The 222,011-nt window shown below is 45.4% G+C and overlaps 11 protein-coding genes across 28 annotated transcripts; 3 read left to right on the plus strand and 8 right to left on the minus strand.

The window, feature by feature from the left end:
* Nucleotides 1–16,757: 16,757 nt before the first annotated feature.
* DTD1 (D-aminoacyl-tRNA deacylase 1) lies at nucleotides 16,758–51,511 on the minus strand. 2 transcript variants are annotated; one of them, XM_067292624.1, is made up of 6 exons: nucleotides 51,431–51,511; nucleotides 49,228–49,318; nucleotides 46,648–46,883; nucleotides 39,031–39,128; nucleotides 19,942–20,118; nucleotides 16,758–17,363 (listed from the first exon to the last, which is right to left on the minus strand). In XM_067292624.1, the coding sequence occupies exons 1-5, from the start codon at nucleotides 51,471–51,473 to the stop codon at nucleotides 19,963–19,965; spliced, it is 624 nt and encodes a 207-aa protein (XP_067148725.1). In that variant the 5' UTR covers nucleotides 51,474–51,511; the 3' UTR covers nucleotides 16,758–17,363; nucleotides 19,942–19,962. The 2 variants fall into 2 exon arrangements, with proteins under 2 accessions (XP_067148725.1, XP_067148726.1); XM_067292625.1 differs by having other exon boundaries at nucleotides 16,758–17,392.
* Nucleotides 51,512–53,338: 1,827 nt separating this feature from the next.
* SMIM26 (small integral membrane protein 26) lies at nucleotides 53,339–56,370 on the minus strand. The gene is made up of 3 exons (XM_067293916.1): nucleotides 56,351–56,370; nucleotides 55,672–55,976; nucleotides 53,339–54,839 (listed from the first exon to the last, which is right to left on the minus strand). The coding sequence occupies exons 1-3, from the start codon at nucleotides 56,368–56,370 to the stop codon at nucleotides 54,652–54,654; spliced, it is 513 nt and encodes a 170-aa protein (XP_067150017.1). The 3' UTR covers nucleotides 53,339–54,651.
* SEC23B (SEC23 homolog B, COPII coat complex component) lies at nucleotides 56,032–74,448 on the minus strand. Of its 2 annotated transcripts, none has more exons than XM_067292627.1 (20): nucleotides 74,370–74,448; nucleotides 72,460–72,695; nucleotides 71,334–71,391; nucleotides 70,605–70,691; nucleotides 70,161–70,397; nucleotides 69,697–69,782; nucleotides 68,086–68,230; nucleotides 67,376–67,534; nucleotides 66,361–66,476; nucleotides 65,028–65,151; nucleotides 64,461–64,541; nucleotides 64,037–64,126; nucleotides 63,111–63,217; nucleotides 62,770–62,923; nucleotides 61,311–61,388; nucleotides 60,862–61,023; nucleotides 60,282–60,368; nucleotides 58,820–58,975; nucleotides 57,166–57,231; nucleotides 56,032–56,504 (listed from the first exon to the last, which is right to left on the minus strand). In XM_067292627.1, the coding sequence occupies exons 2-20, from the start codon at nucleotides 72,678–72,680 to the stop codon at nucleotides 56,415–56,417; spliced, it is 2,304 nt and encodes a 767-aa protein (XP_067148728.1). In that variant the 5' UTR covers nucleotides 72,681–72,695; nucleotides 74,370–74,448; the 3' UTR covers nucleotides 56,032–56,414. The 2 variants fall into 2 exon arrangements, with proteins under 2 accessions (XP_067148728.1, XP_067148727.1); XM_067292626.1 differs by lacking the exon at nucleotides 74,370–74,448 and adding an exon at nucleotides 73,654–73,848.
* A 5,079-nt stretch (nucleotides 74,449–79,527) lies between these two features.
* POLR3F (RNA polymerase III subunit F) lies at nucleotides 79,528–88,393 on the minus strand. Of its 3 annotated transcripts, none has more exons than XM_067292630.1 (9): nucleotides 88,282–88,393; nucleotides 87,870–87,987; nucleotides 85,728–85,795; nucleotides 84,634–84,701; nucleotides 83,754–83,866; nucleotides 82,810–82,953; nucleotides 82,169–82,240; nucleotides 81,217–81,408; nucleotides 79,528–80,851 (listed from the first exon to the last, which is right to left on the minus strand). In XM_067292630.1, exons 1-9 carry the CDS (start codon nucleotides 88,335–88,337, stop codon nucleotides 80,774–80,776), a joined length of 909 nt encoding a protein of 302 aa, XP_067148731.1. In that variant the 5' UTR covers nucleotides 88,338–88,393; the 3' UTR covers nucleotides 79,528–80,773. The 3 variants fall into 3 exon arrangements, with proteins under 3 accessions (XP_067148731.1, XP_067148730.1, XP_067148732.1); XM_067292629.1 differs by having other exon boundaries at nucleotides 82,133–82,240; XM_067292631.1 differs by lacking the exon at nucleotides 82,169–82,240.
* Nucleotides 88,394–89,361: 968 nt separating this feature from the next.
* DZANK1 (double zinc ribbon and ankyrin repeat domains 1) lies at nucleotides 89,362–113,893 on the plus strand. Of its 7 annotated transcripts, none has more exons than XM_067292642.1 (21): nucleotides 89,362–89,471; nucleotides 90,540–90,626; nucleotides 91,290–91,443; nucleotides 92,823–92,940; nucleotides 93,315–93,411; nucleotides 94,211–94,335; nucleotides 94,894–94,979; nucleotides 95,614–95,731; nucleotides 96,754–96,867; nucleotides 98,037–98,129; nucleotides 100,158–100,280; nucleotides 101,367–101,474; nucleotides 102,210–102,438; nucleotides 106,120–106,223; nucleotides 108,381–108,455; nucleotides 109,387–109,483; nucleotides 110,690–110,781; nucleotides 111,654–111,734; nucleotides 112,247–112,374; nucleotides 112,813–112,887; nucleotides 113,146–113,893. In XM_067292642.1, the coding sequence occupies exons 1-20, from the start codon at nucleotides 89,423–89,425 to the stop codon at nucleotides 112,883–112,885; spliced, it is 2,151 nt and encodes a 716-aa protein (XP_067148743.1). In that variant the 5' UTR covers nucleotides 89,362–89,422; the 3' UTR covers nucleotides 112,886–112,887; nucleotides 113,146–113,893. The 7 variants fall into 7 exon arrangements, 6 of the variants coding, with proteins under 6 accessions (XP_067148743.1, XP_067148744.1, XP_067148745.1 ...); XM_067292643.1 differs by having other exon boundaries at nucleotides 113,330–113,893; XM_067292644.1 differs by lacking the exon at nucleotides 113,146–113,893 and having other exon boundaries at nucleotides 112,247–112,378.
* Nucleotides 113,770–115,455, minus strand: BIRC5 (baculoviral IAP repeat containing 5). The gene is made up of 4 exons (XM_067292648.1): nucleotides 115,301–115,455; nucleotides 115,107–115,216; nucleotides 114,671–114,788; nucleotides 113,770–114,437 (listed from the first exon to the last, which is right to left on the minus strand). The coding sequence occupies exons 1-4, from the start codon at nucleotides 115,415–115,417 to the stop codon at nucleotides 114,354–114,356; spliced, it is 429 nt and encodes a 142-aa protein (XP_067148749.1). The 5' UTR covers nucleotides 115,418–115,455; the 3' UTR covers nucleotides 113,770–114,353.
* Nucleotides 115,456–118,127: 2,672 nt separating this feature from the next.
* Nucleotides 118,128–138,846, minus strand: KAT14 (lysine acetyltransferase 14). 2 transcript variants are annotated; one of them, XM_067292632.1, is made up of 10 exons: nucleotides 138,352–138,846; nucleotides 135,671–135,789; nucleotides 132,917–133,038; nucleotides 130,196–130,377; nucleotides 129,235–129,651; nucleotides 127,638–128,209; nucleotides 126,942–127,078; nucleotides 126,255–126,430; nucleotides 122,655–122,845; nucleotides 118,128–119,988 (listed from the first exon to the last, which is right to left on the minus strand). In XM_067292632.1, exons 1-10 carry the CDS (start codon nucleotides 138,605–138,607, stop codon nucleotides 119,815–119,817), a joined length of 2,346 nt encoding a protein of 781 aa, XP_067148733.1. In that variant the 5' UTR covers nucleotides 138,608–138,846; the 3' UTR covers nucleotides 118,128–119,814. The 2 variants fall into 2 exon arrangements, with proteins under 2 accessions (XP_067148733.1, XP_013809833.1); XM_013954379.2 differs by having other exon boundaries at nucleotides 129,235–129,654.
* An 11-nt stretch (nucleotides 138,847–138,857) lies between these two features.
* On the minus strand, nucleotides 138,858–145,508 carry PET117 (PET117 cytochrome c oxidase chaperone). The gene is made up of 2 exons (XM_067292633.1): nucleotides 145,331–145,508; nucleotides 138,858–139,007 (listed from the first exon to the last, which is right to left on the minus strand). Exons 1-2 carry the CDS (start codon nucleotides 145,424–145,426, stop codon nucleotides 138,858–138,860), a joined length of 246 nt encoding a protein of 81 aa, XP_067148734.1. The 5' UTR covers nucleotides 145,427–145,508.
* A 15,773-nt stretch (nucleotides 145,509–161,281) lies between these two features.
* On the plus strand, nucleotides 161,282–172,075 carry OVOL2 (ovo like zinc finger 2). The gene is made up of 4 exons (XM_067294644.1): nucleotides 161,282–161,426; nucleotides 162,148–162,344; nucleotides 165,586–165,775; nucleotides 169,791–172,075. Exons 1-4 carry the CDS (start codon nucleotides 161,327–161,329, stop codon nucleotides 170,099–170,101), a joined length of 798 nt encoding a protein of 265 aa, XP_067150745.1. The 5' UTR covers nucleotides 161,282–161,326; the 3' UTR covers nucleotides 170,102–172,075.
* A 2,653-nt stretch (nucleotides 172,076–174,728) lies between these two features.
* MGME1 (mitochondrial genome maintenance exonuclease 1) lies at nucleotides 174,729–183,615 on the minus strand. Of its 6 annotated transcripts, none has more exons than XM_067292636.1 (7): nucleotides 183,534–183,615; nucleotides 182,528–182,716; nucleotides 181,549–181,658; nucleotides 178,434–179,038; nucleotides 177,029–177,251; nucleotides 176,430–176,562; nucleotides 174,729–175,184 (listed from the first exon to the last, which is right to left on the minus strand). In XM_067292636.1, the coding sequence occupies exons 4-7, from the start codon at nucleotides 178,972–178,974 to the stop codon at nucleotides 175,050–175,052; spliced, it is 1,032 nt and encodes a 343-aa protein (XP_067148737.1). In that variant the 5' UTR covers nucleotides 178,975–179,038; nucleotides 181,549–181,658; nucleotides 182,528–182,716; nucleotides 183,534–183,615; the 3' UTR covers nucleotides 174,729–175,049. The 6 variants fall into 6 exon arrangements, with proteins under 6 accessions (XP_067148737.1, XP_013809854.1, XP_013809851.1 ...); XM_013954400.1 differs by having other exon boundaries at nucleotides 181,549–181,664; XM_013954397.1 differs by lacking the exon at nucleotides 181,549–181,658.
* A 471-nt stretch (nucleotides 183,616–184,086) lies between these two features.
* Nucleotides 184,087–202,083, plus strand: SNX5 (sorting nexin 5). Of its 2 annotated transcripts, none has more exons than XM_067292637.1 (13): nucleotides 184,087–184,210; nucleotides 193,332–193,436; nucleotides 193,942–194,052; nucleotides 194,657–194,778; nucleotides 195,105–195,228; nucleotides 195,847–195,942; nucleotides 196,782–196,887; nucleotides 196,979–197,054; nucleotides 197,879–197,918; nucleotides 198,004–198,090; nucleotides 199,188–199,347; nucleotides 200,089–200,174; nucleotides 201,508–202,083. In XM_067292637.1, exons 1-13 carry the CDS (start codon nucleotides 184,178–184,180, stop codon nucleotides 201,553–201,555), a joined length of 1,194 nt encoding a protein of 397 aa, XP_067148738.1. In that variant the 5' UTR covers nucleotides 184,087–184,177; the 3' UTR covers nucleotides 201,556–202,083. The 2 variants fall into 2 exon arrangements, with proteins under 2 accessions (XP_067148738.1, XP_013809775.2); XM_013954321.2 differs by lacking the exon at nucleotides 184,087–184,210 and adding an exon at nucleotides 184,423–184,442.
* Nucleotides 202,084–222,011: the final 19,928 nt, after the last annotated feature.

The following is a 222,011-nucleotide window of genomic DNA, read 5'->3' on the forward strand; positions in this document are numbered from 1 at the left end:
GGATTTTGCTCAGCAAACAACATTGGTTATGTTTAAAGTATATAGTTGCAATCTTAAACGCATTTACTGATCATACTGAGTTTCAACATTTCAGTTCCCACGTCTCCTCCATCACATGAAGACAGACATGGAGACCACTGTACATTATTATGCCCCAAACCTGATGATCAATAAGAAGCTGACTAAAAGAAAAAAAGAGAAAGATTGGCATCAGGCCCTTTCCAACCCTCAGCTCTCTACTGAAAGCAAAACAGAGAATGACCACTACTAATGCTCGATGATAGCTTTGGGGGTTATATGTAGTACTCCAACCTTAAACTACTGCTGACTAAGGAAACGGGTTACTTTGGCTGGATCATAGGAGACCAGCTGCAGGCCCTGATATGGTACCTAAGCATGTTTCAAGCTATGTGAGCATTTCCACCACCTCCAAGATGACTGCTCACACGGAAGGACCTTGCAGAGTGACAGTTACCAAACTATGCGCTGTGAGCACACCAAGATGTCACCACAACCTGCAACTCCCCATCATGTCCCAGTGGGCTCATCTCCTACAAGGAAGAAATCTTTGAGAACCATTTCCTGAAACCTGAAAAGACTTATCTGAAAGTAAGAGAGCCAAAAAAGGCAGACTTATCACTCATGTCGTGGCCCGTGACAGAGCTATTCAAGGAAGCAAGAGCAGCCCTCTGTTATTTTTTAGTGGTGATATCTCAAGCTTTTAAAAGCTGTCTGACAAGTTTAGCGTTCTTCTATCTCCTTAGATGTTATCCAATCAATAGAGATGTCAAAACCTGCTATAATTAAGTCATTTGTACAAAGACAGAGTGTATATGTAGAGAAGAACATCTTAAAGCAATTACTGTAAGAAGTTCAGCTACACAGACAATCATCACTGTGTTTGTACATAATGTCAAAAAGAAACAGAAGTCTATGCTTTGAACAGGGCAGCATTTGACTGTACAAAAGCGACCAGGAAGTTACAGTATCAGATATATTTTGCTGAGCTTCTTACGGAATAAAAATCTCCTATTTGCCTTTTGCAAGCTATGCTTGTAACTGGGAGAGAAATGAGGTGGAAATCTGTCTGCGACCTGAGAAATAAATTAAACATGTATAGTCTCATTAGTGTTCTGAAGGGTGGGACAGTTTTACTACGACAGATGTTTTGTTCACCATTTCAGTCCAGATTGTTGATCACCGATGTTTTATGGTTTAAACAGAAAGACTAAACTGAGTCTCAAAGATTCAGATTACAAACAGGTAAATGTGGAATAGCTCTGGAAGGCCAAAGGATGAGAAAACGGATAAGTCTAAACATTTGTCATTCCAGGGGCATGGAACAGAATCGGACAGGTTTTGCTATTTTGGGAACACGTGTTAGGGAGAAGAAACAGAGGACCATAAATGGGGATGTGTGCTGTGCAGTGGTTGCCAATGAATTGTAGTGTTGTATTTTGTGGAAATAAGCCTTTAATCTTGGAATTTCAGTTCAGAGGCAGTATTCTCAAAAGAGACAAATTAAAGTTCTTATACTTAAAATAGTGCTGTGACACTCATCCCCTAACCCTCCTCCCCACACCCTTCTTCCCTACTGCTTCTCATCAAAGCCTTCTTCAGCAGAAGAAAATTTCTGCTTAATCAGTTATCAGGGTTCCTTCAGGACTTTCACAGATCTCCCAAAAGGAGTACAGCTGATAACATTTGGACAGCTGAACCAACAGGCTCTCACAACACAAACCCTACTACTCAATCCATAGACACAGAAAGGAGCAACCTTGCAGCAAAGAAAGGTTCAGCAAGTGTATCCTTGAATACACTTAAAAAATGTAAGAATAAGATCACACTTCCACCTTTTACTTTCTTCTCTATACAAATTAGCATTCTGCAGCTCTGCAAAGTAATGCGGCTAAAAGGATCCCCAAAGGCAGTAAATAAGGGGAGTGGGGAGGGGAGGGAATCAGCTTGCTCTCTAGCCCTGTAACAAGAATGTGATGGAAACAGAATTTGCAGAGCATGTACGGGAGTAAAGCCAGTTCCACAAAATAACTATCAAGCTGAATTCAAAAGAGCACCTTGCACAAAAAGGGGGTTACTTCTGACAATTTGCACCCAGCAAGAAAAGACACCATACCTCTTTTCATATACGGAAATAAGCAACAGTAAACAGGAAGCACATCAACTATGACCATAGGAATGAAGGCAATCAGTCAAGGGTTTAGATCACACCAAAAGTTGCACAATTTTTCTTAACATCTAGCCTAATAGTAAAGCTGTAAAGCACTGCAACAGATTGCCCAGAGGAAAACTAGAACCTCCATCCCCAGAGGTTTTTGAGAATAGGATAGGCAGCCTCTGACACAGATGGATTTGGTCTGCCTAGTCCTGCTGTTGGGCAGGCTGACAGCACAGGTGACCTCTAGAGGTCACTGATCTCTATTCCATGAGTCTAAAAAGCAACAGTTATTGATTTTACTTCTTCCTTACTCAGACACTGAGGAGAAAGGGGAAATTGCATATGAGAGTCTAAATGATTAGAAACACCAAATGCTTCATCTGTTACATTAGCACTAGGATCAGCTTGCTTCTATTTTTATCTGATGTTCTTCATTCAACTTCTACTTTCAAAGCAATCACCACCCTCGCTTTCAGCAAAGGCAGCTCAAGATAAATCAGTCGTCAGTATAGCACTGCTGTATTCAGTTTCTGTTATGAATATTATTAATTGAGAAAATCCTTAATACACTTGAGATACGAAGGTGGGCAAAACAGGAGAGTTTATCTAGAGGATATTTATTATTTCAGATTTTAGCTAGTCTTACTGTGCACACACCATGAAGCCCAAAGACTCACTGAGCAAGCAAAGGAAGTGCCCTGAGTCACCAGATTGCTCTGTGAACCCTCTCTCCTCCAGAGCTCTCTCTTTTAACGTATGCACTTTTATTTTTCTGTTGGCAACCTCTTTCAATAGCAACAATTCACAATTTTAAGGAGAAACTACTGTGGAAGAGAGGCTTCTTTAGGTTTTCCCATCCTCCCTTCCCATTAGGCCCCAAATGTGTTCAGTATGATATTTTGAGATATGCACAAGTTTCAGGACATACACAATTCCCAGGATTTCCCAACTTCTGTTAAGAACAAAGAAATGACAAACAGAAACTTGTGCATGAACACACAACCTCAGCAGGAACAGCTCTGCTGCCACCTGGTGCCCTATGTGCTCTCCAGCAATCTCAAAGAGAAGACTAAAATGCAACTGGACTGCAACAGCGGGCTTCCCATCAAAAACTAAAAAAGCAAAATGCTGGCAAAATTAAAGCCCAGAAGACATAGGAGCCGGGATAAGCTTAGATGCGCTAGATATTTATATTATGTGTCAGTATGATCCTCTTGGTTGTCATGATAAAACAGCACTCCTTTACTGTGTGGACTTTTAGGAAGAACTAGAGAGAAAGAAAAATTGGTGCAAACATACAGCAATCAGATGTCAGCATTACAGCCACCAGCTGCATTTTGGTTATCACAGAATCAATAATCAGGCTTTAAAAAAGCAGGTACAAACTTACATGGCTGGTTGGGAAACCCAAATGTCCGATTTTAAATTCAGAAGAGTTATGGTTAACTAGTCACCTAAGGACAGACTCCCATCAGCAAAGCAATTTCTTCTTGCTGGTCAGCCAGCCAAGTAAGTTAGCAGGATCACCATACATGGCACAAAACGGGGCTGGAAGAACTTACTAGATTAAGCGAACCATTGTACAAATTGGATTGGTCTGGCCCCTCCAAAGCATAGCTGGAAATAAAATAGCCCCCTTCCTCTTCAACATGGAAAAGCTGGCAACCAAAAGATGCCCAGAGGGCTCGAGTGCACTGAAAGGCAAATGGAAGGCCCTGGGGGGGGCAACAAAAAGCACACAAGGCCACTAGGACACCCCAAAAAGGCAAATGGAGGGCCCTCAATAGCACCAAAAGGCACACAGAGATCCCTGAGCAACAAAAAAAGTTACATGGTGGCCCCGTGGAGTGCACCAAAAGGTGCATCGCGAGCCCCCGAAGCCACCAAAAGGCCCGTGGAGAGCCCTGGGGCACACCCAAGGGTATGCAGAGGGCCCAGAGGTCCACAGAGGGTCCTAGGGAGAAATGAAAGGCTTGAGGAGGGCCTTGGGGAGCACTGGAAAGGTACACGGAGACTCCGGGGGTGCTGTGAATGGCACATGGAGGGCTCTGGGGGTGCAGAACAGCAAGCCAAGGGATTTGGGGAACACTGAGAACTATGAAGCAGGCTCCAGGGCTGCTCCATGTCTGGTGTTTCACCCACCTCCTTGCTCCTGCTGTACACATCAGCCAGGCAGGGCTAGGCAAGCTTCTTCCCTGGGCAGAGGCACTGGAGAGGAGGCTGCTCTTCCCCATCCGCTGGGTCTTTGGGGGTGAGGTGGGGCTGCTGCAGGTCCAGGCCATCTCACTGACTATCTGCTCATGACTCTGCAGTGCAGGATGTGCTAGAAAGAAAATAAAACAGAGCTTCATTTCCCCTGTCCTGCAGCCCTTCCTCGGGCACACAGCCCTGCGCCCAGCCCTCGCTCCGGGCTGCTCTCAGGACAGAACAAACCAAACCAAACCAAACCAAACCAAACCAAACCAAACCAAACCACAACAGCAGCATTTTGCTGTGCAAACAGATCTCTCCTCTCAATCACCCTTCCATGAGCACAGACACGATTCCCACCAGTACTGAACATACTCCCCTTTTCCCAACCATCCCAGGGACCCTGGTGACACAGATCTCCCTGTCCCGCCACTAGCTTCTGCAGGACCTAGTCCCAGCTCCCACATGCTCTCGGGGAGGCTCAGAGCAGGGCGACGGGCACAGCAGCGGGCCCACATACCCTGCTCCAGGCCCATCAAGGCTTTTCCTTCCTGCACATGTGGGTCAACTCCTTCCTGGGGCTCTTTCCCAGCTCCCCTTCCTGCAGCACCAGCTATTGCCTCCCTGACCCAGCTGGGTGCCTGGGGAAGGCCCCGGGGCTCCTTGGGCAGTTGCTAGCAGCAAGCTGGGGTGCCCTCGACAGTTCTCCCAATGTCACTAGAGCCCCGAGGTAGGGGCTTTTCTCTTGGATACAAAACAGAAATATTTCTCATTCCCTTTCTGCAAGCTGCAGGTGAATTGCGATATCAGTTAGTTATGTAGCCACACATTGTCCCCTCCATGTGGGGTCTTAGATGTCTGCATGCTCCTGACTTCCCAGTGTATTCCCAGCCAAAGCTTCGCTGTCAAGCTGTCAGATATGCCGTAGCCCTCTCACACAAGGTACAAATGTTGGTAGCAATGAATAAAGCCGGGCTTTTGACTAGAGGGAAAGATGTCATGGAAGTGTTTCGAAATACCAGCCTGACTGTAAGGGGAAATGCAATGTCCATGGGAGGCACTGCATTCTTCCAAGAGCTTTTTAACTCTTCACGACACCCCACTCTTCAACAGCTTCATATTATTTCAGCTCATTAGTGTTAGCAAACTTTTCCAGATGCATCAGCTTGCATAACATAAATTTCAAACATAACGGGCACAGCTCTTTGGTGCGCACAGACTGATATTTTTACCATTGTAACTGTTGTCTAAGCGGGCATCTATAGATGTCTTTGCCACGGACACAGAAGTAGTGAAGAGCATCAGTCCAACAGCTTTATAGATGAACAGCAGAGGACCCACTGGGTCAAACCTGTTGTTTCAGCCCATTACTCTCTCAGACAGCAGTTAACAGCAGATACTTGGGAAGGAGGTGAGAACAGGGCTGTATACAATGATTTTTCCCCCAGAGTATTCTTCCAGCAACCGGTGGCCTGGGAAGTTCCTCAGCCAGAGGCGCTAGCCCAATAGCCTTTGATGTATTTGCTTTCCAGAAGTGCACCTAGTATGTGGGCTGAAGGCACACCATGATTTTATGGAAGAGCATAATGAGGCTGCTTGCTTGCTTTTTCTGTTCCTTCTCTAATAACATTTGCTTTGCTTGTTTTCACCTCTGCTGAGGAAGCAGCTTAAGCTTTCATGGACATCTCTGTTGGAATTGTTGGGTCTCCTTACTGACCAACAGCCATTAGCTCAGAGCCTATCACTGTGTATGTGAAGTCAATACTTGGGTTTTTACCCCCCAAATGCCTTACTTCACTTGTAGTGAATATCCCATAGCATCCTGCTGTCTGCAGCGAGCTTTTCTTAAAGGGCTTGTAAGCTGTTGGTAAATGAAGTAAGCGTGGTTTTGTTGGGTTGTCATCTCTTGCACTCTTCTAGGAGAGGCGAGGATAAACCCATGCAGCATCCAAAGGCGTTGGCTGTTCTTAAAGTGAACTTTGTCACATGAAGGAATTAGCAATGGGAAGTTTAAGCATATTTCTGCCTCTCTACTATGACTTCAAATTTAATGGCATCTTTTTCCTTTTAGAATCACATGCTTTACTTCTGTAGGAAGATGATGTGGGAAATGATGCATCAGCAACTGCTGTGAGAGTAATGCTGTGATCACCTTGTGGTGACAAACTTTCATTTTCAACGTTTTTCTAATGTTTTATTTCAAAAGGCAGCACGCATATAAATTTTCACCTTTAGGCTACAAAGTACCGGTTAAGGGTCACCTCTTGCCCCCTCCCCCCAATTTTGGAGACAGTAACACTCCTTGAAACTAATACATCTTAAGCGCAAGTCAAAAAGATCGTTGTGACTTTGCCTAGGGAACGATTAAGAACAGATGCTACCCAAACCTCTGCCATCGGACTGGAAGCCTCGCACATCGCAGCACCCATGGGCCAGATTATGGACAAACAGTACTCTTATCTGTGGTGCTAATTATCATGTTACTCAAACGAATGTCCCCAGGAATGCTGTACTTGCCTCAAGGAGAGTTTTCTTCTGTTTCCGGAATATCCACAGTCTACTTGATTCCTAAAACTGGATGTGCGATGACCATAGGAAGAAAGCATTTATGATCTTTGATTTGTAACAAATTCATATTGAAGCCGCTGTAACTGGAGTTTATTTTTGTTTGTGTCTCCATGGAATTATCAAATGTGAAAACAGAACCATTTATTTATTTTCTGTATGAAAACAAATATGTAACTTCTATAAAGAGCCTAACTGGAATAAATCTCTTCCTGGCAAAGAAATGGAGTGAATTTTGTTGATGAAGAAAACAGTTTGCCATAGCAAAGTGGTTTCTAGCTCATTTATAATGCCCAAGGAAGAAGACCAGTAAGCATATTAGAGCACAGAAGTCTCTAAGCGGCTGTCAAAAAATCCCAAAGGGGCTTACGAGGACGTCATTAAACAATGAGATGAGCAAGTGCAATTGAGATAATATGGAAACAGAAGCAGTCTCTGTTCAGCACAGGTTTCTCTTTGAGGTAACTCACTGGGCTTCTCAGTAGGTCCAGTTAGCCTGTGCACGGCCTGGTGAGCATGGGCTGCCCAGGACCGGACTGTGTTTAATGCTAGTAGGGGTGCCTCCACGCAGCATTGCAGAGGGCAGCGTACTGCTATGGCAGTGGATTAAAATGTACTATCAGGTGCCGGTATGGCTGTGCAGGGTGATGGACATCTGTCCTGCCAGATGCAGTGGTGTTGCTGCAACACGTTACTATGTTCAGCTGCTTATTGCCCCTTTGCCACAGGTGCTGTGTCCTTACGTGCACCAAATGAAGTGCTTGCGGGAATTCTCCTTACTCTGTTCCAGTCAGATTGAACAACAGAAGCTAAACACAGCAGTTTCCTTTTTTTTTTTTTTTTTTTTTAATATTATTACCTTTCAGTTAGACTCCAGAATTGGAGTACAACGTCAGGTCTTCTAGTCCCCCATTTTTCTCTATCACCTATTTAACCCACTGGAGAAATACCACCATTAGTATAAAGTTTGCATGCTCTTCCTGCAGTTGGGTTAATCATCAAAATTGAAAGAAGGAAGATGGAAACTTTCTGGACCTGGCTTGTAAGAACCATTAATCTTGAAGACTACACCTAATTACTAATTGCATACTTGGTGTCTCAGCACTTCCAAAGAATATGTCTATGGAAATAGAGATTAAAAACTGAGAAATATAAGAATGTGGAAACTTTCCAGGGTTATTCAGAGACTATTACAAAAAGCTGAAGCAAAACCCACATGTGTCAGTGGAATTATTGAGTAATATTTTGCCTATGTCAGTGTTAAACGACTCAGATTTGTTACTATAATAGTGATAAACTTAGCTTTTGTATTGCATTTGTGATCAGCAAATCTAAAAGCACTTGAGATTTTTCTGCATGTATTTTCTGCCCGTGCTAAACCAAAGTGGTGTCTAGACAACAAGGGAATAATAGATTTCAGTTCTCTTCTCGATTGTATCACTTTTATGAATTTATTCCTCCAGGCTATGTTTTTGCTGAAGTCAGTTAACATGATCCCTGGGCTTTGCTGATAGTCACACAGAGGATCATTACAGGGCTTCACTGAATTTCACACTTCTTTGCAGTGCTGTGAAGATGATGATGTCCTCTTTGTCAATGTGGGTCAATGGAGAGTAGGAATTTATTGACATGGGGCCTCCTACAAGCTCTTTTTCTTTCCAGTGCTGTTTCTTCCAGTTTGCATGTCCTTTACCTTCCTTTCCTTCCCCCCCAACATTTTCAGCAGGCACTTGTGTCATCTGTGAAACAGATGTCCTGCAGTGCCCACAAGGCATGCTGCTGGGTGTGGAGAGCAGGTTTTTTTTCACTTGACTGCACTGATATTGTAGAACAGTAAACTTCAGAAAGTTAGCTCAAGAAAGGAAGATCTTCCAAGAAAAGCCTTGAGAATGAATTCCAGCAACGTAGAGACTTGCAGTACCAGAGATCTCTCGAAAATTCAGCAAATAAGTCCCATCTCCAACAGCGGAGATGGTGATGAAAGGATACAATTGAAAGCCTTAAAAATCAACGTGTAGTCTTTGCCTACTGCAGATCTTGAGTTCCAAAAGCCTTCAAGTATGTGAGCTCTAGAGATGAAATTGGAAGATAATTTCTCTGCCAAACTTTGAAAAATGAACTCTGATCACCTCTCTTAACAGCAGAAGCAACAGGAAGTGGTGGTGATGATAAACCACATTTAAGACTGCTGACCTAAAGAGTTGTCTTACATTAATGTGATAATCTGGTTTTGCTACTTTTCAAGAAGAATTAATTTTTGGATAATTGCTCTGTACAGATGCAATGTAGGTAGTGGTTTGGGGGACAGTAAGTTTAGCCTGTTGTGCCAAAGAGGTTGCTAGCCTAATGATATTTACTGGCAGGCTTATTACAAATCAACGTTGTCTTCCATATATGTAGATGCTTTTTAATGAAGCAAGGACCAGATCCTTGGTTCCAGAGTGAAATGCTCAGAGATCAGGCAAAAAGGTGTAAAACCAGATAAAACACAATTTTGTGCTGCTCAGATCTTGGCCTAGGCCTGATGCACAGCACACAAGAATACAGAAAGATTCTGCAACGATGCACTGTCGTGGTCCAGGTCCCTCTCCGTGAGCCTGCTGGAAGGCAGCCCTCCTAAGCAGCCTAATGGCATGCATCCTCCTTTCTCAAGGATCATGGCCTGCCAACTCCACCCTCCCAGAGTCTCCTTCATTGTCATTCAGGTTAAGGGAGCAGCTTGCAACAGCCATTCGTGTGGTTTGACTCTTACAAGCTCTCATAAACATGAGGAGCATTCATCCTAGCCAAAGTTAGACCCCAGCATTTGATCAGATGGAACATGCTCTAAAAGCAGTTGAATTTTAACCGTACCACCATTCACTGTGAAGGGAATAGGAGCTGAGTAGCTGAGATGTAGACATCTCAAATTAATGGTATGTCTCCTACCTCAACTTCATAAAATACTAGTTTGAAGACTCCTGGTAAATGGAGCAAAGCACTAGGTAATTTTCAGTCATTATGTGAACGAGCAATCACATATATACACATCTCAAGAGTTTTACTAATGAATGGCAAGGGTCTTTGATGTTTCTCCTTTGCTTTTGTTACATTTGTCTTCCCTGCTTACATATGATTCTCAATCAATTTTTAGATTTGAAATTTGTAAATATTATGCAATTCATTTCAGGCTAGAACTCTGTATAAACATCAGTATTTTCAGATACCAAAAGAAAAAAAACAGCATACTATTTTAGAAGTCTGATACAGATTTTTCTAAGGGACTGGCTTGAACCAGAGGGCAAAATGAAATGCTTTTTTTTTTTTTTTTTTTTTTTTTTTTTTTTTAAGTCTTGCATAACTGAAACTATTTTTTGCCATAGACTTTGGCTTCCTTAGATTGCCTGTGGTGCTGTACTTCATAATAATCACATTTCTATTTTAGTATTTTGCTGTCAATCTGTGCAAGCAGTCTCTTTTGGGGTCAGTAGCGAACAAGCATAGTCAGAACTCGCTATTTTGTAAAATATGATGTTCAGTAGCTCAGACTATAGCTCATCATTAGCAAAGCATTCCACAAGAACCAAATTCTGCTTGTTACACGACAGAATTTAGTCAAATTAAAAGGGGTTGCTGTGAGCGTATCAGCAATGCATGCCTTCATAACTAAAACCGAAATGTAAGGTGACTTATCCAAGCCAGGCACAGAACATGCATTCTTGCTTCTGATCTCTTGCCCAGAGAGTGAAACTGGTATTTTGCACAGGTTAGGTGTTTTGTTTTGTTTTTTTTTAATATGAACTTCAACATTATATACATGCTGAAGCCTGTATTTTCATACAAAATGAAACAGTAAGGGAGATTTAGATGACTGTGAAGTCTTGATGAATGATGACTCTCTCAACTCTTCAGAACAGTCAGAATTAACATAAAATAAAATGACATCCACCTTGGGTTTCAAGCATTCCTGTGAGTCAGCCAGCTGAAAGCACATTTCAAACAGACACAAAAACGATGAGCAAAAGCACTGTCTCTGCTTTTTGAAACAGCTAGTGAAAGGTTGTTCTGTAAATTGTATACAGCTGTCAGGCATGCAGGGCAGTATTCAGTCCTGGGTCTCCTGGAGGGTGCTCCTAGCAGATTTTCATTTTTCCCACTTCTGCGCTGCCCCTACAGCTGCAGAGCAGATTTCAGAGTCCACCGAGACTTTCCTGTAGACCAGCCTCAGCGCTACGCAGAACCCACACTCCCCAACTGCAATACAGGAGAGCTGCAAGCTGTATTGTAGCTTCCTGCGGTCCCTTTGGGGAGAAAAAAATAACTGGAGCACCGCGGAGCAGCCTTGAGGGAACCGGGACGGCACTACGCGGTCCCACCACAGCAGGGAGCAACGACACACGGCGGCTGCGGCAGCCGGGCAGCTGTACTGCGCATGCGCGACGCAACGTTCGCCGCGGAATCCCGCGGATCAGACACCGGGACGACGACGGGCGACCGAGCGCATGCGCAGTGCAACCGACTGTGCTCGCCGCTGCCCTCTCCTGCTCACGCGCCAGCACTGCAGCCGGCGGGCTCGCGCATGCGCGCTGCTGCCCGCCCCCCCCCCCTCCGCCGCTCACAGGGCAGCCCTGAAGCCCGTGCAGAGGGAGTAGAGAGACCAGCAGCCTGGCCAGCGTGGCACTGCCATTGCTAGCCAGGCCCCAAGCTCTGCAGGAAGCCTCGCTTGCCTGGCTGCATCCGGCCACCTTGCTGACCGGCGCCATCGTTTCGTCACGGCGCAGTAGCGCCGCCTGCAGGCCAACGCATGCGCAGCGGCGCCGCCACGCTCTCTGCTGCCCTCTCTCGCTCACAACGCAGTACTGCACGCAGGCACTGCACGCATGCGCAAGGGCAGGGGCGAGCCCGCCGGCGGGGGCCTCCCGCCCCTCCCGTGCCTGCGCATGCGCGGTTCTTGTGCGCGCCGCGGAGCTCCACAGCCGCTCTCTCACGTGGAGGGCTGGTCACTCACCTCACCTTCCTGGACTGTCCTTCCTAAAGGGCGTGTAGCCATCCCTGGCAGCATTCCAGTCATGCAAGCTATCCCACCCTGCCTCTGTAACTGCAATGAGATCGTAGCCCTGCAACCACACACACACAGATCTCCCATTCTCCTTGTTTATTGCCCACGCTGCATGCATTTGGGTACAGGCACTTCAGAGAGGTGTTTGAGCATGCTGATTTCCCAGGAGGGGTGCAAGAGGATTCCCCCTAGTCTTGTCTTGGAGGTCCTGCCTTAGCTGCCTGCAATTGCTGGCAGTATCCCTGCTTGAGCCCTGTTTTGCTGACTGCACGGTCTCTACAATTCTCCCCTTCCCCATCTTTCCCAGTTAAAAGCCCTGCGTACCAGGTTGGCCAGCCTGCTGGCAAAGAAGCGTGTGCCCCATTAGGTGAGGTGGATCCCACCTCTCCCAATCCATAGTCGATCTTCAAACAGAGGCCTAGGGGCATAGGAACCAAAACCCTGTTGCCAACACCAGCAGCGCAGCCGGCTGTTTACTTGCAGCATCACTCTTTCCTAGTTGCCCTTGGCAGTATTGTTGGTGCCCACATGGAAGAGCAGCAGGGGGCAATAGTCGGAGGGGTGGGGGACAAGCCCCAGCAGTCTTTGCTTGGCATCTCAGATTCGAGTGCCCAGCAGGCAGCAAACCTCTGCTGACAAGAGGTCAGGTCAGCAGATGGGTGCTTCTGTGCCCTGCAGCAGGGAGTCACCCACAACAATCACGCACCACTTCTTCCAGGGGTTCCTGCATGGCACAGGGTCCATGGGCTCAGTTGCTTCACTTGAAGCCATGCCCAGCCCCTCCTCAGCTTGGAGGGCACTGAACCTGTTCATCAGCTGCAAGTCTTCAGGAGGAGCAAGAGCCTTTCTCCTCACTTGAGGAGTGACCAGCTCCCAGCCTTCATCTTCTATGGAGTTATGACTTAGCGTTGCCACGGCTCAGAGCCCACATGCACCTCCACTGCTGTGGCGGGGGGAAGAGACTCTTGAAGCTGTAGGGTCTCTGAGAAGATCCTATCCATCCCTTGCTCACCTTCTCAGATGCTACACAGCCTACTTACTTCCTCCCATAGCTCCTTGACCTGGCAACAGCACTCGTCAACAGCAGCACACCTTCTGCAGAAAAGATGACTGCCAGCCCCAGGCTCACAGAGAGGCCCCAGGCACTCCCTGCAGCCCAAGACCTGCAGGGCTGCATCCACTGTCAGCAGGTCTGTCTGGGTGGGTGGAAGCCTCCCCCATGGCAGAGGCAGCAACTCCAACAGCTCCTGGCGAACGCACGCTGCAGTGTGTCATAACCATAGCTGAGAAAGTGTATGCTACTGTGGTCAGAGACAAGGGCCCCTTCTTTGCACCCAGCTGCCACACAAACTGCTGCCTCAGCCCCACTGCCCCAGGGAGCTGGGGCTCTGGGCCTGGCACTTCTCTAGGCCTCTCCCTAGCCCTGACTAACAGGGTGCTTGACCCACCCAAATCAAGGGGCAGCTGGAACAAAGGCCCCACCTCCCTCTCTTGCCCTCAGCAAGGGCAACCAACAGAGCTCCTTAGCAGCAGCAGCAGCTACAGCTGCCTAGAGCTTCCCAGGAGAAGTTCAGGCCTGCTGTAGCTGTCCTTGCCTAGCTCTTCTTACCTGTCAGCAGCAAGCACCTTCTAGTTGCTCTGAGGGTCCCCACAACGCCCCCACAACTTCCAGCAAGGTTCGCAGAGGTTCTAAGCAGAGCCCAGACACTGCTGCATGAACTGCTGCATCTGTTCCCTGCCTCTGGGAGCGACGCAACCATTCTCAAGAGGCAGCATTGATAGAGTGACTGAACGGGCTGCTGAAAGAGGTAAAAACTTGGCAGTGGCCAAGAGCAGAGGGCTAGTGCCGAGGAGAAGAGCAAGACATACCTGGAGAATGGTCTGTGCCAACACAGCCCTTGCCATCAGCAAATGCTCTGTGATTTCCTGAGTAGGGAAAAGAGCAGCTGTGGCTGTTTTCTGTGGGCAAAGCAGCCAGCAGTTGTCTCAGGTGAAACATGGGTGGAATGATTTCAGAAGAGCCATGGCTGTTTTTGGCTTTGCCAGCATGCTGCCAAAGGGAATGCAGAATGCACCTGTGTGGGGGCTAGCCCACCTTTGGCAGAGCATCAAGGGAAAGGTGCGAGCAAGTGCCTGACTTGGGAAAGGAACTGGTGCAGGCAGAAGCCGCTGCATGCACCAAGTCCCAAAGGAGAGGTGGAGGAGTTGCCTGAGGAGGTGTTTCTTGGCTTGTTCTTTTTGCTCTGGATGAGTTGCCTTGTTAGGCACACTGCTGCCTCTTCCCCAGTGCAATAGGCAAACACAAAGAGGCACTCAGCTAGCATCATTTCTTTAATACAGTGTGTCCTGCTTTGAAACAAGGTGACAAGACGCCTGTTCCTCCTGAGCAGTGGGAATGCCCGCAGCTGATGCCGGCGCCCTCACCTCCACCGCCAAGACGCACGGCCCGGGGACACTGTTGGGAGCTCCTCGACGCCATCGGGAGCTGCTCAGCACCATGCTCGGCCACCGGACAAAGGAGAAGGAGGAGCGAGGCCATCAGTGGATGATGCCAGTGCCAGCCCACCAAGAAACAAGCCCCCGTCACCCAAAGTGCCCGGCCCCAGGGGATGCCCTTTTTGCTGCCCTGGGGGACTCCATGGAGATGCCCAAGGCACCAGGCGGGAGCACCCAGAAGGGCCCTGGCGACTCTCCTGGCCCTCCCGCACACCTACGCCTCCCCCAACTGGCCTGGCACGCAGCCGCTGACCTCACATGCCGCACAGGCCCCCTTCGCACGCCAAGGCTGCTGTCATCGCCTGTGCACCACCAAGCTGCACGGCCCCGGCATGCCCTCGGGAGCTGAGCGCCACTGCCATGCTCGTGCGGCATGCAAAGCAAAGCAGGAAGGAGACCATCAGTGACTGCTGATGGGCTCCAGCCCCCGAGAAACAAGACCCCCGTCACCCAAGGTGCCCGGCCCCAGGGGATGCCCTCTTTGCTGCCCTGGGGCTCTCCATGGAGATGCCCAAGGCACCAGGCGGGACCAGCCAGAAGGGCCCTGCCACCTCTCCCCAAACTCCCCAGCACCCCCTGCCCCCTGTGTCCAGGAACGGGGCCACGTACCCGTGCTGCGGCGAAGGCCCCCCTCCGCACACCAACGCTGCCGTTCTCGCCTCTGCGCTGCACGGCACCACACGTGCCCGGGACGTTCTCGGGAGCTGCTTGCAGCCACACTCGGCCAGCGGGCAAAGGAAAAGGAGGAGCGAGGCCATCAGCGGCTGCCACCGGGCCACAGATCCCCCAGAAACAAGCCCCCCGCACCCCGACCGCCCCGCAGGACCCTCCTGGCACCAATGTGCAGGACTCCTTTGAGAGCCCCGAGGCACCAGGCAGGACCACCCAAAAGGGTCCTCGGGTCTCTCCCACCCCCCCCATCACCCCCAACCCTCCGGGGCCCACCACGCGGCTGCTTACGTGTGCCACAGCACAGGCCCCCTCCACATGCCAACGCCGGCACGCTCGCCTGCGCCGCGTGGGCCCGGCCTGTCCTCGGGAGGTGCTCAGCGCCGCGCTCGGCCGCTGCACAAAGCAAAGCAAAGCAAAGCAAAGGAGGAGAGAAGTTGCCGTGAGGAAATGCCCACAGCTCCCTCTGCCCCAATGCCCAGAGACAGCTCAGCGCCCCCCGCACTACCGCAGGCCGGTGACGGTGCTGGGCCCCCCGCCAGCACGCCGGCTGCCCAGCAGGACACCAAGCCTGCAGCCAGGGCAGCCTCCCTCCACGCCGACCGGAACACGGAACACGGAACTCGCTGCCACCCTGCGCAACGCTGACAGTGGCCTCGGCAACAGGCACCATCTCCCCGGCAAGAGGGACAAGCGCCCCGGCCCCAGACGCACCCACCCCGCCACTGGCACGCCAACAAGCATGGCACAAGGGCCGCGCGCAGGCACAAGGCCCCGCTCACAAACCCAGACACTGCTCCTGCCTCAGCCCCACCTCTCCAGTCCTCTCCAGCACTCGAGAGTTGCTCTCCCAAAGGCTTTGTAATGCAAGGACACCCCACAAGGAAGAAGGCAGGCACTCAGCTGCCATGCAAAGCAAAGAGGGAAGAAGCTGCTGCCTTGCCAAAGTGCCAAAAAACCTCAAAGTGCCCCAAAACACCACCACACCCAATGCTAGTGCTCTGGCCCCACGTTGCCCTGTTGCCACCCTCCTTTTTCTGTCTCTTTGCCCAAAGGCAGTGGCAAGGGGCAGGCTCAGCTTGGCCAGAAGAAAAAGGGCTCCGTGGGGACTCTGCGCCAGGACACTTCTGCCCAAGGGCAGCAGCTCCCCCATCCATCCGCCCCCATGCTGCAGGGACAAAGCCCACGCTCGCTCTGCCCACCGCACAAAGGGGCATGAGGCGCTAATGAGAACACAACTCTCAACTCTGCAGCACGCAGAGATGGGCACAGCGTGCAAGAGCTTCTGAAACGGCTCCCCCACCAACAAGGCCTTGCCAAGAAGCCCTCTTCAGCCCTCGCTGTAGCAGCGGCATGCCAAGTGCAGCCTCAAGAGAACTGCCCCTCTCTGCTTCCACTCGCTCCTCCCAAACACACACCATGCCCATGCAGACATTGGCACAAAATCGCCATGCCCCTCACAACATTCACGCACCATCACGTAGTCACATTAGAGAGGTGGAGGAGTTGCCTGAGGACGTGTTTCTTGGCTTGTTCTTTTTGCTCTGGATGAGTTGCCTTGTTAGGCACACTGCTGCCTCTTCCCCAGTGCAACAGGCAAACACATAGAAGCACTCAGCTAGCATCATTTCTTTAATAAAGTCTTTCCTGGTTTTAAAAAAGTTTACAAGACACGTGGTTCACATGATAAATGACTGGCGGCCATTTTTTTTTTAAATATCTTAATCCATGCAGAAAGACTGGACTGCCTAACTTGGTGTTACATAGCAGCTGAACAGTATACCAAAATATACATAGACATACACACTGCCATGGAAACGGGCAGCACAGGACACTGTAAGAATCCAAATACAAGCTTGCTCAATAATTTTCAGAATTCAAGTTTAACTTTAAGGAAAAACCCTGATTTCTTTCTGAAATGGAGCATATGTACTGAGAGAGACTGTTCTGCTACAATCTGTCTACAGTCATCCTTCATTCAGCAGTCATGTGAAAATACACACACACAAATGTTACAAGTCCTTTTTTACTACTGAAGCTACACATTAACAACTGAATCTGATAACATTGCTTTGGTTGTTTCAATACAGAATGATACCGGTTTCTATGGATCGTCTTCATTCCACTTCCCCATTTTTCATTCTTTTCCAAAGTCCTAGAAGAGTGGTGCTGAGCTGAATGTCTTTTAGGTCTCTCTTCAAGAATCCAGTGTAGCTTTTGTACAAGAAACTGTTGAGGGCAAACAAACAGGAACATGACTACAAACAGAACAGAAAGTACAGGATTCCTTCAACTTACATAAAGAAAAGTATCTTCACTTATTGTCACAGCATGAAAATTAATGCTGAATTATCAGTATATAACATTCCTCAGGTCACCAGATTTTCAAACACTATTGAAAAGATGAGACTCATCAAAGTATTCCAGAAGGCATATGAACGCCTGTCTGCTAAAGTGTTCTTATCTCAACACACAACCGATAAACAGCAGCTGGGGAGGGGACGGGACAAATGACACCTTGCATTCCTGCAGCACAGCAGCAAGGCTGACAGTTGCTGAGAAGTAGTACTTTTCTGCTTTACTTTCTAACAACATCTCCTTCCCTGTGTGGCTACTCTTCTCCAAGATTAAAACAGGAAGGGCTTACTTGCTCTGAAGCACAAAGCATAAGAGAGCAGGAGCGCACGTGATTCCAGCTGTTGCATTACATGACAATCCAATTTTGACTGCAATCCAGTTATGAATAGAAATACATGACCATCCTTTTCTGCCCAGATTCATGCGTCTTGCATTCATGCGCTATGCTAGGAGCACAGTAACCTGCAGTTCACTCTCTAGTCAGTAGAGAGATGAATACATCCAGAGGGAATTTCTTCTCCACTGATTATTAAAAGCAAGAAGGGGAAAGTTTAATACCTAAAACTAGGTAGAATGATGTCTGCTTTTCATATTTTGAGTTTAAATCACATTTTGAGTGCCTGGATTTGGGTGTTCTGTTTTGAGAGAAATGCTCAGGGCTGTATGGCTCATTATTCATAAATCTGAAAAAATGCCTTGCAATATTACATACATGCATATGCACTTCTAAGGATACCACAGACTGTAACATTTCTACTAAGTCCCACTTTTCAGGGATGTTCTCAGTTGTCCAGCCAGCTACCTTGGTAGAACTTTTCCATTCCTGATGGAACAGAACGTTGCATTACGCTCAATTTCATTTTTAAGGGAGGATGGGTGATACTCATGGTGCCCAGCTAGAAAAGTGCTGCCATTTTGGACATACTGGAAGAAGGGACAACATGCCCCATCTTTTGAGGGAGGCAAAACCCTACGTTTTTATTACAGGAGAACTTCTAGTGCATCCATGCTATGAAGCAGCCACCCGAAGTGTGGCAGAAGGCCTCCCTTACAATCAGCTGATGTATCTTCAGGTGTCTCCATGAAAATTGACCAAAATATGCACAAGTTATGACTTTTCAAGAAAGCCCCCAAAACATCTGCTGCTGTGTGTTCTTTAAGACACATGTTACAGACAGACAGCAAGTTGCTTTGCAGCTGCAACGTGCAGTAAGAACAAATCATCACAATGCTACTGAGACTGTCACAGGATTTTGCAGGGCCATTTCTCCTTCCAGCAGTCCAAAATCACTGCAGAGTCAGGCACCAGAAGGTAAGACAAGGGGAAAGTCTCCCCAGCATTCTCCAGGCCTCCTGTGCTGTTAGACAAGCAAGGAGCAGGAAAGGCAAAACTCAGACCAGAACACACAGGGTTAAGATATAACCTGTATTCTTCAGCTGTGTCTCCCTCCACCTAAAAATCTCATCTTGGGGAAGCCCAGAACGCTGAACATGCAATCAGGATTTTGAGATATCCAGTCATCTAGACGGGGCAGCCAGGACCCAGACTCTATGCACACATGGAGACCAAAAATACAGAGCATCTAAAGGAGGCTCAATGCACCTGAAATACATCCATTCTGTCCTGCTGTCCCTGCAGCAATGACTTCTGCAGACCTTTGCCAGAAGTCACACCTGTGTTTGTTTAAAATTCAAACATGGACTTTGTCTAGTGAATTTGGCTGTGTGGCTGACTGGGGTTTCTACTGGTACCACTGGCAGCAGCCACTGCTCTAAGGCCAGGGTTCATGCAGCTTCCTCGACTTTAGCTCCTATGGGTAAAAGCTCACATTACACCAGAAGGAGGTACAGAACAGTACTTGCAGCCAAGGATGGCTTGAACCCAAATTCGGACTCTTCCAGTCCTGGGATGTTTTGAGGGCTAGTGGAATTACGTTAGAGACACTTATCTAAGTTACTGCAGCCTCCTCCAAAATTTGTGTAACAGCAGCCCTTAGTCAGCACACCTTCTCGCCCACTTTCCCCTTGGACTGGGCACTACTGGAGCTCTCCCCCCGGATCCCCGAAAGCAAATTTTTGAGTCAGTGTCAGCAAAGGCCTTCCCATCCCCACTGTAGCATGTGCTTCAAAACTTACTAATGGTTGTAAATGCAAAAAGGAGAAAAAGCCCTGCTAAGAAGCTTAAAGAAACCCTAGATACTGCTTTAAATACTCTAAAATCAAAAGCAGTAATCTTCTGGAGCTGGCTACTTCAGAGCAAACTCCAGGTATCCACTGCACACAGAAGAGGAGGTTTCCCGCCAGCAGCCCTGCAGGTTTCACAGAGCTAACAGGATTATGAGAATTTCACCTTGTAGTACTTTCAAGGTAACTCTCTGCAGTCTCCAGGTGCTGTTAGAGACTGCCAAGCAGTAGGACCCAGCTTTACAGAGGGCTGGAAGAGCCATACCTGAGGCCTGCTTTGGATTAGCTAAGGCTCTCTCTCTGAAGACACATCTCCTTCTGCTCCGCTGCTTGCGCTGGGGTCATCCTTGTTACGGGGGGCATTTCTTTCTCTACTTGATTCAGAGGGTACCTTGGTTCTGGTCTTCTCTTTTCTTTGTTGTTGTTTTTCAAGTTTTGTCAGCTATTCACAAAGCAAGGAGAAGGACAAAACACTTCATGGAACAGAACTATCATTTCACAATACAGTACTTCTAAAGACCATAAATTTGAGCATTTGTAGAAAACTGGCAACTCAGACTTATGATACCAATACATATCTCAGTAAATAGATGAAAAAAGCCCAAGGCTTCAGTTTTCAGATATCTGGTAAGACAGTGAACTGTTATAAACTAACATGATCATCCCCTGAGCATGAAAGCGATGTGCACGTATTCAGAGGACTACTCTCCACATTTCAGAGTTCCTTTTCCACCCAACACAATCTGCCAAGATGGGAAAGGAAAAATTACAACAACCAAGCAAGGGAGCTGAATTCCACCAAACTGTGGTTCATTTTTGCGTTTCAAGATGCAGCTTTGTAATTTCAAAGTTTCTGACAACAGGCATATTCCAAGGTCAGCAAACTAGCACACGAGACCTCCAACAAGAATAGATTTATTTCTACAGAGAAAGAGGCATATGATCCATGGCACCACACAGAATACCCATTTCAAATCAGGCTGGACAAAACCCTCTGCTAACACAAACTGGCCAGCTTTCAGTAGAGCTGCTTTCAATGTTAGTGAAAGAAGGAAACTAAGTTGCACATAGCTGTCACTTTTGCGTCTCTTTCCCATTTTTCAGAGAAGCAGGCTGCAGTAAGCTTTGGAGACACTACAACCAACAGCTACTTAAGTGACTACGGACACTTCCCTGTGCAGTTTAGCGGTTTGGTTAGTTTCCATAATCTACGGATTTTCTCAACTGCTTCCACCACAGTCCCCCCCAAGACAAAGCATACTCATCATAAATCACAATTCCATGGCCAGCAGATCTCTTCTGAGGTGACATCTCCATAAAATCAAGCAAGCCAGATTACGTGTGAAAATTATGAATTAGCCAAGCTTGTGGAAGATGTGTAAAAGATGCTCTGCGTCAGTAAGAGCCTGGAGTGCAGACTGCAGAGCTTTTGGAGGATGCCCAGCATCCCCCTGCTCCTTATGCCACTCTTGCACTCCCTCCTCAAACACCTGCTACTGGCCGCTGTTGGAGACAAGATCCTGCACAGGCAGACATCTACTCAGACACTGCATATTCTTATCTATTTCATGAGCTCAAATAGTTTACTTTTACTATATGGAATGAGAAGTAAAAATGAGGTCAGTAGGCTGCACAGCATCCGAGAAGATGAGCAAGAGATAGACAGGGTATTCTCGGAGACTGTGCAGCTTCGGGAGTCCCAACCCCCCACTGCAGTGGAGTTGCTGGAGGGCTCTGTGCCGTGTGAAATGGTACATCATAACACTGTAGAAGGTGGCTGGAAGCTGGTCACTGCTCATGGGAGGAGAAAGGCTCCTACTCCTCCTGAAGACTTGCATTTGAAGAACAGGTTTGGTGCCCTCCAGGATGAGGAGATGGGCATGGCTGCAAGGGAAGTACCTGGAACAACAGACCCTGTGCCTTGCAGGAACGCCTGGAAGAAGCAGCGGGTGGTTGTTGTGGGGGACTCCCTGCTGCAGGGGACGGAGGCACCTATCTGCCGACCTGAGCTCATGTCTAGAGAGGTTTGTGGCCTGCCAGGGGCTTGTGTGAGAGATGTCATGGAAAGACTGCCAAGGCTTGTCCACCCTTATGGGTAAGGATTAAAGGGCAGGCTAGCATGGGTGACACTGTTGTGGGTGTTTACTACAGGCCACCTGATCAGGAAGAGGAAGTCGATGAGGCCTTCTACAGACAACTGGAAGTAGCCTCACAATCCCAGGCCCTGGTTCTCATGGGGGACTTCAACCACCCTGATATCTGCTGGAAAGACAACACAGCTAGGCACAAACAGTCCCGGGGGTTCCTGCAGAGCATTGGTGACAACTTCTTGACACACATGGTGGAGGAGCCAACAAGGAGAGCTGTGCTGCTGGACCTTGTACTAACAAACAAAGAAGGACTGAAGATGTGAAGGTGGGGGGCGGCCTTGGCTGCAGTGACCATGAGATGGTGGAGTTGAGGATCCTGCGAGGAGGAGGCAGGGCACTAAGTAGGATCGCAACCCTGAACATCAGGAGAGCAAACTTTGGCCTCTTCAGAGACATGCTTGGAGGAATCCCATGGGTTAGGGTCCTAGAAGGAAGGGGCGTTCAAGAGAGCTGGTTAATATTCAAACATCACTTCCTCCAGGCTCAAGAGCGGTGCGTCCCTATGAGTAGAAAGTCAAGCAAAGGAGGCAGGAGACCTGCATGGATGAGCAAGGAGCTCCTGGCAAAACTCAACCAGAAGAAGGAAGTATACAGAAAGTGGAAAGGGGGACAGGCCACTTGGGAGGAACATAGGAACGTTGTCCAAGTATGCAGGGATGCAACGAGGAAGGCTAAGGCCCGTTTGGAATTAAATCTGGCAAGAAATGTCAAGGACAAAAAGAAGGGCTTCTTCAAATACATCAGTAGCAAAAGGAAGAGTAGGGAAAATGTGGGCCCTTTGCTGAATGGGGTGGGTGCCCTGGTGACGAAGGATGCAGAGAAGGCAGAGTTCCTGAATGCCTTCTTTGCTTCAGTCTTTACTGCTCAGGCCAGCCCTCAGGAATCCCAGACCCTGGAGGCAAGAGAGAAAGTCTGGAGAAAGGAAGACTTTCCTTTAGTGGAGGAGGAGTGGGTTAGAGATCATTTAAGCAAACTTGACACCCACAAATCCATGGGCCCTGATGGGATGCACCCACGAGTGCTGAGGGAGCTGATGCATGTTATTGCTGGGCCACTCTCCATCATCTTTGAAAGGTCATGGAGAACAGGAGAGGTGCCTGAAGACTGGAAGAAAGCCAGTGTCACCCCAGTCTTCAAAAAGGGCAAGAAGGAGGACCCAGGCAACTACAGGCCAGTCAGCCTCACCTCCATCCCTGGAAAGGTGATGGAGCAGCTCATCCTGGACACCATTTCCAGGCACACGAAGACAAGAAGGTGATCAGGAGTAGTCAGCATGGCTTCACCAAGGGGAAATCATGCTTAACCAATCTGATAGCCTTCTGTGATGGGATGACTGGCTGGGTAAATGAGGGGACAGCAGTGGATGTTGTCTCCCTTGACTTTAGGGAGGCTTTTGATGCTGTCTCCCATAACATCCTCATAGAGAAGCACAGGAAGTGTGGGCTAGATGAGTGGACAGTGAGGTGGATTGAGAACTGGCTGAATGGCAGAGCTCAGAGGGTTGTGATCAGCGGCGCAGAGTCTAGTTGGAGGCCTGTAGCTAGTGGTGTCCCCCAGGGGTCAGTACTGGGTCCAGTCTTGTTCAGCTTATTCATCAATGACCTCGATGAAGGGACAGAGTGTACCCTCAGCAAGTTTGCTGATAATACAAAACTGGGAGGAGTGGCGGATACACCAGAGGGCTGTGCTGCCATTCAGAGATCTGGACAGGCTGGAGAGGTGGGCGGAGAGGAACCTCATGAAGTTCAACAAAGGCAAGTGCAGGGTCCTGCACCTGGGGAGGAATAACCCCATGCACCAGGACAGGTTGGGGGTTGACCTGCTGGAAAGCAGCTCTGCGGAGAAGGACCTGGGAGTGCTGGTGGACAACAAGCTGACCATGAGGCAGCAATGTGCCCTTGTGGCCAAGAAGGCCAATGGGATCCTGGGGCGCATCAGGAAGAGTGTTGCCAGCAGGTGGAGGGAGGTGATCCTCCCCCTCTCCTCAGCCCTGGTGAGGCCACATCTGGAGTCCTGCGTCCAGTTCTGGGCTCCCCAGTACAAGAGGGATGTGGCACTACTGGAGCAAGTCCAGCGAAGGGCTACAAAGGTGATTAGGGGATTGGATCATCTCTCTTATGAGGAAAGGCTGCGAGAGCTGGGCTTGTTCAGCCTGGAGAAGAGAAGACTGAGAGGGCATCTTATTAATGTGTACAAGTATCTGAAGGGAGGGTGTCAAGAGGATAGAGCCAGACTCTTGTCAGTGGTGCCCAGCGACAGGACGCGAGGCAACGGGCACAAACGGAAACACAGACAGTTCCATCTGAACATGAGAAAAAACTTTTTCACTGTGAGGGTGACACAGCATTGGAACAGGTTGCCCAGAGAGGTTGTGGAGTCTCCTTCTCTGGAGATTTTCAAAAGCCACCTGGACGCGATCCTGTGCAACGTGCTCTAGGTGACGCTGCTTGAGCAGGGGGGTTGCACTAGATGATCTCCAGAGGTCCCTTCCAACCTCAGCGATTCTGTGATTCTGTGAGAAAATACAATGTATCTGTATATTGTCTGAAATTTTTTTGCAACAGCATTTAAAGCTCATTACAGACAAAATTCACTGAAAGGCAAAAAAATAGTTCCTGAAACTATGTAAAACTTTTGTTTTAAGAGTTGATGCTAGCATTTCTGCTTCTCAAGCAGGGTCTTTCACTGTCTCTCAGCCACCAAGTTTTTATGTGGCTACAGCATTGCCCTTCTTTTGCTGCTTCCACTTCCCTCTACCCCAGCAAACATGCCTAACATTTCTTGAAAGGAAAATAATTTGTAACTCCCAGTAGTTCAATCATCATGTTTGCTCTAAAATGACTTCCAAAAGAACCTGTTGGACTAGCCACAAGATATAACACTTTACTCATTGATCCAACACCAACCCGAATGGGTTGCAACCAGGAACAAAGATCTGACTGCTGGCTGGACTGAGAGGTGCTCGGCCATCTAAAACAGCTACAGAAGAGATCTCAGTGCACTAGCAGTGTTACAACATAGGATATCCACCCTCATTTTGGTGGTGTTAGCAGGGAAGAGGAATAGGGAAATGCTTTAATGATGTGGATTCCACCAGAGCAGATCTAAAGCATATAGTAACGGAGCTGCGAAAGCACGTGGTCATCTTGGTCTGTGGGCAGTGAAACAGTCCCCAGCATTTTCTGCTTAATTGCTTTCCACATGACTCAGGGCTCTGCACTGACAGCTCAGCTATGGTTGTCTCATGTATTTCTTTCGTCCCTTCACCAGCTGTTTGCTACTGTCCCCTTCTGCTCCCTCACCCAGAGCAGGACCAGCAGATGGGAACGTGTGCCCGTGCCCCAGCCAGTCCAGCTCACAGTTCAGGGCTTTTGCCTGCATTTGCCGTTGAGGGGTTGGTTGGCTGACGATCTGCAACAGCAGAGGTGTCAGGCGCACGTTCCCTGCCATCAGCTCTGCAAAGGGATGGAGCCGGCATTGTAGGCTGCCCCTGCAAGATGCAACAGAGCTTGTCTGTCAACACCCTTATATGCACACAGATCATTTAAAATGAGATCTACCTGCATATCAGAAGTTTGACCCGTGGTTTTCAACCAAAAATACCTGTATGCAAAGCTAAAGAGTTTGTTTCATAAAACTGATCTTACAACAGGCAAAAACAGCCAATGTTTATTCCTCAAAGACCTCCTCCACTGTAAAGACACATTTCTAGTTGGCTCACAATAAACAGCTTTATCTAATGGTTAGATAGGAGCATATTCAAGTATTTGTCCACATGAATATATACACTTGCACAAAACAAGATACATTTGCAAACCATCTATAATCAGAAGAAAAAAAATGGTAACAGCAATAAATAATGAATTATTGGAAGTTACTGGAATAATTCAACACACATAGATTGTTGCTATAAGAGTATAATCATATAATACAAAAATAAAGTGCTCCAAAGCTTGGGAATATTAGATTTAAGACTGCTGGGACAAACTTTAAGTGTCCTGTTTCAAAACGTGATCTAAAATAAATTTTAATTTATTTCCTTCTGGTTAGTATTGGAACAAACAGGCCCACGGAGATCAATTCAGTCTTCAATTACCATTTATGCATTAAACACTAAAACTGCTATATTCTTTACCCTATTAGAAGTATTAAAATTGCACAGAATATTTCCAATCTGAATTCCGTAACTATCCATAATGCTTTCAAAACTTTTTATTCTTTGAGTTGTCATCGTGCCACCTCTCCATACACCCTCTAAAACCTCTTCCTGCTCCATTTCTGTCTGGCTTCTACTAGCTACAAATTCCTGCCTCCCCTGTTTTCCCCAAAACGGGATATAAACATACAGAGCATTCTGGGCACAGCTAACCTAAACTCAGCAATGACAACATCAAACCTCATTGAAAGAGCAGAGAAATCTGCTACGCTCTTAGCGCTGGCCTCTATAACCACCAATTTTATCAAATAGTTACCAACTACAGGTTCTCTATGGGTGCTGGTAGTATACATCCACATACCAAGGCTTATACCAAATGATAATTTTAGAAACTAGTACAGTAATTCTAAAAGGAGCAGAAAAACTTCCCCCAAGACCCCATATGCTCAGACAGTGCTCCCAGCAAGATTCATGCTTGTTTCCACAGCAGAAGGCTGCTTTCCAAAGTGGGATGTTGCCCACAGGATCAGTTGTCTGCTCAAGCAATAGTGGAATATTTTACTGCTTAGGCAACCAGCTGTGCTGCCCTTGCCCCAGAAAAGGCCTTCACAGCCCACCTGCACTCTCTGTATTGAAAACACAAGAAACATGGAATACCAAAAGCAGAAGTTCATAGCTGCTTTACACATAGTCTTAAGTTTGTGTATGATGGAAGGAAACAAGGAAGCGATAAGAGGACACATCTCTTACCCAGAGACAATCCTGCAATCATATCCATGACCAGATCAGATTAACTAGTCTCTACCATCAGCCAAGAAGTTATCAGCAAATTGTTCTCTGCGCAGCAGAATTAACACAGCCTTGTTTCCAGCACCATTCTCCTGGGTCAATCCCCTCATCTCTTAAGGGATGCAAGGGGCACGAGTTTTCATGGGACTTGTTTCCTATAAATTAAACTCTTAAACTTTTGGAAACCTTGGCTTTTCCAAACCTTGGCTGCAATTAGCCTGCAAATTCAAAAGTTATTGAGGGAAAGAGAAGGAGACACACTGATATATATGACTTATAAGGCTCATTGCTCAAGGAAACCAGATTGAAACCTCCCTCTCTTCCCCAGACTACACTGTAGGTGGATGTAGAGTGACCAAAAGATGCATAAAATTTTTTCTTAATCCTAATTGGTTATGATGTTGCTTCACCAGGAATGTAACTGTTGGTATGATTTCTACAGGTCCTCTCTTCATCCATGAAAATCAAATATTATTCAGTATTATCCAAATGGGTGCACTTAACATCAAAAAGTATCCAACATTGCTTCACAGACTGAGGTTAGAAACTACAGTGCCTGTGATTTGTACTAGAATATTAACAAAAGTCCTTTTGTTTTCTGTGTCATAACCCAAAATGAAAAGAAATACCTGATCTACCCTCACACTCAAAGATTACTCGTTATAACACACATTATATTGAAGTTTTCCATACAGATGTTACACATGCAGCTGATTTGCCCACATTGCCGGGAAATGTCTCCTATTTTTTCCTGTTCTTGTAAAAAATACATATATATTGTCAGCATGAATCCTATGGTCTTGCTGCTAAGTGCCCAGCATTTCCATAATGAAATGTAGTCACTATTATCAAACCCAGAACACAGTCACGGCATCCTTATATTGACCCTTTGCCATTTTAGGCCTTCGTGTTTCCACTTTTCTTTATCCAGTTTATAATCCATGGCTTTAATCTGTCTTTCAGATAAAACTCTTTGTATGACAGATTTACCACAAACGTGCTTTGACAGCTCAATTAAATGTCAGCTGTTTTTTCTTTCTCTATTATTCCATTCACATGTCCAGAAAAATTCGAACAGATTTGCAAATCACAAGTCTTCAGAAAAGGCCCAGCAATCAGCAGGTACTGGAGGTGTAAGAAACTTCTGATTTACTTTATACTCTCAAATTATTTACTTACTATTAACTAAGATCAAAACAGAACTGAGCAGTTTACAACAAATTAAACTGTAGTAGCAACTGCTGCTTACTAAGGTTTCACAAGTAGCAGGGAGATTCTCTTTCTCTATATATATTTTCATCATATGAGGAAAATACATTTATTTTATGGATTAATTTTGTAAGCAATTTATTTATAACTCTGTAGCACAAGGAGTATATAAAAATACATTTGGATTAGTTAGGCATAGCACTAATGAAACCATTACTAAGGAATTATAAAGATCAGGTTATCAATTACAACCACAGATAACCACTCAAAAAAAAAAATTCACTGTCACGTCCAATGACAAAAGATTTATTCATCAGCACTTATTTGTCTAATCTCTTTTTGTCAACATTATATTAAGCATTGCAGGGTGGTTTATTTATCTCTTCTTCCTAAAGTAAAGCCAAAAGGCAAAAAATCCCACCATTTCTGAGCCTTAGTTTTCATGCTACAAGCAAATCAACAGATTGTATCAGAGCAAAAAGTAACGCAGTGGGCAGGGAAGAAGCAAGAGAGTGACGAATTTAAATCTGGTTCTTCTTCATCCCAAAACTCGTATGACAGATGCTGGCACATGCGTCAAACAATATTGTGAGAAGCAGTTTAAGTGTCATAAAGAGCAGTGCCTCTGACACTATGTCTTAAGGTCCCACTGTGAGCTAGAAAAGATATTCAGTTAAAAGCGCCACCAATCTTCAAGTAACTGCGGTTCTTTGAAAGGTGACATAGATGAAATTCTTTGTGCCTCCAAAGCACATGTGGCTGGACTGGTTTATCCATGCCTTTGTCACCGCAAGAGCTCATCGGTTTCCGTGACGAGCAAGAATGGCACACGTCAGGCACCACGATATGTCAGGACCGAGGGCGGCTCATGAAATGTATGGGGACAGCACGTCTCAGAAAGGTGGCAAGCAAACTTTCGTTATTCTTATTCTCATATATACACTGTCTGGAACCCGCTCAAGCAGCCTACACGAGGACACTGGCTGTCCTCCATCCGGTCCATAAGGTCACTGGCCTAGACTTGGTAAGAAGACGTTTGGTGCAACCTGATCTTAGGATGAAGGACAATGCCCTAAGCACATACTGCCCACGAAGCCTCACCTTCGCTGATGAAGGAGTTTGAAAGAGGAAAGGAAGGCGATGAGGAAGAGAGACTAAAGCAGAATCAGACTTCACATTAAACAGGGAATTCACCCTACCACCTCTTCTGAAGGCTTGCTGCCCCTCCTCCTGTTATGGGACCAAGGCATGCCAAGACACCCCGAATAACCCAAGCCTCCCTTGCCATCTGTTGGATGCAGAGCTGGCTGCGTGGCCTAGCAAACACACAAGCATTGGGTTATATCAATATGTATATATATATAAAATACATGTCTAGCCCAGCAGTGGGATGTTCACATGTGTCTGACCGTATCACGGGGTGAATGGTCACACAATAACTACCTGGAGGAGGGCACATATCTCTCAAATGTTTCTGAAACGGGTCCCATGGCAAAAAGGCTGAGCTTAAAGTCCCAGGGAAAACTATCTCTGTGCAGCTTTTCCAACTGTAAAATAAAGGGAAGAGAGAAAGAGACCCAAAGTCTGATTTGGAGAGATGCTGTGTGCCAGTGAAGCTGGAGGAAAGTGCTGTTAGGCAATGCTGCTAAAAAATTAAATCAAGAGAAACCTGCCCCAAGTCACACAGAAAGTTTGGTTTATAGTCAGTTTGTGAGCACCAGACAAGTCCGTGCAACCTGGCAGCACAAGCAAGAGCTGGCCCACGCATGGGGGGGATGCTCTGAACTCTTCAAGGACCACGAGTACAGCAAATCTTCCAAAGGCCATAAAAGCCTATCTGCCAGATCTAGGGAAAAGCATCCCTAGCATTAAAAGCATTAAAATGCCCCTTTACCAAAACACTATTCTACAGGAGCAAAATCCTTAAAGTTAGCAGCCCCTCATCTTTTCATTTTTAAATGCTCAGCTAGTTAGGACTCAAGGAAGAATACTTTCAGGATACAGTCCTCAGTTTATCTTACTTCTGAGCTCTCACAGAAGCAGATAAACTATTTGTTAATAAAACACAGCTTACAAGCATATACAAATGCTTATCTTGACTGATTGCATGTGCAGAAGTGGAACGAAGGCACAAATACTGTAAATCCCTCATAAAAAGCAACCTTTTATAAAAGCAGATAAAAGGCGAATTCTAGAAAGATAACATGCAGAAGTAAGAGCCAAATTTCAGTAATTTTCAGATACCGATATAATAGCATAGAGTATAATTCCAGCAGCAACTGTTACTAAGTTGATTGGCCTTTCAAGACAGTCACAGAAAATGTAAATGGCATCATAGGGTAAAAAAAAAAAACATTTCTGTGGGTGAAAACCATTTACCTCTGACTTTCTGATGGAATCAGTCCTCTTTGAACAAGTAATTCCATGAATATGGACTATTTTTAAATAGTTGTTCTGGAATGAATGCAGCCTAATTCCCAAAGTCTTTTTCCCTTTGTGGATTCTCCTCTGTCTAATAAAAGGTGAGCTGATTATCTTTTGACTGTATGAATGCACTACTAGGTTTTCTCTGACAACCTGATTTCTGCAAGACTTGTTAGGCATTTCAGAACTGAAAAGCTCCTAACCTCTGTCAAATTTAGCTGAAACTGCCTTGAAGACTTTGAACAAGCAGCAAGAAAGAAGACAGACAACTGCAGAAGCCTTATTTTCTTACAAAACCACACAAAAAAAGGAGTGAGGACTACATAGCCCATGTTTCCTTCACTTAAGGAGCAAATGGCAGAGCCAGTCTCCACTTCTGTGAAGGTGCTACCTCCCTTCTTCACCCACGTGCTCCGAGACACAAGTGACTCCTGTCCATAAAGCTCCTTGAACTCCTACTGAACCCAGAGCCACAAAGCGTCAGGGCCCACGCGGTGTGCGCCCAAGTGACCCCAGGGCAGCAGGCACTTCAAGAGGCTTCCTTTCATGCCAAGGGAAGCAGAGGGTTATTTATTCAGTGGGGTGTTTCCCCTCGCCTCTTCGCTGCTAGAAACTTTCTCCAGCAGGAATGTTTCTTCTCCATTCTCCAGGAAGGAAAACTACCACCTAAGGAGCTTCCAGCTCTCCGAGCTAATTGCAAAACTCATTTCTTTGCCTGAAATGCCCTCAGGCAAACACCTTCCAGACAGAAAGGCACTACGGACCCGTAAAACAAATGAGCGAGCAATAAAAAGAAAAAAAGAAAAAAAATCCTAATAAAATTAATCAAGTCATTCACCCTATATACTACAAAGAAAGAAAGGAAGAACAAGATTATTCCTATTTTTAAATACCTGGGAGGAGCTCAGATGCTACAGTGGCTTGTGAGAAAGGGAATGTCTGAGAGTTGACTCATCAAGACATCTATATATAATCCAATACCTCTCCAGATCTGTGGTTAATTTACCAAAACATATGTTACAACTAGTCTGGACATTATGTCCTTTAAATATATGTGTGTTTGCATGCACATGTATATATGCATATTTCTATATATATAAAAATTATGTTAATATCCTACATATTTATATACTGTACATTATATAATTATAGATATTTTAATAGATTTTATATATATATATATATGTACACATACAACAAAAGTTTCCATACTTTTTATTTTGAAAATGTGCTTTGCAGGGAAAGACATAGTTCTTCATATTCTAAATAGGTGACATTTATCATCAGAGCAAAATACCAGCAAACAACTCACTAGTTAGTGCTGGTGGCTGATATATCCTGCAAATCTCTAGATTTCAGTGTGTTCCTAAACAGAATACACTGTGGTCCTAAATCTCTGCAAACTACTCCAGTGTTATCCAGCCTATTACTTATCTCATCAAACTGAATCAAACAACTCATCATACTTGTCTAGTAAGCAAGGATCATCTTTTCTGATAACTTTGACAGAGCCAGGTAAAAAACAGGTTTTAGAAAGCAAGCTGTAAATAAAAAAGGCCAAAACAAGCTATGTATTCAGAGACACAGCAGCTTGAACACAAGGCCTGGCTTGATACAGAAAATACTGTGCGCTCATCTGCCCCCTCAGCACTTTTCCACTGGCCACTTTCAACTGAAGAAAGTGGTATCAGAGGTATTTGGTTACCACCCTTTCTGTGAGAGCAGGGAATCAGCAAGAAGAGATGCTCCTTCCTCCAAAGGAAAGGTCACAGTGGCATTTGTTCCTTTTCAGATATCAGAGAACCCAACTGCAGGACGCAGACTTGGATGAAATCTGCCTGCTTTGGTACCAAATTATTTATTTTCTCAAACTAGTGACAGGACCAAAGAATAAAACCTACCCCAAGAGGGATTCTGTGCCAAATTTTGCTTCATCAACAAAATAATTGTCTAGTTCAACTTTCACATCCCAGACCGTCTGCAGAGCTGACACAGACAAAAATCCTAACTGCATGAGTTTAAAAAAATCCAATGTTTAAAAGAATTTCAGGCTCTCCCTGGCATTAGAAAAGATGACTGCATTTTGTAAAGAAAACCACAATATTTAGTGACACATACTCAAAAGACTCCAGGTGGCAACATTGGTATTTTTATATTAGTAACAAAAAAGCAATACTAATGCGTAACCAGTCAAATAAAAAGAGTTCTTAAAAAGCTCTGATTCTAGACTTGTTTTGGCAGTGCTCAGCTCACCCTCAGTTTGGCCTCTGTGCCTTCAGATGCTTCTAGCTGATACCAAGAATATGCATGCGCAGTTAACTTACACATTAACTTAGTCTTGAAAAGAAACAAAAGACAACACTTTTTTAGAAAAATTAGTTTTATTCTCTAACTTTTCTAAACTGAGGATACATTACCAGTCCTGAGGATTTTGCTCAACAAACAACAGTGGTTATATTTAAAGTATAACAGAAGCAACCTTAAATGCACTTACTGATCATGTTGAGTTTAAGCATTTAAGTTTCCGCCTCTCCCCCATCATACAACGATAGACAGGGACAGGGAGGTCACTGCACATTATTATGCCCAAATCCTGATGACCAACAAGAAGCTAACAGAACACAACTGAAGTTTGGCATCAGGACCTTTTCAACCCTCAGCTATCTATTGAAAGCAAAACAGAGAATGACCAGTACTAACGCTCGATGATAGCTTTTTGGGTTATCTGTAGTACTCCGAGCTCAAGCTACTGCTGGCTAAGGAAATGGGTTACTTTGGCTGGATCGCAGGAGACCCAGCTGCAGGCACGTTTCTAGCAAGGGGTGCGTGAGCATTTCCACCACCTCCAAAGTGACTTCTCACACCAACAGACCTTGCAGAGTGATGATTACCAAATTATGCCCTGCGAACACGCTGAGATGTCACCACAACCTGCAATACCCCATAACCTCCCAATGGGCTCATCACCACATTAAACCTACAAGGATGAAATCTATGAGAACCTTTCCCTGAAAATTCCAAAGGCTTAATACAGAAAGTAAGACAGCCAAAAAGGGCAGACTCATCACTCGTATTATGGCCCATGACAGAGCCATTGAAGGAAACAAGGACAGCCCTCCATCATTTTACATTGGTGATTATCATAAGCTTTTCAAAGCTGTCCTATAAGCCTAGCATTCTTTTACCTCCTTAAATGCAATCAAATCAAAAGAGACATCAAAATCTGCTAGAATTAAGTCATTTGTGCAAACACAAAGTTTATACATAACGAAGAACATCTTAAAGCAATTGTTAATAAACCTTATAAGAAATTCAGATAGATACACAAATATCACTGTGTTTGTATACAGTGTCAGAAAGAAACAAAAAACATGCTTTGAACAAGGCACTATTTGACTGCACAGAAGTTGCAGAGAAGTTACATTACTAGATACATTTTGCTTAGCTCATTATGGAATAAAAATTTCCTATTTGCCTTTTGCAAGCTGTGCTTATAACTCAGGGGAGGAAGGAGAGAAATGAGGTGGAAATCCAGCTGCAATCTGAGAAATAAATTAAACGTGTGGTCTCATTAGTGCTCTGAAGAGTGGAACAGTTTTACTGTTACAGATGTTCTGTTCAGCACTTCAGTCCAGATTCTTGGTTATAGACGCTTCATGGTTTAAACAGAAAGACTAAACCAAATCTCAAGGATTCAGATTAAGAGTAGGTAAGTGTGGAATAGTTCAGGAAGGCCAAGGGGCCATAAGATGGAGAAGTCAAAGTATTTGTCATTCCAGAAGCATGGAACAGAATTGGATGGGTTTTGCTATTTAGGTAACACCTGAGTTAGGGAGATGGAACAGAGGACCATAAACTGGGACTTGTGCTGTGTAGTGGGTGCCAATGAATTCCAGTCTTGCATTTTCTGCATGTCTTTAATCTCAGAAATCCAATTAAGAGACAGTAATACCCCAAAATTCAAATCCCATGCTTAAAATAGTCCTGCAACACTTGTCCCCCAACCCTCTTCCCTGCACCTTTCTTCTCCACTTCTTTTCATCAATGCCTTCTTCAGCAGAAGAAGATTTCTACTTAATCAGTTATCAGTGTTCCTTCAGGATTTTCTCAGATCTCCCAAAAGGAGTACAGCTGGTGATGTTTGGACAGCTGAACTAACAGTCTCTGACAACAGAAAAGACTAACCTTTCAGCAAAGAAAGGTTCAGGAAGGAAATCTATCCTTAAATACAATTAAAACATGCATCAATAAGTTAACACGTTACTTGCAACGTCTCCATACAATTAGTTTTTTGTAGCTCTGGGAAGTAACTTCAGATGAAGTCATGGGGTTAACAGTTTCCCCAAAAGTAGTAAATAAGAGGGGAAGTGGTGATCAACTTGCTCTCTAGCCTTGTAACAAGAAAGTGGTGGAAACAGAATTTGCACAGCACATAGGAGAGGAAAGCCGGTTATGCAAAGTAACTACCAGGCTGAATTCAAAACCATACCTTGCACAAAAAGGGGTGTTCTTCTGACAATTTGCAACCAGCAAGAAAAGACACCATTCCTCTCTTCATACATGTGAATAAGCAATATCAAACACGAAGTAAATTGTCTAAGACCACGGGGAACAAGACAATTAATTACAGGTTCAAACAGCACAAGAGTTTTAAAGTTTTTCTTAATATTTAGCCTAATAGTGAAATTGTAAAGAACTGAAATAGATTGCCCAGGGAAGGACTGGCATTTCCATCCCTGGAGGTTTTTGAGAATAAGACAGGCAACCCCCTGACACAGACAAATTTGATCAGGCTAGTCTGACTGTTGGACAGGGTGACAGAACAGGTGATCTCTACAGGTCCCCCATCTTTCTTCCATGAATGTAAAGAGCAACTGTATATACTTATTGATTTTACTTCTTTGCTCAAACATTGAGAAGAAAAGGGAAATTGTACAGAAGAGTCTAAATGATTAAAGTACCAAATGCCAAAATAGCAAATAATCTATATTGCATTAGCACTAGGATCAATTTGCTTCTATTTTTATCTGATTTCTTCATTCAACTTCTGCTTTTGTCTTTAAAATCAAAGCAAATGCTATCCTTGCTTTCAGCAAAGACAGCTCAAGATAAATCAGTTGTCAGTACAGCATTGCTTTATTCTGTTATGAATATTTTTAACTGAGAAAATCATTAAGAGGTTTGAGATAGGATGTGCAAAAAAAGAAAGTTTATCTTGATGATATTTATTATTTCAGATTTGTCTACGCATCATGAAGCTCAAAGACTCACTGAGCCCTCAAAGGAAGTCCTGTAAGTCACCAGATTGCTCTGTGGACTCTCTCTCCTCTGGTGCTTGCCCTTTCAATGAAGACCTTTTTTCTGTTGGCAACCTCTTTCAATGCAGCAATTCCTAATTCTAAGGAGAAACCACTGTGGAAGAGATGCCTCTTTAGGTTTTCCTATGCTCTCTTCCCATTAGACTCCAAATGCCTTTAGTATGATACCTTCAGGTATGCAGAAGTCCTAGCACACACAGAATTCTCAATATTTTTCACAACCTCTGTAAGAACAGAGGACAAACAAACAGAAACTTGTGGAGGAACACACAACTTCCGAAGAAATGACTCTGCTGCCACCTAGTGCCCTATGTGCCATCCAGCATTCCCAAGAAGACAAGTTGTTTGTGTGCAACTGGTCTGCGACAGCAGTCTGCCCATCAAAAAATAAAATGGCAAAATGCTGGCAAAATTAAAGCCTAGAAGATATAAGAGCCAGTATAAGCTTAGATCAGCTACGCTTTTATCTTATGTATCAATATGATCCTCTTGGTTGCCATGATAAACTGCACCGCTTTATCATGTGGACTTGAGGAAGGATTAAGGAGAATTTGCCCTTCATGTGAGAGAGCAACTGGAATGCATGAAGCTCTCCCTGGGGACAGGTGAGGGGCCAGCTGAGAGCTTATGGGTCAGGATTAGCAGGCAGACCAGCACGGGTGGCATTATGGTGCGTGTCTGCTATAGACCGCCTGATCAGGAAGAAGAAACAGATGAGGCCTTCTTCAGGCAGCTGGAAGAATCCTCACATTTGCAGGCCCTGATCCTCATGGGAGACTTTAACCATCCTGACATCTGTGACAGCTCAGCAGGGCAATGAGCAATCCAGGTGGATTCTGGACTGCATTGATGAAACCTTACTAACACAAGTGATGGAGGAAATGACAGAGAGGCGCTCTGCTGGACCTCACACAAAGAAGGAAGAATTGGTTGAAAATACCAAAGTCAGGGGAAGCCTTGGAGGCAGCAACCACAAGATGGTGGAATTCAGGATCCTGAGAGGAGGAGGAGGGCAAATAGCAGGATCACAACCCTGGACTTCAGGAGAGCAGACTTCAGCCTATTCAGGGACGTGCTTGGAAGAATACCACGGGATACTGCCCTGGATGGAAGAGGGATCCAAGAGAGCTGACTGATATTCAAGGATCACCGCCTCCAAGGTCAAGAACGGTCTATCCCAGCAAGCAGGAAATCAAGCAAAGGTAGCAGGAGATCTGCATGGATGAACAAGGAATTCCTGAGTAAACTCAGACACAGAAAGGAAGTGTACAAGAGGTGGAAGCAGGGACTAGGCTAGATAAGTGGTCAGTGAGGTGGACTGAAGACTGGCTGAAGTGCTGGTCTCTGAGGGTTGTGCTCAGGAGCACAAAGTGCAGCTGGAGCCCAGCCACCAGAAGCGTCCGCCAGGGGTCAAGACTGTTTAACATCTTCATTAACGCCCTGGCAGATGTGACTGAATGCACTCTCAGCAAGGTCAGAGAGGATGCCAAACTGGGAGGAGTGGCTAATGCCCCAAGGTGGTGTGCTGCTTTTGAGAAGGCCCTCCAGAGGCTCGAGAAATGGGCAGAGAGCAACCTCCTGCAGTTGCACCAAGGGAAAGGGCCTGCCCCCCTGGGGAGGAACCAGCCCACGCTAGGGGCCAAGAAGCTGGAGAGCAGCTTTGCCGAGAAGGCCTTGGGGGACGTGGTGCCCAACCTGATCATGAGGCAGCAATGTGCCCTTGTGTCAAAGAAGGCCAGTGGCATCCTGGAAAGCATCAGGAAAAGCATTGCCAGCAGGTCAAGGAAAGTGATCTTTCCCGTTAACTTAGTAATGGTGAGGCCACACGTGGAGTCCGGAGTGCAGCTCTGGGCTCCCTAGGACAACGTAAACATGGACAGAGTGGAGCGAGTCCTGCAAAGGGCCACAAAGATGAGGAAGGGACTGGAGCATCTCTCCTACAAGGAGAGGCTGATCAAGCTGGGACTGTTCAACCTGGAGAAGAGAAGGCTGAGGGGGGATCTTATCCATGTGTCTAAATATCTGTCAGGAGGTGGTCAAGAAGACGGAGCCAGACTCTTCCCAGTGGTGCCCAGTGACAGAACGAGAGACAACGGCACAAACTGAAATACAGGAAATTCCATCTGAACATAGGATAACACTTCTTCACTTTGAGAGTGGTTAAACACTGGAACAGATTGCCCAGAGAGGCTGTGGAGTCTCCATCCTTGGAGATATTCAAAACCCAACTGGACATGGCCCTGGGCCACCTGCTCTAACTGACCCTGCTCGAGCAGTGGTGTTGGAACAGATGACCTCCAGAGGTCCCTTCCAACCTCGACTATTCTGTGATTCTGTGAAAGAAAAAGTGGCACAAGCATACAGCAATCAGATGTCAGCACTACAGCTACCAGTTGCACTGCAATTATCACAGAACCAATAAGCAGGCTTTAAAAGAGCAGGCATAAACATATACGGCTGCCTGGAAAACCCAAATGTCTGATTTTTAACACGGAAGAGTAATGACCAGTGACTTGAGGCCAGACCCCATCAGCAAAGTGATTTTATCTTGTTTTCCCACTGGCCATGTAAGTTGGCAGGAACACCTGTTTGGGACAAAGCAGGACTGGATGGACTTATTAGGTTAAGCGAAGTGTTGCACAGATAGGGTTTGTGTGCCCTCTCTTAAGCATAGCTGGGAATAAAAATCCCACAAGTACACCTTCCCTTTCAGCCTGGAAAAATTGGCCACAGTTGTGTTTAGAAGATAGGAAGATCTCCTCACTGCCTTTGGTTTCCAGCATTGTCTGTGCTGTTCCTCAGCAGAACTACTCTCCTCTCCACTCCAGATGCTGTTCAGGACTTAATTTGGCTGTTCTCTCATTTCTCAGAGAGAGGCAGCTCTTCACTTAATCACTCCACCCAGCCATCCACATACAGAAGCCCCTAAATGTCAAGAGACTTCATTAAAAAAAAGTCAGGTGCATTAAAAACACTGTCAGTGAGTTATGATTAAAAAGCAGCTTTAATGACGAGCAAGAATAAACTGTAAAAAGCTGCTCCGCATGACACAGGCACAACCTTTACCAGGACAGTAGGCAGTTTTGGGGAGGCCACCAAACTGAAGAAAACAATGTAATTATCTGACCTTTCAGAGGTTGCACAGGAAGCACAAAGTCCTCATGCCCAAGGGAAGCTATACTGCTTCATAACAGGAATGCTTCCCTGGGACCATGCAACACTCTCACACACCTGCACCAAAAAAAGGCCTCAGAGGAGGCACGGCCTCTACACCCACCCCTTCCAGACAGATCCATCGGCTAGCTTACCTGTTTAGGGTCAACGGTGGCAGCTGGGGACTCCAGTTCTATTGTTACAGGACCATCGTTCTGGATGTGTACCTGCATGTAGGCGCCAAACTTACCATCTGAAAAGGGAAAAGACAAGAAGCGCTGAGGGCTCTGGAAAGCACGGCACACAACAAAAACTTTCCCAGCTATGCTACTAAAAAGCAAAATAAATAAATAAAAGGATATCGAACTAACAAACTGCACAAAGCTATTGAGAAAAAACAGTCTACAGGCACCTAGCTCTGTGGTCCGATATTCAGAGATGGGAAATACACAGCTAAATGCAGAGGTGTCTGCAAAACAAAACAATTCTACAGATAATCAAAGCATTCAAAGTTCAGTTAAGGCAGAAGATAAAATTTTAAAGGACGTAACAGTTAAGCCTAGGGATCCAGCACAGCTAACCAGTAGATGTTTTGAAGAAATCTCATACATGGGCAAAGGTTAAAAAAAGTATATGTGTATATATATTATATATATATATATATATACACATATATGTGTGTGTGTATATATATATATTCAAAAGCATATGACATTGAATACTTTAGAGCAGGGGACATTGGTTTGCAGTTCAATCACAATATGATACAGTAATTTCTATGTTCCTGTCTGAAACCTAAATCATTCTTTATCAGAGTTCTTAAAAAAAAAAAAGAAAAAAAAAGACAAGACAGAGACAGTGTCTACTCCCTCAACCCTGCTACTTCACAGGAATACACTTCTGAAATCAGAAACATCTATGTCATTGGTCATCAACAGCATTTATTAGCACATCAGCTGAGGCACAGACCACTTCTTTTTGCTAAGCATTTGAACAGCTTCTATCACAACAGACCCGTGACATTTTTATCCTACAAATTCTGCAAAACCCACCTCTGCTTATGCTTTCTTTTTCTCTCAAATCTCATTTCTCTTTGTGTAACCATCCTTGTTCCATCTTCTCTAGTCCAGCTTTCTGCCCCTCAAATTCGCCCCATCCCTGGCTGAGTCAATGTGATTGCTCAGTCCCAGGTACTCTGTTCTCCTGCCCCACAGACATGAGTCACCTTTCCAGACCTTCCCTTTAGAGACAGAAACAAGACCAGATACCACCACATAGATACCAAAGCTTGAAAAAAGGAAAGGAATACTGCAGCAAGCAGACAGTAGTTATCCAAAGACTGGAATAGTCTCGCTCACTGGAAACGTGGGCCCGGAGACTGCTCAGCAACACAACCGAAACCTCCTCCAGTACCACCTTGGACAGTGAGCAAGAACATGCTGAAAGCAGCAGGCTCAAACTTAAGTAGAGCCACTGGGGATATTTGCACTGGACTTTGTATAGCTACATGGCAGTTTTACGTGGCAACATGTGACGTGTCCGAGAGGAGAGGTCAAACCAAACTGTATTCGTTCTTCATGAACGTATTATTGGGGAAAAATTCCTCCAGAAGAGTTTTCAGTTCCTCCCTGGCATGTTCCACAACAGATTTACTGCCCAACTGCTTTCCCAAAGGCTGCATGCCACAAGCCACCACAGGAGCGAGAGATACCAGCTCTGGCAGAGCCAAACACTACAGCACTGCAGAAGAGACTGCTGGCGATGGTCCAGCAGCCAAGGAAAAAGGTCCTGGGCTGATGACTGCAGAGCCACAGCAACATAAACGCCAATGGGAAGGGGAGAAGAGCAAGACTGAGGAAGCATTGCTGTGAAAAGGAGTGTGAATGGCTCTAAGCAACAGTAAAAAATGGACCTCAAGCTGCTTTCGCATTTAGCAATGGCTCTAGAAGAGCTTTACTGACCAAACAGCTGCAAAATTTTACCAGCTCTGTAAGTATGTGCTGTACTCCTCAGACAATGTTTTCTGCCACACTGAAGAGGCAGCAGAGGAGAATGTCTTCAATGGTTCAAATGGGCCAAGAACTACACCAGCAGGAAGCAAAACATCTTCCCATCTAACAGCTCCACTGTGGGGGTAGTAACCTCTGGAAGGGAGGGGACAAACGAGGCTATGGAGACATCAAAGAAAGGCACATCAGGAGGTGAGACCAGCTGTCAGAGCTGTTAGATGCAGTGAAGCTGTGTAGCTCTCTGGTGACAAAAATACACCTGGCACCAAAAACAACGTGCAGAATTTCTCTTACAATAAAATCTCACTAACAGTTTTCCCCAAGAACTGACAACAGCTACTGCTTAAAAAAGCTGCAGCTGACTTGATTTACCACTCAGATAGATAAAGACACCATGATGCTGTCGCTATTTCGGGAAAGGATCAATATATTCTGAATGCTAGCTAACAGTGCAGAAGAAGAAAAGAAGAGAGTTACTAAATAACAACAGAAAATAAAAGAAAATTTAGGAGACAGAAGTATTGCAAAGCAGGTAAAATTCCAAGGTGAATCACAGCGCAGAAAATTTGAGAAATTAAGAGATAATGGAAACAGCATTTAAAACTAGAAACGTTTGTTAATGCTGCCCTCCTCTATAGCCTCTCTCTTCCAGATCTTCCTCTCAAAGAGAGAAGGGTCTCGGTGCCTTGGGACCACCACAATATGAAGAGCAGTGAAGGTTTCGGTCTCAGCAATCTCATTCTCTCACGGGATTTCAAAGGCCAACTGAGGAAGAATTGCTTCACGCGTTCCAAACTCCTTCTATTGCTTTTAATCCAAAATGTCCTGTAGACCACCAGGAAACCCTCACCTTCAAGCTTTCAAACACACCACAAGGTGATGCTGCTCCAAAGAGCAGCTGCCACCCCTCCTTGTCACAAAACAGCATGTCCTTTAGTTGCAGGGACCACAGTCCATAACAACTGCTTTCCCCATGCTTCTGGAAGTTTTGTGCTGGCAGCTACCTTACACAAGAAAACTGAAGGGTTTTAGTGGTCCGCTGGGCATCTCAGCTCTTTGAAAGAAGTGGTCTCATTGTAACACAGCTTTTTTCTCTGCAGCTTGCAGGGCTGGTCCTGACTGAAAGAACAAATAAAAGCTAAAATTTAGTTCCACAGTTTCTTCTTATAGCAATGCCTAATTGTTCACTAAGAAGTGATGCTTCTTCAGCAGGAATCTCCCTCAGTGTTGGCTGTCTGCCTCAAACTTCCTTCCTTCCTTCCATCCTTCCTTCGCCCATTCAAATATCTGCAGTAGTTTCACAGAATCACAGAATTGTTGAGGTTGGAGGGGACCTCTGGAGATCATCTAGTGCAACCCCCCTGCTCAAGCAGCGTCACCTACAGCACGTCGCACAGGACCATGTGCAGATTGCTTTTGAAGATCTCCAAGGATGAAGACTCCACAACCCCTCTGGGCAACCTGCGCCAGTGCTCAGTCGCCCTCACTCTGAAGAAGTTTTTTCCTCATGTTCAGACAGAACTTCCTGTGTTTCCGTTTGTGCCTGTTGCTTCTCATCCTATCGCTGGGCACCACTCAAAAGGGTCTGGCCTCAGCCTCTCCACACCCACCCTTCACATACTTCTACACATTGAGAAGATCTCCCCCTCAGGTTTCTCTTCTCCAGGCTGAACAGGCCCAGCTCTCCCAGACTTTCCTCATAGGAGACATGCTCCAGTCCCTTAATCATCTTAGTAGCACTTCGCTGGACTCACTCCAGTAGTTCCATGTCTCTCTTGTCCTGAGGAGCCCAGAACTGGACACAAAACTCCAGATGCAGCCTCACCAGGGCTGAGGAGAGGGGGACGATTACCTCCTTCAACTTTCTGGCAATGCTCTTCCTAATGCAACCCAGGATACCATTGGCCTTCTTGGCCACAAGGGCACATTGCTGCCTCATGGTCAACTTGTTGTCCACCAGGACTCCCAGGGTCTTCTCCACAGAGCTGCCTTCCAGCAGCTCAGCCCCCAGCCTGTCCTGGAGCATGGCATTATTCCTCTCTAGGTGCAGGACTCTGCACTTCTATTTATTGAACTTCTTGAGGTTTCTCTCTGCCCATTTCTCCAGCCTGTCAAAGTCCCTCTGAAGGGCAGCATAGCCCCCCAGTGTATCAGCCACTCCTCCCAGTTTTGCAGCATCAGCAAACTTGCTGAGGGTGCACTCTGTCCCTTCACCCAGCTCACTGATGAAGAAGTTGAACAATACTGGATGCAGTACTGACCCCAGGGGGGACACCACTAGCTACAGGCCTCCACCTAGACTTTGCACCACTGAGCACAACCCTCTGAGTTCTGCCTTTGAGCCAGTTCTCAATCCACCTCACTGTCCATTCATCTAGTGGCCCAGTTTTCAGATGCTAGCTTGTGCAACAGAGCCCTCAGACCTGCATTCACCATCTCTGTTTCTCAAAGAGTGGATGGGAGAGTGAGGTGTTTAAGAATAAATGTTGCAACAAGAAGGCACTGAATCAAGGCAAGCAAGGATTTCTGATGCACCCTTCTCTTCCCCAGACACGAGTGTCCATCTGCAGTCTTAAGACATCTATGTGAAACTAGGAACCATGACTCTGAACCTTCTCCAGGATTTTTTGTTAAATGTCCCCCCACTCTGGGTGTGAAAAAATGGCTTGCACTTCTCTTCAGGGGACACTTACCACTCCGAACTCCTAGTTGGCAAGCTCCAGATGGCCACAGATACCAGATGGAGGAGCTGCCTGCCCCAGCACCTATGACAGTGGCACATATAGTAGCTGAACTTCCAACAGCCCAATTTGTCTATGGAGAAAACACAGGGACTAAAAACCAAAAGGCTCCTAAGCAATACAGCAAGACTTTTATGGATCTGTCTTTGACTCAGTGTACCTCCACCTCACTTTAAGTGATGAAGTGCTTCTTTTAAAATGTGTTAAGCAATTTGCACGATCAAAGGGTAAGGCACCTACAGCAACACAGGTAGTCAAATCCTAATCTTCTAAGAGCTACAGAAGCGTGCATGTGTGAGTGTGCGTGTGTTTGTGTATATACATATGTGTAGGGGAAATACATGAGCACAGACATTGAAGATAGAAGGTAGAGCCTCATGTTGATAAACTAAGCCTTTAGTAGCCCATCAGTTCATTCATCAGTGCTCCTTCCCAGGGCCCTCCTGTTACCCTTTGTAAGGCAGGAGCACATAAGATTACCCCATCAAGGCAGGCTCTGTTTTTTTAGGACTGTTTCAGGGCAGAATTCAGGATATTTGAATGCCCCATTAAATCACAACCTGGAACATTACAGTTTCACAAACTCAAGCAGTCCTGCCCAAATACGACCTGTCAGTGTGTAAAGGCTCTGTGTTTTACTCCACTTCAGCTCAGGGAAGTTGTAAACTCTGCTGATGCAGCCACATGGCTTAGCATGCTATCCATGAAATTCCCAAGCGTCAGAAACTTTGCACACACACACAGGAAAACAAATCCCAGACCAATCAACCAACCAAAAACCACTGTCGAAGCAGTCAAACAACAGAAACTTCAGTCATAGGAGACTAACTGACTTGGATGAAGCACAGTGCCAACTGGCACAGCCTACAGAGAAATCAAAATGATAAATTAAAATGATAAATTAACAGGTGGTTCTAGTGCTGCAAGCAGTTTTAAATGCGTATTTTATCCGACACAATGGCAAAGGCAGCCACTCTTAGGTTTCTAAATCAAACCTTACTAGAGCAAATCTTGTTCCCATTGACTTTCCAGGAAGTTCTGATATCAGTTTCAGAGGCACAGGAACAGGTCCTAACTTAGTCATAACTCAACAAAGATAAAGAAGATTCAAAAAGCACATACTCTGAATTCATTAAAACAAAAGTTTTCTATACTATGCATCAAAAAGGATGCATGGAAGGGATATCAAAAGTGCATTTCTTATCATCAACAAATGCCGACTGGAAGAATATATCAAGGTATTGGAAAGTTGACACGAGATGGACATTTTGCATGTGCATTTCACTGCACCTCCTTGGAAAGCACTGCATGATAAGAGTATCTGGAATAATTTCATCTACAGTCAATAAGGAGATTAACCTTTAAACCTTTTCCCAGCTACCAGTTTTCGTCCCTTCTTCCCCCTCTTTCCCCAAAAGGAAAGTAAGGCTGACCATTATCATGATCTCTGTGTTTCCACTTCAACCTATTTGTAGCCCCAGAAGTGGTGACACCAACATTTAAACAAATGTCTTTTCTAGACACTTGTCTTCTGGGCAACTGTATCAAAAATTCAACTCTAAATATGAAAATGGCCACAGAAACCAAACAGAAAAGGTGATGGGAGGAAAGAGCACAAATGCAAAGGGAAGCCAAGCCTTTTCCGGTAAAGTGTTGCATACATGGAATAGAGCCAAGAAAAAAAAGGGTCTAAATCAAATGCTGTTATCAAGTAGCACACTACACTTCCCACTGTGACAGTGTGCTCCTTCCCCGCCCTGATGTGCTCTCTCCCCCTCAACCTGATCTCCCTGTAAACAGCACGTAGGCAGGGGCTAATTGAGCATGTGCCAACTAAGACCTGTCTAGCATGCAAATATGACTATGAGTCAATCATCTCCCCCCCTCCATAAATAGGGGACAGCCCAGAGCCCCTTGAGCTCTCCTGCACGGCAGTGGGCTGCACTGCAGAACCTCCTCTTGAGCAGGGACACCTCTCAAGGTTACTCCTCGAGGTTGAGAGATTCCTTACCCACGACAGATCCTCAGTAAGTGATTAACAGCACGCTGAAACTTTGCAAACCTCATGAAACTTTGCTAAGTTATATCTGTGATTAATTGTGCACATAATTCCTTAGACATAAACCGCTGACCAAGTCTGAGACTAGGATCGGATCCAGCCGCACCCAGGCTCCTCTCCGAAGGAGTCTGGAAAGCAAGGGGGTCCAGTCTGAATCTCATGACTCAACAGGAGGGTCTCCTTCGCACACACTCCTTTAGACATGAACTGTTGACCAAGTCTGGGACTAAGATTGGATCCAGTTGTACCCAGACTCCTTGCAGAAGGAGTTTGGAAAGCAAGGGGGTCCTTTCTGAACCTTGTGACACAACGGGAGGGTCTCTGTTGCACGTGCATCTGACCCTGTCCTTCATGCAGAAAATAACTGAGTGAACCTTGCCAATCAAACCTTGTTAAATCATTCTTATTTACAATTGAACTTTGCTAAGTTGCTATCTTATCGCAATAAACACAGTGCTGCTTCTCTCTTACGAGTGAAGTGCATCACTCCCCTGCAACACCCACTGTCATCATTACCATTTAACACAATGGAAGAATAAAGTGACAGATAGAGCTACCCTGTTCATCCCATCCTGGAGCCGCCCTTGAGCCTGACTAATCACATATGGATCAGAAGCTCATCCTGGGCTAGTCAAGCAGTACAGCACCAAGACATCCAGCCTGGGATGAGCCTGACCACAGAACTCATCTGGTCGTGTCACCGCTCACACTGTACAGGCAATGTCAACACGACAACATCTCAATGTCAAACTGTTTCAGAGGGATGCCAGCAAATGGCTTGGACTGATCTCCCTGGCAAGGCTGCTAGGGAAGACACAGCATCTCCTTATGTCCTGCCACGTAACAATGGCTCCTTTGCAACGCAGACTGACAAACTCACAGAACAAAGAAAGATCAGGGAGGAACATGTACAAACGAGGTCCCCTGGTTGCATCAAGGACCTTACCAGCCCTTCGCCCTTACCTTTAATAAGCTCTGGCTTGTAGGCTTTTCTTAGCTGCTCTAGGAAGTTGTTGTAAAAACACTCTGCCTGCTCTGTAGGCATTGCCATGTGGTAGTCGGGTTTGTTTCCTTTCAAGATGCACTGGAGAGTAAATTGGCTGACACACAACACTTCATACTGTTTATCCATCACACTTTTGGACCAGTGCTTCCCACTTTCATCTTCAAACACTCGCAAGTTTAAGATCTTTCGAACCCTAGGAGGAGAAACAGATAGTATCTAAATTGTCCCATGCCGGATCAATGGGTACAAGTAATACCTACCACACAGAAAGAGGTGAAAGGGAAGGCAGATGCATATTCATTCTGCCTACAAATCTCAAGATATCCCATTCTCCCCGCCACGGAAATCTCCTTGCATTAGACAGAGCCATAAGCAAGAAAGCTCTTATGCACATACATAACATTGTCAGACCATTTATTAAGGTCTTCCTTTAAGCATCTTTTCATAGAGCATGAGATCGGGATAGAACAATGTAACTGTAGGTTGCAGGGTGACATAAGGATGGCAGAAGAAGTAAGAAAGCTTACTCTTTACGTCCTGATTTGATGTGTCACAACGTTATTTAACATGCATATAAGCTTCAGGGATTGAAATCATCCCACAGTACCAGGAAATCGCACTCACTTTTGAAATCAGATCATTCTAAACTATGGTTGTTTCTGACAACAGTTCACATACACTCCTCCAGCTCTGTCACCTCCTAGAGCTCCTCCCAAACAAGATCCCACAACCCAGATGAAGACAGCATTTCTTTCCCAGGATGAGCAAGGGAAGGCAGGGAACAGTGCTGAACTACAGGTGGCATCAAAGTGGCGACTGGGACTTGACATTTGGATTTTTATTAGGGCTGATCTTTGGAAGCAGGGGGCAGAAATGACTGGCTTGAATACTCAAGAGAGGACAAGGACAAGAGGACTTTCACAAATGGATCCCGAAAAGCAGCAGGCAAACTTGCAAACCAGTCGACGGTTGGACTTTGATCGATAACAACACTGCATGCCTACCACTGTCCAGTCTTTGGTTTCTTCTTTTAGTTTCTCCTCTGCATCTGCAGCATCTAGAAACAATGGAGTGAATCAAGGGCAAAGCATTTCAATTGCAGCCATCAGCCAGACATTTTATGCTGCACCAGAGACGAGGCAGTTAGCATAAAATAAAGCTGAGACTTTGTTATGGTCTAGCTTAAGGCTTTGCCATCGTTAAGGCACAGTCACAAACATCATCCTCGCCAATTCATGCACGTCAAAGACAAATAGAAATGACTCCTGAATGAAGTGGATGGTTAAGAGCCTTGGAAGGCCTGGCACGTAGGCTTAAATCATCATCACTGCTGTGCTTTAATGATAAAGATGGCATCAAGGTTGTTTCACTTACAGGACTACTAAAGATTCATGTAAAAGCACCTGAAGAGTCTGGTTAGAAGAGTCTGGTTAGATTTCTTGTTATTTCTTTTTTTTCTGCTTCGTAATTCCTGGCAGGGTTTAAACTTAGTAACTCTCCCGTTATTCAGACTCCAGCTTCCTGCCTTTCCTGCGTCAGCCATCCTAACAGCCTGGTGTTGACAGCACAGGAGTTACTGATCACCCACTTGCAATCATCAGGAGCAGCTTTCACATTCACCAAGGTAGGAATGAGAAACAATGATAAAGCAAATGTCACACGCTGAAGGCGAACAGGACGGCAAGCCAACGGAGCATGTCATAAGAAAAACACCTTCAGATTCGCTGCCATTTTCTGTGAGTTTTAGCTGTTCACGTGAGACCCCTGGTGACCTTCATTCAGGTCCCCACTCACTACTTTCTCTTCCACATCTGCTAAGAGTTGTTTTCACCCTCAGTCACATTCTTCTCTCTTCCCTGCTTGAGCCATTCCTCTTCTTGACATTGTTTAGCTCTATTAGCTGTTTCTTCTTCACCTTCCTAAGAACTGAGATCAGCCACAGCACAATCAACAGTCCAAAGGAGACAGAACAACCACATGGAGAGCTCTTTCTTCAACATTTGCTGGCTGAATCACAGCATTTTGTGGCCACAGAAGGGACGGCCAGAGCCCTCCAGGCTGCCAAAACTGGTTCATCTTTAGAGAAAATCAAATGACAAGATTATCCAGCTTTTCAGAAGAACAAAACTTTTCATGTGCGAGCTAAAATGGGAGTTTGAGGTTTCTGATACATCACATACTTGAAGGGTGGACTCCTTTAGGGTGAATTCTTTTAATAAAAGGGACAGACATTAAAAAAAAAGGGTATCAGTAAAACCCAACATATTGATTCTTCCTCTTTGATTCTCTTGGTAAAAGCAACACAGAAAGTAGTGTGAAGAGGGAAGAGAAAAGATAATTTCTTAATAGGACATAAAAAGAAAACTGTGACTAAGAAGCCTGCATTCAAAGTAACATCTGAAGAGGACCTAACAAAGGCAAAGATGACTTTCCCAACAGCAGTGCCCCATTACTTTGGCTACAGCTCAGGTATCACTGATTCAGTGTCAAAAATGCATAAATAAGGAGTAGAAGGCAAAAGGGAGTATGTGACTTACATGTGCTCCAGCTCCCTTTGTGTATCTTCCAAGGAAATGCCCAGCAGCACACAGAGGCCTCGTCCTATGGAGCTTATTTGTTCACCGCCCACTGAGGAAGGAGAAAAAAAAGAAGTAAGAAGAAGTAAAAAGAAGCAACTGTCTCATTTCATGCCATGGGTAAGTACTGTTTTCATCTGGCAACTGTACCACCACCACAGAAAACACCATCCCAAACCTTTCTTCTCTGTCTTAAGTTAGTTAAACCAGACCTTGAAGATCATTTAGAAGTCCTCTTTCAAGAGTCCTCCCAATGAAACAATTTCTTTGTGAGGGACCCCCTCAAGACGCTCACATCAGTGTTTCAAAACTCTTCAGAAAGGCTTTCGGCTATGATGGGATCAGCAGTGCTGACCAGTCTGCACAAATTTTTTGAAACACGACTTTGAGCAACCTGCAACTTCTAGGCCTCCTGTTTGAGGACACTTCTTTAATGGCATTTAAAATAAAACAGAAACCATTGTAGGTGTCCGCTGCATTACCCTAAGAAACGTTTTAAATTATGTATGTTAATGAGACAACGGGGTTGAGCCCGGGATGACTGTTGTAAGATTTACATGATGTCTTAAAACTGAGATAAGATCTCTTAAAACTACATCTAGGCTCACATTAACTGGAAAAAAGCCCCAAAACATCCTGTAAAAGGAAATGAGAGCAGGCCTCAGTGAAAGCCGAGGGCCTGTGTGATATGAGCCGATGGCCAGATGTGGACTATTCCCAAAGGGCAGAAGCAAACCAGAGAGGAAGCCTCCTCCCAAAGGCTCTTCCATCACCTGGGCCCTTGTCCCAAGCCCCGCGCTGCCTCCCTCACAGAGGGACACCTCTAACTATTTCACAGGCAGAAACAGCAGTTGAAATTCCACACAGAAATGTGGCAAGGGATCAGCCGCAATCCCGGTGCCGACGGAGTCCGACCACTGTGACAGTGGCACCACCGACACACACAATATGCGTGCCTGTATTTACTCAGAGGAACTGTAAATGCAGGGCTTCCCAGTGCTTCCTAAAGGTGCACCGGCGAGCAACGCTACTCATGCAACATGCAGCCTGTCCCGCTGCCTTGCTCCCGAGCGGAGCGACGTGCTGCCTTCCACGCAAACTTCTCGGGGATTGCAAGCAAACACACAGGCACATTTCAAACACCCCCGATCCAACCAGCACAGCAGCAGAGCCCTACCGTGAGGACAGACCACCCCACCAGATGGTAACCAAGCACCATGGCTGCTGCTGGCTTCTGTGACCTGTGCGAGCAATGCATGGCAGTGCCTGGGGCTGCACTGCTGACACACGCACGCAGTGCAGTGCAGGGCAGCGCAGCAGTGCGGACAGCAGTGCCGACATGCGCACAGTGCTGTGCAGCAGTGCGGACAGCAGTGCTGACACACACGCACTGGGCAGTGCAGCAGTGGGGACAGCACCGCTGACACACATGCGCAGGGCAGTGCAGTGCAGTAGTGGGGACAGCAGTGCTGACACACGCAGGGCAGTGCAGTGCAGCAGTGGGGACAGCAGGGCTGGCACACACGCACTGGGCAGTGCAGCAGTGGGGACAGCACCGCTGACACACATGCACAGGGCAGTGCAGTGCAGCAGTGGGGACAGCAGTACCGACACACATGCACAGTGCAGTGCAGCAGCAGGGACGGCAGTGCCAACACATGCATGCAGGGCAAGGCAGTGCAGTGCAGCAGTGCCAACAGCAGTGCCAACACACACAGCCAGTGCAGTGCAGTGCAATGCAGCAGCAGGGACAGCAGTGCCGACACACACGCACTGGGCACTGCAGCAGCGGGGACAGCAGTGCCGACACATGCACGCAGGGCAGGGCAGTGCAGCAGCGGGGACAGCAGGGCCCACACACACACGCAGTGCAGGGCAGCACAGCAGCAGGGACAGCAGGGCCCGCACGCACACGCAGTGCAGCACAGCGCAGCAGCAGGGAGAGCAGGGCCCACACAGACACACACACGCGGCGCAGGGCAGCGCAGCAGCGCGGGGACACCAGTGCCGCCCACCGCAGCGCGCTGGGAGCCGCGGGGCCCCCGGCGCAGGGCGGCGGGCGGGGCCTGGCCGCGGCGCAGGGCGGGCGGGTCCCCGGGGGGTCCCGGGGCCGCGGGGGGGCGGCGGGGGGGGTCCCGAGGGCCGTGTGGCGCGGCGCGCTGACCTGTGACGCTGGCCTGGGCCACCCGCTGCACGACAGCCTTCATGGTGGCGGCGGCGCACGCAGGCCCGGCGCGGGGGGGCGGGGGGAGGCGGTGCTGGGCAACGGCCGCCCCGCCCCGCCCCGCCCCCCCCTTGCGGCGGCCCGCGCAGCGCCCCCGGCGGCGGGAAGCGGCGCGGCGCCCTGTGGGGAGCGGGGGAGGGGCGGGCGCGGCGGGACGGGGGTGCTGTGGGGGGAAGGGAAGCCCTATAGAGACGGGGGTGTCTGTGGGGGGAAGGGAAGCCCTATAGAGACGGGGGTGTCTGTGGGGGGAGGGGAAGCCCTATAGAGATGGGAGGTGGCTGGGGGGTTGGGGGAAGCCCTATAGAGACGGGGGTGGGTGTGGGGGTAGGGGAAGCCCTGTAGAGATGGGGGGTGTCTGTGGGGGGAGGGGAAGCCCTATAGAGATGGGGGGTGGCTGTGGGGTTGGGGGAAGCCCTGTAGAAACCTGAGGGCGCTGCGGGGGTAGCGGAAGCCCTGTAGAGAGTCCCACCCTATGGAAAGGTAAGACTGCGGGGACGGGCTGGGCGCAACATCCTATAAAAGCTGCCAAACTAGGGTCTTTGGGTAGAGGGGCTGGGGACGGCGAGGTGGTGTCTGCAGGGACTGGGGGCAGACCCTACAGAAAGCGGGTGCTGGTGGCAGCCTCCTGTGAAGGGCTGTAGATTCCAGGGACAGGGGGAAGCCTCTGCAGAAAGGAGGGTCTGCAGGTTCCAGGGCTGGGAGCCGCTTACTAGAAAAGGTGGTGACATCTGTCAGGACTGGGGGAAAACCCCATAGAAATGAAGCTTAGCAGTTATAGCTGCTGGGGGCAGTATCCTATAAGGGGCGATAGCAGGTATAAGGACCAGGGCCTGGGTGCAGCCTCCTATAAGGGGACACCGTATCTATAAGAAGATGGGGAAACCCCTACAAAAATGAGGGTCAGCAAATGCGGAGGATGGGGTAACGCCTATAGGGACAGCTCACGTAAAGGGAGAGAGCATCCCTTGGACCTGGGGCCGAACAATCAAGGGCTGCTGCCCTCTCGTGAAGTCTTGGCTGCTTGGGTTTTATTTGCGACTATTTGCTGCCTGTATTTTTTGTCCCATGTGACAAAAAATGTTTCTCCCCTCCCTCACGCCCGCTGATACCCATCGTACCTCAACACCTCTTCGCTCCGTCAGCTGAATGGTTGTGGACAGTGTTCTGCTCTATTTAGCTTTCTTCTTGGGCACAAAGGAATCTTTTGACTTCCAAGTACAGTGAAGTATGAGGTCTGAGTCTTAAGCCTTGAGCCCTGATTTCTGCAGCTGAATTCACCTAGAAGTTGCTGTGCTTACTGTTGTCTTTATTACCGAGTTATTAGAGAGCATTTGTATTAAATAGTTTCTGTGGCTAGTCAGAAGACAAGTTCACTTCCTCTTGAAATGAGCAGTCCTTAGCTGAATGATCCTTTCTAGTAAGAAACAGTAGTGCTTTACCCATGGCCCAGGTTTTCCGCTGAGGAGTGCACTGTTTTAACACATAAAACAGCAAGTTTTTAATCAAAAAAAAATTACTGAACTAATAATCTTTGGTCTGCCTCTCCCTTAACATACAGAACAAGACTCAGTTCATCCCCTTGTCCATCTTCAGGATGCTACTACTAACTGGAAGAAAAATGTGGTATCCTCTCTAGCACAAACAGAACTGAAACAACAGGCTCAGTCCAGAGCTACTAGTGTCCTTCAAAGCAAAGCAGGGATGTTTGACCAAATAGAAGGGGTACAAGAACAGCTTCAGGACTACCGTGATAGTCCTGGACATAAGGACTGCAGAATGTGCTCAGACGCTTGGCTAAAGACTCAGTTAATACTGAAAAAAATACAGAAACTTTATTTTTAGCTTTGTGATATGTTTTCCTTCTTTATTTTCATAAAGTGCTAGTACCATAATAGCCCTGCATCATGTACACCACTAAACCACTACCACAGACTATTAAACAGAGAATCAATGAGACGTAACTGGCTAGTGAGACTTGGTAACATCAAAAGCTAGGAGTGAGGTACAGCAAAAGCTGTTAAGCTCTGCCCAACTAACTAGCTTGGGTTCCTTGTCAAAAGCTGCCACCGGCACACAGTGGCAACAACTGGAAGATGAAGCAGCTAAGGAAAAGGAAGCAGTGGTGGTTATAAGATCTGCCTTATAAAATAGATTGGGAACCAAAATGGAAAACTTTGGCCTCATGATAAATTATCATCTGAAAGGTTATTTCAGCCACAGAATTCTTAAACTAGTCGTCTTCCTGTCACTTCTCAGTGATTTGTACTTTATCCGCTCACCTGTACATGCTCAAGGTGATTGTAAAGACAGGAGAAAAAGCACTGTAACTTTTTTTCCAAGTTAATGCATACTTACAACTAAACCTGTTCTATTTGCAATAGAAATCTGTTGTCCTGGATCTTCATTACTACTGTCATCATTGATACAGCAGGACTGAGTTAGAACTATGTGTTACAAACCCAAGAAAAAAAAGTGCAAAGCTTCTTTGATTCCTTTCAGAAAATTCTCCAGGCTTGCAACTGAAAGAACATCTTTCCCTGGCAACTTAATACATTTTCAGGTATGTTAGCTGTGCTCTTAAAATGTTAGAGAAATTAATAGTGTTACTGAATTTTCAATGCAAGTGCTTCCAGCAGTAGCACTTCTACCTTTGTAATTCATATTTCACCAAAGTCATTCACCTTGCAAAGATCTGAAGGACAATACAACTCTAACACCCCAAAGATCAAACTACATTCCTTCCAGTTTACCAGTTGTTCCTAAACAATCAGTTGAGGAACTAAATCAGCAGAGGAACAAATCCCAGATCACCCGTGTAGGTCCTGCACACCAACAAATCCGTTTCACAAAAATGCAGCAACAGCCACCTTGTCAAACACTGGACACCAGGTAACATGCAGTTTCATTAACATTTTGCAGCACATTTAGTTGAAGACAGTTCATGTTTAATAATTTGAATACATGCACAAAGAAAATCATTGATTTGAGCAGATGAGAAGGTCCGCAAAGCTTTGCAAAGTTATTTCAAATATGGACCTGTTGTTTCAACGATGCAAGAGAAAGTTTTCCACTGGCATTCTGATATCACGCATCAGGCAGAATCTCTTGGATAAGTCAGCTCTCCGCTGCATCAGCACAAAATTCCAAGTTTCCAGAGAACGTTAACTTTTCGAAGGACCACCATCAAAGGAATCAAAGAATAATTTCACACGCTGGCACAGTCGAGCCAGAGGAGTTTCAGGCTTCTCCTGGTACGTTACTACCGTTGTGATTTGTAGGCCTATAGGTGTATTGGTAGTAAAGACTTCTCTGCGGGCTCTTTGGCTTGCCTCAGGATCACTTTCTTTCTCTAAAAAAGGGGGAAGAAAAAAGAAAAGAGCTTAGTAAAGATTTCATCCCCCCTTCATCAGGGCAAAACAGCAGCCACGTATGTGTTCAATATTCTTGCTGCTTCTCAAATTTTGAGGAATAGATAGTAAAGAGCTGGTCACTGTGCAGACAGAAGAAGTGATTTAGTAGGGTAAGTTGACTCAGTGCTGCACCAGTATCGGACCGGTATCAGCACTACAGCGGCAGCAGTAACAACTGGATTCCAAGCTGTCCACGTTAAAGCTATTTCCGTGTTACTGCACCTTAACAAGCAGCAGGCTTCTGAGAAGGAACAGGAGGCCTGAGGAGAACCTGCGTCGTCTCATTTACCGCGAACGAACGCAGCGAGCCACGGTGGGTCGAGGCTCTGCTCGCAGCCCAAGCGCACGGTTTTCCCACCTCTTCAGGGTGACCCTCCCCAGGACTCCGGGAGTGCTCTCGGGGGTGTCCCTCGCGGGCCCCCCGCCGCCTCGCCCACCCCACGCAGAAGCCTCATGCCCACAGCAGCTCCCAGAGCCCCGGCAGGCAGCCGGGGGAGGGAAACGCGGCCGCCTCGGTCCCGGGCACAAGCAGGGGGCGAAACTCCGCAGCCGGGGGCGCCCTTCCCCCAGGGGCTGGGGGGGGACAGGTGCCCCCAGCACCAAGCCCCGCCCCTCGGCCCCAAGCCCCGCCCCACCAAGCCCCGCCCCTCTCTGCCCCCGCCTCAGCCGCGCCCCGCCCCCGCCGGCCAACCCCGCCCCCCCCCAGCCCCGCCGCTGTCGGAGGTCAAGCGGGACGGCGTCCCCCGGCGCATAAGCCGCGCTAGCCCGTACCGGACCCGTCGCCGCCGTCGCTGCTGCTGCTATTCCTGCTACTGCTCTGGGTGTGGTGGAGCAGGGCCCCCAGCATCGTCCAACCGCCCACCGAGTACAGCAGCGCCGAGCGCGCCGTCCACACCGCCGCCCGCATCGCCCCCAGCAACGCCCGCCCCCATTGGCTGCGCCCCGCCACCAATCGGCGGGCAGGCGCGGCCCCACGTGGCGGCGCACGCGCCCCGCCGCAGAGCTCGTAGGGAAGATGGCGGCCGCGGCGGTTACTTTCAGCAGCGTCTTTATACCCCAGTGTTACGTTTTCAAAACTGCAAAGGAGTTTTGCCAAGTCAAGTGCTCACACAGCCGCATTTGGAACAGTACTAAATATTAATGCTCTTAGCCAGTTTTATTTTTCATTAATACAGTCCCTGCTTTCTGAGAGAGTTGCTAAAAGAAACCTTTTAAGAACAAAAAACACTTAAAAATTATGCTCAAGGCTTAAAATCTATATTAGCTAAAACATCCTTCTGCTCTGATTACAATGTATGGAAAAAATGTGGCTTAAACAGAATAGAGACAAAAAGGAATAGAAATAAATTAATAGCTAGAAGGGCCAAGTACAAAACTCTCCATGAATATTTATTTCATGTAATATTTAAAAGTCTTAGTCTAAAAGAGAGAAGGGAATGCAATAAGTTGCTCCACTTCCATCACCAACATGATCTATGTAACTCTTCTGTTCTTGCTTCTCGGCTAGATCAAAGTTACGATGCGCTTGAAACTGCCAGCTTTTTTAGATGGTCCATGAATACCTGGAGGCTAACGTCATCTGTTAAGATTGGAGCTCCTGATTCCTGCAGTAAAATAAAAAAACAGTGAGCCCAAAATAATACTGTTAACACTAGGGACTAGCTTAAGCAAACGAGATGTCAGCACTCTGGGGTAACTGCCTGCTAAATCAACCATGTTTACTTCCCTGTAAAGGACAGATCTAGTGGAAAGACACCAGTCTTTGACAACGCTCCTGACAATACCCTTCCATGCAATCTGCAGTACTGGGAAAAAAAATCTCTTCTTTCTAAAGCATTAGGATCTTTTTCTGCCCAGAGCTCTACACAAACAAGATCAAGAAAGAGGACATAAAAGTCCAGTATTCTCAGATAAACTATATCTGTATGTATTTACAGGCTAGTTATTTTTTCCAGAATGCTACATACATTAATTGTGACCTAAGAGTTTTAGTCCAGATGTGTAGGAAATGGTGAAGATAAATTTCTACATCAGGTCATCTAAAACTCTCCAGAGGTCCCTTCCAACCCAATTATTCTGTGATTTTCAAATCCAGCCATGTATGTCTGCCAAAGCTCTTGGGTAGGAGTACCAGGACGAACATAACCAGCTCACCATTCATGGCCTAATACCATGTGATGAAACAGAAGGGCTAATACGCAGACAAATACGTACAATATGCATTTTCCAGCATTCCCAAATTCCAGCAGCTCTTCCATTGCTTACCTGTCCCCATGCATAGAGGTTATTGTGGGTCTGAGAAGGGTTCACTTTAGACAAGAGGAACCGGGCCTGTTAAAACAAAACGTTATAGAGAGGTATTTTTGTAAAATGATAGACCTGTCAGCTCCCTCAAGACCTCCTGTCACCCCAGATATATGACTAGCCATGTTCCTCTCCTTTTCCAGCCAGGTACTAGTTTAATGTGAACAGGGTTCAAGTTCAAGTGCAAGTATTATGACCGTAACTATGGCAAACACACAAAGCCATGATCTTGTCTTGCTCAACACATGCCTCTTGTTTGACTATGTTTTGGTCACCATTAACAAGTGTCAGAGTTGTTACTTATCAATGCTCACATGGAGCGCAGGAAAGGAAGATGGAGAAAATAAAGTGAAACAGCACCTTAGTCCCATAGATACAAGGAATGCATAGATAAACAGGCACAGATTTATCTGAGATAAGACGCTAAAGACAACTGTATCCTTCCTCAGCACATGCTTCCTCATCTGGTATGCACAGCTTCATAGCTCCCTGGCCCACTCCTTCCCCACTGCCTTTGTTAAACAGAAACAGCCCTGCTATACAGATAATTTTACTGGATTTAAAGCAAGAATCTGCTGACTTTAACTGGTAGTGTGTTCTGTGAGGGAAAAAAGGGATGTTATGGCCCAGCTGTGACTCCCAAAGGGCAGAGAAAACAATACTGCTAAAATGCCTTTTAAATTTACAAATTGCTTTGAAAGAAACAATATTCTGGAACCTTGTAACGGAATAAGGTTGGGGAGGAATCCTTGGGGGAGGGAAAGGGGGAAATCAAGTTGAACACTTCAGGCATCTTCAAGTCCTCTCAGAATGAGTGCAGGAGTACGTGCCGGTTGTCTTTCCTGCCCTGCTGCATTTTGGAGTTAGTTTACCACAGCAGTGGCTGTACTCTATGGGCACCTCCATTTGGAAAGCAAAACTATTCTCTTGCAGGTCTCGCCCTGTGGCAAGGACTGCTCTGCCACAGCAAGAGGTGCCCGTCTGGCAGGGCAGGTTTGGTGCCACGTGACATGGGCAAGTCACCAGCACTGTCCCTTGGCTGCTCTTGGCTGCTCCACAGAGCTCTGTGGTGAGCCAGCATAACGTGGTCACACCAGAAATTAATACCAAATTTTTTTTTGGAGCACAAATTCTCTCCTCTTCACTGCTACAAAAAAAGAGCCAGTCACAGAAATGCAGTGAACAACTGTAATTCCAGGAAGAACAAAAATAGGAACTATTTTATATCCTCATTCAGTATCCAAGAATAAAGGAACAGATGCTCAGTCATTCAGTGCAACTTCCTCTCCTAGCAAACTAACTGTGCTCCCTATCTTGGGTAAGTTTTGATACTTAGCCAAATCATTTATTTTCCCCCTCTACTGGGAATAAAAGATATTTAAGCTGACTATTTTGTTTTTTTGCATCCTCATATTTCAAAAGCATGTCCAATGAGCAATTGGCTTATTAAAAGACACATATTTGCAGTAAGAGCTCATGAGAAAAGATGTAAGCGCTACACTTTAGAGGGCTAAATTACTGCTGTACTTAACTTACAGAACCATCCTTTTAGAAAAGCAGAAAAGGCATTCGCACTATTCAGTAGCAATAAGAGCTCTTGGATAAAGCTCCTTACCTGACTGCCCCCGTGTTCAGTGTTGATGTAACGTGGCATTGGGAATCTAGTCTGCAAGATTTCCTGGGCATCATCCAGCGGGGCTTGCAGTAAGTGCTTGAAGTTTTCATATTCAGGCATGTCTTGGTAACCAGCTTTCTGCCACTGTGCAATAGTCTATTGACAGGAAAGGGAGGAAATAAGAACTAGTAGATATCCTCTCCACAAGCCTCCCCCTTTTAACTTGCATGTCTTTAAGGCAGCAGAATATTACACTTATTTCTGCTTACAGAGCACTGGACAAATACAGGCTTTCGCTACTTTGCCAACAAAGTGAACGCTTTTTTGTTGTTGTTGTTGTTGTTCCTGAATTTAAATTAAAAACAGGCACTAACACAAAAGCTAGTACCAGTTTGTGCAGTGCAAGAGCAATTTGTTGAAAATGAACTTTAAGACATTGTGCTTCAACCTGTACCAACACAGAAACACAAAGCATTTATAAAGCACTGATATTGTGATTTTGACTTGGTCTTAAATGGTAGCAGCCATTGCTTTACAGTATTTTCAAGGTAACCATGCAGCTGACAATTAGTCTATACATATGCAGATCAGACACTTAGCCTCTTCTTAGTCTAATTTTACCCCATACCTGAATGTCTTCAGTTGCAACAGTTTAGGTAGGTAAAGACTGTTTAAAGTAACTTTGGAAGATATTTTGTCATCATTGACTCAAGCTTTCAACTCCTATTCATGTCAATCAGATATGCCTGCTTGCTTCTCAAAAAGAGAAGAAATCCCATATGGAGGGAAGTAGGAAGCTAGTAACGGAGCTGCTGCAAGCTGTCATGCCAAACCATGAGCATGCTAGTAACAGTCATTAAATCTAAGCACTAAAATAGCCTAGTTCAAAAACAAAGGGAAGAGTTAAAATGCCTCCCAAAAAAGTTTTCACTAATAGGAATATTTGATCATAAAGTTTATTTAAGATGGGTTTATTTAAACTACTCCAATTTGATGCCAGTGTTTAAGTAGAACAGATTTATTTAGTTTACTGACCAAACTTAATTAGGGCTACTCCTCAAACCAAACTAAAATGGATATGAAGGAAAGAGACATCAGAGAAAAGGAAGATTCCCAGGAAAAGAAGACAAAAGCCAGCTTCATCCCCTTCCCCATTAACTTCTTTAGGGTGTGAGATACTTCTGTTATCCAGCTATAGTAGCTTACTGCTCTGTTATAAAACCTGACAGGATTGAAATATAGACCTACAGGTCTTCATGATGATATGGCACTGGAAAGCCAAGGCTTTGGATGTTGGTCTAAACCTTGAGGTCATGGTGGAAGGAATATAGGAGCAGCTGTCAAAAACGTAGGCTAGCATAGGCTTCACAAGCAGCTCATTTTATATAAACAAAGACATTGGGTGTGTGCATGGCAAGAGGGAGGGTGTGCAAACAGAGGAAGAGTACATATTTCACTGTACCTCACCAAGGTAGATAACTATCTGGAAGAAAGTATCCATCAGAAGGATTCTGTCTGGAAGAATACTGCTGCTGTCCAAAAGCACTGGCTGGGGAAAACAAACAAGGAGGTCAGTCACTGCTAATCACTCAAAGTGTTATTCCAGTAGCTTCTGCATCTCTTTCCTGCCAGATGCTCTCCTTCCAAGGATGCTGTTGGTATAAGGCAGTCTGTGTCTGACCATCGACTACTCACACATAGTTTAAATTGCTGCATTAACAACTGAAAACAAGGAGCTGGTGGGAGACTATGACCTTGAGGGGCTGAGGCTTGCTGATTTATGCAGTGGAGATGGCAGCCTCGGGCAGAGAAGTGAGAGCACTATTGATGACTGCAGGATTCACCAGATCTTTTTTTTTTTAATCAAAGCTGTAAGTTTACTGAAATCACAATTTGTATTTTACACTACTCCATCTCATCCTTCAGTGATTACTCTGATTAAAAAAATATAAATGAGGACCTTTTTGATGAAACAGTGTTACTTTGCCTGAATACTCATTATTTTGGATCATTCCACCATTTCTTGCTAAACAGGGACTCACCTCAGGAGGTCCATAGAAAGAATAAGCATAAAGGATGGGCTGGATCATAATGAGAGACTGGGTCAGATCTTGCCTAGCAAAGTGGTGACGGTAATAAGAAGACTCATCTGGACTGTTATTGAAGACCTGCAGGAATGGGGAGCGTCGCAAATGGAACATGAACTGCATCAGAAAGATGAGAGAGAAGAGAAATATCAGTTAATTGCTGAAACTTCTTCACCAAAGTCCAATCTTTCTGAATGAATTCTTCCAAAAAAATCTCCTCCTTATTAACTCCTCAAAGGTCTTTCCTTACCAGTCATTTGCAACACTGAACTACAGAACCAGCTCACCAAATTTAAAAAGCATCTTTTCCTCCCCTCATGAATCTGATAAATGGAACAAGAGGCTTTATCATCACTCCCACCCTTGCACATTTTTCCCACCTCTGCAGAAAGTGAAGTTCTTACCTGGGGATACAAAGAAAATGATTCCGACAATCTGAAGGAATTAGGATCATCTTTGTTGTACTGTCCAAATTTCTGACACTGTTGGAGGCAATATGGATGTTCTGGTGAGCTCCTTTTCAGAATTAACACTTTTTTGGAAGTTTTTTTTTTTTGTTTTTAAACAGAGTAACCAAGGCAGGAAAGGGACAATAGCAAGTAATATAAAATTTACAGGCCACTCTTATTTAAGTCGGTGACTTCTGTATCTTACTGGAATGAAAATGATGATTGGATCTCTTTATCTTATTTAGTATATAAAATCTAGACTCAAAATTATCTAAGAATGAAAGAAATAGGGCTACTAATACTGTCTCATTTCTTTCACTAAATCAGGGATACTACGTTATACCTAAGGTGCTTTGCACATTATGAAACACTTCTGCAGCAACTCTACTTCCTTCTAAAGCAGCAGCAGACTAGAATTTCAGCAGCTGCTTCACTGAAAATAAGCAGCATCCATAGTTTTAGCTAAAATGACGCCATAATCATTTCAGCATGCAACATGTCATTGTGTGATTTGGTACTTGAATCTTTATTTCACACTGGCCCTGCTTTTTTCAGTGTCTGATGTACCATAACTGTTGGTATCAACTCCACATGGTTGTTCAGACAAAGCCAGAGTGGATTTAGGCAGTTCAGGCCTGTGAAATCTGAAGAAAGAGGCACTATGAAGTTGTGGAATAATACCATTAGCTGGGAAGCGATTACTCCCCTGAACTTGGCACAGGTGAGACCACATCTGAATGCTGTGTCCAGCCTGAGGCTCCCCAGTACAGGACAAACACTGACAAACTGGAGCAAGTCTAACAGGGGCCACCAAACTGGAAAGGGGCTGGAGCACCCGATGTGGGAGAGGCTGAGGAAGCTGGATTTACACAGCTTGGAGAAGAGTAGGATTGGGGGATCATAGTGCTGTCTACAGCTACGTAATAAGTAGCTGGAGAAAGGGAAGTTCTGACTGAAAATAAGGGGAAAAAAAATTTCACAGTGACAGTAGTCAAACACTGGAACAGATTGTCAAGAGAAGCAAGGGAATCTCCATCCTTGGAGATCTTAAGAGCTCACTCGCACAACGCCTGGAGCATCCTGCTCTAACTTTGAAGCTGGCCCTGCTTTGAGCAGGGGATTAGACCAGAAACTTCCAGAGGTCCCCTGCAACCCGCTTTACTCTGTGATTCTGTATTTCACTATCACTTCTTTAATCTCAGGTTTAACTCTTTCAGCACAATGGGATGCTTACCTACCCCATCACAAATACACTGTTCATATTGGCTTCCGAGTCATCACATATTACAACTATGGGGCCCTGATCAGAGCACAAATGAAGTGAGTCACTCAGGAAAAAAAATGACCTTTTCATTTCCAGAGACCATTTTTACTAAAATCAAGAATGCATTCAACTGCAGCCCAGCAGTCTTACCAGTCTGATCAGCTGTCTGTCCAGCCATCGCAGTACATCGGGTCCCTCCTCGGATTCGGCTCTGTACACTCCTAGCCGTGCCATCAGCACGGCAGCTGCTTCCTGGTCAAATGCAGCTTCTATATGCTGGAGTTGACTCTGTGCATCTGCCCAACTAAAGAGCGAGTTAAGGGTTAGCGCTGTGTGCATTCATCTTCAGCAAAAGAATTCACACCAGATTCATCCCCCAAGTGCCAAATACTCTGTGGCCAATATACACAACAAAAGGCTCAAAAAATTCCAGCACAGACTGTGGGTAGAGTTTCTGCCATTCTGCCAAAGAACTGGCATGAAATACTCACTTTCTGGCTATGGTGGTGACTCGAATGCGTTTCTGCATGCTGGAGTGTTGGTACTGAGTGACAAACTGAACCGCCCCTCTGCCTCCCTGAGGTATTGGTGCATTGTGCTGCAAATGAAACAAGGAAAGCCTTCAAAACAGCCTGGCCTTTCCATAGCTCTGTACACTATGGAGACAATTCCAGGGCATCATTTGAGCAAGCATAAAATAAGTACAATCTTGAGATGGATCAGAGAAGGGAGAGATGCCTGCTAGTGTTGCACTTTCCAGCAGCCTTCAACATCAAGTGGCACTTGGCCCATTTAATGTTGCACCTGACACTTCCTCAGCTGGTCCCTTAAAGGATGGCAGCAACTAATCTTTACAGCATGCAACATAAGAGTGACAGTATGAGCTCTGAGAAAAGGTCCCTTGAGTCCAGCATCTTATTCCCTACAGTAGCATACCCACACGGCAGAGTAGACAAATAAAGAGGCCCATAGAGTGGAATTCCTTTGGGGTAATCCTCCTAGCTTCTAGGTGCCACATGCTCAGAAACTTCCCCAACCAGAAGGTGCTTCTGAACCATCACATATTACAACTTGGAGGATCAATCCTCCAGGAATTTGGAGGTGTTTATACTTTTATTCTCCACAGCACCTAATAGCAATGAATTCCATAATTTAGTTATGCAAAAAGACAGTTTCTTCTTTATTAAATAAATACCACAGGAAGAAAGAATGCAGGTTTTGTACAAAATAAAAATATTAGGCAATCTACACATATGGAAACAACCCCTGAGAATGTTTCTTTGACACAAAACACTCAATTACTTTGGAACTGTCCATTTGTAACACAAGGGATGTCGCTGCATTTGCTGGCCATATTACAAACAAACATTTTGGTGTATAAAAAGTTAAGACCAAAAAAAGAAAAGCCAGGACCAACCTGATTTACCACTTCAAAGTAAATGGCCAGAGTTGTGCTTGGATCCAGGCTACAAATTTTCCATTGAGATGTTCCTCCAATCCCAATCTCCTGCACAGAATTGAACAGAAAGCAGCATTTTTGCCTGTAGCAGTGGGTAACGCAAGGTTATGTTAAATTCTGAACAGAGATACAAGTCATGGAAGGCCTTCTGAATTTCTGTCTTCTGGATGTGAATTAAGTTACTGAGGTGACATACAGTTAAAAGAAGGCTTTATGGGGCAAGAATTTCATCTAGAAGAGACTGTCTTTTCTTAGGGATGTTTCCAAATTGCTCTTCTTGAAAAATCTGACATTCCAGCTGAGCTGTAGGTCTAGATACAAACTTTGCACTGTTTATTTACTTCTTTAATAAAGATTATTCCATATTCCTTTATAAACTTACATTTTCAGAGACACATGGCCCTTTAGCATTCAGAGATATGCATGGTCCAATAGCTCCTGCAATTTTCAGCTCCCTAGAGGTCTAGAACAGGGTCAAAAAAAGTTTAAAAAAAATAAAATTAGTCAAATAGAACACACAGAGAATAAATCAGCTGTTCAACTTTGATCAGAAAGTGCATACATGTGGCTGCCAGGGAAAGGAGCTCTGAGTACTTTTCTGAGTCACTTATTGCTACAGTTGCTGAAGGTAAGAGAATCAAATCAGTCACATTTTAATAATGAAGACATATCCATAGTCACCATTAGAGAGTATGAAATGTTCCTTGCAGGGTGAGGAGAGGCAGAGCTCAAGCTTTTCTGTTGCCTTTTTCTTTTTTTTAAACACAAATTTAATAAACTTTCAAACAAAAATCCCTCCACTCCATCCAGTCTGCAGCTTCTTCCAAAGTATGCACTAAAGCTCAGCTCAGAAGTGCAGAATTTTCTACAACCCAAATACTTAACCAACTCTCCAGTTAACAGCACTTGCATTTCCCAGTTATGTCATCCAATGAGCCTAATCTCTCACCTTCACTTCCAAACTTGCACCAAAAGCCATCCGAAATTCCCCATTGAGCCCTTTGTTAAACACTCGCTGGAAGGTCTGCTTGAAGAGAGAAGTGTTGAAGGAGTCTCCCATCACCATGTGACCTCTGCAAAGGAAAAACAGATACCCAGGGGAACTGAAACAACTAGGAACTGGAAATAAATCACAAAGGATATACCCTCCCAGCTCTTATGCATGCAAACACAGGCAGAAATCGCTTTTAAACATGTCTTTGTCTAGGTGGAGTCTGCATCAGGCAGCGCAGATTCATGGATGCCTCCAAAGCCAGACAGGTTAATGCTCTATCTTTGCCAGCTTGTTTTCTCCACTACATTTCTTGGCAGCCCTTTAGTTGCCTTAAAAATGATAATGTTCCACTGGTTACAAACTTCCCAGCCCAGAAAAGAGCTCTGCTCAGCTTACTTCCCCTGAGAAGGGCTGGGTGCAGGGTTGGAGCCCCCCCCACTGCAAGCGGGATGGCTGCACGACTGCATCACAAGGCCTGGTGCATGGGTCTTTGCCGTGTTAACAAAAGATGTAGTGGCTCTCCCAATTCCTTTGGTAAACGTGGGCCTGACTGGATAAGACCCAGTAACACAGCCAAAGGCTCAAACAACCTCTCTTCCACATACTGAGGGGAAAAGTGATGCTTTACAAATGCCTTGCATTTGCCCAAAACATCTTTTGGCTCCTTAGACCAAGCAGATTTCAAATGCCCAATAAAGACACAGTGAGTCCCTAAAAGGCCCAGTTTAGCACACAACCTTTTCCACAGACATTATAAGGTTTCCATCAGTATGTAACACGGACACTTGCCCCATACAGGTGTCCCGTAAAACAGGGAGGCCAAGAATCCCTGGAGGAAGCATAAGTAAGCTGTTAAGCAGACATAATAACCATGTTAATAACCATGCCTGAAGCTCTTGTCTTGGGAGGGCACTTTGGTCACGCACACACCACAAACCATGGCTTCTATAGCCCTTCTCTTCTGGAAAGGATACTTGCTACCTCCCAAGAAGGCAGAAAGTATTTGCAAAAGACAAGGTGCATCATGCTTTAGAATACCTTCCTCAAAGCAGAACATGGAGGTTTTTTTACCAGCAGTGTTAAGTCACATGCTGTTTTGAGACTTCAGAAATGTGGTCTGGAATCAGGGGAGGTTTGTCATATACTTCCTGGCAAATTCAAACCACAGTTTAGAACAGAATGACAAGAACTGCACCCTTCTGCCCCAACAGCAAATTAACTGTTTTCTGAACTATTATCCCCCTCTGAAGAATACAGGTGTATTTGTGCTTTCCTGCTGCAAACCTACCCGGTGAGGTTCGCACAACACTTCATCTCCAGCAGGCCAGTCTGATCCAGGGCACAGGCATAGATGTCAATGCAATGACCGTTGGCTGCAGTGCGATTAGCCAAAGTCTCATAGTGCTGGCGAAAACAGACAACATACACGGGGTTTAGGACACTGTGATGGGCAGTTTTTCTTCTGCTCTCCAAATGGGGCCAGCACATGAGACACAAGCCACAAATGAAGCGATTACCTGTGCTGTAATAGGTGAACAGCTGTCCGCTGGAGCAGTGTCGCTCCCACAATGTTTGCATTTGCATGAGCTTGAGTTGCAAGTCACAAATACAGAGAGGTCATGAATTGCTACCTCAGCCAAGCGTGGGCTCTTTGCCTGCGATAACCTATGGGGAACCCAGAGGTTTCCAGGTGCTAGCTAAGAGGACAGGTGTCATACTGCTTTCTCTAAGTTGCCAAGCACATTTCATGCCTGCCATTTTAACTATTTTAACTATTTTGCCATACGTCAGGAAGACAAAGGAGGCTTTTGGGAAGTGACCAATTCTTGGCAGACAGGCAATTTTCTTCCCCCCCCCCCTTCAGAAGGGGATACATTGATGTTGATGAACAAACTCTCCACCCACAATCAGATAGACACTGAGAAATGACACCGAAATACCTCATTCCCTCAGAAGACACAAGACTCCTGGAGAAGTAACTAGCAGGAATTCTGTTTTACCCTTTCCTTGAGGATCACTGGAACACCTTAATGCTCAGAAAGACTTTGGCTCTTCATGAACACCCATACACATCTGGATGTACCGTTTGCATATCAAGAGAGCAGGACAGATTTGCTCCTTGGAAAAGGTTTGGGCAGCTGTCTACATACCAGTGTATATAGGCTTGTGTCATTTCCTCTCACCCCAATTAATGTTCTGACTTCCACAACATTCAGTTTTGGCTTCAAGCGGACTATGTCACACCCACTAGCAAACCTAACCTATTGCTTGTGCCTTTGCCCCCAGCAGACACCAGCACCTACTTTGGTGGCCTTCTTCATGAACCTTGCGTTGTCCTTCTCTATGTCATGCCAAGAACGGATGGGTGTTTTCAGTTCATCTCCTACCACCATGCCTGGTCCTTGCGTTGGTGGCCCACCTGTAAACAACATTATCCTGGCCCCTGTGTTTGGAAAGGTGCCCTAAAATAAAAGTAAGGCCTTGTATTAAAGAGAGAGAGAGAGTGATTAAAGAACAGCAATGCTTTTCTTTAGAGAAGAACCTGATGTGCACTTACGCAATATCATTAAGGACCTGCTTCTGCTAGAGGCCACCTCAATAAATAATGCATTTCTCAACAAGCACAGCACTTTCAAGTTTAGACCCAGGTTAGGTCAGGCTTCATGTCTTCACAACAGGAAGCAGGCAGCCTCTGTTCTCCTTTTTCCTTATGTCTTAGATGACCCTTGGATAAACCCCGTTCATACTATCACCTCCACTCGGCAGCATGCACAAAAATCAGAGACCTTTAAAAGTCTGCATCTTTCACTGTTTAGATGTAAATTCCCAGCCCACTCTACACCAGCTGGTGCTAACTCATGTCAAATATCAGTGGAAACAAACTATAACTCTGCATCCCAACATAACTGAGCCACAGACCAATGTGGACTGTGACCTGCATGTGTCTCAGCAAAGTCTACCAAGTGCTTACTTCGACCAGCTCATTTCAAATAAACAGCAGCACTACGAGTACCTCCAGTAAGCCGACAGCAATAGAAAGAGCTACTCCAGTGGACCGTAAGGGCCTCTTTCCCTGGGTCACTGGCCATGGGTCCCTTTGCAGTTCTCCAAGCAGATCTGTTAAATTCATGTCAATCTTATGCACTGGCTGCAGAAATCTGCAAAAATTCAAAAGAAATGTTTTACTGTTTACAAGCCTCTGCAGTTCAGGGAAGAAAGAAGGTGCCTTTTTGTTCCTGGCACACACAAATTCCACTGACAGAGTTATCGGAAGCAAAGAGTCATGTGGCGTGCTCCCATCTTACATCCAAACTTTCTAAGATAACAGGCCTTTGGAACACAAACAATTTGAACAAAACAAGACATCAGGAACCGACAAGAAGGCAAAGTCACATAAAGCACAGGAAAAGACTTCAGTGGTGATTTAGTTTACCAAAATACACAAGAGCTGCCACAGAAAAAGCAGGACTGAGAAAGACAGAACTGTATTCAACAAAGGCAAATACATCTTTACTGCTCAGGGATCACTGCCTGCCTGCCAATCGTTTTTTGGACTTGACTGGGCAGTAGGTGGCAGGTGATACCTAGAATTGTTATGCATAGACCAAGCCCCCATCAGCTGGACAATCAAAAAGACAACCCCGAAGCAATATGCTTTCCAAAGACAGAATACTGGGAGTGCTGGTGGACAACAAGTTAACTATGAGCCAGCAACGTGCCCTTGTGGCCAAGAAGGCCCATGGGATCCTGGGGTGCATCAGGAAGAGTGTTGCCAGCAGGTGGAGGGAGGTGATCCTCCCCCTCTCCTCAGCCCTGGTGAGGCCACATCTGGAGTCCTGCGTCCAGTTCTGGGCTCCTCAGGACAAGAGGGATGTGGCACTACTGGAGCAAGTCCAGCAAAGGGCTACAAAGGTGATTAGGGGACTGGAGCGTCTCTCTTATGAGGAAAGACTGAGAGAGCTGGGCCTGTTTAGCTTGGAGAAGAGAAGGCTGAGAGGAGATCTTATTAATGTGTACAAATAGCTGAAGGGAGGGTGTCAAGAGGATGGAGCCAGACTCTTGTCAGTGGTGCCCAGATACAGGATGCAAGGCAACAGGCACCAACTGAAACACAGGAAGTTCCATCTGAACATGAGGAAAAACTTCTTCACTGTGAGGGTGACAGAGCACTGCAACAGGTTGCCCAGAGAGGTTGTGGAGTCTCCTTCTCTGGAGATATTCAAAACCCTCCTGGATGTGATCCTGTGCAACGTGCTCTAGGTGACGCTGCTTGAGCAGGGGGGTTGCACTAGATGATCTCCAGAGGTCCCTTCCAACCTCAACCATTCTGTGAGTCTGTGACAGCTGCTCTACGTTTTTTCAAATAGAAGCCTAGTCTGAATGGCAACTGTGTTCTTGCAACCGAAAAACCAAGATACTAAAGTCTAATGTGTTACCTGCTACTTTAGTAAAACCCATCCACACATACCATGTTTTGTAGGGAAATAACTTTGACAAGACAATACCATTCAAATCTTCTTAAAAAGACACCTTTTAAGAAATCTAGGTTTAGAAGTGTGGGTTCAAAGGGGCGCACAGCACCTGAGCTGCCCTTCTGCTGCGCTAGTGTAACCAACACACTTACCTGCTTGAAACAGCAGGTTGTTCCTGAGGTTGAAGAGGTCTTCCCTGTTGAATGGGGACAGCTGGCCTTGAAAGCCCAAGCATATCCTACAGAATAGTAAAGAGGAGGCAGAGGAGATGTAATATTGAAATCCTAAACCCATTATCTGCTGTCAAGCAATATACCCTGAGGCCCCCAACACTGCAGAATTAAATTCATTAAAATCTGTGAAATGACTAATCTTTGCATTCCTCTTGGTAATGAACAATGGGTCCATTGTGTGAGGAATTATACAAACTCTATCTTGGACAAGCTTTCAAGGAGTTTACAAAAAGACACGACAGATGTTGGGAGGGAAATAGGGTAGCAAATAATCAAGAGCACTGAACCCTTCCTCCCTGCAAGCTCAGAGCTTGAAAGACCAGCAGTGGTGTCAGTGGTAATAACAGGAACAAGCCACGGGCCTAAAAGACAGCAGGACATACCTGTATTTGCTTAGCTGTCAGGTCCTTTGTGCCCCTAAACACATAACTCTTGGAAATCCCTTCACAGCTCAGCTCATGAACCTGGACCATTCTGCCAAAAGTGATAAGCCCCACGAGAGCGTCAGCAGGCAGCAGACTGAGGGACATCTGCAGGGACTCCTTCAGAGCCTGTAAGTCGTCTTCTTCCAAGCATGTGTCGACAACATACAGAAAGATCAATGGTGTCTGAGGACCTCGCTAATGTGGAAAGAGATGGAGTTACTGGGCCTGTACATATGCTAAATGACACTTTATAATGCTCTCCAGACAAGGAATAAAATGAGTCCTGTCTTAAGCACTTTGTGGAAATCTTATTTGCACTATCTTAAGTGAAATAAAAACATACCTCAGCTGTCACAAATAAGACATTTCTGGGAGCTTCAAACTTGCCTATGATTTACCTACCTGCACTATATATTCAATTGTTGAAAACTGAGGCATAAGCTCTGCTGGCTGATTGAGCTCAGATATGCCTGCATATGCTGGAGGGAACTGAAAAAGAGAACCAGAAATTAGTACAAGGAAGTTGCAGGATAGAAACGTAGGGCTCCCCTCTGCATTACGAAGGCTGCCCTGCTTATGACGTGGTTATTCAACTCTTTATTTACTGTCACTGCATCAACTTGATTAATTCACAACACGAGTCCACTACTGCTGTTCCCTAATAACAGACAACAGGGGCCAGCAGGATGGACAGCTACTCAGTCCACTATAACTAAAAGGCACGACTAAAGCAGTGGCTACGTTAGTTGAAACTTGTTTGGCCACATGACAGTTTCTGATGGCAAAAGTCTATTACAATCTAATGAGATTCATACTTGGCAAGAACGGGAAACACAATATGCAAAGAACACACTGGAAACACGTGAAACAAAACAGCTTTGTATCTCCTTTCTGTGCCTTGCATGCTGGCAAAAACATTGGCAAAAGTGAACTGAAAATAGATAAGATATCGTGCAAAACAGCCTGATTAACAAGTGGCTTGGATTCAGCAAGAGAAGGAATCTAGAAAGGTGAGATTTCTGCTGCTTTTAACATCCTTTTCCAGGGGAAGCCATCAATAAAACACTCACTGAAAAGAAAACAGGCTGGCTATGGAGGATGATGAAAGGGCTGAAGCTTTTTTCAACCTACCTGATTTCTCTGAAAACAGAAATTACAAGCCCAGAGCTTGGCCCGGTAGTCAACTTGGCTGCAAGAAGGGAAAGAGGAGGTGTTTAGCACAGCTACAGCAAGAATGTTAACAGTCCAGCTTCTCAGTCATCTCTGCTGGTTCACAGCACAGATGAAGAAACAAAATATCAGAAACTACAACTTTTAACGACAGAGTTCCAGGGATTCAGACTCTTGCTCCAATGCCAGAAAGTCCCCTTAGCTCATCCAGCCCAGCAGTTTCCAAGCTCATCAGCCCAGTGGATGACTGACAGCCCAAGCTTAGCCTCTGGCAGACAAAGACTTGCATCTCATCATTCTTCTCCTACGCTCAGGCTTATCTCAGTAGTCTTATTATTTGTACAGCTATAGCACACAAGTATTCCAGTCACAGAGCAAGAGCCATTCACCCAGATCCTGTTCAAGCACAGAACAAACAGGCTGTTCCCTGCCCCGGAGAGTTTACTCTCCTCAGCCCACCGCGATATGCTATAACTGCTAGTGTAGTAAAGCATGTGCATGTTCTTGTTTCTCAGGCTTGATCTCCTCTTACTTTCTGTCCCTCTTACTGACAGCAGCTCCCTTCCTTGATATTTCTTAGCCAACAGTGTGCTCTGAGTATGTACAATCAACATATGGTTTTGGATCAGAGACTATTCCTCTGCAATTCTCAGCAAAATGACAAAGAAAACCTTGATGTTCATACTGGAATCAACCTGTGAGCAGTGAGACATGTAGGAAGCAGGAAACCAAGTCAACGTCACAGCCCAGAGGACGGTATCTGTATAATCAGTATCTTTGTTTAAAGTTGCATGGTTCACCAGAGAACTTGCTGGGATGGTAATGGGTTTGGCTATTTCCACGTTAACTCTAGTTTAACAGTCTCTCTGAAGGCTTTCTTCTCGCCTCTGGTTCTGGCAGTTCTAGTAACAGGCTGGCATTCAACACACCTCACTAAGCATACAAGGATTTTAACCATACCACTGCGCCTAAATGAAAGAGGCTGCCAGGCACTGAGCTGAGTAAAAGGGGAATGAGGAAGGAGTGAAGTTCGGATAAAAACTAGATGCTATCCATCTCTTAACATCCCCAGCTAAGAAATTCATACCAGAGTGGGTTGAGTACCGCTTTGCAAGTCAGTCTACTACAAAGCACCGCTTCATACTGCACAGGTGGCAGGTCGAAACGCTCCTTCAGGGGAGTCAGCAGACAGGCCAGGGGGACAACCATCCTTGTGGCCTCCAGCCTGCTGGAGGGCCACACGTTCCAGCTGAAACGCACTCCATCACGCTCCTCGTTTTGTTGAATGAACTCTAGGTACGTCGCCATGGGACTGCAGAAGCTCTGGAAGAAGGGCAACATAAGCCACACGTGCGCAGGCAGCAATCACTTGCCTGGACAACAGCACTGCAAGGGAGGTCAGCAGATCCGAACTATATGTAGGCACCAGATGTTGCAGGACAAGGCTAATATGTTGTAATGAGTTAAACCCATTATCAAATGAACCATATAACAACATTAATCTTTTCTGTGCAGCGCTCTGATCAACATCCCAGACAAGTAATTAAAACCCAACCAGATCCAACAAGGAAACAAGAAAATCTGACACACGAAGCCAGAATGCAAGTTTTTTTATTGTGCAGACATCATATTTAACATCCCAGTGCCCACCCAGCCTCAGGCCTCAAGACAATCCTGCTCAGCGGAGATCACTAAAGGAAAACTGGACATATTTGCAATACATCCTTGAAGCCTTTGGCAAAAACCCTGGGGGGAGCACAGGAGGCCAAGTTTGAGACCAAAACACTCTTCGCAAATAGCACTATACAGCCAGACTGCCCTCCTTACAGACAGACAGGACAAAAAGGTCAAAGAGGTCTTCAGGGATTTAAGACATCCTCTGCACATGGCATCATTTCCCACACCCTGTAAGGGAGGAGTCCAGCAGACTTTAGAAAAGACATAATATTTAAGGAGTGCTACCACCAACACGCCAGAGAAATCATTCTCCACCTTGCCTTACTAAACTCTTCAGAGCCAGAAGTGGGACAAGGTTAAAACAAAAGCTCTCCGGCCCTGGCCACCCTCGACGGCTCTGAGAAAGGGAAGGACAAGGCGAGAGGAAAAACTTGCTCATCAGATGCAGCCAAGTCCGCAAACGCTCCGCAACATCGCAAGCGACTTCCAGAGCCAAGCGCAGCAGCCCCAGCAGCATGGGCTCAGATAGCAAACCCCTAAGGGACACCGCTGACCCCCTGCACCACTGAGGGACCCCAAGGCTGCTATGGGGAGCACCACTGACCTTCTGCACGGCCATAGGGGACTTCACTGATTCCCAGCCGTAGGGGGGGATGTAGCCCAGCACAGCCGTAGGGGAGACGACCAACCCCGAGCCTGGCTATAGGGGGCCCCGCAAATTCCCAGCACCCTCAGCACTGCCACAAGGGACACCACCGACCCCCAGCGCTGCTGTAGGGGACACCACCGACCCCCAGCACACCCACGGGGGACACCGCCGACCCCCAGCACCACCATAGGGAACACCGCCGAACCCCCAGCACACCCACAAGGGACACCGCCGACCTCCAGCACACCCACAGGAGACACCACCAACCCCCAGCGCTGCTGTAGGGGACACCACCGACCCCCAGCACACTCACAGGGGACACCGCCGACCCCCAGCACCACCATAGGGAACACCGCCGACCCCCAGCACACCCACAGGGGACACCGCCGACCCCCAGCACACTCACAGGGGACACCACCGACCCCCAGCGCTGCTGTAGGGGACACCACCGACCCCCAGAACACCCACAGAGGATACCGCCGACCCCCAGCACCGCCATAGGGGACACCACCGACCCCCAGCACATCCCCAGGGGACACCGCCAACCCCCAGCACCGCCATAGGTGGCACCGCCGACCCCCAGCACACCCACAGGGGACGCCGCCGCCCCTTCTGAGCCCCGCCAGGGAGCGCCCCATCCCCGCCCCCCGGGGGCCCCGCGCAGCGCCCACCTGTCCGCGCCGCCACCGCCGCCGTCTGCTCCCGGCACTCCCCGCGCGCCCGGGAAGGCCAGCTCAGCGGTAGGGGGTGCCCGCAGCCAAGATGGCGGCACCAGCACCGCCTCGCCCTCTGCCGGCGCGGCTCCGCCGCCATCTTGACTGAGGGCACCGGGCGCAACGTTGGGAAGGCTAGGCGGGGTGCCCGTCCGAGACATGGCGGGGGAGGCGTCAGGGGGGCCATCTTGGCTAAGGGCACCGTGCACAGGTGACTGGAAACGGGGGTGCCCCTACTAAACATGGGATGCGAAGCGTCGCGGAAGCTGGCAGGGCAGGAGGCCTGCGGCTGCCGCGCCGGGTCCGTGTCGAGGCTGGCGCTTCCGGGCGGGCCGGACCGGGAAGCGGGGTGGTGCCGGCCTGGCGGTCGCGTTTGAGGCCGTGGCTCCTCGGCGTGGGGGGAAGGAAGCCGCGTGGAAACGACGCCGAGCCGCAGATAACGGTAGCCGTCCGGACCACCTCTCTTTCCACGCCCTCTGCTGGAAACGCGAGTCCGCCCTTGTTCTTCTCTCCACGGCCCTGCGGGCGACGCCACAAAAATCGGACCCCAGATTCAAAAACCTTGCCGCCTCTACCAGCGGCGAGCGCCTGGCCGCCTGTGAGAAACACACACGCTTTTTCACGTTGCGGCGTGATCTGCTGAGTGTTTTCTGTCTCACTTGCGTATCTCTTTTGGGCTGCAGGAGAGAGGAAAGCAGCCTGAAAGTTGTGTTGTCACTCCTACGTCAGTGAGGCTCCTTGCCCCGTAAAAAGGCACCGTTAGCTGTAAAACTCACCTTTGCTTTGCTCTCCACAAACTTGGTCGATGCTGTATATTCAGCTGTAGGGAGCTATTTGTCATAGGGGAAGAGAATATTGGCACGAAAATAACCGGAGGCTTGAGGCAAGTGCAAGCCTGAGCAAGCAGGGATTTGTCAGCAAAGAAGAAACCCCGCACAGACACTACTAATAGAATGAATCAGGAGTAACTCAGATTTCTGGGAATTTTTAAAGTGTGCCTGCTCACCTGGGAGAACTTCTACCTCCTGCAGTGTGCTTTCACACTTGCTAAAGCCTCTTCATACTTACAGTAACTGTAACGCGTCACTGAATTTATTTAACATTTTACTCTGGCTTCCTTATGCTCAAGCGTCTAAAAATTGATGGCTTGAAAAGGACCAACGTAACATTTGCCTAATTTGGTTTGCTCAGAACTTGCACCCTTTGACAGCACTTGTCTTCTTCCATTCAGATACCATGTTTCCAGTATTTACTTCAAAATATGCCTGACCCAGGTTATCTGGATTTTCCCCCCATGCTATTCCCAGAAAATAGGTGTGAGCCTGCTTTACCCTTTATGGCTGGCTTGAGGCAATAGTGTTTCCCTGCTCCATGAGGAAGTCCCCAGCCTGCAAGGAAAACCTGGCCCAGTTGCTCAGACTCTCTGATCAGGAGTGATCTGGGGATGCTGATGTGACTGGTGTATCTGGAAATGAAAAAAATGCTTCCTGTGACTGTGTGATACCAATGTGACTAAATCTGACCTGAGAAACTTCTGTGCCCAGATGAGCTAAAACACACCTGGGAACTGTGGGAAGGAAGACTTCAACAGATCCTGGTAGCAGGAGAGGATCGAATCAAACTGCCCTCGGACTTCTGTGTAGTTTGGATCCACGGATGGTTCTTTCCTTCCCTGGAAAGGGCAGCAAGAAGCGGTTGACAGAGTTGGGGCAGAACTGCACAAATACACAGATAGGGGCCGTATTCAGAACACCAAATTCCACAAACTGATTGGCATTAACTAGGGAATACTTGAGGAAGCTGCTTAAACCGGGAGCCAGTCCTCCTCTCCAGGGTGTAAAAGGTGTATTTGCTACTGAAGCAGCTAACACTGGAGAGCAGCATTCCAAGGCCAGACTGCTGCCTGAGCTGAGCATTAATTTTGCCTTCCCAGCGTTCTGACATGGGGCAAGCTGCACGCGCTCCAGTAGGTAGGATTAAATTTGCTTGTGCAAAAGCTGAACGTGAGCAAAAAGATCACAGAAATCCCATGGGAAGAAAAAAGAAAAGAATGCTACCTATGCTTAAAGTATATAAAATTTAAACTACTCAATTGTTTATGGTCTCAGCCCCAGGACTCTTCTCTCCAAGCAATATCAGTAAGAAGCCAAGCAAATGTGCTCTTCTGGACTTACTAGTTTGGCCTTCATTTTACATCTTCCTCATGTATTGCCATGTTTCAAAAGCAAAGCACAGTGCCTTACTGAGATGCAGGGCTTCAGGCCATACTCTGCCCATCCTGTTAGCATTAGATTAACCAAAACATTGAGCAACTATTGTGAATTTGCAAGAGCAGCAAAATCATAGAGCCCTGTATTTCTATTACAAACCACCAATAATGAAAGCAAAAGCTTTCCTATTCTTGAATTTACCTGGAACAATCACAGGCGTGCTCTAAAAGTAGGTAAGCAGGGGAGAGGGAAAACACAGGCCAGTACATAAGGTCCCAGTTGTTTTGTATTTAACACCCAAAGAGGAATACTTTGAGCATAGCTTCCCCTCCTCTCCACCCCCGGGATCTCCTGAAAACCGCACAAAGTGCAATAATTAACTTTGTCAGGGAACAAGAGAGCAGTTTCAACAAGAACTTTGACATCATCCACAGAAGGTGCTCACCACACCTTTCTGTCCCCTCCAGACCGTAGGCTGAGACAGGTTCAGCACAGCGAAGGGCCTGGCCGCCCATTTCTCATAGCTAGAAATGCCGCCGTAGTTTTGTCTGCGAAGCAAAACAAAGTGGTGGCCTGTGTGCTGCAGAGGACAACCCTGTTTGTGGAGGACAGCCCGGGGGAGGAAGTGCTTGGCAGCAACTGGAGACTCGCTGTCCCCATTCACCCCCAAAAAACTACTCTGCACCTCGAGGCAGAACAGGAAACTAAGCAGGATTTACAAGTTTTTGGGCTCTTCCTCCTGAAGCCTCATAGTAGCAGTAGCCATACCAAGATCAGGCAGAAGATGGCACTCGAACAGCACCACATGAACAACCATCACACTTAACACCTCCAACAGAAGTGAGAGTTAAAACCAGAGTAAATTAAAAAAAAAAAAAAATCAAAACCAGGAGAGGAAAAAAAAAAGCCAGTGAACCACAGGGTAAACGTTTTCACTATCAAAGCTTCAAGTTTGTCATTAATGTTAACGTTTTAAACTTTGGACTGTAAAGACTAGAAGTGTTAAACAGGATCTGCTAGCTGTACTCTGTTTCAGTTCACAACACAGCCTGGTACTGTAGTTAATGTTTCTCTCAGAAACAAAAGCAATCTTGCATTTGATTTCATGTGAAAATAGCATTTGGGGGTGTGACTGCCTCCGACTTGCCTTTGGACTGTTGATTACCATTAATTAATGAACCTTTCAGAATGGCCTGGTGAGTTTACAAAAGGGACTGCACAACCCAGGGCTTGTAATAGGAATGAATTCTCTGACCCAGGAGGTCCCTGCTGGTCCTATAACGGCTGAACTGTGACCTCTTGCCTGAGGCTCACATAAAGAAATGAACAGACTGAGCTTCTAATATAAAGGAGACGGCTTTGTCAAGTAGAAAAGAAAACTGAAGGAAGTCAAGGAGGAAAGGAGAATAAAGAATTTATATTACCTTTTAGCATTCATTCTCTCTTTTTAAGAGAATTACAGAGGCTAATAGGTTAACCAAGTTCATGAAGAACCTGAATGATAGAAAGATCATTCCTCTATTTCATTTACAGATAGCTCAATATAGTCATACTGATACACATTGTCAATATATTTATTTTTAAATATGTTTCATTTTCATGGAGAGGAAAGTGAAATTGCTTTACTTTTCTCCATAGGCACATTTTTTCCAAACTTGAGAAGTCATGCTACAGCTGCAATGCTAGGAAGCTGCAGGGACCACAGAGGTTGGATCATGTTGGGTAAGTCACCAGATAAACCCAATACAAATGAGGCATGATCGAAAGAGCTTAATAAACCAGCTATCCACTTCCTAAACCTGTTCACTGACCACAAGCTCCCTCTCCTTTTTCTTACTGCAAGCGAATATAGTCATACTGATACGGTGACGCTCCTGCATATTTAAGAGGTGTTGCTTCCCTGGAAGCCATCTTCTAGTTGAAGTCGAGCATAAACAGCTTGTTATCTCTGCAGCAGCAGGATTGTGTTAGGTCCTCTCTGAAAACAGTAAGGCAAAGACAATCCCAGCCCCACACCTCGATGAAAGTTATCTTCGGCAACCTAACAGATGCCTGAAGGCCTTCCTCGGGCTTCCATGTGCCGAGTGGACAAAGGAGGCAGAGGAGAAACAAACATCTCACACTTTCACCCCCACTTTTTTTTCTTTTTACAACTCTTCTGCCTCTCCAGATGGAGATGTGCACCCATGTCACTCAAAAGGCAACACTGCAACAGAAGAAAGGGCAGGCTCTGGGTGTACCCACTAGTTAATACCATGTTATCAAACCCACTCCATGGACATGCCAGCTTATCAGTCTTAGTTGTTTGCTCCAGTCTGAGACAACATGCTTAGCTGCTGCCAAACAAGGAGGCAATCTAATTCCGGGCCAGTATTGAAATAACTGATATCAAGTCTCCCACCCCAACTAGGTAAACTGTCCTCCAAAATCTCTTTCTGTCAGCCAACTGTTTACTATTCAGGGTGAGATTACCTAGCATGCTGTTAACTCAGTTGCAGAGGTGTTTGACCACTACCCCTTCTAACACAGGAGCTGGCTTGTGTCCAGCAGAGCTTATTTCCAGACAGGGAATTTTGCAAATAGCAAGGTACAACGGGTCCACTGTTGTGCTTGATCCAATAATTGTTTCCCAGCCCCGAGAGGATACTATGAAGATACTGAGTAGTTGCATACAGAGCCAGCTTGGATTCATCAAGTTTGAGCTGAGCCATAACTGTACTGGAATGAAGCTGGTTCTGCAAAGTTCATGCCCTGGCTGCTAGTACCTCATCCCAGCCCTCTTATTCTGGATGGTGGAGAGCTGACTGTGCCATATATGCACAATATTTCCATTTATGAGAAAGGAGCTGACTTTTTCCAAGTGGTTCCTTGATTATAGGTTAAGGAAGAGTTGAAGTAGCCTAACGCAGTTGGTGCAAAAGTCTATTTATTTCCCAAGTAGGATTTGAACTTACATTTCAAAGGGCAGTATCACACCTTTACACTACCCAGAGGGTATCCACAGTCCTAGTAAACTAGAAAAAGCTGTTTTCAGAACAAATCTGTGTCCCAGCATGCCTTGGGACACCATCAAGGACAGCAGGCTCATGACAACAACACACTCTAGAAGTTATCACCAGTCACCACTCCAGAGTCACACAGAGAAGGAGCCAAGAGGTTCTGTTTAAAAGAAACAAGAATTGGCTCTACACCACAGGAAGAAAAGATGGTGCTTTTTGATGATATGCCAATATCATGCCCTTCTGAGATCACAAACCAAGACCGGAGACCATATTTATGTATGAGTAGCTGTCATTGGCAACTTTTAAAACCCTGAGAACATTTCCCTTGTACCTGTAGAACCAGGCCACATTTTCTATTCTGAAAATGCACCTTTCCAGGATCCTTCTATTTAGGATTTCTGCTGACATATCTACTCATACAGTGAAGCTGCCAGAGCACATCCATCACATGATGATCCTCTCGCTGTCAGATGAAGGAATTATTAACAGACTCATCAGCAGACAGCAGCAGCAATGGAGAATATGAAACACAGACGTACATGAGAATAATCAAACGGCGTTTTAAGGATAAATTAGCAGGTAAGAAAGATGATAAAGAATCAGTGAGTGCTGTTTGATGTATTTAGGATCTTTATCGCATCAGATTCTTCGTTTCCAATTAGATGGTTGCACACAGGAGAACAGTGTCAGTTTTAAGACTTAAGTCATTAGCTGATCAGAAAAATGTCGCAAATAAGAGTTGACAATAGTGAGATCCCAAACTTTGCTTTCAGACTAATACCACTGGCAGGAGCTTATTTCCTCTCATTCAGAATAACTGCCTGCAGAGTACTAGACATAATCCTTGGAAGTGATTCATCACAACCCAGCTGTTCTCTGGCGCTTTTTAAGTCAACAAGCCAGTGTGTTTGTGCAAGAGTGGATCGATATTTCCACTTCAGCCCCGGTCTCTAGTGCTGCCTTGTTTTTCAGTCTGCTGTCAGGACTGCTCACACAATTGATGTATTGCTGCTTTATGTATAATTAAAAACAATGTAACTCCATGTCCTAGAGTCACTCACAAATTTAAAAGTCCACTGACAAAAAGCAAGCTGCTTTGTCACCTTGGCAGTAAAGAATCGATCCAGTTTATAGTTCTTTTTTTTCCACTTTAAAACTCCAGCCACTCTGTCATATAAATACAGTTTGATGGAGAAATCTCACCACCTTCATGGCAATCATCAAAAACCTAAGAAAAAAGAAAGTACTGTGTCAGTAGTGTAATTATATGCAGCAAGCACAGTCTAATTGAAAGCAACACGCTCTCAACATTTTCTGCTCTTTCCCCAGTAGGAAAGCAGCAGTTTTGGCCTAACACACAAAGTGCAGGGAAGAGACAGCACAGCAGTGGGCAACATCCTGGCCTAAACTAAAGCATCTGCCTCCTATACCTTAACTAAGGCATCTGTGATGATACTCATGAGCGTAGCTGGCTTAAAAACCCATGGGGATCACTCACAGGCATAAGTTTGGTATTAACTGGCTGTGTACTTGCAGGATTGTATTCAGTATTTGGATGCATCCACCTATTCATACACAAAGCTAGTAACTTACAGGGCAGAGTCCACAGGGTGTCCTGACTAATCCAGTGGGTTGTATGAGAGGACTAACAGCTCTGTACAACTTCATCTGTCCATCCACACTGCCTACTGTGCCTTCCTTTGCAGCAATAATAGTCATTTCCACTTTTCCATCGTATATTAGCGTATTTAAAATGGTTTCAATGTCTTCCATTGACAACTCTACCTAAGAATCAATTTGAAAGAAAAATACAGGAAAAAAATGAATGTCAGTAAACTCCTGCAAGGAAGAAACAAAAGCAAACACTATGAATGACAAATCCTTAGAGTTCTAACCTAGCCCAGATATAGGTACAGCTCCCACTGGGTACTTTATGGGGTTGTGCAGATACAAACAGAAAAAAACAAATGCCTCTTTCCTCCCAAGCACTTTTGGATTACACTAGCCCTGGTTCCCCCCAAAAATCTTCCCTATGCTCCTCAAGTGTCTGCAACATCCTAGCATGATATATTTCAAGTTTAATGGGAAACTAATTGTGGAAGAAGAAAAGGCAGACAACTGAAATTGCATCAGTTTGACAGTGACCAATAATTGACGTTTTATTTTTCTAAAACTACTTGAAGCAAAGAGGCAAACTTGAGAGAAATTATAAAATATCCTACTTGAGATTATTAAAGTGAAACTGATTCCAGTTCCCATCAGCAAGGATGTGGATACCAATTCTCTTAAACAACTTTGAAAATCCACGTGTACAATTATCCTGGAATCCCATGCAGCACCACTCACTCCCCTCAAAAAGCAATAAAGCAGCAAAGCCCACCACCTACACTAACAGCAGGTTTCTACAGTACTTATCAGACCCACACCAAGTTAGTATTTGAAGGACCCAACTCCTGGAGTTAGTCATGCACTCGTGATTTTGAGAGTAGCAAGATGAATCTATTCTGACCTTACTGATACCCAATTCACAGATGTATTTCCACACCTCATGGGAAGAGGCAAACGAGCTGTTCCTCTGTATCATGGGGTTCTGTTTGCTCTCTCGAGCTGCTTCTGCCTGGGAAAAGGCAAAGATGAGTTACAGTCAGTACTCATCATCAAGAGCATCTTTCTAGGTATACACGGTCCACTTTCAGGCAGACTGAAGTATCAAAGTGGATTTCCAAACCATTTCTGGGACATAGTTTTAAATGTTAAATAAAAACACATGTCCTTAAGACTGATGTCCATGAGATAATGCAGTGCGTAGCCAAAAATAATTTTACACTAAGTATGGTCTGACTAGGGCCATCTACCCTCTCATAAATGTGGAGCTGTGAGGGGAAAACCGTGACTTTTGCTAGTTTTTTTGGTCCTGTGTTTGTTGCTGCCTAACTCATCATTGAGCCTTGGAGATGGAAAGCTTCATTCCCTGTAAAGGGTGCTAAAGATGCATTTATTAAAATGCAACATCACCACACTTGCTGTGGCAGACAAGTAAAAATCCAGCACAGATTTGCTGATCCAGTTATAACAACAGCCACTTTATGAAAAACACTATGGAAAACCTTTTCTGTCAAGAATTTTATAAGGAAAACTATTACTTGGACAAAGCAAATGGAAGATGAATTTAATAGTGGCACTCACCTTACTCTGTAGAAATTTAAAGCACTGTTGATTTAACACCTCGACAAATTCAGACTCAAAGTCTTGGTCACTGTACCAAGCCCCCCCAGTCACTGACCGGTCAGGCTGTAGGTTATAAAGCATATACACCTTCTTCTTTGATGCCTGTAAAAGAAAAGTGCACAGCTTTTAATAGCTGAAAAAATTCTATCTGAGAGGAACATTTAAGAAAAGGAGCTGGAGAAGAGAGAATTCATTTGTCCTAAACTGTGTGGAGGAAGGGTGGTATAAGGGTGGTGAAAAGGAAGATCCAGAAACAAAAAAAAGAGAATAAGGTATAAAATCAGTTAGGTAACAACAGAGGGCAGCATCTGCCGACAGCAGGAGCACAGATGCCTACGGATGCAGAGAGGCTGACCTGCGGACCCAGGCCCCCTGGGATGCCAGAGGGAAACCCTTCAGGCAACCCCCGGGACTCTCCATTAGGTCTGTGTCTTAAAGACTGGGTGTGGGAGGGTAGAGAAAAGGGTGACAGAATTGCAACTTCTTATCAAGTGGTGTGAGAGGCTAGTGAAGGGTGACAGAACTGTAATAATAGTTGCGTGTAACAAAGAATTATGAGTACTAGAACTGCAATTTGATAATAATGGTGTGTAATTACCAATGGTGTGAAGAGTGACAGAACTGGATATAAATAATGTGTTTATGAGTTAATCAGTTCATTACGCAGTTAATCAGTTTATTAGTAACATGTTGATTATTTAATAAACATTACAGTTTCTTCTATCCGTTACAACTCAAGCCTGCATTCTAAAGGGGAGAGTCGAACCTTGGGGCATAGTCAAAGGTGGATGTAGAACCCATGTTTCTCTGCCCCCAGTACCCTGCCCAAACATGCAGTGTGCAGCAAACACTTCAAATGGTTAAAAAAAAGAAAAAAAAAAAAACACACATAGATTACTCACCGCTACAGATTTAACTGCTTTAATTAGTTTCTTACTTTCCAAGTTTTTCAGTATCTTGTTGATCTCTGTTAAAGGCAGATTACTTTTGTATCTAATGTCCCTGCTCCAAATACCTGTTTAAAAACAGAGAAGTGAATGGAAATGAATACAAGCAGAAACTGTTCATTTCTGTAATTCATTGCAATCCAAAAAAAAAAAAAAAAAAAAAAAAAAAATCACATTACAACATTGCTCAACTTGCAGTGCATTCCTGATCCTATCACTCCCTGCAGTTGCCGGGGAAAAAAAAAAAAAAAAAAAGAAAAAAAAAAACCCTGTCCTTTACCCCTCCTCTGAGAGCTCTTACATGTAGACCTCATTTCACTGCTAACAGGAATGCACCACAGAAAAGTTCTTGCACTTTTAAATAACAAGTTTTTGCTTCAACAGAAACATTACCATCAGTTCTACCTGCCATCTCTCAAGCACAGTGTGCAAAAGGCGGCTGGGACAGCCTAGTTACTAGTAGTGGTTTCTGCTGGCAGTACACCTGTGAAATCTGATAGGGATATAACATTTTCTTTAAAGTAGTGAGTCTGCTGCACAGATTCCTCAGGTGACAGCCCATATATAAATCTCATAAGTCATGTTCCAAAACTTTTGAAAAAGTCTGCAAAAAAGTCAGCCAGGACAGGTTGTTGTTCTATGCAGAAACATGTCTTTTTTTTTTCCCTTGTCTTTTTTTTAAAGTAGGCACATGGAACATTAGCCACAGTCCTGTTGAGGGCATTCTAGTTTTTATATTTGTATTGTTTGGACAATTATTTAAAACATTGGACAGAAACAGTTCCATAAATAAATAGAGTTGGTACCATTCACAAATACAGTTTAAATAAACTACCTTTGTTGCCTGCATCTTCTATAATTTGGTAAACCAGCTTCTCTTGATTGTCAGAGCCTTTCATTTTACTGTGAAAATAGGACAGACATTAGGATTTTTTGAAAAGTCCATAAGGCCTGAAAGAATTTGGATTTGTTTTAAACTGAAAACAAGTACTATGGAAAAAATACAATGCATAAATGAAAAAAAAAAAACCAATAACACTACACAATGAGCCACCTATTGGCAAATACAATACATGACACTGTAAACCTCTGGATCAAGCCAAGCTTGCCAGCGAGAAGCCATGATAAAAAGAAAAGCGCACGCTATGAAAGAAAAGTGATTAATTAGCAGGAGTCACTCAACTTGTTTTTTGTCATAATAACGGGGAATTCAGAGTCACATACTAGCACAACCACGGAAGATCAAACAGTACAGAGCATAATTTGGAATAAACACTCTCTACAAGGCATGTCTACAAAGGGATAGTGGAGCGCTCCCAAATCAGAATATTGATTTTTTCATTGATCTGAGAAAGCCTGAATTCAGCAATCTTTTTCTAAACTGTTTGAAAGAGGGCGAGGTGCCTGCATACTAAGGATAAGCTTGGAGAATATTCCTTCCTAGAAGTAAATCTAGGCATCTCCTACTCAAATTTACACAGGCATCACAAAATATGGTTTAAAGGTAAATTTTAATGAACAAAATAAAGGGCACGAGCAGCAGATCAAGTGGTCTCCTGGAACAGCTACAAATACGAAAGCCAATCCTGAAACCTAAGCAATGCCACAGAACCACAGTTTGCAGACCGTACTTCAACTGGATTTCACTTGAGCATACAAATTTGTTTGCAGAGATCACGTTGCCGGATCAGGAACTCTGCTAGCAAGCCAGAGCTCTAGCTCCATAGTAACCTCTGTTCAGTAGAAAGCATTATACCTAAAACAGTTTTCAGGATCAGCTCAGGGCAATTAAGTGTACCCTCCTGGCATGAGCAATTACAGTCTGTAGCAGCCATCAGCCCAGTGAAGATGGGAGTGTCTTCTCAGCAGTGCAGCACATGAAATACAGAATTGTGCTCCAGACATTTATGCAAAAAATATGAGGCTTACCTTGCATTTTGAGACTCTTTGATTCTATATAGGAGACCTGCATTGCTCCTGAGAAGGTCCAGTTGCCCCTAGGAGAGATAGGCACAGGGTATTTATTTTCCTTCAAGTAGCATGTTTCAGAATATGGCAAGAATCTTCTAAACTATTTATAAAGTATGAAGCCTTATTTAATGTCAACTGCATGAAGAAAAGGAAAACTAACATTTCCAACCACTAGAAACAATACACTCAAGGATGTTTTTCCCTGCGAGTATCCATTTATCCTCAGCTATTAGAAATAATAAATACAGTTCCAGCCTCTTCCCACATCATCTATGCACTTCCTAGCTTTCACCAGCGTACAAAGGACATCAAGCTCTTGTATGCCTTTCTCTTGCTTTCCACCAAAATGCTCATTTGTATGACCATCCAGAAATCAAGTTAGAGCTCTGCTGAACAACAGATTTGAAAAATTCTGATTTCCAGTAGCAAAGCTCTTTTTTTTTTTTTTTTTTTAAACACAAAATAAAGATCACAGGGAAACTGCCAGTCAGGACTGCCAATAACTCTCAGAGGCAAGTTACTGGCATCTTTCACACACAAGATGTGTCCTATTCTTGACTTCCAACTGAGCCAGGCAATTTCTTATCTCCTGCTTTGAAGGAAGAGCCAAGCAATTAGACAAGCCCAAGAACATAAATGCATATATGAGCACAAGCTTAATATTCACTCCTTCACTGTTAGCTAATCCATTCCCCATAGTTACAGCCTTATTTCTTATAGATTTGCATTATGTGGTTGATTGGAGCTCACACCTCAAGATGAGCCCACTCGATGCTTTTCCACAGGTGAAGTACTTACGGCTTATCTCATATGAAGTCCCTGATGCTTATTAAGGCTTAGTTCTCACTGCAGTTCTTCCCATGCTTAATGTGCTTACCGGATCTCTCCCCCGACTCCCAAGGTGTCTATTTAAAATAAGTTCTAGAGGCTTAACTATCAGTGAAGCCTCCCTGTGAAATTTGGCCAACCTACTGAAAAGCTGTTGAAAACAAGCTCTTATCCATTGTGCTTATAAACCTCATATCTATAAGCAGAAAGATGAAAGAGAGACAGATTAGATTAGTTCCAGCACCATGCACTGTGGTCCACTTGAAGTTCTGCTTATGAAGAGGAAAAAAAAAAAAATCAAGCAAACAAACAAAAAAAACACAAAAAGAAACTTGCTCAATTTGAACACTTTCTACCACCCCTCTTTCCCAGAGGGCGAGTGCCCCTTCTTTGCACCACCCACTCCACCCAGTCTGTTTTCTCTCCTGACTCCACTTGCCTATGAAGCAGCTACCTAAGGAACTGAAAGGAATCCTGATCTTTAAGACCTTGAACATTTAGCTGATATTCAAGTTTATGCCACATAGAACCAAGACTCCATAGCTTCTATCTATTCCTGAACATGTGGCAGAAGTAGCTGGCTGTGATCCTCACTCTTATCTGAAGCTGGGTCCTGATAAAATAAAGGGAAATGTCCCCTGAGATGTGGGAAATTTCTGAGTTACAAAAATCCTTCAAGATGTTTCACCTGCTTGTTTGTCATTAGAGTAATCCACACTCCTGCGATTTTGTGAGGGGTTTGGCAAAGGGCTTCACGTGCAATAGCACAGGCTAACATCCATTCTTTTGTTTCTAGCTAACTCATTCCCCACCATTAACAGGCTTTGTCATTATCACCTGCGTCTGCCTGTCTTCTCACCTGGTGAACCACTGCAACTACATCTGCACTCAGGACTGTTATGTTACACTACAGTATCACATTCTACTTTGCATGCAAACTAATATACAGGGAAAAGGACCACAGAATTCTAGACACGTGTAAGTCACTCTTGAGAAAAACATTAGAAACAAATGTGGAACTTCTCAGTGGCAGTCTCTTAAACCTAGAAATTCATGTGAATTTGCACATTCATGTTAAGCTTGGATTACAGAATAGAAACTGTAAGGTTTGAGATATGTTTTAATTGGTTATGGCAACTTTGAGTGCCTTACATCACTAAACCCAAAGAAAATTTGCTAGCCCTGCCTGACAGGTTTCTAGGACGCAGCACACGTGTAGGAAGAGCGCACCGGCTCGGCTACAGTAAGCGGTGGAAGCCGAGACGGCCCTACCATTGAGAGCAGCCTGTTGATCGCCATGGCTCGCTGCTGGGCTTCCATGTGAGGCATGTCATTTTGGATCACCTGGTCTGTGATGCCGTGAGGGAACTGATGGCACAGTTCAATGATCCTGGGGAGGAGAAAAGGCAAAGCAGGTTCTGCCGCAGCGCAAACCAAAGGCGTGAAGTTACTGTAACCACGCGGGGAGGGAGGGAAAGGAACGAGGTTTCACGAGGACGGAGAAGGGCACCGGGGGGTGGCGGTGGTCTGCGACAACCTGGCCCCATCCCTCGTCGCGCCCCAGCGCCGGCACGACACCCGGGCCTCGACCGGCGGACCCGCGTCCCGGGCCTCGACCGGCGCCCCGAGCGCCGCCACCTCCCCCCCTCTCCCCTCCGCGAGGCCGGCCGGGCCCAGGCCGCACCTGTTCTCTATGTCCACGGGGTCGGGAACCTCCGGCTTCACCTTCACCTCCGCCATGGCGGCGGCGGCGGCACCGGCACCAGGACCCGCCGCCTCGCCGGGCCGCGGCGCGCCAGCGGGCGCGCGGAGGTGACGTCAGAGCGGCGCGCCGCAGGAAGGCGCCGGTTGCCGGGCAACGGGACGCGGACCAATCGGCGGCGGCGGCGGCGGCGGGAGGGGAGAGGGCGAGGGGCGCGGCCGGGCCGGCGGCGTCTGTGGTAACGGGCGCGAGGAGGGACGGGGCGCGAGCGGGGGCGCGGGGCGGCAGAGCGGGGATCGTGTGGGGAGGGCGGGGCGGTATAGCGGGGATCGAGCCGGGAGGACAGGGGCGGTATAGCGGGATGGAGCGGGAGGGGAGGGGCTGCCTGGCAGGGACAGAGCGGAGTGGGCAGGGGCTGTATAGCGGGATCCTGTGGGGTGGGCAGGGGCTGCGTGGCAGGGATCGAGTGGGGAGGGCAGGGGCTGCGTGGCAGGGATCGAGTGAGGTGGGCAGGGGCTGCGTGGCAGGGATCGAGCGGGAAGGGCAGGGGCTGCGCGGCAGGGATCGAGAGGGAAGGGCAGGGGCTGCGTGGCAGGGATCGAGTGAGGTGGGCAGGGGCTGCGTGGCAGGGATCGAGTGGGAAGGGCAGGGGCTGCGCGGCAGGGATCGAGTGGGGAGGGCAGGGGCTGCGCGGCAGGGATCGAGTGGGGAGGGCAGGGGCTGCGTGGCAGGGATCGAGTGGGGAGGGCAGGGGCTGCGTGGCAGGGATCGAGTGGGAAGGGCAGGGGCTGCGTGGCAGGGATCGAGTGGGAAGGGCAGGGGCTGCGTGGCAGGGATCGAGTGGGGAGGGCAGGGGCTGCGTGGCAGGGATCGAGTGGGGAGGGCAGGGGCTGCGCGGCAAGGATCGAGCGGGGAGGGCAGGGGCTGCGTGGCAGGGATCGAGCGGGAAGGGCAGGGGCTGCGTGGCAGGGATCGAGAGGGGAGGACAGGGCGGTGCAGTGAGAGGAGGGAACGCGGGGCCTGGCACACGGTGGGGTGCAGCGAGGGGCTGTGCTGCTCTGGAGCAGGGGCAGGAGCCCCGGCACAGTGGGATGCCCGCAGCAACCCCCCCTTTATCCCACCCATGATGGGCTCCCACCGGCCTGAAACGGGGCACTTTGCTTCTGGTCTAGGTGTGGCAAGAGCAGTCAGGTCCTCGGAGAAAATAGTGTCAGGTAAAGAGCTGATCCACGCACCATCATTTCACCCATGCTGCAGCACGCAGCCCAAGTGCTTGGCTGAGAACTGTCCACACTCGTTACACCAGCTGTTACAGGCAATCCAGCCAAGGAGATGGACAGCTGCAGACAGCACTTATCTCAGTGTAGCCCCTGTGAGTGCACAGATCCGTGAACACCTTCGGTACTCAGTCATTACTATCTGTGTTGATGAGTTAGCATTCGAGACGTTTCTGGAGCACTGAAAGGTTGGTTACAAAACCAAATCTGTCTAGTGTGGACATGTTTTCTGGCCGTGAATATCAATTCCCAAGACCTGTAGTGCGTCTTTTTGTATTCTAAAATGCTAACGTATCCAAATGTAATTTTTCATTCTTGAATTCAGTGACGTAATGCCTATGATAAATCATGTATGGCATCTGCCTTATAGATGTATTTTTAACGTATACAACAGGTGAGGCAAGCTTAAGGAATAGCTCTCTTGTTTTATTCCTTTTCGGGACATCCTGTATCTCACTGACATACATTCTCAAAGCCACAATGAAACAAGGGGCTGGTTCTTCCTGCAGAGAAAACGATGCCACATCTCGATGATGAGGGTCAAGATACTTCACAGTTATTTTCTCCTGGCATGGTATAAGATACATGATGCTAAAGCTGTTTCACCTGAGCAAGTGGAGATCGAACTTGAACAAGGAAGGCCAAACTGAAATAAAAGCAACAGTGCTCATCTCAAGCTCTGTTCATAGCCCTGTAATAGGAGAATAAGTCAAACGTTTCATGGGTCTATAGGATCTTATTCTTTTTCAGTGTGAAGACCCGAGAAATACTGATGAGGACTAGCATTTTAAGGACTCCAGTATTCTCTCTTTCAAGAGAAACAAATCAGGATGAGGAATCTCGTTAAAATGCAACATTTCTCACTGCACTCTTCTGTTAAGAAAAATAATTGTCTGCTTTTCTGTTTTTTGCTCTTTTTTAAAGATCCCTGCTGAGAAAAAATGACAGCGGGTTCTGTCTCAGTTCCTCAGGTCATACCTCTTCGAATCCCTCTTCCAGGGAAGGCTAAACACGAAATAGACACAAATACTCTTGTAGAAATAAAGTCAGGTATAAATAACAACTTTGACTCTATTTAAAACTTTTTCTTATGTGATCATTTGAAACTCTTAGCCTCTATATTTTTGTTTACATTTAATTATGATTTTTGTGAGTATCCACTTCCTTAAGTAACTCACAGAATTAACTTAGATGTTTTGATACTGCAAATATACTTGCACTTAACTTTATGGATACAAGAAATATTATTGTCATAATATATGAGTTCATACGTGTTAGCAGTCTTAATTGCTTCCAAGGTCAAGCTCTTAAGTTGCTGTATTTTGTTGTGACTTCAAAACCAGTAATAGAAAATATCACATGCCAGACTCACTCAGAAGTTTTCCGTACAATTTTTGAAATTCCACCTTTCATTATGAGAGCAATTGTTTTTCCTGTCTTTAGAACAGACAAGTTGTTGCATTGTTTTCATACAAAACCAGTGTATGGCTACTTTATGGAAAGAAATATTGCTTGTAATGAAATTTTGTTTGTTTAGTCACCAGCTTTTCATGGGAGAAATAGTTTTGGTCCTGAACTTTCAATTGTTTATGCAACTGCTTTATTTTGTTTACATGAGAAAAATCAAACACAGTAGTGAGTATTTCCAGGTGTAGAGCTTATTTTGCACAGCTCTGATACAGTGTGGATAATTACTTTCTCTGTGTCTTTCAGATACCCCTGAGGTCACTATTTATTACACTTTAGATGGAAGTAAGCCAGAACTCACTAGGAAACCTGGCTATGGAGAGCATAATACTTTTAAGTATAAGGGACCTATCATGTTACCGGTTGGGAAAATAATGGTCAAGGCACTGGCAGTCACAAAGTAGGTATCTTGTTTTATTTTAGTAGTATTGTGGCAAGGACTAGACCTCCTAATCATGGCTTGGAGCTGTGTTTTTCTAAGCACTCTGTACCTAGTGAATGAGGGGCAGCTCTTGCCAGCTTTCAGTCTAAGTGATCTTCATGAATTCCTTTCGTTGTCTCCACTTTCTCATAATACTTTTTAATCTTTAAGTGTTTGTGGAGCTGATTTATTTCCCCTGGGCCTTGGATGAAGGCCAATGATCCATGGAGGCTGTGGGTGAGGGGCTGATAAAATACACTGTACTTAGAGTTCATCCATTTGAATACAAGCATCAGAAATGCTTGAGGAACTAGTATGGTGCTTTCTGAGGCCAGAAAACATCCAGTGAGTCAACAGATCTATAGAAGTGGTCTTCTGAGGAATATGCTCAGCTTCTCCTAAACAAGCACAGAACACTAGGCCTTACAGCTTAAGTGCAATGTAGCACACACAAAAGCAAAGTAAAAATATATTAAGTAGAAAGAGATTTTGCTGCACAGCCGTTGACTTTCTCCCAACTAACTTCATGCTTAGACACAGACCGTGGGGATACATGCATTCTCTGTCTGTACCCCCTTGTATTTTTATGTTGGATTTCCAAGGGAGCAGAAACTTCCACTCCAGCTGGGGATCTGGGCTTGCTGCTCCCCCACTACTAGCACCTGCCAGTAGCCTTTGCTTGTGCCTGCATTGCAATGAAACAACATTATATTCCCTGTGCAGAGACATGGAAAAAAGGCCTCTATGTATTTTCTGCTATCACTGTCTGGATTAACACTTATTTCCAGTATGTTTCTATTGAGACATTTTTAGGTGAGATAAAGATATGCCCTAGAATGACATTTAATAAAATCCTAAGTGAATGTTTTGAACATTTACAGGCATCTTAATGTTACTGCTGTAATTTAATAAATGGCAGAGAATGACAGTTGTTACCTGAAATGAATATCATGCTAACTGCTGCTTGATTGCGAAAATGAGCGCTTCCATATGGTGTTATGAATGGAAGAAAAATCTTGTTCTCTGTTTCTGTGTTGCTGGCAAGCACTAACTACCCCAGCGGGCAGACACAGCTTAAGGAGTATCAGGAGTCTTATATGTAAAAGCTAGTGAGGAATTAAAGTATCTGTATGATTTATTGGTAACTTCTTAGTGTGTGCATAATTAACTTTAAAAAAAACAAAACAAAACAAAGCAGTAGTTACTGAGAGTATTGCTTAGGATTGTTATTTACTGAAATAATGACCTGCAAGCTTGGAAGCGATGTTCCACCAAATGAACCGTTTTCATTGGGGATTTGCATTTTGCTGCACTCCCGTGTATGGCATGTACATAGCTTTGTGAACATTGGCTTTCAGGGACTGCAGAGAAAGTGCCATCGTAACAAAGATGTTTCTGGTAGAATACAAACCACCAAACATCCTCTTCTCTGGTGAAGAGAATGACAAGAATTTCCTAAAGGATCTCTCCCTACAGGCAAGTTGTAGCAGTTGTAACCCTTTATCTGAGCATAAAACGTTGTATTGTGTTACTTAGAGATTAAACTTTGATTACCTGTACTGTTTGTATGTTATGTTTTCTCTGTTTGCCCATATTTCCTGCTTCAGGCCTTTTGGTGATACTAAAATTTCAAGGGAACATGCCTTTTGTTTTTTCTTGCTTGGCCTTGCATGACCAGTTCAGGTCAGATATTTTTAAAATACATTTATAATTTAAGCATTTTAAATGCTTGTATTGAAAATAAATACCTTAACCATATACTTTTTGAATCATAAGAAGTAACTATAGCAAGAGAGGACTGGAGCAGAGACGACTATTTCATTTGGAATTCAAATGGAATTACTTTCTAGGAGAGTGAAAATGGAGTGTTTACTACAAAACCAAAGAAGAATGGAGTGAATGTGGAAATCAAGCCTGCCTGGAGTGAAGCACCCCAAGATTTTCAAGGTATAGTATTACTTCATAATAGCTGAAATAGGTTTCTACCTTAGCTGCGAATAGGTTGTGTAAGGTTTTTCTCTGTTATCATTGGTAAAATATGGGTAATTTCATAACCATCTCAGGGGACATAGCATTCAGTGGGAATTCCAGTTTAGATTTCTTGACACTGCAAATACAGAAAAAAAAGACTTTCCATACATATCACACTACCTTTTTAAAAACGTTTTAAAATGTCATTCAGTTCTGAGCAACATAACAAGGCCCAGTCTCTGTTTCCCTTTGTGCCAGAATATCCTATTAAACTGATGGGAGTTCAAATCCTTTACAGAGTTCTTTACTGATGTTTGAGTGTTGCTTGCAGAAGGATTCCAAAATAAATACACAAAACAGAAATGAAAGCTTGACGCAGATTTTCTCTTTTAATAAAGGCTGTTATTTCATGGTTATGGCAATGGGACTGTTTAAGAGCAAGGAATCATTTTAATATTTACTCACTAATTTACTCTTAGGAGCTGGTTTTTTGTGGGGTGTGAGAAGGAAGAAAACCTTAAATTGAGAAAAATACAAAAGTAAGCTATTTCAGAGAGGAATGAGATTTCTTCTGGCTTAATTTTCTATGATTCCATGCAATTTATTTTAACCCAAGATCTAGATGTCAAGTAACTTTTTAGAATGGCTAGAAATACATTTAGCCATTGGAATTTAAAACATGAGAGTATGTGATAGTCATGTTAACCTATATGTTAGCCTATGCATGAAATGAATGAGAGTGGAATAATGGGGTGAAATATGGTTATAATTTTAGAGTTGGAGACAGAAAGCAAAACTGCTCACAGGTCCCTGAAAGGATCGCAGCTCCTGACCAGTCATTTGGAAACAACAGGATACAGAGAGGAATCCGTCTCAGCACCACCCACGGAGTCATTACAGGTAAGCAAAGAGGTATGGAGGAAGACTGTAAAGGGCTGTTATCAGAACTGAGCTCTAAAAAAATAAAGATGTGAATATTTGTGAACATAATCTGTCATAAATTAATGCCTCTGGCTATACTGTACTATACAGTATTGATTTAAACTTGCTGGTAGTGACACACTGGAACAGGAATGCCCAGAGCAGTACACCGTTATCAATAAAGAGAAAACCAGGCAGAGCAGACTACCAGTGCTTGCATTCCTAACGATTCCTTGCTAATATGTTACTGAGCTGTAATTAACAGATAGTTATTCCTATAGGTCAGTCAGCTGATATTTAAAACTTAAGATTCAGTCATGCTTTATTGGAAATAAGTAGCAAGATGCATTTATTTTTATTGGAAGTTGTGTGTCCTTATTACAGCTAATGGAGGAATCAGGGTGTAGTGGGTTTTCCTTAAAGCACTGCATTTCAATGCACTTTGTCTCAAATAATACGTGTGCAGTTGATTTTGCTAGCCTTGCCTGCGTTTGCAAACATCAGCTAATTATTGCCAAAGAGTTGTCTTTATTTCAGTTCGCTAGTTCTTCTGCAGTGACTAGCCGGAAGAGCTTAGCAAGCGCACGGACAGCAAGAATCCAGAAGGAAACAGATTTCCTCAAGTAATTCATTTTTTCTTTTAACATTTTTGTCTGTGGAAAGTAACAAAGCAATTGCCTTTTACAACCAAGTTGATAATACTGTGAAGTTCCACAAAAACAAGGAAAGCAAAGACAGACACTGGCTCATAACAGAAGAATGTGACCTAGTTAAGGCTTTGAAAGTCTGATTTCTCTTACTGATGGTTATATTTACTTCTCATTGTACAAAGCCATCATCTAGCTCATCATCCTTTTAAAAAACATTAATATCTGTAGGATCAGAGGAAAAACAGTCTTTCCAAATTGCAGAGTGCAGCCTTCATTGCTCACTAGTCCTGAAAGAGTTATGTGGTCTATCCGTGGTACCCTATATTGCAGCAGCAAGGCCTGATACAGATCTCATTTCAGAAAACATGTTTCCTCATATGGTGAGGAAGAAAGCATGAAATAGCAGCAGCCATCACATTTTATACCTTGCAAGGCTGCTTAGAGCTCAGGGCCTCATATCATAGACACGGGGACATGGCCTGGTGGACAACCGTAGCCTAGAAACTGTAACGCAGAAATTACTGATCTAAATCATGTTCCAGGTTACTCTTTATTATGCAGCAGTATAACACTAAAACAAGTTCAGCCAGTTTGCGCGTATTTTTAGATGTGCACACTGTTCTGTACCTCGCCCGTCCGACCCCTTGGCTCACTTCTGTCAGGAATGTGGATCTCCTATCCCACCTGTGCCAGTACGTCGCTTCCCAGCCCCTGAAGGAGCACAGGTCAGCAAAAAATCATAAAAATCAACAAATCCTCTTAAGACAAACTAGCTTCCTCAGCAGATTACCCGTTTATTGCCAGGAATGCCAATTTTTAGTCATACGTTCATTTGGAAAGTTCTGTTCTGATTGCTTTATTCTGTTCAGCAACCTTAGCGTTTGGACCAATGTAATTTTTAAGTAATGGGACACCTCCCACCCTGTGCCCCCTGCAAAATTAACCATTGATTGCTTCAAGTGCCATATGTTTTAATAAGGATAACTTTGAAAAAATAAATTATGTTTTAATCATTTGTACCAGGAAACATCACCAAATTAAGCATCCTCTTCCTGCAACATCCACCACCCATCTTCAAGAACTGTGTGTGCACCTTATTCCAGGGCTCACTAGTGCAGGCCCGTGACCCTAGCCTTCACTGCAGTTAGCGAATTATTATCAAACAGTAGTTGCCAATCTTGATATGTCATAACTGTAGAAGACCCATCTAATGTGCCCGAAGATATACATGGTGGCATGTGTGGGCATATATAAGAGCACCCTGTTTAGCTGGTTTTATATAGCGATGTCTTTAACTGCCTTCTCTGAGTTCTTCCCAAGAGATAATAACCCAATCTAATGAGTCAGTGGTCTAATTTCTTTCCTGTATTCTCAGAGGGATGTTTTGTCTGGGCCAATGCTGTAGTGTCAAATGGTGGTGGAGGATCATTAGGAGGATCATCATTAGGAAGATTTGAACTATGTGCACACATACTATTATAGCATTTTAAATTACTGAAAACTAACTTAGCACCTTTCTGGCACATTTTTTAGTAGTTAGTAAAGCATCTTCTCTCCAGTTGTCTTCCTATTTTTTGATAGTCTCTGATTTTAAGGATCAATACCAGCATCTGTTGTTGGCAGTTGCAGTTTCCATTGATTTTGCTGCTGATGTAGACTCTAACCAGCAAAATATTGAAAATGTCATGATAACCTTAACTGATCTCATTATGGTCCTTAATAAGATGTGATGTGACTTTTCCTTCAGATGGCACCATGTCTGGAATGCAGATGTCTGGTGCCAATGAATACACCCACCTGCATTATATGTGAAGCACCGATAGCTCCACAGCTGCAGCCCCAAACCACCATCTGCCTAAAGGTATTCGAGAATAATAACAACAAAGTAACCATTTACCTCCTACATTCATTTTTCTAACAGGTGACTTCATTACAAATATTTTGATCTGACTAGGGTTTGCCTGATTACATTACTGCAGCTTTAAGTGTTAGCAGGATTAAAAAATACCTTGAATAGAAATGTTCATTAAAGGTAAAGCATATAAGATTGCACAGGAAGGCATGCTGAAGAGCACATGATATAGCATTAGCAGTCTGACAGAAATGCATGCATTTGTGTTCAATATAGAGTATCTTAATTTATCAACATACTTATGGCCTTACTTATGGCATTATTAAGCATTTTAAGTTTATTAAAAATATCCTCATTACCCTGCTTACCTAATTCGATTGTGAGTGCTTAGTAGGGACAGGCTGGCAGGACTGGGCCAATGGGTCCGTGCCCACAAAGTTAAAGCACAGTCTTTGTCAGTGATCCAAAGATGCTGGTGGTCTTAGCTAGACAAAATTGTCTGATAACTGTAGAGGAACATTTCTGGGAAGAGAAGGATACTGAAAAGAAACTACTGACTGAAGAGTATCAGATAATAAAGGAGACTCATAGTCTGAGGCGACTATCAGCTTGATGCCAAAGAAGATTACAGACACAGGCCCAAATTTAATGTTTTAGGACAGCCCTGAGGTGGGTACAAAGGCAAACCCGAATTAGTTGGTGCCAGCAGTCAAGACATCAGACCCATCATTCTCAGCCCTGGTGGAAACTTACTCCTTAATAGTGACCTGCTGACCATTAAGATCCTCTAGGGCCTAATAGTGTATTATTACTTACTTTTTTTTTTTAATTTTCCTTGCAAATATTGGACCATCTGTGGTGTATAATTTCAGTGACTAAGCAAGCTGACACTAATACATAAAAAGCTCTGGAGGTATTGATACTGGATCTCCTGAGCAAAATGTACCATAGTTTAAACAAAATTGGCACCAATGATAGATTTGTGATGATCAGGCAATATGGCGTAACTAAAGTCTGAAGCCCATAGCACTGACTTGAAGGATCTCTTCTATCTTCAAACGCTGAATAGCCACACCACTTTGTAAGTTCAAGTCCTTAATGACTGGATGGTTTATCTTATTGTAGTTATTGACAGTTTTAAAATACCATGTGAAATGTATTCTTTCCATATTTGAAAGGGCAAAGTAATTTGTCGGGCATGTGGCACTGGAAATCCTCTTCACCATAAACGCTGTGTGACCTGTGAAAGCAAACTGCCTGAAGCACAGACGGTAAGGTTTCTTGCACCAATCACACTGGGGTTAATCATGTCAAAGCAGAAAATTAATATATTTTTTTTCCTCTGGAGAACTGAAGTCATATCCCTTTGTACCTATGTTGCAGAAGCAGAGAATCTTTCCCCTCCTATATTCCAGCTCAGGAATTCCAGCCCCATCTCAAATGTCCAGCTACATATAAAACAAATGCATCCTATACCTTCAGGTTTCTCTTGCGGAAGTCAGGATTACAAATGCCATTGTCAAAGTTCAGAAAACAGTCCTGGCTGAGTGTTGTAGGAAGTCTTCTTTGTGTTCAGATTATTTTTAATTGCAGTAGAGAACTTTAGTATATACATCAGAAATATCATTCTCATTGATTTCAATTATTTTGTGGATTTATTTTATTATAAATCTTTTACATTATCTTTGTTATCTCCATTTGCTGCTCTCCCTACCAGCATACAGCTGCTATGCTTGTATTTGACAGTGACTCTGTACGGAGGTGAGAAAAATGACAATGATCGTTCCACCTAAAATTGCTGTTTTTCAACTCCCAGTTTAGCTTGCTGATTTGGTTCCCTGGAATAATTTTATTTTCTCTCCTGACAAGTTTTATATAAAGCCTTGTGACACATTTCACTTCTCCAGGTTGTGATAAATATAGAGATGAGAGAAGAAGAATGATTTGTGAGTTAAAATGTTATGATTAGAATGGCGACATCCTGAGTTTTAAGACTGTCAGTAGCTAGATGTGAAGGTCTTTTGTATAGTCACTGAGGTGTCATTTCAAAGTGAATTTCAGTAGGAATCTGCACTTACCTAAGATAAACATATATTAACTGCTTCACTGAATATAGGTATTAATATGTGACTGCATAAACTTAAGCATATGACTTGAACGGTGAGATCTGCAGTAGCTAAGAGAGAAAGTTAAGTGCTTACTGAATTACTATGAATAGTTATTATAAATTTTACTAATAATAGTGAATAATTAGTGATTAGTGATAATTAATAGTAATTCCTAGTTAATAATTACTAATAGTGCTGATATTACTATTAATTAAATAGTTTAGATTTAAAACATGTTTAGACTTGTGATCTTGTAAATTTTATCTTCCAAATTTGAAATAATGCAAAACCCCCAAATAAAATTGTTCAAATTGCCATCAAGGCTACAGATGAAAAAAGGGCTGTTCTGTGTTTTTTCAACTTGCTGTTGTGATATGTCATAAAAATCACTCTCCTCAGACTCTGTTCCTTTTCCGTAGTCCTGATTTGCAGAGGAAATAAACTGCATAAGCCCTGAGGCAAAAGCTAACAAAACATTTTTAAACATATTTGTACTAACTAGGATCTATAATCACCCCTCTTGGAAGTCTCAACTGAAAAAAATCTCTTTTGCTTACTCATACAAGTTAATTGCAGTAAGGAAAGCTAGCTAATATATAACCATATGAGCAAAAGAGTGCCAAAATTATGTATGTAGCAAATAAAATATCAAACTGAAAGAAAACTCACTGTCTGAACCCACTTTCCATGCCAAATTACTACACAGACTTTAAAAGGTACAAAGAAAAATAACCATTGTGGTTTGGGTCTTGAAACTCAAGATGTTGCTATTATAATCAGAAGATTTTAACTCACAAATCATTCTTCTTCTCTCATCTCTCTATATATCACAACTTTATCAGCAGAGAAACCCCGTCTTAGTTTTCAGTGTACTTATATGTGGGACCCTATTAATAAATACTCAAAGAAAGGTGACACAGTTGATAAGAGCTTTTTTTCTCTCTCTCTCTCATTTCTAATAAAAAAAGTAAAGCAATTGAATTAATACCACATTTTACTGTAATTTTGTAATGTAAAAATTACAGGCTAGATCAAAGTCAGTCTGCTTATGTGTTGAAAGAATTCTTTTAGGCTGAACATTACTTTGTGTTAGTGTTATCAAAGTAGCTTGCTTTCCCATTGCCCTTGCTTAGCTTGCAACTTTTCTTTATAAGATGTATTTTCTTCCTAATGCTTGATTTATTTTATTAGCCCACGTTTAGAGGAGACACCCCCCAACCTTTCCCCAGCCAGCAAGGGAAGACAATTGCCTGCTCAAAATGCAGTCGTGTTAACCATTGTGATACCAGGTTCTGTGACTGGTGTGGAGCCAAGGTATGTGCTGTCAGGTTTGGGCTTCTGTTGAAAATTATTTCTGTTTAATTTGCTATCAGTGTTTGTGTTGACAAGTCTTTTTTTACTCATTTACTACCTGCAGCAATTTCAAACTTCTCTTCGCAAAACTCTTGTCAGTTAGTACATGACTTATTATTAACAAAATACTTGCTTAGAGCACATAGGATTATGTAAAGAAAAATTAAAGGCTTAGATGACATCCTGGCCCCACTTCAGTTAATGACTTAACGGTTTAGGGATGTAAACAAATTGCCAAGGGTCAGTGAGCATCAGCTCATTGCATCAGCTGAGATCTAGTAAGCGTGTACTCTTTGCCAAAGTAACTTATCCATCAAAGGTTAAAATATAGGCTAAACTAACTCCAGTTGCCTGACATTTACCCTGAGCTATAATCACTTATACAGGCAATTGCCATATATAGATGATGCATGCCAACTTTTTGGCTGAAGGCCTCATTAAGTTCACTAAAGAGAACATTTCCTCTATAATTACTGCCCAATATAGTCTTTGCTCTACTGAGTACAATCAATGAAAAAAGTTCCTTCTGGAATACACTTTAAAAGTATAGTGTTCTGGGCTAAAATCATACTCAGGAAGATTTTTTTTTTCTGTCAGCTGAGTCTACATAAAATGTGAATCTCTCTCCTATATGTGCACATAACCATTGGGCCTACACTGTACCAGGAGGACTCTAGTGCAGTTAAAATTGAACTGGAAAGAATTTTGGTCAAGATTCAGTATCGGAGCACCACACTAGTAATGACAGCGGTTTGCCAAAGAGAAGAAATACTTGTTCAAAGTGAATGTTTAAAAAAGAAAAAGCTGCCAAAATGCTAGATCTCTGAAAAAAATTTTGCCTCCATGGCATAGTGCTGAGTTAACTGAAGTTTTACTGTCTTGCATCTGCCAATGTGTTAGCAGTCTGGTGTCCTGGTTAATACTTCTAATCTAATACCTTTAGGTACTGTTGTTTTAGTTCCTTTTAATTCATGACGTTGCTTTTATATCTCTTGAGCTATGCATCACATGTTGCTGTGGTGACAAGTGTTTCCTTGAACCTTCCAGTTTGGCGCTCCTCCGTGCTACTTTACTTGCTTCAAGTGTGGTACAACCAACCAACCGTACGCTCGATTCTGTGGGTCCTGTGGTGTTTATATGGAGCCCCAGGCAAGGGTGGGTACTCACAACAGCGTGCTTATGGGTGCTGGGGACTTGTTGGTCTCTTCTGAGGTAAGACACATAATGCTACAAAGCAAGGTTTTGACCACATTTAAAAGATAGGCTGGTCTGCTGATGGTATAAATCGATGTGACTCCGTTAATTTCCTTTTTGAGACAATGTTGTGTTCTGTGAGCATTCTGTGGGCAAAACAAAGGATACGTTTATTCTGAGAACTGTTTTCTATGGAAATGTATTCAGCCTTAGCTGAAGGCCTTAATCCAGCCTTGTTCTAAATAGCAAAGTGAGAAACAATCAGTTTTTCAAAGTCTTAGCTCTTTAAGTACTTTTATCTGATTAATCACAAATTATTTGGGTCCTCCTAATACAAGATATTATTTCATGCAAATGTAACATTGCTTTGAAAACTCTGTTTTAAGAAAAGACCATGATACTTAGCCAGGCCAGCATGTGGATAGCTTGTCCTACCAAAACATGCATCAGTTTTGGTTTCTTCATTTTCTTTGGTTTCTTCACATTGGTGTTTTGGTTTCTTGAATATTTGTGATAAGTTCCATCATCTTTTATTGACTGGTAAATATAATCAAGAATTGTTAACATCTCTCCCTTCTAGCCTTTTCATTCCTCCATATTTTTTTTTTTTTTTTTTTTGTACTGCTCTGGTTTGTTTCTGCTTGCAAGTCATTTAATGATAATAGTTACACTTTTCCTTTCCTGCCTTCCCCACAGGCTAAAGGATTCCAAGCTGAAGCTGCCTGGCAGCCTCTTCCTATTTCCTTGTCCAAATCAAGAGTAGATCTAAATCAAAGAAAAGATAAAGGAACCCAAACCATTGGACTTTTTTACCCATCTAGCAAACTGTTGAAGAAGAAGGAACTTGAGATGGTTTTACAAAAAGAAAAGCTGGAAAAGATGAGTGATCATAAGCCTCTCCTAACAGCCATCAGTCCTGGAAGGGGTTAGAAAGCGTTCTTGATTTTATGTAATCAGGGAAAACTCTTCTTAGTTTCCAAAGCCATGGTGTTTGACTTTGTATTTTCTTGAAAAGATTATAGTCTATAAAATTTGCCATCACTAGGCCATTAATTTCCATCTTTACAAGTCTGTCTCCCCACCAGACACTTGTAAATGCAGAAGTCAGATCACTGATCTCCATCAATGGCTACAAGAAAGCATACCAGCAATAATCTAAATTAGGGTTAATGACTCCTGTACAGCTTTACTAGTTTGCTAGTACTTTGATCTCCTCAGATCCTACAAGATCGGGGCAGATGTGTCCTGTATTTGAATTGGAAACCTCTGAGAAACATCCCCACACGCTGGCCGAGGGAGTGAAGTTCAGTTAGTGCTGCTATAGTGCTTGCTGGGAGAACTATGGAATGAAACTTTCTCTCTTAGAGAAACTGGGGATCACAGCTCTTATATGATGGAGCTTGTCTCCATGAAGAACTCGTTTGGAATAGCATTGGGGAATAAATGATGGAAGTTTTGGAAGCAAAGCAAATTAAACTGGGGAAAGGGGTTCTTAAGAGAATTACAAAAAATAGGGTTGGTGGAAACCATTCCAGCTCTTGTCGTCCCCATCTTCCAGCCCTCAAAAGTATTGGCACATCTACATCACTCCTTGCAGAGTAAGACTGTCCATGCAGAGACTACTGTGTCATTACTGCAGAATAATTTGTTTTGCAGTTGCTGGTTTGGTCAGTGAGTTCTTTGTTGAATCTCTTGTCTGTTTGCTGTCATTAAAAACATTGCAATTTTTAGAGATTTTAGTTTTATTATCCTGAGAAAACTCCAATTCCAGCCTCCTAGACCCCAAACCCTTGAAGACAGTCTTATCAGTATTAACTAAGGACATAATAAATGGCCTAATTTGCCAGATTGTCTTTAATGTCACAGGGCAGTCCAGCTGTGGAGTCCGGAGTATAGGTTTACTTTAAAGCACTACAGCATCAAATCATAGTTTGGAGGGACAATTACTTTTTTTGATTGACTTTCCCATCTCTTCAGAGGGTCAACCCCTCCGGCCATTATCAGAGTTATTTCTCTCTTGTGGAGAAAAGGCACTAATGAATGTTGGAATTTCCTGTTTTGGCTCTGTGTGTACGTAACCAGATGATGCTTTTTTATTTTTAAAATTATCGCTAGGGCAATCCGTTTTCCTTCCTCCTTGCTCTGAAACGTGGAGTCTTCCCTTAGAGACATCACTGTAGCAAATACAACACTCGACTCAGCAAGTCAGGGAGTTTCACCTGAGTTAGAGATATTAAGGGATTGACCCATAACAGTGCTGAGAAAATATTTAACACTAAACACTTCTGTATCTGCGCATCAGACGTACAGCTCTTGACTTGTGAGAGAGAAAGGCTGGGAAGAAATTCTGAGCTGCTTTTGAACTACAGTGGACTCTTGCTAATTTTTAAGCCAGTTAGCAAAGGCAACTTTGTTGAAGTCACACAGGTGTAATGCATTCTCCGTTAAACCCTCCCAGGAACTGAGGAATAGATTCCATTCTATACATTCTGCCTGTCCTTGATGTTGAACTGTATATTGACAAGACCATATGCGATCACCCCCCAAAATTTTATTTATATAGGCCAAATATGCCCGTTTCTTGAGTTCAAATAATACCAGATATTGGATACTGTTTTTAAAGTTAAAAACAATGCAAGTGACTAAATAAGTAATTTTTATTCTTCTAGACTATATCAGCCATTAACTAACCTTCTTTGCTTTTGTGAAGATTAAAAAAGAAAATTAAAAAAAAGGACAGGGGAAATAAGAGCAGTATCAAAACACTAATCCTCTGATGCGTACTACATTTCTTTTGTGCTATACTTTCAGTCTGTGTTGATCAGAAACCAAGTCATTTACCAGGTAAAATTGACAAAGAAGCCTCCCCTTTTCCACTATAGCAAACAGTAAATCCGTGTGACCTAGGTGCAACTAGCTATTGACAGCATGAATTCAAGTATTCCATTAATGCTGCCAAAAACCCTTTCAGATGCAATAAAACTTCAGATAGGCAGGAGTATGTTCCTGTCCATTTGGATTTTTTTGAAATGTAAGCTGGGGCTGAGGGTTAGTTATGAACCAGTTTATTGCAAATAACATTGACTTCTCTGGAGGCCTCATTCACAAAGTGGTAGTCTAGCTTAGATTTTAAATTACTGTTTTCAATATGTATTTGGTTTTGCATATGAGACCATGGCAGGGAACAATTTATGTTGCTCTGGGAATCAATTTATTTTCCTTTAAACTTGCCTAATAAATAAGAGTTGCTGTTTTAGTTTGTCACAGTTCCTGCCAGATCAGTCTTGGAAGAGTCTTCCAAGCACAAAATCCCTCATACACTTGCCCTCTCTAGTAAAAGTCGGAGAGCAGCACTTCTCTCCTGACTTGGCTTCTTTTCACTATTACGAGCTTCATTCAATGTGAAGGTCAGAGCAGGATAAGGTCAGAGCAACTTCACTGTTTAAGTTAGATGAGGTTACCAAGCCTACACAATTTATTTACAACAAAATAAATCATACTCTGTACTTCCTATAAGTATGCTCAAAAAATAAAATTAGCCAGATCCTGATAACACCCATTTAAGAATGAGAACAAGTCCTTTTGTTTTTTTTTTCTTTGATGAAAACAGAACACTGCATTGGAAATACTGGACCGGGAGCTGCAAAAAGTCATAATGTCTTAATCTGAGTTTTGAATCCTGGAGCTTTCAGCCCCGAATGTTCCAGGCCCTGTATCAGCATAAGGGATTGCCAAGTCTCTCTCCCGGAGAGTCTGACAGGCAAAGGAGCAGGAAGATGATTAGGGAAATAGCCCCACTGAATGAGCTGAGCGGTCAGTATGGACAGGAACACGTATGGCACTTCCATGTTGCATGAATGAACCCAGAGGACCCCATGGCCTCTTCCTAGGAATGAGCAGCTGGCAAATGTTTTGAAGTACTATGTTAGATGTGGCACTTGAAGCCGCCTGAGAAGGGCAGTTGTCAGCCACATCATTCAGGAAATGCATTTCATGCTGAAGGGTGAGATGGAAGAAAGCGCAGGGATGGGAGTTAGCGAAGGAGCATTTGCTCATCAGACCACTTCTGAATCCCAACAACTAGTTATCAAAGAAAAACTTATGGCTGCTTAAGCTTGTAATGTGCTCTCCTGTAAGTAAGTGGAAGGCATTTATTTGGGGAATAATTTACACAGATTAGAATGCCATATACATTGTGTTACCTTGTCTGCAGTTTTTAGATTTGGCTCATCGTTAACTGTCAGTGACATCAAATCAACTAGAAATGCACAATTGCTTATTTGTAATGTACTGATTTTTGCCTGAGATAGTTTGAGATTCTCCTTCCCACAGGGCTAATTTCAGTTCTAGAGGAAAACTGAGGCATGGTTTTGTTGTGAATAGAGGTGCTCTAGGAATGAATTATGACACAGGGATAAGAGTATTTCATCTTTCTTAAAGCGTAACTTGCCTTTCATTTTCTTGATCAGTTGAATCTTCTGAAAAAAAATTCAATGTTTTTTGTCTCAGTGAAAATATGCTATTTTTTAATCTTTCATCACATAAGTGGAAAAAATATTGATCACAATTTCAGGGAATTTTCTCCTGCTTAACTCTCTCTGATCAGGTTACTGGAGAAAACAGCTGGATCATGTCTGCGCTCACCTTAGAAGCTATGCACAGAACAACCTTGAATTCAGAGCACTGATTGGAGAACCTCGAATGGGAAAGGTAGGAACTTGTGAGTAGTATCTTCCTTGTAGTGTGATAGAAAAGAAAAATCTTACAAAAAATTATTCTGGCTGCTGGAAAAACACTAGAAAATTAAATGTCCCCCTTTTCTTTAGACCTTGACCTGGGGTTGTTTGGTTCTTTTTTTTCCTTTTTATTTTATTTTTCTGCTTAGTCTTTTACTGAAGATTTTTTTCTGCTTTCATTCCTATGGTAGTTTCTATTCTTCTCTCACCTCACAGCTGTGAGAGAAATGATAGAAGCCAGAAAGCCCTTGCTCAGCTGCCTTTACAATGTTCCACAGCAGGCAACTGAGAGAAAAAAAGAGGCCATTGACATCTATGCAGCTGATCAGTTAAATGTGCCCTGCTAGAAATGGGATTTGGATGAAGTTTGCCTCTGCTCATGGCTGGATTACACCAGTAGATAGCAGCAATTCTCTTTGGTCTCTCTAGTCTACTCCCACTGCAAACTAGCATTGGAACAGTGTATTTAAGGCAGTTGGCTTTTCGCACTGGAGATGCGGTCTTCATATGTCACCAAAATGCATTAACATCATTAAAGGGGTGATAGTGAGAAGGTGAAATTTGAAGGCTCTTTCTAAGAGTCCGAGAAGATAGGGGTGGAATGACTGAGTGATCATTTGGTCCCTATCCTGATGGAGACTCAACTCTGCCTAAACTGTTACTGACAGATGTTTGTCTTGAAGCTTTTAAAACTCACCAACAATGGCGATTTCACAATTGCCCCAGGCAGTCCATTTCTGCACTCAATTATCCTTGAGGTTCAGCTGCAGTATCACACCGTTTTCTTTGGCAGCCCTGCTGGGTTCAGGGGTTGCGTCCCCCACACTGCTTCCTAAGTGATGCCGGCACAACTGTTTGTGGTGCTGTCCTGCGGACTGGATCAGTGAACTGACCCATGCTAAAAATAACTCGGGGGGGCAGGGGAAGGGCATCAGTGCTAGTACAAGAGAAGGTTGGCAGTGGGTAGCTGGAAGTGGGATGGAGGCAGAAGCAGGGCTGTGAACTCTTTAAGTTGGCATTGCTACTGAGAAAATGTGGGAAGCTTTTTCTCAATATCTGACCTGAATCTCCCCTGTTACAATTTAAGCTCATTACTACTTAGCCTGTCTTGAGGGATATGAAACACCCGAGAAAAAAGCAATTATATTGAATAGAAACAACTATAGAAAAACTCCTGCCGTACACAGAAACCCCAGGGGTGAGAAATGTAATTGGCATTTGGCAAATTTCACTTTTGGGAGGTATGACACTTCATCAGATATTCTGCATCTGAATTTTATGTCCACTGAGACCTGCTGTGTCCACCAGTACATTCAGAAACTGTAGCACAAGTATAAATATAAAAGATATCTGCTTGGCGGAGATGAGATATAGGTCCACTGCACCTTGTTTTCTTTACTAGAGGATTCAAAAGGATATGCCTGAAAGATATTAAATTGCCTAGAGAGACTACTCCTACTGCTTCTTGGCCTTTTGTCATCCTTTTGTCTTGAAACCATTACTCCCAAAAGTAACAGAAAAGATTCAAAGTGGATGCCAGCTATCTGGGTTTAACGCTTATTTCTGAGTTTTCACACAGATTAGCAATATAATCAACATTATCAGAATTCTCAACCTGCTACAGTGTAACCTTGTCGGCTTCATACCACTTTTATAATCCCCTGTGCACTTTTTATAAATGACCTCAATTCCCATCCTGCCAGCACTTTGGTCTAAATGAATTGACACAGAAAGGTGCGCATGTTTTACTACAGACTGTGCTTCTACAGATTGGTACAACTAAAGCAGTTCACAGGCTCTGCTGGAGAAGGGAATCCTAAGGACTACATAGCCTTTCATGAAGCTGCAAAGTCTGGGTGGAAAACAGCTGCAGTTGTATGAAGCATAGTGTTATCATATCTTTTGGAATAACTGGGCATTTCTGGCATTCTGATATTCCAAAATACCACCTGCCCCTTGCTCAGTTTGATGAGAAGTGATGGTATCATATTGTAAGTATGCAAAGGCCAAAACACATGATTTTTTTTATTGGCTTGCTGATAACGATTATCAGCCCATCAGCGAGGATTATTCCTAAAACTATTTCTGTGTACTTCTGTAAGAGATACTAACAGTTTCTCTTTCCCTCTAGATTACTTCTGCTACAGTTCATGAGGATGACTGTGAAGTCACTATTACATTAAATTACACTCTTGCTATTAACAAGGTCAGTTTGGGGGATGAGGCCAATTGTTAGGAAGTTGATCTAAAGCTGTCATTAGATGAGTCAGCATAACACTTGATATATTTTTTAATTCAGGTCTATACAAGAAATTTTTTTTGTTCAGAGGGTGTTAACTCATCACTTCAGTGAAAAAAATCTTTTTCTTTTTCTGTTGGAGCTGGTTGAACAGGAATCGTTATCTGATTAAGCCAGATTTCATGGGTTATGTTGTTATCTTGCATTTCACTAGTTTGCTATTAATATTAACATTCTTCTTTCAACTGATGTTGTTTAATCATCCTAGCATCACTTAGCTCCTGATCTTTGGCCCTACTTTTCTTCAGATTGCATGTTATGCTCTTAATGAAACAAGCTTAGTAATTTTGAATAGTTTGGAGATAATTGCCAGAGCTCCTGCTAACAGTATTCAAACACTCAAAATCCCTACCTCCAGCATTACCATGTTCCAAAAAACCACCCACATATTTGTTTCCATTTTTTTTCAAAGATGAAAATCTGTCATTTCAAAGATCCAGAATTCAGACTGTATCTTTTGTGTAGCATCTTAAAAAGCTTACCTTGCCAAGCAGTGCCTGAAAAGGTTTATCACTTCATTTGACAAGCGAGGAATTAATCAGATCTCTCAAACAGAAGAGAGATGCTTTAATTTGGATGAGAATGATTTCATAAAAAGGAGGTTGTGTCACTTTTTAAATCAAAACAAATACATGATTCAGGAAAAATCTGCTGCATTATCTTGCCTGAAAACAAAAAGAGCTCAGTTACAGGTAATCATTTGTTTTCTACTAATTTGAGACTGATGCTCTTAAAAACCTATGTATCTTTTTCATATATAGCACCTCTGTTTCATGCTACTGAGATTATTACAGCATTACCTGATAATCTGATTAAATGCCTGCATTTGATTCCACAGGATACTCTTGCCAGTAAACCAGTGAAGTTCAGCAATCATTACCTGAGCACTGTAACAGAAGGCAGAGATGGACAGGATGGCAGTCAGGCTAGTTTTGGTGATTTTTTTTCTGTCTTTATGGTCAATCATAAACTTAGTAGTCAAGAACAGGGAGGCAGTGCTTGAGAGGTTAAAATTACACACTGGGACAGGCAGACTATCATATTGGCACATTCTGTGCCCACTTAAGTTCATTTTAAGTCTCAAAACATGGCTGAATTGAGATTTAAGCAGCATACAGACTCTGTCAAAAGGCCATGAATATGTTTCATCCCTAGAGGACAGCTGGAAAGGCCGTAAACTGCAGCTACAGCTCACTGCAGTGTTTTTAGTCAAGTGATAAAGCTTCTGACAGTTTGCAAATTATTTTCCAGTAGGAGCTGTAAATGGCAATATTATCTTTACTTTTGAGCTGTGCTAGGGACTTCAGTTTGCTACATTTGGCAAACATAGGAACTTGCAACTCCCACTGGTTTCAGTAAGAGCTCAGCAACTCACATTGGCAACTCTTATTTTAGGCAGCTCCTATTGGACTCTGATTTTCATTGAATCAACTATTAATCTATAAAGTCAGCAATAGAATTCAGAAATTCCTATGGCATCATTTGACATACTTCAATTAATATATAAATTTCTGCCAGTTTACACTTCTGATCTGAGACTTTGCAAATAGCAGCCATGGCACAAGGAGCTGGTTTTCTAGCGTATCAGTGATGTGACCATGATCCTAGGCACTCTAGTAGTGCTAGCCCAAAGGGTCCCCATGTGCTGCATAATTTGCTTTTCAACCCTCCTACACATTGGTAGATTGTGTCTCTTACAAATAATGGACATACATATCTATTCAAGGTCCTCTAGTCTTGGTCATAAGTATTTGGGAAGTAAACAACTTCTCAATTGAAAAAATTGCAGGGATTTTGGTCAACACAATCCATGAATCTGAGTCGATTGTTGAATAGCAGAAGCCAGTTTAAAAAAAAAAAAAAAAGACTCAAATCCCCAAAACTCGACACTTCATTGAATCTTTATTTCAAAATAGCAGGTTTTGAAGTCTGCCTGAATGTAAACCTTTGTTAAAACCAGCCTGGTCTGCAACAATTATTTCATCACTTTCTCTCTTGTAGAAAAATGATAAATACTGCTTTCATTTCAATCCAAAAGAAAAGATTTTTTTTTTTTTGATAAATTATTTCCAGATCTCTACCCCTGAGTTCTTGTTAGGATACTGGCTTTGCTTTGAATTAACACTGCTTTCCCCTTCTAGCAGGTGAAGAGGATCATAATCTTTCACATTCAAGAGGCAAAATAAAGCAAACAGAGTCAAGAAAACTTACAGAAAAAGAAGATAAGCTCCCCGTATGTATCTTCCTGCAGTACAGGAGAACTTAGCAACAGAGCTGCACTAACATGAAGGCAGGCATCCAAGAGTAAAAAAAATGCTTTTAACACTGACTGTGGGGAAAAAGGGGACATAAGTCCAACTTCATATAAAACCTGAAAAAATTGGTGGCTGACATTTATTACAGAACTGGAACTAGCCAACTTTGTTCCTGCTCTCTATGAGCTTAATTAGATTGTTGCTCTCATTTTGGACCCATTCTGCTTTTATTGATACAGCATTAGGCATAAAGACCATTGCACACTGATTTGATTACAGGCTTTTGTCAGAAGCACCATCATCTTCCCTTGACCCTTGCTGTCTGGTTCTGACCCCATAGGACATGCCTTTGGCATGAGGAAAGAGGGAAAAAGAAAGATGGGAAGAAAGAAAAGGAAAAGCAGGTTTTTAATATATATTAGGTAACTACTACTAAAAATAAATATTCATTTTCTAAATAAAATACTCCTACAAGTTCTGGAGGTTTCAGCCTTTCATTGTACAGCAAAGAACTCATGCCCATGCTTAATTTTATTGTGCTGAGTTGATCACTGTACAACTCTGGATAAGCGTATTGACCTACAGCTTAATAACTTACAGAAGCATCTGCAGAATCAAGACTTCAATAGTAAGACATTAGCCTGGGTCACCCAACATTTCCTCAGGAAAGTTTCACAGGCATCATGGGTTAGTAATACCGAGGTTCAGTTATCCAGGTACACTGCATCCTTCCCTCTGCTACATCCATGCCACTGTGTGTATTTTCTACCTTTACTCAAAAGCAAAATATGGTCAACATATTCGTATTTTCACTCTGTGAAATGTTACTGGTTGATTTCTGTTTCCACAGCCAGAGTCCAGACAACTACTGAAAAAACTGAGTCCAAACGGGGAAGGAAGAATCGCTTTGGAAGAACAATTGCTCAATGAAGTAAGTTATTGCTAGCTTAAATTTCACTTTCTAGCTCTCTTTTTACTGCATGAATATTAGCCCGGCACATGACTTCAACTTCATGTTTAGGAGGCAACATCCTTGCAATACAACTGACTGTCATCAGGTTGAAAGTGCTTAAAGCAGTCTCCCCTTGCTTTGACAATGCCAAGTAGAAAGAAAAATATACAAATTTTACAATTTAGCCTCAAGTAATCTGTACGGGAAAGGAAAGCACAACCTCTACCTTTTTGCCATGTAGTAAGGTACATCCTGACTGTGGGATCTAGTTTGATTACTCGTTACATACATTTACTCTAGCTTTGAGCTAGGAAGAAACATCAACCTTTTCAGAATAAACATCTAGAATCAATACCCCAGTTTGAACATTTTTCTGTATTGAGCATGAAGACCATTTGCTAACTCAAATTGGCATTATATTAAAGCAAGGTGAAAGCCAGAGAATCTTTATGGCTTTTAACAGCTCACCTTCCCTCTCCTGTGTGTTCTAGGGAGATGATCTGAACTGCACCAACAGCGAGGACCAACCTGTTCCAACAGCAGCTGTCTGTAACAGGCGCACTGATGCGAGCTCCATTCTTGTGCAGAAAGGTGCTAATATCAACCAGCGGTCAGGACCGTAAGTGAGCAAGGATTCTCTGCCTTGGTCTTTTCAACAGGTATACCAAAAGGAATTCATGCTCCAGTTTTGGAGAGGCTTAACCTCCCCATGCCCCTCCCCAAATCTGTAGCCTAGGAGGTAAACTTTCAAAACTAATTAAAAAGAAAATCTGCGCCTGAACAAAGGTAATAGTATTCACAGTTCTTTCAGTTGCCAGCTTTGAAGATTTCTTATCATTTCAGTTAAAAAGCCTGCTGTACCACCCAATTCCTTCCCCCATCAAATTCAACTTACATATGATAAATCACACTAAAGCCTACCTCAAAAAAAAAAAAAATCACTGGAGCTTCTTGCATGTTCTGTATCTAAATATTCCTTTTCCATAGTTTGATTTGGTAGAGCATAACAGGACAGTTTCTTTAGGTAGTAAGTATATTGTCGATTCCTCCTATGCAGGCACAACACTGCTGCTCTCCATGAGGCAGTTTTGCTTGGATTAGAGGGCGAGGAGTGCATTGAAGTCCTATGAGGGTAAGTACTGCGGCTGGGACATCTAGCTCAGCTGCAAGCCACTTGCAGCCCACCTGTGCAGATCTAATCAGGAATACTGAAGGAGCACAGCCTCCAAGCGATTCAACACTCTCATCTCAGCCTTCTGTCCTTGCAGAAAGGGACTTCCAGAAATTCTGAAGTGACTCTACATCAGCAGTTACCTAGAAGCCACTTTACTAATTCCAGTAACTTGGAATGAATTTAAGTAGCTAAAAAGAATCTGTTCTTTATTTACAGCTGCAATGCAAGCATAAAAAGAGAAGAATGCAAAAGGACAATCAGCATATGATTTGGCTGTTACAGCTGGAAATAATGAAGTTATTCCATTGTTTGTAAGTTTGGACAGGAAACACTGGACAAACTTACAAAACCCAGGAACACTGGTCTCGCCAGTGTTTGATTGCAACTGCCTCTTCCCCAGGATCGAGCTGGAAGGTCTTCTGAGTTTGGGAGAATTTAAGCTCATCTGTCCAGTTCTGTGTGCAGACTACACTGGATTGTAGAATCAACCCTGGCCCCATGACAGTCAACTACTTTGTGAAAGATTCTCCCATCCTTTCCCAGCAGTTCCTAGCTCAATTCTTCACTGTCTGTGCTCCATTCAGGAAGATGATTTCTCCTTTCCAAAGGAGTTTTTCCATCCCTGTGCAAGAAGGACCAACAAACTCTACCAAGGCACAGACATTTTAAGGAAACTTGATAAACATTAGTGAAGACAGTTTGACATCTGAGCCAACAGCATTGTAAGCTGTACTCTGATTAGCTTATTTTCCATTTTCAAGTTAAAAACAGCATTCAATGAAGCTTGTTGCATTAAAGGTCAGATTCTTTTCCTTCAGAAAACTGAGTAAAAAAATCAAGTCACTGTTTTGCCTTCAACTTTTATTTATAAATGCATCAACATGAGGCAGGAGCCAACTACAAATAGTGTACACATAACAGGCACACTAAGATTTGCTATGAACTTGTACAAGTTATTAGCCATGTTCCTAAATCCCTGAAGGAGTCTTGAAACCCCTTTCCCCTTTTTATTTCCAAAGGTATTAGTAAGCATTGGTATATTCAGTAGAAAAATGGAAGTGACTCAACCTCTGCAGGAAACACAGTTTTTACACTGGGGCTATGAGCATCCCCCAACTAGTAAGAGCTAGGTTTAAACAAAAAAAACCCTTAATAAAAGGGTTTTAATAAAAGTAACCCTTAATTAAACCAACAGGAAGAAGAGGTGAATCCCTGCAGAAAAAGATTATTCATGCAGTGCATCAAACACAATGTACTTCCTTGCCAGAATCAGGTGACTGAAGGAGAATTCAGAGCTGTTCTGCTCCTCACAGATATGGCCAGCACAAAAGTGTTCTCAGGAAAGACACTGATTCAGTCAGAGGGACAACATCAGGGCATATGTACGAGACAGATGCCAGAGGTAAGTGAGAGGCGAGAGCTGCCTAGGAGGCAAGATTCTCTATTTCACGACGCGTGCACTTAGCTGCATCTTCAACCTCGGTCACCTTCTGAGAAATTTGTTTTTTCTGCAAAGAATAAAAACAAAACACTATTACTAAATTATTATCTATAAAGCAAAGGCTGAAAACCAGGAAAGGGCATACCATCTGACCCAACATGAGACAGAAGAAGCAAACCAATTTGTCAGCACAGCAATAAGGACTCAAGAGGCCAGCTAAGCAACCCCAGGTCTAGGAACAGAAATAGCTTTTCAAACTCTGAAATTTTAGGAAACATTACAGTGCTGATGTCTACATACAATTGCATTTTTCGTTCGTTCTTTGTCCAGCTTCAGGAACTCCTGCAACGTCAGGTTAGCCGGATCCTTCTGGAGGGAGAGAAAAGCACAGCCAGCAGAGTGTTTTCTGTGTTCCTCCCTAAGAGAAGGGAAAAACAAAACAGTCAAGCTGATAACAAGACACACACACACACACACACACACACACACAACTGCACTTTCCTGCCGAGCACTCCAGCAGCCACGAACGGGTCCGCCTGAAGCGTTATTGCCCAGCCAGGATTTACTCACAGCCAGCAGAGTCGTAGCGCTTTGCTGAACGCACGCTGGGCCAGAGCTGGCAGCTAAAGCAGCGCCGTAGCCCGGGGGCTGCGCCCGGCCCCACCGGCCGAGGGGGGGCCCTCTCGCCCCACCGCCTGCACAAGAAGGGAGGCCGAAGGGAAGCCCCGCTACTCACAGGGGGTCGTCGTCGGGCTCCCAGCCTTCCAGCTCCTTGAAGCAGAAGAAGCACTGGGCCACGTCCGGGCAGTTCTCGCTGGGGCAGTGCACGAACCCCGCCGACGCCATCTGGGGGCAGAGGCAGGGCGGGAGGGGCCGTCAGCGGCGCGCGGGCTCGGGGCCCCTCCCGCCGCTCCGAGCCGCCGGGCTCACCCTCTCCGGCGTGCAGGCGCAGCCCTCGGTGAAGGGCCAGTTGCGGAAGGTGGCGGCGCGGGCAGGGACGAGGTAGAGCCGCCATTCCGCGGGCAGCGCCTCCACGCCGGCCGCCATGGTCCCAACGGTTGTAGCGGCGCGGGCGCGCGGGGCAGCACGGGAGGGGCGGGGCGGCGCGGGCGCGCGCGGCACGCCGGGAGCTGTAGTCCCCCACGGCCCCCCGCCAGAAGCCGCCATCACGGCGGCGCACGGCGCGCGGTCCCGCTCGCCCCCTCCCCGCCTCGCCAGAAGCACCATCCACACCTTCCCGCCCCCCCCCTCCCGCCCCCAAAATCGGGGCCCCGAGCTGCGCGGGCTCGTACCCTGATGAGGCGAGACGCGTCCGCGCAAACCCCTCCCGCAATCGCGGCGCTGACGGGCGAGCCGTGCTCGCGGCCTCTCAGCCCCGCTTCACCGCCCGCCCGGCAAGGGACCGAGCCCCGCGGCGACACGAGCCCCGCGAGCACGGCCAGGACTTGGCACCTTGAAGCAACGCCGACCCGGGAAGCATAGAAGCAGCCCTGTAATTTCTGAGAAGTCTGAGGTATGACATGAACCAGAAGGAAAAAGCTGCTTTTTTTTAAATACCACCCACTCCCTCCAGCACAAATCCGAGGGGAAGGAGGATGAGTTTGTCAGGTTGGCCTCCCCCCCTCCCCCTTCTTAAATGACACCGAAAAATTCTCTTGCAAGTAAACTGTGAAGTATTACTTTTACCAAATTACTGAGTATTTGCAGAAGGATCCCAGTATTTAACTGTCTCAGCTAATGTAGATCTACAGGGCAGATAAGCTGACCACACTAGGTGGCTTCCTGGTTGTGAAGTATCGAAGCGCACACAAGTAATTAAAAAGGTTTGGGCTTTGCTGCCCTATTAGGAAAGGGGAAATTCCACCTTTGTTTTCCAAGAAAAGTTGGTTCTGCTGAACTGGGCTGCATTTGGCAACTGCAGTCGTACAGTCATTGCACAGCTCAGGGAAGTGTGGAGTAATCTGAATTATGGGGTGTTGCATCATTAATCAGGGTGGATGCTGGCTTTCTAATCACAGCTAAAATAGCTGATCATGCTGGTCTCGGAGGCACGAAGAGAAGGGAAGCAGAGGGCTAAGAGCACGTAGTTTCACTTTGTACCTTGGAAGAGCTTCAGCTGTTGCACAGAAAGGCAACAAAAGGCATGGAAAGCCATGTGTGAGACCACTCAAGCGGTGACCTTGAGCTGCTGTGAGCTGTTGGGACTTCTCGTTACTCAGCAGTTTGGGGAGGGGGTGGTCTTGTGGAAGGAGGTTGGATATAAGGTGGCCGTTTCCGAGCAGCTGGTTCATAGCTACTTCAAAGGCTCCCTAATCCTGGTGATGACCTAGTAAGGCCAGGTACAGCTCCCTGGAAGCCCTGGTGCGTCTCCCCAGGGCTGCTGGCTCAAATCAGACCACACACCCGATTTCACGTAGTGCCTGCTAAGAGGCTGGGCTCAAACTACTGTCCTCAGACGACTCTTGCTGAGAGCAGAGGAGTGAATCTCTGCTCTCCAAATGATGCCTCTGTGCTCTGTGTTCACCTGTGTAGCCAGCAATGTAAAATAAACTCTCTCGTAAAGACATTAGGTTAACTTGACATGCCAAGTGGAAATAATGCACAGCCACTTGCCTTCTGAACAGATACTACAGGCTTCATCAGTGTCCTTCAGATCTGACTTGGGAGAAGCCCTTTGCTCCAAGGTGTTCTTGGGTCATAGCCATTCTTCTTTGCCCAGACCATCAGGAAGTGATCCTAGAGCAAACCACGCTTGCATCCCGCTCTCACCAAAGTGATTAGGTTCAACAGGGAAGGATCTCAGTGTCAGCAATTCAAAGCCATACCAAATTTTCAGAAGCAGCACAAAGGAACAGGGTGCAGAGTTTTTCAGAGCACACAAAAACAACGCCAAGGGATCAAAACTGAAGCCTGCAGTCCTGGGGATGTGCAAGATAATAGGTATAGCAGTTAACTGGCTGATTTTCCCAGAATTATGTTCCAATTAGCAAGAAAACAAACCATCTCTGCATAAATGTGGGTAGGCCTGCAAAGTTGCAGAGCAATCTCACATCTCTGCAGCCTGCAGAACAGCAATATTGATCCCCATCCCCTGTAAGCTTTGATGAGTTCATTCTTAGCATTTCCCCTGAAGAAGGGGAACATTGTTTCTCCTTTTCCAGATGAGGGACAGATCCAAAATGGTTAAGATACAAAGACTCAAAGACACATAGTCACTTAATTCCCTTTGAGGATCTGGGGGTAAATGAACTGCCTGGATAAAACAGGCCATCTGAAGCAGAGCAGGAATCCCAAGACTGTTCAAACACTTTGTTCAATGTCATCCTCCCTCTGGGGACAAAGCTACAGAGGTATAAGCACAGAACAAGAAGCTTCTCAAAATCTTTGCTGCCACAGTGGAGAACATGATGTAGAATAGTTCTGCAGATTATCTTTTATCTCCTGCTTCTGATAAGTGAGGAAACAGCCTGCTGGGGCTAGAATTTGTGTGGCTTCTGTGTGGATGCCCAGTAGAGAATCAAAGAGTTTCTTGCCCCTCACCCCCATCCCAAACCACACTTTGCCTCTGTATTTGCCCTCCATGGTGCTTCAGAGAGAAGGAAGAGAGAGTCACACAGCTACCCTGAGCATTAGGCAGAACGCAGCAAACTCCATTTCAGAGAAGCAGGGAGCATCCTTTATCAGGCATACCCAAGTTGGCTAGATTTCAGTGAAAGATGATGGAGAGACAGCTTAACAGACAGTATGACTACACGTAGGCTTTTCCAAGAAAGGGTTTTAATTTCATTCATAAAGACAGTTTTTTTTTCCCCCCAAATACAGCTAACTTGTAACACCAGTAACATCAAAAATGTTCACGTAGTCATAAAGCAGGCAGACATGTGCATGGATTTGAGGGCACACAATTCTTAGATGGGTTCTTTTTTGCTCCTACTAACACTGTTTTTGTTTTGGTGAAGATGTACATTGATTACACAAAAACATACTTCGTGTCCATCCCTCTGCTGTTATCAAAATAAAGACTCCATTAAGGCAACTATTACTATAGCTAGGTACCCAAAATGTCTACACAGTGAATTAACAACACAGAAGTCACATCTCATGTAGCTCTCCACGGGACTTGATTGTTAAGGGACAGCAGAGTGGATGTGATCCATATTCAAAATGCACTGACAGATCTTCAATTTAGCAGGTTGCAGAACAAACTGCCAATTTACTGTTCTTCTGCAGTAAAAAAATCAGGGAGAGAGGAAGTTGCTAAACTGTGTAGAAGGACTAGACTCCATTATCTTATTTATTTATTATTTTTAGTTATTTCTTTTTCTTTTTTGCTCTCTTATGCTTAGAGCCATGAAATCACAGCCTTGATGCTTCCAAGAAGCGTTACTGGCTCACCTCTACTCTCTACTCCCTTGAGGTTGCAAACAGCTTGCTTCTACAAACCAGAGTTTGCATTTCAAACCTTACCCCTGACTTTTGCTCTGGGTTTCTTCTATCCAGTGTCTGTGGCGGGAGGAGGTGGAGCCTGCAAGGCTGGGTCTGTGGTTAGAGGTGTGCCTCCACGGCTGATTCGTAGCATCAAGAACTGGTGGATAGATTGCAAAATTTCAAAGAGCTGATTTGGCAGCTGTTGTGTTCTACCTCCCCTAGCTACAAACTCACTTGACATCTTGTTCCTGAACACAAAATACTGCGAACTACAAGAACTTCACATTGAGCACACATTCAACAGGGGAGGGAAAGGAAGGCAGCAGGGAAGGAGCAGGACAAAGACATCTCCTCTGAACCTTTCATTAGGAATCACATAACACACACTCTTCACACACTCTTCATTATTCCTAAAACACGGTTCCAGTATTGCTGTCCTGGCCTGTGCAGAGCTTTCCTAAAGTTAGCATCCAGCTATATGTACCAATATCATATTTCCCTTCATAGATTTACAACATGGTTCCTAACAAAGCCATCAAATCACAGAAACACTTTTCATGATTTAAGTCTAGATGTTCTTCATTTTCCATAAACCAAAAAAACTCAACAACAACGACAACAACAACAAAAACTGTGACACTTTTCTTGAATAGGTTCAAAATCTGAAATCTCTGGAGCCCCTCTGAAGTGGCAAGTTGGGGGGGGGTGATGGTGGTCAATAGGGCTCTCCAAAATGATAGGGGCAGAAAAACACCCCATAAATACTTTTTCAGTCTTCCAGTGGTTTCAGCATGTCCCAGGTGGCATTTCCAGGCCTCTCCCCTTGGAGGATACGAATCAGTCCTCAGATTGCATGTTCAGCATACAACGCAGCACTGTTGGTATTAGCAGTCCTAGGGATAAAGGCATTGGTGCTTTCAGCTCTCACGTGACAGCCAACATCCTCAGCCAAAAGCCACGGGAACTCTTTGTTTGACAGGTTGGGCTTTCACAGAGCCACAGACAGCCCTGACGCATCAGCGACGCAGTCTGAGGAAGAACGCGTGCTTACACTCCTTGCTGTCTAACGGATAGTATTTGTCATAAAAATCCAAAATGTATTCTTCAGTCTTAAATCCAAATTTTTGGTAGAGCAGCATAGCAGGGTTGCTTGCAGAGACGTGAAGGGTTACATCTTTGCCCATGCAGGTCTGCCAAGTGGAGGAGGGGGGAAAAAAAAAAATCACACAAGAGAATGAGAAAGCCTCTGGGGCAATGTGGAGGTGAAGAGATTCATAAGTTCTGCTATTTAAGTTACTGAGGAAATGTGAGAAAAAAAAAATCACAGGCTTCCACACAGAAGTTACCACACACAGCAACAGCTGAAATGTGAAGGGAATGCTCCTGTTTCGCAAAGCCTTTGTTTCTGAGAAAGGGGGAATCTCTCACAATGGAAGCAGCTTTTGGAGTATAATTTGTCAGCTTTCCATTGTCAATTGCTAAATAATTGTTAATTAAAACTAATCTCAGTGTATAGCACTAATCTCAAATACTTAGTAACAATGGCCTGAAGAAAAGACAAAACATGCCAAAGAATCAGGCACTCCGCTCCTCCCCACCAGCAAACAAAGCTGAACTCTCTGCAACTGCACTAGCAACACCAGTGTACCCCAAGGCTGTCACGCTGGAATGCCTGTATATCCCACCCAACTCCTCTCCCAGCCTCCAGGGCACAGCGCTCACCTCCTGAGCAAGCAGAGAATTCAGTCAGAAAGTGGCATTGCTAATGTTACCTTAAGGATCCCAGATTATTTAACCAGCAGTTCTCTGCTAAAGATGCCAATAAAATAATTTTTCATGCTTTCATCTAGTGATTTAGTAGCATTCTATGTGTAATGAATGTATTGTAACTCTAAGTGGAAACAGTAAGTAATATCCTTTAGGAAATTTCAGTGATCATTCAAAGGAAAAGCAATTCTTGCTCTCGCAGGGATTCAAAATCGAGAGTCTTTGGAAAGAGTTGGAATGAGAACATTCAAGAGACACAGTTTGGTCCTGTGGGCCAGATACACTAAAGAATAACTTCTGAAAACAAACCCATCCCTAAAGCACTGCCTGCATCAAAGCATTTTCTGTTACATTATGCTGTTCCCAAGAATTTATTCCCAAACTAAGGGTACTGACCCACAAGATGGAGAATTACCCTTAATCCAAACATGTGAAAGTGGTTCTAGCTACAGAGGGTGTACCATACCATCAACTCAAACAGCCTGTAAAGCAGCACATACGACCTGACAATTGTGAATACAAGCTCACAACCACCACTGCGTCTCCTGTATGACTAAATTCCTTCTACCACCGAAAGCCACACAGGAATGGAGAAGAAATCCAACATGAGCCAAACACAGTGGTGATCTCTCATCACCCCAGGAGCTGTTTGTAACATACCCAGCAAGTCTAATCAGCCTAAACCCTGCTTGGCTCTCCTCAACCTGATTGCTTTATGCTAGTCTACCTGTGAGCAGAATTAGGTTAACTGGCTGCAATAGGTCCTACAAAAAGCTGTAGTAATTTTCCACAGCAGACTTGCCAACACCTCCCAACCCTGACAGAGAGGGATGAGTCCAGCTGTTGGACCCCTTCAAATCTTGGCTCCTCTCTCAGGCCTGTTCTCACTAGGTGTTGATATCTCACATTAGCTGACTGCAGTGAAGGACAATTCAACACTCATCTACACAGAGACACTCAGAAAATGTAAGGGCTGAATTTAAAATAGATTGGTTAGTGTACTAAATGCCTGTATCACCATGTAAAGGGAAGAGAGATGGACACTGCAAAGAGCTTTGCTGGTAGAAGAGTTACCCTCAGGTGCCCTTGAGGAGCTACCCTCCATGGACACTTTTTCCAAGGTAGAGATCACTGTTCCCAAGGACCTGCCAGCACTCCTTACCTATCTCCAGCCAAATGAATTGGAGTAAAAGCAATTTCGATAGCGAGTTTTCGCTAGTGCAGCTCATCTTGACTAAAACAAGTTAAGGAATGTTTCACGTCTGCAACTCTGCCAAGAGATTTCAGGGAGTGGTAAACCTGTGGGCCCTGAAGAGGCACCGTTGGGTTCCAAGAAGGACATCTGTCTGCATCCTTGCTCAAAATTAAGCTGAGTTTCATGCAATTTAATTGAAGTAAGTAAATGAAATTAAGGCCACCTGATTCCTGAATAATAGTATTCATTCAGAGGTTTAATAAAGTTTAACTACTTTAATACCAGCCCTTTAGTTAGCTCAGATTAATTTTCCCAAGTGTCCCTGTGGAACAAAGCCCAGTACAAGCTAGTTTGAACAAATTTGAATGAGGTTGCAAACATTTGTTCTTTATCTTCAACTCATCTGGATCTGAACCAGCATATTAGAAGTGGAAGAGAATGATTAAGATCAGTAAGTGATTTAATGCAACTACACTGGTCACAAAATAAACCTCCAGGTCTAAGTAAGAAAAGCTGCAATAGACACTAACTGAACCTACCCAATATTATATCACTTTTTTTTCCTCTATACCCCAGATTTACAATAATGCTGTCTTATGAACTATGGACCATTGAAAAGTTAATCCCAAGACAGTCAAAGTCGACATCACATTACTAATCCTGAGCACCTGACCAGTAGGGTTTTTAAGTGGTTTCATGCTATAAATGTTCATATGGGCTGGTGACTGTGGACAACCTGTGTAACTGTGTGAATAAGTAAACAAAGAAAGAGCAAGGGGAAAGAGATAGAAAGGAGCAAGACACCACTACTTACTCTGTACTATTTGCATGTGTACACACAAGGAAGAAGGGAAAGCTAGTTCTTTAGCAGAGACATGGGATCTTTTTTGTTACCTGGATAAGATGGTAGATCATGAAGGTTGCAATTCCAGCTCTTCTCCACTCAGGGTGAACTAACAGAAAAGAGATGTATGCTTCATTGTATTTCACGTCTGGCACCATAAAGCCAAAGGCAATAATAACTTTTTTGTAAAGAACGACGACGCTGAAGTCTGGATACTGCAGGCATTCAGACAAATCAATTCCTACAGAAGGAAAGATAAATAGTAGTTGAAAGCATCGCAAAAAAAAAGTAGATCAGACTATACTATACCACACTTGCATGGAAATTCAAAGTTTAAAGCCCTTCTGGAAACATTTATGTGATTTCTTCCTTCTGCCTTTATTTCAAAGCTCTGTAATTCAGAGATGCTTCAATCAAACACAGTCAAAATGAGACTTTTGCCACTGATGTCAGTAGGTGCTGGATTTAGCATGCACAAAGGGGAGAAGCCTGCTTGAAAATGGGAACTCCTGCAATCAGCATGAAGAAACCAACAAAGCTGATTTCCTCTCGAAGGACCTCAGAATGAAACTATAACACAAGAAGTAGCTTCTAAGGAATGGTTAAGAAAAAAATCATCACACAATCTCAGCATCCAGCTAATCTTTCCCTAGTTTGTATTCTTGAGCCATATCAGTAGACTCTGTTAAGGACCCAGTTCTAAATATCCGTATCGATAAAGATACTTGCATGTGCAAATGTTTGCTGGATAGGGTCCCAGTAGGTTTATGCTCCATTCCACCTGGGCCAAGCCAGTGCCAGGTTGGCGTCCACCATTACTATTCCAGTCCGCAAATGCCGAAGGACCCGCCTGAGGCAAGCCAGGGGGGAATTCAGAGCATATCAGCCACTCTATCCTGCTCCTGCAGCAAAAACACTCCAAGCACAGCAGACATGAGGCTGGGCTTCAGTGTCACTAGCATTACCTGCCTAAGGTGTTCCTGCCCCTTTTTTCCACCTGGCCTGGAGCTCCTACCTCCTCCTCTGTTGTGCATACTCAGATGTTTGTGGAGCTGCACTGTGAACCTGAGCAAGGATTTCAAGTCTATCAAAAACATTTGCTTGCAGCACGCGTCTGTTCCCTAATCTGGGGTGTGAAGCAGCTCTCAGACAGTGGTGCTGTCTATGAATCAGAGGCTGGACAGAAATAGCTGAAGCTGGTGACTTCTGAGTGGAGTTCGTTACCTTGCCTAATAACATGGCTGTTGCAGCCTAAGAGCAGCCACACTGCATGTTAGGGCGAAGCAGTTTAGTTCACAGCCCAGATGACTGCTTGGTATCTTGTCTGTGTAGACAGTCTGTACATGAGGTGCAAGACATGGCAGAGTCATGCCAAAAGTGTTAGTTTCAGCCTCAAAGTGGCAATCACGGATTTATTTGGAAGGTGGGATAACAAAGTAACAGAATACGGTTTTCCAGTAATGTTTATCACTCCTGATGAGATGCAAGACTTCACAGAGCACTACGCACAAATAAGCAGATGAATTACTTTCTTGCTCGAGAGCGAACTGGGTGGAGTAAGACGTGGGAGGAATCGATTGGCAATAGGGAGCAGTGTTAATTATCTCAAGGCTGCAGTTGACTGTGAAGTGCCTTAGAGCGTGTCTGTACAGGAACGCTACATTGCCCTGAGCACACTGGCGTCAGTGAAACGGGTCCATCCCCTCAGTATGCAGTTATTCCTGTAGGAAGATGCTTAGCTCAGTATGGTTTACCACTTGCCTACTCAGGAGATGTTTCCCGTTAGGACATGAAGACACAGGACACCAGGAGAGACAAGGGGGAATCTTGTTTCACGTCAGCTCATTTCCAGCAACTACCTGCACGCTTGTTGCTGCCTTGCGAAAAACATGAAAAGCTCTGAAGCTGCACTTGGATTTGGAGGAAGAGTATAAGAACTGAGGCCTGGACTCACCTGGTGAAGTGCCTAAAATTTAAAGAACCCAATCAATGAGAGAACATAACTATTAGAAAACAACTGAGTGCATCTAAGATGCAAAATGCCCTCTACAAGCATCTTTTCATTTACTGTTACAGCAGCCACTGATCATGGGTGCCTCAGATGCCTAAACTTAGGTGCGATCAAGCTGTAATTTTTACAGCTATTTCTTTGAACAACAGTGCTAACTTAACTATGCCCTCTCGGCTGCCTATCCCATCCCCAACACTGCCAGCCCACCTCTTTGTGCAGCCACATGATGAACTGGCTCAGAGAACTGTTTCAGGTTAAAATTAACCCAGCAAATACTAGTGATTATTAACAAGTTCGCCAGTTGGTTCATCACATATCACTGTAGTGGTGGGTCCAGGAAAAAGAAGGGGGGAGCTGCTTAAATCAGTGTTTTCTGCTGAAAAGTAGTGCTTGTGAAGCTAAAGCCTTTGTGTCCAAACAGAGCCTCTGTGCTGGTGTAAGCACAGTGCTTTATCTTCAGAGGTATCACTTCCTCAGTTACCTCTCCTACTAACACAGACCAGGGTGCGATAACTGTATAACCCCAGCCTCAGAAAATTTACACCAAGGAAGAGATGTTGGTTCCTGCTTGGAGACCGATGGGAGTGTCAGCTTTCTGATTTAATGATGCACAGTCCATAGGGTGGAACACACCCACGCTCCTTAACTTAAATAAAACAGGGTGAGTCCTGAAGGTGCCACCCAAATTGGCCAGAACTTCAAATGCAGAAGCAGAAGGGAGAGACTATGACAGAGGAATTCAGCTTTTCTTAGAACGTCTCATGCATTCCCAAACAGCCTGTGAAAAGGAAGATAGGCCAAGTTATCCCCTCTGAACTGTACAATTTGGACAATGAACGGCACAAAGAGCTCTGATCCCGACTGCAGCTTATGGGCAGTGCCAAACTGCAAACAATGATGAATCATGATCTGCAAATCAAAACATAAAGCAAACGGTTACTTTGAATAAAGGTGTGTACTGTTTGCATTTGGCTTTTCTAAACTGGTCTGCAGTGCTGCAGAAGCTGATCCATGCGGTAGATGAACATCACTGTTATTATTCTAGAAGAGCTAGAGACTACAGCCTCATAACTGTAGGCCTCCAGTAAAGGACAGCCACTGTCCCAAGGAGCTTACAATTCAAGAGATGATACAGAAAAATCAATACCAAAGTTCTCCCATACCTTGCAAATACTGAGAAATAAAGAGCACCACCGTGAAGTCTGCAGTAGTCAGTGCAATTCCCAGATTTCACTCCAGCACGTCAAGCCTATGGCTTCTAGGAAGAAACTTTCCTATGAACTTAATAAGCGTTAGGTCTAAAATTGTTTCTTACTTCAAGGCCCTGATTCTGCAGAACATATAAATGGATGCTTGATGTTAGCAGGTGTTGACTCCTACTGGCATCAGTGGTATTACCCCAGATAACCTATTTCTTTAAGTACTGTGCTAATTAGGGCCTAATTGCGCAGTTCTATATGATCTCAAAAGACAAAGACACCAAATACATGTCTCCGTCTCAACTGCATCCCTGTGACATCAGATAATGGTTTTCTAAGAACTGAGCCAGACACCAACTGAAGAAAAAATTGGCCCAAGAATATTTTTTCTGAAGAAAACCACTTCCTTCTCAGAAAATCAAGCACTAAAGGAATCTTACCAGGCCAGAAGAATTCGTGGCACATGGAGTTTATAGTGGGTATGTGATTAGGGCGAACATAGCAGTAATCAATGGGTGCTTCTGGCTCAGCCTTCCAGTTGGGATCAGTCCTATGCGGATATGCCCGGATTTCTGCCAGCAGCCTGAGTTTTGGGGGCTTTGTCTCATAATCGCGCCTGCCAATAACATGAAAAGCAAACACAAAAGGCCAGTCAGCAACAATAACTGCCATTGCAGCTGAATGGGTGCTGCCCATGAAGTATTTTTTGACATGCTCAAGTTGGAACAAATGAACAGTCTTCTATTCATGCGGGAAAACAGCACCCAACTCAGCCAAAAAACCTTTGTGTCAGAGGCCAAGATGCTTCCCAGGTCCAGAGCACATCAAGCCAGTCTGTCTTTACTGGAGGGCCAGGAAAATTACGGTCCTGGCCCAAGAAGAGGTGCAACTTGCATTGAATGGCTACGGTGATTCCCTCTCTGATTTGCCCTCTCTTGGGGATTCCCCTTCCTGATGCAGACCCATTTAGCTGTTCAGCTAAGTAAATCACTATCCCTTCAGGGTTACCATCATAAACTGGGTTGTAAACTGCAGGGAGGGATGAGGATCACTGCCGCAAGGAAGGTGTCCTCTCTGGGCTGTTGGTTCACAAGCAAAGAGCAAATTCAATCTCTGACCATCTGTACCTGATGTAAGGCTTCAGGACACGAGATGTGTAAGGACTGACAATACTGTGGTCTGTCAGCAGGTCTTCTGAGCCTACCAGTCGATACAGAAATTTTGTTGTCTGCTGTCGATATCCCTTCATGGCAGGCAGCATTGTCTACACATACAAAAAAAAAAATCCAAAACACATCAGGAAGATTAGTCAATGACTTAACATGGAGGAATCATATCAATAGAGAGGGAAAAAGGGCTTTTGCAATAAGGGCTTTCTTCTATAACAGGATGGCCTGGACCCACAGCATAGTGGTCCCACCCAAGAGTAGTCTGCAGTGCACTCTCAGATTTAGCGCCTGAGCTGCACACATCGCTCAGCAAAGCAATGGAAGTGCTCTCTCTCCTGCATGGCATGAAAGAACAGCCTTTGATTGTGATAATTTCAGGCCTCCACCATCACAATGTTTTGGAAGGGTTGGAGTGCAAATACATAGAAATTTGTAGTGCTGATACTTATAGAGAGCTGTGCTGTACGAGCATTTTCCAGGAAGAAAAGGGCTTGTGAGAGCATTGGTGGGGAGACAACCCCAAGGCAAAATGAGCCTTGTTCACATAATCCTTTTCACTTTGAGAGTTAGATATCCTCAAGGCGATGATGCTCTCTGCACCAAAGCTCTAAAATGACCAGTGCCAAAAGCTCACTTAGATCTGAAAACACTCACCTGGTATCTGTCCAAGATCCTGAAGTCCTGGCTGGTAGTTCTGTATGTTGCTTGTCCTACTGGGGGCCTGGGAACACCTCCTTCTCTGGCTCCATAAATCCCATCAACCAACAGCAGTGCAGCATTCACAACTTGGTCCAAGTCAAAGAGGGGCAGTCCTCTTTCCCTCTTGGCCTGCCTGACTATCAGCTTGCGCCTCAGTCTCCGGGCCTCTGGGGTCATGCTCATGGCGTTGGGACAGGCTTCCAGTCTCTTCAGAAGCAACTTTTCTTCATAGATACTAACAGAGGTATGCTTGGGAGCTCTGGGTTTAGCATCCTTCTCCAGCTGTGGTTTCCTCTTGTCTCGCCCCCTTGCCTGCAGGGATGTGTTTGACTCTTCAGGATCTTCACTGTCACCTTCCATCCTTTCTGCTTTTTCTTCTTCACTCTCCACCTCTTGCTTAATCTGCTCGGCTGTCTTCACTTTTTTTCTACCCGTTATCATAGTCCCAGCCCCGGCAGTCCCACTTGGAGGGGGCACATACTCTATTCCTGGGTCTATGACTCCATCTCCTTCCATCTCTTCATCATCTGTTCAATAGATCAAAATAACCCAGGAAGAAAATGTAAATACCAGAGCCCCATTTCAGAGAGGGTTGTCACAAGACTTTTCTGCTAAAGGAAAATAATGCGGGTTTACCCCAAATAGTCCATTTTCTGTATAACTTCTGGGCCTCCTGATTTTGGATGCCTGAAAGGAGATACCTTAAGGAGTTCAATGTCAGGACACAGAATCAGTCCCCCTCTTAAGCTGTCTTCCAGTTTGCTATTCAAAAACATTGTGCTCCTGAGCTGTAAGCTCACATTCTTTGACAAATTTTAAATTGTGATTTCATTTAATTGTTTGCTTGAAAATTCCTGAAGACTTGGGCTCAAACGACCAAGCTGGTAAGCTATGTCTTCAGCTAGTGTACCCTAGAGAAATTCCATTTAAACTGAGGGAATAATTAGGAGTTACACAAGCATAGGATCGATCCCTCTACAGAACTACATTATCTTTCCTTGCAACAAGAAGTGCTTTATTCTCCACTTTCTCCCTTAGAATGAGATCTGGCTCCTTAAAGAACTATCAGCTTTCAGCCTGAATCAGTGTATTGCAGCCTGACACAAATTTAACATCTGTTAGCTGGGATTGCTCGCTGTCCATGTTCAAACTTACAAAACTACTGAAACACTACTGTGAAAATAAAAGTTCACCCATTTAAAAAACAATCAAGGCAAAATTAGAGTTATCTAACAGTGTAATTCACATTGCAGTAAAACACTTGTGTTGAATGGTGCAGCAATTGCTAGGTGAAATCTTCTGCCCCCTGTTCTGAGGCATTCAGGATGCCTAAGAAGAGGATACTGGTGGTTCCTTCTGGTCTTAGAAGCTGTGACTACAAGTATGAAAATCTAATTAAGATTTATATGCAATTAAGACAAAACAGAATTTTGTCAGTTAGTTTCCATGTTGTCTTGAAAAAATCATGCAGCTCATTGGGAGTTTCCCTTTTTTTCATGTCTTGCTTGAAAACTAAGCTTTCTATTAAACAAAAAAACATGGCATCTCTTACCATGAAACAGGGCCTGTGGTGGCATGACATCTGGGATGAGATCTGCTTCCGAGAGAAGGCTAGGAGTAGCTGAATGCGAGGCTGGAGTTCCAGGAGCAGAGAAGTCCAGAGATGGGGAAGGAGATGGGCTTGTCAGAGGAGTGCGATCTGAGGAGCTCAAGGAGGAAAAGTCGATCACCTCTCCTTTCTCAAGAACTATGTCAGGGCGACGACCTCGACTGCTGAATTTAACAGGTGTGGAGGAAGTACTGCGGTCCAGGAAACCGGCTGCCTCCTTCTGGGCTCTCCGAATATCCTTGGCTTCCTGAGTGCGAGACCTCTTCTCCTTCAGCTCCATGGCTGACTCAACTGGATTGCGGCTCACCCGTTTCCTAAGTCCTTCCACAGTAATGATGGGATCCAGAGGTGGCTTTGAAGCTGCTAAAGAAGTAGTTTGGTTATTCTAACGGACACTGAGCTCCTGCAATCACTGTATACATACCATACAGTCATAAGAACCGGTTAGCTAAAAATCTTAAAAGACATATTTTGAAGATATCCAGGAAATTCACTCCAAGGCTTGTAACAAAGTCTATGCACCACTAAAGCCTCATTTTAAGCCCCAATCTTGCTCCTCTGCACAGAAGGGAATTTGCATCTAGTGTGGACAAAAGAAAAAACACTCCCCAGGATAAAGAATAGCAGAGAAATTACAGATTTCGGCTGCACAAGGCTCAGAAGACTTCAAATCAGTTTGAACAAATGGAAAGAGGCAATAATATGTAACGGGCCTCTTCTCATAATGCAATATAGTCCTCTGAAATCAACCATTACAGCAGAGCAGTACTGAAAAAAAACCACCCATGCCCTGTAGTTGCCCAAACACACAACTGCATTGTTTTAAATAAACTTTTCTCATGTCTTCCAGCACCATTAGTTCTGGCCGAGCTAGGAACCTATTCACCATCCTGGAAATAGTTACCTTTTGCCTTCAGTGCAGATGCAGGCAGCTTCTCTCCTTCAGGTTTCATTGTTGGGGGTTTATTATGAACAAGTTTCCACCACCCTGGTTCTCCAAATTCCTGTGCTCCGGAACGGAAAAACAAGGGGCTTCCTACAGAGAGACAGCCAGCAACTGTGCTCCACCATGTCGAGGTCTTTTTCCTATAGTGGCACAGGGAAAAACAAATGTTAAGTTGCCATTCACTAGCTGTGTTTTTATCATGAAGCCTCCCTCCACAAAGACGGAAAGGGCAGCATGCTTTTGCCACTGACACTAATGCATGCTCATGTACTCACTATTCTCCCAACCTCAGAGAGATGAAGGATTAATGAATTCCTTCTCAAAACCACTCTGAAGGACACTCTGCAATGTATCGATTGGCTCTGATCTACCAAGTGCTGTGAACATAGGTCCTGTAAATGCCACACAACTACAGCATTGCAAGACCTGATTTGTCTTCTTTTGTCAAGGAGTTGCAATACACTGAGCCTACAAAGGACACGTCTACCTTGCCACCAGAGCCCCAGTCTTTCAAATACTCACATACTCATTTAACATACTCAGTTAACAGTTCTATAATGACACAAGAACAGAAACAGGATCCCAGATAGGGCTGTGTTGACTTAACATTACCAAAGCATATTGCATTACTGAAGACGGTAAACAGGACTCAGGGTGTACAGGATGGGACAGGCAAGGGGAAGATAGGGATACAGGTGTTGCTTCACACAGAAGGAAAGAGAATCTTAATTTAAACGCCTGCCCTAACGACTTTGAGATTGCAATCCATTTAGCAAAGTATGTTCCCAGAGCTGTAGGATAGAATCCCAAGGGCTGAATTCACAAGGAGGGTTAGGATCAGATGACTTCACTTTTAACTGGCCTCTACTTGCTTGAATCCATAGCTGCAGCTTTGTCAGGCACTGCAGAGGAGAGGTAGGAGTGTGAGAAACAAAACACTGAGGACAACAACTGAGCAGCAAGAAATGTCAAGGTAACAGATGGACAGTGTACGCTTGTCGTGAGCTAAACTCTGCAGCCCTATCTCTGCCTGGGGTTCTCTGTTATAAAGTTTCTCCTGCAGCATGGGGAACAGGATCTGTATTAGTCAACAAACCTGAGTCAGGTGCACTCATTGAACTGGTTTTGAATCATGGTTTTACCCACTCGGGAGCAGGGAGCTGCATTTAAGCCTTTCACTTTGTGGGACAGCATACTCTGCATCAGGTATTTGAGGCACAGCTCCTTCCTCTTAGAACTGGTCACTGGCTAATTTAAATGTCCTTTAGGGGAGAATGAGTGAGAGTAAGCGTTAAAAAATTGATCCTGTAGCCAGTAACAGAGATAGTCCCTGGGACACCGGAGAATCAGGTCTAAAACCATCTTTTGCATGGGCTGTCAGGATTCCTCCTTGCTTTTGCACATCTCCACTGGCAAAAACTTCGGTATTCAGGTGCTAGGCTAAGCTGAGCAAGTATTTGCTGCTGTCTGACCGTTGCAATTAGACATCTTAGGGTATTGGCTCTCCAATGCGGGGGGATTCAAGTCAAATGCCCCAGTTTGCAGCATGGAGTGTTACAGTAAGTCTAGATCAGCAGTAGTTTAATATGTGAAGGATGTAAAGTGGAGCAATTCAGGAACTGCTACACAGGGCAGTAATCACTTCATCCGAATTTAATCAGAGCCAGGAGGATCAACCGCATAGGGCAGGCCTCAAAAGCCAGCAGCAAGCACTGGGAGGTGACGGTTCCCTGAGTGAGGGACAATGGGCCATCAGCTGCCTTCCTGTCGGGATCCGGCCGTTTGCAGAGGAGACAAGTACTAACATTACTGAGAACAGAGCAAGAAGGCCCAGACAAGCAATGAAAGCAATGCTAAAGAACAAACCTAGTTAGGGAAAATGGGTCTTACAACAGAGAAATCCCACAGAGGGGGGAGAAGTCTGTGAAATCAATCCTACGGCTTGCTTGCTCCATTCCTTTTAATGCACATGCATTAAAAAGTGAGTTTTGTTTTTGACCGGTTTGGTGTGCTCAAAAAAAAAAAAAAAAAGCAATGTTGGCCTATGCAGCACACAAGGCATCGTGCTGCGGAAGGTTACCATTTATGAAAAGAACTCTTATTCTGACAGTTTCTTCCTTAATACACACCAAGTGTGAAAACCAGATTTCAATGGTTTGTAATACATGCTGTGTAAGAGATATTCTATTAAGATCCAAAACAAGCTGAAAGACAAGGTTCAGTTTTCCTCCTTGTGGAACCCGGTTCATATAAGCTTTAGAGCTGAATAACACGGTTCATTGTTGGAGGGTTTTTTTGGTTTTGTTTTGTTTTAAAAAGCCTGGGCAGATGATATCAGAACTAGTCCATGCATTGTGACAATTTATAAAAAACTCAAATGCTGTGACTTTGCAGGTTCATATACTACCTAAAGGCAGGTAATACACCAAAAATACATGCATCCATGTTGCTTTTGTGCAACATTCCTTTTTTTTTTCATTGAAAAATGCTTATTAGTTCCCAAAATGACCCTTCACATCTATATTCAGGTTCTTAATACTAAATTCTCCTATTTTCTGACTACCAAAGCACAATAGGGATGTCACTGAATAAACCAGGATTCCTGTTCTCTAGCTGTGTAACAGTTTCTTCTTCATTCTGCTCACCAATCAGGGCTTCAGGGAAACATGATGTCTTTACCTGTTCCCTAACAAGAAAGTCCAGTGTTTCTCAATAAAAGCACAAATATCTTCTTTCCACCTGAAGTACCCTTGACGGCCAGTTCCTTCCAGAGACAAATTGTACATTGCCAGCATGACAACCTGGAAAAGAAAATGTTAGAAGCAGAAAAAAAACATTTGCATCATCTCATGGGGGGAAAAAAAAATCTTTGCATCCTCTTTAATGTCTTATTTTTTGCATCACCTCATAGGCAATTTCTGTAATCCATCTTCCTGCTTTCATACTCCTCTTTCTTGATAGGCACACATTTTTCAATTCCTCCCAGAGATTCCTCCATGCCAGGGGAATAACAAGCTACTTAGTTACGCAGGTTTATAATGAGATACAAGCCTTTGCATGAGAGTAGTAAAAAAGAACTATATCACAGCTGGGATATGACTGTAGTGTGGAGGTAGGGAAAAGTCTGTCCAAAAAAATGGGTTATAAGTAATCCCATTTGCTCATCCATCAGAAATGTAGTGACAATCATCTTTCTAGATACTTACTGTGACATTTCAAACAGAACACAAGTTAAACTCTCTGAAAAATTGCAAGATATCTACCAATAGCTCTGAACATCCACAAATTAAGTTTTCCTCCACATGCTCTTTATTAAACACAATCCATTTACAGCTCATTCACATGCATCACCACCAAATTCAGCTTGATCTATTATATGCCTAAACTAAAAGACAGGTTTGAAAATCACACCTCATTATGAGTAAATCCCAGAAGACAAACTGTTAATTACATTTAACCAGTTCACTCAACACAGCTAAAATGGTGCAGCTAGGCTTAAATCGCCTCTCAGTAATCACACAGCCTCGGTTGGATACCACTTCCAGTGGGGACATATTCTTCACTTTCATAGAGGTTTCAAATACAGTTTTTTAGGGAGATGGTCTCCTAGCTTCATAGAAAGGCTGTAGCTTCATAGAATATATCCCTAAAGATGCCAAAATGAGGAAATACAGACAGCTTTAATGTCCCATGTACCCTATTCCTGCCCCCCTCCCAATCCCTCTTGGTTTGATAACTATTTCTCTAGAGATTTATACACCCTTAAACTCAGGTGAGACAGTGTCTCAGAACTTCAAAAATACTTGTCTTTTCAATAGGCTAAAGACAAGGGTCTGTTGAGGCCACATACTCTGAAAAGTCCAGAAATCACTGTCCCCGTTCTTCCTACTTCAAATAAAGTGATTTGACCACTTCCATCAACCACCCCAGCAGCAGTATCTCTGGCTGCTGAAAGCCTAAGAAGATACATTCTTCACTTGTCAACTTTCTTCTCAGCCGGTTTTTGAATTTGTCTTTCCCTTCCCCATATCATTCTCCTCCCACTCTAGTGGAAAAATCTGAGTGTAGTGCTAGTAGCCTTTGCTCTCCGGATCTGTAATTTGGCCAATAAATTCTACTGCTCTGCTAGCCACAGATCACTATGCTAACCTTTTCCCCTATGCAGCCCACACTGGGCACTGTGAGAAAGCACCGTAGAAGTTACCACTGATACTGCCCACACGCTGTATCGGGGAGACCTGCAAGCAGCCAGATTTGCCAACAGTGGCTCTGCACAACACCAGCAAGAGCACTACGAAACAGCCCTTTTGCCTGAAGAATCCCAGGTCCTAGCACCCTCAGTAACATTACTGGCTCCCCTGAGATGAAGCACAACTCTGCACAAGACCACTAGGTACAGTTACATGTTTTTAAAGACAACAGCAGGTTGCCCACAGCTAAAACTGGGCTGGAGGTTTTTGAATGATCTGTTATGAGACGGTGCATCGCTTCTGTCCTGAAGGATGAAAACAGATGTCTCGCACATGGTGCCTAATATTCTGCGTGTGTGAACACTTAATACTGAGCAGCAGCCACTGCTTGATCAAATTCACCTTATGCAGGGACAACCAGCACTGCCTGTCTGCTCCTCCTCAAATTCAATGGGAGCACCAGCACCCTAGTTAGAGCCAGGTGATGTGCGTCAGTCTGCCTCAGCCCTGTTACAGTGAGGCATTATTTCTAACTCACTTAAAGCTTCATGTTTTAGGGGAAATGGGAAGCGTCTTTGCAAATCCCTAAAAATTCTTAATTTCAACCCAAACTAAGCTGCATCTCCCGTGAGCAATTCTTCTGAGAGGTGCCACTGTAATTGCCAGTGTCTCCGTAACAGAGTGGCTCCTGTGTAATTCAGACTTTATTTTGGTTGTTCAGGTGTGCAAGTGACTGAAGTAGTAGTTTTCAGCAGTAAATACCAGCAAGGACTATTGCTAGCCAGTAGGCAGCCAAGTCACAGCTTATTCAGATTACAGAGAGCAGAAATAGCTTTGTGTTCAGGCAACTGGCAAACTTGCTGTTTCTATATTGCCACCTCACCAGCTTTACGTTTGCTCACATACACAAATAACTGCTCATGCCTAGCAGCCAAACTGCATGCATTTTGCTTTTCCAAACTTGCCTGGGGTCATGAATTCAGGAGAAACATGAATGAAAAAAACAAAACAAAACAAAAAAAAAGAGAGGAATGTGGTTTGTATGATTACCTTCCAATTTACTTGCCAAATGCTCAAGGTCTAATATGCAGGCAATCCTTAGCTAATTAATTTCTGAAGTTCATGGATGTCTGTCTTTGTTATCTATACCCAGTCCTCATTTTCTAAGTAGCACATGCACAACATAAACAACAATTTTATAAAGTCCTGTGGTTATTCTGCTGGCACAAATATTTCTACTTACTTGCTGCCATGTTAATCTCAGCCGTTCAAATTGCTCCTTCCCATCTTCTGAGCAATCAGAGCAAGTAAACCTGAAAAAGTTATCTCCTTTGAGGTAGCTGAGCTGTTCTCTCAGTTGACCTACAACAAATAGGCAAAAGAGCAAATTATTTGTCCTTTTGTAGGAAAAATGCTGCAAAGTATATTTGGATTCCCTACAAGATCAGGCAGAAAAGTACTTTTGCCTTTTTCTGGAGTCCAGTGACCCAGACAACTCCTAAGAAGTTTCAGAATTCACTGTGATGACAAAGGTACAGAGGAATTTCACTGCTACCAAAACCAGCAGTGACCAACTGAAATGCACAGACATTAAGAAGAGGTGCCCGACTTAACATCCAAACACATGTAAAAAGCTAAAGGGTTTGCTTGTTTCCTGTACATTTTTCACTCCTTCTTGCTCCCCTAGGCTAAACAATATACTTCAGTAAATCACTGTTTTTCCACTCCACTTAAAAAAGCTGACCTGTAAAAAAGGTATGCAACCACAAATATACGAGCTTTCTCTTTCTTGTCACCTTTCCACTAATTATTATGTAATTTTACAGCCCTCTTTTTCCCTTTCCCTGTCCACATATCACTAAAAGAGTAAGGTTGTCAATTCCATTTACAGCAGCTTGCAGGATACACCAAAGTAGACATGGTGTGGAGCTTTAAGGTATTTATTACTCCTTTTGGGGGTTAATCTTCTTTCCTTGAGACTGCGAGCCAAAAGAATGGCTTTAGTGGACAAAAAGGAATGATATTATCAGGAAACAGGGTTTTTTTGTCTACCGTTCATGCATTAGGCCCCAAATCAGCAAAGCATTTCAGCATGTGCTTTGCTGTATAAAGCTAACCCTGAATGCAAGTTTATCTGAACGAAAGTGGTCTGCTGGGACAGAGCCAGCTGCAAAAGCCCACATGTCCTAAAGTTAAAGGTTCTAATTCCACGTTTCTGTAGCAGAGCATGGAAAAAAAAGGGGGAGAAAAAAAGAAAAAAAAACCCAAGCAGATGAATCTGAACTTCTAAATTCACCATGGGTGATTTACCCATAAATGAATATTAGAAAAATAAAATAAAAAATCACAAACCATGGAAGACTACAGCCTTAAGACTACAGCCCTTCTGAATATTCACATATGAAAGGCCGTTTTTTGATAGTATTGCACCACTCTTACTACACTGTGACACTAGATCAAGCGTTTCGCAATGCTATTGGGCTGCTCTGCTTTTGTAGTGAATCGCAGAATTTGGCTACTAAAGTTGCACCTATGTCTTTGATGGGAAAAAGCACGCTCGTCAGATTAACAGAATTTCTAGAGGGCAATTCAATGTAGAAAGAGATTATTTGTCTGAGGCTGCTGGCAACTTTCACAAGCAACAACTGAGATCAGTTTAACGGAACAATAGTAAAGAGAACAGTATTTCCTTTTTCTAGCTTGTTTACTTTACACATTTGTATCTGGTTACCGTTGCTCTGTGATCAGCTTTCTCTGCTCTTTGGATTTGTTACGCGGCAACAAGAGAGAGGAACATCTTTGTAAAACAGAACAAACTGAGTGTAAAATTAAGTGTTCTCAGATGCAATATCTCATGCTCCCTTGGACTTGGTTGCTTTTTTTTTGAGAAATTAATAATTTTCCCTTTAACTGCTCCTCGCTGTATCTCAATAGGACTATGTTGGCTCCACTAAGCTAACAGCAAAACACTCACTGACCTGACTTTGAGAAGAGATTTCTACCCTGTAACTTTTGGTGAATTCAAAGATGGCAAAACGGGCAGCTGATGTATCTGCAAGGCAGACGCCACCTGAAGAGTTCACTATTTCTAGCCACAAATGAACAGTACTTAGCAATATGTAGGTTTTAGATCTAATAATAGATTCAATAATTTAGATTTGGGAAAGTAACATCTAGTCTATTGCTTAGCTAACAAAATATATCTTATGTCCAACAGCAGTAGCAGGGAGATCAAGTGATCCAACCTGCTCCAAATGCCTCCAAAAGCTAGCTGCTAAAGGCCTGACATGCCTCTGTGACACCTAAACTAAATTCACATGATCAGGAAATCATTAAGGTTGAGATTTAGTCATATATTCCACGGATGTGACAAACTAACCAGGAAGAAAAAAAAAGAAAGAAAGAAGAAGTAACACCACCTACAGAACCCTTTTCATCCATAGACCTTTATAGGAACAGTCATTATCTTTACCTCTCTGATGAGCAAAATGCAAAGTCATTTGGCTAAAGTCACCTAACGTGCCAAGAACAGAACTTGAAAGTGTGCTCACACTTCCAAAGTCCTGCCCTTGCTTTCAGTTTACTAGATTTGCTTGCTTCCAGTTTACAAACAGTCCTGTTTTTTTACTGGGGGATGCCAGTTTTGTACACCCATATGGTCCATGGTTGGAAGTGCCTGATGCCCACAAACACAACAAATGGCTTTAGGCTACTGGGCTCCGTGTGATGCCAAACCAGCATTTCTTCCCAATGACAGAATGAGGATGAATAGAGTTATCCTTTACAATGGATAGCATAACCACCTTGTCTCACTTTGAGGCCAGGTGAGACCCACACACTGTATTTTGAGGGTACACACCAACCGTAATAAAGCAAACTGGAAATGGGAAACACTACAAGAAATAATAAAAACAGCATCCTTACTGGCTGGTATCCACTTCTGACACTTCTCACAGTAATAGGACATCTCCTCCATCCAAGATGCATCACCTTCGTCACTGTTCAGAGAGTCTCCGCTCTGATCGTGTGATAAATCCACGGAGGCCTGATCCTCAGACTCGACGATCAGGAGGGTCTCCCCTTCCACCTCACCCTCCTCCAGACCTTCTGAGGTCGACGTCCTTGTCGCTTCATCATCGTGGCGACTCAGCAGCCCACTCATGTGAACGTTATTAGCCATCCTTTACCACATAAAGGAAGATGGCGTGTACATTACATGGAGCCCTTCCTCCCCGCCTTCACAAGACGTGCCAGTCAAGTCTCCACACGTGGAAGTGCTGAGGACGGAGGCTCTATAGTTTTTTGAATTGTATTATAATGTATCTGAAAGAAATGGTCTTTCCCAGATTACCTCCGCTTACTTGTGAGCGATCAGATAGCAAACCTTGCCGAATGCCTTTACTCCAAACGCTACGGGGTCAGGACTGAGCCTAGGACTGCTGGGACCCTTTCTCCATTAGCATCTTGTCTCTTTCTTCTTCGAGCTGCTTCGTCAAAGCGATCTGCTCTTCTAAAAGGCGAATATTTTCCTCTTTCTGGCTTAGTCGCTCAAGGTCTCTGAGAACTCCTCTGTGCAGCCTCTGAAAATACAAGAGACGGGGTTCATCACAGCCTGTTTGATATTGAATATGCCTAATCTCCACCTGGGCTCTAATCCCTCTGGCAGCACTGTTAATCATACTGCCTTTGCAGATCTTCAGTTCTCTGCTGCCGTTAGCCATAGCCACTTTGGTGTCTGAATCTAAAACTACAGTAGTTGACATCTGATGTTGATAAGCTGATAGTAGCATGGCAAAAATACTTCATTTGTATTCACTTCAGATGGGTGCACTTACTGCGTGGTAAAGCTATTGAGCAAAGAAATGCTGTGTATCAGTAACTCCTACACTGTCCAGGAGGGAAACAATCTACAAGCCTGTTGCCTCTGCCCTCAAACTTTATGAAAATTGAGCCAATCTCTCCAAAACTTCTTTTCTGCTTGAAGAGAATTTGGTGGCAAATCAGAAATAATTTTAAGAAAAACTGCCATTTGCCTTATCCTGCTTCTTTCTGCTTATATCTTACTCTTAAAAAATACCTGGTAAGATGTTGCTAGAAGGCTGATAAAAGTCCCTAATGCGCTTATGCCAAGCTCTTGAAAAAGCAAGGCACTTAATTAAAAAAAATAACCTTTACCTAAAATGTTCATTAAAAAGGAAATGTGCAGTATCAACCAGCAGTTCTCAAACTGACCGGTGAGCCCCCAAAAGAGTTTGAAAAGCCCTAAAAAAATTCCAGCTGGTTTTGTTTCTCACTGCTACCTGAAAGTTTTCTTCACTCTGATAATCAAGAGAAATGCTTAACCTTAATTTCTTAACAACAGGAACAGGGGAATGAAAAACAAGTGAAACCCAAAGTGGTGACATAGATCAGGCTGGGGAAAAGAAAAGGGAGGCAGCGGATGGGAATCAATTGCTGTGCTGTAGACGCACATGTTTGGGGACAGCTAAGACAGCAGCAGTATGTGAAGGGAGAGGATGAGGAGGTTCGACCCAGGATGGAGAAGATGGCAAGACTGACACTAATTCTGGAAGAAAAGGTGACCCAAGCTGAGCGTTTAATCTACTTGAGCACTCTGTGCACGGGACAACACTCTGGCTGTGATCCTGCAAGCGAAAACTGCATAGACTGAACTCTGAAGGAAATATAGGGAAGAAATGACTGTGGTGCTTCTCAGATTTTGCGACTGGTCCTTTTCACCGTCTGCCCTGCAAATTCAGAGCCCGGTAAACTGCTAAACTGGAACTTTTTCAGTTCCTTATTATTATTTATATAAGCATCTGTGTGACAGAGGGGAGAAGAAAAAAAGGAGCAGAACTAGCTACAGGCTGCTGAGATGGCGTTCCCCAGCAATTTGAACCAACCTAAGCTGGTGTTGCTGTAGCCCCTCCATTCCCACGCTTTCCTCTGTGCTCGCAACGGTGCTCACCTGATCCCAGGGGTGAGCCAGCCCAGACAGATAAACAGTATAAAACAGCTCCTCTTTTTTTTTTTTTTCCTTCATAAAGAAGTCATACTCTGCTGATTTACCTGCCTGAACTGGCTCACCACGAGGTAAGGGTCAGTGCAAAGGAGGACGTGGCAACGTACAGCCCATGTCTGTTTGGCTTGAGCTCCTGGGGCAGGCGGTAGCTTTTAAATCTTTGGTCATTTACTAGATTTCAAAGCAGGAGTCATATGCTTATCAGAAGATATTATACGCGAGGTGAAAAATATTGTAACTGAGGAGAGAAACACTTAAAATGATTGTAACAAGCCAATACCGGCTCACATCTAAATCAAGCCCCGTGATCACAGTCACGTTTTAGCTCAGCTAAAGATCCGACTCTACGAAGCGTTATACACCTGCCTAATCTACCAACTGATATGCATATATATAAAACGTTCGGCCTGGAGACAGGAATGAGAAAGATTCACACGTACTAAGGCTAGTCACTGGACACTGGAGTTATGAATAAATTATTTAGCCTAACGACAAAAAAGATGAATAATGTATTTGATCTGTTTCAGTGATGCCAGAATGCACCTGCGAATAATTTATTTGAAAACTGACCCTGAAGTTATTTTAGAAGATACTTGTGATTATTATTTGACAAGTGCTCAAAGGGTTTTATTTTTCATCTAGAATACCAATAAGTGCGTATTTTTCCCCTGTTAAGATTAAAATAGGAATGTTTTGTTTAAGAAATACTTTATCTTGTTAAAAATGTACAGACACATATGTCAGCCAATAATCAAAGCTCTCTCTGGAAATTTATCTAATAAAAGGAGTTCCTTCCCATCAGCTTCAAACCACTGAATTCAGGTTACAAATTACTAATTACTAAGACAAAGCTCATAAACTAATTACTTCATTAGTACTCTTTAATAACAATAAAGGTGTGAGGAAATACTGTGTAACTGAACAATCACGCATCAAGAACATTAACCTTTTTCCTTCATAAAATGCAGCTATTCTGCAATCCTCCAGATGCTGAATACATTTCCTCCTAAAATGCACAGTTTGCAAAAGACACCTTTATAATTTTTGCCTCACGCATGACAAAGAGCTACAAAAAAGTTGTTCTTCCCCCCTTCTTCTATATGCAAAGGTTAGGCCTGTTTGTTTTCTGAATCAGTCTAGATAAATTTATGCAAGCTCAAATCAATTAATACCTGGAATATCAAATTATAAAAGTCAAAAGTTTGTTAATCTGCATAAAGATAAAACTGAAATAATCCCTACACCAGGTCTGAAGAATGTCCATGTTACTTATTTTCATTTCTTTATCTAAATAATTGGGTCCCTTGAACCTGAAGCCATTATTTCCCCATTTGAACATCAAGAGTTGTAAAAATAAAATTTCGGATTTCATTTGTAAAAGATAAGCTTTGAGCCCTATTGCTTCTGAATAGCGATAGTTTAACTGATTGCTCAGAACGAAGGATCAAGTGATCGGGCTTTGCTGCTGCAGCAGCATCTTGACTAATCCTAATACCCCTGTAACATAAACATGTAATCTGTGTCCAATTTAGCTTTTTGGGGTATCCTTCCTAATTCTAAAGAACTGTTTTGCTAAGCCATCCCCATATGTACAGGCCAGCCATCTCTGAAGTCATGCGTTGCATATATGTTGTCAGGAGGGAAAACAGGTCCCCGCATCCTCCCTTGCAGACGATATAGTAGCTTTCTTGTAGCCCTGCAACCCCTTTTCCCTCCCCAGAGTTCACAGAGGCTGTGTTAGGATGGACAGAAAATAACAGGTTACATTTTGTGCGCGGAAAGGGACAAAATTTTCAGTGATCTGTTTAAGAAGAACGAGGACACTGGATCTGTCCCCCAGAAACTCCAAAAAGCTTCTTCCACCCATTGACTTGTTCCTTTGACCCCTCCATCTCTAGGAAACCCAGCAAAATTGTCTGTCAGCAGCTTGACAGCAGTGATACTGATACCCGCCGCAGCAGTGATTACTCCCAGCCACGGGAGTGAAAGCTGCCCCTCACTGTCTGTAGGTTATCCAGCATTTGGAAAATACAGGATTTCATGAGGCAGAAGGTTGCAGAAGCGATCTCAGGTGTAACAACCAAAGCTCTTCAACGCTATCTTGCAAATGAAGCAGAGGTCAGCGTATTAGTAAGACCACTGCTGAAGAAGGCTTTTTGGAGCTCGGACAAACTGGATTGGGAAGGGAAGCTTTTTGTTCTGCTGGGAAGCCTGCTGCAACAACTACAGCAGGGAGCAACAGGAACATAAGGCAAAGGGCAGCAAGTCCCTGTTTTCTTCCTGATATTAACAGAGATATATGAACCAACCTGAGGGCATTAACCATATGGATTAATCTGCTGATCAACCACTCCTTTTTTTAGAGAAAGATTTTTTTTACACCTTGGAAGAATGCAAAGCTTCCAAGTTAAAAGCTCGCAATCCCACACTCTGGAGTCGCTTTTGTGCCCTTAACTTTTTTGCATGAGAGTTACAGTCCAGTCTTTCCCATACTGTTTTTGCCATGGGACTGGTATCTCGTGCAGTGCTCAGAACAGATCCTGACCAGGTATTCAGTATTTAGTTTCACATCCTGTGTTCAGCCTAATGCCCGAGGTGTTATTTACTTCGTGATACACAGATCCTGTGCTGGCAGTGTTACTCATTTCCTTGTGGACTTTTCTATGTCCGTTACCTCTACAGAAAATGAATGTTTTGTAAACGTGAATTTATTTTCAGAATCCCTCCATGAGATGAAGGAGTGATAGTAACCAAAGAAAGATCAAAGTCAAAAATATCCCTTAATTTTAGGTATCTCACTAAAACAGCAAGGGGTGACTTTTTTAAGAGCATTTGGTGTCCGGCACACCATGTGTTCGATGTACAGCTCCCATTTATTTCAGCTGTCGTTCATGAGCATTTAGCGCATGTTCCTGCCAGACCCTTGGTGGCTCAAGGCAGACACACTAAATTAACTAGGAATCACCTGCAAAAATTTGAGTTTAAGGGATTTACCCAGCATATATGTCAGGTCCAGCAGATGTGGAGCTGTTATCCCATCCACCAGTCCAAATAACAGACCAACCTCTCCTGTCTTGTTAGTGCCTGCTCCATCCAGTATGTTTTTCAGCTTCTGCAGCGAATTAAACTGCCTCTTTTCTTACACAGATGAGACTCATCCTCCAAGTTTCATCATTCTCAAGCACTGACAATGTCTTGAAGGGAAAAAATGGTGTTTGATCCTGTATTTAAAGAGTGTACAATAAAGCCCACACAAAGGCAGCTGAGTTGGAATAGGGATAGCACCCTAAACTCTGACATTTTGTAACTTCTGAGTACTTCAGACCTTTAATAATAGTAATTAAACAGCAGCTTTTTCATGTATATTTTCTAGATTTTTTTAAAGTAGTGAAGGGGGAAAAAATCAGATGTGTGCCCACATATTGACACTTATAGGGCTCTTCAGCAGGATCAGAATGTGTAAAGTCAATTCCCAATTCTGCCACATGCAACCTGTCCCTTCGGCAGTCACAGGACTTTTAGTTCTGGACAGGATTTCTTTGCATGTGAACTCACCATCGCCTGGCCTGACACTGGTGTCTGGGGGGTCTGTTGCACACAGGGTGTCTGCCAGGAATTATGTGACTTTTGTAAGCAATTTAATTACTATATGGTATTTTTGTTTGCCTTCATTCTGCCCGTCCTGCCGGAACAAGCCAACGAGAGCCGGGCAGGCCACATGGTGCAGAACAGTGCTGTTTGCCCTTTAGCGGAAGGTGTTTCTGGAGCTTCGGAAAAGCAGAGCGCACACACTGCCAGAGGGGCAAGGATCAGCAGCGGCACACGGCCAGACGAGGGAGAGCCCTGGGAATACCTCCAGGGCTGTGTCCTTCAGTCTACAGGGTGCAGGATTACATCCTTTCCGCATCATCTGCCTCTTGCTGCTGAGAAGGATGAGGAAAGCTCCTCCATTGAATCTTTCAGGCTTCACCTTAGACCACCTGGCTGCGTGGGGGGAGGAAAGGGGGCCTCGTTGCCCTGCAGGTGAATTCCCGGGAACGGGTAGGGAAGTGGGCGCAGGCCCTGCGGTTCACGCGGAGAAGCAAGCACATAAAAGGTGGGTTACAAGGCAGGAAAAGGTGGGGAAGGAGGTCGCTCGGGAAGAGAGATGTGCCAGGGGGAGAAGACGAGAAGCAGTGCTCCGAGTGAGCGACGCCGAGGCCGGCACACGTGTTGGGGCCAGATGCCAGGGAAAAACCACAGGGCCTGGCTCCGGCTGGAGCACAGGACTCTGCCAGGCCTGAGCGGGGCCCATCTTCAGCTGAGGGGCAGGGGCACAAGAGGCAGCGGGAGGCAGGGCCCAGGGCTGGGCAGGCAGAGAGGCTGGGGCAGAGCGAGCTGCAGGTGAGGCACAGGGCGGGCATGGGCAGGCTCCAGGGGGCGGGGCTCCAGCCGAGGGGCGGGGCTCTGGCCTGAGACCTCGGATCAGGTCACAGAGACATGGGCAGGGTTATGAGCGCCTGGGGGCGGGGCCCCAGCCGAGGGGCGGGGCTCTGGCCTGAGACCTCGGGTCACGTCATGGGGACATGGGCAGGGCCATGACCCCCTGTGGGCGGGGCTCCAACCGAGGGGCGGGGCTCTAGCCTGAGACCTCGGGTCAGGTCACCGGGAGAGGGGCGGGGCCATGACCCCCCTGTGGGCGGGCTCAGAGGATGCCCCCGCTGAGGGGCGGGGCAGGCGGGCGTCGGCCCGAGGGGGAGGTGCCGGCCGCGGTGGTGGGCGTGGCCCGGGGGAAGGGGCCGTTGGCGGCGGTTGGCAGGGGCGGGGCCGCCGCTTGCCCCCCCCCTCTTTCCCCTCCCCCCCCCCCCGCCGCGGCAGGGCTGGGCCGCGCGCGCCGCTCACCTCCCTCTCCCGCCGCTGCTGGACGTGCACGGCGGTCACGGTGACGGCCGAGAGCACCACGGAGACAGCCAGCGCCACCCGGGAGCCCCTCGACATCGCCGCCGCGTTCCCCGGCCCGTGGCGCGCGGGCGGCCGTTGCCAGCGCGTGCCGGAGCCGCCTGCTCGCCGCTGGTGGGCCGGGCCGGGCCGGGCGGGGAGCGGGGGGGGAGGCAGGCGGGCAGGCAGGCAGGCACGCCCCGCCAGCCGCGCGCGGAGCGCATCGAGCCGCCGCCTCCCAGGCGAGAGCAACAGAAGGCCGATGGGGGGGCTGGGGGCGGGCGAAGCGAGGCCCGGCGCCCGCAGAGGGGTGCGGAGGGACGCCGCGGCCGGGGTCCTCGGCGCCGAGGGGAGCGGGCGAGGCCCCAAACCCGCCTGGGGCCTTTCCCCCCGCTTCACGCGAGCCGCGCCGGGGCTCTCCTCCGCGCTGGCTCCGTCCCTTCGTCCTGCGGCCTCTGGGTCGGCTCCCCCAGGCGGAGTCAGGAGACCCCGCTGCGTTTTGTCGCCCTTCGGCTGCCGCTCCTTGGCGTCCCCTGCCTGTCCTCCGAGGGACGCTGCTTGGCCACGAGGTCCCCCGCCCTGGCTGCGACCGTCCCAAGGTCTTCTCCGGCCTTGAAACAGTCTTGCTCTCTTGAGCTGCAGCGTTTTTGTGTGCCCCCACCGCTAACAGCCCCGTTCCCAGGCTGGAGGGCGCCGTCCCCAGAGCAGGTGGGGCAGGAGAGGACACAGGCAGGGCTCTGGCGTGCCCATGGACACGGGCTGAGACGAAGCCAGCTGAAGTCGCTGTTGTCCTGGCCTCTCTGCCCTGCACCTCCAGCAGTCCTTGCCACCTCCTCGCTGAGGCTGAGCTCTGATCCGCACGTGAATTGGTTCCTGGAGCCCCACAGGTTTCCACCCAGTGTTTCTAGGTAAAACCCCTCTGTTTTGGATACAGAAGTGCCTCTCGGGAGGGAGCAGCAACTGCCTGGGAGTCACAGCCAGCTCCAGCTGGCTGAAGGAGAGCCAGGGCCCCGGCCGCCTCTGCTGCACAACACCCTGCAAGGCAGGATGGTGCTAAAATGCCACCTAAGCTGAGGTGTGACACATTTGCCCATCAGTCACGATCGAAAAATGACGGCAGAAATGATGTCCTGTTGCCACTGCAGCCAGTGCTCATTTACGCAAACCCTTACTAAATTGCCAGTGAGTTTTAACAAATGCGGTGAGTTGAGTTTTTACAGGAGAATTGGCATCGTACCATAGTGGGAAACTTTCTCTCTTCTGACCAGAGATGCTGGTGTGGGCTGCTTAAAAAAAAAAAAAAAAAAAGGGTATTTGCCCCATTAACACTGCTGTTGTGGAGAGTCCACTGAAGAAGGGAGCGTGGCCAGCTGGTCTGATGCCTCTGTCTTTCAGGAGGGGACATTTTCTGGGGCTTTCTTCTGGAGTGTGCTTGCATTTCCAATGCAGTTGCAGCTCTGAAAAACAAACAAAAGGAGATTTCTCTGGAATTCAAGAAAGATCTTTTGCTTTTATTGCATGAAGACCTCCAGTTCTGCACTTTCCTTGCCCAGAAAACCCAAATTGCATAGGACAAGCAGCTGGAGAAAGCAGCTCTTCAATTGTTTGTTTTTTTCTCATTGTTCGGTGTGTGGCCGTAGGCCTCATGTTTGGCAGTTTTTCGTGCTCTGAAGACAGCGTTATTCCTCTCCCTGTGGGCTTTTCGCTGGCACCTCCTCACTAGAGCACTGGAGTGCTTTACAGGCAGAGAAAAATTTATGTTCCCAGTGCTCCTGTGTGAGAGCAACAGATGGTTATCATGAATTACTTTGGTCCACCATGTTTGGATGCTCAGTCTGGGAGACTTGGGACTTCTTTTTTCAGAGCATTTTTACCCTGTGACATTTAAAAGCGAAGCTCCCTCTGGCCATGGTGGAGCATTCAGAGGTTCAGGTCGGAATCCCCCAAAGTGAGGAACACTTGGGCAGTCGCTCTCTGCTACATTATGATACAAGTAAGCAAGTCAGGGGTGCAGCAGAGCCATTTTGGTGACTCTTGTGAATGTATCAAGCCAAAGGATGTGTAGTGGGGAGGTGGGATATACCACGAGGTCTGTAAAATCCTGAAGGATGTGAGGGAACAGTCATTCACAATTTGCCACAATATGATGGGAACCAGCTTCAGGTAGGAAGCTTAAATCAAGCAAAAAGAAGTACTTTTTTCCACACCATGAACAAGTTATTTGTCGAATTCATTGTCCCAGATAGTGCAGAGGCTAAACTTATCTACAGATTCAGACAGGAATTGAACAAATTCATGGAGTACCATTGATGTCTGGATGCTGCTTTTCTGCCATGAATTCCTTAAAGGGCAAATTAACTGGAAGGTGGGAGGTCTGTTTTGAGAGCTACAGTCTTATTTCTGATTCCTTCCTGTACTTTTTCTCCAAGCATGTGCTACTGGTTGCTGGCAGGCAAGGACTTTCAGGCTCGTGGGTACCACAGTCCCTTTCTCAAACACAAGCTCGGATGTTTCCAGGTAGAAGGGGATATTGAAATGCATCCAAATATTTTCCAGGAAAGGCTGGAATACAGGAGCTTTGGTAACGTTAATGGGAACAGTTACTGCAAGGAGATGGTTGGGTCATGTCCCTAGTCCAGTCGTGAGTGAAAGAGGAACGCCTAATGTGTGAAGCCATTCCCTCTTCATTATAATCATCTTTATCTGTCTGCTGAACGAATGCGATTAAAATGAAAGGTGAAATCAGTGGGAATGATAACAATTCAATTTAGTAGAATAGTTTTGCTCGCGTCAGTGTATTGACTATTGTTAAGACTTATGCATAAGTGCTTGTACCGTAGCCAAGGCCACTGGAGTGCCAAGAGCAGGGATGAGCCAGATGCATAGCAGATGTGAGCCAGCAGAGCACCCTTGGCAGCCAGCGAAGGACACAGTTCACACCAGCTGGAAGCTGGGAGCCTTTTCCCAAACCCAGGATTAGTCACGTGAAGGACTGAAATCCCAGGCAGATAGTAAACGTTCAGGCTATGGTTTCACAACAGGGATTTTTTTTCTCTTTTCATTTGCTTCCCTTTCCTCCCTATGGCTAGGGCTTGCTGGAGTGCTCACACTCTTGCCATTCAGCCTGCTGTTGTCCTGCTCTCCTGCTTTGGACGGTTGTCCCCTTGCTATGCTGATTCTGGGAGGTGACCCAATGGGAAACTGAGCTGTGGACCAGATTGGCAGCTGGATCTGGCTTAAAACCCTGCGACAACAATGAGGAAAAGCCTGCTTTCCTTTCTTTGAGAAACTGTTTTCTAGCTGAATCATATTTGCAGCCTGGCACAGCCAAAGGGGTGTTGCAGAGTGAGGGACATGTGGGAGGGAGGCAGGAATACCCAACGGTGATGCTGCTGGTGAAAGCCTTTCACCTGGAGATTGGCAGAAGGACGAGAGAGGGTGAGATTTTGGAGTTTGCCGCTATGAATGCGGACTTAACTGCCCAAGACCTGTTGCAAAGATGTTTGCAGGACCTGTGAAGCCAGTGGGGTGTGTGGCAGCTGGCAAAGTGACGGAAACTTCTTGCAAGGAGACAAACCATGTTGCTGATGCTCTCGATCAAGAGAGTGAGACAAAGGTGGAGCTTGTGCTGAGGAAAATGTGGCTCAAGAGGGCCTTTTTCTTCTGGTTTCTCTGCACATGAGGTTTCCTCAAATAAGCACTTTGGCTGTTAATAGCTGGTTCCCAGCATTCTGTGTCCTTATCTTTCTTTGATGTCCTCTTTCCTGTGTCTTGGCTCCCCCTTCACTAACCTGGGCATAGCGACCTGTGGCATCTCATGGAGAAGGCATAAAGAGTCGGTCAGTAAGGGGTTTACTCACATGTGATGAGGACTGTAAAAAAGCAAAATAAAGGCCATTTATCTCCTGGGCAAATAGCTCAGATCTCTAGAGTCACCTTGGCTAATCCACCTGAAGTCAATGCTGAAGAGACATTTTTAGCCTGATTTCCTAAGAAAATGAAGCTTATGCAAACTCTGTCCCTCATTCCCCCCCCTTCCCTTCATGCTGTACACGGATGTCTGTCCTTAATAAGCCTCTCTCGCAGTTTACCTTATCCTTTCTAGCAGTCTCTGTGTCAGTCAGTCTTCGTTAGGTGTTTGCCCTGGAGAGCTGAGCTGAGCGGAGCTGCTCCCAGCAGGGTTCCCGGCACGCGGGCACCGGGCCGCTATTGCGCACCTGGCCAGATGCCACCGGGGGGCTGCATGTCCGGCGGTGCGCGTCCGTGTGTACAGTCTGCGCAAAGTCTCGGGATACTAAGTGGAACAAAAAGAAGAAACTATCGAGGAGAGGAGCATGCCGTTCCTACCGTTATCATCACTGATTTTTTTCTTATCGGAGTACAAGTACAAATAACAGTGCTGCCTTTAGGTGTTTTTTTTCTCACGACAATGCCTTTTCCACTTAAAAAGAAATAATCATTTATCCCCCCTGCTTCCCTGCGCGGTTGTAGACCTGTCAGATTACGGCACCGCAGATACCATTCAAATGAAACCTACCTCACCAGACAGTAAAATTTTCCTTTCACATTTGGTAGGGGGTGGCATTGTCAATATTTGGGTAATTCAAAAACTTGAGAAAAAATGTAAATGTGTTAAAGGGTTTGTGTCCCTCCTCCAAAATTAAGGGGCAGGGCAGCTGAGGGCTTCTGCATGTGAAGAGGCATGAAAAATAACTTGAATGAGTGAAGTGCATGTATTTAAAAGACATTATTTCGACTGGATCAGCCGCCTCTCCCAACAGTCGGGAGCATTCTTAACTTGGGTTACTTGCATTTGCTGCCAGCATGAATTAAATGAACACCACCGTAATTTATTTATTATTATTCCTGCAGGGGCTTCATGAGCCTCTCTGATCCGCTCTCACAAGCAATTCAGATGAATTTTGCTGCATGTCCCATGTGGACAAGCCACAGGGCCTCCAACAAATCTTCCAAGGAAACCTGAGGGAAGCGAGTCTAATACTCCTGAAATTCCAGCGACGAAAAAAAGAGAGAAAAAGGGGGGGCGGGGAGAAAGGAAGCCTTTTTTTATCCTCTTGAAAGAGCAAAAAGCACATGTTTCCAAACCGTTCCTTTCCTTTATAAACCAGCTTGTAAAACAGTTACTTTTGATTTTAATTTGCCTGTGCACTTCCTCCTTCGAGCGGGGAGGGCAGAAACCCTGGAAAGCCGGTGCGAAATCCTTGCCAGCTCTATAGCCCGGTGACGTCTGGTTACACGTTAGCCAGCGAGCCTGGGGCCCGGCCGTTAGCAGCAGGTTACCTCCAGGCAAACTAAGGTGTGGACTCCCAACGCAGTGCCTACACAGTGGCCTTGCTTCGCCCCGGGGACAGAGGGTGCCCAGGAGCCGTCCCGCGGGAGTTTCCCACCCTGGCACACGTGCCCTGAGCTGCTTCGCTGCCCCAGGGCCTCCGTTGGGAATGGACGGAGCGATGGGGGTGCTCGGGGTGTCCCAGGGCTCGGTGCGCCCCAGGGCTCGGTGCCAGCCCTCCGTCTTGTTCCTGCTTTGCTCCTTCTCGCCCTTCCCCACACCCTCGCTGCTGAAGCGAGGGTCTGGCCTCAGGAGCTAATGCCCAGCTCCCTCCCGAACGTGCTCCCTGGGAGCAAGCACAGGAGGTTGAAACGCAGGCTCAGGCCAAAGTCTAGCAGTGTCGTAGCAAGAGGAGGATGTAAAAACAGCACTTTATAATTATATTGGTGGCAATTTCACAGAACCTTGTCCAGGACAGAAAGAGGGGCAGATATCGCAGCAGTATTGTTGGGAATCTGTTGCAGCCAGAGCCGCTGAAAGGCACGCTTTATCTGGTAAACATCGTAAAAGGCAGCGGTGATAAAAACCCTGGTGCCAAAACGTTGGTGAAGTCATTCTGAAAGCAATTACCCAGGCACTTACCTTGCATGACAAAGGTAACCCTGCCCGAAAGCCCGAGCTGCTGCCTCCCCGCTGCACCGCAGGGAAGATGTGCAAGGCCTGGGTGCAGCACCCAGCCCCAGTGCCTGTCCGAGGTGAGCTGGGGCCCCCTGACACCCAGCTCCCTGCTTCCAGAGGTTACCCCAAGGAGGAGAAGGCTTCCCTTGGGCCATGGAGTTGTTTGGAGTCATCCCCCACCCCAATGAGGCTGAAGCTGTCCATCTCGCTGTGGCGGTGGGTTGGCTGCTGCTTCAGCCCAGCTCCCCCTCCTTGGAGCTTCTTTTCTTTTCCTTGGAGTTTCTTTCACTTCTTCTGACCCCAGGGATGAAACTTCAGGGACCTGCACATGAAGTTTTTTGGGGTGGGCACCAGCGAGAGGCCTCATCTCCATCCATGGAGTCAGTGTGATGTGAGGGTGCTTCCAGGGAGATGTGAGAGCAGCAGCCAGCAGAATGAGGGCTCCTGCTGTCCTGTCTTCCCTGTGCCGTGTGGCCGTGTGAGGTTGCAAATGCAGCTGTCTGGTGGAAAATGAGTTATCTTAGGGCCTGAGCCGACCCTGGATCATGCTGTTGCTGGAGAGGATGGTCCTGTCGTGTGTCTCCCCCCCCCCCCCCCCCGGACTGTCTGTTCTGTGGCGTTGCGAATGACGGTGCGGCCATGCGGGAAAAGGCGAGAGGAAAGCAGAAGTCAGGGTTTGTCCTCGGCTGGACGGGCAGCGAGGAGGCAGAGCCACTCTTGGGTGCTGCACTCAGCACTCAGTGCTGCCTGTCAAATTGCGGCCATAGGAAAGGAAGCTTGGCTGGAAATGGCCCCAGTGAGATCTTGGGGTGATTTTATAGACAGCGGGTGTGTAGCCTGATGGTTAACTCATTCTGGGCAGGTTTAAACACATGCATCTGCCTTAGTGAGACTCCCTGGGAGCAACGCTGGCTTCCCTGGCCGGGAGCCTGGCCCTGCCTCTGCTCCAGTGCAGGCAGGGGACTGGCAGCACCAGGGCAGGCAATGGGAAAGGCCCATCTCTACCATAGCAGCTGTTGCATGGGGATCAGCCAGTCCAGCCCATACTCTGGCCCAGCTCAGACCTGAGTTGTGCTCACATTGGCACCAGCAGTGCCAATGACCGAGGCGCTCCTGGCTCCGACGATTGTCCCCTTCGCTGCAAACCAGGCTGAGGAGCTGAGGGGAGTCCAGATGGATCTCTTCTCCTCTTCCTCCTGCTGTAGAAATCTCCAGGGAGCTGTGGTGCCAGGGCTCTTTGCTGTGGGTGGCAGGATGGTACCTGAGCACCTGAGCCCAACCCACGACAGTTATTTCTTCCTCCAGCTCAGCACTGTCTCTCTAAGCCTCTCTCACCGCTCATTTGCACTATTAACCTTCACGCTTACCCAAAATGAAATGAATGGCACAGGTAGCACCTACCACCCACTTGACCCACTCTTGAAAGTTGACTCCTATCTGTTTGAAACAGTAAAGAAATGCAGCTGACCCATATGCATACAATAGTTTTTATTGCAGCTGGTCGTCTAACAGGAATGAGGAAGTCTCCTCGTAGCTTCGGAGATGCTATTTGTCCTTTGGAGATGAGGATTTTCTACCAGACAAAGTCTGAGCTTGAAGGGGGATGCCAGAGCTTGTACCGCTTGCAGGAGAGGTTAAAATGCAGCTGTTTAAGAAAACATGGTCCCATGCAGCCCCTGGTGCAGTGTAAAACAGCTCATTGGGGCATATGAGTTGCAGGAAGCAGGGATTTTAAATGTGTTTTGAAAATGCTCTTGTTACTATCTGACTAGTTAGGTCAGATCCCAGTTCCAGCTAATCCAGCCTTTTTCTTCCAGCACCAGCCTTTTCAGAAAGATGTTTCCCAAGCAAGCTGGGCAGTTGCCAGCTCCCTGGCAAAGTTGTTTCCTAATCCTGGATAAAATAGTGTGGCCACAGCCAGCTGATGGGACAGGCTGGAGTGATGCATCACTGGCTTGCTCTTCAACATGGATTTGCACTTCTTGTTTGGACCCTCAGCCTCCGTGAGAACTTGCAACGGTGAGCTGCACATGCTAATGGTAAGGAAAGTGTGTCCTGTTCCAGCATGTTGCCTTTCACTTGCATGGATTATCCCTTTTGAAACAAGCAGCCATCAAGCAGCAAAATGGGAACAACATAAAAGAGCCAGTGAGCTTGGGGGAGTGCTGGGAGTTGATAATGTGATAAGGAAAACATCTCACTCCAGAATAAGGTCAGTAAAGGCACACGGTTTCCATGCTATGGCTATATCACCTAGAGTAGCCTTCACCCTGCTTTTAAATGGTGGCTGTAATCCCCTTGGGAGACAGAGTCAGACTCACAGATATGGGAGCTTTGTGGGTATCAACACCTGCTCCAGCCGGACCCTGCCTGACTAAAGCTTTCCATGCCCACCTGTGGGACTCAGCTCCTTCCAACTTGCCAGAGTGAATCCAAAAGCCAAATGAGACCAACTCTGCCACCAGTCCATACAATCAAAAAGCACATCCCTCAATCAAATAAGATGGGAGAAGAGCCATGATCCCACCCCAAGTTACCCAAAGAGCCTCATGGATGGAGCATAATGCATGAATGTCACATCTTTCCAGAGCGGACAGTCATTCATCAGAAGGAGAAAGCTATCCAACGCAGCACTACACAGAGCAGCAAACTTGCCAAGCATGCAGTCAACAGGAACAATTTCATACCACATGATGAGCAAGATTGTCATTGAGGGCATCAATACCTCTTTGGGGGTGAAATCAGCAGAAGAACATGAACAGATGCACTCTGATGTCTTTGCAGTTCACATGGCTGTCTGGTTTGGTTGGTATGTAGATGTCGCCTGTGAAAATGTCGCATAAACTACAGGGAGTGAGGAACCATCGGAAAGTGGTTGCTTGAGGAGCTGGTGGGGCCCTTGCTGGTGTGCATTTGGCTTTTGAAGGTTAGCCACTATGTGGATCTGCTGAAGTCTAATAAAGGTCGTGCACATGATGTATTTTTAAGCACCGTGGGAACATTAATATGGAGTAGCTTTCTATCCTCTACTTGGCTACCTATTTGCATGAAACTTCTGGGGTTTGAATACTTTTGTGACCTCTACTATTTTTATCAAATTTGGTAGGCATGCACCAAAGTTCCTGGAGAGGAAGCCCTGGACAGACTGTGTGATCACATAAATCGCAGGAAACCAAGGAAAAAAATATTGCAGAAGGGAAGCTGGGCAGAGTGAGTGAATGTGGGGAAAGGGCTTCAGAGAACCGTAAGAGAAAGATGCTAATAGAGTCCTGTCTCTATGACAAAGAGGTCCTTGCAGTGCACAAGTCTCCAGTGCTCAGAGCTCTGCTAAAGTCCTTACCAGAACAGCCCCTGCCGCAAACCTGGATTGGGATAGCTTTCGAAACTGGTTCACCCCATCCTTCCTCAGCAAAGTTCTCTGTTACAACATGAGCCTGCCATCACACGCAGCTGCTCTGTCTTCAGCAGAGGAGAAGCCATGAGCTTGTCGCCCAAGTCTCCTGCTCAGAAATGCTGCATGCAGCCAACGGAGATCTCTTACTGGAGACTGGGCTCACTCTAGCCAAGGTGTCTCATTGAAGCCAGTAGGTCTAATGCATCAGCTGGGCTTCCCAGGGGCGGCTGAGTCCTGGGGGCCCCGGGGAGACCTGTGCAGGAGGCTGCCATTTCCCCGGGGGATGGCGCGGGAGGAAAGCGGGACTCAGAGGAGCCGCTGGGAGCGGCTGGGGAACCTGGTTGCCCCGAGGGAGCAGAGCTGCAGCGAGTGGGCGGCCTGAGAGACAGCGCCAAGCTGGGAGCGGGGAGTGGGAAGGAACCGGAGGTATCGGTGAAGAAAGACAGGGAGACGCTGGGAGTGGCAGGAGATGTGGGAGGCGAGGAGACAGGAGCCCGGTGAGTCAGTGCGGTGGGGTGCTTTGAAACCCAGCAGGGAAGCACACGTCGTTCAAGTTCTGCCACAGCCTGAGGAGCCATTTCCCCCTAGCTGGCACCTTCGCCAGCCCTTTCTTGCTGCCCAGCCAAGGAAAGCAGGTTGCCCTCCAAACTGGGGAAACTCATGGAGCCACTGCCCTCTCCTTCATAGGTACATTGGCGTTGAGCCATGCTGGCTCCATCCGCTGCAATGAAGTGATTCCTGATGTAACCAGGGGAACTGCCAATATCTGGCTTGGGAGCAGATGTTCAATGTCCAGGATTTGGCCCTGTGGCCAAAGGCAGCTTTGTGCTAAGGGAGATGTTGCACAGTCATGACCAAGGCTGTAGCTTTGCTCTGGTACCCTCTGCTGCCCCCAGCAGCACTCAAATCCTGGTGATTATGGGCCTGTATTCACCCAAACACTGGCTCCATACTTTGAGTCCAGAGGATGAGGGGTATGGACTTGTTCATGGTGGATGCCCAATACACTGTGGCAATGGTGCAGTGGGGGAGCTTGTGGCTCCTCCTGGAGAAGGTGCTCTTGAAGGTGGTGGCAACCCATCTGGCAGCAGAGTTTGCTCCCTGGGCTCTCTCAGTCTTCATGACCCTGGGACAGAAGTGTTGAACACACATTTGGCTGGACTGATCCGAGGGGCACAGAGGCGCAAATGCAGAGCCAAAGCAAACTGAATCCACTTGCTCCCCAAGCCGCTGCATTGCCTTTTCGGTTCAGTTATGCTGGATCTGCCCCACCACTACATCCACCTCCGAGCATCTCATCCCAAGAAATGCCCAGTGCCAGCCAGAGAGCGGCTACAGTCATCCTGGTGTGTCGACTTGGAGAAGTTGCTCAGCGCCAGCACAGCCCCCAGGCGAAGGCACGGGGCACCGGGCACAAGTTAAGACTGAGCTCCCGGGGATCTGGGCACACTCCTCTAATGAAGGCTGCAACACCGCTGTGGCTGGTGTGTGCTCACACGCACCTACCGAAACTGAGCTGAGTCACCCTGAATGCTTCAGACGTGTGATGGGGCGTAGGGCAAAATCAGAGCGGGGTGGGGTGAACAGGTTCATCCCCCCAAATCACATCAGCTCTTTAGAGGTAAGCGCTCAGCATTGAGACAAAGATTAGAAATCCAGGTAAAAGGAAGGTGGGGACTGGAAGTAACTTATACTCAGGTTGATGTTTTTTTCTTAAAGCAAGGGGATCTTCCCTATATGCTCTGCCCTGGGTTTTCAAGCTGTGGTCCTTAGAAGTCTCTGTGATCTTTCTGGCAAGATCGATTAAAGCCAGGCAATTCTCAACAGATTAAAATACACTATACAGCATGCTGGACCACCACAGGATAGTCCAGGGAGGCAGCAGGTTGGAAAAGGTTACAGATGAAACGCTCTCCCTTGTCCCAGCTTCCACTGACTGCAGCATGGGTGTTTTCCTCCCGAGACCCCCTTCCCTCAGCTGCAGCCCAAGGCCAGGTCCTCATGGCCCTTCCAGCTGCTTTGCATTCCTGTGCCAAACCAGGTGGAGACCCAAGTTAAACTGGCAATGTGAAGGCTCACTCAGGACAGGAGCATTTCCATGATGTGGCCAGGCTGTGAGCCCAGGGCTCCCGGTGGCTTCATGGCATGCTGTTTCATGCACTCTGCAAACCTCAGCAGATGAAGATTTGCCTTCCCAGGGATATGAAGTTATGGCTTCTCCCACAGAGCCAAGCATAGTCCATAAACTTGCACGAATCCACTTATCTGGGCTCTGCTAGGAGCTAGAGACCAAAGACTCCACATTGGATGGAGCCATCCAGGGTCTTGTCTTCATCCAGTCCTGTTTGGCTCAAATTGACTGGAAAACACTTGAGAAGGAGCACTGAGTGACTTGCTGGCCCTGTGCTCTCAGCCCAGCCCTTACCTCATGAGTGGGACACCGCCATGTGGCTCCCGCGGGTTGTCCATGCTGGTGTCCCTCCATTTCTGCTCGGGGTGGTGATGTCAGAGCAATGCAGCTGGATGATCAAGTTGTCGCCTCATCCCCACCCAGGCTGTGGCCCTCAGCCGTACTGGCCTGTGCCTGTTTCTGGAGCTACACAGTGCTGATCAAGGTTAAAAATAACCCAGGCAAGAAGGAGAAAGGTTATTTTTAACTCCGACCAGTTGTCTGTCGTGGCAGCACAGCTGACGGCATGATGTGGGGTTGTGAAGGGCGGTGGAGGCATGGGAAGGCATTGGTGGGTGTCCCTGCCTGCTGTCCTGCAGTGACGCGATGACGACAGTGGTGTAGGGTGACCCACCGCTGGCTGATTCTCTGCTCTGCTCCCACTCTTTGCACCAAAGCAGGGTTGAAGTTCATCTCCATCCAGCTTGTCCTTCAAAATCCCCAGTGAAGGGAACTGCACAGCTCCACTGGGTCACCAGCTCCTGCTCCGCTCGTTGGGAAGCTCCCCCTAAGAGGCAACTAAAATCTGCCCTGTTTGCAAACAAAACTGAAGCCTCCCCATCTCTCTAGCAGTGGACCTGTGCCTTTGCTTGCACCTTTTTGCCCCCTTTACTGTCCTTACGTCTCTCCCTCTGCCCTTCTCAACCCCAGCTCCTTCCCTGGCTTGCTGAATCAAGGCTCTTGCTCTCAAGCACACTTTCTCCACTTTCTTTTAGGTCAGGATGCTGGCAGTGAAAGGGAGTCCTCCAGCGAGGAGCAGTTGCCCCTGCATCTTGCACGTGGCCATCAACCCATCCCCACACCAGGGGTTTGCTTGGGAAGGAGGGGGGGTTGCGATTGCGACAGCATCCCATGGCTGATTCATTACTTGATCCAGTCTCTCTCTTCTCACTCCCAAATGATTTGAGTCAAATGAAACACATTTTAGTAGTCAAATATGTAAGGGTGGGTCCCATTGTGCTTTGACCCTACAGGGCATTTTGTACATTTAATTTGATTTACACCCAAAACGTTAATTTAACATACTGGCTTTTCTTCCACACCCAGCTAAGGCTCAGAATTAAACAAGATTCTACAGAAAGGGTTCTAGGCCATTATCTCATTAGCATCATTATTTATTAAGTAATTACAGTGCGCAGACTGTATGTGCGACGCTTCTCCGACAGACATCCAGAGAAGCATCCCGGCCGTCCAGCAATGGATCTGTGGGCTGACTTGCCGATGAAGGAGCAGCCCCAAGGATGCTGCTTTGTGATAAACTAGCTGTGGGAGCAGGGATGGATAAAGTTGTTCCTATGTCCCTACCCTGACCCCCGCTTGCTCCTTCGCATGTTCCTGGTGCCGCACACAGCTCCCTACAATCGTGTTTGCGGGGCCAGGCTGTGAGCACACTCCCCAAGCTCCTCCGGGTTCACAGCCACTGAGGAATGTTATTTTGGGGAAAGGAAGCCTGGTTTTCTCCTGCTCCCCGCCCTGGGCTGCTGCTGAGGGCAAGACCTTCTCTCCACTGCGTGCCTTCAACCACGCTGAGCACACTGCAGCCCTGACCACTCGTTAGGGCTGCTGATAATAACAGCTTAGTCCCTGATTCAGCTGCGCACGTAACTGCATGTCTGACTTTGAGCACCCAATTAAAGTGAAGCGTGTGCTCCGGTACCTCGCTAAATGGGAATCTCAAAACAGGAGCTGAAAAAGCCAGGAACACATTAAAGTAGTCACAGCAAGCTCTTGGTTCGAGAGTGTTGTGATGAATGTCATTTGCTACCTCTTTTGGCTTAAAAGACAAGGAGTGGTTAAAATAAAAGAAACCTCAAGTTGAAAGCCTTGCAGAAATCAATTAAAACCCATGTAGTTATATTTTGACCTGGAGCAAAGTCTCAGACATAACAGAGAAATTACATAGCCTTAAAGAGAAAGAAAGAAAAGAGAAGGTTTTATGTGTGGTATCGGTGAGGTGTCCTGGAGGCATGCTGAGGTTGCTTTTCTCCAGTACCTGCAGATCCCATAAACTCCCCGGGAGAGCGGAGGGAGCCCTGTTCACCAGAATAGGCCCCCCCAGCAGTCGCGGTCACTCTGAGGAGCCTGTCCTACAGGCAAATGGGCAGGTTTTAGAAGACCTCCTGGATGACCTTTCCCCAAGCACTGGATGCTGGGTGCGCTCCTCTGCCACTTCGGTTGGTTTTATTCTTAGCACTGATGGGAGCAAAGCCAGGCCCTGTTACTCAAAAGTCTTTTGGCTCCTGGGAGATCGTGCCTGGCCTGGGAGGAAGTCTTCTGCCGAGAAGGTCCTAGCCTGGCCATCCGCGCCCATGCCTCACTCTGCTAGGCCCTATCAAAACATACCGGTGGGTAAGGGTTGCTGCGTCTCCTAGCTAGGATTCCCTGGCTGGAAATACCAATCGTGTGGAGATACTCAGCCTCGAGGACCTTCCCAGTTGTGCAGCGTGCCCGATCGGCAGCTTTGCTCGGCAGTGTTGCAGGGCCGGTGGGACTCGGGCTCCTTCCCCATGTCCTTCCTTCAGGCCATGCCGCTATGGGAATTCCTCCATCCTGAGCATCCGCACCAGAGCCAATGCGCACTGGTCCAGATCCAGCCCCTCTGATGACCTGAGATCTCAGAGCTACGTGAGACATCACACCCATTTGTTCCGGAGAAAGTCTCCAACAGCCCTAAACTGGTGGTCCTCACCCAAAGAGCCTGGATGCGGTAGCCGGGGACTTGCAATGCATTAAAAAGCGCTCTTTAATGCAGCCGGTGCATTTGAAGATGCATCCATTCCAGAAGCTCCAGATCTGGCCCCTGAAATAAAATCTTCATCCCAGTGAAGTCAGCCGTGAAGCTCTTATTGATTCCCCGTGACCTGTGTTTTGCTCTTTGGGGGGGAAGCGGCAATCTTAGGGCAAAAACGTTGCAGTTTGAAAGGCCTCTTTACGTGGGGAAACAGCTATTCCTGCAGCCCTGCCAGTCTGCGCAACTGCTTCGGTCCAGTGCAGACACTAACGGGAGGATGTGCTTGGGGAGGACGGCACGGAATATATTTCCACCTTGTTTAATAAGAAAGCCGCTCGAATAACAGGCACGAGGCAGGAGGAAGAACCCCCGAATGTTGTTAAATATTCAAGGCCAGTCTGTACGCAGCCTTTGCTTCGCTCTGAGACGTCCGAGTCCAGTTCTGCGGGTTTTCCTCTGTTTCTTTTTCCAGCTCCCCCCTCCCCGTCCTTTTTTCCTTTTGTTTCATTTCTATTTGAGGAAGGGGGGAGAGGCAAATAAAAAAAAAAATGGGCGGGGGGGAAAGACTGAGGCCTTGACCCATTTTTCATTTTAAATAAAGGACTAAAATGAAATAAAGCCCTCCTTTTAACAGAAGAAAAACTTGTCATTACAAATAATAATAATAACAACTTTCTCTGCCCGCGGCTGGCCTGAGGACAGCTCAGCCTTTTTTTTCTCTGGAGCCCCGGGGAGTTTTTCCTCTTGCTGGTGCTCCAGAGGGGCCCCTGGGTGCAGCCCCCCGGGGGCGGTGGGGGCTCCCTCTGCTTCGAAGAGGGAGGAAACTCCTTTTCGGGGGGGTGAGGAAAAAGCTGCCCCGAGGGGAAGCGGCCCCGCTGCCCCCGCAGCATCCCTGGGCGGGCGGACGGGGAGGCCCCGCGGGGTGAGGGGCCGGGTCCCGCCGGGGTCCCCACCACCCGCCCCCCGGGCAGCGAAGGCAGGGCTCCCCCCTGCTCCCCCCTTTTCTTTCCTTTTTTTTTTTTTTAATTTTCAGACGTTAAATTCTTTTGCAAACATTCATGCCTTAGGAAGGGCTGGAACAAAGCTCAGCTGCTCCAACCGGTCGGACAGGTAAGCAGACTTGTTGACACCGTTATGTTTGCAGCACGCATGCTCCTTCCCAAGTTTCCTGGTGCATTTTTCTATTCCACCTTATGAAACTTTCCTTCCCCCCCGCCACCTTCCCCCCCGCCCCCCCCACGCCGCCGCCGCCGCCGCCGCCGCCGCTTTCCCTCCCCTTCCCCTCCCCGCGCCGCGGCGCCTCTGCCCGGTGCGCGCCGTCCCGCTGCCCGCCGACGGCAGCCGAGCGCCCGCCCGCAGCCCGGCGGCGGCCGGCGGCGGGGCAGCGGCGCCGCGCCGAGCCCCCCGCCGCCCTCGCCATGCCCAGAGCCTTCCTGGTGAAGCGCCGGAGCCCGCAGCCGGCCGTGCGCAGCTGGGATGGGCTCCCCGACGAGGAGCGAGCCGACACCTACATCCCAGGTGAGGCGCCGGCCGCCGCGGCGGGGGCTCCGCGCCGCTTGCGCCCGCCGCCGACCCGCTCGCTGCCCCCGGGAAGCGGCCGCGGCGGGTTTGGGGCTGCGGCGGGGCGAGCGCGGCGGCGGGGCGCCCCGAGGGAGCGCACGCGGCGGCGGCGGCGGCGGGGCGCGACGGGCTGCCGATAGGCGCGGCGGGGCGGCGGTGGCGGTGGTTGGGGGGGGGGACACAACGCCGGGGCCCCTTGCAGGTAGCCCCTGCTCGGCGCCCCGCACCGTCCCCCCCCCCCTCCCCCGTCCAGGGAGCCCCGCAAAGGTGGGAAACCTCGTTTGCATGAGAAAGGTCGGGGGAAGAAGAGGAAGAAAAGGGCTTGCGGCGGGGGCGGGTGTGTGTGTGTGTGTGGGGGGGGTAATGTCCCCTTGGCCTCTCCCCCCCCCAACCCCTTCCTGCCGCCTCCTCCTCCTCCTCGCCTGCCCTTGCCCGGGGTATAACGGGAAGGCGGCGGAGCTGGGTTGTTTGAACTTTGGGACCGTTCGTGTTTGAGTTTCCGATTGCAGCGCGAGCCCGGGGGAGCCTCCCCCGCCGCCCGGGCCCGCCCGCAGGTTAAACAGCGCCGCGCCGCCGGGCCCCGCCGCCCCCTCGCCTCCTGCCGCGGCTTGCCCCGCGCCTCTTTCTTCCTCCCCCCGACCCTCCTCCTCCTCTTCCTCCTCCTCCGCACCCGCTGCAGGCGGCCTGGGCTGCGCGCTCCTCGGCTACGAAGACAGCTGCAGCCTGGAGAGCAGCGGGAGCAGCGGCACCAGGGAAGCAGAGCCCGGCGGCCCCCCGACGCCCCAGCCTGCCGCCACCGTCGCCAGCCCGGGCGCCGCCGGCGGGATGCTGCTGGACCTGGCCGTGAAGCGCCCGGCGGTCAGGTCGAAGATCAAGGTAAGGGCCCCGCGCGCCCTCGGCCCCCGCGGCCAGAGCGCGGCCTTGACGCCTTGCCACAACTTTGGGGGAAACGCAGTTTGGTCTGCGTTCGCTTCGCTGGAAGCCCCCCTCCTCTTCCTCAACATGCAGCCTGATGCCCCAGCGTCTTGTGTGCACCTTGTGTTGGAGGTGACAGTGCCCACCCCAGAAGCTGAGATCAGTGCCTGCCGGGGCAGCTGGGGAGAGCTAGATGTAGGATGGCAGCAGCAGGGTCAACCTCCTCCGTGATGTACCATCATCTTCCAGTGATGGTACATCATGGAGGAGGTTGGCCCTGCTTGGCTCCCATCCTGCAGGAGAGCTGAACCCATCCAGGAAGGACCAGCTCTGGCAGCTAGGAGGCAAGCCCCACAATGTGTGGGTGGATCTCCTACGTAACACAGGGCCTCCTTGAAAGGCCTTCTTCTAGGTTGTGGCCAAGCACTCAGCCAAGAGGTCTGCAGTGTATTTTTCCCCCAGTCCCCTTAACCCTCTTGACTTATCAGTACAGCAGCTAGGAAAAGGTCCTTTTCCATACCTGGGGAAGACAGAGCAGTGGTTCCCTCCAAAGGCTGGGAAGGCAAATGGATCACGGGCTCTTCACCATGCCCAGCCATCAAGCCTCCCTCAAAGGGTGGTGGTGCACGTGGGGTGGGAGGAGAAAGCACAGCACAGGACCCTGTCCAGCTCCTATGGACATCAAGGATTCTCCTTAACAGAGGTGGCATCAGGTCCGCAGGCCACCTCTGTGCTACCAAATAAGAGATGTGTTTTGCCAGTGACTACTTAACGCATCGTTAGATCCTAGCTGTTGTTTTGCTGGATGGCGCTGTAAAAATTCCCACTGCCTGTGTTTTAGCCGTCAGGTTAGTAATCTTGTGATTAATACATTTTTACTCTGGTTATAAACATGGCCACAGTGAGGTGGAGTCCTACCTGCTGCCTGATAGACATTTTCCAGTTTGCTGCTCCTCCCAGCTTCACATGTTGTTTTGCAGCTAGCTTGGGTTTTTTTCTTCTTCTTTCCTTTACAAACCATTTCTGATAGCATTGCTTCATTAATAATAAGGAGGGGGGGGTCAAGAGAAATACCTGGCTCTTCAGGAAAAACAAACCCAACACTTACTCCTTTCTGCATGAAGAGCTTGCTTCATTGCTCGACCAGAAATGCTTTGTGTCTGCTTTGGGTCTGACAACAAGCAATGCTCAAAGCCCTGGTTTTACAGAGTTGGTGCCGGAGACGAAGCACATTCAGGCAAGACAACCTAGGAATTTAGGATTACTTTTCACCCAAACTTTGAGCGTTCTGCTGGGATTTCTTCCTACTTTTTCTCGCTCTTTTACTTAAGCCTGCTTCTTATATTTTGATCTGTGCTATTAGCGAAAATCGTGGTGAAGGCCAGGAAGAAATCTGTTTTGGTAACCTCGTTTGTGCAGAGTTAAGTTTTCTAAGAATGCCCCAGAAATGTGCCAAAAGCATCGCAAGCGCCAATGACGTGTGTATGCTGCTGTTTTCTTTCGCCTGGCTCTAACAGCTAGTAGTAGTGAGCATGTCAGCTATGCCATTAATTAAAATAATAGCTGGCTATTTGCATACTCCAAACATAAGGCCTTCCGTATGAGAGATGCTCTTCCCAGGAGCTGAATCATCAGTGTCTCTTAGTGAAGTTAGGTAATGGTGTCAGCGCGATATTTTTGGTATTAGAATCGAGAACGAAGAGATTAACCTGTACTGACACGCTGACGTTAACTAACAGGCGAGGGAGACAAACCGACTGGCGCCGTTGTCCCAGTCTCTGCTGAGTCAATGCAGCATCGCTTTGGGTTGACTAACCAAGTTTACCTTCACAGTCAAAACCACCCTTAACCTTTTTTTTTGGGGGGGTGTGTGAAAAATCTTCAGGGGCAACATTTCCAGGGAAGTCCTTAGTGGGAAACCATGAACTTAGAGGTGTGGAAAAGCTACGCCGGTCTCGAAGGAAGCTTTTTTTTTTTTCTTTTTTTAAAAGTTGGCCCAGACCGTGGTTGCATGTAGGAATGCTTTGGGCACAATCTACGGGGCTGTGACTCACCTTTGCTGGGCAAACAGCTGCGGTGGTGGATGATATGGCCTCCCTCTGCTGTGGTCCCCTCCTGTCCGCTGGGGCTTGTGTCCCCGGGCAGTCGGTGGCAGGGGACGTGTGCCCGCACCTCGGTTGTTGCCCTCTGCAGTTGGTCTGTTGGCCCCTGGCGTTTGCCGAGGCAGGAGGTCCCTTTGGCAGCGATGGCAGTGGCATGATTTTTGACTGCTGGTTGGTTTTCTAGGTATGCATTCAGTGTCCATTACTAGCTAGAAGTATAAGTAATGAAGGCATACAGGCGTGGGGCAGTCATGCCTCTGGGGCTGGATCTTTTCGTTACCTTGGTGCAATCTTCTCAGGCCAGGCAGGGCCTCCAGTCCCTGTTCGGGATATTATCTGAATGCATGAACCTGTGCGGATGTGGCCCTAAGGACAGCTGATCATAGCCTAAGCCCGTGTGCTGAAGTACGTAGTTTGATGAGGGTCCATGTCTCTGTAAGGCATCCAGTGCGTGGTCTCTGTTTGAACTGCTGAAGTCAAGTTTGCCAGTAGACATTAACAGGTGCCCACATAACAGCTAAGGCCACCAGCCGAGCCATGGGCATTTCTCCGTGTGCCTGTGTGCACAGTCAGTAGGAGCAAGGCATCCTGAGAAGGTCACACGGGACACTGTGGATCTTTCTACCGTTTTCTGTCATGTCTTGGGCTGTTGGATGTTGCGCGAGGAGGAACGGCCACGCAGGAACGTGGTGTCATGGTTAGATGGGGTGGGATGGTTTTACTCTTCGAGCAAGGGTGGTGCTCCCAGCAGACACAGCTTGCAAGAGGGAGAAGAGCTGGTGGATAGATGGCCGCTCCTTAGCCATGACCCCTTGTGTGCACGCGATTGAGTGTGATGCTCCTTGGGCATCACAGCCCACTTGCTCCCTCAGTAGACCTGGGTCAGGCTGAAGTCTGTCCTGGATGCCTTATTGCAAGGGAGGTGTGAAGAAGTCACCCAGGAAGAGTGTCTCCTGAATATTTTCACTTCTCGTTTTGAATTTATCCCAAGGATTTTTTCATGAAGCTATGAGCAAGCCCTCCTCCTTTTTTTTGAGGGGGGGTGTCAGTCTTTTTTGCCATGTCGATACCTCCTCACCCAGTGCTGTTCCGTTTCCTAGTTCACCACTGGCACCTGCAACGATGCTGCAATGCACAGCTGCGAGCTGTGTGGCAAAGGCTTTCGTCTGCAGCGCATGCTCAACCGTCACATCAAGTGTCACAGCCAGGTGAAGAGACACTTGTGCACCTTCTGCGGGAAAGGCTTCAACGACACCTTTGATCTGAAGAGGCATGTCCGGACCCATACTGGTGAGCATGCTTTACCAAAGCATTTTGCAGACGGCCCTGGGCTATTCGGAGTAGCCAAGGGTGGGAGAAGGGGTGAGATGGGGCCAAGGTGGGGGGATGAGGGTAACCCGACACGATGATAAGACAACGCTCAGGGAAACATTTGCAAAAAGGAATGGGGTTGTAACGGAGAAAAGGAAGAATCATGAGTCTGTGAACAGATAAACTCCTGGAATTAATGAAATATGAGGAGAACTAATGAAATCCATGTGAAGCCATGTGGGTGCACGGGCTTATACCCAGCTCCACTGTAATCGTGCCTGGGTGCTGCCTTGCCTTGGCCAGCAAACCTGGAGAGCTGGATTGCTGGTGGAGCTATCTCCCATGTCATCGGGATAATCCACCACGGATTATCGAGGGCTGAGCATGTACCAGTGAGTGCCTGCACGCGTTCAACGAAAATGCTTTGCCCTCTAGAGGAAATGAGGAGCAGTTTTTTGTTTCTTGGTTTTTTTTGGTAAACCTTCACTGTGGGCCATTCTGTGGTTTGATTTTGGCACCCTCTGAAGAAACCAGAGTGTGGTTTCTGCTGCGCCTCGAGCTTCTTTAGGGAAACTAGACAACCCATTCGACTTTCATTTGCCCCGTGCGCTGAATCCCCATGGAGCGAGCAGGAGGTACGGGGGCGGTTTCTGGGCCTGTGTGCAGGAATTGCAAGAACTGAAGAAATGCAGGAAATGTAATGAGGAGTTTGTATGACTCTGTTTTGGCTTTCTTGCCCTTGCACCTTTTTAAAAATCAGATCTGAAGGGCTATACTCCTTCTAAATGTCACAGCAAACCATTTCCAAAATTGGAAGAAGGGTTCACGCAGGTTCAGATGAGCTTGTATAAACCTGCGGACAAAGTTGAAGTGAACACCCAGGGCTAAAGACAAATGTCCTCTTCTGGCTCAAAGGGTGCGATTGGCAGTCATTAGCCCCGGCTGCTCCCCGTTTCTTCCCTGCTCCGGTCCACCTCAAATCCATTTCACTGGTTATAGAAATGCTTGTACTAACCGGGCAGGGAGAAGGCTGCCTTTTTGCCTTTTTGCCTTTTTTTTTTGTTTTTTGTTTTTTCTATTTGAAGTGCTGGCTTAAATACATGTCAACTCCATCCTCCCCAAACAAGACGCTCTTTAATAAGGCAGCTGCCTATGTTTGGGAGGCTTTTAATTTGCCCTGCGAAGCACCCGGGAGATGCTCTCCATTGCATGTGCTGGGTGTCCTCCAACTTCCCAGGTTTCCAGTTTCCTACAAAACCCACGGAATAATTGGGATTGCTCTGCAGTATCCCTTCTCTCTGCTTAGGGGATCAGCCACAATCAACCGGGTTCCCAGACAGAGGTTCAGCAACTCTGTCGGTAGATGCAAATTATTTCTTAGCAATAGATTTCCCGTAAACCTCGACACCTATTTTGATGCAAAACCAGTGGCCAGAGCCAGCGTTTGGGTCTGTTTTGCTCTGTTTGCAAAGTGCCACGGTAGCTTTCATGGGGGAAGGAAATCTGGATGTGAGCAGGGAACTGCCTCGGAGTTTGTCTAAACTGCAGAGAGTATGTGCTTCTGGAAGAAGTGTTGTTTTTTTTTTCAACCTGTCACATATTTCTTTGAGATTCATAAACTAACTCCAAGGGGGGGGTCTGTGAACAGAAGGTAAAAATAGATATGCTATGGCTGGTAGACTTGAATTCACCCTGCAGGATTGCAACTGATTTTGGAAAACCACAGAAGCAAAGGAGAAGGATCTTTCTGCTGGACAGGGGTGAAAACCTACTGTGCTGGAGATGTGACTCGTATGGTTAAATTGCCCCACAATTTACTGAAAGAAACCTGACTTCACTATTCCTCCTCTCTCGTCTAAGACAAGATGAACGTGTGGCGTATTTTCCTGAGCGAAGCCGGTGCTTTTCCTTCTCGGTTTTGCCTTTCACGTTGGATATGTTCCCTCAGTATCGTGCCTGATTGCTCCGCTCCGCTCTGCTTTCACTGCCCTTGCAGATAGTCCAATGCTTTTTCAGGTCAGGGCAATTCAGGCGGGTGCAGGTTGTCCAGGTAGCGTCTTCCTCGGTGCAGAGATGCTCAGGGCGTAGCGTCCTGTCTTTGGCACGTGGCTTTTCCAGGCTGATACGAGGCATCTTTGAAAGCAGTGGATTTTGATGCTGCAATTTATTGTTGTTCAGCAAAGCTGGGCTTTGTGTGACTATTAAAAAGAAGTCAAACTGGGGCTGAACGTGGCAGCGTGGGCTTTATTATGTAGCAGCAGTCGCTCGCGTCCATGTGCTTTCTTGAATTTTGGTACTCCAGTGGGAACAGTTAGCTAGCACGAGTATTCTGCGGTGGTTGTGACCAGACTTTGCAACGGTCTGGTAGCATCAGAGGACCTGAAAGCCAAATACGCCCAACCGGTTTCACGGCATGAGCAGAGTTAAATGTTAAAAAATAATATCGACAGCAAAATTTGTGTTTTAAAATAATTCCAAAGCAATGGGAAGGCACGGTTCCCGCCGGCTGGATTGCTGATGCTGATCTAAGCCTAGGCTGGTGCTGGAAAGGGAGAGACCCAGCCTTCCTGGCCTGATGGGCTAACCCTCTCCTGTGCTGCCACCGGTGCCTATGAAGCCCAATGGGCATCGGGAGTCTGTGGCAGCGAAGATTTAACTTGACTCAAGCTGAGCATGAAGCTGCCCCCCCAAATATTATTCACAAAAGGTAAACTTTTGCGTGTGAATGCTAACAAAGCTCCAGAATCGCTCTCGAATTGCAGTTTAATCTAATTTAAGTCGTTGAAGCAGTCTGACAGCAGTAGATGCTAGGAAAATAACTTTTTAGTCATGATTGTTTGAGCCAGGACACTGGAATAAACTCCTTTTTTAAGACTTGCAAAATGCAGTCAAGATTCTTCCTATTGCAACCTCTAATTAGTTTGGATTTCTGGTAAAAAGATCAGCCCTGAGCGGTAAACTTGACGTAATTCAATTACAAAGTTATGAACCATCTATAGGAGCGTGTGTGCTTCTCCCTTTTTTGTCTGGCTGTTACTCACCATAGCTCTGATCTTGCACGCATTTTGCCTCTCATTGCAAAACCAGGGTTTTAAGTATGAAATTGCATCCATTTTAAGGCTGCTCTGTCCTTGAAAAACCTACTAACCTACTCTGTAGTACGGAAAAATCCCAATTGCCTTAGTTTTTTTCCAGTGTCGATAAACCCTCGACTATTTGTCAGTGAAGTATCAGGGGGCTGTTGTTGTTGCTGCTGTTAACTCTGTGCTGATTTCTGGTAAAACGGATACTGTTTATTCCTTGGTACGTATGATAATGTTGGTTGACTGTACTAAATGGAACTGCTCAGGCTTTCAAATCAGAAGCCAGCCCCTTCGTCCCCTGTTGAAGACATACATGCATATTTTTTTTTCGTCTTAATGCCCTTGTTTTCTAGATTTGGCGTGTGTAGTGACAATAATTAAAACTACACTGTGCGAAAGCACTAGCACTCATTTGAATTAGTTTTATCATTGTATGTTCATGTCTGGCAGCCCTTCACTGCGGCGTTATTAAGCTTTGCTCTCTGCGAGCAAAATATTAAGAACTTACTGAGAGACAAGAGCTCAGTCGCTAGAAGAAAACGAAATGAAAGGTGAGCTGGAACGGACAGTTTTACCTAATCGCAGGACTCCAAGAGGGCTTTAAAGCAGTGCGTTTTGCAAGAGTTGCTAATGGTTTCTTCTTCAGGACCAAAGCTTTGGTGGGCATCTGTTATATTTGGCATCTACTTAAGCCTCTTTGCAACATTTCTAGGTTCCGAAATATATGAACCCGTTTCTGAAACTCTTAGTCTAAAAGAAGTAATATATTTTATTTAGACAGACGGTTCCTTGGGGTGTAGCTGTGCATTTGCTCCATATCTAATATGACCGAGCCTTGTTCTCTGTTGATTCCCTAGGGGGCTATAATGAATTTAAATCCAAATGATGATTGCTGTCTTTTAATCTTGTAGGAATTCGTCCTTACAAATGTGAGGTTTGCAACAAAGCGTTTACCCAGCGGTGTTCTCTGGAGTCCCATCTCAAGAAGATCCACGGAGTGCAGCAGCAATACGCCTACAAACAGAGGCGAGATAAACTCTATGTGTGCGAAGATTGTGGCTACACGGGCCCTACGCAAGAGGACCTATATCTGCATGTTAGTAATGTTCACCCCGGAAGTGCTTTCCTGAAAAAAACCTCAAAAAAACTTGCGGCAGTTTTGCAAAACAAACTGAGCCCTGTCCTGCAGAGGAACTCCAAAGAAGATGACAAAGATGAATAACGCAGTGGATTATAGTGGTCTAAAGGAATGAAGTTTACACGTAGGACTATATATATATATTATTTTTTTTAAAAAAACAGTTTTGAAAGAAATCCCTGAAATAGCAGGGATGCTTTTTGTTAATGGGACTCTATTGATGTTGACAGAACCTCAACCTGAAAGAAACGTTCCCGTGTATGATGCAAACATCGGATGTTTTTCGGTCAAAAAAATGGAAAGCTTGGAAGAGGCTATGTCACCTAGTTAACGGAGAATTTGCTAGCGTGGCATTCAGGCAACCGGTTTTCTATTTCAGCTCTACCACCCGGCTGAGTGGCCACAGACAAATAATTTCACCTTTCCCCAATGCATCACCCCAAAGAGCTTTGGGTAGAAAGTACCACGCAGGAGCAGCTACTATTACGTTGTTCTCAGATGAAAAAATAATTAAAATGGTCTTAACGATAGGAATGCATAGTCTCAGTAAATGAAGTTTAAATGCACAACGAATCCTAACTCTGCCTACCTGGGCAGTAAACTCATGATTTATGGATCTGTAATCCAAGATGTGCTGAAACAGATTTTTTTTTTTTTTTTTAAGGATGCAGAATTTTTCTCTCCTACACTTTCTCTTCCAGGTAGTGACATTATTCCAGGGCAGAGTTTTGGTCATGTTTTAGGTACTTTAAGCTGTGAACTTATTTTATCATGTTTAGATTTAAATGTGACCTTAACTCTGACTCGCCTGGACTTGTCAGGCTTATTTTGGGGATTACTACTACATTCCTTTAATCTACATCGATATCAAGCCAGAAACCCAAAGAAACCACTTTAATGACTTGAAGATATGTATTATCTGTCATGATGACATGCAATTTTATGTGTATTTTATGGTGCGTGTGTGTGTGTGTGTGTGCGCGCATGTGCGTGTGTGTATTTTGGGATTTCCCCCCCCCCCCCCTTCTTAATGAACTATCAAGTGCCTGTTCACTAACACGACAAAGCAGCGCGAAGCAGTTAGTTAGTTAGGAGTGAGCCCTGGGCTGCCTCTGCCTCATGAGATCGGTGCAAAACTGTGTGTGAATCTGGCCTCTAGTTTTCAGTCCCTCTTGGCTGAGAAGGCTTTCGCTGCGAACGGTGCTGCAAGGCAAAGCGGCAGTGATGATGATGAGGGAGCGGTAGTACGTCTCTGTGCTTTTAGGACTCCCCTGCATCCCTGTTCCAGCTCCTGTCGACCCAGGAGAACCAAGACAGGGAGGATCAAGAGCAGATTTAGTGACTAAAAAACCCTGGAGAGCGGGGTGTTCCTAACTGCCGTCGCCGAGACCTTCTGACACACTTGAGGATGCTTTAGATGCTGCTGAGCTGCTGTGGCCCTGACTGGGCACTTGGCTGTATCAGGACAGACAGGGTAGGGTGGTAACGTCCTCAGCAAGCACAAGTTACGCTGGTCCAAGCACATGTTGTTTGTTCGTCTCTTATCTTAATGGACACAGCTGCTAAACAGGTTTCTAATTGATTTAAATACAGAATAATGAATGGATTTACTTATAAAGTCCCCCAGGTGCATTTTGTGCTCAAAATAAAGCTGTACATTTGGGGAAGATGTGCTGCGTTCTGTAGACATTAAAAGAAAAGCTGAAAAGTTACTCGACCTGAAATGCAGAGTCATGGCCACTACCTTCATAATCATTATAATTAAAATGATAGATTTGGGGTGTCTTTGTAAGAATCAAAAAAATCTTTTCAATTTGCCTCTGTCTTATACAGACATCTGCTTGGGCTCTTGTGGGGAATAGCTTTTAGTTTTTTTTTTTTTTTTAAGCATTTCTAATGATACTATTTTATTCAACAGAACTGTGGGTGCTTGGGACCTTGAAAACATTGATAATAAAGTGATGCTACTGTGTAAAGGCTCAGCTTGTCATCCTATGTAACAGGAGAGTTTGCAGAATACTTTAATAAATGGAAAGTCCATGGGAAAAATAAAAGTGTCTGAGGTAAAGTAGAAGATGCTTACTTTGTAAAACTGACTATAGCTTATGCACTAGCCCTCAGGTCTTCTGAGATTGTGCCGTTATAACTGAGTAGTATAAATGGGAGGTTGCTCACGCTGAGCGAAGCTTGCATGCTTGCAAATACGTCGACAAAATTGTCTGGCTAAGGACAAGCGTTAACTTCTGGTTCAGCCAATTGTACCGGTGAGACTCCCCTAAAACCTGCTCAGTAAGGTCTCAGGCATGACACTGGTTGTTGAGCTCAGCACCTAGCTGGGCCTGTTCAACAGAGTCCGTCTGAGCAAAGCGACCAAAGTGCACCCAACTGCAAAGGATTCACACTCAACACTTCTGAACTCTCAGCCCTTGAACTGCAGCAGTGGAGTTGAAGCAGAAACCCTCCTCACCTATCTAACTAGAGACACATCCGTATAACTTTTTTTGTCTCCTGTAGCATACAGTGATTTTTGAGTCCCTCCAACATCACTGCAAAAGCATGTCTCCACTGAAGGAACTGCAGACAGATCAAGGTGGGCCAGCTACCCAATTTCAGTCAAAGACCATTTGCAGCACCAGAACAAAGCAGCACATAACAGAAGAAAAACCACTTTTGATGGCCAGCACAGCTCAGACAATGCTTGCTGCTGTAGCTGGACTAACTTCCATGGTTGGCTGGCTTTTCTGCAGAGGTCAGATGCTCTCTGTAGCAAATGCCTTGGGCACATCAATTTAACAGTCTGGCAAGTTAGTTTAAACTGGTAATGAAGTGGGTTTGAGCAAAGATGCTAGTTTGCATGGCAGTGGCAATCTGCCAAATCTCTTATGGGTTGGTGGTAATAGCTTAGGACGCTACACAGATGTTCCAGAGAGCTCACACAAGGAGGCAGCCAGATTTTCAGAAGTACTAGACAGCAGTACCTTACAGTGATACCGTATTCAAAGGCTCCCTGGCTGGTCTTCAGGCTTAGAGAGAGAGAGAGAGAGAGAGAGAGAAAGAGAGAGAGAGAGGTTCACAGACTGGTATGGCTTGTGAGAGAAGCTGCCTTCTCAGAGAGAAGGCTTTTGTTAAACAAATGAACAGAGGTGAAGCAAAGAGGTGCCTGCACAGCCCAGGCTCCAGATTTCTCCTTGTTTGCCAGGAGGGAGAACTAGGCTGAAATGCTACATGGCTGCAGGAAATCCTGCATCTGTAGGGACACACTGATGAACAAGGCAATTCACCCAAATGTTAGCCAACTGTTCCATACTCTCATGATTGATCCGGTTCCAATCAACACGGGGAGGAATTCAGCACATTTTGTCATCTCCTGCTTCTGCCTGCCTGCTTTATATCTATGGAGTTATCTTTTGCAGAACACTGACAGCGTTCAGTGATGTTGAACAACCCACTTATTAAAATTTGGTGTAGTGGGGACCTATTTGCAAAACAGGTAGACCTCACACAGCCTGATTCTGGACTCCATGCGAGTCTTTTTAGTTAGAAGTCTTATCTAATTAAGCATAGAGTAATCGCACCATCACCAGAGGAGGATTTGAATAAGCAAGTACTGCTATAACTAACAAGGTTTTACTGCACAGATTTCCACAGTTACTGCCCTAGAAGAGCTGAAGATTAAACACTACAAAGGACTAAGTCTCTTCAGCAGCAAGCCCGCCCATTGTTTTTTAGACACTGTTCTAGTTAATCTTCTTGAAATTTATGGGTTAGTTGTATTTTTATACATAATCCTCAGATATTAGGAAAGCGCATACGTACAATTCAGAGAAAACAAAGAGGGGAAGAAAAAAATTTCCTATGAATACAACACACAAAGCAATACCACCTGACACCAAAGTGTATTCTGTCTACAGACTTATTTTATGAAATAAGCTTCAAAAGTAACTCTTCTGTTTTAGGACATTTATTCATAAACTTATTACTCTGAAGAAACTATCAGCAGCTCTTTGTTCCTAAGAAGGCCCAGCTTCAAAGTCACAAACCTGCTGCAATAAAGAAACTTACTGGCATTGGCAAATGCTATAACCTGACACTGCAGATAGATAGTTCCACTTGGGTAGGCTTCTTGTCTACACAGACCACAGCGAAGTCGAGAGCGCTCCAGACGGCCACAGAATTGGCCTGCACAGAGCTTATTGTAAACTCACAGCCTCAGGTACAAAGGCCCATTTACGCTCACCTTTCTTCTGTGTGGGTTACTGCAGGCTGTTAAGAGGAGCGGCCTGCAGGAGGAGCCACTGCAAGCGTGGAAGTCTCCTGCCTTTCAGAACACAAGGGAAATTTCTAAGTGTATCAGCTACAATTCTGTTCCTCTCTTGCTGAGCCACTTTTGTTAAATGGCCAATCCGCCTTAGCATTTTCAGTAATTACTTATGAGAGCTTTGGTTATAATTCTTAGCACAGTTTTTTCCGGTTGTTGCTGCAAGAAAATCACAAATAGTAAAAATCTGTTAATAGGTACCTCTGAGGTTAGCAAGACTGGCTTAATAGCCAACCAGTCAACCAGCCAACTCAGTCTACTATATTCATTTATTGTTTGCATTTCTCTCAGCTCAGACACCACAAATGTCCTTTTGCTTTAGTTCAAAAGCAATTTCACTTCCAGAGTCTTGGTTCTGCAACGGCTTTTTTCTCAAAAATGACAAAAGAAGGATGATTTTTACTGAACAGTTTTATTTAAATCTTTCAGATTACAGAAACTTTCATATTGATGGTATAAACTGTTTGTGTGGAAAAATAGGGATCAGTTAAGTCTGCATTGTCTTAACAGGTCCACCTAAGTCACCTACAACATAGGCAAATAAATATTCCCTGTTCCAATTACTTTTTTTTTTTTTAAGGAGAAAAAAAACTGATAAAGAAACTAGCCCAGATTGTTCAAAAAAAGAATATGTATTAAAATGGAAGATGAGATTAGAAGAAAGTGCTTTGGCTCCGTGTTCAGACCGCTCGCCTTTGTATAGCTTAGTTTGGATCAGTTTCTTTCCATGTATTCCTCAAGGCGCAGAAGCCATTTATTCCAGTACTGAGAGCACAGATCTGGATCCATGAAATGTGGATGTGCAGGGGAGCCATTCTTATAGGCAACCACAATGAGTCCACAACTAACCTACAGTGAAAAACAAGATGCTGTCAGAAATTCAACATTAATATGCAACTTCAGTCAACGCTTCTAAAGACTAAACTTCATTGCAAAACTTCAGTTTAACATATCTTAAATAAGAAAGAGGGAAACAAAAAAGAGCAATAATTCACAATAAAATACTTGGAGACTAATATTCAAATGCCGAGAGTCCAAAGGTCTCATTGACCTTAGTGGAAACTGTAGGGTTCAAACTCTGAATCGTAGGGTCTATTTACATCTTCCAGGTGCACGTAAAATTGCTACCAAGTGATGAGGTTTTGCTTGGGATGATATAATCAGATTGACACAATTCCGGCATCAGTCTGAATAGAAATACTTATGTATGTTCTGACATCTTTGATGCCTGACAAAAAGCCCTAACTCAAACCCCAAACAACCACCAAGGGTGAAGCAGTGGGGGACAGAAGGTTGCTAACAGAACCCTGCATATTTCACTGCATAAGGATCATGCCTGTTAAGTGCTCATGCGTACTAATCTCTTTCTTATTCTAGAAAAGTCCTTTGTAAAATCTATGAATTACCCTTCTCTCTCCTGCTTTAAATTTTCCACCTTCACGGCTTTGTATTGAAATAACAATCCCTCAGGTCCAGTAGGAGTCTTGCCTTTGGAGTCTTTTAAAACATTGTTCCACTGTTTACTGATTAAGTGATTGATTGACAGCTCATTCTTTTCCTCTGAGGAAGCACTCTACAGTTTCCTAACACTCTGAGGAAGTAAATAATTTAATCCTTCACTTGCTAGTGGGATAAAGCAACACATGAGGTGAGGAATGCACTCCTGTCCCGTTTCCCCGTCTGCATGTTCTTCTTTTTCATTTCCTCTCTTCCTCTTTCCTACTCCTGACACAAGCCAAAACATTCAGGACAAAGCAGAGGGGACTGCCACAAGCAGAGTCCTCACCGTAAATTCATCTGACTTCCCAAGACACTGAGCACCCATAGTTCCTACTGAGCAGGAATTCCCTTAAAACCAATGACAACATGCTACTGACAAGCAAAGGCAACAAGAGTAGCAAGAGTAGTGGAGTTATTTTAGAGTGCAGTTCTACGGCAGCTTAACCCGATCTAAGGCTGGGCTGCCTTGTACAAGTGTACAAATCCTACCAATAGTTGTGTGATGGATAGCACATGTCTGAAGTCAGTCAGTGGGGAGAAATGAAAATAACACCAGTGCTGCTGCTTGTCTTGGCAGGTAGCAGGCCTGCTTACCTGGAAGTCATAGTTAACGTCATGATTTATGGCTCCAATATATGCTGCAACCTGTAATGGGTTGTCAAAAGTGTTCTGCAGAGATGGCTTTGATTTCTCTGAAGTCTTCCAGTCGATCACACATAACTGGCCTCTTTGTAACACAACAAGAGAGGACAATGTTTTAGCTTAAGTTTAGTCACAATAAGAAATAAGACATGGCACCAAAGAAAGGCATTTCACACTCACCCTGCTTCATCCCAATGACATTTTGCCCATTATCGTACCCAGTCTAATCAAATCTCTTCTGCACTGGTAGTTTAGATATCAGAAACCAAGACTTACTAATACCAGTTGAAGTTCTTGGCAACTGCAGAGCCTCACTTAACCCCGCGCTGCTCATACCCTGCTCCAATAGGGAATCCTCCACAAGGAACAGCAGCACTTCTGACATCAGATTCACCTCTGAGCTCATCCATTTTGCCTCTCTTAGCGATCTTCACGCTTTTCCCCCAGAGCTCACCAAACACCCGCTTCAGCTTGAAACACACCCTCCCATAAACCACACAACAGCAAACAATGTTGACGTTTTTGGGTTTCTTAGAGGATCAATATCTCACCGATACTTAGCCACGCAGTCTACCAGGCCCAGATATTGAAGAGTCTCATGCCGAACTGCACTTTCCAGAGCTTTTACTTCACTGATATCTTTTAAGACATGTTGTACACTTGATAAGTAGCCGGAAATAGCAGTGTCTTCTTCTTGCCCCTTAGTTGGCATCTCTTCAGACAGAAATATAGATTCCAAAGCTGCATGAAAGAGACTCCCTTGGAGGAAAAGATCTAAGAGAGATGCCAAGAAAACCCACATTTTAGACAGTACTCATAATACCTGATGGACATGTGTACTAGATGTAACACAGCATAGCTCTTAAACCAACCCTACTTTTTGTATTGAAAGCTTCAGGATGGAAGGAGGAGAGGGGAACAAGATAGAAAAAAGTGCCAACAGTGAAATCAGTATCTCTTACATTAATGATTTTTATCTCACTAATTATACAAGAACAAAATAGGATCTTTCATTTCCGGTTTATTCAAAGGCATTTGCCAATCTCTATGAATTAAAAACATTATTTTAGGCTGCTTATGAGCCGTTTGCTATACATGCTAGTCCTACTGCATTGGTTCATCTGAATTGAAGAAATCTCTTCCCTCACTGGATGGACATAATTCTTAGGAGTAAGGGTTTAATGCAGAAATGATTCAGAAACAGCTAATTTTAAATAGCTGTGTAAGGTTTTTTACGTCAGCCTTTCCTATGAAGCTTATTCACTGAAGTGCTTAGTAACTCAAAAAGAGCATAAATAAAGCATATTCAGTTTTCAAAAGCACAATCATTTATGTAAGGAGTGCTGAGGTATTTATCAATCTTGCTATAAGAAGCAACCCACTGTCCCCCAAGGGCAACCACCTTAGCACCATGGTGTTTTCACTCCTACAGCCTGGGGGAAGTCAGCTTTGGAGGTTTTATGAAATAAAAACATCTAAATGCATGGAATTTCATAGAAAAGACTGTATATACTAAAGCCCATGGTTACTTAAGTGCTTCAGCACACAAAGCAAGGCATACAGTTTTCTAAACACACAGCAGGATGGGATTTCAGAATACAAATTTGCATCTGCAAACAGGCTCAATCAGAGCAGCTGGAAATATCTATTTGTTGCTGATTTTAGCAAATAGACACGTAATGGACAGGCAGAGAGGAAAGCACAAAGAACATCTACAGTCTAATTTTAGTTTCCCCACTAAATTCTGAATTAGTTTTAGAGGTCCTAGAACAAAGAGTAGGTTCATTAATAACAGGTACCCTTCTAATGTGTTTTTGCACCCTGAAATGGAAACAGCTGAATGGATTTTCAAAATGCTTGACTTCCAGGGCCAGATCCAGTGGCCATGCTAGTATGTCCCAGCCAGCTATCCAGACTAGTGATTCTACTTTGCAATCACACTGTGGTTAGACTTACTTTTAGTGTACTCTGCAAAACCATCTTTCCCAAGTTTCAGTATCATTTTCTGTTTCCATCTTTCTAGGTAAAGGGCTTGCTGCGGAGGAATAGTCTGTTGAAGAATACTGGTAACACTGGGTATTTTGTTTTTTTGTAAGCCGATTTTTAGGGGAAGGTTTGAGTTACTGTCCAGAAGTGGAATTCTCTTGTTGGGGTTTAAAAGAGGAATCCAGTTCTTTGGAGTTTTTGTTTCAACGTTTTTAACTGGAGATCTACGTTTATTTGCTGGCCCATATAATAAATTGTCTTCTTCAAATAATGTCTCCGGTGTTTGGGCGCTGGTTTTGTAAGATGTCACAGAGCAGACCAAATTCTTGTATTTTTCTTGATCAACTTGTTCATAACCATTCACTTTTTTCTTCTTACTATAAAGGCAAGTGGAGGTAGCCAGGCACATATATTGGACTTGCTTTTGGCAAAAATGTACTTGAAAAAGCATTTCCAGTCCCCCAGATTTCCTGGACAGTAGCTGTAGGAATTTCATTCTGAAAAGAAGCATTTGCAGGTGTTTACAGTTTTCCTTCTTCTGTTAGGAACATTCTGTAGGTCACCATAACTTCCTCCTGTGGAAAAGAAACTTGTGATTTCCAGAGTCATAAAACTCTATTATCAATCTATTTTTGCCTTTTGCCAAATACGGTACTGCTATGGTCATAAGTGCCTTCATATACTTTGTGCCACCAAAATTCCTTTAGATAAATAATACAATAACAGAAAGAACCAATAAACAATGAAAAGCAGAAAGGATCCTGAAAAGAACTAGTGCTAGTTGCCAAAAACGGAAAAAGGGCAAAAACATAAAAGATGTTGCAAGTAGCAAAAGCTGCAGTAGAGGATGCTCATGCAAGGAGATACAACAAACTCATCTGTAACAACCAACTTCCCTCAAAAGTGCGAGGGGGGGGGGGAAAAAGGCCACGCAGAAGAGACTGAAGCAAGTTCACTGTTCTGAGGTATTAAAAACAAGAGCAAGTTTATAGTGGATGCTGAAATTAAGGGGATGGGGGGGACAAAGTAGTTTTTGGAGAATAAAAACATGTTTTTCTCTGTTATACCTAGAAGAAAGCAAACAGCAGCACAATGTACAGGCTGGAATCATAAGACCTAAGACTTGGGAAAACCAAAGAGATACCAAATAAACAACAAGTATCTTCAGACTCAAATAAATCTTTTGAAGATCAGAGTAAAATAAATATGAAAGTATTTTTCCAAACTGAGCTTCAAAATTAGGAGTTCTGTCCTTCTAAGACACTTTGGAAGTTTAAAACTAAAAACAGTATACCAAATTTATTGTTCATGGCATAGCTTTCAAAACCATATTGTAATTGCATTTGTAAGCCTCAGAAAACTTTATGAATATGGGTTAGAGGCAAACATTTGAATAGCAGCATTTAAATCAACATTAAATACTTGCAGAATTGAGGCCCTATTCTCCTTTTGAAAATTATCTGCTTACTATTGCAAAGTTCCATTCCATCCTCTGCATGTAAAACAAACCAACACAAAACAGGCGATGCATACTGCCAACTAACATCAGCTTTTTGTTCTTAAAAACACATTAAAATTACATTTTGCTTTCCCCACACTACTTACACAGCAATTCATACACTGCCCAAACAGTAGATGCCAAAGGAAAAAAAAAAAAAAAGTGAAGGTGCTGATACAAGGATTTATTCTGGATGGACAGATCCTGCACTCGTGCAGAGCCTCAGTGACATCAGTAAGGTTCTGTGTGGGTTCAGGCATCTGTCAAACAGAACGGTTTGCAAAATTGGGGCTATATCAGCTACAGTTGATTAGATCAATCAATCTTGCAACAAAAGGGTGAGAACTTGGAGTCTGGTTCCAAAAACACTGTTCTTCATCTGTGAAGGACAAAATCTTCCAGCTGTAGAAGTTTTGTCAGGAGTAGGCAGATATCCTGCATTTTCTTTACTGGCTTTACATTGTCATGCTGACTTTGCATGGTTTGGGAGGACAAAAAATAACTGATCTAACAAAAAGCTAACATAAAACATAACGGGTCCAAACAGATGGCATGGCATCTGATACAAAATTAACTTGTCAAAAGCAAATAAATCCGAACCAGGAAAATGCAATTATACTGGAAGAGAACTTTGCATCACATAGCAGTGGTACTGGACCAGCATTTCTGATCCAGTACTAGGAGCTCTAAAGTCAGATTTGCTGCACCATTGTATGATGGTCTCATTCAGTCTTCATTAAGGATTTCCTGTAACTACAATTCATATCAATCCAAATTGTTAGTGATTTTAAAACTACATCATGGTCCAGAAGAGAGAAACACAGTAAATAATGAAAGTACCTTGTTTAATCCTGCTATTGATTTTCTGCAGTCTGATTAGATGAAAAGTAAGTTACCTTAAAAGGAAAACCTTTCCACTTGAGATACTTTCAATGTGTCACTTCCCCTTTTTAACCACAAGCAAATCTTAATCTGCTTTTCTTTGCCAGTAGGACTGTGCTGTGTGCAGTTGCACCTGTTTTCTAGTTTTCCAGTGTTCAACAGTGAGAACGGATACAACTCTTGGTCTGAGCATCCTGACATTCAGATTCCTGTCAAAATCACTCCCTACCTGCACACACAAAGACTGCAGTCAGATGCATTAGGAAAGGACAAACCAGTCCATTTCAACCATTTTATTACCATGACAGTATGCAAGTTTTGCCAAAAACAGAATAACCTGTTTTGGACAGCTGACACAACAGTAATAAATTGGGTTGTCTAGGTTCTGTAAATTAAGTTCTGCCCGGCTTTATTTCATGGACATTTGAGGCAATTTTACGAATTTAGCTGAAACAAAACCAAATTTGTTACCTCTAATTTTTATTTGATGGCACAAAGCTGTTTCTACAGTTTGCTAGAAATTTATAACAATTTCTGATAGCATAAGGAGGTACTTTTTAATCAACTATACAACTGTTTCAATCCTCCTTAGGTTTCCAGCCAGTGAATTTTATATGCCCTAATTCCTACTGCCAATTGTTCTAATAAATTTATTTTTAAGAAGCACCTTGCATGATGTTATTTGATTATCATAAAGCAGCTCACTTCTGCAAAGCGGCTATGCCAAGATTTACAGCAACTCATTCTTCTCAGATGACGACCACGTTTTTAAATAGATTTTCAGTCTTGGTATGAGATTGGTTACCTGTCAGAACCTGCCACTTGCAGAAAAAGAAATAATGAATGGTTTTAGCACAGTTTTCAGTTTGCTGCAGGAGAAAAGGAAGTGGTAAGGGCAGCAAAGGCATATGTAAAGATCAGACCTCTATACCATAAGCAAAATGTTTCACTTTTTTTTTTTTAATCATAAAAAATAGGGCAGGAAAATTAATCTCTCCTCTCTTGGGATGTACCTCTAAACAGAGTTACTGAGGAAGTGGTTAAAACTAAAATGAGGGGGGAAAAAAAAACCTCTTATTCCAATCTAATAGTATCCAAGCTTGTAGTTTCTCAGGCTATTGTCTGACAACTATTAATATGCTTACTGAAGTGTATTAATCAGAACAGAATAAAGCCTGGGTTAATGACTGTGTACTTGTTGACTTAGCCAGAGCACAAAAGAAAAAGTTTGTGGTGGAAGTTTATCTGTCAGCTGCAGGAGGCAAGATGATACCTGATCCAACATATAAAGCTCACTTGTAGTAAGCTGCCCCCTCAATATTTTCGGAGGAGTAAGTTATACCAGATCACATGGCTACAAAAATGCTACAAATCAGCCCTAGAGCTGATTTACCATATTACTGAAACACTGCCTCAGTGCTATCTAGTATGAATTTTAAATTCACAGCCTGTTTTGTTCTGGAATAATATCTGCCAAAATCTTTGCACATGCTACTAACTGCAGGGAAAGGGAGAGTTTGTAGTTTGTCAGTTGTTGTGCTGTTCTACAGATGGAAAGACATTCTAGAAATAAAATACACTTGTATATAATGGAATGAAAAATCACATATGTTGTTATTTACAACAAATTACATATGTTGTTATTGTTAATTACAGTGATATTTTTATACAAAGAGCTACTTACATTTACAAGAAAGATATGGGTGTGTGTGTCTGGATTTACTGTCATACATACAGAACAAAATTTGATGGATACTTCTCTCAGTGGAAGTGTCACCTTTCTCCCTCACAATGTTTCTGTTCCAAGACTGGTAAAATTTTTCAAGTACTGCAGAATGAACCAGACATGAGAACTGATCCCAAATAAAATAACCTAGGAAAAAAATGAAAAAAAAAAAAAGAGAAAGAAGGACTTCTCTTAATTTCCCCAAGTTAGTTGACTCTGCAGCTCCAGTAACTACGGTACTAACACAACTGAAAAAAGTTGTTCTGGAAGAGGAACGAGTGGCGTAAGTGAGGGAAATGAAAGATATTACTTAAGTGTTCACATCTGTAAAAATATTCCTCCAACCGTGGTTTCAGACAGTAACTAGGATAGCTTTTTCTTCAGTCACCTACAAGTAGCAAACACAAGCTCCACTTCAGAGATAACAAGAAGGAATGCTACTTAACCTGTTGCCCTGTGTCCCTATTTTCAGGGGAGCGAATCTATTGATGAAGGTATCGCTTTAAGCTAACATCACAGGCTTTCCTCTGGGAAGAAGAAGCATTACTATTTGATGCTGAGAGGCAACAGCAGCCTACCTTCCTGGTCAGACAGACCACTTTCCTTTTTTTCTGGTTATAGGTTAATAATGACAGCAATCAGCAATATCAACAGAAGGACTTCAAACACTTGCTGTTCCCTGCCCCAACCGCTCTTCCTTGAGGTTTTAAGCTAAGCCATTGAACTGAGGCAGGCTAAAAACACACCTCCCCTGTTTCGGGAAGCTAAGAGCGACGAGAAAAAGCGGGACTTTTAAAAACAGATCAAGCTGCTGCCCTCCCTCAGCCAACCCAGGCCTGGTCAGAGAAGCGAGCACCCCTTCGCCTCGCAGCACAGAGCTACCGACGCCCGAGCCGCCCCAGCCTGCCTCCCCGCTGCGCTGAGCTGATCCCTCACGCCCCGGCCCCGGCCCCCACGAGCGTACGAAAGACGACTGTCTCCTCAGCGCCGCGCTTCCCGCCAAGGCCACGGCCACCAGTGCGCATGCGTGCGCTTGGCCTCCTCCAACGGCTCCGCCCCCGCGGCTCGCCCCCCGCCTCTCCACTTCCCTCCCGCGGCCTCTCGGGATTTGTAGTTCGGCGCCACCGCCTCCTCCGCAGCCGGCCCTGGCCCCGCCCCCACGCCGGGCGAGGACTACAATGCCCACAATGCACCGCTCGGCGCTGTCACCTCCCCTCCCCTCGAGTGTGGGACTGAGGGCGGGGGCGTGCTTCTTTTGATTTACAAAAATCGTTCTTCCAAAGTTTTCAAAAGCAATAACATCGAAAACAACGCAAATCTCCAACGAGAAGGAAGCAAGAAAAAAAAACCGCGCCACCATCTTGGGTGAGGGCAAGTCGCGCCGCGCCCTCACCCAAGATGGCTGCTGCCTCGCGGGGCCGGCCCCCGCGGGGACGAGCGCCCTGCCTCCGCCGGGAGCGGGCTGGGCGCAGGGGCTGCCGGGACGGCGGGGGTGTGCCGGTGGGGGTGTGCCGGCGGCGGCGTGAGGCGGCGGCGGCGGCTCCGCCCCGGGCTATATGAGGCGAGGCGGCGGGGCGGGAGGCGAGTGGCCGGTGGCGTCTGGGCGGCATGGCTTTGCTCCGGGGGGATGCGCAGAGCAAGGTGAGGGCGGCGGCCGCGACCGCTGCTGGGGCCTGGCGGGAGCGCGCTCGCGCGGACCGGACCGGACCGGACCGAACCGGCTCCGACCGGTCCGGACCGGGGCCGCGGCCGCCCTCGGGGTACGAGGAGGCCGCCGTGTGCCCCGTCCCCCGCCGGTGCCGCCTGGCCTCGGCGCCCCGGAGAGAAGGGGTCGGGGCGCAGCTGCCCGCGGGGGAGGAGGCGCCGCGGCAGGGTAGGGCGAGAAGGAGAGGGCAGGGCGCCGCCGCCGCCCGGCTGAGGGAGGCCTGGCTCCTCTCAAGGCAGAGCCGGCGAGGAGCTGGCTCGCGTCGGGAGCAGGGTGGTGAACGTGGCCCGGGAGCTGGGCCTGCTGGGGAGGGGGGGATGTGGGAGCCGGCCCTGCAGGACCTGTGGCTGGGTGCTAGCAGTCATGTGCCGGGGGCGTTTAAACTCGCTGCTCCCCGGTGGTGAGGTGCCTCGTCTGTCTGGCTTGAGCCTTCTCTATCGCGCGGCCTGTGTTAGTGAGGCTGTCAGCTTTCACTCTAACTGCGACTCCGCTTTCCTTTGGCTGTTGCAGCGACAGCTAACTTGCTCTTTCTCTGTGGTGGTGCCTTCCTAAGCCGAAGCCTTAATTGCCAAGGGGGGCTTATGTTGGGCTTTAGGGGTGTGGGGGGTGTTTTCCAATGTTAGTGCACTCAGATTTCTTGGAGGAAATGCAAATCAGATGCTGAAATGGGAACCTTGTGTACTGGTTAATGTGTGTGCAGGTATAGACTACTTAAAATCAGTTCTCGTGCTGGCCAAACTGCCTAGTTTAATCTACCTGCTCCTATTACCTTGAATAAAAGGTAAGGCATCCCTCTAACAACCTGTGCTCTGCCTGCTTGAACTCTCGTATTGCTGCATCTGAACATGAATTGAATTATCTGCCTTTTAAGAATACTGAGTGAAAGTCAGGCTTGCAGGACCTGCAAATGATGAGTGGAGGGAAAGGTAAGATGTCAGCTTTCTTGTAGCAATCAGTAACTCCATGAGTGTTAATGTGCCCTTTCCAACTTAGCAGACAGGAATATTGGGGGAGAGAGGAAAAAGTTCCCACTTTGAGGGCTGGAGTGGCTTTAAACTCTAACCCTAAATAGCCAAAGATTAACTAGCTTGTCTTGGGTAGTAGAGCTATCTTGAGATTCCAGCAGCTAGGGGGAGGATAGCAGTATTTTTATCTTGTCTGTTCCTGTTTAGGTAAGGAAACAGCAACATGGAACTGGTGTGTGGCCAGTAGATAAATCCTGTGCCCATAGAGGAGGCTTCATTAGGTTTTAACCTTGAGTGAGAATCATTGGTAAATATAAACAAAAAAAGTGACCCTGAGACAGCAAAGCAGAAGAGGTTCAGGATATGTAGGAAGAGGAAGGGAGGGTAGGGTAAAGGGGGATGTAAAGTGCAGTGGGAAAGACAGTGTAATCTGTCATGGGGAGGAAAAGGCACTTCAGAAAGTGAAGCAAGTAGTGGAACTGCCAAGATAACCTTGTGTAGATATACGGGTATTTCTTAAAATATCCCTGGCTTCTTAGTATTTTGCAAAATCAAGTCTGCAGTTAAACTGTTCTGGATCAAATGAGTATTGTAGCCTCAGCTCCTTAGAACAGTCAGTGGAAGGCAGAACATGAGATTATTTCTAATGTCACATCTGTCCTGATGTTTCTAATGTCCTGTCCGTGCAGAGTGCATGGCTTGTCATAAGCAGGAGCTCGCTAGTATAACTCTGGCTACTTTCTTTTCACTAAATTCTAGGAAATGTCTTACTTTCCTGTAAGTTTGGTCCAGAACTAATGCCATGAGAGAAAATATGCTTGATATGGGTAAAACTGAACAGTGGTTCTTGGCTCTAGACACCTTCTGCTAGGCTTCTCCTGGGAAGAATGTGGGCCAACCAAGTCTTGCTTTTGCATGCTGCTGGGTTCAAAATCAAGTAGGGAAATAAAGTGCTAGCAAAGTGAAAGCTATTGAATGGGCATAACCTACTATCCAGGGGCCAAAATCTCCATAAAGATGACTTGGCTCGTTAGGCTCACGTCACAATCTCAAATTCTCCAGCAGTGGAGATGAAGAGGTAGCCTAGTGAGATTGTATTGCTGAGACTTTCCAGTACCAGCTCCAGGCTTATTACAGTAGGTCTGCAAAACATTCTTGTAAATGCCAAGTGTGGCATAAGGATTTGTTCCTGTTGCACAGTTTCTATCTTTGCTGGGCCTACTTCATGTTACAGATGGGATATGGGCCAAAAGTGCTCTGCCATAGGCTGTGTTCTGCATGCAGATTGCTGTGGAAGAGTGGACTGGCCTGTGCTGTCACAACTATTGCTTGACTCCTTGAGAGCTGAGGAAACAGTGGACTTGGGTAGAGATGTCCTGTGTGCTGTCAGGTGGTGCCAAGTGAGCTAGGGTGGCCTCTAGCCTGTAAGAGAATGTGGAATCCTTGAATGCTGATAGTCTTCCCTGCAGCTCCCTCTGTTCATAGGGAGGTGTGTGACTCCACCTGATTTCTGTGGAGAAGGGTGCAGAGATCCCTGTGACAGCAGAGCTAAGCAACTAGCCCAGCTTACCACTGGCTGTGCAGTAACAGGTGCTCTAGCTATCGAGCCTGCCTTCTGCTCACTTGGTGAGGAATACCATTTGTGCTTGCCAAGTGTGATGCTACTAAACTGAGCTGTTATTTCCTGTGAATCTTTATTTCAAGCAAAGTAAGCCATTAAGTTACTGCAGTTCCACAGTCAAAAATCAAATCTGGGAAAGCATTTTCTACAGAGTAAGTAGCAATATGAAGATTGCATGCATGAGCCCTGTTCAATTTTCCTGGTTATATGCAACTCGGAGTGCTTCAGGACTGTTTCAGCTAAACTTAGAGTGTTAACAGCAAGTCTGTCATGAAGGCTGCAAAATCAAAGCTTCTCATCTGTATTGGTTACTTAGTGTGTGCATGCAGAGTACCTCCAGATATTTTTTTGATATCTTGATTAAGGAGGAGCTTGAGCTGCTTGTGCTGAATGACTGAAACATAGTTCTAGCAACTAATACCACTAGTATCTGCTGGCCAGATACTCTGAAAGGCTGCTGGTACACTTAAAAATGCAGCACTTTGGAGCTAAGAGCTCTATATCAACTGCCAGAGAACATCATGATCTTTTAGTGCTCTCCAGAGAGCATTTAAACTGGTTTAATTAGAAAAGCTGCTTTATGAAAACTGATGGATGCTGGTTAGTGGCAGATGTAATTAATGCTGAAGTCTCACTTGTGGCTGTTGCTTGAATGACAGTAGGAGGGTGCTCAGCAGGAGGAGAGTTGGTTAAAAGGTAGCTGACTACAAGCAGAATGCTCTGTGAAATGTTAAACCCCTGTAGAAGGAGTCCCTGCACCTTCTGGGAGTCGAGCATGTAAAAGATTACTGAGTTAATCAGTTTTTGAGAACAAATATAGATTCTTATTTCACTAGTAATGAAATGTTAAACACAGTTGCTTGTGCTGGCAGATTTATTGCTTAAAATGCAGAAGTAACATCCAGTTATCTAGAACTGATGCTAAAATTGCTAAGAGTGTACTTTAAAAGCAGCAGTTTAGGCCACTCAACAGAATTAAACTGCTGCTGTGGCTGAGGGCGTTTCCTACCACTGGGTGCTTGCATGCATGAAGACACATGCTTGCATTGGGTGAAGTCTGATCAGAAACTGAGGTCTAGCAAGTTGAAGCCTGGGGAGGTGATCATCACTGGATTATAGGTAGATGATCCAACTTAAATCTGTAGAGAAAAGCTAGTGCTGTCAAACTCTACCTGGATCAATCAGAGTAACACTCTGCCTGCTCTCAGCTCTCTCAGGCTTTCAGGTCAGGTGGTTATTTCAAGTGTCCTACTTAGTACCATAATACCTGTTTTTAAAAAAATGGACCATCTATCTTGGGAATGTTGCTTAGTCTTCTGGTCCTGATGCTAGAAACATTAATCAGTATGGTGGCTATCTGTTGTTCTGGATGGCTCTGCTTGATGTCTTGCTCTAATTTCCAGGTCAGGTAGTTTAAGTAGGAGTTATGGTGGACAGTGTGTCTTTACTGAACAGGAAAATGTTTCTTGAATCTTCAAGAAAGCCTGGGGATTCCTATGCAAGCCACTAAGGAGACAAGAGCCTAGGAATGAAAGGCATCAGGGCACCTGTAACAGTTGCTGTAGTCATTGAAAACCAGAAGCCTCTAAAGTGTTTTTGAGAGGGTGATGAGAGGTGAAAGTAGGGGCCCTGAGCTCAGTTTGGGTGGGAATTCAGGAGTCCCACCCACTTCTGCTGTTGCCCTCTCCTCACTCCCCAAGCTGCTCCAGGAGTTCTCATCCTCTACACCTCTTTGAGCACGTGTTGCAAGTAAGGAGTAATCTCTTGAGGAAGCTGCCGTGCTTTGATTACGTTTCTGGGTGAGGACTGGATTCTGGTAACTAGGATGCGGAACTTTAATTCTCTCGTGACCTCCCACTGCTTAGCGTGCAGGGAGGAAGTGATGACCTCCCAGCCGTGAGAGACAGCTCCAATATGAAAGGGCTACCAGGCATGGGAGGCCAGAGCTAAGACAGAGCATTTTCCTGAGAAGGTCTTTTCTTGGATCAGGTGGCTGCTGTGATAAAGGAACAAGCCTGGGGCCTGGAGATGAAAGTTTAATTCCCCTGCTCTGCATAGGCTTCATGTGACCATAAGCAAGTTGGTTTTTATTCCTGCTTATAAAATGAGTGTAGAAGGGCTGGCAGAGTAAAAGATCCTGAAAGATAATGAGCTAAATCCTGTAGGAGCAGGTGCTTATGCTGATCAAGGATTGGTGCAGAATGTCTGCTCTAGATGCTTACTGAGTTAGTGTCTTAGGGCTGATTAGGAGGGAGGCATCAGCTCCCTATTCAGTGGGGAAAGGCTCCGCCAGCAGTTTCTGTAGGGAAACAAAGCACTCTGTCCTCCCCAAGTCAGACGGTTTGAATGCCCTCTTTGTAGTCTGAGCCTTGCTGCTGTGGTTGTGTAATCCTAGATGTCTCCTGCCTGAAGTTACAAGCCCATGGTAACCTTCATAGGATTAGAGCAGACCGGTTGTTTTATGACCCTTTGTTTCATAGTTGGTGAAGACCAGGCTCCTGTAGAGTAGAGGTGAGAATCCTGTGCTGTCTCCCAACAGTAAGAGGCTTAATGTTTCAGTCTGCAGTGGTCTTTAAGCGTGATCCGAGACATGTACATTTACAGCAGAAGTTTGGTGCAGGAGAGGTGTTAGATTCCTTCAGCATATGGCTCCACATAGAATTGAGGCTGTCTTCAGAGCCCTTTACCTTGAGGGGTGCAATTCCACCCCTGTAACAGGGGTTTTCTTGACTCTTGTCCCAGTTCTGGGCCAGTCCCTCACTTTGGGCCATTTGTATAGTGCATACTGTTCTGAAGCATGCAGCTGAGGGCTGCTGCTTCCCAGTTGCTTCTGTAAAGATGACGCCCTGCTGGGGCAGCAAGTTCTCCTGCAGTAGCATTCCTGTGGACTGCTGAAGCTGTGGGTTACACATTCTTGCCCTACAGCCCCTGCAGTTTCTATGGCACTAGTGCAGGGAAGAAATGCCCAGGAAGCTCAGACTGCTTTAATCTGACAGTAGAAGTACCAGTTTATGTCCATACCTGCTTATCTCTTGTTCAGACAACTACTAGGCATAGAGAGGGAAGAGGATAATGTCTAATTACAGTTATTTTCTCTAACACTTAAATACTAAGAAAGCTCACAACTTCAGGACTGACTGTGTATAATCCTTTCCTTAGATTAGCTGAGAGGAAGCAGCTTCCTTTGGTTTATCATACTTTTCAGACTCGGCAGTTTGTATTGTTAGTGCTGCTGATCCTGTTTGGACAGTGAAGATAAGTAACTTCAAAATAGTGGGCTCTTAATGTTTTGCATCCTGCTTAAAGGGACTGTACCTCACTGCTTTGGCTACTAGTGTTATCTGCCTATCATAGCAGCTGGGAAACACTGAACAATTTACCTTTCATTCAGTTGGTAATAGCCAGCCAGCTGTGCTCCCAATTAATGTTTCAATGGTGGCCTTCTACCTATCTCTTTAGAGCTTGGATAGGGCAACTGCTGCCCCAACTAGTGTCAGTGATCTCTGAACCACATAGCTTTGCATTGTGCCATTTGTTCTGTGGCTTCCTATTGAGTTTCAGAATCATAGGCCTTTAGGGGGATATAACAAACTCCCCCATGGTGTGGCTGGAGGGAAGAAACTGTATGGTTGGAGTGCCTGTGGTTTTAGCGCTAAATCCATTCAAACCTGAGCACTGCCTGGACTGCTGGGAGGTGTGTTCCAGGGCATGCTCTGTAAGCTTGGCATCCTTGTTTGCTGCTGAGATGGTACCCAGAATGGGATTAAAGTCTTCTGTCCCATAGAAGTCAGAATGGGAAGCCCGGTGTGCTGTGTCCAAAGCCTTCCCATAATCATAAAGCTTAAAGGTGTATGTATATGTATCTTTTAGTCAAATAGTAAGAACCTTTTTTTTAGTGTGGTAAACCAGTGAACAGCTAGTATGCCACAGGGTAGAAACCTTTTTAATGTGACTGGAAGGATGGAAGGTGCAGTGACTTGGATATTTCTCACCAGTGCATGAGAGCTTGGGCAGAGATGATAATAGTAACCGTCAGTGATAGCAGGTGTCTAGCCAGGGGCAGGCTGGCAAGAGGCATATGAGTGATAGCCTGACAGCTGTGTCCTCTGCAGACAGTTAGAGACTTGTCTACCTGATCTGGATTGCAGTACGCAGATGGCTAGACTAGGGGGAGGGAATTTCTAAAGCTTTGGGGAGTGAAGTGTCACCTCTCAACAGTTCTTAAGCAGCTTTACAGAAGCTTAAAGCAGCATTCAAGCTATCTGTGTTATGGCAGAATTGCTCAGCGTGCTTTTGGGCTATTTGCTTGTGGTCTGACTTCTGTAATTCTTACTGTGGTTAGCAGGTGGTAGGTGCAGGCTCTTGGCTAGCGGAGTGTGTTTGCTGGTGTACTGCAGGGTGGTGAAACAAAATCAGTCGTGGCCCAGTTCTTTAGCTTTCTTTCCTGGGAATGTATTTGTAATTATCTCTAAAGAATAGCCTTGGGATTCAGCTGAACTCTGACAGTCACTTGCTCTTCAACAAACTTCCTGCTCTGTGACCTTGAGCTCTGGCAGTTCCCCCCCCTTATGCAGAAAGTAAGAATGATCTGTTGGGCTGTAACGTTGAAGTAAGGGCCTCTTAAAGAGCAGGCTCCATAGCACACAAAGAATCTAACATGGTAGGCTGAAGGTCTTGCCTGCTTCCAGAATACAAATTCCTGAAGCTGACTATCACTAGTGTCTATTAGCTTTTCAAAACCCATTCCTCTTTATCTAGGCAAATGTAGCTACTTGAAGTAAGAACTGGTTGCATGCATTCATCTCTTGCTTTGTACTCTGTGCTGGATATGCCTTAACTCCTCTGCTCACTTCTGAGGCCTTATAGGGTATTGAAGCTGTTTGTCTTAGACAGTTGGGTAGAAGCTGTGAAGTACTGCTTGTACTTGCCAAAGGAAGCTCGAATCGTAGACTGGAGGCAGAAATGGGCTAGCAGCTATGCTGAATCTTATTGCTCATGAGCTCAACCTGGCTGCTTCTGTGGCTTCCCGCAATAGGGGGGCGTACTGAGCACCAGGGCCTAACTTGCATTGAGTCTGAAAGCACTGTCCTTGTAAGGAATATCTGCAGGGCTATGACTCAAGGATCTTAGTGGTGTACAGCCTCTTCAACTGAGAAAGCTGTCCCACTGCTTAGAAAAGTTTAAGTACAGTTAAAACTATACTCTGGATTTAAACTGTTGGAATAAAGAAATTCACCTCCCTCCGCCCACCTCAAAAGGTGTGTGTGGTGGGGGAAGAAGCTGGCTCTTTTCAATGCCTCTGACGCCTAAAACTGCAAAGGCAAGTCTGGTCTATATTGAACCTGGAGTGCTCTGCGGTCTCCTGTGAAGGATGCTTGACATAACATGCTCACGAACCTCTCCTAGCTACTCTAACTGGAGGCAGATACCATTAAAATGTTGCCAGGCACAGCTTTGTCTAGGAAAGATAAGACCTGATTTTAGGAGAGGATGTGACTTGCAGTTACAAGAAAGCGTAAAAAGCTCTTGTAAAGCACAGCTCAGATATCAAGAGGCTAGTTTATGTACCTGACAGGCAGCAACTGATCTTTACTTCAGTTTACTGGGGCTTTCTTAAAACAAAAGTTTTCTAGCAGCAGTGAGTAACACTCTGCCTGATAACATGAAAATAAGATTAATATATGCAGTGTTAGTGCCACAATATACTTGGATTTTCAGTGCTGTTCATGGCAGACAGTTTTTTGGCTTTTTAATCCTTTATAGAAGCCTAAAGAGAAGATTCATGAGACTGTCATATTTTGCTGAGACTGGAAAGAATGTAGCCTTTGCAGTTGACAAAACAACTACTGGAAATGATATGGTGGGACTTGGTTTCATGTACAGCAGTGCTGGGAGATCAGAATGGCAGTGGTGACCGAGCTGGGCTTGAGGGGAGGTACCAGGCTCTTGCCTGTAGTAGATAAAAGCACTTAAGTTCATCTTGCTGTAGATTCAAACACAGCTGTCTGGCCTAATGATGAGGACGCTTATTGCAAAACTATGTTTTTAAGAGCTGTTCCTCAACATCTTGTAGAGGCAAAGGATAATGAAGAGAGCTGTTAGGGTTGTTACTTTCTTCAAAATGGCATGCTAGGCTTTGGCTTGATGTGCTCCAAGGAAACAAGCTGAAGGACTGGTAGAAGGGATGCTATTCTCTAGAAGGGCTTCACAAATACCTCTAGTATGATCTCTAAATATTAATTGGTTCTTCAATCTTTGAGCTAACAATCCTTTTTCCTTGTGTTTGGAAGGGAAGGCTTGTAGCAGTGGCATGCAGGTAGGGTTAAGGCTGTCATAATTTTCAACACATGCTGTTCCTGGAGGTGTTGGTCTAGTGCAATGTGATTCTCACTGGCAGAACTGATCATCAGTCTAGCTTGACTAAACTTACTTGATGTCTGACTAAGGCTTATACTGTGAATTCTGTTGCAGCTGAGGTCTGTATCTGTAGACCTGAATGTTGATCCTTCTCTCCAAATTGATATACCAGATGCCCTGAGTGAAAAGGACAGAGTGAAGTTCACTGTACATACGAAGGTAAGATTGTGGGGAAGAAAACGGTGTTCATACACAGATTACTTGTGTAACATGTTTGTGTATTACATATACCAGCAAAGATCAACCTGACAGTGAAGAAAATCTAACCCCAATTAGATGGAGCTATTCCACTTAAAGGTGGCCTGAGGGTATATGTGCAGAAACTGGATTTCCTGACTTGAATCCTCTCTAAATAGAGAAGGTAGCTGATACACTAGTTTGACTTTACTAAGGAGTCTTAGCTTGAGACCAGAAGGATGGGGAGGAGGGGGAAGTCAGCTACGGTAAAACTTCACTAAGTGATGTGCATTAACAGTGTTCTACAACAGTGTCTTTTCTTTAAATAGTCTTTGTAGTAGTAAGGTTCTTGAGTGAGTGCCAGCTCAGCTAAAAGGGAGTAGGCAAGGCTCTTACTAAGCAAAATAGCTTGCTTTGGAAATGGACAGAACTGCTTCTAAAAGCACTAATTTAAAAAACAGTAGGGCTTCTATATCTTCTCTTCCAGACTACGCTGCCAGCTTTTCAAAATCCTGAGTTTTCAGTTACAAGGCAGCATGAAGACTTTGTATGGCTGCATGATACGCTCACTGAAACCGAAGAGTATGCAGGGCTCATTGTAAGTGCTTTATTTTATTTTTTTTTAAAAACAACTCTTAAACAGAATACCATGATGATTTAGAGTGGAAACTAGTAAGGACATGAAGTCTGTTTTTACCAATGCTACTAGTGTTTCATGATTTGGATATTCCCTATGCTGCTTTTTGTGCTGACAGTTTCCCTAGTTCCCAAACAGCTTCAGCGATGTGGCTCTGTATTAACTTTAGTTTGGCTGGGATCAGCAGAAAGCCTAGAGGGTCTGAAAGTCCTCAGCTCCATGCCGATATCGATATCTGCCTGAAGGTGACAAGTGAACTACTCTATTAATCTCTTTTCTCTCCTGCCAGGACTTCTCAGGAGGCTCTGTGGGCTGCAGAGGACAGCTGGCTAGGGGGTGAATAGTAGAAGCTATTCCTCTGGGTTGGTTTCACTCCTGGGGGAGCTGCACAGAGCTGGGAGGGGAGATAAGGTGCCTAGACTTCAATATGCCTGTAGATTTTCTGGGTGCAGAGCCTTGCTGGCTTGACATGACCAGGTCAAAGGGGCTCCTTCCAGAGAAGGCTAGGAGAAACTGGAAAACCTTGTGGTTGCTAAAAATTATCATTAACCACTTCTTTGGCTAGATACCTCCAGCACCTTCAAAGCCTGACTTCGATGGTCCCAGAGAGAAGATGCAGAAGCTAGGGGAAGGTGAAGTGTCTATGACAAAAGAGGAGTTTGCCAAAATGAAGCAAGAGCTAGAAGCGTGAGTAGAATATGAATCTACTGCTAAAAACTGTGCTTAGAGAGGCCTCCTGAGAGCCAATTTGGTGCTAACTGCTGTTGAGTGTGACTGTTTTGATGGGTATCTGCCCCTGCAATCTTCTGTAAAAAGTTGGAACTGGGGAATTGCCAAAAGTTTTTCCCAAACTGTAGAAAACTTCCCAGCCAAAGAGATTGGAAATAGCTTTTCTATCACCAGCTAGCCATTTCAGAAGCACACTGTTGCTTTAAACTTACCCAGGGAAAATATTCAATGCTTAGTATGTTGAAGAAAACAGTACAGAAGGGATCTGTCTGTTCTCCTTTCAGTGAATACCTTGCTGTCTTCAAGAAGACTGTATCATCACATGAAATCTTCCTTCAGCGGATTTCTTCTCACCCTGTGCTCAGCAAAGATCGCAATTTTCATGTTTTCTTGGAGTATGACCAGGATGTAAGGCATTCTTTTTTTTTTTTAAGTAAGGCAAGGTGTTAGGAGTGCTGTCACTCTTCTGTGCACAGTTAGAATGTTATGTACATCTACATGCAGTGTCAGTAGGTAGATATTGCCAGTACTTGTGAGATGATTAAGGGAGGAAAGCCTGTCTTGAGAGGATGCTATAAATCTCATAACAGGACTTTTTTAGAGCACTAAGACAACTTCCTATGTCCTGATATGTTGGGAACAAGTATGGTTCAGATAGACCTGTGCTGTCTGCACCATCCTTAAAATGGAAGAATGGAGGTGTATTGAAGTGGATACTAATCTTTCTCGTGCCACACCCCATGATGAGTGATGGATGCTGATACAAGATGCATCAGAAGAAGCTGAGCTGTTTCTGGAAATAGAAAAGACATCTCTAGCACAGAACAGTTGAACTTCCAGTAAAACCATCTGTTACATTACAAGAGCCATCTTTTGCCCAACTTTGGGGTGGGAGTATCTTGGAGAGCAATTTAGCTGCTTTATGTGCTGGGTATAAATGACATTGCTACACTGCAAATGTTACAGTAGTCACTCCCCCCCCCCCCCCCCGATGACTTTAAAGCTGTGTTGATTTCTATGTTCTAGCTAAGTGTTCGGAGGAAAAACACCAAAGAGATGTTTGGTGGCTTTTTAAAAAGTGTGGTAAAGAGCGCTGATGAAGTCCTCTTCTCTGGAGTCAAGGTGAGGTTGTGTGACTACTTGTTCACCCTAATCCTGATTGTTTCTGAGAGGTTAGCTACATCTGCTGCAGGCTTGATGTGCATGAGGCTGTCTAATTGTTGCTGACCTTCCTTGTTACTACTGCTCCAAGCTGGGTGGAGTAGCTTATATTAATCTTGACCTCTCTGGAACCAAATGGGAGACATGGAAGCTACAGGCTTAAAACTTTAGTGTGCATTCAGTTTCTGCTGGACATCCAAGAGTTGCCTTGACACCTGATTCTGGTGGGGAGGAAAGGAATTGAACTTTCCACAAATGTGCTCATGGCTTCTGTCTACTTGAGTTCTGAGCAAACATGATTTATGGGTTTCTACTTGCCCTAGATAAAATCAGATACCAAGGGCTCCTGCCACTGGTCTAGCTTCAGTTCTTCTATTCTGCCATGGTAGGTCTTTCTAATAGACTTGCTCTCCTAAAACATTAAAGTACGTATAATGTTTGGTGTGGATGTGAAACAACCTTGTGAACTGTTTACTGCTTAGCCACCATGCTACAGCAGGCCTGGGAAATAAAGTTCCAGCAGTATGTAGCCCCAAAGGCTCTCTATCAGCTTGCTGGTTGATTCATAGACTGAGCCTGCAGCACTGAATAGCTGAGGGTCAAATCCCTCTTCATTGTGAAGAAGAAACTTGCCAAATGGCTTGAAACTTGTCAGGGTCTTGAACTCTGCTCTTCAGTAGAAATTTGACAGGCAGTATACTTGGGTGGCTAAGGTTGTATCTTTGGACCCTTCTCTAAATAAGGAAGAGCCTGTATTCTGCAGTAATGCAACTGACCTAATAGATCATACTCTCTTTCAGGAAGTAGAGGACTTTTTTGAGCAAGAGAAGACTTTTCTTGTTAACTACTACAACAGAATCAAGGATGCATGTGCAAAAGCAGATAAGATGACAAGATCTCATAAAAGTGAATCTTTTCAAAGACCTTTCTAAAGACCTACAGTCTTGCTGGTTGTTGGTGTTTTCTGTAGCCTGAAAGTCTTGTCTTGTTCTTGCAGATGTTGCAGATGACTATATTTATGCTTCAGCTTGTTTGAACAGCCTGGCATTAGAAGAACCTACAGTTATCAAAAGGTAAGCAATTCTACTAACTGTTCATAAGCATATCCTGAGTGTGGGTATATTAAGTTCCTTCTGTAAATTTCAAGGGATTGGGTTAGAGCTGGTTTGAATTTCTTTAACTGCATGCAAATTGCATTGAAACTCTTTCCTCTGCTACTGGTGTGGCAGGCCTAATAACTATTGACTGTTTCTGACTCTTAACTAATTGATCTCTTGCCACTTGTGCCCTAGAACTCCTGACCTGAACCATATTGCTTATGCAAAGCTCCTTCTAAACAGACTCCCCCCACCCCAAACTTCATTCAGGTTACAAACTCCGAGTGAATATCGGAGAAGGGGGTTAAGCATCTGTTCTAATGTGCTGCTAAATAAGCTGACGTGCAGCTTACATTAGGTATGGGTTATCTTATGGACTAGTAGGTTTTTCAACCTATGGAAACCTATTCACCTGTTCTAAGGTGAATTCTTCTGCCTCTAAATTTTGCTGTTAGTGAGGCCTTGTGTACACACAGTTTGCAGTTGAATAAAATGATGGTCTGCCCTTGGAGGGGAGTAGTGGTGGGAGATTCTTTGCAAGACCATTATGTTCTAGAGGTCAGAGGATTTTACTTTAAATGATGTCCAGCTGCTCAACTATACTAGGCTGGCCTGGAATCCAGCACCTCTTGCGTTAAACCTTTTGTCTAAGTCTCTGTCTAGACCCTAGTTCTTTGCAATCCCTTGTCTGGATCTATATGCAGGAACAAACTCCAACCTTCAGCTTCTTGGCTTCCTGCTAGTTGAACCTGGGGTTCATCACGCTGGGGAAATACCTAAAATCTATGTGCTTTTTCTAGGTACTTGTTGAAAGTTGCTGAGCTCTTTGAGAAACTCAGGGTAAGGAAAACAACTTAACCAAAAAAAACCCCCCTTGAATCTTACTGTCTCCTGTTACATACCTGCTATCTAATCTGTCCTGCAGAAGGTAGAGAGTAGAGTTTCATCTGATGAAGACTTAAAACTCTCTGAACTGTTGAGATACTACATGCTCAATATAGAAGCTGCTAAGGTGAGAGTTGTTTTCCTTTTGAAGCTTAGTTTTATTATGGGCATCATGACTCACTACAGCAGTCCTTATGCCCTTTAAGACAAGAAGGGGGACCCTTTTCCTTTCAGAGAAACCTGGCCCTCATGAACAACAGCAGAATGTGGAAAGCTACATATTGGCCAGCTGCAGTCCAGTCAGCTTAGCTCTGAAAAAGCCATTCTCTATCTGGGCAGTTTACATTTGGCACATAGGGGAATCTAACGAAGTTTTTTTTTCTTCCTCTCTAAGTTACAGCCACCTGAGTTTGAGGCTTCCAGCAGTGTCCTAACCCTTACCCTGCTTGAATACTCATGACTCAGTAAAGCTACTGATGACTAAATAAAAATTCTGGAGTAAATCCAAGCTGCTATATATTCTTTAGCATGGATTTGCAATAACATATGAAGGTGGTTGTATTTCCAACAAGGGCTTGATACATGATGTGACCGCAAAAAAACTTCCCAGCAACTCTGTTCCTCTAATCAATACTTAATTTGGCAAAGGGATGACTGAGATATGGTTAGGTATAATCTGATAGTCCTTTTATCCAAAGTAGGGTCTCTAATGTTGTGTACCCTGGAACATGCTGTATAGACTGTTTGCTGTATTGCCATTTAGGTATCAAGACTGGACTGCCTCTAGATTGGCATCAGCACTGATATCTGAACTGTTTCTCATATCTATGTTAATACAATATTTCAAACTGCCAGATCTTCAAGGCATGGCAATGTATCCCTTGTTCAAAGCAGACTGAGGGAATTCAGAAAACTGTTGCTTCTTAGTGGGGAGGTCTTCCTTATAGAAGGATGAAGCTATTCTAAGGGAAGAAGTGATGCCTACAGTAGCCCTAATAAGTACTTTCTTGACTAAAGTACAAATGACTGTCATAAACACTTGATACTGCACTGGCAAAGGCTGCTGTTGACACACTAATAGTATGACAAGTTATAGTTTCTTGGAAGAAACAATATCTGGTGCTATAAAAAGTGAAACCTCCTCCTGCTAAAGTAGTTGTAACCTCAGTTTGAGAAGTACTCCTCCTACAGGTTGTATGATGCGTTATTCCTGTCTACTTTCAGGATCTTCTGTACAGACGTACCAGGGCTCTTGTTGACTATGAGAACTCAAACAAAGCTCTAGACAAAGCCAGACTAAAGAGCAAGGATGTCAGGCTGGCTGAGGCACATCAACAGGATTGTTGCCAGAAGTTTGAAAAGATTTCAGAATCTGCAAAACAAGGTAAAGCAAACTTAGCTGTACCTCTGCTGAAGGGAGATCTTAATGCAATCCTGGTCTCCATCTGACTTAACTGCTGGAGTCTTCTAAACACTCCTCTGAAGCGAGCAGTTGGGATATACCAGGGACAGTATATAGTTGCACGCATGTTGCAGGCATTAGTGCTTCAGTGCACACAAGCATCAGCACTAGATCAACCTTGAGCATAAGCCCCTATTATTTGCTTTCCAGCCTGAGCTCTTGTTCTTGGCCTCCACCTGAAGGTAACTAATCAGTCTTCTGATCCTCTCGAATAGAATGGTGCAAACAGGCTTTTTCTGTCCCAGTATAGCTGAATGCCTAATACCAGGTTTCAAACACTGGTTCTTAGATGTCTTTGGCAAGCATAAAATAGAGGATACATACTTTCATGTTACACTTCCTGCTTCTCTCTTACTATTCTTGGATTGGAAGTGCTCCAACTTCTCGCTAAGTTTGTATGGACTCCTTCTGTCATATTCTAGTTGTCCTGTTTGGTAAAGACAATGGTTTTGTAGGAAGCTGCCTGTTTCTTCTCCAAGATAGCAGAGCCATGTGATACAGTTTCTGGCTGGAAACAGTAAGACTAGCTTTTGAACCTCTTTGGTCAAATGCTGTAACTACAGAACTGCACAACAAAACTCCTGAAACACAAGGGCATAACCAAAACTTCAATCACTACCTTGTACAGTTGTCTTATCTTAGCCTGTTCTTTCTTCCCTACAGAACTGATGAGCTTCAAACAGAAGAGAATAGCAGCTTTCCGCAAAAACCTAATTGAAATGGCAGAACTGGAAATAAAACATGCAAAGGTGTGTGGTTTTTTTAGCCTAAACAGGCATAGCATGACTTGAGAAAAATGACTAATGTGCAACTTAAGACTTGGTGGGTTCCCTTTAGAGCTAGGAAATATAAAATAGAATGGCCTGGCTCACTAGCTGAGATGAGAAGAGAAGAAGAAAAAAGTGAAAAGCTGTAGGTATAGTATGTACAAAGAACAAGTGCTGACAGTCTCACCTGTTCTGTACAGAAAGTCTGTTTTCAGTCTGTCATTTCTAGGTCACTAGCCTATTGCACTACAAATCCCTGGAGCAGTCTCCCCAATTTTGCAAGTAGTGCATAATATCCTCTCGTCTAACTTCCCATTGTGGAACCCCAACTGTGGGGTGACTCCTGAGTCTGGAAGGGAAATACTGCCTCAAGCATTCCCCCAAAGTGCTGTTCCCTTGCAGCTTTTGATCTAGCTGGCCACCATTCTTGCCTGGCTTATCAGCAATGGGGTGTCCTTGGGCTGCTGGGGGAGATATTGGCTTGTAGGCCTGTCATGAGGCTTCTGCCAAGCTGTGGTGGGCAGGATGGAAGTAGATCAGGGAGGTCGCATCATGTACTGCCAGTTTAATCCAGGAAAGTGTACACCAGTTACAGGGTCTGCTATTTTAGGGTAGAGAACAAGGCAGGAAGCCTCAGGAAGGGGTAACCCTGCATCCTCAGCTACAGAGGCCACCATATCTCTTGGGTAAATTGCCTAGCATGTACCTATGGGAAGGGAAAGCTTCTGAATCTAGATGCTTGTATTTATCAGGACTGAAAGACTGATTGCTTCCAGATGGAGTGGGATGGGATACAGGTGCTCACACTTGTGTCACTTGCATTATATGCAGTCAGTTATTCAGCCATAATGCAGGGACTGGCAACTCTCAGGAACATGTCTGAGACTTGAGCTCTGCTCAGCTGCTTCTTTGGAGAAGAAAAGGCTAGTTTTCCACTTTGAGCTCTGGTCTCCCAGGACTTCATTACAGGTAGCTACTTCAGTGCTAGGCTTAAATGTGGCATAAAGGCTTGACAATGCTACTTGGTTTGTGGCCCACTTAAAAAATAAATAATACTCTTGTCTCTTTCCCCTCTTCCTTCCCGCGAACAAAGTCGGGTAGGCTTGTGTGAGGGGTAGACTGGAAACTGTATGACCTGCTTTTGACACTTACTGCTTGAATGCTTGCCTGTGGAGTATAACTTCTTTAGTACTGTCACTGCCACAGGCTACAAAATCCTGGGAGGGGCCTACTATTTTGAGATCTTGTTCCTTTTGTGGTGGGCAGGGTTTAGATCAGTCATACTCATCTGAAATTAATTCTCTTCCTTTTTCAGAACAATGTCTCTCTCCTGCAAAGCTGTATTGATCTGTTCAAGAACTAAGGCGCCTTATTCTGAGAATGTGAAAAAAGCATCAATTGCACTCAATGGCCAGGGGAAACTTATTGGCTTGATTTTCATTAGCTTAAAAATAAATATTGTCATTGAGAATCTGTTTGACTAATACTTAACTATGTTGATAGTGATGTATTGGCTTTATTGGTATAAATGAGAGCTGAATTGCATATGAATTATCTGGATGTAGCTAACATCCTGTTTGGCTGATAACTCAAAATGAGTCAACTGTAAGAAATCAATTTGCTGTTGACTGACTCTTCATCTAGTAGAAGGCATTTTCTGAGAACTCCCCTTTTGAAGGGTCATAAAGCAATCTGTCTCTTCATAGCCCTGATACATTTGAAACTTGCAAGTGGGAATGGCTTGTATAAATCTAGTAATTTTATAAAGTAAATATCTTAACATTCCACTTCACAGACAGATTTCTACTACAGTATATTTTGAATTTCTATAAGTACCTTTGGTATTTGTACACTTGGGCAATACAGCAAATAAAGATGTCTGATACTACAAGCTATTGCTCTATCACAAGACTTTGTGTGGGATGTAAAATAGCAAACTGAGGCTTTGGGCACAGAATTATTATCATGAATTACTCATCACCTGGGGCTCTTCACTGTGAACATGAAGCATCTCTGACTCAATAGGATTGCTCTTGGAAGGAGTGTTGATGTGAAATATGGGGGAATTGGCTCATGCTGCTGTTTCTGAGTAGCTGTCTTAAGCTGTTATTTGCTATATGTTACGCACCAGGAAAACCAAAGCTCTCTGAAACATTAAATTGAAATGTCTAAAGGGGTTAGGCTCTTTCAGACTGATTTACAATGCTTTGTATTTTTGTCGATCTGGATGCTTTCTGCTAGCAACCAGTGACTGTTTAAGTTTCAGGCAAGAGTTGTACTTTAAGACTTATCTTCCATTCAAGCTCAACCTCTTTAAATTTAGTGAGGCCAACTACTGTAGTTCAGGCAACTTAATGTGAAAGCTTCAATATCACCTTTCTACAGTCTGGCCAGTTTCTGGCATACATGGATGTAGCTTGGTTGGCCATACCCTTCTAAAGGCTGCTTTTTGTGGAGTAAGAAGAGCATCCAAGCCTTGCACCAGTCTCTTGTGACTAAGCTTCTGGTCATGCTTAAAATGGACTGTATGGCTGTGCTCTGGACAAACTGCCTGGAGCAGCCCCAACTGCAGAAGCTCTGAGAATGGGCAGCTCAAAGGCAGTACTGAAGGGCTGTTAAGGGGTTTACTTTTCCATAACTCTCAATGCTTTATTTTTAGAACCCCTGAAAACTCTGCTGCAGGATGGACAGGCTGCTGAGAGCTGCACAGTCTAGCTCAAAAAGGCCTTGGCTCTGTCACCTTTTAATTTCCTTTGACAGGAACAGTATCAAGTAGTGGGTGGTCTGGTTTCTGGAGTTCATGCTCTGCCTCTGGCCAAATATCACTTCAGCAGCAGCCATATAAGCATATTGCTTGTGGGTATCTGGCCCATATATAGGACAGGGTTGGTACATAACACTGCTATCACCCGTGACAAGCACATGTCATGTAAACTCTTCTAGCTACTTGTCCTTGGACAATTAGTGGTCTTGAGCTTGATGCATTCATGCTGGTGAAGCTTTGGCGTTTCCAAAAAATGTCCTCTCTGCCTTTGCCCTCACTGTTGGCTGCCTCATTCTGCACAAGAGCACACTAAGTATTCCAGGCTCTGGTGGCTGTGGCTCAGGAAAGCCATGGATGTTTCATGCCCTTTTTGCACATATGGCATATGGAGTAGGGAAGCATCCTCTTGTTTTTGCTGCTTTACAGTAAAATGCAGTGTTTACAGTGGATCTCTCTAAACCTAGCTCTTAAGAGCCAGAGCATCTTTGTGAATCCAAGTCAGTAGCAAGAAATGTGCAGGTACTACCGACCTGCCTTTATGCTGAATCTGAAGAAGCTGGGCTTTCAACAAGGTGATCCAAAACTACTTATGCTACAGGCTTACTTTCAGAAGAAGGCTGCAGATAGTATCAACATGAGAAACAGCATTTTGAATCCTGACTCCAGGAGTGTTCTAGGCTGTTCTCAACTTCATGTGCTACTGGTAGCTATGTGCTTGAAACTTGAAGCAAGAAAGCTTTTTATTCTTTTGGAGTGTTTTCATGAGATGGGTGGCTCTAGGTTGGTTTGCACTCTAAATTCTTGTCATAGCCTGACTCAGATTAAAATATTAATTTGATCAGATTCTAAGTGTCTTCTGCATACTTTCAGTGGGTGTAACTACAGTTTTGTCCAGATGTTGTAGTTATAGTTAATTCATAATGACTGCAAAAAGCTGTAGCTCTAAAGCAGTCTTTGCCAGTAACTTGCTGTGAAGGAAGTTGTTTTGCATCAGATATGCCAGCAGAGTGCATTGTGGTCAGCTTCAATGTCTGAAATGAGTCGATTTGGTGAAAATGCTAGTAACAGAGCACAAATCACATGCCCAGAGACCAGTGGGTGGCAGGCTTGGACAGCTGTTTATAAATAATCACACCAGAGTTGCCCTCAGACTGAGTTGTAATGAAGTACTGGAAAGCTGCTTTGTACCCCAGTTTCTTACTTGGCAGCTAAGCGTATGTTGATATATAAAAGAAATCTGTAGCCTTAAACAGCTGCAAATGTGAGCAGTCAGCTTATAAGGAAGGACAAAAATATCTTTATCTAACTAATGTAATATGACTTCCCTTGTAGCAGGGCCTTAGCAGAACAAAGATCAGCACAGACACGTTGGTATGGTAGGACGGGTGATCATCAATATAAAACCTAAGTGTGTGGAGTGGTGTGGGGTTTTGTTTTGTTTTGTTTTTAATATTGCAGAAACTTAGTTTAAAAGGCTGGATGGGGGGAGGAGAGCAGTTTCATGAATGCCCCAAACAAGGATCGATTCTTTAGTCTGCAAATGCTGATCACACCCAAAAAGCGGTTTATTTTTACAAGTGTGTTGCTCTGATTTATGAGTTGCAAACAGGCTTTGGAGAACAGACACAAGCCTCACCATTTTGATAGTTGTTGTAGCGTGTGGCTTTCCACATCAGTTCTCCTGTCCATCATCTGTTCTCTTCTGTCCAGCTGAATAAGGTCAGAGAGAAAACTGATATTTGGGCAAATTTACTCTGGTTTGTTAGATATCCAGCTCTAGTACTGTTGACGGAGGCAGTTGCTGCTCCTACCTGGAGGTGAGCACACCACTGACCAGCCAGCACAAGCGCTTAGGTTAGTACTATGTGACCCCTTCCAGCCACATTGCCTCAAAGAGTTTGAAGAGCAGGTTTCTGCTAACCCAGCTTGCTTTGCCTGAAGTGGGCTGTGGTCTCATCTAGGAGCAGCTCAGCAGGTACAAATCTCCAGCCTGGAGCCAGGCATATATTCTGTTAACATAGCTGGTAGCAGAGACACATCTGCCTGTACATCAGTGCCGTGCTGTTGGCCTGTGTTATGGTAGGAAGCATGAAGAAACTGCCCTCCAAGAGAGAATGCTCCTACTGGCATGCAGCTGCTGGGCTGTGCAGGGTGGTGTGGGATACAGTGTCCCCTTCCACACGTGATAATTTTGGGGTCCATTTTTCTCTTTTCTATTCTGTGGAGGAGCAGGTTTGTTTTTCATTCTATTAACAGGAGCATGGATCCTGAGGAATCCTGCTGTGTGCTTAGCATTAGAGAGCAAGGAAGTGATTCTTGTCCTTGGACAGCAGTAGCACATCTCTTCTTACAGAGAAGTGAAGATGACTGTTGTGATGGTGTAGTTCTAGTGGGCTAGAACTGAGACCTTGGGTGCTGCAGATATCTGTCTGGCTTTGCCTGGTGGGGTGGAGCTGAACGTCAAGACAAGAACAGAACGGTAGATCTGGATTGCAATGCAAACTCAGGAGGGACTAGCAGCAGGATATCTGGATGCAGAAGGCTGTAGTCTTGGTATGGTGAGTTTGCAGTGGGTCGGGCATACTAAAATGAGAGTATCTCTGGGGTGGGAGAAACCAGGTGGTGATTGTGCTTGGGGAGTCAGCGATATTTGGATATTGGAAAACTGTGGATGGAATCCAGCCTGGTCATATATATGAGGCTAATAAATCTATCCTGTTGCGTTGGATTCCAATTCCAGGTGGTGCAAGAAAAAAGGGATTCAATGAAACAGCCACAGAAAGGGGATAATTAGGGACGGCCATTTGAGAGTACTTGAAGAGCGAGCTGCTTTGCCCTTGTTTATGCAAGTACTGATGATTCCAGGAAGACGCATCACTGCTAAAGCTGGTGAACCGGGCAGAGAAAAGTTCTTGTGCCTTTGGGGTACTGAGCACCTAGAAAAGCTGTGAGCGTGGACTTTTTATCCTAGTTACTACTGCGTTTGTGCTGCCCAGAGTGGTTCTGTGGCTGTGACTGACTTAGTGAGCCTGAAAACCTCTGATAAACACCCTGATCCTGAAAGGGGGAACAGATTCAGCTACAGTCTGACTCGCCTTGAGATGACCACTGAGGAAATGCTTTGATTAAAGGTTCATCATGACTAGTTGTTTTTTTTTAATGTGCTCCCAATCTATTCAGCTCCTCTTCGCTCCATCCTGTTTCTTCTTGACTACGTACTCTATAGAGGTGCTCTGATCTGAAGCCTTGATCTCTAGCAGTTTTGGAGCCTTGTGCCATATTTCTGATAGCAGCAAACATGAATTTCTCAAAACATGGGGCTGGGAAGATTTTTCCCAGTAGCCACCAGTGGTGTCTCTGGCACTTGCAGTCTCTCTCAAAAGGTTGAGAGGAACAGCTTGGCTATGCTGTGGAGCACAGAGCTCTGCAGAGTTACCATTCTTGGGTATGACTTTCAGTGCTTTTCCTGCTGCGAGGTCTGAGAGAGCAGTTAGGAGTTATTTCAACTTGTGCTTTTCTGAGAAACACCTGCGTCATCACTTGGTGACGGTGGAATATCTGAACTGCATTTGAAACTTGTCTATTTGCAGCTCACTGGTCACCAGTAAATGGATTCAGACACTGGCAGTTCATTTTAATACTTCAGATCATTGCTTGGCTCTAGACCGGCAACTTACTGTTTTCTAGAAATGTGGTTCATCTGCTAACAAAATGCTGTCCAGAGGCTGAGCCCTGGTGTGGGCTCAGCCTTACCTTTTGTTTGCTTTTTATATTACAAGGCCAAGGAGAAGGCTCAGCTGAGATCAGAGTCCAGCTGGGCTGGATTTTCGTGCTTGTATGTTAAAAATAATCCCTGCTAGGAAAGCTTTGTAATTTGAACAGAAAAACAAGACTGGTAGTACCTCTTTTACAGGGGAGGTGATTGAGACAGGGTGCGGAAAAGGTGACTTGTCCGTTTTTCCACAGGGAGTCTGTGTCAGAGCCAGAAATTTGACTTGGATGTGAAATCCCACTCAAGGTCCCTTGCTGTCTTGATCTGCTGCTTCTGGAAGCAGTCAAATGAGTGTTTGTGATTTTAGTTTGACTGTCCCTTGGCTGCTATTTGCTGTTTTTCAGTGGAGATGTAGTAACTGCTAGTGTGACTGTTTCACGTCCGCTTCAACACAGTGAAACATGTCGGTTTAAGTTGCTTTTAGTCTCTTTTGTGGATTGGTTTTCCTTGGCGGTGGAATTTCGAGATCAGTTTCTGCTGAGGGGGCAGTGAAGTCCTGGATGGTTTGAAATGCCTTGTGGGTGCTTCTCTGCTGATGCTTTAGCTTGTAAGCACTAAAAGGCAGAGTGCAGTGGGCAGATCATGTGCACTTGCTGCTTGTGGCACCTTAATTTCAGGCAAGTCTGTAGAAGTTTTCCCCATCAGTTGAAGGGGTTCTCTCATCTCTTGTATTTGTTTCTTTTGTTTAGAGTTGCTTTGCTGTTACTTATGAACTAAGTCTGTTCTGTGTGGTAAATGCTCCATGGAATCTGATTCACTGGTATAAAAGAAGGGTGAAAAAACCTTAATGTTCTTGTTTAATGATAAGCTACTACCTGCTCTGAAAACAGCATTCTACTTTACTGTGTCTGGTTTAGTTTGGATCAAGTTTGTTCTGCTCCCTGTATGGCGTTCCCCCTCTCCCCCCCCTCCCCCCCCCCAAAAAAAAAAGTGAGAGAAAAGACCTGCCTTCTAAGCTACAACAGGTATAATTTGCACCTGTGTCTCAGCCCCAAACTGGCCAAAATAAGCCCCAAAATACTTCGGGTTTGGTATCATTTAGTCAGGGACTTCTGTGTTCCTGGAGTGGAGTGAGAGGGGATGGCCAAGAGGAGAGGGAAGACCTTGCTGTTGAGGTTTAGCTTAACTCTTCTGTATTTTGAAACAACAGGACTAGTGCTTGTCCAGTAGGTGCTTCCCTGCCAGGAGAGAGTGGTAATCCTTACTTCTAAAGCTGTAGTGGGAAGACCCAGGCTGCTTAAATCTAAGGCTATTTGCACGATGGGACTGCCTTTGGACTGTGAACCTTTACTTGTAAGAAAAGGATTGTCCTTTGGAAGGTGTTTAGGCAGCTCTTGGTAGGAGATGATGCACTGGGAGTTGGTGGTAGGTGACTTCCTTCAGAAAGATTAGTTTCTCAAGCAGTGATGGGAATAACTCCTCCTGCGTGGGCAGTGCAGCTCTGTAAATTTGTGCTGTCTGGAAATTTGTCCCCATTCACAACCCTTTTAAGCAGGGCAGCAGAGTGGTTTTAGGCTGTGGATGTGGAAGATACCAGTGAGCTGAAAGCCTGAGCTAACAGGCAGTGCCACTTTAAGATTTTTCAAGCTGCTGCAGAGTCTATTGGCACAGCCTCCCTCAGTAAATGCAGTGTTGTTGCCATGGAGGACAGGAAATCCCTCATCTGAACAGAGAAGGAAAATATTGGAAACTGTCCTACTGTAAAGCACAGCTGCCTCTGTGCTGGGAGAGGGGTGCTTGCTTGTATGGGGTGTTTTCCAAAGGTCTCATTTTTATCTGCAAATTTTTGCACAGATTTGCTCTGTTTTTTAATGTGCTTCTTGTGTGTTTGAAGAAGAGTTGGACAAAGGAAGTGGGAGCAGCTGTTTGGGACTAGTTCTAAGTGCCCTGATTAACATGAGGAACAGGAGGGATTTTCACTTGGGAGTAAGATACTTAGCAAATTTATAGTATCTGTAACTCTGCAGTTTCTCTTATTCCTCTTCCCCTCCACTGTTTGCAGAGGAAGGTCTCTGCTTTTTCATGCCTTGGACCTCTTAGAGGGGGAGGCATCTCTGCTGTGGTGGGTCTGTTCTCTACCTGGCAACCTGAGATGCATCCTGACTGCTATTGCTGGAGCCAGAAACAGCAGTTTGGGCTGTGTGTGTTGCTTTAGCAGCTGGCTGGCTGTTCCTGCAAATGTCTAGACGCTTAGAGCTGCCCTATCTCCATGTGGAGGGAAGGAGGTGAAGTTTGAGGAGGGTCTTTCAGGGCATGTTGGCACCATCCTTCCACTGCAAGAGGACCCAGTTTCTGCAGAAGGTGAGACCAGATAAGCCCTTGATGGCTAGTCAGCTTTATCAAGTCATCACTGTTAGCGTCATCAGGTTGTGTGAAGGTTTGGCTGCTTGGTTACTGCTAAGCACTGATGCCTTACCCGTGACCAGTACTCATCCATCCTCCCCACGGTCTGCCTCAGAGGCCGGGCAAGCAAATTTCCACTGATGCTCACTGGTGGTTATTGGTCACTCATAAATGGACCACTTGATCAGGACTTTCTCTTCTTCCAGAGACAGGTTTTTCAGTGATCTAGTTCAGGTCTGGTTCTGTCCCATTGCTGTCCTGTCTGTGTGTGGCATGACTTATGGTCCTGAACTGTGCTAGATTCTCAGTAGACACAGATGGAGAAAGCCATGTCTGACTTGACAAGCTTTAACCTGCACTTGGCAATTTTTGCTGGACCAAGTCTCTCCAGAGCTTGGCTTATTCTCTGCCCTCCAATCCAACCTGATGTCCATCCCAGGTTTGGGATTCCACAGCAGTTGCTCTGGGGATCTCCGATGCATCTTTTCTTCCTCTAATCTGTTCATAACAAATCAGTACAAATAGATAGAAAAGCCTCAGCGCAAACCTTTCATGACGTACAGATTAAGATTGTAGCTCTAGACCTGCCTATTGTTGCTAGCACTTGTTTGCCTCCATCTAGGAATAGGATTGTAGGGGAAATAAGAGGATTTTGTCCTCGGAGGATGCAAGTATCTTAGCGTCCAGGTTGTCTCTTCAGCTTAAGCTATGCTCCTGCACTTTAGCTCCAGTGGGCTAGTTCTAGTTCAAGCCATGGTTTTGACACTGAATAAATACCAAGGCCCATTTCTGTGCTGACACTCATGAAGCTGAAATTGCTGCTGCAAGGCTTCAGAGGAGACTCTGGCATTTGTAGGCCATGGTGTTATGTGGGGTGGCCTGGCTGGAAACGAAATGTTCAACTTCTCATCAAGCACCAGTTGTCATTGCTTCTGTTAACGTGGCACGGTACTTTCCGTATATTTGTTTAACCTGTGTTGTTCCTAATGCTGTATGCAGTTAAATCAGTAGCAAGGCCTCTGGGATAGCTCTCAGGAGCTGCTCATAGGGGTGCTGTGGGTGAGTGAATTTGAGGCACTTTTGATGACACCCAGTGTGATGGGAGCAGTATCAAAATCCTAGAGTGCTGATTGTGGGGTGAAACTCCTGGATCCTCCCTAATGCTACTCCAGGATTTTCCTGGATGCTCTTCCCGGACTTGCCACACACAGCCCAGCTGTTTTGCAGTGCAGGATGGTGTAATCCTAGTTTAAACAACCCTCTTGCACAGTTTCTTCTTATGTTGGGAGAGGAGGCTGAAGTCTCTTCAGATGTAACCTGGTATAGTTGTGTTGACTTGTATGAATGCAAGGCTGATTTACACCGAGAGGGTTCTCTGGCTGTGTTTGCCTAATTCTGGATATGGTTGGTTGTGACGTCAGTGTGGAGTTGATATGTGGTGACCTGATTCACCTCTTCTTTTTATGACTGACCACAAAGGGCCACCGCCTCCTTTCTATACCAGCCCTCCCTGTGTATATTTGCACAAGTCAAGTCCCACCCTCTGCGTTGCTATATTTTCCCATTGATAGCTGACGGTGCGCCTTTCAGATGTCTTCACCTTGACATGGTTTGTCTGCCCTGACTGGGCAGACTGGGCTTTTTAGGCTTAGCTGGAGTCTGTGTATTCCCATCCATCTATTGCAGAAAGCCTTCTTTCTACCCTAAAGCCTGCTTTCTACCGTGAAGCCTGGATTCTAGGTCTGGGTTGGCACTACTTTGCCCATCCATGTAGGGCCTGGCTAGGATCTGGCTTTAAGGCTGCCCATTCCTCCTGGAGCTACTAGCCCTAAGGCCTATAAAACATGCAAGGTGATGCAGAAATTGGTCACAGGTGTCAGCAAGACAACATGAAAAAGCCTCGCCTGTCCCATGTGTGTATGCAAAGAAAGAAACAGAGGAGTTAAAAACAATAAATGAAAATAGTGATGATTTAGTTATCTTCAATTTGGTTGTCAGTGGCAACAATTCTTGCAACTCTGTGCAGCATGGAGTCAGCCTAATATTTTCTGGAGAGACTAGGCCATCCTTTGGTTTAAAGAAGAGTCCGAGGAGCTTGGCTCTGGGCAGAGTGAGTGCATCACACTGTAAATGCTCTTGGAAAACACCAAGCATCAGGTGGGTGTTACCATGGGAAATGAGGGGGAAAAGATGATCTCTCCTTGCTTTCCTTGCTGTGTGTGTCCCTGGGGACAGCAGGGATGGGAATGGAGGGGGTACAGTTTTCCTGCAACACTGGCTCATTCGGTGCGTTCTCCTGCACAGCAGTGTGCGTTCAAGTGAGAGCTACCCCTGTCTCAGACTGGGGGAAGGACAGCTTTGTTGCACATTAGACCCCAAGACAGTATCTCCTGTCTCTCTGTGGCAAGGGCTGGCAAAATAGCCAGGCCTGAGTTAGGTCTTCTGCAGATGGAAGTGGGGGAGGCTTTGCCAGTGGAGCTGGTGGCCTGAAGAATTAGGCAAGAAGAACTGATGGACATGCATCTTTTGTGTGGATGCCCACACCGAGGAGCCCTCCTCAGTCAGGCATTATGCCAAGCACAGACTGTAACGTGGGGCCCGGATGCTGCAAGCGGCTCAGCCTTGGCTAGAGAGTAAGGGAGAAAATGCAGCATTTATTTGCTGTCCGCAGAACGGTGTATGTAATGTTTGCCTGCTTGTGTGAGATTGCAAGCTGAAGGATGTGTGCTGAAGGAAGAAAGATGACACTTGGCTGAAAAACTTTCTTTAGTCAACAGAAATTGGTTACTCATAGAAGCTGTCGCGTGCGAGTACGCAAGCCTTCAGCCGCTAAGGTGCTTGCGGTGCACAGAACAACTGGAAGAGGGTACAGTGAAAACAGGGAGTCTTCTGTGGGTGAGAAACTGTGCGACTTAGTGGAGAGATCTTTGTAAATAAACCACCTGGCTCTATTTGGTTACAGACAAGCTGAAAAAGGACTGTTTTTGAAAGCTTGGTAGAAAGGAGGGACTCTGAGAGGACAGATTCTCTGATGGGCCCCATGGGCAGGATAGATAGAACAGTTTTGGGGAAACTGCAGGAAGCATGAAAAGGGAACGCTTTGCTTGTGGGAAGCACGCCAGTGAGAAGGAAACGGGGGAGGCTTGAGGGCAGCCCCTGCCCTCTGTCAGCTCTGATATGCAGCTGTGTGCATAAGCTGGGGTTACCAAAGCTGCAAGATAAGGCAGTCCTGCAAGGAGACTTGTTTGCTGCGTGAGCGACTCTGAGCTCGATGTTGAGATTACACGATCCTTGTTTAAGTGGCCATCACACAGCTCTGCAGCGCTGTAACGAAGTACACAGAGTAGAGATGGGAAGGCCACTATCCCCCAGATGGGTGCAAAGAGGGGGCCAGTATGCCAGTGTGTGACACCAGGGTGCTAGTTCCTCAATATTTGGCCAGCAGTGTGGCAGCAGGTACTCAGCTTTTCCTGGTTTCCTCGCCCCATGGGGCATCTAGGACAAGCCACCCAACTTTTAGTGGTCTCTTCCACGTTCCTGATGGGTCTGGCCCCTTTGAGCAGGGGGAGCTGTGGCTGGGCTCTGCCTGTGGGCAGACCAAGCGGTGGGACCCTGATCCTTCTTGTCTGCCTTGTCAGCCCCACGAGTGGGCCCTTTGCAGGCCCTCTGAACCTGAGGGGCTCTTTGCTTTGCAGGGCTCTGTGGCCAGATCCATGCTGAGTAGGAGAGAAAGGAGGAGGCACTGCCAGGGTTTGAGCTGCCTGCAATCAGTGTCTGTGCTAGTTATGGGAGAGACTTCTGCAGAGCTGGGCCAAAGAAAACAGGTTTATCCCCTGGGCCAGGAACTGCAGGGGATGTTTAAAGGAGCAGAGATGCAATGCTACAGTGAACCAGGGTGGATTGAAGCGTGAAAAATGGAGAAGAGACAGTTAGAACTGGGCCCATAGCGCTGGAACAAATTGAGGATCCTGCTGGCTGCAGGACTGATGTGTGTCAAGGCTTCCCATCAAAGCATTTAGAGGTGGATGCCTCTGTATCTGTGACCCTTGCATTTGCTGTTGGGAGAGTGTACACATGCCAGCCACTTGGTGCCCATATGGAACACGAGCTTGTGTTGCTTGGTGGGAGGAGAGGGTAGTGGAAACCTTTGCTCCAGCCTGAAAGTCCCCATGGGCTCCACCGTGGCCTGTATCCCTGCCTGGTTGCTCAGCTAGGCCTTCTGTGCTTCCCCTGTTGGGTTATGCAAGGTGTTCTCCCAGTATGTTTTTTTGTTGCCCTGAATGAGTGAGGCCAGAAATCTGATATGTGAAAGCAATATCACGGCTGATTTCCTTGGGTTGGCAAGTACAAGAATTGGAAAATAACTTGGCATGTTTCAGTGAGGTGCTTCTCTTAGCATAGCACTAGATCGGGGAATGAGAAGCAGAGAGTTGAGGGTGATCAGCTGTGACAAGGACACTGCAGCAGGTGGGAGAGGTTTCTCTTTAATATGAGCATTTCCATACTTCAAGGTCCTACTGTAAATTTGGGAGGAATATCCTCCTTTGAGTCAAGAGCTGGTGAAATTGTCCCTGTTAAACATCAGAAGCAGGCCCAGCTTCTTTGTCCGCTGCTCCTCTTGTCACTGTGACTTGCTTTCCAGCTTCCTCATTCACGTGGGCCTTGTGTGGGGCAGGTGGACATAGGTGCCTTTCTGCCCATTCCTGGCAAGGAAAAACCCCAGGAAACCAGCCCGAGGCTTTGGGTGTCTGCAAAGGTCAGATTAAAGATGAAATCAGGAGGGAGCCTGCAAAAACTGGAGTGAAAGTGTTCACTACCCCAGAATGCCTGTGCTTAGGTCTCCAAATGCAGAAATGAACATGCAGGCCACTTCCACAAGTAAGTTAAGGGTAGGCAGTAGTGTTTTGTGGCCCAGCTGGCAGAGTTTCACCAAGTCCATATTTTTAGAGTTTTTTTACCTCCAGAGCAGAGAGGCCATATCCATGGTGCCTGCTGGAAATGTTCTCTGGCCCACGCTGCATCCCAAATCTGGGATATCTGCAGGATGAAGCTACTTGGCATGGGTTGAAACTGCACCGTGGACCATCCTAACAATAACAGCTCCAGTTCCCAGCAAAGATCCCTGGCACATTTAGTGAAATTGTCTCGTCCTTCCTTTGCTCTCCCCTCCCTCCCTCCTTTGATACAGTGAGAGGCTGTTTTGTTCTTGATGGTGCGTGTGAGGTCAGGAGAATGTCCCAGCTCTGAGACTTGCTGGACAAAGAAGAGACTGAACATACCTAAAGGAGGGCATTTTTGGTATTTTAGCACTGACTGGGAGGTGATGATGGGGATTCCTGTGGTTGCATGTCTCTCCTGCAATGGTGCCAGCCTTTCCTGCTGGCCAGCAGACTTGCGGCAGTCTGCTGGGCAATGATGCCCAGTGTGGGGTGTTGTGATGAGACAGCTGGTGTATGGAGAGGCTGGGATGCTGAAAAACCTCCAATATCTAGGCCTGGTTAACGTGATTGCTTCTCCCACCCTTGGCTGGGTCTGGATCAGTATGTCAGCTTTAAACTGTATGCCTTCAAATCAGCCTATGAAAAATGCTTTGCTGCTGAATCTAGGATTTCCTGGGTCTCCGTGGCAGGCCCACGGCACAGGCAGCCTGGCAGGTTTGTTCACTGCTCAGCAGCACCCACAAACACAATATCTAGCAGAGCTCCCGCCTTTGCCTTGTCTGTAAATATTTGTATCCTTTCCTTGCCATCAGCAGCCTGATATTTGCACATGGAGAAGGTAACAGATGTCACGGGAATTAATTTTCTGTGCAACTCATTCACGGGAGCTGCGTAGGAAGGTTTCTCGGTGGGGCTGCAGGGTAGCTAAGTGGAACAGGCAGTGGTATTTCCTTGTGGTGGATAATGCTGCCAAGGGGCATGTTCTCAGGCACGTTCACCTTGGGATTTATGGAGCACCGAGCTTTTCTAGCAACTGCCCATGAAGTAAGAGATGCTTTCAATTTGAAATATCAGTGTTTGTAGGCTACTCTGCTCTGGAAGAAAGAATAACAGGGCTCTTTGTTAGTTGACAATGTGTTTAATCTCTCTTCTCATCTTTAATGCCTTCCTGAGTCACGTAGTTCCAGTGCTTCTTTTTTCTAAAGCTCACCTGAAACCGAGCAGGGAACTGGCCAAGGCTAAAAATAACCCAGCAAAAACCATGGCTGAGGTGGTGCTGCTGACACCGCTTGTGAAACTGTGGCCTTGGTCAGAGAAGTTGGATAGCCTTTCCAGGAACTGCTCTAGGTTTTTCAGGTACAGGCATATTTTGTCTGAAAAGCTGCAAGGCTGATACCAGAAAGAATGTTGGTTTTTTGTTTTTTGGTTTTTTTTAGAAATATATTTCTTTTTCTGCTGGCGCGCCTGTTCTTGAAGGTAATAACAGCACATTTCAGATCAAGAAATTCCCCACACACACCCAGCGTTCGCCAAAATGAGTGTGAATGATGCACCAGCTCTTGTCTGGTATCTGATGATCCATTTTCTTTTCAAGTTGCTGGTATGATGTTTGCCCATGTTAGAAGGACTCACATAGAGCCTGAAACTATTTTGATCTACTGCAAGTGAGGGGAGCAACAGAAGAGAATTAAACAATATTAGCCCCAGAAGAGACAGGAGGCAGCTGGCACTTTTACTGATAGGTTCCTTCCTCCTCTATGGTGATGTCTGCATGCTGTGCATTCCCGCTTCCTCAGGAAGAACAACCAGGCACTATTTTTTTTTTTTTTCAATGACCACAATAATGCTTTTATTAATGGCTTTGCTGTGTTGAAAGGGGTGGTACTGGCCATGTGGAAATGGGCCTCGCTGCCACTCTTATGGGCTTAGTCTCCAGCCTTGCCTGATGGGGCCATGTTGTGCCCTCATCTCTTGCCTGTCTCAGGGCAGTGGAAGAAGGTCTTTTTTCCCATTTCTCACCTTCCATGTGTGTTTGACCTGGGGGGATCTGGGTGGAGAACCGGCTTTTCTCCCTCTCCAACGTGGGGGAAAGGACAGACTGGTCTGTGCACAAAAAGCAGGCCCAGTCCACATGTGCTGTGAAGTGAAATGAGGCCAGTTTGTCTCAAGCCTAGTTGCCATGTGACTTGACCTTGACTGGACAATGGTCTCCAGCCTTGTCTTATTTAGGATTGTAGGAAGCATGGAAATCCTTGGGAATAGCTGGAAATGTTATTACCATCCTTTGGCAGGGTCTCCTCTTCCAGAGGAGACTAGGGTCGATCCCAGAGTGTGCTGGAGGATATAAACTTTCTTACTCTTGTTCTCCAGTAGGAGAACGTGCTGCCTCCATCCTGTTCAGACTCCCAGCAGGCTGGGCAGCATCTTCTAGCATGATTGAGCTGAATTGCCCCATTGCCTCTCTCTCTGTGCCATGTATATCTGCCATCCAGTGCAGCCACTTCCACCACTGCCAAACCAGATGCCAAACCAAGGGAAGTCATGATTTCATGCAGAGAGGAACTGTGCCCATTTATGTTCCTTGTTTCTTTCTCAGCCGGGTTGCTCTGTGCCCATCTTTGATGGGTGCAGATCAGGGAGATACAAATCTTTTGGCTATATGCGTGTCATGTTGGTGCTTCGGTGTTTGTGGGAGACCTTGTTTTACTCCCAAAAGAGAAAGTAAGGCCCTGTTGGGATGGATGCTGGAAAAAACCATTCCTTCAGTACACCCCACCTTAGTATCTCTTTGCATGTTTTTAGAGGAGAGAGCTGAGATTTCCCAAGGAATACAAGGGAATTAGAAGCCTGAGTCTCACTGAGAACAACATAGCGCCTACCTCCTTTTGGCCTGTTTCAGTAGCTCATGCATTTGGTCTCTGATATATTTGGAAAACCAGATGCATAGCGTAGGCAGAAATTCACCTCTGGGTGCGGTGGGCTTTGAATGTGGCCAGCTACCTACTAGAAACATTTTCCCTGACTCAGTTAAAGATGTGAAGTGTCTGGTGTGTATATGTGAGTGGGTGCTTCTCGGCAAATGCAAAACATAGCTGGTGTCTGGGCTGAGATGTCCTCGTATCTCGTGATGGTCTGGCATGATGCTACTAGTGGCCACCACCGACCCTAGCAATGACTGCAGCTGAAATCCCTATAGAGACAACTGCCACGCACCTCCCCAGAAGCAGAAGCATTTCAGGGCTGGGCAAAGAAACCTGGCATCAACAGCTGCTGTGCTGTGCTCTCCTCCAGAGGCTACCAGTTCCTTAAAACACAATCCATCTGTTCTCAGCCCGAAAGCTGTTTAAGATAGGGGCTGCCTTTGTCTTATGTGTTTGAACAGTGTTGCAGAAAGGGGTCCTGGCCTAAGGCACGACAACAAGAGCAGCACTAAACTTCTGGTGAAATGGCTGTCTCCTAGCTCTCGAGGGAAACTGAATATTTGTGTCTTTTTAAGCATGTGGAGAAAGAAACCATCACAATCACAGAAGTGCGTCTGCTCGGTTTAGAAATGTGTTACTATCCCCTTGCACAGCTGCTATCTTAGCATCTCGGGTACTGCTAAACCATCTCTTTCCACCAGATCTTTTTTCATGATGCTTTTTCCTGTCATATTCTAAGTTTCTTAGGGTCTTATGCTTTTCTGGAGGTATGTTGAAGGAGTTGAGGTTTTTGTCCATTCCTCTGTGTGGTCCTTACTTAACCAGATTTCAAGGCTTGCTCTCTAGAACTAAGTAAGGGTAACGGTGCTGCTTGTCACATGACACATCCTATGCTCTCTCCTATCCTGTGCCATGTTCTTGCCCTGGACTTGAGGCTGTGGTGTCAGGGCTCCTGCTAACCACATCAAAAATATCCTGGCCCAATGATGCAGGGCACTAATTACCGACACAAAGTCACTTCTCTGGTTCAAATTTGTTAAATACTTTTGGCAGGCTAACTTGAGGGCCTTTTGCCGGATCAGGAACTGCCTATATCTGTATCCTGCTAATTTCATGCCAGACCACTTACTCTCTTTTCCTGCACAAAGACAACATAAACTCTATAGCCATGGCTAACTGGGTAGAAATTAGATCTTCTGCTCATGCAAGACCTCCATCAAATGTATGCTGTTGAGTGGTCTGGTGTACAGGTGCTATGTTAATGGTCATGGAGGTGTAGCCTGACCTCTTGGACACTCTTCCTATGTGTTGATATAGCCTGCCAGGACAGGAGACTTGGTATAATCCTGTCTCAAGACAGGCAATGTTGCTCCATTGGTCTGTCTTCTCTGCAGGTTAGGGTGTAGGTGCAGACAGTTACCATGGCTCAGCTGAGATGTGATAATTGACTAAGTCCCCGCAGTTTGTAGTGTCTGAAATCAATTCTTTCTTTCACTGTGAAATTATTGCTATATAATTTCACTTTACAAGCTCCCAAATAGGCACATCTGTCAGATTTTGACATTTTCAGTGTTCTTGTGTATGATTTTCTTTTTATTGAGCAGGGTTTTTACGAAACAAACATCTAAATAACCATCTCAATTAAAAGTACATCTAAAGGTCAGCTTGTCTAAAGTATTTTGGGGGAATGTTTTAAGCTAAAAACAGCATATAAAAAAAATCAGCAGTGTGTATGATCACAAAAAACGTGATCAACTTACCTTGCTCTCTGCATGGTGGCAGAGAGAAGCTGTGATTCGATTTACTTTCATCCTTCTTGGCTATGTCTACATGGATAACTTAACCTGTTTTCAAACACTAGAAAAATATGACTTAAGACACCTTCTGTGTATACATAAAACTCAAGTCACAAAGCTTGTGCTCTGACCTTCCTTTCATACTGGCTCTGCTCTCCAGGCCAGTGATCTGGCGTGCCACATCATCCCACAGGAGTGTAAGAAGGAGGACTGGCCAGGGGCATCTCTTAATCAAGTTATGATCCTCAGAAAGGCTGTCCCTGCAGCCCCACTTATACAGCAAGCTATCTACCAGCTGTGTGGGCAGGTTTAACGCGTAAGTCGTGTGGTGTGGAGGCAAATTTAGTGCACTTGAAAACTGAGCTAAGCCTGAGGGCTGTAGAGTAAGTCCATGGAGACCAGCTGTTGTGACAGTGGATAAATGACTAGGAAGCAAAAAACACTATTTCCCTGTTTCAGAGACAGAAAAATCTCTCTCTGTGTTTCCTGCCTTGGGCCCTGCAGTGTGAGGAGCTGTGGGGTTGCATGTCGGGCTGTGATTTTTATGATGGGATCAAGACAGGAGTAACTGCCTTTGCTTCAGCCCTGAAAGGATGGAAAAGCCCACATCTTTGTTTTTCAAGGGTGCCAAATATGTGTCCTTGGCTTTCAAACTGGCAGGCAATGTGGCAGTGAGAGGCTCAAAGGCCACGGGAGGATGTTCAAAGAGTTAAGCAGTGTGGACATAAGGAATGATCTGTGATGTTGCTTTTGTGATTCAAAGAGGGAAAAATGGGCCCTCCCTCTCAGATGTTTTCCTCTGTCCAAAAATGGCTAAACAGGCTCCATGAAAAAAACAGAGGAGACATTATTCATATTCTCTGGAGTAATTGTATTTAAAAGCCCAGACTTAAAGGGGTTGCTTGCAAGAAATTAAATATGACTATGAAAGGAGTTCCCCTTCTGCAGGAAAGCTGACTGTGATTTTGGTAATGAAAGACGAGCTGGGCACTAGCTGGAGAGAAAGGCAAGACCATGTAAGAGATGGATATTAACAAATGCAGGCAATCTATTAGTCATCACAGATTATTAAACACAGGAGGCTAGTTTGTCTTCTTTATTTTATGAGGAATCACTTTCATGCACAGTAATCACTCAGCTGGGTTTATAACATCTCCCAAGCACACAGGTTAATGATATCAACTCTGATCCAAAACCCGTTCAAGTCAACAGGAGACTTTCTACTGACTTTCAGCACACTTTGGAGCATGACCAAAGTTAGTTTAATAAGCTGTTTTAATACATCCTGTGATCCTTCTGCAGCCAAACACTGTAATGTCTTTTCTGGACCAGGATTGCAGGCACTTCCTACATCGTGTTTTGGTGGCAGAATCTGCCTGTTGTGAAAAACATGAGACTGGTTTGCAACAAACACGTTGGTGTAGAGGAAAATCACTCCTGCCTCATCTTCAAACCCTCCTGCAAGAGATCACAAAGAATATAGCTCTGAGACCTTGGAATGAGGAAGGGAAAGGAAAAAGAGAAAGAAAAATTTAAAAGGAAAAGAGGAAGGAAGACTGAAGATGATTGCCAGTGTCAATACACAGTGGTGCAGGAAGGAAAACTCGATGGCTAATAAACTCTTGGTTGCAGTTCTTTCTCTCCACCTCCAGCCAGCAGGAGCTGCAAACAGCATGGGGCAAATCTTTGGCTTGGGTAAATTGCCACCTCCCCCTCCAGTCTGGTCCAGAGCTGGAGAAAGGTCCACCCAACTCTGCTCGCTGCCCGAAAACAGGATTTCAAGAAGGCTGGGCTGTGCAGAGCAGGGCCACCCTTCTTGTCCTAGGGGATAATCAGAAAGATCCCTGTAGGCCAAGAATGACCAGGCATAGGTGGGACTAAGAGAACAGGAAGGTACATTAAATGTGATCACTTTTAAGCATCTCCTAAATGCCCCGAAGCCTCAAAGCCATGTGAAGAACTGGAGGTTTCCCCTCATTTTACATCATTCAGAGAATCCCACTATTCTGAGATGAGTCTTCTTCAACAAAAACCCATCTACAGCATCTGCCCAGCCTATGGAAGTCTCCCTTTGTGCAAACAAGTTTGAACAAAACCTGCAAAAGTCCTGCTGCTGCTGAGCTGGGTGATGCCTTGCCTCAGGTTTAAGTGGATCTTGCTTTTCCCAAAGCACAGCTAACATGGACCTGTGTTAGCAGGTTCTGAAGAGGTAGGTCCTTGAGATAAGTGCTAAAGGGAAGAGTTCCCAAGGGAGACAGTAGGATCATAGGCTGCTCATAGCAGCTAATCTGGAAAAGAGTAGGCTGAGGGCTATCACACAGCAGCCAAACATTGGTAAAGGACAGACATTGGGCATCTATCCCATCAGACTCTGCACCCCTGTGGGGTGGGGATGGCTTGTTTTCAAATCTCAGTTCTGCTTGAGGTGAAGTTTTCCACACCCGGGAGAGTGCCTGAGCTACCAAAGAGGTCTTGGACAGCCAGAGCATCCCTACTGAGAACAGTTTAGACTGTGTAAAAAGTAAGTATTAGGAGAGGAAGTGGGGGAAGAGAGAAAATAATCAATGGCACGGATGGAGGAGGCACTCTGAAGCATGAAGGATATTTTGGTCACTTTGGGTGGGAGTTTCTCATTCCCCTTGGGCCGAATGACTTTCCAGGTGAGTGAGAGGGAGGAGGCTGGATTTCTTCATCTCTGAAGTCAGGGCTGACCTTGCTTAGACATTTACATAAAGGAGAGAGCTCCCAGGTGGGTATCCCACACAGAGACTGGGAGGCCTCCCTCCTGGCCTCAGGTTTGATGGTAATCTTCTTTTGCGGGGTAAGGATTAAGCTCTTCTCCTTGGTAGCTTCTGAAAATGCCAGGCCTGGGCACCTCGTTCTCCTTTGTGTTGCCTGGACAGCAATGTTTCAGCTTCTCTGTATTGAGCCTATGTCTCTTCATGGCTTTCTCCCTGCAGAGCTGGATCCCCTGTGCAGGAAGCCAAACTCGGGACATTTGAGTTGCAGGCTTCTTCCCCAGTACGTTTCCAGAAAAGCCTGTTGGTAAAATGCAGCTTTTAGGAGTGTGTGATGGAGCAGGGTCTCCTTGCTGCAGGGTCCCACTGGAGCACGTCAGGAGGGTTGCAGCCCCTCAGTCAGTTTGCACAGAGCTGCAGGTGCCTTGGGAAGCAGGCTGTGCACACCTAACGCAGGAAGCGCTCCGTCCTGGTACCTGCGTGCTCGCTAGTTGGTCCTGGCATCTTTGAGGGCTTTGTGCGAGGCTGTCAGGAGTGGTTTTCCC

The sequence above is a fragment of the Apteryx mantelli genome, chromosome 3 (genome assembly GCF_036417845.1).
Source record: "Apteryx mantelli isolate bAptMan1 chromosome 3, bAptMan1.hap1, whole genome shotgun sequence".
Lineage (NCBI taxonomy): Eukaryota > Metazoa > Chordata > Aves > Apterygiformes > Apterygidae > Apteryx > Apteryx mantelli.

Excerpts from the sequence above, each read along its gene's own strand:
- SNX5 (XM_067292637.1), top strand. The coding sequence starts at position 184,178 with ATGGCTTTGCTCCGGGGGGATGCGCAGAGCAAG. Across the intron at positions 194,053-194,656 it reads AAGAGTATGCAGGGCTCATT|ATACCTCCAGCACCTTCAAA; the intron begins GTAAGTGCTTTA and ends TTCTTTGGCTAG. Across the intron at positions 197,055-197,878 it reads GAACCTACAGTTATCAAAAG|GTACTTGTTGAAAGTTGCTG; the intron begins GTAAGCAATTCT and ends TGCTTTTTCTAG.
- MGME1 (XM_013954397.1), bottom strand. The coding sequence starts at position 178,974 with ATGCTTCTTTTCAGAATGAAATTCCTACAGCTACTGTCCAGGAAATCT. Across the intron at positions 177,252-178,433 it reads TTTTGCAGAGTACACTAAAA|ATCTTTTCCTCCAAGGGAGT; the intron begins GTAAGTCTAACC and ends CATCTCTCTTAG. Across the intron at positions 175,185-176,429 it reads ACGTTAACTATGACTTCCAG|GTTAGTTGTGGACTCATTGT; the intron begins GTAAGCAGGCCT and ends TTTTCACTGTAG.
- BIRC5 (XM_067292648.1), bottom strand. The coding sequence starts at position 115,417 with ATGGCGGCCGGCGTGGAGGCGCTGCCCGCGGAATGGCGGCTCTACCTC. Across the intron at positions 115,217-115,300 it reads GCGCCTGCACGCCGGAGAGG|ATGGCGTCGGCGGGGTTCGT; the intron begins GTGAGCCCGGCG and ends CTCTGCCCCCAG. Across the intron at positions 114,789-115,106 it reads GAGCCCGACGACGACCCCCT|GGAGGAACACAGAAAACACT; the intron begins GTGAGTAGCGGG and ends CCCTTCTCTTAG.
- SMIM26 (XM_067293916.1), bottom strand. The coding sequence starts at position 56,370 with ATGTTGGTGATGGAAGTGGA. Across the intron at positions 55,977-56,350 it reads ATGTTGGTGATGGAAGTGGA|TTTTGAAAACGTAACACTGG; the intron begins GCAACTTATTGC and ends ACTCCTTTGCAG. Across the intron at positions 54,840-55,671 it reads CGACGGCGGCGACGGGTCCG|AGAAAGAAAGTGATCCTGAG; the intron begins GTACGGGCTAGC and ends CCCCTTTTTTAG.
- POLR3F (XM_067292629.1), bottom strand. The coding sequence starts at position 88,337 with ATGGCGGAGGTGAAGGTGAAGCCGGAGGTTCCCGACCCCGTGGACATA. Across the intron at positions 84,702-85,727 it reads AAAGAGTCTCAAAATGCAAG|TAAAATGAAAGGCTCTGACA; the intron begins GTAAGCCTCATA and ends CTATTTTCACAG. Across the intron at positions 82,241-82,809 it reads TTAAATTTCTACAGAGTAAG|GCAGAAGCAGCTCGAGAGAG; the intron begins GTGAGTGCCACT and ends GCCTTTTCCCAG.
- OVOL2 (XM_067294644.1), top strand. The coding sequence starts at position 161,327 with ATGCCCAGAGCCTTCCTGGTGAAGCGCCGGAGCCCGCAGCCGGCCGTG. Across the intron at positions 161,427-162,147 it reads AGCCGACACCTACATCCCAG|GCGGCCTGGGCTGCGCGCTC; the intron begins GTGAGGCGCCGG and ends CACCCGCTGCAG. Across the intron at positions 165,776-169,790 it reads GCATGTCCGGACCCATACTG|GAATTCGTCCTTACAAATGT; the intron begins GTGAGCATGCTT and ends TTAATCTTGTAG.
- DTD1 (XM_067292624.1), bottom strand. The coding sequence starts at position 51,473 with ATGAAGGCTGTCGTGCAGCGGGTGGCCCAGGCCAGCGTCACAG. Across the intron at positions 46,884-49,227 it reads CAAAGGGAGCTGGAGCACAT|GGTTCGAAAGATCTTAAACT; the intron begins GTAAGTCACATA and ends TTCTCCTCCTAG. Across the intron at positions 39,129-46,647 it reads CAAGCCAGAGCTTATTAAAG|ATGGTAAGTTTGGCGCCTAC; the intron begins GTAAGGGCGAAG and ends TTCCCTTTTCAG.
- KAT14 (XM_013954379.2), bottom strand. The coding sequence starts at position 138,607 with ATGGCTAATAACGTTCACATGAGTGGGCTGCTGAGTCGCCACGATGAT. Across the intron at positions 128,210-129,234 it reads ACCACAGGCCCTGTTTCATG|ATGATGAAGAGATGGAAGGA; the intron begins GTAAGAGATGCC and ends TCTATTGAACAG. Across the intron at positions 122,846-126,254 it reads CCACGAATTCTTCTGGCCTG|GAATTGATTTGTCTGAATGC; the intron begins GTAAGATTCCTT and ends TTCCTTCTGTAG.
- PET117 (XM_067292633.1), bottom strand. The coding sequence starts at position 145,426 with ATGTCGAGGGGCTCCCGGGTGGCGCTGGCTGTCTCCGTGGTGCTCTCG. Across the intron at positions 139,008-145,330 it reads AGCAGCGGCGGGAGAGGGAG|AGGCTGCACAGAGGAGTTCT; the intron begins GTGAGCGGCGCG and ends TTGTATTTTCAG.
- DZANK1 (XM_067292642.1), top strand. The coding sequence starts at position 89,423 with ATGATGGGCTCCCACCGGCCTGAAACGGGGCACTTTGCTTCTGGTCTA. Across the intron at positions 93,412-94,210 it reads AGCACCCCAAGATTTTCAAG|AGTTGGAGACAGAAAGCAAA; the intron begins GTATAGTATTAC and ends TTATAATTTTAG. Across the intron at positions 95,732-96,753 it reads CAGCCCCTGAAGGAGCACAG|ATGGCACCATGTCTGGAATG; the intron begins GTCAGCAAAAAA and ends CTTTTCCTTCAG.
- SEC23B (XM_067292626.1), bottom strand. Across the intron at positions 71,392-72,459 it reads GCGGTACTCAACCCACTCTG|CCAAGTTGACTACCGGGCCA; the intron begins GTATGAATTTCT and ends CCCTTCTTGCAG. Across the intron at positions 66,477-67,375 it reads TCATGAAGAAGGCCACCAAA|CACTATGAGACTTTGGCTAA; the intron begins GTAGGTGCTGGT and ends TGTTTTCGCCAG.